Genomic DNA, 288,358 nt, shown 5'->3' with positions numbered 1-288,358 from the left:
GTACAAGTCTACAGTATATGCTCCACATTCCCCCATGTGTTTATTTTATTCTAACCTTTAGTATAATTTTTTTTAAATCACAATTATTGTATATAAACCATTCAGGCAAAAAAGACAACACATTTTTTTTTTATTAAAGTTGACCTTAATTATTTACTTGTGAAGATAGGTTAATTATGTCTCCTCTGTGAAGGTGGCGGGCAGATGTTTTTAAGCAAATTGCCATATATCAGTTCTATGATGCAATTGCATAGTTCAAAGGTTACATTGAATCGGAAATTGCAATATCCTATTGAGCAGGTGGCATGTGTTCAGCCATGTTTTTTATGTTAACGTTAATAAATGAATTGGACATTATGCTAATTTATTGATTTTGAGGTCATGTAGAATTGTACCCAAATCCTGCTTTAAACATATATAGTACTGAATTTTTCCTTTATAGTAGCTCATGTGGAAGGCAATGTGATAGATACAGTGCCATATGGAGTAGTGATTTCTAACATCCAAAGGTAATTCATGCCCTGTTATTTTTTGCCTTTATCAGTCATTGTATTATCCCCTTATAACGCTAATGGAGAATACTACATTAGAAATTCATAGATCTATAGATATGTCACTATTTGTTTTTGTTTGTTTTTTCTCATCAATGTATACAGAACGCATGAGAAACTACCTCAATGTTAGGCCAGGTTCAGACAAGCAGATTTCACAGGCCAAAACTTACGACCTCGTGTGAGCTTATGAAGCTGTAAGTTTGGGTCAGGAGCCCTAAGGTCCATAAGTAGACTGTGAAATCAGCCTTTCTGAACCTGGCCTACGTTTGCCTAAAATCCAAGGAAACCCTAGATACAGTATAGAACCATCACGATCTATGGGTGACCAATTCCAAATTAGCAATATTATCGTGCACATGACACGTGACTGACTCCTCTGTTTTAGTACATGGTTGACACTACTATAACAGGCACGTTCTTCAGACAATCGCAAAGTAATGTGTGTTTTCAGCTGTAAAATAGGTTTTCATATTACAGACATTTATGGCATATTCAAAAGATTACAGGTTATATGTTGCCAAGAATAAGAGTTGTGATCCTCTCTTAAATATAACCTGACAGCTTATACATGCTTCTCAATCCATGGGCAAAATGTATCAGGCACTGGCTGTATGATCTCGGGAAGGTGTGTCTGACATAAAAACATACTTTAAAAGCCTCCGGGAACCAAGCATGGAGACTAATCAGACAGGCGGATCCCCGGTGACTACTCCCTACCGTCTGCCCTGGTCTCTGGCCAAGTGTACATGTACCACCAGACCTGTTACTCTAGGGGAGTGGGCTGGGTGAAATCCACCAGGAACCCACCTGTCTGACTAGTCTCCCATGCGGCTTGGTGCCGGGCAGATTTTTAAGTATGTTGTCGCTGAAATGCAGTGTTTAAAAGTCAAACATACCCGGCAGAGATCATACAGCCAGTGTCTGATACATGATGTCTATGGATCAAGCAGCATGTAACAGCCATCAAGTTTCCTTTATAGAACAAGTTTTTTCAAATAGAATTCTTCCCTTGATCCATTTTGTTAAAAAAAAAAAATTGAGCTTCATTCACATCCCCAGGTCCACTGGCGAGGCCCCACCACTGCTCCTGGTGCCTGGTATAGACTGCTACACTGAAGTAATGTCAACAGTGCGCTCCGTGAACTCAGCGGCTCAGACATGGGTATTCCATACTGCCTCTCACTCATAGCCGCTGAGGTCACTGAATGGCTGCCGCGCTGTCTAACTGACATCAGCGCTGTGTCCAATGACACGTATCAGTTTCTCATCTCGTTAGAGGAAGGCTTCATGTTTACCCCATTAAATTTTATATTATGATATCTTAAAAAAGGTTTATGTGAAAGGCTCAGTAAATAGCCCTATAATGACCATTCAGGAGGACTTAATAGAGGACATGCCTTAACTCTATCGACCTTCCAAGCACTCGGCTCTTTTTCATAATTCCAGGCATACTTTAGACATATATGAAATAATGAAACTTTTTTTTAAGGTATGATTACATGTAGTGTTGGATTTTTGGTTACAAACATACAGAATATTTACCTGCCATTTGAAAAAAAGAATAAAGTGCATTGGTTGGGAATGAAGTGAAAACTTTTCATTATTGAATACTTGACTTCTGTTATTATTCGCAACATACACAAAAAAGTCAAAACCAATGTATCGCATGCATACAAATATATATATATATACATACATATATAAAACTGTTTTAAGGAATAACATCACGCTCCATTCTCTATATATGAATTCTGTTTATTACATGGCTTTCCAGGCACTTTGTTTGAATGACTGTGTTTACTCGAGCTTGGGCGAGCTGTGGGTGATACTCTGTCTTCTGTATGATTGTGTATACAGCGTCAGGGACTGTCAGGGCTCAGGCATTCGGTAAACACAGCCCCTTGTCTACATCTGAAACATGCTTTACATTATCATTTATTTAAAACATCCAATTCTCCCATTTCATGATTGTGAAGTAATTGAGCAGTGAAGGCCATTTACTTCCCCCAATGCAAACTTGGCACTCACTTGGCTTACATTCAAAGTGTTTCCTTTCTCTAAATTGAGCGATAACTGAACCAAACTGAAGAATTGATGTCATGTGCATTAGGCAAAGCACTTTGGAAAGATTGCTCCCAATACTGTGTTCATTATACGCTGGGATGCACATGCCCTCCATCCTCTTCTGTACTTCGGAGACTTAGACATTGTTTCACAATGACTTGTAAGATGAACGGAGACAGTGACACAGACTTGTGCAACATCTTTATCTCATAACTGCCTTCGAAACTAAGGATGATTTAGCCAGAAATCATGAAAGGAGCAGCATCCCATGTTCTTTATAAACCGGAGCTATAAAACTCGGGGATGCATACTAGGGAAGAGATGTAAGAATAATTGCACAACTGAGACTTGAATAAGCCTAAATTGCTAAGGGGCACATACCGTTCTCACACTCTCGCCGCACTATTCTTCTCTACTTTCTCCTCTGTAAACTGGGCTCTGTACATTTTTGTGTCTTTTCATAAGCCCTCAGACAATAAAGTTATGCATTTAAAGATTGATTTAAGGCTTTATGAAGCAGATGATTATACGTTTTTTTTTACACTTTTGTTTATTGAAATTTGCAGATGTACATAGAAGATAAACAACACAAGAAAAGAATTGTAAAAGACAATTGTATGACGATTGTATGTTAAAGATTTTTTCTAGTTTGGACAATGGCACTATGTTAAAAGATGTCTCCAAAAAAAAAAGTGATCACAAAGTGTACATCACCTAGAAATCGTAATGATTAGCTGTAATCTGCAAGACAATCCATCAGTAACTGCTCAATGTTCCTAAAGTGCCACCACAGGTGAAATGAAACATCACATGAAGAAAGAAAGAAAAGAAAGAAAGAAAGAAAGAAAGAAAGAAAGAAAGAAAGAAAGAAAGAAAGAAAGAAAGAAAGAAAGAAAGAAAGAAAGAAAGAGAAAAAGAAAACACACACTCTGCTGGCCATAAGAGCTTACACTTTAAAGGAGAGAGCGTGAAAGCCATTGACTATCAGAGCTACACAGTATAGGAGAGTGAATGCAACTGACCATAAGAGTTTACACACTACAGAAGAGATAGTGAACCCCACTAAGAGCTTAGAATTTGCAGGAGAGAGACAGTGGACCCCACTGATCATAAGAGCTTACACACTATAGAAGAGAGAGAGGACCCCACTAGTCATGGGAGCTTGCACTCCATATGGGAGAGAGAGAGGATCCCGATGACCATAAGACCAATCTACAGAAGAGTTACCCAATGACACTGTGCTCCACATGGAACTCTGATTTGTGATGTACCAGGTACTGACTCCCCTGTACAAGGTATGATAATCCACTGGATGTCATAGTTACAGTGCACTATGTGAAGGCCCACGTGACCATGCAAAAAGATATTAGGCTACGTTCACATTAGCGTTGTGCGCCGCAGCGTCGGGCGCTGCAGCGTCGCCGCATGCGTCATGCTCCCCTATATTTAACATGGGGACGCATGGACATGCGTTGTGTTGCGTTTTGTGACACATGCGTCTTTTTGGGCGCACGCGTCAGGGCGCAGAGGACGCAGCAAGTTGCATTTTTTTTGCGTCCAAAATCATGCAAAAAAAGGACGCATGCGTCACAAAACAATGCGTTTTGCATGCATTTTGCATGCGTTGTGCGTTGCGTCGCCGATGCGTCGCCGACACAACACACAACAACGCAAATGTGAACGTAGCCTTAGCCCACTCTCTTATTCTTCAGTAGTGTGAGAAAAGGTGTCTTGTATGTTTGGTCTTTTTTGCAAACTGGAATTCAAATATCAAAGTCTTTTAATTCACGGGAAACCCCAAATTTCTGAAAATTCAACTCAAACTCAATCCTCCACGGATGAATCTCCTAATCTCTAATTATGAAAGATATTGTTATATGTCTTTTCTTTTGATCTTATTTCTTAAGTTTTTTTATTCACTACTGTCCCATGGCTTACATTATACTTCTATATCTATATGTATATTATAAGGAATTATATGAAGTCCCCTTGAACCCCTTAGTGACCAAGCCAATTTTGACTTTAATGATCAAGCTAAATTTTACAGTTCTGACCAGTGTCACTTTATGTGGTGATAACTCTAGAACGCTTCAACATATCCCACTGATTCTGAGAAACTTTTTTTGAGGCATATCATACTTTATGATAGTGGTAACATTTCTTTGATATGACTTGTGTTTATTTATGAAAAAATTGGAAATTTGCAAAAATTTTGAACATTTTCCAATTTTCAAACTTTAAATATTTGTACTCTTAAATCAGAGTGTCAAGTCACACAAAATAGTTTATAAATAACAATTCCCAAATGTCTACTTTACATCAATACAATTTTGGACACATAATTGATTTGTTAGGAAGTTAGAAGGGTTAAAATTTGACCAGCGATTTCTTATTTTTCCAACAAAATTTACAAAACCGCTTGTTTAGGGATAACATCACATTTGAAGTTAGTTTGAGGGGCCTATATGGCAGAAAATGCCCAAAAGTGACACAATTTCAAAAACTGCACCCCACAGGTGCTTCACAGGAATTTTTACCATTGGGCAGTGAAGAAAAAATAATTACATTTTTACCACCAAAATTTTGTTTTAGACCCACATTTTACATTTTCACACAAGATGTGGGTAAAAATAGCACAACTATTTGTCCCACAGTTTCTACTGAACATGGCAATACCCTATTTGTAGCTCTACAGTACTGCTTAGCCATACGGAGAGATTTGGGAGGGTTGGAGCACTATTTGCCTCCTGGAGCACAGATTTTCTTAGAATAGTTTGCGGACTCCATATACAAAGCACCCTAAGTGCTGGAAGAGCATAATCCCTCCCTCAAGTGATCCCATTTTGAAAATTGTACCCCTTTTGGAATCTATCTACAGGTGTAGTGATGATTTTGACTCCATGGGTGGGTTCCAACAACAAGCAGCAATGAATGTTGCTGAGTGAAAATTGCAAACTGCCATTGTAGTGACAAGTACGTTGTAGTGATCAGTATGTTGTAGTGACCAGTACCTTATAGTGACCAGTACATTATGCCCAGCTTATGCTTCTGGAGACATGCACCTGTAAGTTAGTCAGGCTCTCATTGTTTCAGAAATGCTAAACATGTGGACGCTATATGTGGTTTAGATACACTGTGTGGCTCAGAAGGGAGGGGGCATTTGGATTTGGGAGCACAGAATTTGCTGAATTTCTTTTGAGAGGTGAGGAGACATTTCACTTTTCCAGAACCTTTGTGCTACCAGTACCAAGGAAGCCCCTATATTTCTGTCAACAAAATGACGGACCTAAGTGAGGACTTGCTTTTTTGTGGATTGAGTTGAAGCTTTTGTTAGGAACATTTTACATACTGTTTGGAATCTCATTTATCCGGCAATCTATGTTGAGCAATTACATAGGGGTTTCCATCTAAATCTCTGAGTGACGTGATTCAGATGAAACACCGAGGAATCCATTTACTATAATGAAGCAGCATAGTTATTCTGGACTCCGTCTGGCCTCTGTTCAGCGTTGTCCTTTTCAGAAGTCCACAAAACTGTGGCCGGCAACACTTATATGCAATCCTAAAAAGACGGACACCGACAGATCACAGGTCCCATGGTGTCCAGAGATCCTCAATCTGCATCATTATAGGGAATCTTCTGATGGGGGTTCTGTCTGAATAATGTATTTCAGAGATTTATATGGAAACCCTCATGTAAGTGCTTAGCGCAGAGAGCAGGATATATGTGCGCTGAGGCTTACTGAGATCTTTGGGAGGCAGATGAACAAATCAACAGCAGGTGAAGAATTGGTTTTATTTTTTTACGCTGTTCCTCGTGTAGCATAAGTGTTTGATTACAGATATGCAAAGATTTATATAGCTTTTTTTAAGTTTGGCTGCTGTCACACACTATAATATGCTTTTTATTGCAAAAACTAAATTTTGAATCACCATATTTTGAGAGCTATAATGTTTCCATATTTCAGCCCACAGAGTCATGTAAGAGCTTGTTTTTTGAGGGAAAAATAGACATTTTTATTGGTACCATTTTCAGACACATCATGTTTTTGATCGCTTTCTATTTCGATTTTTGGGAGACAGAATGGACAAAAGCCAGGAATTCAGTATTTTTTGATGTCGGTAGGTGTATGGTAAAATTGATAAGGCAGTTTTATTCTTTGGGTCAGTACAATTACAGTGATATCCCATTTATATATTTTTATGTATTGTCGCTTTTACACAATAAAAACTATTTTATTGAAAAAAATAATTATTTTTACATCTCTTTATTCAGAGAGAAGTAACTTTTTTATTTTTCTGCTGGCTGCTCGTATAATGGATTGTTTTTTCAGGACAAGATAACATTTTCAGTGATACCATGTTCATTTATATTCGTCTTTTTGATCGCGTTTTATTTCACTTTTGTTCAACGGTATGTTGATAAAGCATTTTTTTCCTTGTTTTCATTTATTTTTTATGGTGTTCACTATAGGGGTTAAATAGTGGGACAGTTTTATAGGTCAGGTTGTTCCAGACGCAGCAATACCAAATATGTTTACTTTTATTGTTTGTTTGTTTTTACAAAAAAATATTTATTCATGGGTACAAACTTTTTGTTAACCTTTTTACTTTGTCTCACTATGGGACTTTCATTTTTTACAGGCTGATTGCTTGTATAGCATAGAGATGCAGGAGCATCCCTATGCTATGCAAACTGTCAGCGGTGCACTGACAAAGTTGCTTCAACATGTTCTGAGCAACTTTGCTAGCTCTAGTGACTCCGATGTTGTCATGACGACATTGGGTCACCATGGCAACAATCAAGACCCCGCAATGACGTCGCAGGGTCTCTGATCCAGGAGCAGAGGGGCTTACTTCCCTCTGCCTGCTCCTAAAATGCTGCAATCGAGTTAGATCACAGCATTTTAGGGGGTTAAATTGCCGAGAACGGTGCGGGACGTCTCCTATCACTGAGTGACTGGTGTCAACAGTCAGAATCAGCTGATACCTAGCTGCAATCACACGCGCACAATCTCTGTGTGTCCAAAATCGCCAGGATGTATCAATACGTCCCAGGTCAATAAGTACCAGGTCACAGGGATTTATGCATACATCTCAGTTGGTAAAGGGATTAAGAAATCTGCTCTGGATAATGCTGATGCTGAGGCTAGTAATTTTAAAGGCTGATTACATCAGCTCCACGTCAGAGACTGACATAAAAGAGGAGCTGAGCACCTGTCCAACTACTGTTTAGAAATCAATGATCTGGAGAGAGCTGACTGGTATCTCAAGACATAACTCCTCAACCTGGAAAGAAGCTACTGGGGATACTTGACAAGTCTCTGTTGATCTAGCTCTTTGGCCACAAGCTGTACACTTTGTAAGATAAAAGCTCTCACTGCTGGAGAAACACAGCAGATTTGCACACTTTTGTGCTGTCTAACTAAAGCAATTTAATAACATTAAATGCCCTTTTATTCTGTATTCCTATCCATTTGAAGATAATTTTAGTTCTATTAATTTTTTAATCAACCATTCTTTTTTCAAGACATTTAAAAAAAAAAAGATTCTTCCTACCTTCCTCCACTCCCACAAAGCACAGCGTCCTGTTCTATAGCCATTGCAGGAGCCAGCAGCTGACTTTGGTTTATCTGGCATGGTGTGTGACGTCACTCACATATGCAACCTGTGATGGGCATGCCAATATCAGCTGCCAGCCTCTGATTGGCCGATGGTGTGTATTGCAGTGCATAGAGCAAGCGGATCTCTGCTTCACAGTACATTTCTGTTTAATATGCTGAAGGCTCGTCCTGTGATATTGTCTTTCAAATCTGTGTCTGACAATAGGACTGCCTAGTGTATATTCTGAATTTCCAGCATTTTATACCAATCTTCATGATAATTGGTGATGCATCCAATTATATTTTGACCGCTGCTTCTTTCACGTGTCTATATATGGATCTTATATTCAACAACCCATTCCATCAAAGTATCCAAAAAATGGGAAACCAGAAATGATCATATCCTCCACATACCTGGTCATCTGGTCAGCAAAAACTACTTCCTCTTCCCACCAATCCAAATTGATGGTTTCAAAAGTAGGAGCAATGGCAACTGCCGGTATGGTACTACATATGTGCAAATATACTGTAAGTGGCCATCATAGAGGAAGTAGTGCTGCTAAAGAATAAATTTAAAAGGAATATTTCAATAATAACTCCCCCAAATCACATATATGGGCAGATCTTTCAAATGTACAGTGCCTTGTGAAAGTATTCGGCCCCTTGGAACTTTTCAACCTTTTCCCACATATCATGCTTCAAACATAAAGATACCAAATGTAAATTTTTGGTGAAGAATCAACAACAAGTGGAACACAATTGTGAAGTTGATCGAAATGTATTGGTTATTTTAAATTTTTGTGGAAATTCAAAAGCGTGCAATATTATTCGGCCCCTTTACTTTCAATGCAGCAAACTCACTCCAGAAGTTCATTGTGGATCTCTGAATGATCCAATGTTGTCCTAAATGCCTAATGATGATAAATATAATCCACCTGTGTGTAATCAAGTCTTTGTATAAATTCACCTGCTCTGTGATAGTCTCAGGGTTCGGTTTGAAGCACAGAGAGCATCATGAAGACCAAGGAACACAACAGGCAGGTCCGTGATGCTGTTGTGGAGAAGTTTAAAGCCAGAATTTGATACAAAATGATTTCCAAAACTTTAAACATCCCAAGGAGCACTGTGCAAGCGATCATATTGAAATGGAAGCAGTATCATACCACTGCAAATCTACCAAGACCCGGCCGTCCCTCTAAACTTCCATCTCAAACAAGGAGAAGTTGATCAGAGATGCAGCCAAGAGGCCCATGATCACTCGGGATGAACTGCAGAGATCTACAGCCGAGGTTGGACAGTCTGTCATAGGACAACAATCACTTGTACACTGCACAAATCTGGCCTTTATGGAAGAGTGGCAAGAAAAAAGCCATTTCTCAAAGATATCCATAAAAAGTGTTGTGTAAAGTTTGCAACAAGCCACCTGGGAGACACACCAAACATGTAGAAGAAGGTGCTCTGGTCAGATGAAACCAAAATCGAACTTTTTGACAACAATGCCAAATGATATGTTTGGCATAAAGGCAACACAGCTCATCACCCTGAACACACCATCCCCAATGTCAAACACGGTGGTGGCAGCATCATGCTTTGGGCCTGCTTTTCTTTAGCAGGGACAGGGAAGATGGTTAAAATTGATGGAAAGATGGATGGAGCCAAATACAGGACCATTCTTGAAGAAAACCTGTTGGAGTCTGCAAAAGACCTGAGATTGGGACAGAGAATTGTCTTCCAACAAAACAAAAATCCCAAACACAAAGCAAAACTTACAATGGAATGGTTCACAAATAAACGTATCCAGGTTTTAGAATGGCCAAGTCACAGCCCAGACCTCAATTCAATCGAGAATCTGTGGAAAGAGCTGAAAACTGCTGTTCACAAATGATCTCCATCAAACCTCACTGAGTTCGAGCTGTTTGCCAAGGAGGACTGGGCAAGAATTTCAGTCTCTTGATGTACAAAACTAATAGAGACATACCCCAAGCGACTTGGAGCTGTATTCGCAGCAAAAGGTGGCGCAACAAAGTATTAAATTAAAGGAGCCGAATAACATTGCACGCCCCACTATTCAGTTTTTGAATCTCCACAAAAATTAAAAATAACCAATAAATTTCGTTCAACTTCACTATTGTGTTCAACTTGTTGTTGACTCTTCACCAAAAATTTACATTTGGTATCTTTATGTTTGAAGCATGATATGTGGGAAAAGTTTAAAAAGTTCCAGGGGGCCAAATACTTTCGCAAGGCACTGTAAATACATCAACATCTTTATATCTTCTATCTGTTGCTGCATTCCAGAAGTATTAGTGTTTTGATACATATGCAAATAATTGATTCACAGCAATTAAAAAGCCTCTCCCTCCCCAGGTTGTTTTCCTGCCCAGCACTAGCCTCTTTTTCTTGATTGATAACTCACAGTATTATTTCTTGCCTGGCATCTGACATTACACTGACAGTGAACTAGTAAATACTGTAAGCTAAAGAGGCTGATGTTGGGGCGGAGAGGCAACCTCAGGAGGCAGTGGCTTCTTAAGTGCTTTGTCACGCTCAGAGCATTTTTCGCATTATATGCGTATAAATAAAAACACTAAAATTTCTCAGTTAATTACATTTCAAGGGCCTGTATGCACATATATGCGGTTTGTAGGGGTTACCGACAGATTCCTTTAAGCAGATAGATCACAAAGTATTTGCATGCTGGGTTGTATCTAGGATTTCTAGAAAGAAATCTACAGAGGTTCATCGCCTTTCGTGATCTATGCTTCTATACAAACTCTCAATGTCACATGTTGCGATTGTGACTAGTTCACAGTTTCCAAGTGTGGGCCCCTCAAGTTTATTAAGAACTTGCATTGTGTTCCTGGTATACACAGGTGTAGACAGGAATATCATATACAAAACCTTTCAGTTCATGGTGAAGCCAGTAGTTGGAGTTGTATGTGAGGCTCACTATCCCAGAGACATTGGGTTTCCCAGGGAGATGTTTCACTTTATGAAACTCGTTAACCATGTAAAAAGTGGGCCCCTACAGGTTCTTTACTAACAGGCAGTCCCTTTCAGTCTTAGTTTTTTGCTCTTTCATTAAATCCTTCTTGACTGATTGCAGTATACCCTGCCAATATAGTTACAAAAGGCAAAGCCAGCTCGTCAACAGCTGTAGCAGGTGCATGGAACTCTGTTCTGTTTAGACGTGATACACAGTGCAAAACTTGAAATGTTCCAGCTCCTTCAATAAAATCCAAAATGTATTCAGTTCATATTATATTGTATACATATGCATGCTCCTAAACTGCACTCAAAGCAGGAGAAAAAAGTGACTTGTTTTGATTGTAGGGGCGATCTATATCAAACCCTTTGATAAAGATCACTCCTGCGATCAAACCGCTTCTGCATTTTTGCCCAGTTTCTATCTTATGGTGGAGTCATGAACATGGACCTTAACTGAGGCCTACTTTGGATGTTGTTGGGTTTTTTGTGACCTCTTGGATGAGTCATCGCAGTGCTTTTGAGGTAATTTTGGTTGGCCGGCGACTAAAGGGAAGGTTCACCACTGCTCCGTGTTTTCGCTACTTGTGGATAATGGCTCTCACCATGGTTTCCTGGAGTCCCAAACCTTGAGAAATGGCTTTATAACTTTTTACAGACTGATAGATCTCAATTACTTTGTTTCTCATTTGTTCCAGAATTTCTTTGGAACGTGGCATGATGTCTAGCTTTTGACGATATTTTGCTCTATTTTACTATGTCAGGCAGGTTCTAATTAAGTGATTTCTTGATTGAGAACAGGTGTGGGAGTAATCAGGCCTGGGTGTGGCTAGGGAATTTGAACTCAGCTTTCAAAAGACGTGATAATCCATAGTTCATTTAAGGGAAAGGTCCTTTAGGTTTGGATTTCTTTTTCCCTTAATAATAAAGATCTTCAATTAAAAAACGCACTTAGGGTTTACTTGTGTTTTCTTTGTTCAATATTTAAATTTGTTTGGTGAACTGAAACATTTAAGTGTGACAAACATGGAAAAGAATAAAAAATCAGGAAGGAGGCAAACACTTTTTCACACAAGTGTGTTTCTTTGTTGTCTCATTCTTTCCCTCTCTGTGAACCTCAGAAATCCAATTTCCCTCTGTCCCATAAAAATGACATGTTTATTGCTGTTGGGTTTATTTGAAGTGTACTAAGTCATTGTTGTTTTGCTATTTAAAGAGAAATTCATTGGAACAAATATTGAAATTTTGGTCACAGCTGTCTTTGTATCAGAGAATTTGCGAGTCTTCCTGGTATTTTGTCTCCTTTCACTATATCTTCTAGTTGGGACTTCTTTTTACCCTAAACATAGATCTCCCTATTTCTATCATCAGCATTATCTCGTAAATACTTTAATTTCCATAAATTCACTTTTATTTCCCCTTGTCTTTTTTCTTTAGTGGTTTGTTGATGCCTCATCAAATTGTGTAGGGAAAGCTTAATATTCTCCAAAACATAAGATATATGTTTTGTCTTCAACCAAGATGCCCATTAGAACCCCTGAGTAGTCAGTCAATGCTAATTCCCTCTAGAGATTAACCCTTGATCTAGATATTGTTCAATATAGATATGGTCCATTTTTCCTGTGTGTGTTTATTCTTGAGGTCTTTGAATCTTTTCAAAATATTTCCAATTTTCAATTTATTGTTCTGGGAATCAGTATCGCTTGTAATTTTTAAAAAAGACGGCTGTTATTTTTTAAAAATTCTAATGTAGGTTATTATTGGCTGGTGATGTGGGAAGACTATGCAGCATTTTTTATATGCATTTATAAGCAGCTTTTTACAGTAGCAGAAAAAACTATGAGATTTCAGAAATTTCATGCACACATTGTTTTTTTTCTGACTGAACTTAAGAATTGCAGTGTTTTTTAAATCTGTAGCATGTCAATTCTTTCAGTGTTTTTGCAGTGTCTTATTCACTCACAGAAAGTAAAAAAAAACAAAGCAAATAGGTTTTGATGCGTTTTTTGCAGCTTTTTAAAATGTGTTTTGGCGAATAAACTGACTGTATATACTCGTGTATAAGCCAAGTTTTTCAGCACATTTTTTTGTGCTGAAAACGCCTCACTCGGCTTATACACGAGTCGATGTCCCAGAAAGCCAGCGGGGGAGGTGGAGCGGCGCAGCAGCGGGTCACAGAGGCAGGTGACGGTGACTGTGGCTAACACCTGTGCCACTGCTAAAGAAAAATTAATATTCATTTCTCTTACAGCGTGCACAGTGACACCTGCAGCTGCAACCGCCAGTTTCCAGAAGACATCCTACTCACCCTCCAGCGTACCCTCGCAGCATTTCGTTGGTTCCGGCGCCCTCGCCGCATCTCATTGGTTTCGGCTTCCAGCAGCTCTTCCTGACAAGCGATCACGTGGCACCGCTCATTAAGGTAATGAACATGCACGCGTCTCCACTCCCATAGGTGTGGAGGGACTATTCATTACCTCAAAGAGTGGTGCCACATGATCGCTCGGCAGGAAGAGCTGCTGGTGCCCGAATGAGGAGTTGCGAGGACATGCTGGAGGGTGAGTAGGATGTTTGTTTTTTTGTAATAGGAAGCATGCATACAAGGATGAGAGGGAGGGGGCCACGCATGCCAGGACAGCTACGGGGGGAACCACGCATACCAGGACAGCTACGAGGGGAGCCACAAATAGCAGGACAGCTACGGGGGGAGCCACACGTACCAGGACAGGACGGGAGAAGCCACGCATACCAGGACAGGATGGGGGAAGCCACGCATACCAGGACATGGGATGAGGGGACAATGCATACCCGGCTTATACTTGAGTCAATAAGCTTACCCAGTTTTCCATGGCAAAATTAGGTGTCTCGGCTTATACTCAGTTCAGCTTATGCTTGAGTATATACAGTACTTTATTAAACACATACTGTGAACAAAATACATGTAATCTGCACAAAAACAGCTAAAAAAGCTGCAAAAAATGGAGCGATTTTACTGCCAAGAGAGCAGGTTTTGACTGCAGAAAAAAAACTGCAAAAATGCTGTATGTGAAAATAGCCTTATAGTCCAAAGTTTGTCCAAACAGGAGTCCAGGATTCAATGAAAAAAGCATCCTAGCAAGAAAACCCTGAAAGCTATAGCTTGCCAAATAAGCCCTGACCCGATCAAATTTGTTCATCTCTACTACCTAGCTGCCAGATACCATTGAATTGGACTCTGGGCCCGAGTTCAGAGAATCGATCCACTCAACTTTAGCTGTGATGCAATTGCTATGGCTGGGCTGGGGTCTGCAGAAAATCCCTATGTCTGCCATCACAGTGCTTTGTTGTAAGCCCAGTATTGCTGTATTCAGTGTAAGTAATCAGACAATCAGGTTCAAGGGCTAAGACTAACAAATAAAGTAAAAGGAAAAAAAAGTTTAACAAAATATTTTAAAAACATAAATGTTTGTCACCGGGATCTCATAGAAAAAAAATGAAAAAGGCAGTCAGACTGTTGCATGGATCCCAAAATGGTGTGGGTGTGAATAAAAACATCTACTCAAGCTGCAAAAACAAGCCATCCAGCTCTAGCGACTGAAACGTGAAAACATTACAGGTTTTGGAAAATGGAAACACAAACCAAAAACTGAAAAAAGGAGTAAATAAATCACTCACCGTCTGTCCTCTGTATCTGATGGGTGCCATTTCAAATACTGCTGGAATTCAGGAAATGAATAAAAAAAAAAAAAATAAGGTTGATCAGCATATCTAAAAAACAGATAAACTATTCAAATGTTATTCCTTAAGTATCAAATAAATAAGATCCACCTGTTGGTGATTAAATTTAGACAGACCAAAAACAGGGGTTTTTTTTTTTTACAAGTTTCCCAATTTTTTTTCACCACTAAAATAATTTAAAAAAACTGGATGTTTGGTATCGCCATAATTGTACTGACCTGGAGACTCCTGATGCCAGACCATTTTTATAACACAATGAATAATGTAAAAAAAAAACCCAAAAAGCAATGTTGGAATTGCATTTTTTTCACAATTTCACCTTACTTGGATTTTTTTCCCATTTTACAGTACATTACAAGGAAAAATAGATGAGCGTATACCGTATATTGGAAGTGTATACTACATCGAGCAGTGTATTCTGTGACTCATTCCTGAGGATGCAGTGTATATTATGATTCATTTCTAAGGGCACTGTGAAATTTATTTTAGGGGGCATAATGTATAGTGATACAGTGGGTACAGTGTCTGCAATATTATTTTCAGGGGGCACAATGTGTGGCAGTATGTCAGCATGTGTGCAGCTACTCTTTACAAGGGACTATATGTATGGCAATTTAATTTTTAGATTATATTGTCTGGTAGTATTTTTGGGAGGCACACCATAAAGTGTGAGGCAGAATGTTTTTGTAGAAGCAGTGTGTGGAGCTATTATTTACAAGGAACATAATGTGTAAAATAATTTTCAGGAGGGCAGAGTACGTAGCAGAATTATTTTTAGCGGGTAGAGAACGTGGCATATTATTTTAGGGGGCACGGAGTATGAGGCTATTATTTAAAGTCAGGCACAATTTTTGACCATATTATTTTTAGGGGCGCACACTCTGTGGCAGTATTATTTTAAGGTAGCACTGTGTATAGAGGTATTATTTTCAGTGGGTCACAGTATGGCAATATTATTTTTACAGTGTATAGCAATGGTAGTCACTTGGGAGCAAGATGAGGTATCACAAGAGTTGTTTCTATTTTAAAGTCCAGCTGGTGTATTTCCCTCTTCATAAACCACTTCAGGGGAAAACTTAAATACAGCTCTTGTCCGGCACAAAGTGAAGCATAAAGTAAAAAGTCCATACACTGGTGTGGGTTCGCCAGCTTGGGTTAGAGTCCAGCTTCTCAGTTCTTTAGCAAAGGCACAGCTCCAAACACAGCACATGTGTGAGACAAACAGATCCCATTTTACAGAGTGAACCACACCCAGGGGTGAAGATATGGTGAGCAGCCGTCCCGCCCAACTCTTTAGCTGCTCACGATAAACCTGGCCCATACCATGACTGATTAACCTTTCCTAGTACTATGCTTACTTCAGGTTTACATCACAGAGGACACCCACCCCTGTGACACATATCTCCCATCCACTATCTTACAGGGGCCATGTGTATGACAGTATTATTTTCAGGGAACATATTGTTTTGCCCTAAAAAAATTTGTTTTGGAACAGTGGCATGTAAAATTTTGAGCACCACTGATCAAAATTACTGTTATTGTGAACAGTTAAGCAGTTGAAGAAGAAATTATCTCTATAAGGCCTAAAGTTAAAGATTGCATATTTCCTTTGCATTTTAGGCAAAAAAAATAAAAATATTGTCATCTTTTACATTTTAAGAATTATAAAATGGAAAATGGGTGAATGCAAAAGTTTTGGCACCCTGCATTGTTAGTACTTAGTAGCAACCCCTTTTGAAAGTCAAATTTATGCATGTGATAGCCAATATGATTGTCTATAAAATGATGTTCCATGCAGTAGTGGTTGGTGAAATTTGGAGCCTGAAAGTCAAAAGTTCAAAACATTACACTTATGCGTGCTAGTCAGGGCCGGACTGGCCATCGGGCGGTTCTGGCAAACGCCAGAAGGGCCGGTGGCAGTAGTGGGCCGCTCGAGTGTGCCGCTGTCGGCACACTCCCCCCGCTGTCGGCGCACTCCCGGCCCCGCATTCAACTATACCGGCGTCATAGACGCCGGTACAGTTGAATGCAATGATGGAGGAGAGAGCGTCTGCTGACGCTTCCTCTCCCATCATTCCCAGCTCTGCCTGCCGCTGACACTGCGGGTGCGCAATGACGTCATATCATCGCGCACCTGCTGTGTGACCGGGCGGGCAGACTGCGACTGCTGAGACCAGAGCCAGAGCAACGCGGGGCAGGAGGAAAGGTGAGTAGAGTGTTTTTTTGGTTTTTTTTTATCAATGAGTGATGACTGGATTGTGGAGCTATTGGGGGGGGGGGGGCTGTGCTGCATTCCATTCTATGGGCCTCTGCTGCATTATATTCTATGGGGCTGTGCTGCATTCCATTCTATGGGCCTCTGCTGCATTATATTCTATGGGGCTGTGCTGCATTCCATTCTATGGGGGCTGTGCAGCATTACATTCTATGGGGGCTGTGCTGCATTACATTCTATGGGGGCTGTGCAGCATTACATTCTATGGGGCTGTGCTGTATTATAGTCTATGGGGGCTGGCTGTATTACATTCTATGGGGGCTGTGCTGTATTACATTGTATGGGGGCTGAGCTGTAATGCTGGATACAGCTGTAATTATATGTTATATAGTCGTGTTACACTCCCCTCACTTCTTGTAGCCTACAAGTGTACAAAGATATTATACAGTCACCATGTGACAAGTGGGCCTGTGTGACGTCAAATGCCAGGGCTGAATTTTAGTCCCAGTCCGGCCCTGGCGCTAGTGTATGTCTTTCTATATCATTTATTCTCAGACCTCATGGGGCCTCCATAACCATGAGCCAGACCTCGAGGAGGCATCATAACCATGGACCAGACCTCATGGGGCCATTATTAGCATGGGCCAGACTTTGTGGGGGCATCCCAACCACGGAATTAACCTCAATCAGTGGCCAATAAAAAAATTCACACTCTTTATCTATGAATTGCACTCATATTTACTGCAACAACTGATAATTCTGCTTCACAACACTTACAGTACTTACTGCATTATTCCTGGGTCCTGTAGTTTATAAATATGTCATGTTTTTATATCTGTCATCTCATCACCTGTTCAGTTAGTCATTAAAAGGTGCCAACCACTGAGGACTCTCAATTTTGAGTAGAGGCATGTAGAAATGTAAAATAAGTTTTGTATCCCAGAAAAAAGTAAACATGTCAAAAAGAAATAATTTAAAAGGCAAATATGTTTTTATTTGTTAATCTGTACTCAAATTTTTGTTTATTGTCAAAGTTAAATTTCCTCTGTGTCCTTCAGATGTAAGACAGATGTTATAAAGGGAAACTATTTGCAACCATGAGTATAAGAACAGTGATCCTACACCGGAGAAAAGTAGGTAATCATTTTGCTGAATTCAGAAGCTTTGATTGGTTAAATGGAATACTTTGAATAAGTTTGTCTAAGTATGGGTGCTCCCAAATCATAGCAATGTAAAGTGCCTAAATATAGCCACCATATCTGCACAAGCTTCTCTACAGTAGGCTATGGGTTGAACTAGATGGACTTAAAGTCTTCCTTCAACCTTAATAACTATGTAACTATGTATAACCAAATGAGTCAATATCACTGTACCTAATAATTTGGTGATCTGGGTGTTAATGGTCCTATTTCCTGTCACCTTCAGTAATGCTTCTCACCTTCAGTAATGCATACCCTATAGGGTACATGGCAGAGCCTGAAGAGTTACCCAGAGAGGCAGAGAAAAAAAAGAGATAGGGCTGAAATGTCATTATGTGGGATCCCATACAGTATAATGGCCCCACATAGCGCTCCATATAGTATAATGGCCTCACATAGTACTCTATACAGTATAATGGCCCAACATTGTCCTCCATGCAATATAATAAGCCCCATCTAGTGCTCCATATAGTATAATGGCTCCAAAAAGTGTTCCATACAGTATAATGGCCTCATATTGTGCTCCATACAGTGTAATAAGCCCACATAATGCTCCATACAGTATAATAGGCACCACATAAAGAAATACCTCTGCCCTTTCCCCAAATGTTCCGGTCTCTTCATGATGCCTTCAGATCCTTTGCACATCTCGGTACATTGGGCCCGTTTCAAAGATATCATTGCGACCGCTATGCTGAGACATCAGACGCATAGGGGGAATGATGGGAGAGCTTCGTCCTCCCATCATTGCCTGCAACTGTATCGGTATCTAGGATGCCAATATAGTTGAAAGTGCGATGCTACCCAACGTCAGGGGGGGCAAATATACTCAGAGGACCAGGCCATTGGGGCCAAATACACTCATCCTGCTGAACAACTGACTATATAGGTGTGATCTGAAAAGTAAAAATAATTATGACCATAATGACCTATTCAGTTACCAAAAATCACAAAAAATACCAGGAAAACAGATCTACAGTAACATGCAACTTACCTCTTTCTTCAGTATATTGGTAAAAGCCATGGGAAGAATGGGGAGATGAGCAGTTATCTCTTACACTTATGACATAAATGTCTTTTGAAATACCTTGCTAATGTATTATACAAAGATTCTTAGATTATCACTTACATTCTATTACATTTAATACAAGATTGTTTTCCATTAGTAATCTTCGCCTGTCAAAGTCGTGTATATTTTTCCTTCTTTGGGCGGTTTTGAAGTGGCCTTGTATGTAACTCTTCTTGGCATGGATATGAGATTGATGCTATGACCCCTGGGAGGACATTCATAGATCCCTGTGTCCAATTTCAGCTTCCACAATGCATTTGTCATATAAATCACAGATCTGTCTTCTCTGTCATCGGTCCATAGTAAAAGTATCTACCAGTGCACTTTTAAGATGTTCCAGATGTCTCTCTACCATAAGCAAATAAAATAATCACTAATTCTGAAAAAGGAAGAACAGAAGCAGTGATAGTATTAGTACATGGCAATACCGAGGCAAGCAATAACTGGGGCAAGTATAGCAGCTGGCATAAAAGCAAGGTTAGTTGGTGCCTAAGGCTGGAGTCACACTAAAGGAATAAAAAAAGCGGTCCGATGCTCACTGCTGAGAGTGTAATGCAAGGTTCATGTAAGTGTCATGCGAGTGCAATCCGATTTTTCACACATAGCATCCGATTTACATCCGAATGCAGTGCGATTGCTATCCGATTGCAATGCCATTTTAACACGAGCTTTTGCATTGAGCAATTCTCTATGTCATTTACACATTCTTTTCTAAGGAAATATTCTTCAAAACACACACACACACATATATATATATATATATATATACACTCACCGGCCACTTTATTAGGTGCACCATGCTAGTAACGGGTTGGACCCCCTTTTGCCTTCAGAACTGCCTCAATTCTTCATGGCATAGATTCAACAAGGTGCTGGAAGCATTCCTCAGAGATTTTGGTCCATATTGACATGATGGCATCACACAGTTGCCGCAGATTTGTCGGCTGCACATCCCAAAGATGCTCCATACAAGGCAGGATGGATCCATGCTTTCATGTTGTTTACGCCAAATTCTGACCCTACCATCCGAATGTCGCAGCAGAAATCGAGACTCATCAGACCAAGCAACGTTTTTCCAATCTTCTACTGTCCAATTTCGATGAACTTGTACAAATTGTAGCCTCAGTTTCCTGTTCTTAGCTGAAAGGAGTGGTACCTGGTGTGGTCTTCTGCTGCTGTAGCCCATCTGCCTCAAAGTTCGACGCACTGTGCGTTCAGAGATGCTCTTAGGCCTACCTTGGTTGTAACGGGTGGCGATTTGAGACACTGTTGCCTTTCTATCAGCTCGAACCAGTCTGCCCATTCTCCTCTGACCTCTGGCATCAACAAGGCATTTCCGCCCACAGAACTGCCGCTCACTGGATTTTTTTTCTTTTTCGGACCATTCTCTGTAAACCCTAGAGATGGTTGTGCGTGAAAATCCCAGTAGATCAGCAGTTTCTGAAATACTCAGACCAGCCCTTCTGGCACCAACAACCATGCCACGTTCAAAGGCACTCAAATCACCTTTCTTCCCCATACTGATGCTCGGTTTGAACTGCAGGAGATTGTCTTGACCATGTCTACATGCCTAAATGCACTGAGTTGCCGCCATGTGATTGGCTGATTAGAAATTAAGTGTTAACAAGAAGTTGGACAGGTGTACCTAATAAAGTGGCCAGTGAGTGTATATATATATATATATATATATATATATATTTTGTGAGGCAGTGAGGGGGATCATATGCGAGGGTCGATATTTGTCCTCCAGAATGCGGACACTGGAGCGCCTTATGTTCACAGCAGAACGCCTGTGAATCACAAGGCAAAGTAAAAGAAAGAGTGGATTCCAAGTAGTGACCCAGTCACATTTTTTGGAAAACCCGTCAAGGGCTTTTATTTTTAGAGGGATTTGCAGGTTTGGTAGTGGTGAAAATCCTTCTCTCCACTCCGAGTTGTGGAAGTGGCTCAATGGCCACGATTCCATTTAAATCTGCAGTTTGGCCTTGGGTGGGTCAGTTGGGAGTTTGCAAGTTTCAGAGCAGGAGGCTTTGTGCAACCCATGTCTGTATGGAGATAACACTGAGCAAGGGACTTCCAGGCAGCTGATGCACCCAAGAGACACGGCGGTGCCATTGTCCACGGCAACAGGTTTTGAACCCAGACTGTAGTGATGGAAGCCCGTCTGCAATCCGGAGGATATCACTCCTGTATGTAAGTCTGAAAATAAAGACACTGTTTATGTTAAACTTTCTGTGGTCCCTGCCTATCTGTCGCACTGCACCAACCCACTGCACTACATTTTATATATATACAGTTATATGAAAAAGTTTGGGCACCCCTATTAATCTTAAGCTTAATGTTTTATAAAAATTGGGTTTTTTGCAACAGCTATTTCAGTTTCATTTATCTAATAACTGTTGGACACAGTAATGTTTCTGCCTTGAAATGAGGTTTATTGTATTAACAGAAAATGTGCAATCTGCATTCAAACAAAAGTTGACAGGTGCATAAGTATGGGCACTCTTATCATTTTCTTGTTTTAAACACTCCTACCTACTTTTTACTGACTTACTAAAGCACTTTTTTTGGTTTTGTAACCTCATTGAGCTTTGAACTTCATAGCCAGGTGTATGCAATCATGAGAAAAGCTACTTAAAGTGGCCACTTGCAAGTTGTTCTCCTGTTTGAATCTCCTCTGAAGAGTGGCATCATGGGCTCCTCAAAACAACTGTCAAATGATCTGAAAACAAAGATTATTCAATATAGTTGTTCAGGGGAAGGATACAAAAAGCTGTCTCAGAGATTTAACCTGTCAGTTTCCACTGTGAGGAACATAGTAAGGAAATGGAAGAACACAGGTACAGTTCTTGTTAAGGCCAGAAGTGGCTGTTAGGGCTAGCGGAACGCACCGAGGAAAATAGTTTTTATTGTTATTGGTGTTTTCGCAGCCCGGGGTCCACCGTGCAGGAGAACCTGTTGCTAGACAAATGGCAGCACTATATGGCGGTATTGGCTAGCTCGGTTAACTCACAGAGCAGCCGTGAAAGCAAAGCTCTGCACCCTGTTAACTTCACAGGAGCACAGGCTAACTACCCAAGAGAGAGCAGTCAGTGGTCATGCATGCACACAAAACTCCTCGCCGGAGGTGCCAGCATTCTAGGGGCTTATTTCAGCCAGGTCCGTGAATGTACACAGACACACAAACTCCTCGCCAGAGGTGCCAGCATTCTAGGGGCTTATTTCAGCCGGGTCCCTGAACACAATCACACATGACCACACTGGCGCACAGCACATAATTTAGAAAGACACTAGTGCATGGCCGTGCGGCCATGCGAGCCTTTTATAGCTGCAGCCCGAACAGGACCTTCCAAGAATGACCAATGAGAAGCTGCCGCAAAGCCTGAGCACCTTCAGGACCTTCCTGGAAGACCAATGGGCTTTGCTGCAGTATCCAAGCATGTGACCCTCGATCTCCAATGAGAGATCTTACCCTGGGCATGCTCAGAGGGAGAAAAGCAAGACTTAGTCCCAAAAGCATCTGCTCGCCGCTGCCCAGCACTGACTACAATAGCAGAAGCTGGAAGAGCAGCAGTAATCCTCCTCACAGAGTCAGATTGAGCGAGACGCTGAGACCGACATCTCCGCTGAGCAGCCTCCACTGCGGCAGGAGAAGAGTGGGAGACCGCAGCGGAAATAGCCCGAGATTCCCCCTGTGCAGAGGCGGGAACTCGACCCCTAACAGTGGCAGGCCAAGAAAAACATCAGACAGGCAGAGAAGAAGAATGGTGAGATCAGTCAAGGACAATCCTCAGACCACCTCCAGAGAGCTGCAGCATCAACTTGCTGCAGATGGTGAGTGACATCGGTCAACTATACAACGCACTTTGCACAAGGAGAAGCTGTATGGGAGAGTGATGCGAAAGAAGCCGTTTCTGCAAGCACACCACAAACAGAGTCGGCTGAGGTATGCAAAAGCACATTTGGAGAAGCCAATTTCTTTTTGGAAGAAGGTCCTGTGGACTGATGAAACCAAGATTGAGTTGTTTGGTCATACAAAAAGGCGTTATGCATGGCGGCAAAAAAACACAGCATTCCAAGAAAAACACTTGCTACCCACAGTAAAATTTGGTGGAGGTTCCATCATGCTTTGGGGCTGTGTGGCCAATGCCGGCACCGGGAATCTTGTTAAAGTTGAGGGACGCATGGATTCCTTTCAGTATCAGCAGATTCTTGACAATAATGTTCATGAATCAGTGACAAAGTTGAAGTTACGCAGGGGATGGATCTTTCAGCAAGACAATGATCCAAAGCACCGCTCCAAATCTACTCAGGCATTCATGCAGAGGAACAATTACACTGTTCTGGAATGGCCATCGCAGTCCCCAGACCTGAATATCATTGAACATCTGTGGGATCATTTGAAGAGGGCTGTCCATGCTCGGTGACCATCAAACTTAACTGAACTGGAATTGTTTTGTAAAGAGGAATGGTCAAAAATACCTTCATCCAGGAACCAGGAACTCATTAAAAGCTACAGGAAGCGACTAGAGGCTGTTATTTTTGCAAAAGGAGGATCTACTAAATATTAATGTCACTTTTCTGGTGAGGTGGCCATACTTATGCACCTGTCAAATCTTGTTTGAATGCAGATTGCATATTTTCTGTTAGTACAATAAACCTCATTTCAAGGCAGAAACAATACTGTGTCCAACAGTTATTAGATATATGAAACTGAAATAGCTGTTGCAAAAAAAACAATTTTTATAAAACATCAAGCTTAAGATTAATATATATATATACAGTTAGGTCCATATATATTTGGACAGAGACAACATTATTCTAATTTTGGTTCTAGACATTACCACAATAAATTTTAAACAAAATGATTCAGATGCAGTTGAAGTTCAGACTTTCAGCTTTCATTTGAGGGTATCCACATTAAAATTGGATGAAGGGTTTAGGAGTTTCAGCTCCTTAATATGTGCCACCCTGTTTTTAAAGGGACCAAAAGTAATTGGACAGATTAAATAATTGTAAATAAAATGTTCAATTTTATTACTTGGTTGAAAATCCTTTGTTGGCAATGACTGCCTGAAGTCTTGAACTCATGGACATCACCAGACGCTGTGTTTCCTCCTTTTTGATGCTCTGCCAGGCCTTCACTGCAGTGGTTGCTGTTTGTTTATGGGCCTTTCTGTCTGAAGTTTAGTCTATAACAAGTGAAATGCATGCTCAATTGGGTTCAGATCAGGTGACTGACTTGGCCATTCAAGAATATTCCACTTCTTTGCTTTAATAAACTCCTGAGTTGCTTTGGCTTTATGTTTTGGGTCATTGTCCATCTGTAGTATGAAACGACAACCAACCAGTTTGGCTGCATTTGGCTGGATCTGAGCACACAGTATGGCTCTGAATACCTCAGAATTCATTCGACTGCTTCTGTCCTGTGTCACATCATCAATAAACACTAGTGACCCAGTGCCACTGGCAGCCATGCATGCCCAAGCCATCACACTGCCTCCGCCGTGTTTTACAGATGATGCGGTATGCTTTGGATCATGAGCTGTACCACACCTTTGCCATACTTTTCTCTTTCCATCATTCTGGTAGAGGTTGATCTTGGTTTCATCTGTCCAAAGAATGTTCTTCCAGAACTGTCCTGGCTTTTTTAGATGTTTTTTAGCATAGTCCAGTCTAGCCATTTTATTCTTGATGCTTATGAGTGACTTGCACCGTGCAGTGAACCCTCTGTATTTACTTTCATGCAGTCTTCTCTTTATGGTAGATTTGGATATTGATACGCCGACCTCCTGGAGAGTGTTGTTCAATTGGTTGGCTGTTGTGAAGGGGTTTCTCTTCACCATGGAGATTTTTCTGCGATCATCCACCACTGTTGTCTTCCGTGGGCGCTCAGGTCTTTTTGCATTGATGAGTTCACCAGTGCTTTCTTTCTTTCTCAGGATGTACAAAACTGTAGATTTTGCCACTCCTAATATTGTAGCAATTTCTCGGATGGGTTTTTTCTGTTTTCGCAGCTTAAGGATGGCTTGTTTCACCTGCATGGAGAGCTCCTTTGACCGCATGTTTACTTCACAGCAAAACCTTCCAAATGCAAGCACCACACCTCAAATCATCTCCAGGCCTTTTATCTGCTTAATTGAGAATGACATAACGAAGGGATTGCCCACACCTGTCCATGAAATAGCCTTGGAGTCAATTGTCCAATTACTTTTGGTCCCTTTAAAAACAGGGTGGCATATGTTAAGGAGCTGAAACTCCTAAACCTTTCATCCAATTTTAATGTGGATACCCTCAAATGAAAGCTGAAAGTCTGAACTTCAACTGCATCTGAATGGTTTTGTATAAAATTCATTGTGGTAATGTCTATAACCAAAATTAGAAAAATGTTGTGTCTGTCCAAATATATATGGACCTAACTGTATATATATATATATATATATATATATATATATATATATATATATATATATATATATTATGTGACAAAGTCACTGGCAAAGTGCTAGAGAGGAGATGTGTTTCACTACGCCTAATGGCTTCAATGATATAAAATCCAGAGTTTTTTCCTTCAGTATATTGGTGTTGTGAGGCTTAAGATAAGTTGCATAATGGACTGTTTTTTATGTGGACAACCATAGTGCGGGTGGCAGGTTGTTCATCTTATCTCCACCTCCGTGTGCTGACAGGACCATGTGATGTCACAGTCTTGTGATCAGTCACATGATTCACAAGTGAAAAACATTCAAGACAGTTGAAAGCTTAGCAGGAGTGGACAACCCTGGAAAATGTACCCTAAGGTCATCAGTGCAGTACAAAAATTGCAATAAACCCAAGAGCTACATCTCAGAATTTAGAGGCCTCAGTTATCATGTTAAATGTTCAAGTTTATGACAGTATAACTAGAAAAATGCTGAACAAGTATTGCTTCTTTGGGGGAGTTACCAGGAGAATGCCTTTTCTTTCAAAAGGAACATGTCAGCATGGCTATAGTTTGCAAAGATGCATCTGATCAAACCCCGAGACCCAAACAATGGCTTTTGGGAAGATGAGATTAAGGTAGAGATGTTCGGCCTTAACCCCCTCATAACATATGACTTGCTGGTACGTCATAGGTCGTGCCTCTCCCTTTGATCGCGCTGAGCCTGCATTTTTTCTGACACATGATAGCTGATTTGACCAGCTGTCATGTGCCGCTAACAGCCTCAGGTGGAATTGCGATCCACTCGCTGCTGTTAACATGTTAAATGCTGCTGTCAATCTCTGACTGAGGCATTTAAAGGCATTTAAATGTCACCCCATTTTTGGCCTATAAGCTGCGGCCACCGGCATCAGGGGTTTATCTACAGCATTCTGTAATGCTGTAGATAAGCCCCAGATGTAACCTGAAGGATAAGAAAAACAAGTTAGATTATACTCACCCAGGGCGGTCCCGGTGCGGTCCGGTCCTATAGGCGTCGCAGTCTGGGTCCAGCACCTCCCATCTTCATACGATGTCGTCCTCTTCTTTGCTTCCTGTCACGGATCCTGCGCTGGCATACTTTATCTGACCTGTTGAGGGCAGAGCAAAGTACTGCTGTGCGCAGGTGCCGGGAAAGGTCAGAGAGGCCTAGCACCTGCGCACTGCAGTACTTTGCTCTGCCCTCAACAGGGCAGATAAAGTACGAATGCGCAGGAGCTGCAACACAAAGCAAAGAAGAGGACAACATAGTATGAAGATGGGAGGCGCCAGACCCGGACCGCGACACCCATCGAACCGGACCACACCGGGACCGCCCCTGGGTGAGTATAATATAACTTGTTTTTCTTCTCTTTCAGGTTACATAGGTGGCTTATCTACAGCATTATAGATTTTAATTTTATATTTTTTAAATATTTGAAATATTGTGAAAAACATTTTTCTTTCTTCTTCTTAATTACTTCAATAGTCTCCTTAGAAAACTTCTAGCGCGATCATGTTAAAGGGAATCTGTCACCCCATTTTTGGCCTATAAGCTGCGGCCACCGCCATCAGGGGCTTATCTACAGCATTCTATAATGCTGTAGATAAGCCCCCGATGTAACCTGAAAGAGAAGAAAAACAAGTTATATTATACTCACCCAGGGGCGGTCCCGATGCGGCTGCTATCCAAGCAACCTGGGCTTCTATAACACCTCAGCAGTGCCACAGGCTGATCGATTCCATGCCTCGCCGCATTGATGCAGTAATTGATGCAAAAGGAGCCCCAACCAAATATCGAGTGCATTTACTGAACATACATTTCAGTAGGCCAACATTTCAGATTTTAAAATGATTTTTCAAGCTGGTGTTATAAAGTACTTTAATTTACTGAGATAATTACTTTTTGGTTTTCATAGGCTGTAAGCCATAATCATCAACATTAACAGAAATAAACACTTGAAATAGATCCCTCTGCTTGTAATGACTCTATATAATATGAGTTTCACGTTTTGTATTGAAGAACTGAAATAAATTAACTTTTTGATGATATTCTAATTTTGTGAGAAGCACCTGTATGTTGCCTTGGCTCCAAGTTTTCATTTTTAAAAGCAATAGCACAATAAAATAGACCCAACTATTTGTTGCCTAATTTCTTCTGAGCATGTTGATACCCCACATGTGGTCAGAAACCTTTGTTTGGACAAATGGCAGGAAGTTAAGGAGCACCATTTGAATTTTGGAACACAAATTTGTCTGAAATAGATTGCTGTCTCAATGTATTATTAGCACAGCCCATAAAGCACTCAAACGGTGCAAAAAAAACCCACAAGTAACCCCATTTTAGAAACTGCACCCCTAAGTAATTGCATCCAGGGGTATAGAAAACATTTTGAACTCACAAGTACTACACCGAATTTTATAGGACATTATATTGAAAATTATTTTTTTTTTCAGGAAAATGTTGCTTTAGCCCAAAATGTTGTACTTTTGCAAGAGGTAATGTGAAAAAGTTGACCAGATAGTTTGTTACCCACTCTCCTCTGAGCATGGTGATACCCCAAATGTAGTCAAAAAGTTCTGTTTGGACACACTGCAGGGCTCAGAAAGTAAGAAGCGACATTTGGTATTTGGAATGTTAATTTGGCTGGAATAGATGGCAAACACCATGTCTCATTTGCAGAGCTCCTGAGGCACCAAAACAGCAGAGACTCCAATAGGTGATCCCATTTTGTAAGCTAGGAATTCATCTACGGGTGTGTTGAGCTTGTTGAACCCGTAGGTGCTTCACAAAAAAATTTAAAATGTGAACGTAAAAACATTTATGCTAAATGTTTGTTTTTTTGTCACCATATTCTTAGAGCTGTAAATTTTTTAATTTTTTTGCCAAATAGAGCTGTATAAGAGCTTATTTTTTGTGTGAAGAGTTGGAGATTTTTTTGGCACCATGTTAGGGCACATATCTTTTTGTGATCACTTTATATTTACATTTTTTAGATGCAGAATGAACAAAAATCAGCAATTACTGTTCTTATTTTGATTTTTTTGCACGGTTCACAGTGCAGTAAATGTGAAAATGTGATAAGACCGATTTGTTCGGAGGGTCACTACGATTGCAATACTAGATATGCTTTGCTAATTTTACACATTAAAAATAATATTTTACAAAAATTGCTTTGTTTTTGCATCACCATAATCTTAGAGCTGTAACTTTTTTATTTTTTAGCCAAATTAGGGCTTTTTTTGTGGGAAGGTTTGGCTTTTTCACGGAATTAAAATCGCTGTAAAGTGCTGGAGGGGCGATACGTTTCACTGAGACTATTAGCTTTGGTGATTTGAACTTTGCTCCAGCTCACTATGCATTAAGAAGGGTTAATCGGTAATTTTAAGAGCTGGGTTTTTGTGGACAACGTAGAGCGGGTGGGAGGTGTGGTTTTTAAATAGTCGGCCTTCTGAAGCATTCAGTGTGCCATAAGCCTGGAGAGTGGAACTCCTGAGCTAGGTGTCCTGACAAGGAAGCTGAACCAGTGCATGTTGATTTTCCTGAAAGAGTGGATCCCGCAACCACACCGACTGTTCTGTATGTTATGCTTTTTTTTTCCCAAGGCCAGGAAGGCCTTGTTTATTTTTGCTAACGCTTCACTTGCTTATGCAGCACTCTTAATAAACCAGTGAGAGACTTAAAGAAAAAGTGTCCCTTTGTCTACCTCTGTGTCCAGCCGAGTAAGCCGATCTACCACATCACTTATAACATTTTTTTTACATGTCTTTTTAATCACATTTTATGAAACAATTGTGTGCCAGTATGATGAAAAAGTGACCATATAACTTATACCATTTTTTTTACATATGTCTTTTTAACCACTGTTTATTTAAAAAAAAAAATGTGTGCTAGTATGATGAAAAAGTGACAGTGATTTTTTTTTTGCGGTTTTTGCAGTATGTAATAAATAATGTGCCAGTTTTAATAGATCTTGGAGATACCAATTATATTTAAATATTTTTATTTATTATTGTTTGAATGCAAATGCTATGTTTTTAACCCCTTAACCCCTGGAGCATTTTTTGGTTTTGCGTTTTCGTTTTTCACTCCCCTCCTTCCCAGAGCCATAACTTTTTTTACGTTTCCGTCAATATGGCCATGTGAGGGCTTATTTTTTGCGGTACGAGTTGTAATTTTGGATGACACCATTGGCTTTACCATGACATGTACTAGAAAACAGGGAAAAAATTCCAAGTGCGGTGAAGTTGCAAAAAAAGTGCAATCCCACACTTGTTTTTTGTTTGTCTTTTTCGCAAGGTTCACTAAATGCTAAAACTGACCTGCCATTATGATTCTGCAGGTCATTACGAGTTCATACACACTAAACATGTCTAGGTTCTTTTTTATCTAAGTGGCGAAAAAAAATTCCAAATTTAGCTTAAAAAAATTGCGCAATTTTTCGCTACCCCTAGCGTGTCCATTTTTCATGATCTGGGGTTGGGTTAGGGCTTATTTTTTGCGTGCCGAGCTGAAGTTTTTAATGACACCATTATGGTGTCTTTTGATCGCCCGTTATTACATTTTAATGCAATGTCGTGGCAACCAAAAAACATAATTCTGGCGTTTTGACTTTTTTCTCGCTACGCCGTTTAGCGATCAAGTTAATCCTTTTTTTTTAGATCGGGCAATTCTGAACGTGGCGATACCAAACATGTGTAGGTTTGATTTTTTTATTGTTTTATTTTGAATGGGGCAAAAGGGGTGTAATTTAAACTTTTATATTTTTTTATTTTTTTCATATTTTTAAAACATTTTTTTTCTAATTTTGGCATGCTTCAATAGCCTAAATGGGAGGCTAGAAGCTGCCACAAGTCGATTGCCTCTGCTACATAGAGGCGATGCTTAGATTGCCTCTATGTAGTAGAATTACTGCATTGCTATGAGCGCAGACCACAGGGTGGCGCTCATAGCAATCTGGCATCAACAACCATAGAGGTCTTCAGGAGACCTCTGGTTGTCATGCCGACGCACCACTGACCCCCGACCACATGATGGCGGGAAGCGCTTGTTATATGCCGTTGTCAGAGTTTGACAGCGGCATTTAACTAGTTAATAGGTGTGGGAAGATTGCGATTCCGCCCGTGCCTATAGCGGGCACATGTCAGCTGTTGAAAACAGCTGACATATCGCAGCTTTGAGGTGGGCTTACCGCCGGAGCCCGCATCAAAGTGGGGGTACTGACCTTGGGACGTACTATTCCGTCTGATACAAAGAAGAAAGGTGTGCACTCTGGGGGTGTGAGGCTGGTGCAGGCTGAACCTGGACTGGATCCAGTAGGCTCATATATTAGAAGAAACAACTGCACTCAGAGGATGGATTTAGAATGCGTCATATATGTGAAATTTTATTGATGAACACCACAGGAATTAATAAAAGTGTTGAGGTAACGTTTCGACCCCTTGATGGGTCTTTATCAAAACTCACTTGAAGATGAAAGTAATAGGGAAAGAGGAGGACGCCGTCCTGGAGACGGACACAAGCGTTCCAAAAAATGATAGAGGGTGCGAGGGTCCGGTATGGCACGGACAGGGAGCAAAATCCCAAGAGAAACTGTGGGACCAAATACAGGGAGATCTGTGGCCGGAGCCGCTACCATACGGTGTCAGCTGTCATGTACAGCTGTCATCCAGGGGAATTGTGCACACAGGAGGGCGCTATTCATTTAATCCTAAGGACTCTTTATTCCTGAGGAAAAAGGCCTCTTTGTTACTGAGGAAAAAGGCCCCTTTATTCTTTAGGAATAAGGCCACTTACAACCACCATTTTTTTTAATGAGCATTGGTGGTCTTTAAGGAGTTAAGAGAGCCGCGTGACACTAAACGAATGACACCAAACTTCAATTAACTTAAAAAGCTTTGTAAAGAAGAGTGAGCTAGAACGTCCACAGAAGAAGGTGAGAAACTAATAAAGTCATACAGAAAATTATTTATTCAAGTTATTTCTGTTAAAGGTGATTCTGCAGTTACAATGGCCATAAGCAGCGTCTAGTACTAAACTGTGTCAATGTGACACTGGCAGGGATAAGTGCAGTGCAAGAGATCAGCAATCAATAAGTAAAATATTCAAGTTGCAAAATAGGACTTAAGTATTATATATCTTAATAAATAATAGGTGAAATAATAATAATATTAGCAAATACCTCCAATTAGAAGTGTTCTATAGCTTTTCTGATTCGCTATTTCTCATTCCTCATGTGCAGGCATTGCAGGATCTTAGGTATCCATGGTTACAACAACTAGCAAGTAGCTCAATAACTGTCACTATATGAGTGGTTGTAAGCATGGATATCTAAGTTCTTGCAATGCCTACACATGAGGAAAGAGACATAGCTAATCAGAAAAACTATACTAGATTTCTAATTGGTGGTATTTCATAGAATCATAGAATGTTACAGTTGGAAGGGACCCCCATGGTCATTGTGTCCAACCCTCTGCTCAATGCTGTATTCGCTAAACCATCTCAGACAGATGTCTGTCCAGCTTATGTTTGAAGGTTTCCATTGAAGTTTATCACCCTCACTGTCAAAAAGTTTTTTCTAATGTCTAATCTGTATCTTCTCCCTTTCAGTTTTATTCCATTGCTTCTCGTGTGTCCATGTGCAAATGAGGATAAGGATGATCCCTCTAAACTGTGACATCCCTTCAGATAATTGTAGACAGCTATTATTTGCTAATATTATTATTATTTCACCTACAACTTATTGGGATAGGATCTTGAGAAGGGAATAGCCCTTTAAGTATAAGTAAATAAAAAAAAATGAACAGTTATAAAAAAATACAAAACAATTTTTAAAAAATCACAGAAAAATGTTTTGCCATTTTTGATGTAAAAGCAAAAATAAACAAAAAGTACACATAATAAGTATCACCCCTTACAAAGTGGGAAAACTGTCACATTATTTATCCCATATGTTAAACATTGGAAAAAAAAAACTTAACAATATAGAGTTGTGCTCAAAAGTTTACATACCCAAGCAGAATTTTTGCTTTCTTGACCTTTTTTCAGAGAATATGAATGATAACACCAAAACTACTGTGTTTTCTCTTTTTAAATCATAATGACAACCCAAATTATCCAAATGACCCTGATCAAAAGTTTACATACTCAATTTCTTAATATCGTGTATTGCCCCCTCTAATATCAATGACAGCTTGAAGTCTTTTGTGGTAGTTGTGGATGAGGTTCTTTATTTTCTCAGATGGTAAAGCTACCCACTCTTCTTGGCAAAAGCCTCCAGTTCCTGTAAATTCCTGAGCTGTCTAGCATGAACTGGGCACTTGAGGTCTCCCTAGAGTATCTCAATGATATTGAGTTCAGGAGACTGAGATTGCCACTCCAGAACCTTCAGTTTGTTCTGTTGTAGCCAATGACAGGTCGACTTGGCCTTGTGTTCTGGATGGTTGTCATGTTGGAACATCCAAGTACGTCCCAAGCGCAGCTTCCAGGCTGATGAGTGCAAAATTGCCTCCAGTATTTGCTGATAACATGCTGCATTCATCTTTTCTTCAACTTTGACCAAGTTTCCTGTGCCTTTGTAGCTCACACATCCCCAAAACATCAGCGATCCACCTCTATGCTTTACAGTAGGAATGGTGTTCCTTTCATCATAGGCCTTGTTGACCTCTTTTCAAATGTTACATTTATGGTTGTGGCCAAAAAGTTCAATTTTGGTCTCATCACTCCAAATCACCTTTTGAAGTTTTGAGGCTTGTCTCTGTGCTGTTTTGCATATTGCAGGCAAGATACTTTGTGGCATTTGCACAGTAATGGCTTTCTTCTGGCGACTTGACCATGCAGCCCATTTTTCTTCAAGTGCCTCCTTATTGTGCATCTTGAAACAGCCACAGCGCTAGTTTTCAGAGAGTCCTGTATTTCAGCTGATGTTATTTGTGGGTTTTTCTCTGCATCCCGAACAATTTTCCTGGCAGTTGTGGATGACATTTTTGTTGGTCTAAGTGACTGTGGTTCTGTTTTTACAAAGCCCCTGATTTTCCATTTGTTAGTCACAGTTTGAACGCTGGTGACTGGCATTATCAATTCCTTGGATATCTTTTTGTATCCCTTTCCTATTTTATACAGTTCATCTACCTTTTCCCGTAGATCCATTGACAATTCTTTTGCTTTCCCCATGACTCACAATCCAGAAATGTCAGTGGCTGGATGAAAGATGCAAGAGTCTGTCTGGATCCCAGAAACTCACTCAGCTTTTACGCACACACACTGATTACACGCAAACAAGACACAGGTGAGGAAGTTACCTTTAGCAGCCATTCAAACACATGTGTGTCAACTTCTGGGGATATTATCAGACCAAAATCACCAGGGTATGTAAACTTTTGATCAGGGCCATTTGGACATTTTGTGCTGTCATTATGATTTAAAAAGCGAAAACACAGTAGTTTGACAATAAATGGCTTCACCCAACCACTAACCATGAGTGGAGAAAAAGTTTTGGTGTTATCATTCATATTCTCTCAAAAAAGGTCAAGAAAGCAAAATATGCTGAAAAAAAAAGAAAAGAAAAAACAAAAAATATATCAATCTAATATTGCTATATTAACCCCTTTCTGTCATTGGACGTACTATTCCGTCCATGTGGGGTGGGCCCTACTTCCCAAGGACGGAATAGTACGTCCAGCGCGATCGGCGGCGCTCACGGGGGGAGCGCGGCCGATCGCGGCCGGGTGTCAGCTGCCTATCGCAGCTCCCGGCACATTAACCCCCGGCACACCGCGATCAAACATGATCGCGGTGTGCTGGCGGTATAGGGAAGCATCGTGCAGGGAGGGGGCTCCCTGCGGGCTTCCCTGAGACCCCCGCAGCAACGCGATGTGATCGCATTGCTCCGAGGGTCTCCTACCTCCTTCCTCACTGCAGGTCCCGGATCCAAGATGGCCGCGGCATCCGGGTTCTGCAGGGAGGGAGGTGGCTTACCGAGTGCCTGCTCAGAGCAGGCGCTGGTAAGCCTGCAGTGCTGTAATTCAGATCGGTGATCTGACAGAGTGCTGTGCAAACTGTCAGATCACCGATCTGTGATGTCCCCCCCGGGACAAAGTAAAAAAGTTTTTAAAAATTTTTCCACATAAGTAAAAAAAAAAATACAAAAAAAATTCCTAAATAAAGAAAAAAATATATATATTATTCCCATAAATACATTTCTTTATCTAAATAAAAAAAAAAACAATAAAAGTACACATATTTAGTATCGCCGCGTCCGTAACGACCCAACGTATAAAACTGTCCCACTAGTTAACCCCTTCAGTGAACACCTTAAGGAAAAAAAAAAACAAAACTAGGCAAAAAACAACGCTTTATTATCATACCGCCGAATAAAAAGTGGAATAACACGCGATCAAAAAGACGGATATAAATAACCATGGTACCGCTGAAAACGTCATCTTGTCCCGCAAAAAACGAGCCACCATACAGCATCATCAGCAAAAAAATAAAAAAGTTATAGTCCTCAGAATAAAGCGATGCCAAAATAATTATTTTTTCTATAAAATAGTTTTTATCGTATAAAAGCGCCAAAACATAAAAAAAATATAAATGAGGTATCGCTGTAATCGTACTGAACCGAAGAATAAAACTGCTTTATCAATTTTACCAAACACGGAACGGTATAAACGCCTCCCCCAAAAGAAATTCATGAATAGCTGGTTTTTGGTCATTCTGCCTCACGTCAACTCGTCCTGCAAAAAACAAGACCTCACATGACTCTGTGGTCTCAAATATGGAAAAATTATAGCTCTCAAAATGTGGTAACGCAAAAAATATTTTTTGCAATAAAAAGCGTCTTTCAGTGTGTGACAGCTGCCAATCATAAAAATCCGCTAAAAAACCCGCTATAAAAGTAAATCAAACCCCCCTTCATCACCCCCTTAGTTAGGGAAAAATAAAAAAATTTAAAAAAACGTATTTATTTCCATTTTTCCATTAGGGCTAGGGTTAGGGCTAGGGTTAGGGTTAGGGCTAGGTTTAGGGCTAGGGTTAGGGCTAGGGTTGCGGTTAGGGCTAGGGTTAGGGTTAGGGCTAGGGTTACGGTTAGGGCTAGGGCTAGGGTTAGGTTTGGGGCTAGGGTTAAGGCTACAGTTAGGGTTGGGGCTAAAGTTAGGGTTGGGGCTAAAGTTAGGGTTTGGATTACATTTATGGTTGGGAATAGGGTTGGGATTAGGGTTAGGGGTGTGTCTGGGTTAGAGGTGTGGTTAGGGTTACCGTTGGGATTAGAGTTAGGGGTGTGTTTGGATTAGGGTTTCAGGTAGAATTGGGGGGTTCCACTGTTTAGGCACATCAGGGGCTCTCCAAACGCGACATGGCGTCCGATCTCAATTCCAGCCAATTCTGCGTTGAAAAAGTAAAACAGTGCTCCTTCCCTTCCGAGCTCTCCCGTGTGCCCACACAGGGGTTTACCCCAATATATGGGGTATCAGCGTACTCAGGACAAATTGGACAACATTTGGGGTCCAAGTTCTCCTGTTACCCTTGGGAAAATACAAAACTGGGGGCTAAAAAATAATTTTTGTGGGAAAAAAAATATTTTTTATTTTCACGGCTCTGCGTTATAAATTGTAGTGAATCATTTGGGGGCTCAAAGTTCTCACAACATATCTATATAAGTTCCTTGGGGGGTCTAGTTTCCAATATGGGGTCACTTGTGGGGGGTTTCTACTGTTTAGGTACATTAGGGGCTCTGCAAACGCAATGTGACGCCTGCAGACCAATCCATCTAAGTCTGCATTCCAAATGATGCTCCTTCCCTTCCGAGCTCTGCCATGCGCTGAAACGGTGGTTCCCCCCCACATATCAGGTATCAACGTACTCAGGACAAACTGGTCAACAATATTTATGGTCCAATTTCTCCTGATACCCTTGTAAAAATACAAAACTGGGGGTTAAAAAACAATTTTTGTGGAAATTTTTTTTTTTTAATTTGCACGGCTCTGCGTTATAAACTGTAGTGAAACTCTTGGGGGTTCAAAGCTCTCACAACACATCTAGATGAGTTACTTAGGGGGTCTACTTTCCAAAATGGTTTCACTTGTGGGGGGTTTCTACTGTTTAGGTACATTAGGGGCTCTGCAAACGCAATGTGATGCCTGCAGACCATTCCATCTAAGTCTGCATTCCAAATGGCGCTTCTTCCCTTCCGAGCCCTCCCATGCGCCCAAACGGTGGTTCCCCCCCACATATGGGGTATCAGCGCACTCAGGACAAATTGGACAACAACTTTGGCAGTCCAATTTCTCCTGTTACCCTCGGAAAAATACAAAACTGGGGGCTAAAAAATAATTTTTGTGGGAAAAAATCTTTGTTTTATTTTTACGGCTCTGCATTATAAACTTCTGTGAAGCCCTTGGTGGGTCAAAGTGCTCACCACACATCTAGATAAGTTTCTTAGGGGGTCTACTTTCCAAAATGGTGTCACTTGTGGGGGGTTTGGATGTTTAGGCACATCAGTGGCTCTCCAAACGCAACATGGCGTCCCATCTCAATTCCTGTCAATTTTGCATTGAAAAGTCAAACGGCGCTCCTTCCCTTCCGAGCTCTCCCATGTGCCAAAACAGTGGTTTACCCCCACATTTGGGGTATCAGCATACTCAGGACAAATTGTACAACAACTTTTGGGGTCCAATTTCTTCTCTTACCCTTGGGAAAATAAAAAATTGGGGGCGAAAAGATAATTTTTGTGAAAAAAAATGATTTTTTATTTTAACGGTTCTGCATTATAAACTTCTGTGAAGCACTTGGTGGGTCAAAGTGCTCACCACACCTCTAGATAAGTTCCTTAGGGGGTCTACTTTCCAAAATGGTGTCACTTATGGAGGGTTTCAATGTTTAGGCACATCAGTGGCTCTCCAAACGCAACATGGCGTCCCATCTTAATTCCTGTCAATTTTGCATTGAAAAGTCAAACGGCGCTCCTTCCCTTCCGAGCTCTGCCATGCGCCCAAACAGTGGTTTACCCAGGGGCGTAGCTAGAGCTTTTGCCGCCCGGGGCTGTTCCCGAGTTTGGCGCCCCCCCCCCCAGAACGTATGCGATTTTCACACTTAGTCATGTACCGACGAGCTCCTCTCCCTTAAGCTCCCAATGTTCAGTGAAAAACTGAGAGAAGCTCGTTGTTACAGGACCATGAGTATGAAAATCGCATATGAGTGACGTGTCCATGTGTCGACGACTGGAACCTGCAGAGCTGAATCCTGACATCGCAGCTTCTGAATTCTCACAACTAATGCACTGCACACTTTTAGGATTCTCCCTGGCCGGTGGACAGTCATGTCAGCACAAGCATGCGATTTGTATACTTCTGACCACATTCCGACTAGACGTGCCCGGCCTCGCTCAGTTCATTTTCATAGAGTGAGGCCACACATGTCTAGTCAGCACGTGACCGCATGTATGTAAATCGCCAGCACCAGAGAATCCTGACAGTGTGCAGGGTGCACTGTGAGAAGTCAGAAGTCTGCAGTCACAAAGAATGACTGCAGACTCATTACAAACCTGGACATCCCCTTTAATGCTCCTAACATAAATAAAAACATGAGAGTTAGTCAGTATCACAAATAACATTTACATCCAGGTACCTTATAGATGACGTCGCCTCTGGAGTTGTTCTCCTTCATTTCTTCATCTTGTCCAGACCCCATGATGAGTTTTCTCATCCACAGCCGTCTCTGCAGACTTCCATCTTCTCCGTTCTTTTGCAGAAAATCTCCACATGATGCCCTTAAAGATACAAGTGTCATTATAATGCCCGAGTCCTGAATATAAAATTGCCCCTCACTATATTGTTTGCACAAAATATGACCCCAACACTGTCCCTCTTATGGTACATGCTCTTCACACTGACCTCTCCTTTCCATACCGGCCCCCTCTTCACACTGACCTCTCACACTGTGTCCCCCCTATAGGGCCCAGTATTTATACTGCACTCTCTCATCACACTCCCCCTCCTTGGTATACTATCCCCTCCTGGCTGTGCCCTTACACTGTCCCCCATGCTACGCATGCACACATCCCAACACCCTCACTCCCCGTACTCTGTCCACATACGTTTTTCACATCGCTACTCATACTGTGTCCGCATACATTCCCCCGTTTGACCCCAAGCTCTCTGCACCCATCCCCCATACTGTTTCCTCATATATGCCCCCCCATCTCCCCCTTTGCTCTTCATTTTGTGTCCTCAGATCTCCCCCACACATTAAATCCCCCCATCCCCATGACAAATCTCCCCCCCACACACATTCAATCCCCCATCTCCACACACAATAAATCCCCCATCTCCACTCACATTAAATCTCCCCCCACAATAAATCCCCCCATCTCCACTCATATTAAATATCCCCAATCCAATAATATATCCCACTATCCCCACTCACATTAAATCCCCCCCACAATATATCCCCCATCCCCACTCACAGTAAATCCCCCCACAATATATGCCCCCCATCCCCACTCACAGTAAATCCCCCCCACAATATATGCCCCCCATCCCCACTCACAGTAAATCCCCCCCACAATATATGCCCCCCATCCCCACTCACAGTAAATCCCCCCCACAATATATGCCCCCCATCCCCTCACATTAAATTCCCCCCACAATATATGCCCCCCATCCCCACTCACATTGAATCCCCCCCACAATATATCCCCCATCCCCACTCACAGTAAATCCCCCCACAATATATGCCCCCCATCCCCACTCACAGTAAATCCCCCCCACAATATATGCCCCCCATCCCCTCACATTAAATTCCCCCCACAATATATGCCCCCCATCCCCATTCACATTAAATCCCCCCCACAATATTTTCCCCCATCCCCACTCACAGTAAATCCCCCCCTGCACCTTCGGTGTCTTCAGCTCCACTGGAGCACTTACCACCGATCTGCATCTCCTGCTCTGCCGCGCAGGTGAGTGACGTCAGCAGCGTGATCACATGACCTGATCACGCTGCAGGCGTCGCTCTGACCCGGCAGTCAGAGCTTCAATTGTACTCGCATCACAGATACGAGTACAATTAAACACTGGGAGCCGGCGCGCCGCAGCTTCTCTGTGCCGGCTGTCAGCTTGACAGTCGGCACAGAGAACAGCTGACTCCCAGTGCGGGGGGTTACAGAATGCAGCCGCCGGGGGAGACACTGCGGACCGCCGCTTTAGGCGGCCCAACTGCGCCCCCCTGCCGGCTGCTCCCCCCTAGATACGCCACTGACTCACCCCCGCATTGTGCCGCCCCCCCGCATTGTGCCGCCCGGGGCGGCCCGCCCCCCCCGCACCCCCCTTCCTACGCCACTGGGTTTACCCCCACATATGGGGTATCGGCGTACTCAGGACAAATTGTACAACAAGGTTTGGGGTCCATTTTCTCCTGTTACCCTTGGTAAAATAAAACAAATTGGAGCTGAAGTAAATTTTTAGTTAAAAAAAGTTAAATGTTCATTTTTATTTAAACATTCCAAAAATTCCTGTGAAATACAGTGCCTAAAAGTAGTATTCAACCCCCTGCAGATTTAGCAGGTTTAATAAGATGCAAATAAGTTAGAGCCTTCAAACTTCAAACAAGAGCAGGATTTATTAACAGATGCATAAATCTTACAAACCAAAAAGTTTTGTTGCTCAGTTAAATTTTTATAAATTTTAAACATAAAAGTGTGGGTCAATTATTATTCAACCCCTAGGTTTAATATTTTGTGGAATAACCTTTGTTTGCAATTACAGCTAATAATCGTCTTTTATAAGACCTGATCAGGCCGGCACAGGTCTCTGGAGTTATCTTGGCCCACTCCTCCATGCAGATCTTCTCCAAGTTATCTAGGTTCTTTGGGTGTCTCATGGGGACTTTAATCTTGTGCTCCTTCCACAAGTTTTCAATTGGGTTAAGGTCAGGAGACTGACTAGGCCACTGCAACCCCTTGATTTTTTGCCTCTTGAACCAGGCCTTGGTTTTCTTGGCTGTGTGCTTTGGGTCGTTGTCTTGTTGGAAGATGAAATGACGACCCATCTTAAGATCCTTGATGGAGGAGCGGAGGTTCTTGGCCAAAATCTCCAGGTAGGCCGTGCTATCCATCTTCCCATGGATGCGGACCAGATGGCCAGGCCCCTTGGCTGAGAAACAGCCCCACAGCATGATGCTGCCACCACCATGCTTGACTGTAGGGATGGTATTCTTGGGGTCGTATGCAGTGCCATCCAGTCTCCAAACGTCACGTGTGTGGTTGGCACCAAAGATCTTGATCTTGGTCTCATCAGACCAGAGAACCTTGAACCAGTCAGTCTCAGAGTCCTCCAAGTGATCATGAGCAAACTGTAGACGAGCCTTGACATGACGCTTTGAAAGTAAAGGTACCTTACAGGCTCGTCTGGAACGGAGACCATTGCGGTGGAGTACGTTACTTATGGTATTGACTGAAACCAATGTCCCCACTGCCATGAGATCTTCCCGGAGCTCCTTCCTTGTTGTCCTTGGGTTAGCCTTGACTCTTCGGACGAGCCTGGCCTCGGCACGGGAGGAAACTTTCAAAGGCTGTCCAGGCCGTGGAAGGCTAACAGTAGTTCCATAAGCCTTCCACTTCCGGATGATGCTCCCAACAGTGGAGACAGGTAGGCCCAACTCCTTGGAAAGGGTTTTGTACCCCTTGCCAGCCTTGTGACCCTCCACGATCTTGTCTCTGATGGCCTTGGAATGCTCCTTTGTCTTTCCCATGTTGACCATGTTTGAGTGCTGTTCACAAGTTTGTGGAGGGTCTTAAATAGTCAGAAAAGGCTGGAAAAAGAGATAATTAATCCCAAAATGTGAAGCTCGTTGTTCTTTGTGCCTGAACTACTTCTTAATACTTTAGGGGAACCAAACAGAATTCTGGTGGGTTGAGGGGTTGAATAATAAATGACCCTCTGAAAAGACTTTTCACAATTTAAAAAAAAAAATAAACAAAGAAATAACATTCTTTTTTGCTGCAGTGCATTTCACACTTCCAGGCTGATCTACAGTCCAAATGTCACAATGCCAAGTTAATTCCAAATGTGTAAACCTGCTAAATCTGCAGGGGGTTGAATACTACTTGTAGGCACTGTACCTGAAGGGTTAATAAACTTCTTGAATGTGGTTTTGAGCACTTTGAGGGGTGCAGTTTTTAGAATGGTGTCATACTTGGGTATTTTCTATCATATAGACCCCTCAAAATGGCTTCAAATGAGATGTGGTCCCTAAAAAAAATCGTGTTGTAAAAATGAGAAATTTCTGGTCAACTTTTAACCCTTATAACTCCCTAACAAAAAAAAATTTTGGTTCCAAAATTATGCTGATGTAAAGTAGACATGTGGGAAATGTTACTTATTAAGTATTATGTGTGACATATCTCTGTGATTTAATTGCATAAAAATTCAAAGTTGGAAAATTGCGACATTTTCAAAATTTTCACCAAATTTCCGTTTTTTTCACAAATAAACGCAGGTAATATCAAATAAATTTTACCACTATCATGAAGCACAATATGTCACGAGAAAACATTGTCAGAATCACTGGGATCCGTTGAAGCGTTCCAGAGTTATAACCTCATAAAGGGACAGTGGTCAGAATTGTAAAAATTGGCCCGGTCCATAACGTGCAAACCACCCTTGGGGGTAAAGGGGTTAACACGAAGAATAAAGCCATCCAATCACATGTACCGCATGGTGAACGGCGTAAAAAATAAACAGTAAATAAAAGCAATTTTTTTTTTAACTGCTGGTGATTTGTTCATTCTGCCTCTAGAAAAAAATCACAATAAGCTAGATTTAAATGTATCCTGTACTCTAAACAGTAGCACTTACACCGGGTTTCTGACTAAATCCTCCCAAAACAGGATTCAGACAAAACCCCAGAGAGTCATTCACTAGTGAGGCAGATGGAGTCACTTTGGTCTCCTTCTGGCCTCTGTTCCTGCAGTGTTCATCTGTTTAGTCATCTTTTTTAGCCTTTGAAAAGTGTGGTGAAGCCCAGATGTGTGCATGTGGCGGTGTCCCGTCTTTTTAGAAGAGTATAAAAGCTAGGTTGACCATAGTTTTGCGCACTTTTGAAAATAAGGACAACGCTGGACAGAGGCCAAAAGGAGTCCAGAGTAACTCTGCTGCCTCGTTATAGTGAATGGATCTCTCAGGGGTTTCATCTGTCATGTCACTCGGAGATTTAAATGGAAACCCCATGCTCAGCGTAGAGCGCCGGATAAATGTGATCACAAATGTTATGTAAAATGCTCCACATAAAAGCTGCAACTCAATCCACAAAAAAGCAAGTCCCCACTTATGTCCGTTATCTGTTAACGAAAATATAGGGGGCTTCCACGTTACTGGTAGCACAAAGGCTCTGGAAAAGTGAAATGGCTCCTCGCCCCTCAAAGAAATTCAGCAAATTCTTTGCTCTGAAATCCAAATGCCCCCCTCCTTTTTGAGCCACAGTGTGTCTAAACCACTACACTACAACGTACTGGTCACTTCAACATACTGGTCTACAGGTCCTTCTCAAAAAATTAGCATATAGTGTTAAATTTCATTATTTACCATAATGTAATGATTACAATTAAACTTTCATATATTATAGATTCATTATCCACCAACTGAAATTTGTCAGGTCTTTTATTGTTTTAATACTGATGATTTTGGCATACAACTCCTGATAACCCAAAAAACCTGTCTCAATAAATTAGCATATCAAGAAAAGGTTCTCTAAACGACCTATTACCCTAATCTTCTGAATCAACTAAATAACTCTAAACACATGCAAAAGATACCTGAGGCTTTTAAAAACTCCCTGCCTGGTTCATTACTCAAAACCCCCATCATGGGTAAGACTAGCGACCTGACAGATGTCAAGAAGGCCATCATTGACACCCTCAAGCAAGAGGGTAAGACCCAGAAAGAAATTTCTCAACAAATAGGCTGTTCCCAGAGTGCTGTATCAAGGCACCTCAATGGTAAGTCTGTTGGAAGGAAAAAATGTGGCAGAAAACGCTGTACAACGAGAAGAGGTGACCGGACCCTGAGGAAGATTGCTGAGGAAGCAGTGGACTGAGTCTGGTGTGGAAACATCCAGAGCCACCGTGCACAGGCGTGTGCAGGAAATGGGCTACAGGTGCCGCATTCCCCAGGTAAAGCCACTTTTGAACCATAAACAGCGGCAGAAGCGCCTGACCTGGGCTACAGAGAAGCAGCACTGGACTGTTGCTAAGTGGTCCCAAGTACTTTTTTCTGATGAAAGCAAATTTTGCATGTCATTCGGAAATCAAGGTGCCAGAGTCTGGAGGAAGACTGGGGAGAAGGAAATGCCAAAATGCCTGAAGTCCAGTGTCAAGTACCCACAGTCAGTGATGGTGTGGAGTGCCATGTCAGCTGCTGGTGTTGGTCCACTGTGTTTCATCAAGGGCAGGGTCAATGCAGCTAGCTATCAGGAGATTTTGGAGCACTTCATGCTTCCATCGGCTGAAATGCTTTATGGAGATGAAGATTTCATTTTTCAGCACGACCTGGCACCTGCTCACAGCGCCAAAACCACTGGTAAATGGTTTACTGTCCATGGTATTACTGTGCTCAATTGGCCTGCCAACTCTCCTGACCTGAACCCCATAGAGAATCTGTGGGATATTGTGAAGAGAAAGTTGAGAGACGCAAGACCCAACACTCTGGATGAGCTTAAGGCCGCTATTGAAGCATCCTGGGCCTCCATAACATCTCAGCAGTGTCACAGGCTGATTGCCTCCATGCCACGCCGCATTGAAGCAGTCATTTCTGCCAAAGGATTCCCGACCAAGTATTGAGTGCATACCTGAACATTATTATTTGTTGGTTTTTTGGTTTTTAAAAAACACTTTTATTTGATTGGACGGGTGAAATATGCTAATTTATTGAGACAGGTTTTTTGGGTCATCAGGAGTTGTATGCCAAAATCATCAGTATTAAAACAATAAAAGACCTGACAAATTTCAGTTGGTGGATAATGAATCTATAATATATGAAAGTTTAATTGTAATCATTACATTATGGTAAATAATGAAATTTAACACTATATGCTAATTTTTTGAGAAGGACCTGTATACAACACCAGATTGTTATTTTCACTCAGCAACATTCACTACTGCTTGTTTCTGGAAAACACCCATGGAGTCAAAATAATCACTGCACCTGTATATAAATTCCGAAAAGAGTATAATTTCCAAAATGGGGTCACTTGAGAGGGAATTCTGCTTAGTACTTAGGGGCTCTGTATATGGAGTCTGCAAACTATTCTTGGAAAATTGGAGCTCCAGGAGGCAAATAGTGCTCTGTCCTTCCAGAGTCTCGAAGTGTTGCTAACCAGTATTGTACAACCAGATATGAGGTATTTCTACATTCAGCAGAAATTGTAGGACAAATTCTGGTGCCATTTTTACCCATTTCCCAGTATGAAAATGTAACATTTGGGGCTAGCACACAATCTTGGTGGTGAAAATGTAAATTATTTTTTCTTCACTGCCCAATGGTATAAAATTCTGTCATATACCTGTGGTGTCAATATGATCACTGCACCCCTATATGAATTCATTGAGATGTTTTGTTTGTAAAATGGGGTCAGTTATGGGGAGGTCTGCTGTTCTGGCACCCTAAGGGCTGTGACAATGTGACATGGCACCCTGAAACCAGTGCAGTAAAATCTGCAATGTAATATGGCGCTCCTTCTATTGATGAGCGAGTGTGCTCGTTACTCGAGTTTTCCGAGCATGCTCGGGTGTTCTCCGAGTATCTTGGGTGTGCTCGTATATTATGTTTGAGTCCCCTCAGCTGCATGATTGCCGCTGCTAAACAACCTGAATACATGTGGGGATTCCCTAACAAATAGGCAATCCTTGCATGTGTTCAGGTTGTCTAACAGCCGCAAATCATGCATCTGCAGGGACACAAACATAATCTACGAGCATGCCCAAGATACTCAGAGAACACTCGAGCATGCTCAGAAAACTCCAGTAATGAGCACACTCATCACTAGCTCCTTCCCTTCTGATCTTTGCACTGTGCCTCAAAAGTAGTTTTTGACCACATATGTAGTATCGTGGACTCAGGAGAAATTGCAAAACAAATTTTGGAGTACATTTTTTCCTGTTACCCTTGTGAAAATACAAAATTTGGGGCTAAAAAACATTTCTGTGGGAAAAGTGTGATTTTCTTTTTTTATTTTAACGGCTCAACATTACAAACTTCTGTGAAGCACCTGGGAACGTGCTCACCACACTTCTAGATGTCCCCTGAGGGGTCTATGGAATGGTGTCACTTGTGGGGGGTTTCCACTGTTTAGGGACATCAGGGGCTTGCCGAACGTGACAACCGCTAATTATTCCAGCAAATTTTACATTCAAAAAGTCAAATGGCTCTCCTTACCGTCCAATCCCGGTCGTGTGCTCAAGAGAAATTGCTCAACAACTTTTATGGTCCATTTTCTCCTGTTACCTTTCGCGACAGGGTCACTGGCATGGTATACGAAGGGAGATATGTGTCACTGCGTGTAATGGTGTCAGTGATGTGAAACGAGAGTATTTTCCTCTAGCACACTATGCGTTGTGAGGGTTAAGTTAAAGTTGCATACATGGGCTGGTTTATGTGAACATCTATAGAGTGGGTAGGAAGATGTCCACCTTATCTCCACCTGCAGAGTCGACACCTCTGTGTGCTGGCAGGACCTGGGTGATGTCATAGTCAGGTGATCGATCACATGGTCTGGGTTTAAATAGCTGGATGTGAGAGGCACTCTGGGTGTTGTGATTTGGAGAGGAAAGACTGCAAACGGTGGCTCCATGTGGAGCTGAAGACAAATGGTGTCTGAGCGGGCGACTCCCTCAGACATATAGACTTTGCTATATGTTATCTTTTTGTTTTGCTATTATGCCAGAAAGGCTCTGTTTACTATGCTGAACCCTGCTATGGTTTATTCTGTACCATAATAAACCAGCATGGTGATTTACCAGAAGAAGCATTACTGTGTCTACCTTTGGAAGCAGCTGAGTTAGTCAGTCCCTCACACTTTGTGAAAGTAAAAAAACATTGGGTCTAAAAGAAAATGTTTGTGAAAAAAAAAGTTAAAAGTTTATTTTTTCCTTCCACATTCCATTAATTCCTGTGAAGCAGCTGAAGGGTTAATAAACTTCTTGAATGTGATTCTGAGCACCTTGAGTGGTGCAGTTTTTAGATTGGTGTCACTTTTGGGTATTTTCTGTCATGTAGATCCCTAGAAGTCACTTCAAATGTGATGTGGTCCCTAAAATAGAATGGTTTTGTAAATTTTGTTGCAAAAATGATAAATCGCTGGTCAACTTTTAACCCTTATAGCTTCCTAACAAATCAATTATGTGTCCAAAATTGTATTGATGTAAAGTAGACATTTGGGAATTGTTATTTATAAACTATATTTATAAATTATGTTTCGAAAATTGTGCTGATGTAAACCAGACGTGGGAAATGTTATTTATTAACTATTTTGTGTGACTCTCTGATTTAAGTGCATAAAAATTTAAAGTTTGAAAATTGCCAAATTTTCTCCAGATTTCCGATTATTTCACAAATAAAGGTAAGTAATATAAAAATTTTTTACCACTATCATGAAGTGCAATATGTAATGAAATGTATGAATATTCACTGCTCTCCACTCCTATGGACCTGGGGATTAGTGAATTTTCATTCTCTTAGATAGGTGACATACATGATCGCCCAGCAGCTACAGGAGCCGGCGACTGCGGTTAACAGTGTGTGTCTGCTATTAAAAAAGATGAATATTGACTGCTCTCCACGCCCATATTCCATCCAACCTCTCAGCATCGGTTTTAGTGCATAGAGATGGGAGGGACTTAGGGGCACGGGGAGCAGTGAATATTCACGCGTCAGCTGCAGCCGCCAGCTTCTGCCTCCTGTGACCAGCTCCTCCACCGCTTCTCCCCACAGACACAGCCATAGCTGAAGTAATGTACATCCAGACTACAAGATGCACCTTCCCCTTTCCTCAAAAATTTTGGAGTAAATAAGGGCGTCTTATAGTCTGAAAAATGTGGTATATCATGTAGGATATTATCAGACTACTCTATACATCACAAAGGATACCCTGAGACTCTGCTGTATAATATACATAATATACAGTTACGTCCATATATATTTGGACAGAGACAACATTTTTCTAATTTTGGTTATAGACATTATGAATTTTAAACAAACCAATTCAGATGCAGTTGGAGTTCAGACTTTCAGCTTTCATTTGAGGGCATCCACATTAAAATTGGATGAAGGGTTTAGGAGTTTCAGCTCCTTAACATGTGCCACCCTGTTTTTAAAGGGACCAAAAGTAATTGTACAGATTCAATAATTGTAAATAAAATGTTCATTTTTAGTACTTGGTTGAAAACCCTTTGTTGGCAATGACTGCCTGAAGTCTTGAACTCATGGACATCACAAGACACTGTGTTTCCTCCTTTTTGATGCTCTGCCAGGCCTTCACTGCGGTGGTTTTCAGTTGCTGTTTGTTTGTGGGCCTTTCTGTCTGAACGTTAGTCTTTAACAAGTGAAATGCATGCTCAGTTGGGTTGAGATCAGGTGACTGACTTGGCCATTCAAGAATATTCCATTTCTTTGCTTTAATAAACTCCTGGGTTGCTTTGGCTTTATGTTTTGGGTCATTGTCCATCTGTAGTATGAAACGACGACCGATCAGTTTGGCTGCATTTGGCTGGATCTGAGCACACAGTATGTCTCTAAATACCTCAGAATTCATTTGGCTGCTTCTGCCCTGTGTCACATCATCAATAAACACTAGTGACCCAGTGCCACTAGCAGCCAGGCATGCCCAAGCCATCCCACTGCCTCCTCTGTTCTGTCCATTCTAATAAGGACAGTGTGGTTCATATTCATAAGAGCCTGCTAAGAAGCAGAAAGAGCCCGCCTGCAAGCAGAGCAAGAAGCGGAAAGAGCCCGCCTGCAAGCGGATAGAGACGCAGATACAGCACGCCTGCAAGCGACCTTAGAAAGGCTTTCCACTGAAAAAGAAGCAGCAGCTGCAATAGCCAAAGCTGAGTTCTTAGAAGCCGTAGAGTTTCCTGAATCTGAGCGAGACAGCGACGTACGTGGACCAGACCTTGATCGACAGGACCCAGCTAAACGCGTCTCAGAGTATGTCCACCAACATCCTAAAATCGACGATAACTCTGATCCGTTACACCGACCAGCCTATACAGATTACCAGAGATCCTTCTTCCAAATGCTGTACTGGAAGCAGGAAGGTACACCGCGAAACAACGTTGACTACCACTACCGTCTTACAGAACAGAAGGTACGGCCTCCTCCCAGACTGACAGGGACACCCTTCGCCTCGGAACGGTTTTATACAGACTTTCCTAAGCCAGAAGCTCCTACCAGGTATGAGGACGCACCACACACACCGCATGACAACAGCACACCAGCTCATGTCGGCACCGACTCAGCCACTATGAACTTTGTAAGGTTCTTTACCCGCCGAGAGCTGGTGACCAAGGGACTTGTAAAGTTCACTGATCGAGCTGAAAGCTATAGAGCATGGCGAGCCTCCTTCCAGAACGCCATCAGAGACTTGGATCTTTCCAGTAGTGAAGAGTTAGATCTACTGGTAAAGTGGCTTGGGAACGAATCAGCTGAACACGCCAAAAGAATCAGGAACATTAACATAAAGTACCCACACACAGGACTTCGTATGGTGTGGGAGAGACTCGAAGAATGTTATGGGTCAATAGAAGCTTTGTATAAAAGAATTGATTTCCCCAAGATAGCAAATAAGGGTTATCACAAGCTCAGGGAACTGAGCGACTTGTTAATGGAGGTACATGCCGCTCAGGCAGAAGGTGACCTACCAGGGTTGGCATTCTTGGACAAAGGTGTCAACCCGATTGTCCAAAAACTCCCTTACAACTTACAAGAAAAGTGGGTCAGTCACGGGTCCCGTTACAAACAGGCTCATAAGGTACTATTTCCTCCTTTCAGGGTGTTTGTAGACTTTGTCGCTCAGCAAGCTAAAGTTAGAAATGACCCCAGTTTCGATTTCACTATGTCATGTACCACTGCCTCTGGTGTAAAACCCAATAAAACACCAGTGGCAGTACACAAAACTAATGTTACCTCCACAGGGTTTTCTTACAGGGCAAGTAAGTCCTCTCCAGAAGAGGACAATCCTCAGGATCTCAGCAAACACTGCCCCTACACAAGAAACCTCACCCTCTACAAAAATGTAGAGCCTTCAAGGAGAAGTCTCTAGAAGACCGTAAGAGTTTCCTAAAGGAAAACAAGGTATGCTTCAGATGCTGCGCGACGACCTCACACTTCGCCAAGAACTGTGAAACCAGTGTGAAATGCTCAGAATGTAGTAGTGTGGAGCACAACACGGCCTTACACCCTGCACCACCCTCAGGGGTATCGTCGCGAGTAAAAGAGTCTGCTGAAAAACAGATGGACACTGACATTGACACCCCAGTGGTCACTTCTCAGTGTACAGAGATCTGCAAGGAACTCGTAGCAGGAAGATCCTGCTCGAAGATCTGTCTTGTCAGAGTATTTCCAGCGAGCCAACGGGATAAGGCAATCAAGGTATACGCAATCTTGGATGATCAGAGCAACAGGTCTCTAGCTAAGTCCTTTCTCTTCAACACCTTCAGCATTGCTGGTCCCGGCTCTCCGTACTCCTTAAAGACATGTACAGGTACTGTCGAGACGGCGGGGAGGAAAGCGACCGGATTCAAGGTAGAGTCTATAGACAGTCAAACCTGCTTATCCTTGCCATCAATACTGGAGTGCAACCAGATTCCCGACAAAAGGTCTGAGATACCTACACCAGAGGTAGCAGCTCATCATACCCACTTGAAACCTATAGCTCACCTGATACCGGAACTGGACCAAGGAGCTCCAATCGTCCTACTCCTCGGAAGAGACATACTACGGGTCCACAAGGCTAGAGGACAGATTAACGGCCCACAAAACGCCCCATATGCTCAGAGACTTGACCTAGGATGGGTCATTGTGGGAGACGTCTGTGTGGGTGGAGCACACAGGCCAACATCAGTCAACAACATGCTCACCAATACTCTCGAAAATGGACGTCCGTCTCTTTTCCAGCCACGCGAGAGCAGTTTCCTGATTAAAGAACTGCCACACAATGCCCCTCCACCTTGTCCGTTAGCTGATCCTTCCTGTGAAGACCATGCATGCGACGGTGAGGAAGATCATATAGGGTGCACAGTTTTCCACAGGACAAGAGAAGACAACCAGGTAGCAACGTCCATAGAGGACAGACTGTTCTTGGACATCATGGAGCGAGAGATAGTAAGAGATGAATCAAAGAGTTGGGTCGCACCTTTACCATTCAAACCACAGAGGCAACGTTTACCCAACAACAGAGAACTTGTCTACAGTCGATTTGTGTCCACACACCACAATCCTGCAGACCACACAACCAGATCCGTTGAGGCGAGACACCTTAAGGACACAACCTGGTTTACTGGCCCTACATTCTTATACCGTTCGACGCCATACATTGACGAGTCAAACACCTTTGAACTGGTGGATCCAGAGGCAGATGAGGAAATCCACCCTCAGGTATCCGTTTTACGTACGGTGACTAAAGACAATCACCTCAAATCCCACCGTTTCAACAGGTTCTCAACTTGGAACTCGCTGGTTCATGCCCTCGTTTGTTTAATTCATGTGGCTCGATCTTACAAGTCAACGTCACCCGCCATTCAGAAGCCTTGCAAAGGTTGGCACCACTGCAAGCTTGCCTTTACCGTTCCAAACATGGAAAATGCAAAGAACGTTATAATTCGTACCATACAACGTGAATGTTATGCCAAAGAAATAGATAACCTTAATAAAGGTCAACCTGTTTCTAGAGACAGTGTTTTGAAGAAACTTGATCCAATCATCGACCAAGATGGGCTGCTAAGAATTGGAGGTCGTCTTCAAGAAGCTGAAGTGGAATTTGGGGAGAAGCACCCTGTAATAATTCCTGGACATCATCATGTCACGACCCTGCTTGTGCAACACCACCACGTCTTGGTGAAACATCAGGGCCGACTGTTTACCGAAGGAAATCTACAAACTGCTGGACTATGGATAGTTGGAGCAAAGAGATGCCTGAGTAAACTCATTTTCAACTGCGTGACTTGTCGCAAACTCCGTGGCGTGACTCAAAAGCCAAAGATGGCCAATATCCCACCAGACAGACTTAGTACAGAACCTCCTTTTACCAACGTCAGACTGGATGTATTCGGGCCATGGTTTGTGGTTGCACGGCACACTAGAAGAGTCCAAGCCAACACAAAACGCTGGGCAGTTATGTTCACCTGTATGTCCATCAGAGCAGTCCACATCGAAGTAATTGAGTCCATGGACACTTCAGGCTTTATAAATGCACTCCGACGTTTCATTGCATTGCCACCAGAGGCCCCGTGAAGCACATACACTCGGATAGAGGCACCAACTTTGTAGGAGCAGTGAAAGAACTTCAAATTCCTTCCAACCTAGACACCACCAGTGTGGAAAGATACTTGAATGAGCAGGGATGCACCTGAACTTTCAATCTGCCACACTCTTTTCACATGGGAGGTGCTTGGGAGAGGATGATAGGAATAGCACGCAGAATCCTTGACTCCATTTTCTTGCAAGCAGGTAGTGCAAGACTCACACATGAAAGTTTGACCACATTCTTGACAGAAGTTTCAGCCATCATTAATGCTAGACCATTGACTTCACTTTCTAGTGACTCTGGAGATCCGACCATCCTCACTCCTACCATGTTGCTTACTCAGAAAACCAGCGTTCTCAGCACTCCACCTGGAGAATTTAGCAACAAGGACCTCTACAGATGACAATGGAGACAAGTACAAAGTCTCTCCAATACCTTTTGGGACAGATGGAGGAAGCAGTACCTCTCCACCTTACAACCAAGGAAGAAGTGGCAGACCGACAAACCAAACATCAAAACCGGTGATGTTGTTCTCATGAAAGACAGCCAGGCTCACAACAATGAGTGGCCACTAGGCCTCATCACTAAAATATTCCCAAGCAAAGATGGGAGGGTGCGTAAGGTTGAGGTCAAAGTAGGCAAGTGTTAATCTGCTGTGTTGGAACTACCTCACTTAGTTGCCATCCTGGTTAAGTTTATCCGGTAAGATTGTTATCCCTGTTCTTGCAATATAGTGTTGTACAGAATGTGATTTACTGTATAGCAGCCAGTACTTAGAAAATCTATTATCAGTGACTTACTGTATGTAGTTTTATATACAAGTTGCATCATACTGCATACTTTCTCTGCTAGTTGTAAAGTGTCAGCTGTGCTATTATTTTACCCAATACTTATTCATGTCATTTGTATTCTTATAGTTTTACCGCGCTCATGTTTACCAATAAACAAGTTAGACTACAGAGAACAGTCTGCTTATTTGGGAGACAGAAGTGGTTTATGCCTTATGTGGGATCACACACCGTATCAACGTGTATGAAGACAGAACATCCGCCGTGTTTTACAGATGATGTTGTATGCTTTGGATCATGAGCTGTACCATGCCTTCGCCATACTTTTCTCTTTCCATCATTCTGATAGAGGTTGATCTTGGTTTCATCTGTTCAAAGAATGTTCTTCCAGAACTGTGCTGGCTTTTTTAGATGTTTTTTTAGCAAAGTCCAGTCTAGCCTTTTTATTCTTGATGCTTATGAGTGGCTTGCACCGTGCAGTGAACCCTCTGTATTTGCTTTCATGCAGTCTTCTCTTTATGGTAGATTTGGATATTGATACGCCGACCTCCTGGAGAGCGTTGTTCACTTCCTTGGCTGTTGTGATCATCCACCACTGTTGTCTTCCGTGGGCATCAAGGTCTATTTGCATTGATGAGTTCAGTTCACCAGTGCTTTCTTTCTTTCTCAGGATGTACCAAACTGTAGATTTTGCCTCTCCTAATATTGTAACAATTTCTCGGATGGGTTTTTTCTGTTTTCGCAGCTTAAGGATGGCTTGTTTCACCTGCATGGAGAGCTCCTTTGACCGCATGTTTACTTCACAGCAAAACCTTCCAAATGCAAGCACCACACCTCAAATCAACTTCAGGCCTTTTATCTGCTAAATTGAGAATGACATAACAAGGGATTGCCCCCACCTGTCTATGAAATAGCCTTAGAGTCAATTGTCCAATTACATTTGGTCCCTTTAAAAACAGGGTGGCACATGTTAAGGAGCTGAAACTCCTAAACCCTTCATCCAATTTTAATGTGGATACCCTCAAATGAAAGCTGAAAGTAAGAACTTCAACTGCATCTGAATTGTTTTGTTTAAAATTCATTGTGGTAAGGTCTATAACCAAAATTAGAAAAATGTTGTCTCTGTCCAAATATATATGGACATAACCGTACACTGAGACTGCTGTATATAAACTCACCTAGACCCTAGAGATGGGGGGCAAATTACAGGCTGGTGAGATATGATGCGGGAGCAAGACAGAAGGGAAGAGCATGCTAACTCTACCCACAAAGAATGTAACGACGCTGGCACTGGAAGCACTGGATTTATTCCAGTCTTGTCTGTGCAGCAGTGGTGTTCATTACTCAGTTCTTCCCTTCTTATGATTGATAAACTAATATTAAATTAATCATTTGCAGGACTACCAACCTCTAAGCTTATGGATCATTTCAAATTCAGGGTTATTAAAGTTGAGATAACACATTTGCAGCACCCTCATCAGGTGTCACTGTAAGTACTCCATGGCAGCCAGATTAGGGCAGTGTGCACTTCTTAGGCCAGCATTCAAATGCCAGCATCATGGACAACTCTTGTGATTAGGGTTGAGCGACTTTTATTTTTATAGGATCGGGTCGGGTTTCACGAAACCCGACTTTCTCAAAAGTCGGGTCGAGTGAAATCGGCCAATCCTATAAAAAAGTCGGGGTCGGGGTCGGCCGAAACACGAAACCCAATGCAGTGCAATGGGATACTATGGTTCCCAGGGTCTGAAGGAGAGGAAACTCTCCTTCAGGCCCTGGGATCCATATTTAAGTGTAAAATAAAGAATAAAAATAAAAAATATTGATATACTCACCTCTCTGACGCAGCCCGATGTAACCGGCAGCTTCGGTACCTCAGAATGAGCGCTTGAAAGACCTTAGATGACGTCGCGGTTTCTGATTGGTCGTGTGGTGGTCACGTGACCGCTACGCGACCAATCACAGGCCGCGACGTCATCTAAGGTCTTTCAAGCGCTTGAAACACCTTAGATGACGTCGCGGCTTCTGATTGGTCGCGTGGCGGTCACGTGACCACCACACGACCAATCACAGGCCGCGACGTCATCTAAGGTCTTTCAAGCGCTCATTCTGAGGTACCGAAGCTGCCGGTTACATCGTGCTGCGTCGGAGAGGTGAGTATATCAATATTTTTTATTTTTATTCTTTATTTTACACTTAAATATGGATTCCGATACCGATTCCCGATATCGCAAACATATCGGAACTCGGTATCGGAATTCCGATACCAGATTCAGAAGATCGCCGACCTCATGGCCGACCCCACACAGGGGTCGGGTTGGGTTTCATGAAACCCGACTTTGCCAAAAGTCGGCGACTTCTGAAAATGGCCGACCCGTTTCGCTCAACCCTACTTGTGATTACTAGGCGGCTGCTACATCATGACATTGTGACTTGACGAATGTATGACATCATTGGGCTTAGTAATTCCAACAAGTACTCAGGATGTTGGCATTCAATTGTTGGAAGAGAAAGTTTGCACTTCCTTGGTCCAGTTGCCACACGGTACTGATATGGATGCTGGGTAAGGTTTCAGCAATTCTTTTTGCTCAACTCTATTGATAACCCTTCTTTGTAAACATCAGGTTAGCGAACTGCTATCTAATGCAGTATTAATATATTCCTTTTTTAATTCCATAGTTCCTTTTCCAAGACATTATTATACCCAAGTTTTTAGTCAATAATTTTTCCAAACATGCTCCTTTCATTGTTTACCTAAATTGAGAATCCATGTTAATTTCTCCTTAAAGCTTACAAAAAATAGATAGTTTCATACCATACCATTCAATGTTTTTATATTTGATGATAATGGATTTGATGGTGCTCTGCGTGATCATCAGAGATTGGGATATTTATTTATAACCCAACCCTGATTTGTACTTCTCAATAACTTTGTCCCTGTTTTGTTTGGAGATCTCCTTGGTCTTCATGGTGTTGTTCGGTTAGTGGTGCCTCTTGCTTAACCCCTTCACAACCAGACATATTTTTGCTTTTGCATTTTTGTTTTTTACTCCCTTTCTTCCCAGAGCCATAACTTTTTAAATTTTCAGTCAACATGGCCATCTGAGGGTTCGTTTTTTTGCAGGACAAGTTGTACTTTTGAACGACACCATTGGTTTCAAAATATTGTGTAATGGAAAATGGGGAAAAAAATCCAAGTGCAGTGAAATTGCAAAAAAAGGGCAATTCAACAGATTTTTTCTTTTGTTTTTTTACCATATTCACCAAATGCTAAAACTGACCTGCCATTATGATTCTTCAGGTCATTACGAGTTCATAGGCACCAAACATGTCTAGGTTATTTTTTATTTAAGTGGTTAAAAAAAAAATTGTTTGGTTAAAAAAAAGGTGCGAGAAATGTAGTGTCTCGATTTTTCGTGATCTGGGGCTGGGTGAGGGCTTATTTTTTGCGCACATAGCTGAAGTGTTTATTGATACCACTTTGGTGTAAATACGATCTTTTGATCGCCTGTTATTGCATTTATTGCAATGTAGCAGAAACCAAAAAAAGGTAATTGTGACGTTTTTAATTTTTTTCTCGTTACGCCGTTCAGCGTTCGGGTTAATTCTTTTTTTATATTGATAGATCAGGCGATTCTGAATGCTGCAATACCAAATATGTGTATGTTTGATTTTTTTATTGTTTTATTTTGAATGGGGTGAAAGGGGGGTGATTTGAACTTTTATATATTTTTTTATATTTTGAAAAACTTTTTTTTTACTTTTTGCATGCTTCAGTAGTCTCTATGGGAGACTAGAAGCTGCAGTACTTTGCCTCTGCTACACACAGGTGATGATCAGATCGCTTGTGGGTAGCAGAAATGCTCACTTGCTATGAGCGCCGACCTGGTGACCCATGATCATGTGACAGTGACCTATATAGGTGACTTCCGGTAAGAGCAAGTTAAATGCCGCTGTCAGAAATTGACAGCAGCATTTAACTAGTTACCAGCCACAGCTGTTGCAGGCACATGTCAGCTGTATAGATCAGCTGTTATGTGCCCGGAAAGGTGCGGGCTCCAGCGCTGAGGGTGAGTCCGACATTGGCGTACTATTACACCTGATGTCTGAAAGGGATTAATGGTGTTGCAGCCTCTGTGGCCTTTCTGAAAAGGTGTGTATATACTGACAGATAGTGTTGAGCGATACCGTCCGATACTTGAAAGTATCGGTATCGGAAAGTATCGGCCGATACCGGCAAAATATCGGATCCAATCCGATACCGATACCCGATACCAATACAAGTCAATGGGACTCATGTATCGGGCGGTATTCCTGATGGTTCCCAGGGTCTGAAGGAGAGGAAACTCTCCTTCAGGCCCTGGGAACCATATAAATGTGTAAAAGAAAGAATTAAAATAAAAAATATCGCTATACTCACCTCTCCGACGCAGCCGGGACTTCAGCGAGGGAACCGGCAGCGTTGTTTGTTTAAAATTCGCGCTATTACTTGGTTACGTGAATTCCCGGCTTGTGATTGGTCAGGTCGGCCATGTTGCCGGGACGCGGACCAATCACAGCAAGCCGTGACGAAATTACGTCACGGCTTGCTGTGATTGGTCCGCGTCCCGGCAATATGGCCGCCCTGACCAATCACAAGCCGTGACGTCACGGGAGGCTGGACACGCGCTCATTTTAAAATGGGCGCGTGTCCAGCCTCCCGTGACGTCACGGCTTGTGATTGGTTGCGCCGCGGTCAACCAATCACAAGCCGGGAGGCTGGACGCGCTCATTTTAAAATGGGCGCGTGTCCAGCCTCCCGTGACGTCACGGCTTGTGATTGGTTGACCGCGGCGCAACCAATCACAAGCCGGGAGGCTGGACGCGCTCATTTTAAAATGGGCGCGTGTCCAGCCTCCCGTGACGTCACGGCTTGTGATTGGTTGCGCCGCGGTCAACCAATCACAAGCCGGGAGGCTGGACGCGCTCATTTTAAAATGGGCGCGTGTCCAGCCTCCCGTGACGTCACGGCTTGTGATTGGTCAGGGCGGCCATATTGCCGGGACGCGGACCAATCACAGCAAGCCGTGACGTAATTTCGTCACGGCTTGCTGTGATTGGTCCGCGTCCCGGCAACGTGGCCGACCTGACCAATCACAAGCCGGGAATTCACGTAACCAAGTAATAGCGCGAATTTTAAACAAACAACGCTGCCGGTTCCCTCGCTGAAGTCCCGGCTGCGTCGGAGAGGTGAGTATAGCGATATTTTTTATTTTAATTCTCTCTTTTACACATTTTAACATTAATGTTGTTGCGATACCCGATACCCGATACCACAAGAGTATCGGAATCCCGGTATCGGAATTCCGATACAGCAAGTATCGGCCGATACCCGATACTTGCAGCATCGGAATGCTCAACACTACTGACAGACAATGTTACACTTTTGCACACATCACAGGACTTCACTTCACTAAGCATGTGACTGCTTGCACCAGAAATTTTTAGGAACTTCATCGCAAAAGAGGTGAATACATATACACATGCCAAATTTTAGTCATTTGATCCCATAAATTTAATTTATACCTATATTTTTGTCACTTCAACCAACTTAGACTATTTAGCGCTGATGCATCACACACAAATCAGATGACAAAAAAATATTTAAACACAGGTTATAATATAACAAAATACGTAAACAGCCAAGGGGGTGAATACTTTAGCAAGTCACTGCCATACAGTATTATATTTTATTGTGATATTTCTGCAAATCGATTTTGGAACCACATCGTTTCTATTAGGCTCTTGTACAAGGACACACTGCCACCTTGTGATACATAATGGATGTTAAAGCCTTACTTGAATGCTTTGAATAATTGAATGTTAAAAGGATTAGCCAGGATTTTTAGAAAGTATCATTGTGCAATAAATGTTATAAAATAAAGAATAATCATTATGCAGAGAATCAACAGTGTTGATTGCATGTCAGGCATGTGAATGGAGGAGTTTAGGGAATTGACTGCAACGTTCGCCTGAATTATATACATCATCACTGCATGACTGGTATCCCCAAAGCACTGGGATAGGGGATTTAACAGTTCAGTAACAGTTACATTTTATTTTCTCAAATTTCTTTTTCTTAAGACACTTTAAAAAAAATTGTAGGCAAGCTCCCTAGTTTTTTTTTCTACATTTGATTTACAAGGGGGCCAATCCACGTGCAGATCTTCCGGTCACTTCACAAGGAGATTTGAGTGCCAATAATGCCACATATAGCCTAACATAGGCAGCCATCCTGATTAAATGGATTGTCTAGGCTTATGATGTTGCTTTGTTTTCCTTAAAGGGAACCTGTCACCCCCAAAATCGATGATGAGGTAAGCCCACTGTAATCAGGGGCTTATCTACAGCATTCTGTAATGCTGTAGATAAGCCCCCGATGTAAAGGTGCCGTTACACTAAGCGACGCTGCAGCGATAGCGACAGCGATGCCGATCGCTGCAGCGTCGCTGTTTGGTCGCTGGAGAGCTGTCACACAGACCGCTCTCCAGCGACCAGCGATGCCGAGGTCCCCGGGTAACCAGGGTAAACATCGGGTTGCTAAGCGCAGGGCCGCGCTTAGTAACCCGATGTTTACCCTGGTTACCAGCGTAAAAGTTAAAAAAACAAACAGTACATGCTCACCTGCGCGTCTCCCAGCCTCTGCTTCCTGACGCTGACTGAGCTCCGGCCCTAACAGCACAGCGGTGATGTCACCGCTGTTGCTTTCACTTTCAGTTTAGGGCCGGAGCTCAGAGTGTCAGGAAGCAGAGGCTGGGAGACGCGCAGGTGAGCATGTACTGTTTGTTTTTTTAACTTTTACGCTGGTAACCAGGGTAAACATCGGGTTACTAAGCGCGGCCCTGTGCTTAGTTACCCGATGTTTACCCTGGTTACCAGTGTAAAATATCGCTGGTATCTTCGCTTTTGCTGTCAAACACGGCGATACACGGCGACCTAGCGACCAAATAATGTGCAGACCTTCTAGCAGCGACCAGCAATTTCACAGCGGGATCCTGATCGCTGCTGCGTGTCAAATACAGCGATATCGCTATCCAGGTCGCTGCAACGTCACGGATCGCTGGCGATATCGCCTAGTGTGACGGTACCTTTACCTGAAACAGAAGAAAAAGACGTTAGATTATACTCACCCAGGGGCGGTCCTGCTGCGGTCCGGTCTGATGGGTGTCTCAGGTCCGCTCTGGCGCCTCCTATCTTCATTCCATGACATCCTCTTCTGGTTTTCACGCCGCGCCTCTGGCGCAGGCATACTTTGTCTGCCCTGATGAGGGCAGAGCAAAGTATTGTAGTGTGCAGGCGCTGGGCCTCTCTGACCTTTCCGACGAGCCACGACGTGAAGACCAGAAGAGGACGTCATGGAATTAAGATGGGAGGTGCCGGAGCGGACCTGAGACGCCCATCAGAGCGGGACCGCCCTTGGGTGAGTATAATCTAATGTCTTTTTCTCCTCTTTCGGGTAACATCGGTGGCTTATCTACAGCGTTACAGAATGCTGTAGATAAGCCCCTGATGCCGGTGAGCTTACCTCACCATCGATTTTGGGGGTGACAGGTTCCCTTTAAGATAGGTCCTCAATATCAGATTAGTGGGGGGTTCACAGCACCGCCAACAATCAGCTGCTCTTAGTGGTGGTGGCGGCAGAGGCTGGATGTAAACAGTGAGCTGAGCTAAAACAGCACAGCTACATTCACTGAGTTAATGGCAGGAGCTGAGCTGCAGTTCTCAGCAGTGTCCGCAACAGGACAGGAGCTGTGGTCTTTGACTTTGTACACTATTTGATCTGCTTGCCACCACAACTAAAAACAGCTGATCTGTGGGGGGGGGGGGTTAAGTGTCGGACCACCACATATTTGAGAGTCGTGACCTATCCTGCAGATGGGTCATGAGTATCATAAGCCTTGAAAACCACTTTAAGAAGCACAGATCTATCAGATCTATTTTAGGAAGATACCGATGTACATTAAAGATTATAATCTTTAAAAAATTCAAGTGGGCTTAGCAATCTTACATATAGCTATACAAGAAGTGACTTCCAAAATGCAAGGACCCATTCAGAGGCTCCACTGGATTTTTTATTAGTTATTATTATTATTATACATTTTTATAGCGCCATTTATTCCATGGCGCTTTACATGTGAATACGAGGCAAATATAGACAAATGCATTAAACATGAGCAAAAAAACAAGGCACACAGGTACATAAGGAGGGAGTTTGGACATAAAAGTTATATCTGGATTTTCCGTTTTTTTTGCAATATATAGTGCTTACATTTTGCTAAATATTATTTTGTATAATTAAAAACATATTTTTGGAAAACAGTTTTAGCAGAGATAATTTTCATCTTACAGCACTTTAAAATATAAGATTTCAATTAATGTTTTTAATACTTGCTTTTTCTTTTGTCAGCTTAAATTTTTGGAACGACATGATAAAACGAATTAATATACTAGAAACTTGCTTTTTCATGACAGACTCTAATATGGAGTCCATTAACAAACAGGAAGCTGACACAAACAGGAACAATAAGCCTATACTTAAATTTATTTGGAAAACTCCTGGAATAATAATCCAATAGATATCAGGTGGTAAAACTAAACCCTCTAAGTATCAGGGCCGTTCTTTCTGTCCAAGCGTCATGTTTGCAGCAAAATCCTAATCCGAGATGGCTTCAGGACTCAACGTGACAGTGACTGGATCTCAGGAAGAACCTGGACCAAAGAGGCTAAGTACAACAGTCTGCTCAAGGGTTGTAAATAAGGATTTGATCTGTAGTCTGCCTCGAATCATCAAGACAATTACGCAATTGACTGACAAGTGATGGATGATGCCACAGCTCTATTTGCTACTAGACCAGTTATTGGGACCTCACAGTGAATATACAGAATATACAGCTCTGGCAAAAATTAAGAGACTACCACATCAAAACCTTGCCATGGTCAGCCCAATCTCCATACCTGAACCCCATTGAAAACTTAATTCCTTTTAGGGAATCCTCAGCAACATCACCCTGCAGCGTGACATTGCTGAGTTCTACTGTACAATGAAACACTACCTCATCATGTACAAAAGTGACATCCACATTTTCAACATTTGGATTACATGACTTATTAGATATAGGAAGCTTGTCATGAATGTATTGAGCGACAAACCATCCCAGATCAGTCCCCAATAAAACATTTGTGGGGAGATTCTCGGACACTCCCACTTCTCTCAACCCCCTCCCAGCACCCCAGTCTAGGAAACCCCAGGCCATCTGCAAAAGTCAGCAAATATCACCAATCTCGGTGACAGTCAGGGTCTTCCCACAGATAAGGTCTTCAAGGGACACAAATTCAGGATAGATGAGAGTTCACTCTGCATCAGTGTCCTTGAGCGTCACAGTGACAGGGTCGCCCACAGTAACTGATAGTAAGTTTTCATAGGCCCTCCCAACAACCCTACCCACAAAAACAACAGCTGTATTAGGCCCCTGGGCCTTGGATGTGGGGTTCTTCTTCTGACTCTCTGGGAAGGTGGTACTAATGTGTCCAGGTGGTTACAGATAAAGCGCTGGATGCAAATGGGAAGCAGACCAGGTACTGGGAGATGGGGCGAGACCCCCTGAGGATCAACTGACAGGTAAAGTGGTGGTGCTTGTTGGCTTATCCACTTTCCAGCTGGCGACAGCCGCCTTGCGCAAATCAGGTGTATGGTTAGCCATATAGGTATGGGCGATCTGTGCTGAAGTGGCAGCCTACTTCGCCTCCCAGTCCATCACAGACAGTTGCACCTTCACAATGAAAAGATGCAGAAATTGGCCTTTCACCATCATGTTCTTCAATTCCTAAAAGGTGACAATCGATAGTCCCTGGACCCATTGCTTGAGTTTCATTCAAAGCCCATCCACCAAATCATCATAGCTGTTGTGAGGTCAATGTTGGAAGATCCGGAACCTTTGCGATACACTTCCGGAGTCAGCTGATATTTCCTTATAGGGCCTGTTTGATGGATTCATAATTTCTCCTAATTAGTCCTTCAGAGCTTTGCCTCGAAGCCCTGGAGATAAGTATCGAGCCCAGTGGTCATCGAGCAACTGGTACTATCTTCAGGCTCTTTCAACTCCCTTCAGAAAAGTTTCCAAATCCGCATCATTTTCCATGATAGCAAAATGATTGTGATGGGGTTTAAATATAACAGTACTGAACTCACTGCTCAGTGGGGTAGATCGCTGCATCTGGAGTTGGGCTAATGCCAGCTGGTGCTCTGTCAGCTTGTCGTTCCACAGTCAATCACAGACCCTCGATTGGCCTGACGCTCTGCTCGCTCATAGTAATGCTAAATGAGATTCAGTCATACATCACAATCGTCTGCGCTGAGTTGCAGTTGGGTCAACTGCAGATGGGGGCACGTTTCCCTGGTTGTTGATGTGGATTACATTGAGAGATGGGACCCCTGCAGCAGCACAGTCCAGGCCTTGGCTCACAACCCCTTCGTCAGGGCTCGTGTGTCAGACGTGCTCTACATTCTATTGCGACAGTTCAGTAATCATTTACTGCCAGTTTTGGGCAGTGCAGTCAATATATTTCATCATATGAAATGCAGGAGGCACTCCTCTGCCTCCAATCGTCAGGACAATTAATGTCATGAGTGTATCATGTCCTCCTGGGAGATCTGGGGGTAGAAGATCACTACGTATTGTGAATCACAGATCTTCCATTTAGCCCGTGTGTTTGTGTTCTGTTTTATATGGATGTGGTTTCCTTTGGTGTTGAAAAGGTAAACAATCCTTTCTATGCTGGTTTGAAACTTGCAGCTCCATTTTTAGCTGCTTCTCATCTGGTCATTACCTCGCCCTATAAAACCTGGCCAGATCCTCTCTGCCTTGCCAGTGAAACTTTTTCTTCCTAGCCCCTTGGAGATGCTGTGCTGAATAGGAGTTTGTTGTTGCTACTGGAGGTTGGTCTACCTGTGCTGAGTGCTAAAGCTATGTGGCTGAAGTGGAGTTGTTGTAGTAGTGATCTTTATTTTGCTGTAGTATGTGTGTGTTTATCTGCTGGTCCCTATTCCCATTTGGTTGGTACATTGCTATCCTTCCCTATTTACATCTTTACTTTTGGTGAGTGTTTGTTGCTTTCTGTAATCCATGCTATGCCTTTGTGTCTTGTTTGCCTTATATTTCAGACCCAATCCTCATGGGGTGGGGAATGGGACAGTTCAGGGAATAACAGGAGCACAGTAAGGTCAGAGACTCGGGCCTCTCTACCTTCAAGAGTACCCCCAGGACATGGATAGTTAGGGTTCCAGTTTCAGGGATAGTTTAGGCCCCCTTCCTTACTGAAGACTGTCAATGCGTGACATTTTCACTGGTCCCACATTTTGTACCTTGGTATGGATCCCACTGCAGTCCTTCCCAAACAATTGCAGGGTTTGTTACTTAAATCTAAGGTCTCACAGCAGCAGACTGTTGGTCTGGCAGGTAGTCAGGCTGAACCAGAACCTAAGGTGGCCCTCCCGGATAGGTTTTCTGGGGAACGGGATAAATTTATTGCGTTCTGTGAAGCCTGCAGGCTTTATTTTAGAATTTCTCCACATTTACCTGGGAGTAAGGAGCAATTGGTTAGGATTTTTATCTCTCTCCTTCAAGGATATCTTCAATCCTGGGCCCTTTCACTTCCGTCAAACTCACTGTCTCTCCGGTCATTTGATGAGTTTTTGAGGCTCTAGGCCACGTGTGTGATGACCGTGTCTTCCTTGCTGAGTCTAACCTACGTAAGCTCCAGCAGGGAGACCGACCAGCAAAGGAATTTTTTTACTCAGAGTTCCGTAGTTGGCCTACTGACACCCGGTGGAACGATCCTGCTCTTAGGAGTCAGTTTTGTCAGAGCCTGTCTGAAAGATTAAAAGACACACTGGTGCTTTCAAAACTCCTGAATCATTGGAGGTTGACAAAACGCATTAATAGACACTTCAGGGATAGGCTTGTTGTGACTCAGCCCCCCATGGTACTCCATGTTCTCCCTGTGTGGTCTGAAGAACCAATGCAGATGGAAGGGGTTTCCCCTTGGTATGAGTCTCTTACGGTTTGCTGCAAAATGAAGTTGTGTTTTTTCCTTGGTCAAAAGGGGCATTTCATTTCATCCTTATGTTTATAGTCCTTTTACTAGGCACTGCTCCTAATAGCCAGTTTCCTACTCCACACTGATGAGGGGCAAATACCCCGAAACAGCTGTCCTTGGATGGATACCATGTTTTGGCATGGGTGGTTTTCCTTTATTGGATGCTGCCCTTCCCGTGGTTGTTCCTTCCCGGTGAAAGACCTGGCTATTCATTGCTTGCGTTGAGAAACACGTGATGGTGTCTCCGCGGCTTTTCTACATGCATTTGCATATTTCCCTTAAGGGATGGGGGCAGTGTTCTGTATCACTGCATTGAGAAACACACGATGGTGTCTCCGCGGTGTTGGAAGTTTTGATCTCCCCGAGGTCATTTATCCTTATGTTTATAGTCCTTTTACTAGGCACTGCTCCTAATAGCCAGTTTCCTACTCCACACTGATGAGGGGCAAATACCCCAAAACAGCTGTCCTTGGATGGATACCATGTTTTGGCATAGGTGGTTTTCCTTTATTGGATGCTGCCCTTCCCATGGTTGTTCCTTCCTGGTGAAAGACCTGGCTATTCATTGCTTGCGTTGAGAAACACGTGATGGTGTCTCCGCGGCTTTTCTACATGCGTATGGGAGATAACCACCTGGGTGTATATATCTCCTCCGCAAGTGTATCTCAGTTTTTCATACCCACAGAAGTGGTTATGGGTATGCAATTGACTCTCGGTCAGGGATATTTTACATATTTTTGCAAGTAGTGGATGGTGTTAACCTGCACAAGGTGGCTCTTCACAAAGAGCTCCTGTCTTGGTATATCTTGGAAGGTCTCCCTACTCCTATTATGTTGGGTGTTGTCTGTTTGACTAAGCATAATCTGGTCATAGACTGGCAGGCCAGAGAGATATTAAGCAGAGTTATTTTTGCAAAAATAATTGCCTAGGTGCTATTATCTCAAGCGTCTCCACTAAAAATATTCTATCTTTCCTGTCTGATGTTGAGAAGGATCAAGGGGACATCCTTCAGGGAAATTGTTTGTACCTGTACATCTGTGTCTTGAAATTTTTAAAGCCACATCATAGCTCAGCTTTGGCTGGTCACCCAGGTAGTAACATAGTAACATAGTTAGCAACGCTGAAAAAAGACATTTGTCCATCCAGTTCAGCCTATATTCTGTCAGAATAAATCCCCAGATCTACGTCCTTCTAAAGAACCTAATAACTGTAGGATACAATATTGTTACGCTCCAGGAAGATATCCATGCCTCTCTTAAACTCCTCAACTGAGTTCGCCATCACCACCTCCTCAGGCAAGGAATTCCAGATTCTCACTGCCCTAACAGTAAAGAATCCTCTTCTATGTTGGTGGAGAAAGCTTCTCTCCTCCAGAGGCAGAGAATGCCCCCTTGTGACCATCACATTCCTTGGTATAAACAGATCCTCGTAGAGATATTTGTATTGTCCCCTTATATACTTATACATAGTTATTAGATCGCCCCTCAGTTGTCTTTTTTCAAGACTAAATAATCCTAATTTTGCTAATCTCTCTGGGTATTGTAGTTCCCCCATCCCGTTTATTAATTTTGTTGCCCTTTGTACTCGCTCTAATTCCATTATATCCTTCCTGAGCACCGGTGCCCAAAACTGTACACAGTACTCCATGTGTGGTCTAACCAGAGATTTGTACAGAGGCAGTATAATGCTCTCATCATGTGTATCCAGACCTCTTTTAATGCACCCCATGATCCTGTTTGCCTTGGCAGCCGCTGCATGGCACTGGCTGCAACAGGTAAGTTTATCATTAACTAGGATCCCAAGTCCTTCTCCATGTCAGATTTACCCAGTGGTTTCCCGTTCAGTGTGTTATGGTGATATTTATTCCTTCTTCCCATGTATATAACCTTACATTTATCATTGTTAAACTGCATCTGCCACCTTTCAGCTCAAGTTTCCAACTTATCCAGATCCATCTGTAGCAGAATACTATCTTCTCTTGTATTGACTGCTTTACATAGTTACATCACTAATCCAGTTACTTACCCATTTACACACATTTTCCTCGAGACCCAACAATCTCATTTTGTGTACCATCCTCTTGTGTGGCACAGTATCAAACGCTTTGGAAAAATCAAGATATACCACGTTCAATGACTCCCCTTGGTCCAGCCTATAGCTTACCTCTTCATATAAACTGATTAGATGGGTTTGACAGGAGTGATTCCTCATAAACAGATGCTGATATGGAGTTAAAGTTATTCTTATTGAGATAATCCAGAAAAACATTGTTAGGAGTCGAGTTCCCGCTGCTGCACAGGGGAAATCTCGAGCCGTGTCTGCTGCGGTCTCCCATTCTGCATCGGCCTCAGTGGAGCCTGCTCAGCAGAGACATCGGTCCCAGGGTCTCACTGAGTCTGATACTGTGCAAAGGGTTACTGCTGTCTCTCCAGGCTCTGCTATTGTACCCTGCACTGATCTGCGGCGAGCAGGCTTTTCTGGGACTAAGTCCTGCTTTGCACACACTGAGCATGCCCAGGGTAAGATCTCTCAGTGGAGATCAAGGCTCACATGCTCAGGTACTGCAGCAACTCCCATTGGTCCTCCAGGAAGATCCTGTACCTGATCAAGTTCTGTGGCAGCCTTCCATTGGTCCTTCTTGGAAGGTCCTGTAGGTGCTGCAGCTATATAAGGTTCTCACGACCGCACGGTCATGCGTTAGTGTCAAATATGTACGAGCTCAGCGCCAGTGTGGTCGTGTGTGTGGTCAGGGACCCGGCTGACATAAGCCCCTAGAATGCTGGCACCTCCGGCGAGGAGTTTTGTGTATGCAGTCAGGGACCCGGCTGAAATAAGCTCCTAGAATGCTGGCACCTCCGGCGAGGAGTTTATGTGTGAATTCAGGCCTGGCTAATAGCCGATAGAATTCCGGCTCCACCGGAGAGGAGCTGCGTGTTGGTTGGACTGCATGACCACTGTCGGCTCTACACAATAGCTGTGTCCCCTGTGAGTTAAACAGGGCACAGCGTTCTCTTTACTACGGGCTCTGTGAAGAAACAGAGTTCGTTTATTCTAATTTGCTTCGCCGCCTTACTTAGCAGCAGGTTCTTTCCTGCACGGTGGATCCCGGATTGCGAACGCACCTATCCCATCTAATAAATATATTCGGTGAGTTCCGCCAACCCTAACAAACATCCCGCAGAAACCCTTCAAATATTTTACCAACAAAACAAGTTAGACTTACTGGCCTATAATTTCCAGGTTCACTTTTAGAGATCTTTTTGAATATTGGTACTACATCTGCCATGCGCCAGTCCTGTGGAACAGACCCCATCGCTATAGAGTCCCTAAATATAAGAAATAATGGTTTGTCTATTACACTACTTAGTTCTCTTAGTACTCGTGGGTGTTTGCCTTCCTAAAGTTCAGTGTTTTTGTGACTCCCTAACAAGTCCCTCTAGCGAAAGTCAAGTGAAACTGTAGAATATTGTGGTCGCTATTTCCTTCAATTTTATATATTTAATCTGAAAAGTTGGCAGTGTTTATAAAATATACAAAAGATATTAAAAATGGGGTCAAAGCAATACGGTATATACAATTACATAAAATAAAAAGGGATAACAAAAGAAAAGTACTAAGTCGGTTTCGCCGAAATGGTGCAGATCTCAGCAGAGGGATCCTCTCCTTTTAGGAATACGGCACAGAACTAAAGCGAATGGTGTCTTCAAAGACTAACAATGATTATAATTCAAAATCCATATTTTTCAAATACGAGTCATGCCCACATACCTTCCTTGAGTGACCTCAGATAGGGGCTGGTAAATGGGATGTTGATAGGCTCCCAAAAAAATCTGTGCTAACCAATTTTCAGTATATCTGTCCACCTGGATGTCCCAGGTGGGAGATAATGCCATACTTCCTATCATGAATTTAGCTTTTCATAGGTAGGAAACATGGCATACATATCGTTATTATTATGAGCAAACCTGTGGATGTTCAGGCTCACCGGGTTCAGCAGGACGTTTTAAAAAGTCGAGTTCGACTTGACTCCGAACATAAAAGTCAATGGGGACCCAAACTTCAGTGATGTAAAATGGTCAGAGTAAGGGTTGGGGGGGCTGCAAAGGGAAGAAAAATAAGGGGGAAAGAGTAGGATAATTTCCCTCAAACAAATGTGAATAGGAAAATGACTTAAAGGGGTTATTTCACCATAGCAATCATGGTAAAATAGGAAGTAAATTAATAAGATGAACATTTTAACAGTGGCCCCACAGAGACTGAGGCTTGCTACCGCCAGTCTGGTTAAAAATTTCAACCACAGAGCATGGGGGAGAGTATCCCCACATAAGAAGCTTACAAAGTTCACCCCCATAACCATGGGGCACAGTACCCTCACAAAAGCTAATTCAAATTTCACCCACAGAGCATTGGTAACAATACCCCCACATAAGATTATTAAGATTATTAAAAATTTCATCCATAGAGCATGGGGCACCATACCCCCACAGAAGATATTTAAAAATTTCAACCTCAGAGCATGAGGAACAATAAACACACAGAAGATGTTTAAAAATTTCAACTTCAGAGCATAAGGAACAATACCCCCACATAAGATTACTGTAAATTTCACTCAAAGAGCATGGGGCATGATACCCCAAATGTTCAAAAATGTATGCTACAGTACAGTGTGTCTTAGGAAAACATAGAAGGTCACAAATCCCTAAGAGTTTACCTTAAAAAAAAAAAAAAAAAAACATTTTTCAAAGCAGCCTGAATTAGATCCTTTAGCACCAATCTGGATTAGACATTTATGCAATCTTTTTTGGAGGTCCTTAACCCCTTAAGCCCCGAGGGTGGTTTGCACGTTAATGACCGGGCCAATTTTTACAATTCTGACCACTGTCTCTTTATGAGGTTATAACTCTGGAACGCTTCAACGGATCTTGGCGAATCTTACACTGTTTTCTCGAGACATATTGTACTTAATGATAGTGGTAAAATTTATTCGATATAACGTGCGTTTATTTGTGAAAAAAATTGAAATTTGGCAAAAATATTGAAAATTTCGCAATTTTCCAAATTTGAATTTTTATGCCCTTAAATCACAGAGATATGTCATGCAAAATACTTAATAAGTAACATTTCCCACATGTCTACTTTACATCAGCACAATTTTGGAACCAAAATTTTTTTTTGTTAGGGAGTTATAAGGGTTAAAAGTTGACCAGCAATTTCTCATTTTTACAACACCATTTTTTTTTAGGGACCACATCTCATTTGATGTCATTTTGAGGGGTCTATATGATAGAAAATACCCAAGTGTGACACCATTCTAAAAATTGCACCCCTCAAGGTGCTCAAAACCACATTCAAGAAGTTTATTAACCCTTCAGGTGGTTCACAGGAATTTTTGGAATGTTTAAATAAAAATGAACATTTAACTTTTTTTCACACAAAATTTATTTCAGCTCCAATTTGTTTTATTTTACCAAGGGTAACAGGAGAAAATGGACACCAAAAATTGTTGCGCAATTTGTCCTGAGTACGCTGATGCCCCATATGTGGGTGTAAACCATTGTTTGGGCGCATGGCAGAGCTCGGAAGGGAAGGAGCGCCATTTGACTTTTCAATGCAAAATTGACTGGAATTAAGATGGGACGCCATGTTGCGTTTGGAGAGCCCGATGTGCTTAACATTGAAACCACCCACAAGTGACACCCTTTTGGAAAGTAGACCCCTTAAGGAACTTATCTAGATGTGTGGTGAGCACTTTGACCCAACAAGTGCTTCACAGAAGTTTATAATGCAGAGCCGTAAAAATAAAAAATCATATTTTTTCACAAAAATGATCTTTTCGCCCCCAATTTTTTATTTTCCCAAGGGTAAGAGAAGAAATTAGACCACAAAAGTTGTTGTGCAATTTGTCCTGAGTACGACGATACCCCATATGTGGGGGTAAACCACTGTTTGGGCGCATAGCAGAGCTCGGAAGAGAAGGAGCGCCATTTTACTTTTCAATGCAAAATTGACTGGAATTAAGATGGGACGCCATGTTGCGTTTGGAGAGCCCCTGATGTGCCTAAACATTGAAACCCCCCACAAGTGAACCATTTTAGAAAGTAGACCCCCTAAGGAACTTATCTAGATGTGTTTTGAGAGCTTTGAACCCCCAAGTGTTTCGCTACAGTTTATAACGCAGAGCCGTGAAAATAAAAATTCTTTTTTTTTTCACAAAAAAGATTTTTAAGCCCCCAGTTTTGTATTTTCACAAAGGTAACAGGATAAATTGGACCCTAAAAATTGTTGTCCAATTTGTCCTGAGTACGCTGATACCCCATATGTGGGGGGAACCACTGTTTGGGCGCATGGCAGAGCTCGGAAGGGAAGGAGCGCCATTTGGAATGCAGACTTAGATGGATTGGTCTGCAAGCGTCATGTTGCATTTGCAGAGCCCCTGATGTACCCAAACAGTACAAACCCCCCACAAGTGACCCCATATTGGAAACTAGACCTCCCAAGGAACTTATCTAGATGTGTTGTGAGAACTTTGAACCCCCAAGTGTTTCACTACAGTTTATAACGCAGAGCCGTGAAAATAAAAAATCTTTTTTTTCCCACAAAAATGATTTTAGCCCCCCAAATTTTTATTTTCCCAAGGATAACAAGAGAACTTCGACACCCCAAAAGTTGTTGTCCAATTTGTCCCGAGTACGCTGATACCCCATATGTTGGGGTTAAGCCCTGTTTGGGCGCACGGGAGAGCTCGGAAGGGAAGGAGCACTGTTTTACTTTTTCAACGCAGAATTGGCTGGAATTGAGATCAGACGCCATGTCGCGTTTGGAGATCCCCTGATGTGCCAGAACAGTGGAAACTCCCCAATTCTACCTGAAACCCTAATCCAAACACACCCCTAACCCTAACTTTAGCCCCAACCCTAACCCTAACATTAGCCCCAACCCTAACCCTAACTTTAGCCCCAACCCTAACCCTAACTTTAGCACTAACCCTAACTTTAGCCCCAACCCTAACCCTAACTTTAGCTCCAACCCTAGCCCCAACCCTAGCCCTAACCCTAGCCCTAACCCTAACGCTAGCCCTAACCCTAGCCCTAACCCTAGTCCTAACTCTAACCCTAACCCTAGCCCTAATGGGAAAATGGAAATAAATACATTTTTTTTAATTTTATTATTTTTCCCTAACTAAGGGGGTGATGAAGGGGGGTTTGATTTACTTTTATAGCGTTTTTTATATCGGATTTTTATGATTGGCAGCTGTCACACACTAAAAGACGCTTTTTATAGCAAAAAAGTTTTTGCGTCTCCACATTCTGAGACATATAATTTTTCCATATTTTGGTCCACAGAGTCATGTGAGGTCTTGTTTTTTGCGGGACGAGTTGACATTTTTATTGGTAACATTTTCGGACACGTGACAGTTTTTGATCACTTTTTTTTCCGATTTTTGTGAGGCAGAATGACCAAAAACCAGCTATTCATGACTTTCTTTTGGGGGAGGCGTTTATACCGTTCCACGTTTGGTAAAATTGATAAAGCAGTTTTATTCTTCGGGTCAGTACGATTACAGCGATATCTCATTTATATAATTTTTTTATGTTTTGGCGCTTTTATACGATAAAAGCTATTTTATAGAAAAAATAATTATTTTGGCATCGCTTTATTCTGAGGACTAGAACTTTTTTATTTTTTTGCTTTTGATGCTGTATGGTGGCTCGTTTTTTGCGGGACAAGATGACATTTTCAGTGGTGCCATGGTTATTTATATCCGTCTTTTTGATCGCGTGTTATTCCACTTTTTGTTCGGCGGTATGATAATAAAGCGTTGTTTTTTGGCTCGTTTTTTTTTTTTCTTACGGTGTTCACTGAAGGGGTTAACTAGTGGGACAGATTTATAGGTTGGGTCGTTACGGACGCGGCGATACTAAATATGTGTCTAAATATGTGTACTTTTATTGTTTTTTTTTGTTTTTTTAGATAAAGAAATATATTTATGGGAATAATATTTTTTTTTCTTTATTTAGGATTTTTTTTTTTTTTTTTTACACATGTGGAAATTTTTTTTTAACTTTTTTACTTTGTCCCAGGGGGGGACATCACAGATCGCTGATCTGACAGTTTGCACAGCACTCTGTCAGATCAGCGATCTGACATACAGCCGTGCAGGCTTACCAGCGCCTGCTGTGGACCCGGAAGTACTCCCTGCAGGACCTGGATGCAGCCCCGCGGCCATTTTGGATCCGGGGACTGCAGCACGGTACAAGGTGAGTATATCGCCTTGTACCGATCGTCTCAGGGAAGCACGCAGGGAGCCCCCTCCCTGCGCGATGCTTCCCTGTACCACCGGTACACTGCAATCATGTTTGATCGCAGTGTGCCGGGGGTTAATGTGTCGGGGGCGGTCCGTGACCGATAGTCAGCTGACACCCGGCCGCGATCGGCCGCGCTCCCCCCGTGTGCGCGGCCGATCGCATATGACGTACTATCCCGTCACTGGGAATTAAGTCCCAGGTCACCTCGATGGGATAGTACGTCATATGGGATTAAGGGGTTAAAATTTCAGCCACAGAGCATGGTGCACAATACTCCCACAGAAGTTTAAAAATTTCAGCTGCAGAGCTTGGGGAACAATACCCCCACATAAGATTAGTAAATTTCACCCACAGAGTATGTTTTCATATTTCCATGAGAAGGCTGATTACAAATTTCACATTTGTATGTTACAAATGCCACTGATGAAAAGTTGGCTATATAATGTTGGATCGAGCTGGTGGTCCACAGCGAGTCTTACTACTGGTAGTCCAGTTAATAATTTCACCCACAAAGCATGTTTACATATTTTCCCCACAGAAGCTGATCATAAATTTCACCCACAGAGCATTTTACATATTTAACCCACAGCAGATGATAACAAATTTCACCCACAGAGCATAGGCCAGAGCACCCCCATAGAATCTTCTTAAAAATGTCACCAACAGAGCATGTTCTAGAGTACCGCCACAGAATTTTATGAAAAATTTGGCCCCACAGCTCCAAAATGTTACCCCCAGTAGCGTACAAGAAGCAGCAGGTAAAAAGCTTGTAGTTTGATTCTGGATACAGCTTGTGGTTAGCCGCGAGGCTTGCTACTGCCAGTCCCAGCCCCTTTGCCTTGGGACGCTTCCCCAATGCTCTTGCCTTAGAGTCCCGGGGCCCGAAGTGCTTCCCTTGAAAAAAATAGTGTTCAAAGAAGGCAATCATGCCTGAATACTTCAGCTAGGGATAATGAAATAGTACTCTGTTTCTATTTTCTTGTTTGTTTGAACTGGGTCATGATTAAGGCGGGACCAAGTGGAACACAAATTGAAGGAACTGAAGTCACTCTCAGTCATCCGATCTCAAACCACCCACAGGCGAGGTTGCACATGCATGGAGAGTCTGTTTGTTGGGCTCTCCATGCATGTGCTGTGACTGTCACACAGCCGAGACACGTGCGGCTGCGGCGTCGATCAGCTGATCGGCCGCAACGATCCAGGAAGCTGGGTACCCTCTGCAGCTTATTCGGTAAGAGCTATAGCTTGCCGAATAAGAGGGAACCCGAACATATTCGCTCAACTCTATTTGTGAGCTCCAATAGAGACAGTGCCGATAATGTCTGTAAAGCACTGTGGAATTAATGGAACTATGTAACTGAGTAAAATAATTAAAGATTCAAGGGAGGAGTAATACAACATTGTTTTTTGTCTTTTTTGGTATTTTTTATATATTTTTTTCAGACTTTTTTATTTTTATTTTTTTTAGGTAACTCACTTAAAACAACCTAGAATTTATACAACTGAAACTAGCTATCTAGAACCACAAGGCGCAGATCCAAGTGGAGGAAGAGATAGATGTGGGGGTATAGGTGGAAGAGTCAAGGGAGGGGTAATCCAGCATTTTCTTTCTTTCTTTTTTTATACTATTTTTATTTTTGTTATGGAAATTACTTAAAACAACCTACAATTTACAAAATTATACTAGCTATCTAGAAACACAAGGCGTAGGTCCAAGTGATGGAAGACATGAATGTGGGAGTTTGGGTGGAAAAGGCAAGGGAGGAGTAATCCAACACTGTTTATTTTTTCTTTCTTTTTTTAGGGAACTGACTTCAAAGAACCCAAAATAAACCAACAACCTACAACCAGGGGGCAGAGGTCCAACTGGAGGAGGATGTGAAAGAGGTGGACACAGAGGTGTGGAAGAGGCAGAGATAGCCAACAGTTTTTTGGGGGTTTATTATTTGGGGAGGAGGCACCTAAATGAAACTAATGGCAAATAGAGTTGAACACTGGCTTGGTTCGGCTGTTATAGTTGTCTAGTCATCCAAAGGTATGGCTAAGTCCTGTGGGATCCACACCTGGTTCTCAGTTGGAGGTATATCATCTGGGTACTCTGTATCCCCCCACCCATACTCATGTGATGCCTGTGAGCTGATCTGGGTGCCACCCTGATGTGAACATGGCTGTTCCTCCTCCCATGACTCATAATCATCATAATCCTCCCAAACTGTCCCCTGGCTGTACAGTTGGGTGCCTGGTCGATGTTGGGACAGTAACCCAACAGCCAGCAGCCTTTCATAAGCTTTATTAGACTGGTGACCCCGAACAGGAAACTGGACATAGTGTAAAAAGTCTGTGTTTGGTAACGGACACTAGGTATTTGGTGCTGACCCTGAATTTTCCCGTTTGGGTTCGCTTATCCCTAATTGTTATCCATGTGTCCGATATTAATTTGGAGCTGATGCACAGACAGCCCAGTGATGTAAGTAAATGTGTTACATTACAACGCTGAAAATATGTCTCTCATAACAAAAGGACCTATGCCATTCACAATAAAAAAACAATGTTCATAAATGGAATCCAGCTGAAAAAAAGCCTGCTATAATTCCATTGAAGACCCAATGAGTTTTCTCTAGAGGTGATCGATTTGTCACTTTACAGCCTCTTGTGTACACTGAACCCACACTTCATGGCTGTTCTTAGGCTGTTCTTCTTAACCTGCTTCAATTACCTGTTCACAGCAGGAGGTCATAAAGCAGATCAAGTTCTAGCTTTTATTCCTTTCCCAAGTTATATTTAAGCCATTCTTCAATGCTCAATATGAGGGTGACATGTCCCCTCTCAATAGATGACGTTAAAGATTTTACCATTACATCTGTGATAGAGATCTAACTAATTTAAGTCTCCAGTATCATGTGCAGACCCAAGGATCTGGGGTCAGCACTATATTAGAAGTTTGATCTGGGATCTGAATTCATTTATATGCAATGTTCATGCCAATATCTGCTTCTTTGCAGGAGACAAATTTAAATATAAGTTCTTTCTTTTAATGAAAAAGTAGTCGCTACACTCATGCTACCCAATCGAGACATCAGGGGTTAGTGACAGATCTAGTAGCTTCAGGGAAATGTGTTTTACCCCAGCAGTGTGTCATTATATATAAATTATCACTTAAAGGCAATCTCCTCCTCACAGGGAGAGTGATGTTACGTTTGGAAGCAATGAAGGAGATCTTTTATCAGGTAACCACAATGCATACAACATGTTCACACTCCAGGCCAGAAGGGGGAGCTCTAAACCTGTTTAAGGTGAACTCACCTAGAAGGACATTCTGTTCTGGAGGGAAAGAGAGTTCAGTTTCAGTTCAGAGAGTGAGCAGACCGACATAGTTCAGAAGGTCTGAAGGGGCCTGTAGTCTGAAGCACCTGAAAAGAGACATACAGAAAGCCGAACATTCGGTGAGTGTGCAGGAGAGCGAAGTGCAGGAGAGTAACACCTGTGGGAGACCAGCTAAGAGCAGTCTGCCTCCTTCTGAAGCACAGATAGCCAGAAGCCGGAACACCGAGGACTGTAAGGGACTCCATGACTTACATCAGAGAACGGCAGGACAGCTGAACTGCAAGTTACCTGTCCGCCTTAATACCCAGGAGACACGGTGACACCTTTAGAGCCCAGGGCATGCTAGAGTCCCTATAAACAGACTCAAGTCACAAGTCATATGGGTTATGTCCTATCCTATACGGGGGACAGAGAGAGAACATCTGTGAGGACCTTATCTGAAGCCATAGGCAGTAAGGGACTTCAACACCACCGCGCTAGAGGAAGACTTTTAACTCCACTTGGTAAAGGGGACTCTGGATTCGCTTCCAAGCCGTCCGGACCCTGACTGCCCTGTGATCTGGTGCTCTGGACTGTGGCTGCTGAAGTCTTCAGTAAATAAGGTAAAGAGACTGCAAACCTGAGTCCACATTCTTCACTGCACTTCTCACCATCTTCCGTCTACACACCGGGAGCCCTGGGGATATACTTCACCTGTGGGAAGTTATACCATCTAGCTGCCATAACATCACCCCAGTGGACCCCTTAAAGCAGCGTCGGTCCTCACTGACCGAATACCACAGGTGGCATCACTAACATTAACTTTATTTCCTTTAAAGACCTTTCCCTATTACATGGGCGCCCAGGGCCACGGACCGGGTCGCCACCGTGACATCCCCCTGTGAACACAGGACCCGGTACCGAGTACCCCACGGCCTTGGTGGGCGAGCCAACGCCATGTCACGGCTGGAGAGCCCCTGATGTGCCTAAACAGTGGAAACCCCCAAAAGTGACTCCATTTTGGAAAGTAGACCCCTAAGGAACTTATCCAGATGTGTGGTGAGCACTTTGAACCCCAAACTGCTTCACAGAAGTTTATAATGTAGAGCCGTAAAAATAAAAAATCTTATTTTTTTTTCACAAAGATGATTTTTTGCCAATTTTTTATTTTCCCAAGGGTAAAAGAAGAAATTGGACATCAAACGTTGTTGTGCAATTTGTCCTGAGTACGCTGATACCCCATATGTGGGGGTAAACTACTGTTTGGGTGCATGGTAGAGTGTCATGGTTCCCAATGGCAAGGGAACGTAAGAAACATATAAATAACGAACGAGCTCTCGGGTGATGGAAACTCGAGTTGACCGTGAGCTAAATCTACCACACAACTAATAGTAGCCAGGGAGCATACCTACGGCTTCCTATATGCCACGCGCCAGCCGGAGGACTAACTACGCCTGGTAGAGGAAGAAACAGACCTGGCTTACCTCTAGGGAAATACCCCAAAAGATGATAGCAGCCCCCCACATGTAATAACGGTGAATTAAGAGGAAAAGACATACACAGTATGAAAGTAGATTTAGCAAAGAGAGGTCCACTTACTAGATAGCAGAAAGATACAAAAGAGGACTTCACGGTCAACTGAAAACCCTTGCAAAAACCATCCTGAAATTACTTTAAGACTCCTGTGTCAACTCATGACACAGGAGTGGCAATTTCAGCCCGCAAGAGCTTCCAGCTACAGAGAATAACAAAAACTGCAAACTGGACAAAAGATACAAAACAAAAGGACAAAGTCCACTTAGCTGATCAGCAGACTAGTAGCAGGAACATGCAACCGAAGGCTCTGGTTACAATGATGACCGGCAAGGAAATGACTGGAGAGCAAGGCTAAATAGGAAACTCCCAAACGCTGATGGAAGCAGGTGAACAGAAGCAGCAAAGTGCAAACAAGTCACCAATACCACCAGCAACCACCAGGGGAGCCCAAAAAGCGGATACACAACAGTACCCTCCCCTTAAGGAGGGGGCACCGAACCCTCACAAGAACCGCCAGGGCGATCTGGATGAGCCCTATGAAAGGCACGAACCAAATCCGAGGCATGAACATCAGAGGCAGTTACCCAAGAATTATCTTCCTGACCATAGCCCTTCCATTTAACCAGATATTGAAGTCTCCGTCTGGAAATACGGGAGTCCAAGATCTTTTCTACCACGTACTCCAATTCACCCTCCACCAGCACAGGAGCAGGAGGTTCAGTAGAAGGAACCACCGGTACCTCATATCTCCGCAACAGCGACCGATGGAACACATTATGGATAGCGAAAGATGCCGGGAGGTCCAAATGAAAGGAGACAGGGTTAAGAATCTCCAAAATCCTATATGGACCGATGAACCGAGGCTTAAATTTAGGAGAAGAAACCCTCATAGGGACAAAACGGGAAGACAACCACACCAAGTCCCCAACACGAAGGTGGGGGCCAACACGACGACGGCGGTTAGCAAACTGCTGAGTCCTCTCCTGGGACAATTCCAAATTATCCACCACTTGTCCCCAAATCTGATGCAACCGATCCACCACCGCATCCACTCCAGGACAATCCGAAGATTCAACCTGACCAGATGAAAAACGCGGATGAAACCCTGAATTGCAAAAGAAAGGAGAAACCAAAGTGGCAGAACTAGCCCGATTATTAAGAGCAAACTCCGCCAACGGCAGAAAGGCAACCCAATCATCCTGATCCGCAGACACAAAACACCTCAAATAAGTCTCCAAAGTTTGATTAGTTCGTTCCGTCTGGCCATTGGTTTGAGGATGGAATGCAGACGAAAAAGACAAATCAATGCCCAACCTGGCACAGACTGCCCGCCAAAATCTAGACACGAACTGGGTACCCCTGTCAGAAACGATGTTTTCCGGAATACCATGCAAGCGAACCACATTTTGAAAAAACAGAGGGACCAACTCAGATGAGGAAGGCAACTTAGGCAATGGCACCAAATGAACCATTTTAGAAAAACGGTCACACACCACCCAGATGACAGACATCTTCTGAGAAACAGGGAGGTCCGAGATAAAGTCCATAGAGATGTGCGTCCAAGGCCTCTTCGGAATAGGCAAGGGCAACAACAACCCACTAGCCCTAGAACAACAAGGCTTGGCCCGAGCACACACATCGCAAGACTGCACAAAAACACGCACATCTCGAGACAGGGAAGGCCACCAGAAGGATCTAGCCACCAAATCTCTGGTGCCAAAAATTCCCGGATGACCTGCCAGAGTAGAAGAATGAACTTCCGAGATGACTCTAGTGGTCCACTCGTCAGGAACAAACAGTCTACCAGACGGACAACGATCAGGTCTATCCGCCTGAAATTCTTGCAAAGCACGTCGCAAATCTGGAGAGACAGCAGACAAAACCACTCCATCCTTAAGGACACCGGCAGGTTCAGAATTCCCAGGAGAGTCAGGCTCAAAACTCCTAGAAAGAGCATCTGCCTTCACATTCCTAGAACCCGGTAAGTACGAGACCACAAAATTAAACCGGGAAAAGAACAACGACCAACGTGCCTGTCTAGGATTCAGGCGCCTGGCAGACTCCAAATAAATTAAATTCTTGTGATCAGTCAAAACTACCACCTGATGTTTGGCACCCTCAAGCCAATGACGCCACTCCTCAAATGCCCACTTCATGGCCAAAAGCTCCCGATTACGAACATCATAGTTTCGCTCGGCGGCCGAAAATTTTCGCGAAAAGAACGCACAAGGTCTCATCACTGAGCAGTCGGAACTTTTCTGCGACAAAACCGCCCCCGCTCCGATCTCGGAAGCATCGACCTCAACCTGAAAGGGAAGAGAAACATCAGGCTGGCGCAACACAGGTGCAGACAAAAAGCGGCGCTTAAGCTCCCGAAAGGCCTCCACGGCAGCAGGGGACCAATTGGCAACATCAGCACCCTTTTTAGTCAAATCCGTCAGAGGTTTAGCAACGCCAGAAAAACCAGCTATAAATCGACGATAAAAATTAGCAAAGCCCAAGAATTTCTGGAGACTCTTCAGAGAAGTAGGCTGCGTCCAGTCGTAAATAGCCCGAACCTTGACAGGGTCCATCTCAATAGAAGAAGGGGAAAAAATGTACCCCAAAAAGGAAATTTTTTGAACCCCAAAAACACACTTTGAACCCTTTACACACAAAGAATTCTCCCGCAAAACCTGAAAAACCCTCCTGACCTGCTGAACATGAGACTCCCAGTCATCAGAAAAAATCAAAATATCATCCAAGTACACTATCATAAATTTATCCAAATATTCACGGAAAATATCATGCATTAAGGACTGAAAGACAGAAGGTGCATTAGAAAGGCCGAAAGGCATTACCAAATACTCAAAATGGCCCTCAGGCGTATTAAATGCGGTTTTCCACTCATCCCCCTGCTTAATTCGCACCAAATTATACGCCCCACGAAGATCAATCTTAGAGAACCACTTAGCCCCCCTTATGCGAGCAAACAAATCAGTCAGCAAAGGCAACGGATACTGATATTTGACTGTAATTTTATTCAGGAGTCGATAATCAATACAAGGCCTCAGAGAGCCATCCTTTTTAGAGACAAAGAAAAAACCGGCTCCTAAAGGTGATGAAGAAGGACGAATATGTCCCTTTTCCAGGGACTCCTTAATATACTCGCGCATAGCAGCATGTTCAGGTACAGATAGGTTAAACAAACGACCCTTTGGAAATTTACTGCCAGGAATCAGATCTATGGCGCAATCACAATCCCTGTGAGGAGGGAGTGAACCAATTTTAGGCTCTTCAAAAATATCACGATAATCAGACAAAAATGCCGGAATCTCAGATGGAATAGATGACGAAATGGACACATAAGGAGTGTCCCCATGAGCCCCCCGACATCCCCAGCTTAACACAGACATAGCTTTCCAGTCAAGGACTGGGTTATGAGACTGTAACCATGGTAATCCAAGCACCAAAACATCATGTAAATTGTACAACACAAGGAAGCGAATCACCTCCTGATGGTCTGGAGTCATACGCATAGTCACTTGCGTCCAGAACTGTGGTTTATTACAAGCCAAAGGTGTAGAATCAATACCCTTCAGAGGTATAGGGACTTCCAGAGGCTCTAAATCAAACCCACAGCGCCTGGCAAAGGACCAGTCCATAAGACTCAGAGCGGCGCCAGAGTCCACATAGGCATCCACGGTAATAACTGATAATGAACAAATCAAGGTTACAGACAAAATAAATTTGGACTGTAAAGTGCCAATTGAAATAGACTTGTCAACCTTCCTAGTACGTTTAGAGCATGCCGATATAACATGAGCAGAATCACCACAATAGAAGCATAACCCATTTTTACGCCTATAATTCTGCCGCTCGCTTCTGGACATAATTCTGTCACATTGCATTTTCTCTGGCGTCTCTTCAGAAGATACCGCCAAATGGTGCACGGGTTTGCGCTCCCGCAAACGCCGATCAATCTGAATTGCCAATGTCATGGACTCATTCAGACCTGTAGGCGCAGGGAACCCGACCATAACATCTTTAACGGCATCAGAAAGGCCCTCTCTGAAATTTGCCGCTAAGGCGCACTCATTCCACTGAGTAAGCACAGACCATTTACGAAATTTTTGGCAGTATATCTCAGCTTCATCTTGCCCTTGAGATAGGGCTATCAAAGCTTTTTCAGCTTGAATCTCCAAATTAGGTTCCTCATAAAGCAACCCTAAAGCCAGGAAAAACGCATCCACATTGAGCAACGCAGGATCCCCTGGTGCCAATGAAAATGCCCAATTTTGAGGGTCACCTCGCAGCAAAGAAATTACAATCTTAACCTGCTGAACAGGATCTCCTGAGGAGTGAGGTCTGAGAGAAAGGAACAATTTACAATTATATTTGAAATTCAGAAACCGAGATCTATCTCCGGAAAACACCTCTGGTGTAGGGATTTTAGGTTCAGAAATAGGAGTATGCATAACAAAATCTTGTAAATTTTGAACCTTCGTAGCAAGATTATTTAAACCTGCAGCCAAACTCTGAGGATCCATCTTTAAACAGGTGATCTCAGAGCCATTCAAGGATTATAAGGAGAGAAAGGCAAAGGCAGTAATTAGAGCTGAAATACAACTGATCCAACTATGGAGCAAGCATAGGGAAAAAGAAGAAAAAAAAAAAAATATATTTTACAGACTTCTTTTTTCTCTCCTTTCTTCTGCCAATAAGTTTTAACTCGGGCCGGTCATACTGTCATGGTTCCCAATGGCAAGGGAACGTAAGAAACATATAAATAACGAACGAGCTCTCGGGTGATGGAAACTCGAGTTGACCGTGAGCTAAATCTACCACACAACTAATAGTAGCCAGGGAGCATACCTACGGCTTCCTATATGCCACGCGCCAGCCGGAGGACTAACTACGCCTGGTAGAGGAAGAAACAGACCTGGCTTACCTCTAGGGAAATACCCCAAAAGATGATAGCAGCCCCCCACATGTAATAATGGTGAATTAAGAGGAAAAGACATACACAGTATGAAAGTAGATTTAGCAAAGAGAGGTCCACTTACTAGATAGCAGAAAGATACAAAAGAGGACTTCACGGTCAACTGAAAACCCTTGCAAAAACCATCCTGAAATTACTTTAAGACTCCTGTGTCAACTCATGACACAGGAGTGGCAATTTCAGCCCGCAAGAGCTTCCAGCTACAGAGAATAACAAAAACTGCAAACTGGACAAAAGATACAAAACAAAAGGACAAAGTCCACTTAGCTGATCAGCAGACTAGTAGCAGGAACATGCAACCGAAGGCTCTGGTTACAATGATGACCGGCAAGGAAATGACTGGAGAGCAAGGCTAAATAGGAAACTCCCAAACGCTGATGGAAGCAGGTGAACAGAAGCAGCAAAGTGCAAACAAGTCACCAATACCACCAGCAACCACCAGGGGAGCCCAAAAAGCGGATACACAACAGTAGAGCTCAGAAGGGAAGGAGCGCCATTTGACTTTTCAACGCAAAATTGGCAGGAATTGAGATAAGACGCCATGTCTCATTTGGAGAGCCCCTGATGTGCCTAAACAGTGGAAACCCCCCAAAAGTGACACCATTTTGGAAAGTAGACCCCCTAAGGAACTTATCTAGATGTGTGGTGAGCACTTTGAACCCCCAAGTGCTTCACAGAAGTTTATAATGTAGGGCTGTGAAAATTAAAAAATCATTTTTTTCCACAAAAATGATATTTTAGCCCCCAATTTTGTATTTTCCCAAGGGTATCTGGAGAAATTGGACCCCAAAAGTTGTTATGCAATTTGTCCTGAGTACGCTGATACCCCATATGTGGGAGAATACTACTGTTTGGGGCACGGCAGAGCTCGGAAGAGAATAAGTGGCGTTTTGGAATGCAGACTTTGATGAAATGGTTTGTGAGCGTCTCGTTGCATATGCAGAGCCCCTGATGTACCTAAACAGTAGAAACCCCCCACAAGTGACCCCATATTGGAAACTAGACCCCCCCAAGGAACTTATCTAGATGTGTTGTGAGAACTTTGAACATCCAAGTGTTTCACTAAAGTTTATAACGCAGAGCCGTGAAAATAAAAAAATCCTTTTTTTTCCACAAAAATTATGTTTTAGCCCCCAGTTTTGTATTTTCCCAAGGGTAACAAGAGAAATTGGACCCCAAAAGTTGTTGCCCAATTTGTCCTCAGTACGCTGATACCCCATAGGTGGGAGAAAACTACTGTTTGGGGGCATGGCAGAGCTCGGAAGGGAAGAAGTGGCATTTTGGAATGCAGACTTTGATGTAATGGTCTGCGAGTGTCACGTTGTATTTGCAAAGCCCATGATGTACCTAAACCTGGGTGCACAGCACAGCTTGGAAGGGAAGGAGCACCATTTTACTTTTTCAACGCAGAATTATATGGATTGAGATCGGAAGTCATGTTGCGTTTGCAGAGCCCCTGGTGTGCCTAAACAGTGGAAACCGCCCAATTCTTACTCCAACCCTAACCCCAACACACCCATAACCCTAATCCCAACCCTAACCACACCCCTAACCCCAACACACCCCTAAACCTAATCCCAACCCTAACCACACTCCTAACCTGAACACCCCCCTAAACCTAATCCCAACCCCTAGACACCCCTAACCCCAACACATCCCTAACCCCAGCACAACCCTAACCCTAATCCCAACCCTAACCATACCCTTAACTCTGGCACACCCCTAACCCAACCGTAAACGTAATCCAAACCCTAACTCTAGCCCCAACCCTAACTTTAGCCCCAACCCTAACTTTAGCCCAACCCTAACCCCAACTTTAGCCCGAACCCTAACTTTAGCCCCAACCCTAACTTTAGCCCCAACCCGAACCCTAACTCTAATGGGAAAATGGAAATAAATATTTTTTTATTTCATTATTTTTCCCTAACTAAGGCAATGATAAAGGGGGGTTTGATTTACTATTTAAAGCGGGTTTTTATAGCGGGTTTTTATGTTTGGCAGCTGTCACACACTAAAAGACGCTTTTTATTGCAAAAAAATATTTTTTGCATTACCACATTCTAAGAGCTATAATTTTTCCAAATTTTGGTCCTCAGGGTCATGTGATGTCTTGTTTTTTGCAGAACGAGTTGATGTTTTTATTGGTATCATTTTCGGGCAGATGACATTTTTTGATCGTTTTTTATTATGATTTTTGTTAGGCAGAATGAACAAAAACCAGCAATTCGTGAATTTCTTTTGGGGGGGCGTTTATACCGTTCTGCGTTTGGTAAAATTGATAAAGCTGTTTTTTTCTTCGGGTCAGTACGATTACAGTGATACCTCATTTATATAATTTTTTAATGTTTTGCAGCTTTTATACAATAAAAACTATTTTATAGAAAAAAATTATTTTTGCATCGCTTTATTCTGAGGGCTATAACTTTTTTTATTTTTTGCTGATGACGCTGTATGGTGGCTCATTTTTTGCTGGACAAGATGACGTTTTCGGCGCTACGATGTTTATTTATATCCGTCTTTTTGTTCGCGTGTTATTCCACTTTTTGTTCGGCGGTATGATGATAAAGCATTGTTTTTTGCGATACTAAATCTGTGTACTTTTATTTTTTGTTTTTTATTTACATAAAGAAATGTTTTTATTGGGATATTTTTTTATTATTATTTAGGCTAGTTTCACATTAGCGTTTAAATCCGCAGCGTTTAAAACGCATCCGCAAGTGGTGGAAAAAACGCATATAAACGCGTACAAACGCGTCGGTTTTTAGACGCATGCGGTGTCGCATGCGGTTAAAAAAATACCGCGTTTGTACGTGTTGCATGGAGAGCTTTTATTTCAACCTGGATTTAAGCATCAAGCTGTTTCTTGCCTGTGCTTTTGCTTGGGAGCAAGACAGAAATCGCGAAAGATGGAGAAGGAGACAACGTAGGCGTTTTTGGAGACACCCCATTATCGAACTATGTGAGAGCCGTGGAGCCTATCACACGCTCTATGCCGAGCTTAATGCCAACCCGGAGAAATTCCAGGAATACACAAGGATGTCGCAAGACTCGTTCCGGGATTTGCATGCTCGTGTCCAAGGAGCCATACGGAGACAGGACACCCAGATCCGTAGAGCGATTCCACCGGAGGAACGTCTGCTGGTTACATTAAGAAATCATATAAAGAAAAATGCGTATAATGAACAGTTCATAAAGTAATCTTTATTGTAAACAAAACACAGGGGATATAATCCCTATCACATGCATAATAAAAGAAAAACACACACCTGGTAGCCACATGTGTGTTACATTGGTGAGCCAACGGAAATTAGTGGCACCATTCTGAGTGTATATCAATGTCAAAGAAAAACAGAGGGGGAACTGGACTACTACGTCATATATCTAAATAACACCAGCAAAGAACATACTGCAAGTGATAATTAAAGTCAACCCGTCATAGTGTCCATAATATTGGAGCCACAGTGGCATAAATCGCTACACCCTAACAGGCAGATCAACAGCAGTGTGACAGACATATAGACCAGAAAATACTATGAGTACCTTACCAGAACACTCAGAGGATGGTGCCACGACCCCACGACCGTGGCACCATCCTCTGAGTGTTCTGGCACTGTACACCTAATCCAGTCTCCATGTCCTGTCCTAGCAGTATAACTGCTTTCTAAAAAGTTTAGTCATTTTTGTGTCTCAGTTATTATAGACATTGTATTTTTTGTTTATATTAACCCCTTAGTGACAGTGTGAGAGGCAGAACCAGGGTCGTAGTTGTGGCTGAGTTTTCATACTTTAACACGCCCTGGTCTCCAGTCACATGAAAATAGTGTCCCCTCTGCAGCATACCTTCCGCATAACCTCTTGAACCTTCAGGGTCCCATCGGGCTGGCTGAAGTTCCACTGCTGCTGTTGTTGTACACAAAGACACAGAGTCCGTTTCAAACTTCAAATGCAAAACTTTACTCTTTTGATTTCGCAGCACATCCATATTCGTTACAGCTTGAACAACAGATTGTATGTATGTAATGCATGTATCTCTCTATTTCCCTGTATTTCTCTCCTTGTCACACATCATGTGCCCGGACGGTCCGTATCATATGATTCCTCAGCGTCCTCCCTGTTCAGACTCTCTGCGCTTGGGGGCTTCCTCAGCCGTTTTGCTACGGATCTGAGGGCATCAGCCCATGCAATAATCTGCCACATGATGAGCGACCTGCCCTTTGTTACTGCTGTGACTTCTCCTGCAGCTCCAATTCTTACTAACGCTGTCACTCCTGCTGTTCTGCCCAGCTGGCCCTGGATGGCTGGGCTTCCCCCTTAACTTTACGTGGTCACTGTGCGGTCCTGGGCATTAAGCTCGTCTGGACTGACTGGGCACTCAGGCCCTCCTGAGCTGTTCAGCTTCCAAGCTTCTTTCCCCTCCAACGAGGAAATCCTTCTACCTTATCTCACAGTGGCCCCTCCTAAATTAACTATTAACTGGCTGCTAAACTATAAAGTGCTCCCTCTAGTGAACCTGTAGTAAACTATGCTCACCCTAGCCAGATAACATGCAAATATATATACATCACATTACACCAAGCAGCATACAGGAAAATGACAATATTTACATTATATCATTACATTAACTAGTAAAAGGGAAAGGGGTATAAGACAGTCCTGGTACACCCCTTACAACAGAGATAATTTGCTACTTAATGACCAGGCCAATTTTTACAATTCTGACCACTGTCACTTTAAGAGGTTATAACTCTGGAACGCTTTAATGGATCCCACTGATTCTGAGACTGTTTTTTTTGCGTTTATTTATAAAAAAAAAAAAATGGAAATATGGCAAAAGTATTTAAAATTTTGCAATTTTCCAACTTTTAATTTTTATGACCTTAACCCCTTAACGACCGCCAATACGCCTTTTAACGGCGGCCGCTAAGGGTACTTAATCCACAGCGCCGTTAATTAACGGCGCTGTGGAAAAAGTGAATAGCGCCCCCCAGAGTCGGATTTTCTCTGGGGTCTCGGTTGCCGAGGGTAGCCGAGACCCCAGAGAACATGATTCGGGGGGTTTTTACCGACCCCCGAGTTGCGATCGCCGGTAATTAACCGTTTACCGGCGGTCGCAACAAAAAAAACAAAAACGCGATTTGCCGTTTAATTTCTCTGTCCTCCGATGTGATCGCACATCGGAGGACAGAGAAATAGGGTCCCCGATGGCCCCCCGATAGCCCCCCAATACTTACCTACCTCCCCCGGTGCTCCTCGTGTCTCCCCATGGGCGCCGCCATCTTTTTTCCGGGAAAAAATGGCGGGCGCACGCGCAGTGCGCCCGCCGCCCGGCACCCGGAAGATCTTTGGGGTCTCGGCTGCCGGGGGTAGCCGAGACCCCAAAGAACATGATCGGGGTCGGTTTGCACCGACCCCTGCTTTGCGATCGCCGGTAATTAACAGTTTACCGGCGACCGCAAAAAAAAAAAAAAAAGCGATCAGTTATTTCTCTGTCCTCTGATGTGATCGCACATCAGAGGACAGAGAAATAGGGGGATTCGGGGACCCTATCATACTCACCCGGGGTCCCTGGGTCCTCTTCTGTCTTCTCCTGCCAGCCGGCTTTTTCATCATGGCGGGCGCATGCGCAGTGCGCCCGCCATCTGCTGCCATCTGCCGGCCGGCAGGCGAAGACAAGTTGGGGCTAAAATTAGGGTTAGGGTTAGGGTTAGAGTTAGGGTTAGAGTTAGGGTTAGGGTTAGAGTTAGGGTTAGAGTTAGGGTTAGAGTTAGGGTTAGGGTTGGGGCTAAATTTAGGGTTAGGGTTAGGGTTAGGGTTGGGGCTAAATTTAGGGTTAGGGTTAGGGCTAGGGTTAGGGTTAGGCTACTTTCACACTAGCATTTTTTGGCTTCCGTCACAATGCGTCGTTGGAGAAAAAACGCATACTGCAAAAGTGCTTGCAGGATGCGTTTTTTCTCCATTGGCTTGCATTAGCGACGCATTGCGACGGATTGCCACATGTCGCATCCGTCGTGCGACGGATGCGTCGTGCTTTGGCGGACCGTCGACACAAAAAAAACTACATGTAACTTTTTTGTGCGACGTGTCCGCCATTTCCGACCGCGCATGCGTGGCCGGAACTCCGCCCCCGCCTCCCCGCACCTCACAATGGGGCAGCGGATGTGTTGAAAAAACAGCATCCGCTGCACCCGTTGTGCGGCGCTTACAACGCTAGCGTCGGTACGTCGGCTGTTGTGGATTCTGTTTGTGGGCTCCCTCTGGTGGTTACTGCTGGTACTGGGTGACGTTGGTGGGTTGCGGCCTTGGTTTCCACCTGTCCATCAGAGGCTGGGTGTTTCCTATTTTACCTGGCCTTTCTGTCATTTCCCTTGCAGGCTATCAATGTATTCAGATGTGCTCTGTTTGGTTCCTGCCTACCTGCTCCCAGATCTTTCAGGATAAGCTAAGTGCTGATTTTCAGTTGTTTGGTTTTTTGTCCAGCTTGCTTATTATGTCTCTATGCTAGCTGGTAGCTCTAGTGGACTGAGGTTCTCCCCATGTGCCATGAGTTGGCACATGGGTTCTTGTAATCTCAGGATGGTTTTTTGATTAGGGTTTTTTGCTAACCGCTCAGACCCCTTTTGTATCGTTCTGCTTTCTAGTTTACAGCGGGCCTCAATTTGCTGAACCTATATATATCATCTCTATGTGTGTGCCTTCCTCTCATTTCACCGTCAATACATGTGGGGGGCAACTATACCTTTTTGGGGTTCATTCCTCTGGAGGCAAGTGAGGTCTTTATTTTCTCTGCAGTACTAGTTAGCTCTTAGGCTGGTGCGTGGCGTCTAGAACCAACGTAGGCACGCTCCCTGGCTATCTCTAGTTGCGTTTGTCAGGCGTAGGGCAGCGGTCAGCCCAGGTTCCATCACCCTAGAGCTCGTCCGATATTTTGTATTACTTTGCTTGTCCCTTGCTATCCCTAGCCATTGGGATTCATGACAGTATAGCCGGCCCACAAAGTGTTAATTGTTTGGGCTGAAGCAGGAGAAAAAGAAGTGTTTAAGGGAATTTTTTTTTTTTTTTTTTTCCCTTCAGAGTTTTGCTGCCTAGCCCTTAATTGCTGTCTAGCTGCTTCTTACCTCCTCTTAACCCTTGAATGGCTCTGATCTTAGCTGTTTAACATGGATGTCCAGAGTTTGGCTTCCAGCCTGAGTAATCTCGCGGCAAAAGTTCAAAACATACAGGATTTTGTTGTTCACACTCCCATGTCTGAACCTAGAATTCCTATTCCAGAGTTCTTTTCTGGAGATAGATCTACCTTCCTGAATTTCAGGAACAATTGTAAATTGTTTCTTTCTTTAAAATCTTGCTCCTCTGGAGACCCGGCTCAACAGGTCAGGATTGTAATATCTTTCCTGCGGGGCGACCCTCAGAACTGGGCATTTGCATTGGCACCAGGGGATCCTGCATTGCTCAGTGTGGATGCGTTTTTTCTGGCATTGGGATTGCTCTATGAGGAACCTAACCTGGAGATTCAAGCTGAAAAGGCTTTGTTGGCCCTCTCTCAGGGGCATGATGAAGCGGAAATATATTGTCAAAAATTTCGGAAATGGTCGGTGCTTACTCAGTGGAATGAGTGCGCCCTGGCTGCAAACTTCAGAAATGGTCTTTCTGAGGCCATTAAGGATATTATGGTGGGGTTCCCTACGCCTACAGGTCTGAATGAGTCTATGGCTATGGCCATTCAGATTGATCGGCGTTTACGGGAGCGCAAACCCGTGCACCAGTTGGCGGTGTCTTCTGAACAGGCACCTGAGACTATGCAATGTGATAGAATTCAGTCCAGAAGTGAACGGCAAAATTATAGGCGGAAAAATGGATTATGTTTTTATTGTGGTGATTCAGCTCATGTTATATCAGCATGCTCTAAACGCACAAAAAAGCTTGATAAATCTTTTGCCTTTGGTACTCTGCAGCCTAAGTTCATTTTGTCTGTGACTCTGATTTTTTCACTGTCTTCCATTTCCGTCGATGCCTATGTGGATTCGGGCGCTGCCCTGAGTCTTATGGATTGGTCATTTGCTAAACGCTGCGGTTTTAGTCTGGAGCCTCTGGAAGTTCCTATTCCTCTGAAGGGAATTGACTCTACACCATTGGCTATGAATAAACCGCAGTATTGGACACAAGTGACCATGCGCATGACTCCCGTTCATCAGGAGGTGATTTGCTTCCTTGTACTGTATAATTTACATGATGTACTAGTGCTGGGTCTGCCATGGTTACAAACTCATAATCCTGTCCTGGACTGGAAAACAATGTCTGTGCTAAGCTGGGGATGTCAGGGGGTTCATGATGATGCACCTTCGATTTCAATCGCTTCATCTACTCCTTCTGAGGTCCCTGCGTTTTTGTCTGACTATAGGGATGTTTTTGAGGAGCCTAAGCTCAATTCGCTCCCTCCTCATAGAGAGTGTGACTGTGCTATAGAATTGATTCCTGGCAGTAAGTTCCCTAAGGGTCGTTTATTTAATCTGTCACTGCCAGAGCATACTGCTATGCGGAATTATATTAAGGAGTCCTTGGAAAAGGGACATATTCGTCCATCTTCGTCCCCTCTGGGAGCAGGTTTTTTTTTCGTGGCTAAAAAGGACGGTTCCCTGAGGCCTTGTATAGATTATCGCCTTCTGAATAAGATTACAGTCAAATATCAGTATCCATTGCCATTATTGACTGATTTGTTTGCTCGCATTAAGGGGGCTAGGTGGTTCACTAAGATAGATCTTCGCGGTGCGTATAATCTGGTGCGGATAAAACAGGGTGATGAGTGGAAAACCGCATTTAATACGCCTGAGGGCCATTTTGAGTATTTGGTAATGCCTTTTGGACTCTCCAATGCTCCGTCAGTCTTTCAGTCCTTTATGCACAATATTTTCCGTGAATATCTGGATAAGTTTATGATTGTGTATTTGGATGATATTTTGGTGTTTTCTGATGACTGGGAGTCTCATGTTCTACAGGTCAGGAAGGTGTTTCAGGTTCTGCGGGCCAATTCTCTGTTTGTGAAGGGCTCAAAGTGTCTCTTCGGAGTCCAGAAGATTTCTTTTTTGGGGTACATTTTTTCTCCTTCTACTATTGAGATGGATCCCGTCAAGGTTCAGGCGATTTGTGACTGGACACAACCTACATCTGTTAAGAGCCTTCAGAAGTTCTTGGGGTTTGCTAATTTTTATCGTCGGTTCATTGCTAATTTTTCCAGTATTGTTAAACCTTTGACTGATTTGACTAAAAAGGGTGCTGATGTTGCTGATTGGTCTCCTGCGGCCGTGGAGGCCTTTCAGGAACTTAAGCGCCGGTTTTCTTCTGCTCCTGTGTTGTGTCAACCAGATGTTTCACTTCCTTTTCAGGTTGAGGTTGATGCTTCCGAGATTGGAGCGGGGGCGGTTTTGTCACAGAGAAGTTCTAATGGCTCGGTGATGAAGCCATGTGCATTCTTCTCTAGAAAATTCTCGCCCGCCGAGCGCAATTATGATGTGGGTAATCGGGAGCTTTTGGCCATGAAGTGGGCATTTGAGGAGTGGCGTCATTGGCTTGAGGGTGCTAAACATCGTGTGGTGGTCTTGACTGATCACAAGAATCTCATTTACCTTGAGTCTGCCAGGCGTTTGAATCCTAGACAGGCTCATTGGTCGTTGTTTTTTTCTCGTTTCAATTTCGTGGTTTCATACCTGCCAGGTTCAAAGAATGTGAAGGCAGATGCTCTTTCCAGGAGTTTTGTGCCTGACTCTCCTGGAGACTCTGGGCCTACTGGTATCCTTAGGGATGGGGTGATATTGTCCGCCGTATCCCCAGACTTGCGACGTGCATTGCAGGAGTTTCAGGTGGATAAACCGGATCGTTGTCCACCAGAAAGACTGTTTGTTCCGGATGATTGGACCAGTAGAGTCATCTCCGAGGTCCATTCTTCTGTGTTGGCTGGTCATCCTGGAATATTTGGTACTAGAGACTTGGTGGCCAGGTCGTTTTGGTGGCCTTCCTTGTCTAGGGATGTGCGTACCTTTGTGCAGTCTTGTGAAGTGTGTGCTCGAGCTAAGCCTTGCTGCTCTCGGGCCAGTGGGTTGTTGTTATCCTTGCCCATCCCGAAGAGGCCTTGGACGCACATTTCCATGGATTTTATTTCTGATTTCCCGGTTTCACAGAAAATGTCCGTTATCTGGGTTGTGTGTGACCGCTTTTCTAAGATGGTTCATTTGGTGCCCTTGCCTAAGTTGCCTTCCTCCTCTGAGTTGGTCCCTTTATTTTTTCAGAACGTGGTTCGTTTGCATGGGATTCCGGAGAATATCGTTTCTGACAGGGGATCCCAGTTTGTGTCTAGATTTTGGCGGACGTTTTGTGCCAAGATGGGCATTGATTTGTCTTTCTCGTCTGCATTCCATCCTCAGACGAATGGCCAGACGGAGCGAACTAATCAGACCTTGGAAACTTATTTGAGGTGTTTTGTTTCTGCTGATCAAGATGACTGGGTTGCTTTTTTGCCACTGGCCGAATTTGCTCTTAATAATCGGGCTAGTTCTGCCACGTTGGTCTCTCCTTTTTTTTGTAATTCGGGGTTTCATCCTCGTTTTTCCTCTGGTCAGGTGGAGTCTTCGGATTGTCCTGGAGTGGACGTGGTGGTGGACAGGCTACATCAGATTTGGAATCAGGTGGTGGACAATTTGAAGTTATCTCAGGAGAACTCAGCAGTTTGCTAATCGCCGTCGCCGCGTGGGTCCCCGACTTCTTGTTGGGGATTACGTGTGGTTGTCTTCTCGTTTTGTCCCTATGAAGGTCTCTTCTCCTAAGTTCAAGCCTCGGTTCATCGGTCCTTATAGGATCTCGGAGATTCTTAACCCTGTGTCTTTTCGTTTGGATCTCCCAGCATCGTTTGCTATTCATAATGTGTTCCATCGGTCGTTGTTGCGGAGGTATGAGGTGCCCGTTGTTCCTTCGGTTGAGCCTCCTGCTCCGGTGCTGGTGGAGGGAGAATTGGAGTATGTTGTTGAGAAGATCTTGGATTCTCGTGTTTCCAGACGCAAACTCCAGTATTTGGTTAAGTGGAAGGGTTATGGTCAGGAGGATAATTCCTGGGTGGTCGCCTCCGATGTTCATGCGACTGATTTGGTCCGCGCCTTCCATAGAGCTCATCCTGATCGCCCTGGGGGTTCTCGTGAGGGTTCGGTGACCCCTCCTCAAGGGGGGGGTACTGTTGTGGATTCTGTTTGTGGGCTCCCTCTGGTGGTTACTGCTGGTACTGGGTGACGTTGGTGGGTTGCGGCCTTGGTTTCCACCTGTCCATCAGAGGCTGGGTGTTTCCTATTTTACCTGGCCTTTCTGTCATTTCCCTTGCCGGCTATCAATGTATTCAGATGTGCTCTGTTTGGTTCCTGCCTACCTGCTCCCAGATCTTTCAGGATAAGCTAAGTGCTGATTTTCAGTTGTTTGGTTTTTTGTCCAGCTTGCTTATTATGTCTCTATGCTAGCTGGTAGCTCTAGTGGACTGAGGTTCTCCCCATGTGCCATGAGTTGGCACATGGGTTCTTGTAATCTCAGGATGGTTTTTTGATTAGGGTTTTTTGCTGACCGCTCAGACCCCTTTTGTATCGTTCTGCTTTCTAGTTTACAGCGGGCCTCAATTTGCTGAACCTATATATATCATCTCTATGTGTGTGCCTTCCTCTCATTTCACCGTCAATACATGTGGGGGGCAACTATACCTTTTTGGGGTTCATTCCTCTGGAGGCAAGTGAGGTCTTTATTTTCTCTGCAGTACTAGTTAGCTCTTAGGCTGGTGCGTGGCGTCTAGAACCAACGTAGGCACGCTCCCTGGCTATCTCTAGTTGCGTTTGTCAGGCGTAGGGCAGCGGTCAGCCCAGGTTCCATCACCCTAGAGCTCGTCCGATATTTTGTATTACTTTGCTTGTCCCTTGCTATCCCTAGCCATTGGGATTCATGACAGTCGGCCCGACACACTGCGATGGGCCGAGTACGACGCTAGTGTGAAAGTAGCCTTAGGCTTCTTTCACACTTGCGTCGGTACGGGGCGGTCGCAATGCGTCGGCCCGATGTACCGACGCACGTTGTGAAAATTGTGCACAACGTGGGCAGCGGATGCAGTTTTTCAACGCATCCGCTGCCCAGTCTATGTCCTGGGGAGGAGGGGGCAGAGTTACGGCCACGCATGCGCGGAAATGGCGGACGCGACGTACAAAAAAAAGGTTACATTGAACTTTTTTTGTGACGACGGGGGCTAAAGTTATGGTTAGGGTTGGGGCTAAAGTTAGGGTTGGGGCTAAAGTTAGGGTTAGAGTTGGGATTAGGGTTAGGGTTTGGATTAGGGTTGGGATTAGTGTTACGTTTGGGATTAGGGTTGGGATTAGGGTTAGGGTTGGGATTAGGGTTAGGGGTGTGTTGGATTTAGGGTTTTGATTAGGGTTATGGTTAGGGTTGAGATTAGGGCTGTTTTGGGGTTAGGGTTGTGATTATCGTTAGGGTTGTGATTAGGATTATGGATCGGGTTGAGATTAGGGTTAGGGGTGTGTTGGGGTTAGGGTTGGAGTTAGAATTGGGGGGTTTCCACTGTTTAGGTACATCAGGGGGTCTCCAAACACGACAGCCAATTTTGCGCTAAAAAAGTCAAATGGTACTCCCTCCCTTCTGAGCTCTGCCGTGCGCCCAAACAGTGGTTTACCCCCACATATGGGGCATCAGCGTACTCGGGATAAATTGGACAACAACTTTTGGGGTCCAATTTCTCCTGTTACCCTTGTGAAAATAAAAACTTGGGGGCTAAAAATCTTTTTTGTTGGAAAAAAAAAATATTTTTTTATTTTCACTACTCTGCATTATAAACTTCTGTGAAGCACTTGAGCTTTCAAAGTTCTCACCACATATCTAGATAAGTTCCTTAGGGGGTCTAGTTTCCAAAATTTGGTCACTTGTGGGGGTTTCTACTGTTTAGGTACATTAGGGGTCTGCAAACGCAACATAACGCCCGCAGACAATTCTATCAAAGTCTGCATTCCAAAATGGCGCTCCTTCCCTTCCGAGCTCTGCCGTGCGCCCAAACAGTGGTTTACCCCCACATATGGGGTACCAGCATACTCAGGACAAATTGGACAACAACTTTTGTTACCCTTGTGAAAGTAAAAATTTGGGGGCTAAAAAAATCTTTTTTGTGGGAAAAAAATATTTTTTATTTTCACTACTCTGCATTATAAACTTCTGTGAAGCACTTGGGCATTCAAAGTTCTCACCACATATCTAGATAAGTTCCTTGGGGGGTCTATTTTCCAAAATGGGGTCACTTGTTGGGGGTTTCTACTGTTTAGGTACATTAGGGGTCTGCAAACGCAACATAACGCCCGCAGACAATTCTATCAAAGTCTGCATTCCAAAATGGCGCTCCTTCCCTTCCGAGCTCTGCCGTGCGCCCAAACAGTGGTTTACCCCCACATATGGGGTACCAGCATACTCAGGACAAATTGGACAACAACTTTTGGGGTCCAATTTCTCTTGTTACCCTTGTGAAAATAAAAACTTGGGGGCTAAAAAATCTTTATTGTTAAAAAATATATATTTTTTATTTTCACGACTCTGCATTATAAACTTCTGTGATGCACTTGGGCATTCAAAGTTCTCACTACACATCTAGATAAGTTCCATGGGGGGTCTAGTTTCCAAAATGGGGTCACTTTTGGGGGGTTTCTACTGTTTAGGCACATCAGGGGCTCTCCAAACGCGACATGGCGTCCGATCTCAATTCCAGTCAATTTTGCATTGAAAAGTCAAATGGTGCTCCTTTGCTTCCGAGCTCAGCCATGCGCCCAAACAGTGGTTTACCCCCACATATGGGGTGTCGGCGTACTCAAGACAAATTGTACAACAGCTTCTGGGGTCCATTTTCTCCTGTTACCCTTGGTAAAATAAAAATTTGGAGGCAAAAAGATCATTTTTGTAGAAAAAATGCGATTTTTTTATTTTCACGGCTCTACGTTATAAACTTCTGTGAAGCACCTGGGGGTTTAAAGTGCTCACCACACATCTAGATAAGTTCCTTAAGGGGTCTAGTTTCCAAAATGGTGTCATATGTGGGGGGTCTCTACTGTTTAGGCACATCAGCGGCTCTCCAAACGTGACATGGCGTCCGATCTCAATTCCAGCCAATTCTACATTGAAAAAGTAAAACGACACTCCTTCTCTTCCAAGCTCTGCGGTGCGCCCAAACAGTGGTTTACCCCCATATATGGGGTATCGACATACTCAGGAGAAATTGCACAACAACTTTTGTGGTCTAATTTCTCCTGTTACCCTTGTGAAAATAAAAATTTGGGGGCAAAAAGATCATTTTTGTAGAAAAAATTAGATTTTTTATTTTCACGGCTCTACGTTATAAACTTCTGTGAAGCACTTGGGGGTTCAAAGTGCTCACCACACATCTAGATAAGTTCCTTAAGGGGTCTAGTTTCCAAAATGGTATCACTTGTGGGGGGTTTCCACTGTTTAGGCACATTAGGGGCTCTCCAAACGCGACATGGCGTCCGATCTCAATTCCAGCCAATTCTGCATTGAAACAGTCAAACGGTGCTCCTTCACTTCCAAGCTCTGCGGTGCGACCAAACAGTGGTTTACCTCCACATATGGGGTATCGTCGTACTCAGGAAAAATTGCACAACAAAATTTGTGGTTAAATTTCTGTTTTTACACTTGTGAAAATTTAAAAAAATGGTTCTGAAGTAAAATGTTTGCAAAAAAAAGTTAAATGTTCATTTTTTTCTTCCACATTGTTTTAGTTCCTGTGAAGTACGTAAAGGGTTAATAAACTTCTTGAATGTGGTTTTGAGCAGCTTGAGGGGTGCAGTTTTTAGAATGGTGTCACACTTGGTTATTTTCTATCATATAGACCCCTCAAAATCACTTCAAAGGTGATGTGGTCCTTAAAAAAAACATGGTGTTGTAAAAATGAGAAATTGCTGGTCAACTTTTAACCCTTATAACTCCCTAGCAAAAAAAAAAATTGTTTCTAAAATTGTGCTGATGTAAAGTAGACATGTGAGAAATGTTATTTATTAACTATTTTTTGTGACATATCTCTCTTATTTAAGGGCATAAAAATACAAAGTTTGAAAATTGCAAAATTTTAAAAATTTTCGCCATATTTCCATTTTTTTCATAAATAATCGCAAGTAATATTGAAGAAATGTTACCACTAACTTGAAGTACAACATGTCACGAAAAAACAATCTCAGAATCAGCGGGATCCGATAAAGCGTTCCAGAGTTATAACCTCATAAAGTGACACTGGTCAGAATTGTAAAAATTGGCTCGGTCATTAAGTACCAAATTGTCTCTGTCACTAAGGGGTTAAATCAGAGTGGTGTCACACAATATAGTTAATAAATAACATTTCCCATATGTCTACTTTACATCAGCACAATTTGGAAACAATTTTTTTTTGTTAGGACAATATAAGGGTTAAAAGATAAGCAGCGATTTCTCATTTTTACAACCAAATTTACAAAACCTTTTTTTAGGGACCACCTCACATTTGAACTCACTTTGAGGGGTGTACATGACAGAAATTACCCAAAAGTGACAATTTTCTAAAAACTGCACCCTCAAGGTGCTCAAAACCACATTCAAGAAGTTTATTAACCCTATACGTGCTTCACAGGAACTGAAGCAATGTGGAAGGAAAAAATTAACATTTAACTTTTTTTCACAAACATTTTACTTCAGAACCAATTTGTTTTATTTTCACAAGTGTAAAAAGAGAAAATGAACCACAAAATTTGTTGTGCAATTTCTCCTGAATACGTCGATACCCCATATGTGGGGGTAAACCACTGTTTGGGTGGATGGCAGAGCTCAGAAGGGAATGGGCGCCGTGGCGTCCGATCTCAATTCCAGCCAATTCTGACTTTCTCAAGGCAGAATTGGCTGGAATTGAGATCGGACGCCATGTCGCGTTTGGAGAGCCCCTAATGTGCCTAAACAGTGAAAAAAAAACTCCAACCCTAACACCAACACACCCCTAACTCTAATCCCAACCATAACCCTAACCACAAACCTAACCATAACACACCCCTAACCCTAATCCCAACCCTAACCACAACTCTAACCCCAACACACCCCTAACCCTAATCTCAACCCTAACCATAACCCTAACCACAAACCTAACCCAACACAACCCTAACCCTACTCCCAACCCTAACCACAACCCTAACCTCAATGCACCCCTAACCCTAATCCCAACCCTATCCACAAACCTAACCATAACACAACCCTAATCCCAACCATAACCACAACCCAACACACCCCTAACCCTAATCTCAACCGTAACCATAACCCTAACCCCAATGCACCCGTAACCCTAACCACAAACCTAACCATAACACACCCCTAACCTTAATCCAACACTAACCCTAATCCCAACCCTAATCCTAATCCCAACAATAACCATGACCCTAACCCCAACACACCTCTAACCCTAATCCCAACAATAACCATAACCCTAACCACAAACCTAACCCTAACACATCCTTAACCCTAATCCAAACCCCTACCCTAATCCCAACCCTAGCCCCAACCCTAACCCTAGCCCCAACACTAACCCTAACTTTAGCCCAACTCTAACCCTAATGGGAAAATGGAAATAAACTTTTTTATGTAAATATTTTTCCCTAACTAAGGGGTGATAAAGGGGAGTTGATTTGCTATTTTTTTTTCATTTTGATCACTGTGATAGGGGTCTAACACAGTGACAAAAATGAACCAATAGGAAAAATCTCCTATTGTTGCCGGGTGCCGGCCGGCAGATCACAGTGGGTGCACCGAGCATGTGCCTGCCAGTTTCTTCCCGGAAGAAGACGCTGGTGGCTATGGGGGGAAGCAGGAGGGTCCAGGGACACCGGGAGGTACCGAGGGGGACTTGGGGACCCTATTTTACTCTCATCTGATGTGTGGTTGCTGTTATACCATTAATAATGGCGATCACAACACCAGAGTCAGTAAAAACTGACCAGAATCATGTTCTCTGTGGTGTCGGCTACCCCCGGCAGCCGAGACCCCAGAGAAATTCCGACTCTGGGAGCGCTATACTACTTTTCTTCAGCGCCGTTAATTAAGTATCCTTAGTTTAAGTACCCTTAACTGCCGCCGTTAAATGGTGTATCGGTGGTCGCTAAGGGGTTAATCCTTCCTATATTTTTATATTGTAAGGAAACAGCACCATCTGCTGGTGGTTTAATGTATACATTCTAGTTCAGTTTGTAATGTATTATGGGAAGTTCCTAGAGCATTGTGGGATTGTTCCTGTTGCATTGTGGTCTTATTATGACACTGTGAAAGGAAGAGCAGCCATTGATCCTGTATGCTTCTGAGGAGAAAACACACCACTCGTTTTTCTTCATGCTCCTTGTAAACAGCCTGCTTTAAGCATAGTTGGTAAGTCACTATCTGTGTGTTACAGTCCTGTGTTTATCTGTACATTTGCTGTATTAAATAGGTAATCAGCTTGTAGTACCTCATGTTACTGTGCATTGCAGACTGTCTGTATTCTATGCATTGTACAGTTATATATTCTGAAATTCTCCTGTTATTGCATCTTATAGTTTCACCTTTCCTGTCACATCTACACTCAATAAAAGATGGTTACAACTTTACAGCCTCTTTTTCTTAAAGAAGATGGGAGGGTTAGCTACATGTCTCATTACACACCGTGCTAACGTGTATGAGGACAGTATAGTGAAATAACTGCTGAGAACAAGCTCAGAAGATCTGACGATACGGAGCCCACCATTATCCAAGCATATAGTTATTGCATACGGATATTGCAGCAACCTCCTAACGGTCACACCGAATAATCGAACCATACGGACCCTGCCATTATCCACGCAGACCCGACACGGATATTGCAGCGGTCCCCTAACTGTTGACTCATGTCTCAAGGACAAGCATCCTCTGTCAAGATGAGATCACAAGTTGGTTCTTCCAAGACATCAACCGTCAGCAATGCCGCCGCCCTTGCCCGTGCAAAAGCTGATGCCGCAAAAGCACAAAGCACCTTTGCTGAGCAAGAGATGCAATTAAAACTACAACAGGCATCCATAGATGCAGAAAAAGCATGCCAACAAGCAGCTCTGAATGCGGAAAAAGCATGCCACCAGGCATCCCTGGATGCAGAAAACACACACCAACAAGCATGCCTTGAAGCGACATTACAGAAGCTTGCTATCGGAAAAGAAACAGCAGCTGCCATAGCGGAAGCAGAAGCCTTAGAAGCTGCCGTATATTCTGACAACGAACACAGCAAACTCAGCACTGTGCTAGGGCTACAGCAAATTAATCACGCTCCATTGCAACGTACTGCAGAGTACGTCCATCAACATTCCAAATCAAACGACGATCCAGACCCACAGCTGAAGGCAGAGCATTTTGTCAACAAGTCAAGCCAACCAGATTATTCGGACCTCCAGAAAGGAAACTATCAGTCTCCCTGCCGCAAGCAAGGAAATACACATTGGGATGAGACTGACTTCAATAATCTTTCTCCAGAACAGACGATCCGGAATCTGTCCTGGCTTAAGGAGACTCCCTTCACTTCAGAAAGGTACTACAGCAGTTGGACCAAACCAGAGACATCTAACAGGTATGACCGCACAGCACACATGTACTCTGACAACACTCCATCAGCTGGTATCAGCTCCAATCAAACCACAATGGCCTTTGCCAAGTTCCTTGCTTGACGTGAGTTGGTTACTAAAGGACTTGTAAAGTTCAACGATCGCAATGAAAACTACAGAGCTTGGCGAGCCTCCTTCAAAAATGCCATAAGAGACACAGGTCTGTCATGTAGTGAAGAAGTGGATCTCCTGGTAAAAATGGCTAGGCAGTGAGTGTGCCGAAAGAGAATCAGAGACATTAATGTAAATTATCCAGATGTCGGCCTCAAATGAATTTGGAATAGACTTGAATGCTATGGCTCTGTAGAAGTTATAGAAAGTGCCTTGTTTAAAAGAAGAGTTTCCTTTGTTCCTTATGTGGTATATGTGATTAGATTACTTTATTCTTCAGGGCAGTGCGATTACAGCGATACCACATTTATATAGTTTTTTTTATGTTTTGCTGTTTTTACACAATAAAAACTATTTTATAGAAAAAATTGTTTTTGCATGGTTTTATTCTAAGAGCTATGACTTTTTATTTTTCCACTGATTGAGCTGTATGATAGCTTGTTTTTTTGCAAGACAAGATGACGTTTTTATCGGTACCATTTTTATTTATTGGTATAATATTTTTTTATTCTTTTTTTATTTGTTTTGTGATATTTGTTTTTAATAGTTTTAAACATTATTTTAACTTTTTTTTTTTTTTTTACTTAGTCCCTGTATGGGACTTCAATTTTTTTTTTTTTTTTTTTTAACACTGGCCTCATGCAATGCAATACTGTACACATGTATTGCATTCCATGAGACCTGTCAGTTTTATGTTGGCAGATCACTTGTTAGACTCAGCTGCTGGCTGAATCTAACAGGCCACCATAGATGGCAGACCTGGAGGTCATCATGTGACCTCCGGCTGCCATGACAATGCTCGGCCCCCCCATGATCTGATCACATTTCATCATGGGGGGCATCAGAGAGGTCAGTGAATAAGCAGCCCTCATCCTCTCACTATCTTCTAAATGCCACATCCAGAATATAGCAAAGAGTTAACATCATTGGGACCTGATCCAATATGGTACCGATGATGTCACTTGTCAGAGCTAACGCTCCTCGCTGGAATTGCAGCACTTGCAGGATACTGGGGGTCCTGAGTGCTGAGAGACCGCCGACCATAGAGAATTGTCAGAGTTGCACAAAGCCCAGCTGTCACGATCCATTTTTGGATTCGTGGCAGCTCTGTTTTCACTCTGTTTTAAATGTAGATTTTTTTCTTTCAGGACCAGCGAGGGTTAATGTCAGTTTTTCCCCACTGGCAATCTGCTATAAATTGCAGAGTTGCTGGGTCAGCTGATGTGGGTGGTGACCACTCCCACCATCCTTTAAATGGTCACTTGATGCATCAGCTAACTGTTGGTGATTGAGTTTCTCTATGGTGACCAGCCGTGCAGTTGCAGCTCTCTGGTGTCAGCTACTTCAGGTGTTTGGAGTCCTGTTTCTGTGTCATCTGGGGTGTGGAGCTTGGCAGTGGTGTCTGGAAGCTAAGTGTTGTGTTTATTCCTTGTCCCTTTCGTGTTTGCCACTGTCCCGTGTGGTAGTATCTGCAGTGGTGAGGCCTTCCAGGCCAGTGCACTAGCCAGGGCAGTGCTAGGTGACAGCGAGGGACGAGGTTCCTGACGGTGGTGGGGGAAAGGACCCACTTAGGGCATTAGGAGAGTGCAGGGACAGGCTCAGGTTTGAACTCAGGTGGTGACCATCCCCCATTTCCCTATCAGTAGGACTTTTCTCTCCCCATTTCCATTCCGTTGTGTATGTGCTGCGCCATCCGCTGACCGACCCCCCATTGGGTCGTTTCACATTGTGACACCAGCAAGTGCCAGCGTTTATCTACAGTAGGAGGTCGGGAAGCGGTTAAAGGTCAGTTTTAAATGCTCAAATGTGCAATAATAATTGATATAAGTATTTTAATCCCCTCCTTTTCCATTCTCCAAATCTTTCCAAATGTAGCAATTCTCTCAAACAGGGGTTATTCCAGATAGATGCTAAAATCATCTCTAAGGACCTTCCACCTACCTCTAACTTTGTCATTGGTGCCGATGTGCACCATGACTGATGGGCCCTCACCAGTCCCTTTCTGTAATGTGGAAACCCTACCAGCGATGTGTCAAACTCAAGTGCCAGGAAGACAACACACCATTCGGCGATCCTTGTCTTTGTGACAGATTGCCCTATCTGTTCCTCTACTAATGGAGTCCCCCACTACCAGCATCTGTCTGGCCTGCCTTGCGCTCCTATTCCCCTCCTTACTGGAGCAGACATTCCCCTGGATTTTCCAGAATATGTCTTGCCTGTACTGGCACCCCTCTCATCTGCCAATTTAGCAAACTTGTTGGGGTGTGCCAGATCAGGACTAGCCTCCCTGGCACTCTGCCCTCTACACCAACTTCTAAATGTCACCCAGCTAGCTGAATCACTGCACTTTAGCTCCATACTACGATCCTCTCCCATATTTACCCCAACAATCACTCCTTTCCACATAGCTAGTGGCTTCCAAATGGACAATATAACGTGCACACATCTTGCACAGCAGAATGCACCCTCAAACGGCTGGTCAAGAATTGCATACAGGAGACAAGATGCACATTGGATGGTTTAGTCATCGGCCTAGAACTGCTAGCCCCAAGCAGCTGCTACTTATAAACTCTGAATTAGGTACTTAAGTAGCTATTCAGGACTCATGAAACTGTACCATCTAGTGACCCTTTATGAGTATACCTATATATCAGAACGTATACCTTAACTACAATGTAATTAGCCCTTTAACAATCTCAGATAAAGATGCAGTAAGGTAAGACAATTGTGACCTGTAGAAAAGAAAGAAATAGAATAGTTCAGTAAGAAAGCACAATTGACTTAAGAGATGCAGGTACCAAATACGGTACCTCTTCACCGAATCAAAAGTTGCACGCTTAAACCAAATCACACTTACAAACCAATGACACCCGCAAGCTCCCACACGCGCTATAACAGATGATTTATATACAGCTGCTTATCCCTTAGCTGCAATACAACCTGCATCTCACTGCAATGTCTACATGGTTTGCTATTTCATGTTATACTAATTTGGGGGAGTTCTATCAATATTATGAGCGGATGCATCAAGTTATCAAAATAGTCAAAATTGTTATTCATTTTTCAAATTGGCACACAGCATTACATGTGGGCTCCAGTCTTTTTAGACAGATTTTTGTACAATAATTTATGACTTGATTAAATTGATACCAATAAGTTGTTTCAAAAATGGTGAACTTTACAATTTCTCTTAGCTATACTGCTGTTCGCGAAATTTTCTTTAAAAAAAATTGGCAAAATTAGCTTGGTAGTTCTGCATTGTGGTTAGTCTACATTCTGCTGGGAATATTTTGCTCCTATTTTTTTCAACTTAATTTTACTGACTGGGTTTTTTTTTTTAACATAGCAATAGCAGGTTTGATTTTATCCAAAAAAATGAAAATAAAGGGTAGGAGTCCTGTCAGTACCACTGACATGTGAAATATGTAAAGCCTAACAGAACCTGGCAGGACGTCATGTAACATGAATGATCAACAACCATAAAAGGACAATAGAATGACCCCACCCAAATCAGGCATATGAAGGGGATAGATCAACAATCACAGAGCATCAGTGGCGTGATCTCACCCAGTTTAGGCAGGAAAGGACCTCTGACATCCATCTATAGGTAGTCTTGTGAAGCATTCAGCGTCATGGTGCTATGTGGATAGCCGTATTATGGACCCATGTAGTGGAGCCCTCGTGTCAGAGAATATGGCCTCTTGCTTTCCCTGACATATATGTATGCCCATACTCATCAGCTGCTGATGTTGGGTCTAGCCTTCTAATATAACACCACTCATGGTGTCCATTTATTACATGGAACCAAGTCATGCAGCAAAAATTGCGTGTCCACTATTAATTGGATCTTCTCTATGTTCATCACATAGCATGTCGTGCTGGGAGTAACAGATGGTCTGGGAAATTGTGCTTCACCATGAGATCCTCTACGCACCTAATGTTATCTACAATAAACTTTGATCTTTCTGTAACTCATTAACTAATGCAAAGATTCTACATTCCCATCAGAGTGGTACCAGGGACAGCATCATCCTGGAGTCAAAGTTCACTCATATTAGTGACTGTGCTATATCGTGTTCTATTGTACAGACAGACAGCAAGGTAAGAAGACACAAGAACTATTTATTATCAGAAGATGTAAGTTAATACTAATATACAGTATATATAGTAAATGACACTAATATAAATATACTTACACATTTGTTTTCTGTAGGTATTAAAAATGCCTTGTACATTAATCTGTCATTATTAATAATCTCTATATTACGATATTGTACCATTGTATTGTACATCACTTTTTGTATGAAAGGGAACAAAGCAGCTATAATGTAATTTACATAGTTTTGTATGTTCAGATGTGTAATTAAAGGGGTTCTCCAGTGATGACCTATCAGATCAGTAGGGGTTGGACACTCAGCAGCCCCATCCATCAGCTGACACTGGAGCTGTTGGTGATGGAAGTACCTGAGAACAGCCATTGTGCTATGGTTATTTGGCTCGGTCTACTGTGTACTTCCATTGTCCGTGGCTCCAGGTATCAAGTGACTGGTGTATATGGTACCCGTCGTAGGATGGTCCTGTTCCATCTCTTCATTGTTGATATAAATATACTGGTACAACAATATCGAACACAACAACAGAAAATACACCCACGGTTCACCTGATCATTTCTACAGTTCATGATGGGCAACAACTAGTGTGACCCTTTTTTGTAGGTTTTTTAAAGGCACTGGCCATAGTCAGCACCAACAAAGGCACATTACTCTCCTTGCACCCTGGTGGTTGATAATGACCCATGCTGCCTTAGATTCAATGACCTTCTCCCATGATGCTCTTATTTAATGCTCTAATATAACTGTATCATAAAATATTTGATAACCATCCTTTTACTGTTCTAAAGAGCGTTGCCATGAGGTGCCAAAGTATCACTGCCGGAATCAATGTACAGTATATACTAGAAAGCCAATTACATCCCATTGTTCCTGCCTTTACATAGATTTAGGCAAAATGTCTGGGATCCAGAGTGGGCGGCTAGGCCATTAGGGCTATTTTTATCCCCTTCAGTAATGAAAGTCAATGTGACCTGTGCAATTACTTACTCTTTAGGGTCTGAGGATCACCTCTATGACTACAGTCAGTGTTGTAATAGTGTATAATGTAACTATGTAATAATAATTAGTGATGAGCGAATATACTCGTTACTTGAGATTTCTCGAGCACGCTCGGGGGTCCTCCGAGTATTTTTTAGTGCTCTGAGATTTAGTTTTTATTGCCGCAGCTGAATGATTTACATCTGTTAGCCAGCACATGTGGGGGTTGCCTGCTGCTGGGGTACCAAGGGGGTATGTTGTGGCAGCCTGGACTTTGGGTGATTATGTGTTTCTGTTAGTCTAACATTTATTATGAACTCTCTTTCACTTTATCTTATGTATGACTATGATGTGCAGAGGAATTCCTGAGCAATTGTGCTTATTATACATTGCACCTTATCACTGAACTATTTGCACCCAGTCCTTTGATATGCGTTTGGTCCATATGTATATGTACTTTTTCATCTGACCCAGCTTTAAACATTGTGCTCTCTAATGATTTACTCATGGTAGGTTACTTTTGATGTTATGTATACAAGTACTCTTTTTGGACCTGATGCATATGCGTATGATGTCATCCCTTAATCATGTTTCATATGGCTCAAAATTTATTTTTATAAGACTTTTTTGGAGGACTTTCTTTGTAGGTTTGTAGGTTGTCCTGATTTTCACAGTCCTCCGTGTTTGCATTCTAGGGCATATTTTGTGCTTATAATTTTTTGGGAGTTGCAATATCCCTTTATGAGTTTGATCTTAGGCTACTTTCACACTAGCGTCGCTTGCTGTACGTCGCAATGCGTCGTTTTGGAGAAAAAACGCATCCTGCAAAGTTGCCCGCAGGATGCGTTTTTTCTCCATAGGCTTGCATTAGCGACGCATTGCGTAACTTTTTTTGTGCATCGTGTCCACAATTTCTGACCGCGCATGCGCAGCTGGAACTCCACCCCCTCCTCCCCGGACATTACAATGGGGAAGCCGATGCATTGAAAAACTGCATCCGTTGCCCCCGTTGTGCTTTTATTTCACAGCATGCGTCGGTACGTCGGGCCGACGCATGGCGACGGCCCCGTACCGACGCTAGTGTGAAAGTAGCCTTAAAGTCATCACATCCAGCTAAATCACTGTATTTTCTGTGATAACAATATGATCTAGATTGCTTAATATTGTTTAGCTGGAAAAAAGGTGGTGCTGCTACTCTGTGCCCAGAAGTCTCTTCCACATATACTTAGGAGATATTCTTGTATAGCGTCACCCAGCTATTTCTCCGCATATTTGGCATGTAACCTGATCACTTCTAGGTATTTATTAGATATAACCTGCATCACATAAATCTTGTGAGAGCTCATATTAACGCTGTCCAATTATTACTATTGTTTGACAGAGAATAAATGGATGATAACAATGAGGTCACCATTAATCTCCTTCTCCTGGGAAAGACGCAATATGGTAAAAGTTCTCTTGGAAACAGCCTGCTGGGAAGTTATGAATTTGAAAGTAGGATTTTCCCACAATCCGTTACTGAAGAGTGCCGACTCCGTAGGATGCGAATCTCCGATTTTGCTCGAAGAATGGGGAGAGAGCTGGGCTTAAGACTGCAGGTGCTGGACACACCTGGCATCCCTCATAGCCGTCTGAACCAGGATGAGGTGAAGACGAGAGTGAGAAAAGCCCTCTCAGAGCACTTTCCAGAGGGGTTACATATGGCTCTACTTGTCTTAAGGGCTGACATACCACATTGTGAAGAAGATAACCAGCACACTGTCAAATTAACCGAGGTAATTCCTGTAATAAGATGAGTAATTTCTAGCACTTGCTAAAGATAAGCCTTGCTCTCCCCGTCTGTTTTGTGTGTCTGTCTTCATCAATTTTCATGATAAAAAGAAGAATAGATAAATGAAGATGTTTAGCTCTTGTACGAGGAAAGGTTTCTCGCTCAACTGCAAGGCCCTCCAGAAATTTTTTTCTGTAATCCCATATTGGGAGATGTGCCTTGTATGTTTTTCAAAAAATATGGATGAAAATGTTAATTGCTGCCAGATGAAAACAGCCTTATACAAGCTTACCTTCCCTATTACCAGCAAGGCCAGGCCAGGTTACACTATTCACACACAGCCTGTCAAGAGGTATTAGATCCCAACAAGAGAAAAAATGTTGGATTTACGTTAGACCAATTTTGTAACCTTTCCCATTGTAATGGCTTTATTGGCAAACAATTTTCTGAGGAAAACAAGAGAGGAGATGATTTCCATAAAAATAGTTTTTTTGGGTCTCAAAGCAAAACTTGTCATAAAACATTAAAGAATGAGAATTTATTTTCTAAGTATATGAGATATAAAAATATGCATACCCAGGCCTGTTTAGCCAGAACGAGGATCTCAGAAACTTGTATTGAAAAGTGGCCTCGGCAGAGCTCCATAAAACACTGGAGCAGCCAGCAGATCACTTTTTGCCGGAAACCAACCGGAGCGACGCTGGAAACCGATGAAAGGGGGTTAGATGAGTATCAGGAAGGTGACAGGGGAATTACATTAAAAGCACCACTCCACTGGTGAAGTAAAAAAACACGCTGGAGTGGTGCTTTAAGTATAGAAACAGCAACGCTATTTTATGACACATTCTCAGCGGGTTGTATATCTTTAGAGGTGGCAGACCAGTAACAGAAATTTCAGCAAAAAGTTCATTCCACACATTTTAATATATTGTAGTATGTGATTTTTTTTAAACACCATTCAAATGTATGAGATGGATATCTTCCCTCAATCTGTCATGTATGGCCATGCCGTAACATTCTCAGATTACATCTCAGACAATTTTTGTTCAAATTCTTCTAAAGATTCATTTAAAAATCTGCATGGAAAGAATCCATAAAAACAAGTGGCCATATTGTATCTATGCACAAGTTACACTTGGAAGAAATGTACCGTTCGTTAGTAATACGCAATCAGCTTACCCTTACTGAGAGCAGCTCATCCAATACAGCCACTGTTAGGCTTCTCACTTTTCCATTAGCGACTTAGGGTCCATGTACACGGACCGACCACAGTAAACGACTGCCGAGTGGTAAACATTTACCCATCGGTGGTCGTTTAATAGTCTGTGTAAACGGGCAAAGCGCGATAGATAATGCACATTGATTTGTAGTGGGTGGTTCACTGTGCATAGGCTGCTATTGCTCTCAGTGGCAAGAGTCAGGTTTACACTTGATGAACCACCAAGATAATTTCATAATTTCACTAAATTAACAAGCGTTCTGCTCGTTAATCAGGTGATCAGCAGCATGCTCACACTGAAAGATTATCATCATGAAACTAGCATTCTTAAGATATTGTTCAGTGTAATTGCAACTTAAACGGGTTATCTTTTCTGGCTATTGGGCTAAAGACTTACCGGCATGTAGTTGCTAACAACCTTACAGTTCTGCCCTGTGACGATGTGTTTTGGCTCAAAGCGGTGGCGGTGGGATTCTTCTGCTTCCTCTCATGTTACGTCGAGAAAGAAACACTTTCTCTTCCGCTCTGTCGAAGATGCATCACTACCGACATGGTCTTGATAGACAGCCGCTTCCTAAGTGTGGTGAGCCAAATGTCAAGCAGTACGTTGTGGCTGTGATATTCCGCCAACAAAGCAGATGTGAGGTCAAATGTAGCAGGTGAATTGCCAACTTCGTCAGAACAAATCATCGCAGGGCAGGTAGGTAGTTAGCAATTACCTACCAGTAAGTTTTTAGCCCAATAGCCAAAAATAATAAGTCCCAGATAACCCCTTTAACTTTAGTCTGCAAACATAAAGTGATGTTGCCCGACAATGGCAGCCTGGAGGACTCAGCTCATTAGTGTTCATATATCTATGCACAACCCCAACATCTGGGATCCCCGATAACCCTGAAAATGAGGACACCAACTTTCCTTTGTCTTTTTCTTGCATACTAGTTATCCTAAACTGTTACGGAGAAAAAAAAACCCACAGCAGTATAATGTAAATTACAATTCTCCTTTTTGTTCTAATTTCCATAAGCACAAGCTAGAAAAGCATTAGTCCTATCAAAGCATAAGCCCAAAGTATGATATTAAAAGAAATTTAACTTTTTTTGCTTTAGGTTTCTCTTTAAAGTAGTGAAATAATATACAGGATTGTAAAGAAAGAAAAAAAAAAAGATCAGTTACATTTATGGAAAAAACACAACATTTTTCTAAGCGCGCATTCTTTAAAATATGTTGATGCTCCAAAACCTGTAACGTTCAGTACCGTAACGGCGGGCAGTGTATTAGGTTTCATCATTTCCACAATTAGTTCAAAAATGAAAACATTCTTGAAGATCATGAAACGTGAGTCGTGTTTCGTCTTTCTGGATACAATCATTTAATCACATGGTAGAAGCAGTAAGCGAAAGTCCACACAAGCTTGTGGTCATTTCCTTTTATGTCAACCTTGTGCATTACTTGATATGAGCACTTGCAAGTTTCAGAATATGGATTCTTAAATAAAATATGATTTTTACATATGTTTATGGAGCATTTTGAAGAAAAGCATGTTAGACCTGTCAAGTGCCTGCTCTGGAAAAAACAAATTCATTATTAAACGCAGCTTATTCCGAATGTGCTCAAAAGAGGCAATGGTAGCCGATAATGACATATGCATATTGTCACTGAGCACTATAGACATAACAATGGAGACTAAGGTGAGATTCCAACTCTACAACGCTGGTTTGTGGGCAGACTGATACATTTCACAGCGGATACATGTAGCGGTGCCATACCCTCAGGATAACATCCTTGCTAATACTGTATATCTCAGATCTTTTATGGTAGTAGGTGAGCACCTCATATACTACCAGTCAGGTGTGGACATAACATTGGCGCAACGTGTAGGAGCCCTACAGGGACCAAAAGGTAAGGGGCACACTTCCTCCAAAGCAGGTAGAATTTGACATAATGATGGGTTATTGAATTGCATAGGGCCCATGTAGTCTTACTGCAGAATGGATGCTTCTGCCTGTGTCCACCAGTGCTACCAGTACTGCACTTTGTAGATCCAAATTATGGCAAGAAAGGGACAGTAATAACCTTTATATGGCACCAACATATTCCACAGAGTTTTACAATCAGGGGCAATACTAAAGAAGGAAAATAAAAAATAAACGTGAATGCAGTGGAGCTTCAATACTAGACATAGTGCTGATTCTTGGAGAAAAAAAAACATTTTCCAATTTGAAGCTCTTGACTATTCTTTCAGTGCGTCATCTTTTTCTCACCTTTCTCGAGGTTTATCAGAGTTTGGACTTAGGTCCTCTCCTCCTTTCTCTTCTCCTGACATCACTCTTTGATTACTAGGAAATACCAGTGATTGTCTGTCCTTTGTCTATAACACTATGTCTTGTCTCTTTTTCTGACGCTGAATCTTTCCAAAATAAATTCTTTTGTTTCCGCATTTTACTTTTCTACCTAAACCTGGTATTTCAATTTATGCGTGTGATACAACCATGACACCTGGGTAGCACGACCACAGTCTTGATACGTTTGACTCAAACCTTTCCTTCACACCCTATAATCAAATCAGTCGTATTGTCATGTCATCTGCACCTCAAAAACATCTCCTGAATCCACCCTTTTTCTTACCAGTTAAACTGCAAAAACGCTTACTGTCGCTCTAATTCATTCTTGTCTGGACTATATGCAGCAGCAGTCCACTCCTTGTGAATCTCCCCCAAATTTTGGAATGGCCTTTTCTTAACAATCCTTTTAAGGCTGTTTTTATCCCGTTTGCTTGTGCACCTTTTTCTACCAATTTTCCTTCCGCTAAACTTCCCATCAATATGCTTGGATACAGCACTCTGAACAGCCATCTTTTTTAGCAATGACATTTTGTGGCTTACCCTCCTTGTGGTCAATGATTGCCTTCTGGACATCTGTCAAATCAGCAGTTTTCTCCATGGTTGTGGAGCCTACTGAAACAGACTTTTGTAAATGCTTCGGAAGCCTTTGCAAGTTTTTTATTAATTATTCTAATTTACTGAGATAATGACTTTTGGGTTTTCCATTGGCTGTAAGCCATAATCATCAACATTAACAAAAATAAACGCTTGAAATAGATCACTCTGTTTGTAATGACTATATATACCAGTCTCCCTCTCACTAAACTATCCAGTCCAATCTATCCTGAAAGCAGCAGCCAGGGTCATATTTCTGTTCGGCTACTGCACTCAATACAACTGCTTGTCCATTCACTTTAGTTTACGATATAAACTTATGACTCTCCCACACAAAACTCTCCACAGTTCTGCACCGCCCCACATATCCTCCCTCATCTCTGTCCACCACCCTACATGACAGTCCATTCTGCTAATGAATAGTGATGAGCGAACGTGCTGGTATAATGTGTTATTCGAATACCTTGGGTGTGCTCGGATAATATGTTTGGGTCCCTGAAGTTGCATGTTTTGCAGCTGTTAGACAGCCGCAAAACATGCGGGGACTCCCAAACAGGAAATTTGCCATGTCTTGGCTGTGATACAACCACAATGTGGCCAAAATGTGCCTGATGCGGTCCATCTGGGTTCTTTCAGGTGAGAATATAATCGGTACGTGACAGCCACACACCGTACATGGCCCATTATAGTCAGTGTGCCAGTTCACACTACAGATTTTCCATGGCACTAGTATGTTGTGTGGTAAAAAATATCAACACGCACTACCTTGGCCATTTTACGCAATGTGGATGAGCACACCAAGCCAGTTATGTCAGCAAGTTGCAGTTCTGACTAGACAGCACAGCACAGAAGTCCACATGCTGTGGCTGGCTGCATGAGTCTGAATCTACCTATTGTGAAGCCCAATGCCCGCATGATTCAATTTTAAAAGCTTGTGTCCGTTGGGCAACATTATTGTCCGAGTTGCGGACACATGTATCTAGTCACTTCTTAAGGTCTTATTCTTAGGTCTCATTCACATATGCATTTTTTTTTCCTTCGAGCATGGAAAAGACAAAAGGATTTTCATCAGTGTGCTGGATTAGGTTTTCATCAGTGGGTCAAAAAAAAAAATTAGCGGTTTATCAAGCTTCTGTCAAACAGCACTAGGATGCAACTAGGAAACTATTAGGCCATGTTCACACAGTGCGTTTTTTACTGCAGAACCGCAGCGGTTTTGCCGCTGCGGTTCCGCAGCTGTTTTCCATGCAGGGTACATTACAATGTACCCCTATGGAAAACAGGAACCACTGTGCACATGGTCCTGAATTTCCCTTAAAAAGCCGCGATGAATCGGTGCAGGAAAAAAGAAGGAGCATGTCACTTCTTTGCCCGAAACTGCAGCGGTTCTGCACCCATAGACCTCCATTGTGAGGTCAAACCCGCAGTAAAACCCGCAGATCAAAAATATATCTGCGGGTTTTATTGCGGTTTGTGGTGCAGAACCGCTGCAGCCGGAAGTGCGGGGAAGCGGCCGGAAGTGCGTGGGCGGAAGTGCGTGGGCGGAGAGACATGGAGGCATACCGTCGCATGGGGATCGTGATTGATTTGGTATGTGTGTGTGTGTGTGTGTGTGTATGTATATGTATGTGTGTGTGCGCGTGTCCCCATGCGACGCTAGTGCCACCATTGTGCTAAGTCGCCGTATGGGACTACTACTCCCATCCGGTATTAGGATGGGAGAGTTGTCCCTGTGTCCGGCGACTTAGCACAGTTGTAAAGTTACACAAAACACCTACACACAATACACATACATGACACACAGTACAGTACATACAACACATAACATAGAGTATATACTCACCAACAGCACACTTGTAGGCGAAGCCCTCGATCCTCCAGGAAAAAATCACAAAATAAAAAATCAAATTCATACTCCCTGTCCGCAGAATCCATAAAACGAGTGTCCCACGCCGATCGGCTGCTCTCCGGCGATACACTGCCAGGAGCGAAGCTCCTAGCAGTGTATCGCGTACTGTTCCGGAGTTCAATGACTCCGGCGTCTCGGTTAACAGCAGTACAGCTGCGTTGAACTTTCCCACGCAGCACTGCCGTTAAGCGAGAGTGCCGGGGTCAATGACCGCCGGTAAACTCGCTCGCGCATGCGCAGTGACACACCGACAGGAACTATGGCTCCTGTCAGTGTGTTGCTGCAGCCGTGGAGAGCAGACATATCTCTGGATGTGTCTGTTCTCCATGGAAAATCTTCGTGGGATACGTGGCACTTAAATACGTGGCAATTAAATACGTGACACGTGGCACTTATACGTGATACGTGTCACTTAAATACGTGGCACTGAAATACGTGATACGTGGCACTTTGATACGTGGCACGTGTCACTTAAATACGTGATACGTGGCACTTTGATACGTGGCACTGAAATACGTGATACGTGGCACTGAAATACGTGATACGTGGCACTTTGATACGTGGCACGTGTCACTTAAATACGTGGCACGTGTCACTTAAATACGTGGCACGTGGCACTGAAATACATGATACGTGGCACTTTGATACGTGGCACGTGTCACTTAAATACGTGGCACGTGGCACTGAAATACGTGATACGTGGCACTGAAATACGTGGCACGTGCCACTTAAATACGTGGCACGTGGCACTGAAATACGTTGCACGTGGCATTTAAATACGTGGCACTGAAATACGTGGCACGTGGCACTTAAATACGTGGCACGTGGCACTGAAATACGTGGCACGTGGCACTGAAATACGTGGCACGTGACACTGAAATACGTGGCACTTAAATACGTGGCACTTAAATACGTGGCACTGAAATACGTGGCACGTGGCACTGAAATACATGATACGTGGCACTGAAATACGTGGTACTGAAATACGTGGCACGTGGCACTGAAATACGTGGCACGTGGCACTGAAATATGTGGCACTGAAATATGTAGCACTTAAATACGTGGCACTGAAATACGTGGCACTAAAATACGTGGCACGTGGCACTGAAATACATGGCACTTAAATACGTGGCACTGAAATACGTGGCACGTGGCACTGAAATACGTGATACATGGCACTGAAATACGTGGCACTGAAATATGTGGCACTTAAATACGTGGCACTGAAATACGTGGCACTTAAATATGTGGCACTGAAATACGTGGCACTGAAATACGTGGCACTTAAATATGTGGCACTTAAATACGTGGCACTGAAATACGTGGCACTTAAATATGTGGTACTGAAATACGTGGCACTTAGGCTATGTTCACATTTGCGTTGTGCACCGCAGCGTCGGCACCGCAACACACAACGCGAACAAAAACGCAGCAAAACGCATGCACAACGCTGCGTTTTGCGCCGCATGCGTCCTTTTTTTGATTGATTTTGGACGCAGCAAAAATGCAACTTGCTGCGTCCTCTGCGCCCGGATGCGTGCGCTGCAGTGACGCATGCGGCGCAAAACGCAAGTGCGACGCATGTCCATGCGCCCCCATGTTAAATATAGGGGCGCATGACGCATGCGGCGACGCTGCGGCGCAGACCGCAAATGTGAACGTAGACTTAAATAGCTGGATAGAGCTGGATCCGCGGGCTGTGATCTGGCCTACGCTCAGCACTCTGCGGAGCGCTGTCATTCAAAACACGTCCACTCATTTTGGTGTTTAGTCCCAAAATGGAGGATGGAAGAAGAAAAGGGTTGGACAAGGAAATGACATCATTTCTTTTTTTTTTTTCCCCCACTGCAGTTAAAGCTTTATTTGTGTCAAACACAGACAATCTGCAGAGAAAACTGCATAAAAAACCGCACTAAAAACCGCACTAAAAACCGCATCAAAAACGCACCTGTGTTTTCTGCCAAGAGCTGCGGTTTTTGTCCTGAAAAAAAAAGGATTGAAATCAGGATCGTGTGAACATACCCTAAGAATGCTGTCTGAATTATTCATGGACCCACAGACTTGCATTGGTGAGTTTGATCCAGGACTCTAATCAAAAATGGAAATTATTTTTTTTTTCATTTTTGCGGACACTCACCCACAAAAAAACATGGACATATGAACAGCCATAGACTATAACATGTATGTGTCCTATCCGGGAATAACAAATAGAACTCGTATGTGAAAAAAATAGACATCTGAATGAGGCCCTAGATTCCTGACACAAAGGACTTTTCCCTTGACAGATGCAGAACTATGATTTGTAACATATTTAATAAGGAAAACAAAGAAAAAGTATACTTTATTTATTGCCATTATTTTTATTCCTGGTTTTGGCTTCGAAATATGTAGTCAATAAACAAAAGATTAAAAATATGCTGTGTGAATAAGGTCTCATAACACCATAATCTATGACATCAAATTACCTTCTTTTCTACAGGATCTCCTGGGCCCTGACTGGAAGTATTTTACTGCTGTCATATTCACTTATGCAGAAAGACTTGAAGACATGAGGATGACAGAAGAGAAGTTCATCAGCTTGGCCCCAAAAAGTCTTTCTACTCTCTTGGAAAATGTGCATGGTCGATGTATCTTTAGGGACAAATCAAATGAAACCTTGCATGAGGAAAGAACAGCACTGCTCAATCAAATCATACATTTCGTCAGGCAGAACAGCTACCAGACTGTACAAGCCATATAACACTCATCTGGAACAGCCTGGAAAGGGATCACAACTAGGACTATTACCATTCACCAACAGATATCACAATAGGATGAGTCTTCTGAAACTGGGGATGTACATATTAATATATTAATTTAGTCACATTTTGCAGTTTTCACTAAATTACAGAGTTATGTATCTTACAGCATGGACCTTTGGACCTTGGTCCAGAAGTCATAAATGGTTTAAGATGATCTGTAAAATGCTATTGGCCATTGTACAGTGTGTCTTAAAGTCTAAGCAGTTTTAAGATGCATTGCGAACAGGATTAAAAAAAAAAAAAGTATTTTTCTTAAAATATTACGCAGAACTGAAAAAATTCTATTAATGTGAATCACGTCTTTAAAACCAAACAGTAGATATGAGCAGGTGTGTTGGAGACATGAATAAGAAAATCATAAGAAAAACAAGAGGCTACATTGTTCATCGTCAAGTGTGTGTGAGCTACCACAACAGTCTAGAATGATGAAAGGGGGTGAGTCTAATCTAAAGCTGCTCATAGACAGCTGCCAGCCAAATGCTCCATGCACCGACGTGGAGAGAATGGAGAAAACCAAGCAGAGGCTCTTCTACCCAAGATATGAAGCTCCTCGAATGCTTTTCTCCATTCTCTCCACTTACCACATGTTGGAACACTTCTATGGAATTGTCCACGGTAACCACGCTGGCGGCAAACCAACACTGGGGATCATTACCGCAATTTTGATATTTCCAGAGTTGTGGCTGGTTGCACAACTCCACAAGGTAAGCAAAACCATTTCTCACCTTTTTCTGGTTTTAAATTGACATACTATGCTTAGATAGTGCTTCCGTATATCCCCTTTCTTTCTAGGTTATGCTCCATAAACAGATGGCCAACTAATATAATTTGTACTGTGGGCCATTAGTCTTGTCTGGCAACCAGTGAAAAAAGTGTGGAGGCCCCATTCTTAAAATACAGTGGGGGAAATAAGTATTTGATCCCTTGCTGGTATTGTAAGTTTGCCCACTAACACGATATATGAACAGTATATAATTTTAATCGTAGGTTAATTTTAACATTGAGAGATAAAATATCAAAAATAAAATCCAGAAAATCACATTTTATAAATTATATACATTTATTTGCATTTTGCAGTGAGAAATAAGTATTTGATCCCCTACCAACCAATAAGAGTTCTGGCTCCTACAGACCAGTTAGATGCTCTTAATCAACTCGTTACCTGCATTAAAGACAGCTGTACATAGTTAACTTTATAAAAGCCTCCTGTCCACAGACTCAATTAATCAGTCAGACTCCAACCTCTACAACATGGGTAAAACCAAAGAGCTTTATTAGGATGTCAGGGACAAGATCATAGATCGACACAAAGCTGGAATGGGCTACAAAACCATAAGTAAGAAGTGAGAAGGGTGAGAAAGAGACACCTGTTGGTGCAACAGTAAGAAAATGGAAGAAATACAGAGTGACTGTCAATCAACATTGATCTGGGACAACATGCAAAATCCACCTTTTAACGGTGGTCATTAAGGGTACTTATTCCTCAGCGCCACTTTTTAACAGCGCTGAGGAAAAAGAGTTTAGCGCCGGTGAGAGGAGATTCCCGTGGGAGTCAGCTGTATGTGACAGCTGACACTCTGCAGTATCAGCCCCGGCCAGTTTTGCAACTGATTGGGGCCAATTAACCCCTTAAATACTGCTGTCAATCACGACAGCGGTATTTACATTGTTAAAGGGAGTCACAAGACCCACTTAGTAACCATTGGACACCCGCGATGACAATGGGACCCCAGGGTAAGGTGGCCTGTGAGAGCCCGCTATAAACTGAGTCTCACAGGCAGAGTCAGTGAGACACTGACTGCTCAAATGCACTGCAGTACACAAGTACAGCAGTGTATGAGACCAGTGATTAAAGTAAAAATTATATATGTCCCACAGTGAAAAAGTAAAAAAAAAAAAAAAAAAGTGAAAAAGTAAATTAAAATATGTAAAAAAAAAAAAAGTGCACACAAATCAGGAAAATATAAAATACTGTTTTTAGTGTGGAAAAATAGCAAAGCATAAAAAAAAAATATTAATTTTATATCGCTGTAATTGTACTGATCCGACGAGCAAATCAGTCTTTTACCGCACGGTGAACAGTGCAAAAAAATAAAATAAAAACAATAACTGAATTGATGGGTTTTGTTCATTGTGTCTGAAAAATCTGAAAAGCGATAAAAAAAAATTATGTGCCCCAAAATGGTACCCAAAAAAATCTGCAACTCATCCCTCAAGAAATAAGCCCTCATACAGCTCTTTAAAAAAAAAAAAGAAAATAAAAAGTTACAGCTCTCAGAACATGGCGACAAAAACCCCCCAACTTTTTATAATAAAGCATTTTTACTGTGTGATAGCAGCAAAACCTTAAAAAAAATACATATCATTATTATTATTATTATTATTTATATAGCACTATTGATTCCATGGTGCTGTACATGAGAAGGGGTTACATACAAGTTACAGATATCACTTACAGTAAGCAGACTAACAATGACAGACTGATACAGAGGGGCGAGGACCCTGCTATTATATATATATATATATATATATATATATATATATATATATATATAGTCCAGAAAAATGAAGGCAGCACTCCAATAGAAAAAAATAAAAGTGGTTTATTGGCCCATGTTCGACGTTTCAGTCCAGGATGTGGACCTTACTCAAGTTCCATTCAAGAGAATGCCAAGAGTGTGCAAAGCAGTCATCAAAGCAAAAGGTGGCTACTTTGAAGAACCTAGACTATAAGACATATTTTCAGTTGTTTCACACTTTATTGTTAAGTATATAATACCACATGGGTTAATTCATAGTTTTGATGCCTTCAGTGTGAATGTACAATTTTCACAGTCATGAAAATACAGAAAAATCTTTAAATGAGAAGGTGTGTCCAAACTTTTGGTCTGTACTGTATATATATATATATATATATATATATATATATATATATATATATATATATATCTGGCATCGCTGTAATTGCACCAACCTGAGGAAAAAAAATCAGCCTTATCACTTATACAGTAAGGTGAACCGCGGAAAAATAAAAATAAGAACTATTCTTGTACTGCTATTTGTTCATTCTACTCCGTAAAAATTGGAATAAGGGTCGACTCACATTTATCCTGCGTAGGGTTGAGCGACCTTGACCTTTTTAGGGTCGAGTCATGTTTTGCGAAACCCGACTTTGTGAAAAGTCGAGTCGGGCGAAATCGGCCCGATTACTGCGAAAAGTCGAGGATCGGCCGGAACACGAAACCCTATGCACGTCACTGGGGATTTATTATTATAGATATATTTATTTATTTTTTTTTTTTCTCTCTCTCTCTCTCCTCTCTCCCCTCCGTCCCATATTTCCCTCCGTCCCAGCACAGAAAATCTCGTGTTACACATTGCAAATCCCTACTGCGCACAAGCGATAAAATGATGATAGCCGTGCACGCCCCTAACCCCTATGTCATCACTCTGCCCACACTCCTTCATTGGCTGAAAAAATGGTGCTAAAGGCGTCATACGAAACGCGACTTTGGCGCCAAGATCGCGTACCGCATGGCCGACCCCACACAGGGATCGGGTCGGGTTTCATGAGACGCCGACTTTGACAAAAGTCGGCGAATTATGAAAATGAACGATCCGTTTCGCTCAACCCTAATCCTGCGATCTCTGTGTAAATTCCCAAAAACCGCAATTCAGACAAAACCTCAGATGGACCCACTTACGAGGCAGATGTAGTCACTTTGGACTGGTCTGTGTTCCAGCGGTGTCCCATCATTTTAGGCATTTTTTTTGCGCATAAGTGTAGGCGACCACAGATCTGTGCACGCCTAAAAAAGATGAATACCACGTACAAAATGTCTCCATCTGCCTCATTATGGTGGGTGGTTCCGTTGAGAGTTTAGTCTGAATTGCATTTTTGTGGATTTACACGGGAAACCCGAGGTAAGTAAGTAGAACATAAGAATGTGATCCAGCCTTATTCTTGAAGCGATTGAAAAATATTATGTGCCCCAATATGTTACCAATAAAAACCTCAATTTATCCCGCACATAACCAGCCCCCACTCAGGTGTCACTGGAACTATAGTGGGCTCCCATGTTATTGCTAGGACAAAGACTCTGGAAAAGCGACATGGCTCCTGCCCCCTCAAATAAAACCCGGTGAATTCTGTGCTCCCAAAACCAAATGCCCCCCTCCTTCTCAGCCCCACTGTGCCTAAACCACAGTAAGCGGCCACATGTTTGGCATTATTGTAATGGAGAGAAGGCACTTAATTTACGGGTGCGTATTGCCAGAAGCACAATTTGGGCACAATGTATGGGGGCGCTACAATATATGGGGGCACAACATATGGGTACTAAACTGGCGGATTTGCATTTCTCCAGAAAAAAAGCCAGGCTTGAATGTTACAAAATACTCACTGCAGCCATAGATAAATTCATTGAGAGATGCAGTTTTTACAATGGGACCATTTTGGGGGTTTTCCTGCTGTTCTGGCACCTTTGGGGATCCGCAAATGTCGCCAAGTAACGCTCCTTCTTCTCAGCCCTGATGTGTGATCCAACAGTAATTTCTGACATCATATGGGGCAGCACCGCTTTCGGGAGAAATTGCGCAATAAATTGTGGGGTCTAGCTTCACACATTAATCCTTGTGTACCTGACAAATTTGAAGCAAATACAAACATTACCATACATTTTACCACTAAAATGTCATGTTTCCATGTCTCAAATGTTATCAAATTCTATGAGGCACCTATGGGTTTAAAATACTCACTACACCCCTTGATGAATTCCATGAGGGATCTTGTTTCAAAAATTGGGTCACTTATGGGGGGTTTCTGCTGTTTTCACGTGTCAGGGGTTCTTCAAATGTGACATGGCATTCACAATCTTTCCCAGGCAAATAAAGCTTTTTCCTTTGCTAGCCCTGCACCCAAGCAGAAGTTTTTGACCACATATGGGGTATAGTCGCGTTTGAGACAAATTGTGCAACAAATTATGAGGTCGGTTTTCACCTATTACCCATTGTGAAAATTACAAATTTGGGGCCAAGACAAAATTTTCGTAAAAAACATTTAAATTTTCAATAGGACAACCTAATGTCATCAAATTCTGTGTAGTACCTGTGGGTTCAAAATGTTTACTATACACCTGGATAAAATCCTCCAGAGGTGTGGTTTTTAAAATTGGGGTCACTTGTGGGTTTTTTCATGTTTAGTCACATCAGGGGCTCTTTATATGTGACATGAAGCATACAGACCATTCCATCAAAGTATGCGTTCCAAAATGTCACTCCTTCCTTTCCGAGCCCTGCTGTGCACCCAAACAGAGGTTTTCTTCCGTATATGGGGTTTCCTTCCACATATGGAGTAATCAGGGAAACTTGCACAACAAATTTTTGCTTCTGTCTCCCTTGTGAAAATAAAAATTTGGGGCTAAAAGCGCTTTTTTTTTTGGCAAAATGTGATTTTGTATTTTCACAGCTCTATGATATAATCTTCTGAGAAACACCTGGGAGTTCAAAGTGCTCATGACACATCTAGATAAGTTCCTTGAGGGCTCTAGTTTCCAAAAATGGGCTCACTTGTGGGGGGGTTTCCACTGTTTAGGCACATCAGGGGCTCTCCAAACATGACAATGTGTCCGCTCTATTCCAGACGTTTATGTATTCAAAAAGTCAAACGGCACTCCTTCCCTTCCGAGCTCTGCTGTGCGCCTAAATAGTAATATTCCCCTACATTAGGTATCAGCATACTCAGTGGAAATTGTACAACAAATTTTGGGGTCCATTTTATCCTGTTACACTTGTGAAAATAAAAAAATTGGGGCTAAAAGTACATTTTTGTGGTTAAAATTTGATTTTTTTTATTTTCACAGATCTACCTTATAAACTTCTGTGAATCACCTTGGAGATTCAAGGTTCTCATGACACATCTAGATAAGTTCCTAGAGGGGTTTAGTTTCCAAAATGAGGTCACTTGCGGGGTGGGTTCCAACGTTTAGGCACTCCAAATGCAACATGACGTTCGCTCTTGATTCCAGCCAGTTGTGTGTTCAAAAAAGTCAAACGGTGTTACTTCCCTTCCGAGCCCTATCGTGCGCCGAAAGAGTGGATTTACCCCACATATGGGGTACAGGCATACTCAGGAAAAATTGCACAACATATTTTAGGGTCTATTTTCTCCTGTTACCCTTGTGAAAATAACAAATTTGAAGCCAAAGTAAAATTTTTGTGAAAAAAAGGTAAAAGTTCATTTTTGCCTTCAACATTGCTTTAGTTCCTGTGAAGCACTGGAAGGGGTAATAAACTTCCTGAATGTGGTTTTGAGGACTTTGATGGGTGTGGTTTTAGAATGGCGTCACTTTTGGGTATTTTCTGTCATATAGGACCCCCAAAGTCACCCCCAACAAAAATGGTTTTGTAAATTTTGTTGGAAAAGTTAGAAATTGCTGATCAACTTTTAACACTTGTAACATCCTAAAAAAATGTGGGACATGTGGGAAATGTTATTAACTATTTTGTATAACATAACTTTCTGATTTAAGGGCATAAGAATTAAAAGTTTGAAAATTTCACAATATTCACCAAATTTCCTATATTTTTACAAACGCGAGTCGTTTCGAATAAATGTTACCTCTATTATGAAGTACAATATGTCATGAAAAAAACATTCTCAGAATCAGTGGGATCCATTGAAGCGTTCCAGAGTTAACCACATAAAGCGACATTGGTCAGATTTTAAAAAATTTGGCCTGGTCATTAAGGTCAAAATTGGCTCGGTGACTAAGATAAACGCTATATACTCAGGGTAATAACATTTGCGGATATGACAGGTTCCCTATAAACGCAGAATTGAGCAGCTTTCTCCTTACTCTACCATGATTGGAAATGTAACAAGATGAAGTATTAGGATGATGTAAGTAAAGGTTTTTAGTATTTTTTTTGCTTACAATAAAAGCATGAAAAACACACAAAATAAACCTGAAACCAGCATCAACAAATTAATGGCCTTTATTATTCTAGTTCTCTGACAGGTTCTTGGCATCCGCATTACAATGTGCACTTCCCACAGAAATTACTTAATGCCGCTTCGGGACATGGTTTGGGCTTTGCATACACCTTTTCCATTGACTTCAAATGATGCTCCTCTGTAAGTAGCCACACAGTCATCATTGGTGAGAAGATCTGGCTGGATCTGCTCCCATGTCTTCTTCTTCGGATTTAGCTCCTTGTCAGGTTCGCCTATAAGAAAAATGAAAAGGACCATATTATGACCAGATCACCTACAAAAAGCAAGAATGCATTGTTCATTTAATAAATTCAAATCATAAAATTCCCATAAAATAAAGGGAAAGAAAATTATACAAAATGTATATTAAAATGAATGAAACTAATATAAAAATAAATTGAAACTGAAATAAGTACAATTTTACTTTGAGTTATTCCATAATGCTTTTTTTTATGGTTGCACCTGGATACAGAGATCAGTTTATGAAACCTCCCGTTCTTCGCAACAGATAATCCTGACAGTGTACTGTGTGCGCAATGTGAGGATTCACAAGTCTGTGGTCATAGAGTAACTGCAGATTTGTATCTTAAGACCAGATAACCCCTTTAATAATTTCATAGTAAGCAGCTGGCTATTTGCATAAAGTTATTAAAGGGGTTGTCAGGGCTTGGCATAAAAGTCTGCAGTCACTCAATGTGAGGGAAATCATGTAGGTGTGGTACGCCTGCAGTTATGAGTAGCCAATATTATCAGTGTAATCAAGTGGTCATGCACGCACATGTTTTCCATTTGCATGTGTCAACTAGATAAGTTTGGTTTCTCTCAACAGAAGAGAATAGAATAAAGCCAAAAGTCTAGTCGACACATGCAAACAGCAAACATGTGGTCGCATGACCGCCTCATCACAAAAGTGATGCTGGGACTCATGGGCCATTATTACTGTGCATGGGGGGACTCAGGGGAAATTAATAATTGCTAAGTGGGCACTTAAGAATCATTATTCTTATGGGGCACTCAGGGTTTTGCAACCATCAATGGTGCACTTGGGGCATTAATACTTTGTACAGGGGCAATATGTTGGCACTGTTTTCTACAGCACGTGAACGGGGCATTAATATTTTCTAGGGGGCAATTTTGCCACTCAGAGGGCACAAAGGAGACATTTTACTATTTGAAGGGCACAGTGGTGGCATTAAGTGGGGCACTAAGAGGAGCGCTGGTATTGTACCACACAGTAGGTGCAGTAATAGGGACTCATACGGCAGCAGCGGCTCAGTATTGGGGTATCAGCAGGATGAGGTGTTTGTGCAGGTTGGGAATAGATGGGGACGGTGCAGGAATTGTGAGAAGTCAAATGTGTCTTTGTTGTAATCTCCGTAGACGAGTACTGGTTGGAAAAGTTGTCATGACCGAGCTAATGGAAATGACGGATGAAATAAGCGACTCCATCAGAAGGAACGTCAGCTGTAAGTCACTATGTAACTGTACTGTAATCACTTACATGTTCTGCAGGGCTGGTATCTACCACTATATGGTCATCATATGGCGGTAATGTCAGTGATGGTCTTTTCATAGACATTATTTTTCCTGTAACAACTCTGTCATCTGCTGACCTTCTCCTACATCTACTGTTAGGGCGCGCCACAGTAGTTGTAATCAGGGTGACCTGGTTATGGGCCCACTCAGATGTTTCGCCACCTCTGAACCAAACCCCTAGCTAAACCTCTGGGCCTGCGCTATAGACTAGTCAGACAGGCGAGTCCCCGGTGACTACTCCCCACTCACTGCCTTATATTGACAGGTCTCGTGCTATAGGTGCACATAGGCAGAGACCTGTCCCTCCAGGTCAACAAATAGCGAAAATTCACCGCACACTCTAATGGAATGATTCGCAACCATCTGTGGAATTTTATTTTAGACAAAGATGATAAGTGCCAAGTTACAAAAATTGGTCCAAAACCCAGTAAAGTAGAGACACATGACGTTTCGTCCCTCCCGGGTCTTAATCATGGGGTTTACTTGGGTTCAAAAGGAATGGGAGCCAGGGTTAGGGAATAGCCGTATATAAGCTTCCATGCGGATAATGGTAGGCTGTAAATAAATGGTAACCTTTGGAGGATATGAAATGTACCAGGTAATGATAATAGGTTAGAGGTAACCTTAAGAGACTTTGAATTGAGGCCCGGTAGAGTCCTGTGCAATAAAAAGCGTTGCTTTTTGTATGTAATATATCTTTCGTAATCGGTATGGTAAGATATACGTGTTGCTTCGTACTTATAGTCAGAATAGTGCCAATCATTAGTGGCCAATAGTGGTAACTGTGTCCTGAGGCTGTAGAACCGTCCGGGATATGCTTGCGCCCTGCTCCCCTGGCTCCCATTCCTTTTGAACCCAAGTAAACCCCATGATTAAGACCCGGGAGAGTCGAAACGTCAAGTGTCTCTACTTTACTGGGTTTTGGACCAATTTTTGTAACTTGGCACTTATCTTCTTTGTCTAAAATAAAATTCCACAGATGGTTGCAAATCATTCCATTAGAGTGTGCTGTGAATTTTTGATATTTATTTCAGGGACCACCACGGTCCGTTCTACCAGCACCTCGCTTCTACAGTGACCTTGAGTGCACACCAATACCTACTCTCCTCCACGTCAACAGGCAGGAAGAAGCTGCAGATGACCTGACTAGTCTATAGAGCAGTCTCAGTCCCAGGCAGCACATATCAGGTGCCAGGTTCACTTTAAGGATATGTGAGCATGAAACATTTTAGATGCCTTTGCACTCACATAGTTTTAGAAGCAAACGACTCTGGCTGTGTTTTTCCTGAAGCATCTTTTCGGACACATTTTTGGACATCGTTTGTGGGGGCTTTGCCACCAGTCATGCTTTTTTTTTTTTTTAATTCCATATGGAGGCGGTTTTCATGCAGGAGCCGCCAGAAGAATGCTCAGGTGACTTCTTTTAGTTCCTTCTCAGCTTTAAAAGTACTGATCGGTTATAAGAAGTGACAAAACATGAAAGCAAGTTGTTTTGACATTGAAGTGCATATGTTCATTCTGTTTGGCAGTTGGAAACGCTTTTTAACCAGGTTTCTGATGTAATCCACCTGAAAAAGATGGGTTTACATACCATCCTAACACATGCAGCTTTCTGACCATGAAAGATGATAAACAATATAACAAGTCGATGGGTGCTTGTTTATAGGCCCTTTTATACAGATGGATGCATACCTTAAACCTATAACGTTTGCATACTTTACGAGGTACATCCTCTGTTTACCACATATAGATGGCAAAACACTGCTGTGGAGTTGGAGTCAGTGTTCATTCTGGTTGTGTTGTAGTCAGTATAAAATAGACCGACTCCTAAAATATATAATACGGTACATTGCCTACAGTAGTTTAGTGCAGTGTATGCTCTAATTTTTCATAAGAACTTGGGAAAGCTATGAAATGCCCTATAAATGTCTGTTCTGTCCCTGATCTAAGGATCTTGGCTTTTAATTGAGATGAATCTGTGCGGCACTTTATGTACATGCTCAGCAGTGAGGCAGTGCTGTGGAGTCGGAGTCATGGAGTCAGGGAAATTAAGGAGTCAGAGGCTTGGCTTACCGACTCCACAGACTTGGATGCAATAAGCATTTGCTTGTTTGTTGGCCTATCACTGCCATGTACACACAGGGAAATTACTAAGAAAGGTCACTAGGCTGATTATTGCCCAGTGTAAAAGTGTCGTTAATCAAAATATGCACAAATCAAAGTATCTACAAAATTTCCAAAGTTTCATTATTTACAAGTTCAGCTTTTGATAACATAAGGCAGTATCTAAGTCCCAGCTATATCTTGTGCTAAGGGATATCCAGAATCCAGTAGTCCCCGATTATACAGTTAGGTCCATATATATTTGGACAGAGACAACATTTTTCCAATTTTGGTTATAAACATTACCACAATGAATTTTAAACAAAACAATTCAGATGCAGTTGAAGTTCAGACTTTCAGCTTTCATTTGAGGGTATCCACATTAAAATTGGATGAAGAGTTTAGGAGTTTCAACTCCTTAGCATGTGCCACCCTGTTTTTAAAGGGACCAAAAGTAATTGGACAGATTCAATAATTTTAAATAAAATGTTCATTTCTACTACTTGGTTGAAAACCCTCTGTTGGCAATGACTGCCTGAAGTCTTGAACTCATGGACATCACCAGACGCTGTGTTTCCTCCTTTTTGATGCTCTGCCAGGCCTTCACTGCAGTGGTTTTCAGTTGCTGTTTGTTTGTGGGCCTTTCTGTCTGAAGTTTAGTCTTTAACAAGTGAAATGCATGCTCAATTGGGTTGAGATCAGGTGACTGACTTGGCCATTCAAGAATATTCCACTTCTTTGATTTAATAAACTCCTGGGTTGCTTTGGCTTTATGTTTTGGGTCATTGTCCATCTGTAGTATGAAACGACGACCAATCAGTTTGGCTGTATTTGGCTGGATCTGAGCACACAGTATGTCTCGGAATACCTCAGAATTCATTCGGCTGCTTCTGTCCTGTGTCACATCATCAATAAACACTAGTGACCCAGTGCCACTGGCAGCCATGCATGCCCAAGCCATCACACTGCCTCCGCCGTGTTTTACAGATGATGTGGTATGCTTTGGGTCATGAGCTGTACCACGCCTTTGCCATGCTTTTCTCTTTCCATCATTCTGGTAGAGGTTGATCTTGGTTTCATCTGTCCAAAGAATGTTCTTCCAGAACTGTGCTGGCTTTTTTAGATTTTTTTTAGCAAAGTTCAGTCTAGCCTTTTTATTCTTGATGCTTATGAGTGGCTTGCACCGTGCAGTGAACCCTCTGTATTTACTTTCATGCAGTCTTCTCTTTATGGTAGATTTGGATATTGATACGCCGACCTCCTGGAGGGTGTTGTTCACTTGGTTGGCTGTTGTGAATGGATTTCTCCTCACCATGGAGATTATTCTGCGATCATCCACCACTGTTGTCTTTCGTGGGCGCCCAGGTCTTTTTGCATTGATGAGTTCACCAGTGCTTTCTTTCTTTCTCAGGATGTACCAAACTGTAGATTTTGCCACTCCTAATATTGTAGCAATTTCTCGGATGGGTTTTTTCTGTTAAGGATGGCTTGATTCACCTGCAAGGACAGCTCCTTTGACCGCATGTTTACTTCACAGCAAAACCTTCCAAATGCAAACACCACACCTCAAATCAACTCCAGGCCCTTTGCTTGAGAATGACATAACGAAGGGATTGCTCACACCTGCCCATGAAATAGCCTTGGAGTCAATTGTCCAATTACTTTTGGTTCCTTTAAAAACAGGGTGGCACATGTTAAGGAGTTGAAACTCCTAAACCCTTCATCCGATTTTAATGTGGATACCCTCAAATGAAAGCTGAAAGTCTGAACTTCAACTGCATCTGAATTGTTTTGTTTAAAATTAAATTGTGGTAATGTCTATAACCAAAATGAGAAAAATGTTGTCTCTGTCCAAATATTTCTGGACCTAACTGTACCTATATTGGTAGGATGGGCCTGAACAATACATCGTATCATTGAGCCATGTGGCAATTATTTAATAAGCTGTGAAATTTAAAATGTGTATAGATAAAACAAGCACCAGCTCGGCCCAACCACTCTAAAAAGTACTAACAGGAGGGAACTTATTTAAGTAGCTCTGAACAAAAAAGACCCAAGTTAGAGTTCAGCTCCAGTTACTTGATGAGCCACTGTGGTCATCTGAAGATTCACTATCTTAGCTATTAAGTGCCTCCTGCACCAAACTGAGAACCCGTGATGGAACCACAAAGGAAAAGAGCAAAAACAGGTGGTATTCACAGTGGTGAGAATATTCATAAGCAGGGCTGTAGTCAGTAACCCCAGGTTCTAACTCCAGCTCCGAATCCTTCATAAATGGGCAATTAGCAATGACAAATGTATGCCATGAAAAAAATAGGTGATCAGTTTATCATTTTACAAAATAGGGATCTTGAATTAATATAAATAATACAATATACTTTATGTTCTGTTTCTAAACTTGTCTAAATTCCTAAGAAAGTAAAAATATATATATATATATATTATTTTTATAAACTTGCAATGGACGTTTGTGCATTTCTAATTATTCCAACTCCATCGAAAACCATCTGAACTTCACAGAAAATAGTAGTAATGTTTTTGTTCCAAAGTCCTTCATCAGACAGTCGCTAATGTGCTGCAGGGGGATATAACAGAAATGAAGGCAGTGCTGGATAAAAGCGATCTTAATCACAGGACGTATACCTTCACATTGCAATTCAGACCGTTTTTCTCCAGCACTGCCTTCATCTCTGATATATCTGCCTGCAGCACATTAACAGTCTGTGTCTGATAAAGGTCCATACTTCAGGACCGAAACATTACTCCTATTTTTTACAGGATTACCAAAATAAAAATCTGATTTATCTACATTTTAAAGTTTCATGTATCTCTATATTTTTAGTCTAACAGAGTGGAATCCTTTTCAAGCCCCCAATCCTTCTCACGGGAGTGCCGTATACCTATTATTAAACTCCATAGTTCTGCTTAATGGCGCAGTCAGAAGGCCATATAGCACGGCCAATAATTGTATCACACTGCACAGACTGGCCGGCGGCTCTCCTCACCGGACAGTGACAGCTGGATAGAAATGTGTGTTGTCACACTTGGGTCAGCAGAGCAGACGGCCAGTCTGAGAATTACGATATGATCATCGTCCATGTTATAAGGCCATCTGACTACACCTTATAAGTGATATTTCTTTCATTTACTGACCCCCGAAGACTTTGTTCCAAGCTGGACTAGTTAATAATAATGTCCCAGCACAAGTCCGCTGAACACTATAGCCATAGAACTTAATGGACACTTTTTTGATAGTAACGTGATTGCCGAAAGGCAATTCTTTACATAGCAGGATATTAGCAGAGGGGAAAATAGATGCCGCCTAAATTAGATCAAGAATACATAGACATAAATAAATTAATCCAAGTACTACTCCTACGTCAGTGTATGCAAGGCGCCTTAGTGGCAGCTGAAGTATGGGACGTGGTAACGTAACTCATGTTTACAGACAGTGCCCGGGCTGTAAAGATGAACTACGTGAACTCAAGACATATTTTACTTTTTCCAGACTTTTTTGCTTGCCATGTGAGGCAAAGCTCTCGCACTCCTTGACACACTAGCTTGTGTTTTGAAGTCACTGCAATCTGGATTATTAGCTAATAAGGTCTTGTTCTGCACCTCATTAATCGCGCTATTCAGTATCCTGGATCACAAAGGACGCTGGAAATGTTTTACGACTGAAGAATCCTCCATCCTCACATTGCAACAATATGAAAAACAGACAGATCTTTAGTTGATGCAGCAAAAAAAAAAAGGAAACAAAGTCTGTGCCAATTATTTTACACACAGATGAGAAAAAGTAAAATGCAGCTGTGGAGAACATATGGGCCGGCACTGCAACTGAGACAGACTGGAGAGTATGGTAGATGTTCTATCAGACACTGTCGTATCCAGATGTCAGACAACGTGTCAAGTGACAAATGTCAACGGAGACTTGTGCACCAGTGGAAATTTCCACCAGCTTGTATACAGTGTGGTTCTTATTCAGATTTACAGCCAGGACTTGGGCATACAGCATGGCTTTGGCTGGTGCACATCATCCCACGTCCTAAATTGTTTTTTATTTAGGCTATGTGCACACGTTGCAGAATTGCCGCAGCAATTCTGCAACTCCTGCCGCGGGTAGAACGCATGCTGAATTGGCATGCATTTTCCCGCTAAACACTAGCGTTTTTGCAAGCATAATTAGCCTGCAGAATGCTAGCGCTTTCAAAGCGATCTGTAGCATCACTTGGAAAACTGATTGACAGGTTGGTCACACTTGTCAAGCATAGTGCTTGACAAGTGTGACCAACTTTTTACTATTAATGCTGCCTATGCAGCATCAATAGTAAAAGATAGAATGTTAAAAATAATTTAAAAAATGGTTATTCTCACCTTCCGGCGTCCCCCCAATCTCCTCAGCGGCGCTCCTGACTGCTTCCATTCCAATGGATACTTTGTGCGAAGGACCTTTGTGACGTTGCGGGTCCTTCGCAGAATGCATCCCTGGGAACGGAAGCAGCCGGGAGCGCTGCTGAGAGCCGGGAGGACTCCAGGGGCCATAGGAAGGTAAGTATATCAATATTTTTTATTTTAATTCTGATTTTTAACAGAATTATGGTTCCCAGGGGCCCGGAGGAGAGTCTCCTCTCCTCCAGACCCGGGTACTACCGCACATGAAGCGCTCACTTTACGCATGGTGGGCATAGCCACATGCGTAAAGTGAGCATTTCAATTAATTCCTATGTGTGCGGAATCACTACGATTCCGCACAAAGAATGAGCATGCTGCGTATTTTTCCGCTATGCGATTCCGCCGCGAAAAAATATGCAGCATTAGCACAGGATTGCGGAATCCCATCCCATTGAATTAAATGGGCTGTGTTGTGCATGTGTTTTTGTAGCATTTTCGCAACGAAAAAACACGGTAAAAACGCATACAATCAGCAACGTGTGCAGATAGCCTTAGGGTTAAGACAAATTTTTCAAGAAATCTATAAAGTTAGATGGAATGTCAATAACTAGAAACAATAAAACAAGTATATTAAAGTTGTTAGTGACTTGGAATTTGTGTATTTGCCTATGTAGATTAAGGTCTCATTTGCTTTTCTTCGCTTCATTATTTTTTTCCATAAAAAGTATTACAAAGCCATAATTGTCTTAGGAACAATAGATTATGTACAAAAAAAAGCAACCTTTCCTTTTATTTAACGATAAATTAAGCTTAGTTTTCTGACTTTTACTATGCATTACCCTTATATTTCATTTCAGTGTGTTTTTTTTAGGTTTATTAGGTTTGTTCAATAATTAATTACACTTTAAAATAGAATTATTATGTGAGGGCTTGTTTTTTCCACTAACAAGCATAAGTTGACAAGACTGCAGTTTTGGGGTATATATGACTTACTGATCTATTTTATTCCACTTTTTGAAAGGCAAAATGAACAAAAAAAAATAACATTAACAATTGTTTGAGTCAGAATACTGCGATACACAATTTATATCATTTTTTCTAAAAAGATCCTTTGATTTATTTTTTTTTCTAAAAGCCATAACTTTATTTTTTTGGTGTCATTTGGTACATGAGGGCTTATGTTTTGCAAGAAGAGATGCATGGCACCATTTTGGGGAACACACAACTTCATGATCATTATTTATCTGTGTTTTTTTGGGAGTCGTAATGCATTACACATATCAATAAAAATAGGCTAGGTCCCGGCAACGACAATCATCTTATCGTGGCTGCTGGGTACACATGAATTGGCACATTTACACTATGTTCCAAATTATTATGCAAATGACATTTTTATCGGATTTTCCTAAATGGTTGGTGCAAATGACAGTCAGTCTAATAAAAGTCATTACCCGTTAGATTATGCATCGAATTTTATTGAAGAAACCTCCCAATGATAACAGTATAATCTCCAAAATGAATAAAAACTTAAAATGCACTGTTCCTTATTATTATACACAGTAGAATTTCTAAACATTTGATATGTTTTAAAGAACTGAAAATGCTCACTTGTGGAATTTGCAGCACTAGGAGGTCACATTCACTGAACAAAAAAGCTATTTTACTCCAAAACATCCTAACAGGCCAAGTTACATGTTAACATAGGAACCCTTCTTTGATATCACCTTCACAATTCTTGCATCCATTGAACTTGTAAGTTTTTGGAGAATTTCTGCTTGTATTTCTTTGCATGAAGTCAGAATAGCCTCCCAGAGCTGCTGTTTTGATGTGAACTGCCTCCCACCCTCATAGATCTTTTGCTTGATGATACTCCAAAGGTTCTCTATAGGGTTGAGGTCAGGGGAAGATGGTGGCCACACCATGAGTTTATCTCCTTTTATGCCCATATCAGCCAATGACTCAGAGGTATTCTTTGCAGCATGAGATGGTGCATTGTTATGCATGAAGATGATTTTGCTCCTGAAGGCACGTTTCTGTTTTTTACACCATGGAGGAAAGTTGTCAGTCAGAAACTATATATACTTTGCAGAGGTCATTTTCACACCTTCAGGAACCTTAAAGGGCCCTACCAGCTGTTTCTCCATGATTCCGGCCCAAAATATGACTCCTCCACCTCCTTGCTGTCGTTGCAGCCTTGTTGGGACATGGTGGCCATCTACCAACCATCCACTTCTCCATCCATCTGGACCATCCAGAGTTGCTCAACACATATCAGTAAACAAGAATGTTTGGAAATTAGTCTTCATGTATGTGTGGGCCCAATACAACCATTTCTGCTTGTGAACACTGTTTAAGGGTGGCCGAATAGTAGGTTTATACACCACAGCAAGCCTTTGAAGGAGCCTACACCTTGAGGTTCGAGGGACTCCAGAGGCACCAGCAGCTTCAAATATCTGCTTGCTGCTTTGTAATGGCTTTTTAGCAGCTGCTCTCTTAATCCGATGAACCTGCCTGGCAGAAATCTTCCTCATTATGCCTTTATCAGTGCAAACACATCTGTGCTCAGGTACAGCCACAAATCTCTTAACAGTACGATGATCACGCTTAAGTTTTCGGGAAATTTCTAATGTTTTCATCCCTTCACCAAGGCATTGCACTATTTGATGCTTTTCGGCAGCAGAGAGATCCTTTTTCTTTCCCATGTTACTTGAAAACTGTGACCTGCTTAATAATGTGGAACATCATTTTTAAGTAGTTTTCCGTTAATTAGAATCACCTGGAAAACTAATTATCACATGTGTTTAAGATTGATTTCAGTGATCCATTGAGCCTTGAGACACAATACCATCCACGAGTTTATTTGAAAAACAAAACAATAAAATCTTTATCACACTTAAATCCAATTTGCATAATAATTTGGAACACAGTGTATGCGCTAAGTATTCTAAATTTTACTTATTTTCTAGAACAGGAATGCAATTCAAATTTCATGTTTGCATGCTATAGCGCTACAGAGTGCTACTTTATTTTGTTACTTATCCTAAGGATAGGTCCTCAATGAAAAGTAATGGACAATTTCTTCAAGCTTGCCTTGTAAATTATCTAATGGGATTATAACAGGACTTTTATATCTAAAGTTTATGTCATGGGAATGAGGCTTGCGGAACTTTTCTGTTTCAGTATGGCAACTGGCACTGATTTCCTCTACTAGTCCTTCAACGTGTCTTGAAATTCAGATACTACCGTAAAGCTCATCGATCGCCAGGACTCCCTATCTGAGGGGTCCAACACACCTTCCAATAGAAATCCCACACTGAAAAGGGGTATCCCACAAAGCACATATGATAGATGATTGATAAATGACTGATTAATGAGAGCCAACCAATAAATGTTGTTTTTCACATTTATCAGTTTACTATATAGTAAATTACATAGAGGCATTGTCTCTCAAAAAACAAGTCTTTACATGACTATATAAAAAAAAAATGAATGAATTCAGAAAGATCACATTGACAGTGGTTCATCAACTATTACCCATATGGATTTCAAAAATACCACTACTTTTGCTGCGCAAAGTGGATCCTTTATGTCATGGGGTATGAATGGAATAAAGGGTCTAGCTGAGTAATAACGTATTTCATTGTTTTCAAAGATGGAAATAAGTTTTTTTTTTTTTTTTTAATAAAATGATCTAAAGATTACCTGGGAATCCTTGAAATGTAATTCTATCTCCAGGAACTGCTCCACTGGGGGGATCCAATATCTCAACCTTCTCCGGAGAGCTGGCACACATTACCATGGCTTGAGACAGCACCCCTCTCATTTTAGCAGCTTTTAAGTTACATAGCAGCACCGCCATCCGATTCTGCATCTATAAAACAAAAACAACACTGGTTAACAACAGATAAATAATAAATAAAGACCTCAGAATCCACAAATTCCATGGGCAATACTGAACATATACTGATAACTGGGGGTCTACCCCAAAGCTAGACATGACGATGCTCCTATAAAAAAAAGCTTGTGTCTGGTATTCTTAAGAGACTGTGATTTATACTATATACTGCAAAACTGTAAGAAATCGGATGTTGGTTCATATTTTAAGGTGACTAACAAATAAAGTGAAAATTGACATATATATATATATGTGTATATATAGATACAAAAAAAAAAGTGAAAACAGCACAAGCTCACCGACGGGTGCCAAGCCTTCCAGGCAGGACAGTCCACTCATCCACCCAAGTATCATAGAGATTAGAAAAAGGAAGGCAGCACTCCAATATTTGCAAAGGTGAAAAAAGCTGTGACGTTTATTTCAGACCCACATCTTCATACGACGTTTCGGCTCACACTGAGCCTTTCTCAAGCTTGAAACAATTCGCTCAACTCTAGTAATGACCAGAACATGCAAGCACAGTGCCCACTGACCCATTCAAAATTCTACCTAACTGATGGGGTGAAATCATACAGTTCACTTAAGGATACTGTAGAAGTACATAAAAATAAGATAAGTAATGTACCATGTGATGCACCTCTAGATGTAATATAAAGGCACAGAGATTTTATTATTTCATAAAAAGCTATTTGTGAAGACCAGTATGGGATACTGCTTTACCATACAGGATAGAACTAAGCACATAATCCATCTTGCATGTATAAAAAAAAAAAAGTGTCAACAAATTGAAAACACTAAATCCTGCATGTGCCCAAATCCAATCATTGTACAATGTTAAATTTTTCAACACATGTTCAGAGAAAACACAAAAGGCCAAAATACACACAAAACAGGTTTGGTTGTATTGATCCAGCCAGTCAGTGTACTTTCATGTTTTTCCTGCCAGAAATAAGATATAGCTGCGTTTTATTATACAGCCGAAAAGAAAACTTCCAAAACATCTGAATAAAAAGGAGTCCTTCCTTTACGTGTAACTCAATCCCAAGTTTACAATGGCTCACAGCAGGAATATTTCCCTTGAAGTTATTTTCGGAAGGAAAACTAATTCGCAGCATTTACCTTCTCCTTTCCCCCAAGAAAATAGAAGATTCTAATATAAATGAAAATAAGCAGTAGCAGAGACTTAAAGGAGACCTAGGAAAAGCAAACTTATGAAGGCCATTAAATGTGAATAATAATTAAAAAATATACCGTATATTCTTAATTAGATGCGAAAATACACAAATTGCCTGGTCAGAGGAAGAGGACTAGAGCTCTAGTGCCACCTATTGGAAGTGGCAATCCTAAATGTCAATGTTGACCCTTTAATGATCCTTGTCACATGACTTAGGAAAAAAGCCAAAACCAGAATCTCAATTTGCAGACACTGTGATTCAGGGTACTGCCCCTCATCAGTGCAAAGTGTGAGTTCTATTTTGGCTGTGTGAGAGGCATCTGACCGGGATCTAAGTCATGTGACAAGGCTCGTTAAAGGGTCGACATTAACTTTTAGGATTGCTACTTCCAATAAGTGGCATACTGAAAAGTTGATCACAAAACACCAATTAAATAAAGGGGTTGAGAGCATATTAGTGCAAGCTCCTCCCAGAAAGTACAAGATCACAAGTCAAGTGGAGTACTCCAAATATAGAAACTACAACCAAGAAAAAACCGAGTAGCAACAAGCCACAATATGGATAAAAATTTACAAAAACTTTATCGTACAATTAGAGTTAAAAACAGATAAATCCATATAGACATAATATATATAAATATAAATGGAGGAAACATAAAGGTAGGTGGGGGTGAATGGAAAGGTCACGGCATAAATAGACCAGGGAAAGCTGGATGAAATAAATATCCCAAATGTGCCAGGGCAATATTACATTTGAAAAGTAGCTTTGGCCATATAAAATGGCCATAAAAAGAGTGTATCATCCATACAGAAGCTTACCCATAAGTCCAGACCGTAGCGGCCCCCAAGGTGAAAAGGCAGCAATAATGTTAAATTAACTTTAGATTTTTAAATTTTCTATGTGCTCAATAAATTTCAAGGATTAAATTTACTACATTGTATTTCACAGATGCATTTTTTTTTATTACTAGCTGCCTAATTGAAAGTGTAAGGAAAATCTTAAATCGTGAAATGGGAAATTGTTGTGAGTGTGGTTACTAAGAATAGTGTAGACTGTAGACTATCCATTTAAAAGCAGAAAGTACACTTACAGAGTAACTCTAACTATTTATGTATTGATCAGCCTTTGCAGAGTCCTGAATTTTACAAATATATCTCATTTTGCTCCCCTCTCTCCCAAATACAATGCTGAATGTGCCGTCTTAACTGCCCAGGTCATGCTCTTCAGGAGGCTGCTTTGAACTGCCGCTCTGGCAAGAATCTGGACTCAAATACTATTTACAAACTCTCTCCCAGTTGGAGCATGGGGAATGGGACAAGGTGACCATCAAAAAGCCCCAATCTCGATCCCAGAGAAAATTTCTAGGCACAACTGAAAAAGTGTGCGAGAGCACGAAGGAGTATAAACCTGGCTCAGTTCTACCAGTTTTGACAGGAGGAATGGGCCAAAATAGCAGTAACATTTTGTGAGAAGCCTGTGGAAATCTACCCAAAGCCTGTGACTCAAATTAGACAATTTAAAGACAATGCTATGAAATACTGACCAGATGTATGTAAACTTCTGAGTAACTGGGCATGTGATGAAAGAAACAAAGGCTGTATTAAAATCATTGCCTCTAGCATTACATGCCAGAGATTGTGAAAAAATGAGTTTTAATGATTGTGGCTAAGATGTATGTAAACTGTAAAATGAATGTAAACTATGACTTCAACTGTGTATATGTATATTCAGCCAAACAGTATCCCATCTCGCCCATAAACACAGTAACAGAGAAAAAAAAGTAAGTAACTAAGCACTCCTATTTCTGGAGCAGAGCTAATTTGCATAACAAAATAGGGGAACGTTTAGCTCATTGGAGACCAGGACAGAACACACTTCATAGTTGAGATCCTGAGATCTAGGAATCACTGATGGTGTCATACCGCATAGTGCCAGATTCTCTTAATAGGAATCTGTCACCAAGTTTTTGCCACCTAATGTAGAGAGAGCTATGTGTCACTTACTGAGTCGCTTGCTGTAGCCTTCATAAAATCACTGTTATAACCCCTTCCCGACCTTTGACGCAGCGTATGCGTCATGAAAACCTGTGGCAATCCGACCTGTGACGCAGCATATGCGTCATGGTCGGATCGCGCTCCTGCAGGTCGGGTGAAAGGGTTAACTGTAATTTCACCGGACATGCAGGGACAGGGGGAGTGGTACTTGAGCCCGGGGGGGTGGCTACGATCGCTCTGGTTGGCTGTTGAAAGTGACGTTTCACTTTCACTCAGAGCAATCGTAATATTTCACCAATGAAAATTGGTGAAATATTACAATCCAGCCATGGCCGATGCTGCAATATCACCGGCCATGGCTGGATACCGCGATCTGCCCCCGCCCCCGTCCTGTCATCTGCTGTCCTCCGCTCCCCTCCGTCCTCCTGTCAGCTCCCCCCGCAGTACGATCTCACCCTCCATGGTCCGATCCCACCCCCGCATACTTACTGAGCTCCGGTGTCCCTCCCGGTGTCCGTCCGTCTTCTCTATGCGCGCCGCCATCTTCCAAAATGGCGGGCGCATGCGCAATGTGCCTGCCGAATCTGCTGGCAGATTCATTCCAGGTACATTTTGATCGCTGTGATAGGTTCTATCACAGTGATCAAATAAAAAAAATAAAAAAATAACCCCCCCTTATCACCCCCATAGGTAGGAACAATAATAAAATAAAGAAAATATATTTACTTTTATTTTTCCACTTGGGTTAGGGTTAGAACTAGGATTAGAACTAGGGTTAGAACTAGGGTTAGGGTTAAAACTAGGGTTAGGGTTAGAATTAGGGTTAGAACTAGGGTTAGGGTTAGAATTAGGGTTAGAACTAGGGTTAGGGTTGCAATTAGGGTTGCAATTAGGGTTAGGGTTGCAATTAGGGTTAGGGTTAGAATTAAGCTATGTGCACACGGTGCGGATTTGGCTGCGGATCTGCAGCGGATTGGCCGCTGCAGATTCGTAGTTCACGTTTATAGTACCAGGTAAACCCATGGAAAACCAAATCCGCTGTGCCCATGGTGCAGAAAATACCGCGTGGAAACACTGTGTTGTATTTTCCGCAGCATGTCAATTCTTTGTGCGGATTCCGCAGCATTTTATACCTGTTCCTCAATAGGAATCCGCAGGTGAAATCCGCACAAAAAAAAACACTGTAAATCCGTTGTAAATCCGCAGCTAAAACGCAGTGCGTTTTACCTGTGGGTTTTTCAAAAACTGTGCGGAAAAATCCTCACACGAATCCGCAACGTGGGCACATAGCCTTAGGGTTGGAATTAGAGTTAGGATTGGAAATAGGGTTAAGATTAGGGTTAGGGGTGTGTTGGGGTTAGGGTAAGCCTTGGGGTTATGGTTGGGATTAGGGTTAGGGGTGTGTTGCGGTTAGGGGTGTGTTGGGGTTAGGGTTGTGATTAGGGTTATGGCTAGAGTTGGGATTAGGGTTAGGGGTGTGTTGGGGTTACTGTTGGAGTTAAAATTGAGGGGTTTCCACTGTTTAGGCACATCAGGGGTCTCCAAACGCGACGTGGCGCCACCATTGATTCCAGCCAATCTTGCGTTCAAAAAGTCCAATGGTGCTCCCTTCCGAGCCCCAACGTGCGCCCAAACAGTGGTTTACCCAAACTTATGGGGTATCAGCGTACTCAGGAAAAATTGCACAACAACTTTAGGGGTCTAATTTCTCCTGTTACCCTTGGGAAAATAAAAAAATTGGGGCTAAAAACGTATTTTTGTGGGAAAAAAATGTTTTTTTTTATTTTCACGGTTCTGCATTATAGACTTCTGTGAGGCACTTGGGGGTTCCAAGTTCTCACCACACATCTAGATAAGTTTCTTGGGGGGGGGTCTAGTTTGCAAAATGGGGTCACTTGTGGGGGTTTCTACTGTTTAGGCACATCAGAGGCTCTGCAAACCTAACATGATGCCCGCAGACCATTCCATCAAAGTCTGCATTCCAAAACGTCACTACTTCCCTTCCGAGCCCTGACATGTGCCCAAACAGTGGTTCCCCCCCCACATATGGGGTATCAGCGTACTCAGGACAAACTGGACAACAACTTTTGAGGTCCAATTTCTCCTGTTACTCTTGTGAAAATAAAAAACTGCGGGCTAAAAAATAATTTTTTAGTAAAAAAAAAAGTATTTTATTTTCACGGCTCTGTGTTATAAACTTTTGTGAAGCACTTGGGGGTTCAAAGTGCACGCAACACATCTAGATAAGTTCCTTGGGGGGGTCTAGTTTCAAAAATGGGGTCACTTGTGGGGGAGCTCTAATGTTTAGGCACACAGGGGCTCTCCAAACGCGAAGAGCTAATTTTTCATTCAAAAAGTCAAATGGCAATCCTTTCATACCGAGCCCTGCCGTGCGCCCAAACAGTGGTTTCTGACCACATATGAGGTATCGGTGTACTCAGGAGAAATTGCCCAACAAATTTTAGGATCCATTTTATCCTGTTGCCCATGTAAAAATGAAAAAATTGAGTCTAAAAGAATTTTTTTGTGAAAAAAAGTACTTTTTCATTTTTACGGATCAATTTGTGAAGCACCTGGGGGTTCTAAGTGCTCACTATGAATCTAGATAAGTTCCTTGGGGGGTCTAGTTTCAAAAATGGGGTCACTTGCGGGGAAGCTCCAATATTTAGGCACACAGGGGCTCTCCAAACGCGACATGGTGTTCGCTAAAGATTGGAGCCCTGTCGTGCGCTCAAACAGAGGTTCCCCCCACATATGGGGTATCGGCGTACTCAGGACAAATTGTACAATAACTTTCGGGGTCCAGTTTCTCCTTTTACCCTTAGGAAAATAAAAAAATTGTTGCTTAAAGATCATTTTTGTGACTAAAAAGTTAAATGTTCATTTTTTCCTTCCATGTTGCTTCTGCTGCTGTGAAACACCTGAAGGGTTAATAAACTTCTTGAATGTGGTTTTGAGCACCTTGAGGGCTGCAGTTTTTAGAATGGTGTCACTTTTGGGTATTTTCAGCCATATAGACCCCTCAAACTAACTTCAAATGTGAGGTGGTCCCTAAAAAAATGGTTTTGTAAATTTTGTTGTAAGAATGAGAAATCGCTGGTGAAATTTCAACCCTTATAACTTCCTAGCAAAAAAAAAATTTGTTTCCAAAATTGAGCTGATGTAAAGTAGACATGTGGGAAATGTTATTTAACTATTTTGTGTCACATAACTCTCTGGTTTAACAGAATAAAAATTAAAAATTTGAAAATTGCGAAATTTTCGCCAAATGTCCGATTTTTTCACAAATAAACACAAAAATTAACGACCTAAATTTACTGCTAACATGAAGCCCAATATATCACAAAAAAACAATCTCAGAACCGCTAGGATCCGTTTAAGCGTTCCTGAGTTATTACCTCATAAAGGGACACTGGTCAAAATTGCAAAAAATGGCCAGGTCATTAAGGTCTAAATAGGCTGGGTCAAGAAGGGGTTAAGCAACAAGAGATTCTCACAAGACTAGATAACCTGCTGCTATGTAAGTCCTCCATATTCATGAGTTCTGTGTAACACTGTCCTCATCACTGATTGGTACCTTTCTGCCTATGCACAGTGTACACAAAAAAAAAAGCTGCAAGATAGTGGTGAGGGCGGGTTATACAAAGCTCAGCATTCAGAGAACTGGTAGATCTGCAGCACATAAAGTGGTGATTTTAGCAGAATCGCAGCAAGTAGCTCAGAAAGTGACACATTGCTAGAATCAGGGTCTATGTCCCTACATCATAGCAAGTAGCTCAGAAAGTGACACATTGCTAGAATCAGGGTCTATGTCCCTACATCATGTTGCTCTCAGATCGGACAGCAAAAACCTCATGACAAATCCCCTTTGATTGCATTTCACCGGGAATGATATAAAAGGCTCATCATCCTGCAACCAAAATCTAAGGAACATATTAGGAAGTTTCCTAGTCTTCATTTGTGGGGCAAAACCTGAAGAAAGAATCAACAATTATCGCATTCTTCGGACTATAAGATGCACTGCACCATAAGACGCACCCCAAATTTTCAGGAGAAAAATGGGGCAATAAAACTGAATGTGTCAAATGGCGTCCGTCTTACAGTCCGAATTCAGCCTATTAGTGGGGGCAGGCAGTGGAGTGGGGTCACAAGAGGCGTTTGCAGGTGAAATGCTGCGGGGAGATGCTGCGAGTCCCATCCCAGGTTGGTAGAAAAAAAAAAATGGGTGTTTGGTGGTGCAACGTGGCGGTGCTGAGAGTCCCAGGCTGGTAGAAGAGGGTGTTTGGTGGTGCGGCGGCTCCGCCAACGTCTTGTGAAAGAACAGGCTTTCACAAAATGTCAGCAGAGTCCCTGCACCACCAAACACCCTCTTCTACCAGCCCAGGGCCAGTAGCATCACCTGAAGTATCGCTCGACCAGCTGATATCCCTCCACATACCGATAATCTACAATTGATCTATAAGATGCATTCTCATTTTCCCCAAATACAGTGCCTTGCGAAAGTATTCGGCCCCCTGGAACATTTCAACCTTTTCCCACATATCATGCTTCAAACATAAAGATACCAAATGTAAATTTTTGACGAAGAATCAACAACAAGTGGAACACAGTTGTGAAGTTGAAGGAAATTTATTGGTTATTTAAAATTTTTGTGGAAATTCAAAAACTGAAAAGTGGGGTGTGCAATATTATTCGGCCCCTTTACTTTCAGTGCAGCAAACTCACTCCAGAAGTTCATTGTGGATCTCTGAATGATCCAATGTTGTCCTAAATGCCTAATGATGATAAATATAATCCACCTGTGTGTAATCAAGTCTCCGTATAAATGCACCTGCTCTGTGATAGTCTCAGGGTTCTGTGTGAAGCACAGAGAGCATCATGAAGACCAAGGAACACAACAGGCAGGTCCGTGATACTGTTGTGGAGAAGGTTAAAGCCGGATTTGGATACAAAATGATTTCCATAACTTTAAACATCCCAAGGAGCACTGTGCAAGTGATCATATTGAAATGGAAGGAGTATCCTACCACTGAAAATCTACCAAGACCCGGCCGTTCCTCTATACTTTCATCTCAAACAAGGAGAAGACTGATCTAAGATGCAGCCAAGAGGCCCATGATCGCTTTGGATGAACTGCAGAGATCTACAGCTGAGGTGGGACAGTCTGTCCATAGGACAACAATCAGTCAAACACTGCACAAATCTGGCCTTTATAGAAGAGTGGCAAGAAGAAAGCCATTTCTCAAAGATATCCATAAAAAGTGTCATTTAAAGTTTGCAACAAGCCACCTGGGAGACACCAAACATGTGGAAGAAGGTGCTCTGGTCAGATGAAACCAAAATCGGACTTTTTGGCAACAATGCCAAACGATATGTTTGGCGTAAAGGCAACACAGCTCATCACCCTGAACACACCATCCCCACTGTCAAACATGGTGTTGGCAGCATCATGGTTTGGGCCTGCTTTTCTTCAGCAGGGACAGGGAAGATGGTTAAAATTGATGGGAAGATGGAAGGAGCCAAATACAGGACCATTCTTGAAGAAAACCTGTTGCAGTCGTCTGCAGAAGACCTGAGACTGGAACTGAGATTTGTCTTCCAACAAGACAATGATCCCAAACATAAAGCAAAATCTACAACGGAATTGTTCACAAATAAACGTATCCCGGTGTTAGAATGGCCAAGTCAAAGTCCAGACCTCAATCCAATCGGGAATCTGTGGAAAGAGCTGAAAACTGATGTTCACAAATGATCTCCATCAAACCTCACTGAGCTCGAGCTGTTTGCCAAGGATGGGCAAGAATTTCAGTCTCTCGATGTACAAAACTGATAGAGACATACCCCAAGCGACTTGCAGCTGTAATCACAGCAAAAGGTGGCGCAACAAAGTATTAAGTTAAAGGGGCCGAATAATATTGCACGCCCCACTTTTCAGTTTTTGAATTTCCACAAAAATTTAAAATAACCAATACATTTCATTCAACTTCACAATTGTGTTCCACTTGTTGTTGATTCTTCACCAAAAATTTACATTTGGTATATTTATGTTTGAAGCATGATATGTGGGAAAAGGTTGAAAAGTTCCAGGGGGCCAAATACTTTCACAAGGCACTGTATTTTTGGGAAAAAAGTATGTCTTACAATTAGAAAAATACGGTACATTTTCTTCTTTATAAGGCATGTTCAAACCAACTATAGAGCAGGGATGTCAACCTCAAATACACAGAGGGACAAAATTAAAAACTAGGACACGGTGGCGAACCAACCTTGATAGTTATTAAAAAAATGTCTACGATTGAGGTTTATCCTCATAATCTTAATATATACTTACCTTGTAATGCCTTCACATCCTGTTACGTCCAGATGTGTCCGGATCCCAGAATTCCAAGAGGCGGAAGTTCACTGGCCGCCATATTGGGACACCCAAGTGATGGGTGTCTCAATATGGAAAATGCTGGTGGTACCAGCCTCTTGCGCGGTAATACCAGCGGAACACCATCGCACCACACACATTGTATACGCCGTACGCAACACACAAACGCACTGTATATGCTGTACACACCACACACACACTGTATACGCCGTATGCAGCCTCTTGCACGGTACCACCAGAGGAACACCGCCGTGAACACGCCACAGCTGGGATCAGCCGAATGATTCACTGACCGCCACAATCTTTGTACAGGAGTGCATCCGCAGTTTTAATGTGACCGCCGCTATCTGTCTGCACAAAGATGGCAGCGGTCTGATTTACTGCGCCTGCGCGAATTCCACACAGGCGCAGTGAATCATTTGGCTGATCCCGGCGGCAGATGAACGACGTGTCAACAGGCAGAAGACGCCGGTCACATTAAAGGGGTTTTCCCATGAACGAAAGTTCATTTTAAAAATTGTCTGTGTCTGACCGTGTACGGAGCATACCACATCTCCTGGGCAGGGGAGGAAGCAAAAGACAATACTGACACATTACACCAGGGGATCACAGAGGATTCATTTTGTCAGGTAAAATATTTCACTGACTGTTTTTAAACAATATTTTAACTCACAAAATGTATCCTCTGCGATCTCCTGCAGTAATGTCAGTATTGTCTTTTGCTTCCTCCCCTGTCCAGGGGCTGTGGTATGTTCTGTACACGGTCAGACGCAGACAATTCTTAAAATGAATTTTCATTCATGGGAAAACCTCTTTAAAAAGCAAATATCAACGCCAACATGGCTCCTCCTAAAAAAATACGCCAATAACAATGAAAGGATAGCAGAAAAGGCACAATGTCGAAGACAACAACGGGCAAATGAGACTCTTGAAGAGCAACAGCATCGCTGGGACAAAAACAATGCATATAGCACATGGGGTAGACAGGTCAAAGAAGAGAGCACAGACGGGAGAAGTCAGCACATGGAGAAAGAGAGAGTGGATAGGAGGGCTAGCACATGGGGGGAGAGATTCTCAACGCTGCAAAGCCTGCTACCATAGTGACATTACCGTCACGATGGGGGGCAGACATTTTCTGTAGTTCTTGACCAAGTTTGCACACACTGCAGCAGGGATTTTGTCCCACTCCTCCATACAGATCTTTCAGGTTTTGGGACTGTCAATGGGCAACATTGAGTTTCAGCTCTTTCCAAAGATTTTCAGTTGGGTTCAAGGCTGGAGACTGGCTAGGCTACTCCAGAACTTTGAAATGCTTCTTCTAAGCCACTACTTAGTTGCCCTGGCTGTATGTTTAGGGTCATTGCCTTGCTGGAAGACCCAGCCAGGACCCATCTTTAATGCTTTTACCGAGGGAAAGAGGCTGTAGGCTAAAACCTTACTAGGGATGAGCGAATAGCTTTGGATAACTCCATATCAGAATAGCGCTTACCAAATAGCTGCATCGCGAACCCAGATACCTGGAGAACTCCCGACAACCAGCTGTTCGGCGCCGCAGTTGCATATGTCGCGGCTGTGTGACAGTCACAACACATGCATGGAGAGCCTGTTTGTTGGGCTCTCCATGTATGTGTGACTGTCACACAGCCGTGACATATGTAGCTAGGGCGCCGAACAGCTGATTATCAGGAGCACTCCAGGTATCCGGGTTCCCGATGCAGCTATTCGGTAAGCACTATAACTAATTGGATAAGGAGTTATTTGAAGCTATTCGATCATCTCTAATCCTTAACCCACGAGGCAAGACGTTCTATGGAGCCCCAGACCAAGGAAGATTGAGTCATCTTGTGTTTCTTCCATTTTCTAATAATTTTGCCAACAGTTGTTGCTTTTTCACCAAGCTGCTTGCCTATTTCCATGTAGCCCCCCCAGCCTTGTGCACATCTACAATTTTGTCCCTGGTGTCCTTAGACAGCTCTTTGGTCTTGACCATGCTGGAGAGGTTGGAGTGTGATTTACTGTGTGTGGACAGATGACTTTAATACAGGTAACGAGTTCAAACAGGTGCAATTAATGCAGGTAATAAGTGCAGAGTAGGAGGACTTCTTAAAGAAAAACTAAGAAGTCTTTGAGAGACAGAATTCGTTTATCTTGGTAGCTGTTCAAATACTTATTTCATGCCATAAAATGCAATTTAATTATTTAAAAAGCATAATGTGATTTTCTGTTTTTTATTTTTAGATTCTGTCTCTCACAGTTGAAGTGTACCTATGGTAAAAAATTGCAGCCTTCTCCATTCTCTGTCTGTAGAAAAACTTGCAAAATCGGCAGTGTATCAAATACTTATTTTCCCCACTGTATGTTCTACTGATTCTTCAGTACTGCTTCAACATATCCTATTTACCGATGAGCCACACCTCCTCCCACTGACTTCTGAACACACTATTCTCCCTGTAAGGCTCTGTGCACACGATGCGGATTTTGCTGCGGGTCTGCAGCAGTTTCCCATGAGTTTACAGCACAATGTAAACTTAAGGGAAACCGAAAACGCTGTACACATTCTGCGGAAACAAACACGTGGAAAGGCAGCGCTTTACATTCCGCAGCATGTCAATTCTTTGTGCGCAATCCGCAGTGGAATCCGTACAAAAAATCTGCGATAAATCAGCAGGAAAAACGCAGTGTTTTTGCCCTGCGGATTTATCAAATCCGCTGCGGAAAAATCCGCACTGGACCATTCTACGTGTGCACATACCCTAAAACTAGACTATGCAGACTGTCAGTTCAGAGAAGAATCAGAATACAGCTGCCTATTAAAGTCTACAGAGAGTGCAGGGGAAAAAGAGAGGTGGAGAGACAGAGGGAAAGTGAGAGAGGTGGGGGAAAGGGGAAGAGAGAGAGGGTGGGAGAGATGGAGAGAAAGTGAGAGGGGCGTGGAGAGAGAGGAGAGTGAAAAGGTGAGAGAAAGGGAGAGAAAGATGTAGAGAAAGAGAGAAACAAAAGAGCTTGAGAAAGAAAGGGAGATAGCGAGGGAGGCAGAAGAAAGCAGAGAGAGAGTTGGAAAGAAAGCGGCACAGAAATGGTGCTGTTTTTCACCCCAGTTAGTTTGATTCACGGCTACACTGTTCAGTACTGTTGTTTACAATTTAAAGTGAATCTGTTAGAAACGTTATTCCTCTCTCCCCACTTTAATAAGACTATGTAGCCCCATAAAAGATAAGCCAATCGATCCCTTTATGATCCTAAAGTTGGGTTCAACAGCAAGAAACGCACGTCGGGGATGTGAGTAAGTCGCACAGGAATACATATGGGCAAAAATGACCACCTGGGTTTACTGACATTGAAATAAGGTTGTGGCACTAACAGGGATTATGTCACTTTGCAGAAATGATGGCTGTATAATAACTATAATGGCTATTAGCAGTATTCACTTGCCTTTTTCTGATTTTACCTTGACTCGTCAAGTTGGTTAGTTACATTTCCATATTTCTGTACATTCTTGTTAAAAATACTCCAAGGAAAGGTTTTCCCCGTATCCTGATACTGTTTGTGATGACCCTAGACTCTTAGGGTACCGTCACACATTGAAATTTTCATCGCTGCGACGGCACGATCCGTGACGTCGCAGCGATCGTATGATCATCGCTCCAGCGTCGTAGACTGCGGTCACACGTTGCAATCACGGCGCTGGAGCGATGCCGAAGTCCCCGGGTAACCAGGGTAAACATCGGGTAACTAAGCGCAGGGCCGCGCTTAGTAACCCGATGTTTACCCTGGTTACAAGCGTAAACGTAAAAAAACAAACCGTACATACTCACCCGTCGGTGTCCTTCAGGTCCCTTGCCGTCTGCTTCCTGCTCTGAGTGCAGCCGTACAGTGAGAGCAGATCACAGCACCGCTGCGCTCTGCTCTCACTTTCCGGCCGGCACTCAGAGCAGGAAGCAGACGGCAAGGGACCTGAAGGACACCGACGGGTGAGTATGTACGGTTTGTTTTTTTACGTTTACGCTTGTAACCAGGGTAAACATCGGGTTACTAAGCACGGCCCTGCGCTTAGTTACCCGATGTTTACCCTGGTTACAAGCGAAGACATCGCTGGATCGCTGTCACACACAACGATCCAGCGATGTCAGCGGGTGATCAAGCGACGAAAGAAAGTTCCAAACGATCTGCTACGACGTACGATTCTCAGCAGGATCCCTGATCGCTGCTGCGTGTCAGACACTGCGATATCGTAACGATATCACTAGAACGTCACGAATCGTAACGTCGTAGCGATGGAAATTTCAATGTGTGACGGTACCCTTAGAACCAGAGTCCTTTTTGTCCAATCATCTTGTCTTCACGTATTTGGTATGCACTATCGCCTTTTATATATAAAAAATTCTTGATATGAAATAAAGATTTATTGAATTTTAATAAACAGACTATGTGACACCATGTTTTACAGTCTCTTGTTTGGGTTGTTCTGTTGATTAACTATTTAGGCCTATATGGTGATTAGGTCCATGTTCACATTCTTGTGATGGTTTCTGTTCTGTTAATCCTGTTCCTAATACAGCGAAGGCTAAGAAGCTGAAAGTACATCATCACGCCCGAATGCACTTCCAGACAGAACTTCAAAATATGACTTTTCGCTGCTGAAGCAGCATTTTCAAATAATAAAATCGACTGACTGATCTTTTAAAGGGCTACACAGTCATATTAATGGCTTAGCGAGGGGGCAAGTTTTTGACAGGTTCCTGTAATTATCCTTGTTCCTTTTGTAGTTTATGAACATTGTCATTCTCCAAACCCCAGCTTAGAGACAGCTGAAAATTAGAGATTGAGCCTGTAGAGGGGAAAGTGAGTAGAGAACAGAATACTGTGATATCGTGACCAATACTGAGCAACAGTTTTAGGTCGGTGTGGAGTTAAATGCTTTCAAAAACAGAATGTTGATACCTAATTTTTATCTATTAATAAAATGGAAAGTCAACAAGCAAAAGAGAAATCTAAATCAAATCAATATTTGGTGTGACCAGCCTTTGCCTTCAAAACATCAGCAGTTCTTCTAGACACACTTGCACACAGTTTCTGAAGGAATTCGGCAGGGCGTTTGTTCCAAACATCTTAGAGACCTAACCACAGATCTGTGGATGCAGGCTTGATCAAACCCTTCTGTAGCTTCACGTAATCCCACAAAGACTTGATAATGTTGAGATCACAGCTCTCTGTGGGCCGTATCATTACTTCCAGTACTCCTTGTTCTTCTTGATGCTAAAGCTATGGTTGTATTTTGGAGGTTGTTGTCCTGCTGCAGTATAAATCTGGAAGCAATTGGATGCCTCCCTCATGGTATACTATATAGTATACTTCTGCCTGTAATTCCTTGGGCAATGTTAAGGACTGTAGACACAAGTAGCCCGCCGTGGAAACTTAATGCAGCAGAGGAAAGACACCTTACTTCCCTTCAAAATAAGATGTTCAGCAGTACCATGCACTCAGAACTGGCAGGAACCAGTAGGACCCAACTACACCCATCTACTGCTTGGACAACTCTGGCCAGAAATAGTCTTCAAATAAGAGTTACAGGCAAAAAAACATACTTTCTACAAGCATGAAAACACAACAAACCAGGTGCAGGAATCGCATTGGGTGCTCTAAACTAAAGGGTCAAAATCTGAAATATTTGGCTGTAATAAAAGGCAGTGTAAGCAGGCAACAGGGAAGCATGGTGGAGATTGGTGGAGATAAGCATCCATCCAGCAATACCATCAGAGAGGTGTCGGATTGGTTCCAAATTTATTCTGCAGCCGAGTAACAACCCCAAACATACAGCTAATGTCATGTAAAACTTTTTCAGTGTAAAGAAGAACAACAAGGAGTCCTGGGAGTGATGATATGACCCCAAAGAGCTCTCATCATCATCAGTCTGTCTGGGATTACATGATGCAACAGAAGGATTTGTAGAAGCCTAGATCCACAGAAGATCTGTGGTTAATTCTCCAAAATGATTAGATCAACCTCCGTGCCGAGCTCTCTCAAAATCTGTGCAAATGTATCTAGAAGAATTAAATGCTGTTTTGAAGGCAAAGTGTGGTCACACCAAATATTGATTTAATTTAGATGTTGCTTTTCTTCATTCACTTCACATTTTGTTAATTTATAAAAATAAACTATTAACACTTCTATTTTTCAAAGCATTCTTACAATGCAGCCTTTTTTTCATACGTGCCTATAACCTTTTGCATGGTACTGTATCTCAAGTACACACATGGCCTTCAGAATTATCTAAATTACATTTAAAATAAAAGAGAAAATGAAGACATCTACAGTGATTGCATCATCATGAACACTTTGGGACTTCGCCAGGTAAACCTAAATCAATGAGAAGACATGAATTTTAGATGCATGTACAATTTTGGTGATGACTGCCCAATACATACATTTATATTTTCATTTGAGGAAAAAAAATGTCAGGGAAATTCTGCCAATGCAACGTTGGCCATCTGGAGATTGACTTTGGTGGCCATTTACCGCTTTGATAAATTGCTCCCCTGGTGTCTCTCTTAGTTGCATGTTAAGCAGTTCAACATCCAGGAAGCTTGTGGTTAAAGGGAATGTTAAAAAGCAGAGAGAAAATGAACTTCTTTAAGCCCTACCACTTCAGTCTACATTTGGACTGCACATACCAGTAATAAAATGCTCCATTTTCTCCAGAGCTGGAAAATGATTTTCCTTGATAGATACCTAACTTAAGAGTATTTATAGCAATGATGAAGATATACGACTCTAACATGTAATTGACCAGATGTTTTATTTTTCTATTGTTGTTTTATATCTGTACTTAGGAGCACATGATTCACATCAAGTGCCGTTTTTCTTCTTATTTCCCAGGTGCTCCTTATTATTTATGCATGTATTTATTTTAAAGCTCAAGCAAGTATCAGAGACAATTATCTAATTACTTGAATGACTTGGCAGCACACTGATCTTCCCTGCTGCACCCCGAGGACTATTGATCAGCAGTTTGCAATCGTTCCCAAGGTTAGCATTAATCTTGGCACTAAGAATGTAGCCATAAACGATGGGTCCCCAAGGAAAAAATGAAAAAGAGAAAATAGCCTTCAAATTAGATCCTACTCTTACCACATTCAAAGGTTCATAAAACAGGGATGAAGCACATGGAAACCTAAAATGTATAAACTTTGGTTTCACAGACAAAAAACAATGTGCAGATATTCATTTTCCGAAAAAAAAAATCTTATATGCACAAATCTTTTTTCAGGACACTTCGGCCTAACAGAGGGCTGAAATAATGCCTCATAGACAAACATAATGCACATCATTGTCAAAATGAAATTGCTGTGCAATTGTTCTATCTTATGGCACTTCAGGGTTAGGAAATCCTGGTTAAAAGAAATGATCAGTCGATTCTTCGGTCGGCTTCTGCTAGAAAGCCGCCAATTCTCTATACTTGGAAAAATACAATAAAAAATGCCACGGGCAGAACCACTGCGAGAACGATGGCAAAACCACCGGCGGAGCAGCTTCAGGAGAACAACCACTGGGGTTTTCCTCAAGCAGCATTTCCTGGGAAAACTAAAAAAAAGCAGCGTTAACATAGCAGAAGAGAATAAAAGGTTTATAGAGCACAGAAATTATGTTTTATCACTACAGCTGCTCAAGGAATCAACATATCCACAACCACCCCCTAAAGAAATCAACAATCAATAATAAACTATATAAAGAAATAGTGATCATTATATAAACATTCGGAGCAAATATGCAGTCACAGTTCATAACCTTAACAATGACTTTATGCATTCCTAAATGTTTGCTCAATGTTAGATTTTCGACTGGAAACATTATTTTGGGAGGACCACACATGCTACGCACAAGAAAAACTGGAAATGTATTTAGGAGCTGCATTCAGCCAAGAGAGTGGAGATGTATTTCACATTCTGGAATCTATTCTTTTAAGTTATGTTGGACACATGTATGTTTTTAACCATAGTATGATACACAGGGCCATCTCCATGTGTCTGTGTCTCCTCTCGAGGCAGCATCATTGTAGTCACATTCTCTCCTAGACACAGTCGACTGACATATGCCCTCTAGCAAGGTTTGGATGGTGCTGATGTTGCCCCTGAGGATACACAAGGCTCCCTAACTTTTTTCTTTCGTATTGGTAAATATAAATTATATGAAATTATTACTAAAGAATTTCTTCAGTAATCCGTATTTTTTTTGTGGGTACAGCTATCATCATGAAACCCTTAAGCTCTGGCTTCACTGTTCATACATCATATGCTTAAAGAATTAAGGATCAAGGAAATCATATAATAAAAAAAATAAATCTACATTGTGGTTTAATCCAAAGGTCTCCTTATAACCTACAATTCTGACAAGCAAAGTTGTAGGAAATCGGCAAATGGAAAAGAGCACTCATATACAAAGGGCTTCTCACTAAATTAGAGTATCATCAAAAAGTTAATTTATTTCAGTTCTTCAATACAAAAAGTAATATATTAGAGTCATTACAGAGTGATCTATTTCAAGTGTTTATTTCTGTTAATGTTAATGATTATGGCTTACAGCCAATGAAAACCCAAAAGTCATTATCACAGTAAACTAGAATACTTTATAATACCAGCTTGAAAAAATGATTTTAAAATCCAAAATGTTGGCCTACTGTATTGTATGTTCAGTTAATGCACTCAGTACTTGGTCGAGGCTCATTTTTGCATCAACTACTGCATCAATGCCGCATGGCATTGAGGCGATCAGTCTATGGCACTGCTGAGGTGTTATGAAGCCCAGGTTGCTTTGATAGCAGCCTTCAGCTCATCTTCATCGTTGGGTCTGGTGTCTCTCATCTTCCTCTTGACAATTCCCCATAGATTCTCTATGTGGGTAAGGTCAGGCGAGCTTGCTGGCCAATCAAGCACAGTGATACTGTTGTTTTTAAACCTGGTATTGGTACTTTTGGCAGTGTGGACAGGTGCCAAATCCTGCTGGACAATGACATTTCCATCTCCAAAAAGCTTGTTGGCAGAAGGAAGCATGAAGTGCTCTAAAATATCCTGGTAGACGGCTGCGCTGACTTTGGCCTTGATAAAACACAGTGGACCTACACCAGCAGATGACATGGCTCCCCAAACCATCAATGATTGTGGAAATGTAACACAGGTACGAGGATGCAGCTACACAGAACAAAGGGTAACAGGGGAATACAGTTACTTATTTAATAGGTACAGGGATAATCTCCTCCCAGGGAGTAACAGGGAATAAACAAGGTGGAAGCTGAGGGGTACAAGGGGGAAAATAACTCAAGATGGCAGTTCAAAAACATCAATTGAGCTTAGTGTAACTCAGATGTCCTTCTCTATTCTTGGTGTGAGTGGCTGGCTGCCGGCTGAGGCCGGTGCAGAGTTCTTCCGACTTCCCCGCCTAACAAGTCGGTCTCTCTTCTGGCGGCAGGGGCGGTCACCGGTCTGACCCACTGAGCCCCTAGTACATTATGCTGAGACGCAGCAAGGAGTAACTCACTGCGATCCTCCACTCGGCCTACGTCCCTCCGCGCACCCGGCGAGCTCCGAGACTCCTTGCTGTACCCGAGTGTAATTGTTGCCGTGCGGCCTCTTTCTACCCACGGCCCAGCGCCGGTCATCACTAACTCCTGTCTCTGGCAGGAAGCCCAGCTCTTTTCCTGCACAAACCCTTTTATACAGCTCTGGCAAAAATTAAGACACCACCAGATCAAAACCATGTCATGGGCAGCCCAATCTCCAAACCTGAACCCCATTGAAAACCTCTGGAATGTAATCAAGAGGAATAGGGATAGTCACAAGTGTGAAAGACTGCCAAGACGCATGAAAGCTGTGATTAAAAATCATGGTTATTCCACAAAATATTGATTTCTGAATTGTTCCTGAGTTAAAACATTAGTATTGATGTTTCTAAATGATTATGAACTTGTTTTCTTTGCATTATTTGAGGTCTGAAAAGCACTGATTTTTTTTTTTATTTGACCATTTTTCTTTGTCAGAAAAAAAATAGAAAATTTATTGCTTGGAAATTCGGAGACATGTCAGAAGTTTCTATATATAATTGTCTAAGGGGTACTTCCGTCTTTCTGTCGGCAACTTCCGTAACGGAAATCCTGCGTCGCTGATTGGTCTCGCCAGCTGCCTGTCATGGCTGCCGCGACCAATCAGCGACGGCCACAGTCCGATTAGTCCCTCCCTACTCCCCTGCAGTCAGTGCCCGTCCCCCGCTCCATACTCCCCTCCGCTCACAAAGGGTTAATGCCAGCGGTAACGGACCGCGTTATGCCGCGGGTAACGCACTCCGTTACCGCTGCTATTAACCCTGTGTGTCCCCAACTTTTTACTATTGATGCTGCCTATGCAGCATCAATAGTAAAAAGATCTAATGTTAAAAATAATAAAAAAACAAAAAACCTGATATTCTCACCCTCCGTAGTCCGTCGATGCACTCGCGCTTGCCGCCATCTTCCTTTCCCAGAGATGCATTGCGAAATTAGCCAGAAGACTTAGCGGTCTCGCGAGACCGCTAAGTCATCTGGGTAATTTCGCAATGCATCCTGGGAACGGAAGATGGAGGCAGCCGCGCGCATGGCCAGAGCTTCGCTGGATCCCGGCGGGTGAGTATATAACAATTTTTTATTTTAATTATTTTTTTTAACAGGGATATGGTGCCCACACTGCTAAATACTATGAGGGCTGTGTTATATACTGCGTGGGCTGCGTTATATACTACATGGCTGCTATATGCTATATACTACATGGGCAGTGTGATATACTGCTTGGGCTGTGTGATATACTGCGTGGGCTGTGTTATATACTGCGTGCGCTGTGCTATATACTACGTGGCTGCTATATACTGCGTGGGCTGTGTTATATACTACATGGCTGCTATATGCTATATACTACATGGGCAGTGTGATATACTACAAGGGCAGTGTGATATACTGCGTGGGCTGTGTTATATACTGCGTGCGCTGTGCTATATACTACGTGGCTGCTATATACTGCGTGGGCTGTGTTATATAGCATATGGACTGTGTTTTATACTGTTTGGGCTGTGTTATATACTGCGTGGCCACTGTTATATACTGTGTGGCCTGTATTAACGCATCGGGTATTCTACAATATGTATGTATGTATATAGGTATATAGCAGCCACATAGTATATAGCACAGGCCACGTAGTATTTGTCTGCTATATACTACATGGCTCCTATATACTACGTGGCCTGTACTATATACTATGTGGTTCCTATATACATACATACATATTCTAGAATACCCGATGCGTTAGAATCGGGCCACCATCTAGTATAGAATAAATGAACAATTTACATTTTACTCTAAAATATACCTATAAAGAGAAAAATCAGACAAACTGAACATTTTGCACTGGTCTCTTGCCAGAGGTACTTCCCTGGCTCACCACGCCCCCTTTACACAGATCAAGGGTCGGCTCCGTCCTCAATCCCCTTTCTCCCAGCAACAGTAGGCCCAGCCCCAGCAGCTCCAGACCCAGTGCCTTGTTACCCACGGCCCGGTCTATTCCTCTACAGAAACTACACACTATACCTCAAGCAGCTTGGATTGTATGCCTCTCCACTGTTCCTCCACACTCCGAGTCCTTGATTTCCACAGGAAATGCAAATTTTCTTTCATCTGAAAACAACACCTTGAACCACTGACCAACAGTCCAGTTCTTTTTCTCCTTGGCCCAGGTAAGACGCTTCTGGCTTTTTTCTTACTGGTCATGAGTGGCTTCACACAAGGAATGCCACACTTGTAGCCAATGTCCTAGATACGTCTGTGTGTGGTGGCTCTTGAAGCAATGACTCCAGCAGCAGTCCACTCCTTGTGAATCTCCCCAAAATTTTTGAATGGCCTTTTCTTAACAATCCTTTCTACCACACTTTTTTCTTCCACTCAACTTTCCATTAATATGATTGGATTCAGCACTCTGAGCAGTCAGCTTCTTTAGCAATGAACTTTTGTGGCTTACCCTCCTTGTGGAGTGTGTCAATGACATCTGTCAAGTCAGGAGTCTTCCCTATGATTGTGGAGCCTACTGAAACAGACTAAGGGACCTTTATAAATGCTTAGGAAGCCTTTGCAGCTGCTTTTTGTTAATTATTCTAATTTACGGAGATAACGACTTTTGGGTTTTCATTGGCTGTAAGCCGTAATCATCAACATTAACAGAAACAAACACTTGAAATAGATCACTGTTTGTAATGACTATGTAACATAGAAGTTTCACTTTTCGTATTGAAGAACTGAAATAAATTAACTTTTTGATGCTATTCTAATTTATTGAGAAGGACTTGTATGTTTAACTCTAAAATGTTGTGGAAAAGCATTTTCAGTCTAGAGAAACAGGGTGCAAAGAAGTCTTGGACTAGTCATTCAAAATGCATAGTCCCAGGCTGTTTTTTCAAAATATGTTTCTCTGAGGAGCCACAATATTTGTGAATAAAACATACACGGAAGCTATAATGCATCCATGGACTGAATCATACTATTATTTTGCCTGTGGTTTGTTCACCTGAATATCCTGTCAGGTTCCCTTTCATCTTTGATATCTGGCCCCATTTCCATATGTACACCCTAGATTCAATTCATACTGTACATACGGTGTATAGTATATATGGCATTTATGCTATAGAATTAGTACAATTCATTATCGTATACCTGTTCTAGAGGAATATGCTTCACAAGACCACTAACAACAGTTCTTGGAGACGCTTCTCCTACATCTACTTCTTCTACATACAGGGAGTCGGCATCTGGATGTTTCTTGGCAGAGATAATGCAGCCAACACGCAGGTCCAGTCGAGACACATCAACAGGTCTGGCATCATCATCTGCTGTAGCTGACTTCTTCTCCTTCTTCTCTCCTTTACATAAAAGAATAAAAACCAATACTGTTATGCTAAATGTTTACATGAAAGCTAATTTTTTTCCCAATTTACAAATTCCAAAAATCACTTTCGGAAAAAAAAAAAAGAGTAATCACCTCCCTCTCATGAAGTTATTCAATTAAATATCCAAAGTAATATAGTTATAAAAAATGTTAAGTTCACATCACCATAAGAACGGAGCAAGTTTTATATATTAGAAAGGTCACGTAGGTATACGCTTTATGTACTTGAGGTCAAGCTCAGGAGAGGAGAACCAAGTAGGGAGCCAAATAAGCAAAGACTGATGGCGAGAGCTGGAACTACGGGGGATTTAAACAGTAAGTAAAGGTCTTTAATTATCACATTTCTCTTCTTGGACAGTCTTTTGCTGACCTTGGAAAACCCCATTAAATATATACTAAATAGAAAGGTTTGTAGAAAAGACAAGAAAGGTTAAGACTGGCCAGTGAGGTTACCTGCCATAAATTACATAAAATTTCCAGAAACTCAATTCAAGACATACAAGAATAAAACTTTCACTTGGATGACTTTTTGTTGACTTCTGATCTTTTTTCACAGTAATGAAAGACACAGTACCTTCCTGCTTGACGTACACTCATTTTTATTCTTTAAAGAGTCCTTTGAAATGTGAAGACAACATTTGTACAACATGAGCACCAACCAACAATTTATTACAAAACATAACAGGAATATTGTTACGTATAGCATATGCATTGCAAAAATAGTATGTTAGTTTTGTCATTTTGACTGCTTGTTTTACCTCCACTACCAATAACTAGCACATACCTGTTCGCATGAGCAGCTATAACGACGACAGATGATAATTTTTTGGTCAGAATAAAAAAATAAAAGAAAAACGTAATCAAGAAAAGTGAAATTTCCAGCCCATTGTTCAATCGCTGCACATGTTCGGATTGGTCAATGTCTGGGGACCCTTGATTAATCTTGCCCTTTCTACATGACGACCACCCATTTAAAAAGCTATTTACTGGAATAAAATGTGGGCCCAAAAAAACAAAAACGCATGACATTTTATTTAAGATCAAAAGACAATAATGAAGTGAATGCCATTACTCCAGGTACACCATTATCCCTTCACAGCAAAGATCTGTCATCTGATCCTTTGATGAAACAAGTCCTGTCTTCTGATTCATTACCGACTACTAAGGAAAATCAACGTTGTAAAATAACATTAAAAAAACAAACTACTCCTAAATCAAAGAAGACGCTTTCACCTCTGAAGACTGTGCTTATCTTGGAAGGAGGCTGTAATATTCATTGTACACAGACTAAATATGGACAAATTAGATCTACATTGATGTTTTCTTTCTTCACAAATTGGACACACTTTCGCTAGATATAAAAATAATTTACGATTTCTGAGCTCATTAATTAGGACCTTCCCCCTCAAAAGACAGAAAAACATAGAAATTAAATTTTTTTTAAAAGTCCCACATTTTGATTACAAGAAACTTGCCCCATAACTTACTACACATTTTATGTCCCCTCCGATCATTATTGCCTTACGATCTCTGACATAAGGGCAGACCTTTGTGCATAAGCACCTACAGAGATGCTATACCTATACCAGAAGGCTTGAAAGTCGCACTCATCAGCAAAGAGAATACTCATGGATAACCTTCATATTAAACTAACGAAGCCCTGTAGGCAAATATATACTAACTAGTAGAAACGCTCTTGAATGCACAGGATTGCGAAATATAAAATCCAAATTTTAGCCAAAAGTCAAGAAACCACTTCACAGATATCTACTTTTGCCTCTCTTGCTCTCGCTGTGTTCTCTGCTAGAATCCAACACAAGCGTCAAATGTAATTACAGCAGAATAAAGAAAATTGATAAAAGAAAAAAGCTATGCTGGTTGAGATCCAATTTCTGGAAATGAAACCTTATACCCTTGAGGTAAACCTTCCCTTTTTATGAGTCAGACAATAAATGCCTCCAGAATGAATTTAAAAAAAAGAAAAGAAAAAGAAATAACATTAGTCTGACTAGATCCTCAAAAAGAACTGATGGCAAAAAGAACTGGTCCATCCACGTAGTCCCCTGTACGGTCTTTCACTCCTCTGAAGATGTCCTCTATCTCCTAACTGATGCGGCTTCCTTCACCGTGTCCTAGGACTAGTTACAGAGCTCTACAGGTCTATACTTACCGACACTTAATTCACGCAGGAGACATTAGGACCACCTTCTTGGGATCAATGGAAGTGTCAGTAGCCCTGCAATCACTCATATATATCAACTATCCTGTGATTAGTGAATAAATGTTATTTATGGAACAACCCCTGGTCAAACTTATTGTTTTCCAATATCCTTTGCATGTGAACAACATTTAGATTTACCTCTCTGGTCTTCCTTATCATCTACAGTGACAAACTGTATTAATGGTCTCAAATTCGCAAACAAATGAATTTATACAATCAAGTAAACTTCTCCTTATCCCACCTTTTCTGAAACTCTTCTCTTAGCTCATGCATGTGTCCTTTTTCTTCTTTATCTGAACTATCTCTACATGTTTCTTCCACCAAAAAACACCTACAAAGTGGTCTTCCAACTAGCTGCTTTGTATAGTTCTGAATTTATCTCTGCAACCAACATCCACGTTATATGTGACTTTCTCACTCAGTTACTCAGAAAAGTGTCCCCTCCAAGACTGTATGTACCGCTGCTCCTCAGGAATACACACTTGCTCTGATTTTCTTTTTATATATACTTTACAGTTCTCCCCACCTAATGGCCCGGTCTACAGCCCTTTTTAGGAGCCTACTGACAGTGTAATTTATTGAGCTGTGTTGATAGAGAAGACATTAGAGGTGGGATCAATGGTAAAGATGTTCTTCATCAAACCCAGAGTTGTCCCAGAGGGTAAGATCATCAAACAGTCATATTTTGGGTATGTGATGAGGGCAAATTTACTTGGAATGTCAGTGGTAAAAAGAAATAGAGGATGCTGCCCACTGGACAACATCAAGAATCAAACGGAAATGAACATCAAGCATTTCATAGAAGCAGTGGAAAAGAGGGAAACATGGCGAGAACTCGTCTACAGAGTATCCAAGGGATGACTGAATAGTTAGAATCAGAATCACATCCACAGAAGATCTCTAGGATCTTCTGTGGATGTGATTAGTTAGTTAGTTCTCTAAGATTTTTGGGACATCCATTCTGCCAAGATTCTACGAATTGATGTTTGTTTTTTGTTTTTTTAAGGAATTGACTAAGTTCTATTTTCCAACACATTCTTACTTTGCAGCTTTTCTTCCTCACCTATCAAAAACTTCTGCACACACGAAATTTAATATATTCCCCCATCTCGTAATTGAAATATATGCTTTAAAGATTGGAGTCTTTTTTTTTTCCTATACATGATGTGGATATTATACATGTCAAAAGAGATGGGCTGTTATTTACGATATAATGGGGTCTCATTATAAGATATTTTATCCGCTAACTTCAAAGCTTTCTGCTGATTTATTCTATCATTATGTAGAAGCACAGCATTACAACTGAAAGATGTGTTAATTAAAATCTTCCATTTTCATAAAGCAAAAAAAACGCTAGTTCTTCTCAATTCATCATAGCCAGACTGCTCTCCAGAATAAGGCTAAAAAGTGTAGTTGTAGTAATGATACTTAGGTAGAAACGCATTTCTCTCATCGTTCTCATTCATCAGCACTAGAACATTGCTCACTTGATGCATTACTTTTTACATGAAAGGGACTAGAGGCTTTCTGGTGCTTGTAAAATATTACCTGCACCAATCTGCTGACCGACACAATGCAATGTCAACATCAATTGCAGAAGCAGCAAAGTTGTGGGGGTTTTTTGTCATCTCAAAAAAAAAGAGTTGTAAAACGGGATCAAAATGTCATATTTATCCCAAAATGGTATCAATTAAAACACTGTATCACTTCGTAAAAAATAAGCTCTCAATCAGCTATATTGACCAACAAATTACAGCTATTGGTCTCAGAAAATGAGACACAGTCAACATTTTTTTTTTAAATGTCATTTTTTTTATACTCCTAAAATAATTTTTTTTAAAAAAAAATCGACAAGTTTAGTATCGTCATAATCATATTTTTACCACACAATATAGGCAGTTTAAACAATTCCCACAAAAAACTCCTGGTGCAGAAGAGTGGCATACCTGGGACCAGGATCTTCGTAAATACTCTGGGCGCAGTGGCCAGCCCGAACGTCAGAGCCCTGAATTGAAAGTGATCTTGGTTGATGAAAATATTGGTGTATGTAGATAAGCATCCGGAATATCTATTGATTATAGAAACTCTCCGGTCTCCATGGACGCAATAACAGAGACCCGAGAGTTTCTATCATCAATAGATGTTCTCACAATACCGCCATATAGATCACACATAATACCGCCATATAGATCACACATAATACCGCCATATACTTCACACATAATACCGCCATATAGATCACACATAACAGGGGGAGAGGAGTGCATAGGAGAGGATTAGATACACGGCCCAGCAGTTAGTATCACACATAGGAGGATTAGATACACAGCTCAGCAGTCAGTTTCACACCGGACAGTATTAGATACACAGCTCAGTCAGTATCACACAGGATAGGATTAGATACACGGCTCAGCAGTCAGGATCACACAGGGGAGGATTAGATACACGTCTCAGCAAAGTATCACACAGGAGAGGATTAGACACATGGCTCAGCATACAGTAACACACAGAATAGGATTAGATACACGGCTCAGCACACAGTATCCCACAGGAGAGGATTAGATACACGTCTCAGCACAGTATCACACAGGGTAGGATTAGATACACAGCTCAGTCAGTATCACACAGGGTAGGATTAGATACACGGCTCAGCATACAGTAACACACAGAATAGGATTAGATACACGGCTCAGCACACAGTATCCCACAGGAGAGGATTAGATACACGTCTCAGCACAGTATCACACAGGGTAGGATTAGATACATGGCTCAGCAGCATCACACAGGAGAGGACTAGATACATGTCTCAGCACAGTATCACACAGGAGAGGATTAGATACATGGCTCAGCAGACAGCATCACACAGGAGAAGATTAGATACACAGCTCTGTCAGTATCACACAGGATAGGATTAGATACACGGCTCAGCAGTCAGGATCACACAGGGGAGGATTAGATACACGTCTCAGCAAAGTATCACACAGGAGAGGATTAGACACATGGCTCAGCATACAGTAACACACAGAATAGGATTAGATACACGGCTCAGCACACAGTATCCCACAGGAGAGGATTAGATACACGTCTCAGCACAGTATCACACAGGGTAGGATTAGATACACAGCTCAGTCAGTATCACACAGGGTAGGATTAGATACACGGCTCAGCATACAGTAACACACAGAATAGGATTAGATACATGGCTCAGCACACAGTATCCCACAGGAGAGGATTAGATACACGTCTCAGCACAGTATCACACAGGGTAGGATTAGATACATGGCTCAGCAGCATCACACAGGAGAGGACTAGATACATGTCTCAGCACAGTATCACACAGGAGAGGATTAGATACATGGCTCAGCAGACAGCATCACACAGGAGAAGATTAGATACACAGCTCTGTCAGTATCACACAGGATAGGATTAGATACACGGCTCAGCAGTCAGGATCACACAGGGGAGGATTAGATACACGTCTCAGCAAAGTATCACACAGGAGAGGATTAGACACATGGCTCAGCATACAGTAACACACAGAATAGGATTAGATACACGGCTCAGCAGCATCACACAGGAGAGGACTAGATACATGTCTCAGCACAGTATCACACAGGAGAGGATTAGATACATGGCTCAGCAGTCAGTTTCACACCGGACAGTATTAGATACACAGCTCAGTCAGTATCACACAGGATAGGATTAGATACACGGCTCAGCAGTCAGGATCACACAGGGGAGGATTAGATACACGTCTCAGCAAAGTATCACACAGGAGAGGATTAGACACATGGCTCAGCATACAGTAACACACAGAATAGGATTAGATACACGGCTCAGCACACAGTATCCCACAGGAGAGGATTAGATACACGTCTCAGCACAGTATCACACAGGGTAGGATTAGATACACAGCTCAGTCAGTATCACACAGGGTAGGATTAGATACACGGCTCCGCATACAGTAACACACAGAATAGGATTAGATACACGGCTCAGCACACAGTATCCCACAGGAGAGGATTAGATACACGTCTCAGCACAGTATCACACAGGGTAGGATTAGATACACAGCTCAGTCAGTATCACACAGGGTAGGATTAGATACACGGCTCCGCATACAGTAACACACAGAATAGGATTAGATACACGTCTCAGCACAGTATCACACAGGGTAGGATTAGATACATGGCTCAGCAGCATCACACAGGAGAGGACTAGATACATGTCTCAGCACAGTATCACACAGGAGAGGATTAGATACATGGCTCAGCAGACAGCATCACACAGGAGAAGATTAGATACACAGCTCTGTCAGTATCACACAGGATAGGATTAGATACACAGTCAGCACAGTAACACACATGGGAGGAGATACACTGCTCAGAGTCAGCATCACAAAGGATAGGATTAGATTGCCTCTCCCCCGCCGATATTACTTCACTGCTGCCGACTCTGCTCTTTTCTCCCTCCTGTGCAGTCCTTGGTCTCCTCCTCCTATAACAGCAGGGCTCTCAAGTGGTGCTCATAGATGCACTGTGAGCTCCAGAAAGATGGCGCCGATCTCCTGCCTCTGCTGTGATGTGGACGGCTCAGGGGGCATGGCCAGATCACAGCAGGGAGCAGCTCAATGCAAAGTATAGGGTCGGATGCCAACCGCAGATGTCTATGCCCAGGGCAGCTGTATTTGCAGAGTGTAAGTGTCGTGCAGCTACACTTACACTCCTGCAAAGCAAAATGGCGGCGTCCAGTGGCTGAAAAAATAATTAATAATAAAAAAATGTTAAAGTTAAAAAATGTAAATTTGTATTAAAAATAATTGTTTATATAAACAATCATTTTTAATACAAAAAATAAAATGGGGCACCTTCCCTTTAAGCCACAGCATGCGACGGACAGCCACATAATTGCTTGCCGCCTGGGCAAAACACACTGCTGCATCCAGTAATGCTGAACACTGATATCTACCTGCCTGTGCGATCTGATCTGCAATCTCCGCTTATTTCAATTCCTGAGAACCAGCCAAAAAACTATGTCTCACATGTTTAGCCCAAGTAGTAACTGCCTTTAAAATCCAAGTGGCGGCAAAGAAAAAACCCCGCCGCCTCAAAGGCAGACTTACTCAATCACAGACTCTATGCCTCTGTAGGTGGGATCTTTTAGTGCCGCAACCTCAGCAAGGGGCAGGGTAGCTGTCCTGGGACAGATGAGATATGGCAGTATCTACTGCCGGCGCAGCAGACTAAGATGCCACCAACTCAATTGGGAAAGGGTATAACACCTGCAAATGACTACATTTCTGAAAACGCTTGTCCTGGTGTTCCCATGCTCTCTATAGTACCTCATGGTTAGCAAAGGATGTGGCCACACGTTTGGCTCTCCTAAAGAAACCCTTTTCATTGGTGGGAAGGGAGTCTGTCGATGACACCCCTAGGGATGAATTACCGCCGACACCAGACTCTCTACCATCTCCCTCAACCTTCCCACCTGATAAAGGTCTAGGCTAGTTTCACACTAGCGTTCGGCAGGGCTGCAGACTTCCTCCGTGAAGCCCTGCCACTGCCGCGCCTCTTCATTCAGCTCTGCCTACGGCTGCATGCGTCCTGTGTAGCTATCTTTAACATTGGGTACGCAGGTTATGCGGATGTATGCGTAAGCCTCTGCATGCGTCGTCTTGACGCAGCGCTGACCTGCAACAAACGGAACATGTTTGGATTTTGTGGCAGTCGGCACAGCTTCAAAACGACACATGCGGAGGCTTACGCATACATCAGCATGGCCTGCGTACCCAATGTTAAAGATAGGGTACGCAGGACGCATGCAGCTGTAGGCGGAGCTGAATGAAGAGGTGCGGCAGTGGGCGGAGCTTCACGGAGGAACTCAGCAGACCTGCCGAATGCTAGTGTGAAACTAGCCTAATACAGACACTGCGCTGGAGCTAGAGTCTGAGCATTCAGGTGAATGCATTTCCAGAGGAGGGGAAAAAGGCAGCTGGAAGGCGACCTGGATGAGGAGGTGAACAGAGGCTGCGTGGATAGTGGTTGTGATATGTCATGCTGGTTGTTATGGACCTGGTGGCTAGGTGCACCAGGAATGACCTGATAGTTAAACACGGAATCAGGACGAGCTCTGGGGAAATGGGAACTCTGCTCACCGCAAACCCTACTCCTATCAACACAACTAGAAACAGCCGTGGAGCGTGCCTGACTCTGCCTAGACGCCTCTTCACAGCCTAAGAGCTAACTACCCCTAAAGAAAGGAAACAAAGCCTTACTTGCCTCAGAAAAATTTCCCCAAAGGTAAAAGCAGCCCCCCCACAAGTATTGACTGTGAGATAAGAGGAAATCACAAACACAGGATGAAATAGGTTTTAGCAAAGAGAGGCCAGTCTAACTAAACAGATTGAGGATAGAAAAGGGATCTTTGCGGTCAACACAAAAAGCTGCAAAAACCACGCAGAGTGTGCAAAAAATACCCCCGCACCGACTCACGATGCGGTGGTGCCACTCTGCACCCCCAGAGCTTCCAGCTAGCCAGGTAGTTTCATGATAGCAAGCTGGACTAGAACTTAGCAAGAAAAACCATATGTAACAAATGAACAAGCAGGAACTTAGCTTGTGCTGGAGTAGACAGGTCCTCAGAAAGATCCAGGAGAGATCTGAACCAGTACTAGAACATTGACAGCTGGCATGGAGTAATGATCTGAGTGGAGTTAAATAGAGAATCAGCCTAGCCCCAAACGAGGGCAGCTGGAGAAGGAATCTCAGAACCAGCAGCTCCACTCACAGCCACCAGAGGGAGTCCACGGACAGAACTCACCGAAGTACCATTCATGACCACAGGAGGGAGTTCGAGAACGGAATTCACAACAGCTGGTACAGGGTACCTGGAAGGTGTGACTCACTTGCAGTGGCACCAGATCTCCCGCGGTGGCTGTAGCCACAGGCAATCGTTCCACACCAGTAGCCAGCAACCCACACACCCTGATTAATTTGGCTACTGACAGTGCCAAATCATTGAAGGGGCCACATTGCCCTCAGAAGTCATAGAAGTCCGCTGAGCCAAGAAGGGGTACAAGTGGCACAAGAGGGCACCGACCGGCTGGTGGAAAATTTGCCATTAAATGAATAATACGTAACCAGTGCGGGCGGAGTCAATGGGCGTGTAGGATCCTCTCTAGACTCTGACACTATAAGAGACAGAGGGACAGAAAACTGTAAAAATAAGAGAAACGCTAGTGAGCAGTGAAGGTAAGCTGCTGAGGTATCCAATGTATCAGCCCACAGCTGAAAACAGCCTACCCCGTCCGCAATCCTCCGAGATTAGTACCCAGGTGTCGCAGGGCTATGTTTTTCAGAGCAGGAAGAAACCCGCAGTAAGGCTAAGTACACATTAGTGTTTCTATGCGCAGCGTTTCATCTGCATGCGCAAATGCATGCCAATACGCATGCTTACGCTGCGATTTTACTCTGCATCATCTTACGCATGAAAATGCTGTGCGTGCATGCGTTTAAATGCGTTTTGGCATGCGTTTGCATTGTTTATGCGCATGGTGGAGGTGGTGAAATCATTTCCTGGACATGAGAGGTCTGAAGTACGCGTGCGTATTGAACAAATGCGTACCAATGCGTTCCCATAGACAGTAATGCGTTGTGTTGATGCACTCATCTGCATGCGCACGCCTGCACATAATTGACTCCTCAAAAAAATGCAACATGTTGCGTTCGCCGGACACCGCAAAACGACGCATATGTACGCATCCGCAAGCGAACTGATGCAAGCGTATGTCCCTGCGTACACAATGTTAAATATCTGTACGCAAGACACATGCAGAACGGTACACAGGTATATGCTGCACACACACGCTAATGTGAACCCGGCCTAAGTAGTTGCAACCCAGAGCAAGGAAAGAATAAGCCTCGGTGTTTAGCTTTTAACATTTGCTGAAAACATGGCAACACCACCAGGAAGAGGAAGGTCAGAAGGGGCAGGAGCAGAGGCACATCTCTGATAGGTCCACGTCTGAAACGTCTGGCCACACTGATTGGCCAGCGGGCCCACAATGGCACCCACGCATACCGCCAGGGGCGGGACCGCAGGCCACCAAGCAGGGAGGGAGCATGGGGTCTAGAAAGGAAAAAAAATGCTGAGGAACGTGAAATACCAATCCCCCAGCATAGAAGCCTGGAGCAGGCCAAGAGCACAGCCAGGAGGGCAAGAATGGCGGCAGCGGCCACCAGCATCCACCACCGCAAGAAGGTTCCTACCTCCTGCAGTGTAAAGAAACATGAAGAGAGGGGTGAGGGTGTGAGGGGACGTCTCTCAAGACAGTGGCAGGGCAACACTCCCCTGTCCCGATGTACCCTAAAAAACTTCTGTCTTCTGCTCCATGCAATGAGAGCGCTATGTGGGGCGGGCAGGAGCTAACTGGCTAATGGGTCCACTGCCCCTGTACCTGACCAGCGGTTGTGCCAAGGTACCCAGGTCCAGCTAAACCGGCAGGGGACGATGCAGACTGAACGATACAGACTGTACTCTGTTGCTACGTGGGTGAATCAGGGTGCACAATTACACTGTTAATCGCCATGGACCCATATGAAAAACAAAGCATGTGTGAGACGGTTATCTAAAGACTAAGACAGGTGTGAGACAGACCTTGCCTCCACCTGACACTAGAAAAAAACGGAGGAAGCCGAATGCTAGCAGGCAAGGAATAGTCTGCTGAGGCGGAGACCATCTTTATTTGAATGTAGTAATAATAGCGCCTGCCTCCAGATGGCAGCAGACTGTCCCATGGTTTCTGTGTCCCCCAATGAAGAGAATGAGAAAGAAAAGTTTTATTTATTTACACTGCACCAAAAAGAATTTAAAAAAAGTTAACTTATACAGCTCTGGCAAAAATTAAGAGGCCACTGCAAAATGTTCAGTTTGTCTGATTTTTCTCTTTATAGGTATATTTTTGAGTAAAATGTAAATTGTTCTTTTAGTCTATAAACTTCTGACAACATGTCTCTGAATTTCCAAGCAATACATTTTGTATTTTTTTCTGAAAAGGAGAAATGGTCAAAATGTAAAAAACCCCAGTGCTTTCAGACCTCACATAATGCAAAGAAAACAAATTCATAACCATTTAGAAACAACGATGCTAATGTTTTAACTCAGGTAGAGTTCAGAAATCAATATTTTGTGGAATAACCATGATTTTTAATCACAGCTTTCATGCGTCTTGGCATGCCTTCCACCAGTCTTTCACACTGCTCCTGGCCCAAAAATGTAAGCAGTTCTTCTTTGTTTGATGGCTTGTGACTATCCATCATCCTCTTGATTACATTCCAGAGGTTTTCAATGGGGTTCAGGTCTGGAGATTGGGCTGCCCATGACAGGGTTTTGATGTGGTGGTCTCTTAATTTTTGCCAGAGCTGTATGTATGCCAACACTGTACTATTAAAAAAAAACAAAAAACTCATTTGACAAATGTCAGAAGAGGAAAATTAGAGTGCAGAACTTGGCCTAAGGAAAGCAAGCAGGGAGGATTTACACTGGGTAAAAAAAAATGTGTTCTTCTTCCCAATTTCGAAATCTAAATGTAATCTTTTTAGAAAGTCCCTGGCAAAGGATGGATAATACAGTAATTAGGATTTCCTTTGGGGAGATTAAACTTGCATGTTTTGCTGGATACACAGCGCTGTTTACCTCGCTCACAAGTCGGATTCCTTCCCTTCGTCTATGCTATTTGTTGTGTGGTTTAATTAAACAGCGTGAAATGGAAAATACCCTGCTGTGAGCGCAGGGGGTAAGCATGGCACAGATCGCCTTTTTTGGAGACAACAGTCAGTAAACCTTTCTGGCGTTAAAAACAAGTTGAGTTTCTTAATTGGCTTATAGGATTACAATCAATGAGAGCAATTTCATAATTATGACATATGTATTCCAGATGGTATTCTGCTTTCCTTTCCAGGGGAAATCGGCTCTTCCAAGTGTGAATTAGCTTGCTGAAATGCGCTTCACTCCGGTTGAGGCACTAATGCGTTCTCGGACCTCCTTGATAATGTTCTTTAGATTGCAGTGCTGCTGTGTGTGCGCAGAACCAACACTAAGTTGTATGTTAAAAGATATCTGTAGGTGTAGACTGTATCAAAGAACTTGGGGTAGAGATGTGCTTTATTTTCTTTTGTAGCTGCATTATATGCTCATTATAAGAGCTATACCAAGAGGACCATGGTGGCCACCAGGGGACGTAAGATGCCCTCTCTGCTGGCCCTGGATCTCACATCAGTACACTCTGCTGCCCTGTGTAATGATGGTTTTAGACTACCAGGCAACAAAATACATCTCTAAGCTGTGGCCTGTGTTTTCATATCGAAAAAACCCCCAGCATTATTACAGATACTTCGCACTATGTATTGTGTCCAGGAGGCTGTACAATACCCAGTCATGATGCCATCACAGCCAGCAAATCAGCACTGGCCACCAGATTGCCCCCCACGGTTTTATGTTCAGCTGTTGTGTCCAGTTTCTTTTACAGAGCCGGATGCCGGAGACGACATGATGCTTTATATTATGGTCTTCTTCCAGAAGAGGGCACCTCACAACAGTGGGAAGAAAAGAGTAAATATGGTGCAGAGTCTGCAGGCGTAGGGGGAGTCCTGGGGTGTCTATTTAGGCAATCAGGTAATCCTGCCATTGTCTGACCCAATGTAGACTAGTGTGGTTGGGGGCTGCAGTGACTACGGAGAAAATTACTGTGACTACTAGGGAACTTAACCTTCACTGCTGTAAATGTGGAGAGTGTCTCCGAGAACACACGTGTGAGGAACATATTTTGTTACTAGATGGGAGGTAGAGCTCAGCCATCGTTCATAAGCTAGGCTGTGTGGAGTAGACTGATCCAATATGGAGTTGTTACTGGGTCTTAGATTAGACTAAAAGCCCCCAAACATATGAGATGAAAGCCAAATGAACCCACCGCAGAGAGACCAGCCATCGTTCTGATCTGTATGGTATCCTCCTGACTCTCCCCACACAGATGTCAGGGAAGAGAAGGATCAGACACTGGAAATGTCCACAGTTTATTTAGAAGAGATGAGCAGTTACCAGTATTGTCTGGCAGCAGACACTAGTTGCTCATATGTATAAGGAACAATCACATTTCTGGTTGGCACTCATAGAAGACAGTGGTGGTCTATAATAGGGGACATCTCTCCAAAGAATAGTGCAATATACCACGGCACTCAATTAAAGTTTTCTTCATAAGTCAGCATGTGGAAACAGAAAGAATGGCCAACATTTCAGTCTGTCCATGGCTTGATCAAGGCCTATGTGCTATGATTTATTGCAGATACAGGGGATGGCAGTCAGCACCAATATCTGCTACCAACCATAGCACATAGGCCTTGATCAAGCCATGGACAGACTGAAATGTTGGCCATTCTTTCCGTTTCCACACTCTGACTTATGAAGAAAACTTTAATTACTTATTTAAGAGAGTGCGGTGGTATTTTGCATGAAGGAATATGTGAAAGTCTGCCCGCCAAACATTTGGCTAAGGCTACTTTCTCCTTCGCCTCATTGGGGGACACAGGACTGTGGGTGTATGCTTCTGCCGCCAGGAGGCTGACACTAAGTAAACTTGAAAAAAAGTTAGCTCCTCCTCCGTCATATACACCCTGACACTGGCTACCAGAGAATCCAGTTCATGCTTAGTGTCTCAAGGAGGCACACGTTTGGGTCCCGGATCTTTTTGGACCCCTTTGTTCTTTTCAACATTTTTCGGATGAGCGGGCGACGGACCCTTTTGAGGGTTCGATCTCCCCAAACCAACAACGGGCAAGCACGTGCGAGTATCCTCCACGTATCCTTCCCCGCGACGTGGGATCCCTCACGGGACTTGGCCCTGACCACCCTGAGGTATTTGACCCTAGGCTGTACAGGTGCCCCCAGTTGTCCGTGTGATCCCCCATTGTTTTCTACACCCTGCTACGCCACGGTGATAGATGGGGTGGTGGACGGTCCCTCTCCTTATTCTATATAATGGAGCCAGGGTTCCTGCACCGTCTTTTCCTCCCCCGCTGGTATATGCCTGCTGGGGGAAGGGGCAGAAAAGGGGGGGCTCCGGATATTGAACGTTTACCTGAGTGGCTATCCCTGGGCTTGCGGAGGTTCCCAGACTTTCCCCAGAGCTGTCCTCCAGGCGTCTTACGCTGCGGTCCCCAGAGCGCCGTCGCTGCTGCGGTCTCCAGGAAATGCATTTTGCGGCCAGTGATAGGTGCCATAGCAGTGAGCTTCAGGGCCGTCCTGGGGGGAAACTCAATGCGGCGGCGCCGCGGCGGTGTGAGCTGCCGGTGCCGCGGCAGTGCGAGAGCGGTCGGCGCTTCAGCCTCCAGGAGGCCTCAGGGGGACACAGGAAGGCTGCTGCTGCTTCTACAGCACTTCCGGGTCTTTCGGCGTTATCCAGCCAGCAGACCGCGCTGTGAGGCCCCGCCCCCTCCGGCGCTTCTGCTTCCGGATCCTCCCCCTCCTTTCCTCACCGGAGAAAAATCTAGGCCCCGGCTTCAGGCCTACTACAGGCCACATCACAACAGGGCGGTCCTGCCCCCTGAAGCATCATGGATAAAGGTACCGCATTTGGCAGCCGACGCTGTTATCGTGGGGACACAGGACTGGGGTGAGTGCTTCTCCCCCCAGCTTTCAGTATCTTGGGCCCTGTATATAGCCTTCACGGATCATGTCTAGAAAGGGGAAATCTCACATGGTCCTATACACTGGTTGTGTAGCTTGCCACTCTGCCTTCCCGCTTGCCCAGACTAACCGCCTCTGCGAGGCCTGCGACTCCGAGCGCACCTAGGAGCCCCACCTGCCAGCCCTCCAGCTCCTGCCCCTCAGACAGAGGCTGGGGCAGTTCCACCACAGTGGGTCTCGTCCTTATCGCAATGCATGGCAACCCTGACTGAAGCAATTAAATCCCTTCAGACCCCGGCAGTCAGGGCCAGCTGCCCGTCTGTCTCGGGAAAGGCCTCAGGGTCTCAGGAGCCTTCGGCCTGCAGGGGCCGCTCTCACACTAGACAGACGCATGGAAAGCGGATTCGCACAGCGTCACCTAGGCCCTCAGGTGCTTCTGCATCCTGGAGCTCCGTATTACATTCTCCTTCCCCAGCAGAGAGCGGGGAAGTTGAAACAGATTATGAGTCGGAAGAGTCCCTTAATTTTTAGACTCTAGTGTTTCAGGAGTCGGTGGATAGCTTGATCGAGGCCGTCAATCAGTCCCTGGGGATAGAGGACGAGCTCACCTCATCCTTAGATCATAAGGTCTCATTTAAGCGGGCCAAACAGACCCATAGGGTCTTTTCCTCTCACCCTGAGTTTGAGGACCTGATCCAGCGTAATCGAGAACACCCTGACAAGCGTTTTTCGGGGCATAAAGCCTTGAAGGCTAGGTATCCCTTTGCTACTGAGCTAGGTAGTAAATGGGCTGAGAATCCTGCTGTGGATCCTCCGGTGTCTCGCTTAGGGTACCGTCACACAGTGCAATTTTGATCGCTACGACGGCACAATCCGTGACGTCGCAGCGATCGTATGATTATCGCTCCAGCGTCGTAGACTGCGGTCACACGTTGCAATCACGGCGCTGGAGCGATGCCGAAGTCCCCGGGTAACCAGGGTAAACATCGGGTAACTAAGCGCAGGGCCGCGCTTAGTAACTTGATGTTTACCGTGGTTACCAGCGTAAAAGTAAAAAAAAAAAAACCGTACATGCTCACCATCTGATGTCCGTCCGGTCCCTTGCCGTCCGCTTCCTGCTCTGACAGATCCGGCCGTACAGTGAGAGCAGAGTGCAGCGGTGACGTCACCGCTGTGATCTGCTCTCACTTTCCGGCCGGCAGACAGTCAGAGCGGGAAGCGGACGGCAAGGGACCGGACGGACATCAGATGGTGAGCATGTACGGTTTTTTTTTTTTTACTTTTACGCTGGTAACCACGGTAAACATCGGGTTACTAAGCGCGGCCCTGCGCTTAGTTACCCGATGTTTACCCTGGTTACCAGCGAACGCATCGCTGGATCGCTGTCACACACAACGATCCAGCGATGTCAGCGGGTGATCAAGCGACGAAAGAAAGTTCCAAACGATCTGCTACGACGTACGATTCTCAGCAGGATCCCTGATCGCTGCTGCGTGTCAGACACTGCGATATCGTAACGATATCGCTAGAACGTCACGAATCGTACCGTCGTAGCGATCAAAATTGCACTGTGTGACGGTACCCTTAGCCTCTAACACGTTGCTTTCCCTCCCTAATGGTTCGTCAATTAAGGACCCCATGGATCGTCTTATTGAGAGCTTGGCTCGTTCTGTTTTTGAGGCTTCAGGTTCTGCACTTTTTCCCTTTTTTGCGGCAACTTTGGTTGCTAAAGCTATGATTTCTTGGTCAGAGTCTTTAACAAAGGCTCTTCAAGAAGGGAATATGCCTGCAGAACTGGCAGAAATGTCTTCACAGATAGCGCTTGCTGGTAGCTATCTGATCAATGCATCTCTTGATGCAGCAGACTGTGCCTCTTCTGCTGCAGCTAATGCTATTGCCATTAGAAGGGCACTCCGGTTAAGAACATGGCGGGCCGACTCTACTTCCAAAAAATCTCTTACGACCCTTCCGTACCAGGGTCGTCGCCTGTTCGGAGAGAGGTTGGATCAGCTTATATCTGATTCCACAGGCGGCAAGAGTAAGTTTCTTCCTCAGCAGAGGATTAGACAGCCTTTTCGTCGCCAAATCCAGGCCCGCTTCAAGTCTTTTCGTAATGCTAGATGGGCCCCAGCCCCGAGCTCTACTACGCAGGGTTGTCTCAATCAGGACCGAGACTCTCGGATCTCCTATTCGGCCAACCACGGGGGTAGAATGCGTTTCCAGTCAGCTAGATCCAGAGGATCTAGGACTCAAAGGTTTTCGGCCAAGTGACTGGAGGCCTCCTCAGGAAGCCTCCAACAAGGTAGGCGGACGTCTACGTTTGTATCACCAGGTCTGGCTTCAAACAATTCACGACAGGTGGGTAGGAGAGCTTGTAGCTTCAGGTTACAAGATAGAGCTGATCTGTCAGCCTCCTCCCCGGTTCTTCCCATCCCGTCTTCCCAGGTCCGAGTCTATCCGACAGGATCTACTCAATTCCATAGAGTCCCTTCGTCTCAGCGGGGTCATTTCTCCTGTCCCAAAAGAAGAAAGGTTTCAGGGATTCTATTCCAATCTTTTTGTAGTACCCAAAAAGGACGGAACAGTAAGACCTATCCTAGATCTGGAAAGCTTAAACAGGTTTGTCTGCGTTCGTCACTTTCGGATGGAATCTCTTCGGTCAGTTATTGCCTCAATGGAGAAAGGAGAGTTTCTGGCCTCAATAGACATTCAGGATGCCTACCTTCATATTCCCATTTTTCCTCCTCATCAAAGATTTCTCCGGTTTGCTTTAAACAATCTACATTTCCAGTTCACGGCTTTACCCTTCGGGCTGGCATCCGCCCCCAGGGTGTTCACGAAAGTCATGTCAACTGTGGTGTCCATTCTTCACTCCCGAGGCATTGTAGTCTTGCCATATCTAGACGATCTTCTGATCAAAGGGCCTACCTTTCAAGCTTGCAAAGAGAATGTCAGCATCACTCTAGACACTCTTTCTCGTCTAGGTTGGCTAGTAAATTTAAAGAAGTCATTCCTACAACCAGCTCGGAGGCTCTCTTTTCTAGGCCTGATCTTCGACACCTCCCGAGCCCTGTCGATCCTTCCCCAGGACAAGGTCCTAACCCTTCGACAGGAAGTGAGGAATCTTCAGCAGCCATACCCTCATACGATCCGATTTTGCATGAGGGTGTTAGGAAGGATGGTTACCATAGAAGCAGTACCATTCGCACAGTTTCATCTTCGACCTCTCCAACAGGCCATCCTAGCTGTATGGAACAGGAATCCTCTCTCTCTCAACCGCAGCTTCCGGTTGTCTCCCCAGGTCAGGCAGGCTCTATCATGGTGGTTAAACAGCTCATCTCTACTCGGAGGGAAGCCCTTTCCCCCAACCAATTGGCTAGTGGTGACAACAGATGCCAGTTGCCTGGGTTGGGGAGCAGTGTTCTTTCAACACACAGTCCAGGGGCGCTGGTCTCCTCTGGAATCAGTTCTCCCCATCAATCTCTTAGAGATTTGGGCAGTTCGTCTAGCCCTGCAGCATTTCCACCATCTTCTGGCAGGTCGCCCTGTCCGAATTCAATCGGACAACGCCACAGCCGCGGCCTATATAAATCATCAGGGGGGCACCAGCAGTAGGGCAGCCATGCAGGAGGTAAGACAAATACTGTGTTGGGCCGAGAGAAATCACTCTTTGATTTCAGAAGTCCACATTCCGGGCGAAGAGAACTGGGCGGCGGAGTTCCTGAGCCGCTAGGGTCTAGCGCCTTGAGAATGGTCTCTCCATCCCGAGGTATTTCAGCAGATATGCCATCTATGGGGGACTCCGGACGTGGATCTGATGGCATCCAGGGGGAATGCCAAGGTGCCCAGATTTGTCTCCCGGTACCGAGACCCACAGGCAATCGCCGTGGATGCACTGGTACTAACTTGGAACCAGTTTCCTCTCTCTTATCTGTTCCCTCCTCTGGCACTACTCCCGAGGGTAATCAAGAAAATCAAGGCAGAAAGAGCACCAGCTATTCTGATCACCCTGGATTGGCCACGACTGACTTGGTATGCGGACCTGGTACAACATCTCGCAGGGGTTCCCTGGCGGCTGCCCAATCGGCCGGATCTTCTATCTCAGGGGCCGATCTTCCCCCAGAACTCAGAGGTCCTATGTTTGACGGCCTGGTCGTTGAATCTTGGGTTTTAACGCAGGCGGGTTTTTCCCAAAAGGTAGCTGATACCATGATCTGTGCGCGTAAAACCGTTTCGTCCAGAATTTATTATCACACTTGGAAAGTTTTCCTTTCTTGGTGTAGAGAGCGCGGGCTGCCTCCTTTGTGTTTCTCTGTCCCAAACATTCTAGCCTTTCTCCAATCAGGCCTGGACTCTGGTCTTGCTCCAAGCACTCTTAAAAGGCAGATTTCGGCCTTATCGGTCCTCTTTCAACGCAGAATTGCTACTAACCGCCAGGTCAGGACATTTTTTCAGGGAGTCGCTCACAAGGTTCCTCCTTATAAAACTCCTTTGGAGGCTTGGGACCTTAATTTGGTCTTAAGGGCATTACAGGACGCTCCTTTTGAGCCTCTTCAGGATGTTTCCTTAACCTTACTTTCTTGGAAAGTCGTATTTTTAGTAGCCATAACTTCCATAAGGAGGGTTTCTGAGCTAGCGGCCCTTTCCTGTCGCGCTCCTTTTCTACGTTTTCATCAGGACAAAGTAGTGCTCAGACCAGCACCTTCTTTTTTGCCGAAGGTTGTTTCTTCCTTCCACATTAATGAGGATATAGTTCTTCCTTCGTTTTGTCTGGCACCTACACACCGTGTAGAAAAAGCTCTCCATACGTTGGATTTAGTGAGAGCACTGAGAAGATACATTTCCCGAACGGCTCCTTTTCGCCAGACAGATGCCTTGTTTGTACTCCCGGAGGGTCGCAGGAAGGGATGTGCAGCCTCGAAATCCACCCTGGCCAGGTGGATTCGGGCTACCATTCAGGAGGCCTATCGCGCCAAGGGCATGATGGTTCCGGCTGGAATCAAGGCTCACTCCACTAGGGCAGTGGGGGCTTCCTGGGCGATTCGGCACCAGGCCTCAGCAGAACAGGTTTGCAAGGCTGCAACCTGGTCTAGTCTGCATACTTTTGCTAAACATTATAATGTCCACTCCCAGATCTCTGCAGAAGCAGGTCTGGGTAGAAGGATTCTTCAAGCAGCAGTGGCACACTTATAGACAACCATTATCTGGATATTATTGGTGAGTTAATTTCCCACCCAGGGACTGCTTTAGGACATCCCACAGTCCTGTGTTCCCCAATGAGGCGAAGGAGAAATAGGGATTTTTGTGTTACTCACCGTAAAATCCTTTTGTCCGAGACGCTCAATCGGGGACACAGCTCCCTCCCTGATGGTCTTTTGGCTGTTTTCTTGTTACCTGAAATTATCAGTCGTTAGAACTTTTCTAGACATGAGTTTTTCCTGTAATTATGCTGTTATATTATTTCTCGTGTTTTATTCTCCTACTGCTTTTGCACCAAACTGGATTCTCTGGTAGCCAGTGTCAGGGTGTATACGACGGAGGAGGAGCTAACTTTTTTCAAGTTTACTTAGTGTCAGCCTCCTGGCGGCAGAAGCATACACCCACAGTCCTGTGTCCCCCAATGAGCGTCTCGGAGAAAAGGATTTTACGGTGAGTAACACAAAAATCCCTATTTCACACATCAGGTTTTGGCCGTCAGGCTCAGTCCGGCTAATTTTCAAAAAAACGGATCCGGCCAATGCTGCCGCGGGATCCGTTTTTTTCCCATAGACTTGTATTAGTGCCGGAATGTGCCGGATGACCTTGTGTTTCGTCCGGTTTTTGCCGGATCCGGCAAATCTGTTGTTTTCGGTTTCTGGAAAAAATGTCCATAGCAACGTTTTTGTCTCCGGCAAAAAAGCCAAAAGCGCCAAATGCGGCGCTTCCGGCTGTTTGCTAGAATGGAAGCCTATGGGAGCCGGAAGGTGCCGGATCTGGAAAATGACGGATTACGGTGCCGGATTCCGTTAAACTGAGCATGCTCCAATTTTTTTTTAATCCAAATTATCTGGATATGCTAGTCGGATCCATTGAAAAAAAGGATCCGTCGCATCAGTTTTTCACAATCTGCGCCGGATCTGTTTTTTCCAACATTCGCCAGCTTGTGCCTGATGCAAAAAACCTGATGTGTGAAAGTAGCCTTACAGCTATCTCGTGTACAGACAGCTTCATATCTGATCAAAGCTGATTTATCAATTTTGAAACATTAATGACCAAGCAAGAAATATGTTTCTTAATCTGCTTTAAAGCACGAATCCAGCATTTTTTTTTTTTTTTTATTTCAGCGCTGGAGTGGTGCAATTCCTCTAAGTTTCCTGCCCCTAGAATTATACTTATCAGCGGCTGTTTTCTGCTCTTCCCAGTGCTGCTCTGGTCCTGCACCGTCATCTTGTGACTGTAACTTCTGACTGACTGTAAGGGCTCATTTCCACTTGCGAGAAACACGTCTGTGTCTCACATGTGAAAACCAAGCTGTGGCGCCGGCACTCCAGAGCGGAGCGTGCGGCCACATAGGAACACATGGAGCTGCACGCTCCGCTCCAAAGTGCCGGCGCCAGAGCTTGGTTTCCACATGTGAGACACGGACGTGTTTCTCGCAAGTGGAAATGAGCCCTTAGTCAGAGGTAACGGTCACAAGCTCTCAATGTAAGTCTATGAGAGCCTTGTTCAGGCCTTGATCTTACTCTCATAGACTTACATTGAGAAGTGACCTCTGATTCATCCATCAAACACTGGAGCGATCCGGCAGGTCACAACCTGCAGAAAATTGACCTGGAGCAGCGCTGATAACAGATTGGCTGCACCACTCCAGTGCTGCAATTAAAAAACAACAACGCTGGATTGGTGCTTTAAAACAGCTTGCCCTATAATGAAGATTAAATTACACATGGATTGCATAGGAAATATATCAATAAAAACTTGTCTGGTGACCAAAATTTGGATAGCCAATTAGGAGAAAGCGTAGGAAAGGGTTTGTAGAAGCTAGGGTTACACAAGAACCTCTGCCCTCAGGTCACCTTGTCACACTGGATCAGAAATATGATTTCTATGTGAAAAGCAATACTTCCTCTGGAAGCAAATTCCACAGAGTAATCTCCATCCAGATAAAAACAAAAGGAAACGGTCATTAATCAAAATCTTTTTTTTTTTCTTTGGAGATTTTACCTTAGATGAAGCAGATTGCAATTACATTCTTCTTCATTTACACAGATTTGGCAATAGCTGCATCTCCTCCATGACCTTATTCAGACACAGTCCAAGACTAGTTACGAAAATTGCCATACCCCCCAAATAAATGTCTAAAATACCAGAATGTCAGAAGTCCTCCATACTAATTTCTACATATAGAAATATAGGATGCATGTGTAAATGATATGCCGTAACGGACGTACAACGCTCCCAATACCATATCATAGTCACATAGTTCTTATTTGGATACTACAAGAATGAGGCTGTAGCTATCCGGTGATGAACTCCAAACAAGGACTTCTTCTGAAAGTCCATTTTACAGCTCGGAGAGGAGAGATTTTTTCCAGCTCCAAAGTTCGGGTCCCCATTGATTTCTATGGGGTTCGTGTTTAGGTTCAAGTTCAGGTACGGTTCTAGCACCCAAACCGAACTTTGAACTAAAGTTGGATTGAACGAGATGAAATCAAACTTCCACAGGTCCACTCATCCCTACATGTGACCAATCTGGTTGCCGACGCTGAAGCATAAGTAGTAAAATCTGACTGGAGGCTACGGGAAACTCCTCCACTTTTCCCTTATACTGTTTTGTTATACCTTTTTTATCGGGCTTCTCTTTCTTTTTCTTCTCTTCTCCTGCTTTCGGTGCTGGAGGCGAGGTCTTCACAGGTGCAGGTTGTGCAGCGGGTGGTGAGGTAGCTGGGCTGGAGACAGCAGGTGCCGTAGCAGGAGCACCCACCTGTTTTACTAAAATACCACAAAAATAAGACAGGTGAAAATGAGCAGACTCCTCCACATACTCCAGTGTGCTGAATGATGAATTGCTTTACCAACCACAGCAGATCCTAGTGCTTAGTGAGAGAATATTCAGTATATTGCTGCAGACCACACAAATCACTAATGTTTACCCAGGCTTGGTCTTAAAGCTCTTTCTGCCTCCATACATACAGATACATGATGGAGACCACATACAATCAGTCACAAGGGACAGCTATATCTATCCATTCCAACTGTAAAAACTGGATTTTCATTCTCATACTGCTGAGGACCATCTGGAGCAGAACGGTAAATGCACACGGTGCGTATTTGGTGCAGATTTTATGTGTACATTTGTGTGCAGAAATACCAAAGCGTAATACAGGGCCACCTAAGTTAATGAGAGTCTAGAAATTTCACCTACATTGCAGATGTTAAAATCCACAGCATGTCAAATCTTTGTGAATTCACTGCAATCTTGATTCTAACAATGTATAGGGTGAAATTCTCAACCAAATCCATATGTGGCAAGCTTGGATTGTGATGCGGAAACACCATAGATAAGTAGCAAAAAATCTGCATCAAATTCACGTGTGCATGTACCTAATTCACCAACACTGCAGATCTGAAATCCACAGCCTGTCATTTTATATTACCCTACCCAATACCGAGGATGAAGCGTACAGCATATCTGCACTGATATCTACAGCAGTATTACCGCCAGGGCTGTGGAGTCGGTGTCCATTTTGGTGGAGTCAAAGTAGGTATAAAATGGACCGACTCCGACTTCTAAAATATATAATACATTGGGTACATTAGTATAGTGCAGTATATGTCATGTAAATGTTTTCATAAGAATCTGAGAAAGTTATGAAATGTCCTATAAGGGCCTGTGCACACGATGCAGATTTAGTGCAGATCTGCAGCGGTTTTTTCTGCTGCAGAAACGCTGCAGATCTGCACTGTGATTTACAGTACAATGTAAATCAATGTGAAAAAAAAGCTGTGCACATGATGCAGAAAAATATAGTTCTTACCGATAACAGTATTTCTCTGAGCCCATGACGGCACCACGGAGAGAGGGGATCCGCCCACCAAGGACAGGAAACCTACAGATAAAAAGGCGGTACCTCTCTCCTGCATCAGTTGTTTACTAGAGAACGATGGGAGACTATGAATAGAGACTTATTTTTAACATTACTTAAATGAGATACCGCGTGACTATTTATACTATTAGCATAAGGCACTATATTACTGTGCACACCAAAAAGTGAAGGGAGGGAATGTACGGGTGCCGTCATGGGCTCAGAGAAATACCGTTATCGGTAAGAACTATATTTTTCTCTGACGCCCATGACGGCACCACGGAGAGAATTGCAGAGATTTGTACATCAGGGAGGGACCACCGCTTCCAGAACCCTTTTACCAAAGGTAAGATCCGAAGAGGAGATAAGGTCCAATCTATAGTGCCTATAGAAAGTGGACGGTGAAGACCAGGTAGCAGCTTTACATATCTGCTCAATCGAAGCTCCGGCCTTCTCCGCCCAAGAGGTTGCTACTGCTCTCGTTGAGTGCGCCTTGATATTTCCCGGGACGGGTACGCCACTCGATGAGTATGACAGGCTGATGGCCTCTGTGATCCATCTTGCCAGGGTGCCCTTAGATGCTTTCTTCCCCTTCCGGGGGCCCTGGAAACACACAAAGAGAGAGGTATCCTCCCTACTCTCCCTAGTGGCTTCTATGTAATGCATCAGGCATCTCTTCACATCCAATGAATGTAATAACTCTTCCTCTTTGTTTTTGGGATTAGGACAGAAGGAGGGAAGAGATATTTTTTGCATCCTATGGAAACGGGATGACATTTTTGGGAGATATGCCGGGTCAGTTTTTAGGACGACCCTATCATCGAGGAATTGCGTGAAAGGGGGGTTAGCGGATAGGGCCTGGATGTCACTGACCCTACGTGCAGAAGTGAGAGCCACGAGCAAGGAAGTTTTAAGGGATAAGATTTTAATTGGAGCATCCGCTAAGGGTTCAAAGGGAGGTTTAGATAATGCTCTAAGGACTAAATTTAAATCCCACTGAGGGGTAATTTTCACAGGTAGAGGCCTTGATCTACAGGCTGCTTTGATGAATCTAGAAATCCATCGATTCCCTGCCAAATCATAGTTTAATAAAGCTCCTAAAGCCGCTACATGGACTTTTAGGGTGCTTGTGGCCAGACCCATCTCTAACCCATTCTGCAGAAACTCAAGTATGGCTTTAAGAGGGACGCCCTCCCCTATTTTGGCACCTGAAGATGAAAGGAATTTTTTCCATACTTTCCTATATTGTTTGGTTGTAACGGGTTTTCTACTTTGTAGCAGTGTAGATACCAGCCCCGGAGAAAACCCCGTTTTCTAGTAACTCCCTTTCAAATGCCAGGCTGTCAAGTGCAAACTTGCCACCTGTGGATGATGAACTGGGCCCTAGGAGAGGAGGTTTGGGAGATCCGGTAGTACCCATGGATCGGAGATGGACATCCTCATCATCCAGGAAAACCAAGGCCTCTTCGGCTAGAACGGGGCTATTAAGATTATGTGAGCCCCGTCCTCCCGAATCTTCCTCAGCACTGCCGGAATCAGCGCAATAGGGGGAAAGGCATATGCTAGTTGATGGTTCCAGGAAATCAGGAACGCATCTAGAGAAACAGGGCTCCCCAACGGCGTTATTAAGCAAAAGGTGTCCACTTTTTTGTTTAGATGGTTTGCGAAAAGGTCTATGTTTGGTGTGCCCCATTTTACTGAGATCTGAGTGAACACTGATTGATTTAGCTCCCATTCCCCCTGTTTAATGCGAGAACGACTTAGGTAATCTGCCCTGTAGTTGTCCACCCCCTTTATATGAAGGCCTGATAGGGATTGAAGGTTGGTTTCGGCTATGTGGAAGATTGATTTGGTTATCTCCATCAGACTCCGAGAACGGGTACCCCCCTGGTGATTTAGATACGCTATCACCACTTTGTTGTCTGACATAATTCTGACATGGTGAGACCGAAGGGGACCCAGGAACTCTAATAGTGCAAACTTCACTGCCAGTAGTTCCTTCATATTGGAGGACACTTTTTTCAGATATGGTGGCCAAGCCCCCTGAGCTAACAGGTCGTTCAGGTGTGCCCCCCACCCGCTGGGACTCGCATCTGTTGTTACTATCTGTGAGACTGGAGTTAACCACGGGATTCCTTGAGAATGATTGTCTTGCGATGTCCACCAACTTAGTGATTGAATTGTGTTTGGAGATAAATTGAGCCGACTTTCTAAATTCCCTTTTAGAGAGACTTCTTCTGACAAGATTTGCCATTGAAGCTCTCTTGAGTGTAACTGAGCCCATTGGACTGCAGGGATGCAGGCCGTCATGGATCCCAAGAGGGACATTGCTTGGCGGAGGGTTATGGAGGGGGTGTCTCGCCTTCTGGATACTAGTCTTATTATGTTTTGAATATTTTCCTCTGGAAGACGGCATTCTTGTTTTATAGAGGCCAGAGTAAGGCCCAGGTACTCCTGGATTTGGCACGGTAACAACCTGGATTTTTTTAAGTTCACTAACCAGCCCAGTTTTTCCAGTGAATGTCCGATTGTCTTCAGCTGTTCCTCGCAGTGTTGTGGAGAGGAACCGATGATCAAAAAGTCGTCGAGGTATGGCACTATCAGGGTATCTTGCTCCCTCAGGTGAGCCATTACCTCTGCAACTAATTTTGTGAAGACCCGTGGGGCTATAGCCAGCCCGAAGGGGAGGGCTAAGAATTGAAAATGGTATATCACCCCCCTGATGTAGACTGCTATTCTGAGGAATTTTTGGTGATCTTTGTGGATAGGGACGTGATAGTAGGCGCCCTTCAGATCCAGGACTACCATGAAACACAGTGGAAACACCGGTCTTTACTTACCGGTAATAGGATTTTACAGAGTCCACGACAGCACCCCTACGGGAGAGAGGATCCGCCCACCATCTGGACAGGAACCTACAGGATTTAAAGGGGTGGTCCCCCTCACCACTCCAGTTTGTGTTTCAGAGTATAAGGGACACCGCCATTGAGTTAGTACACAATCATATATACTTAAACATTTCTAAATACCATCACCTTCTAAAGAGTGATAATTATAAAGCACACTTTCCAAAAGGGTGCAGAAACCAGTGATTGACTACGGGGGGGAATGTGCGGGTGCTGTCGTGGACTCTGTAAAATCCTATTACCGGTAAGTAAAGACGGGTTTTCCTATCGCCACGACCGCACCCCTACGAGAGATTTTCAAAGATCAATCACCTGGGAGGGATTACAGCACTAAGTACTGAACGGCCAAAGTCTAAATTGGCCTTACATGATAGATCAAGACGGTAATGATTATAAAAGGTGGAAGGAGATGACCACGTTGCCGCCTTACATATCATGTCTATGGAGACGTCTGTTTTCTCCGCCCAGGAGGAGGCCATGGCTCGAGTGGAGTGGGCCTTGATGCCGTCTGGAGGATTTTGACCCTTGGCAGTATAGGCAAGACATATTGTATCTCTGATCCATCTGGCAATAGAACCTTTTGTAACACTCGCCCCCTTCCTTGGGTTCTGAAAGGAAACAAACAGAGCCCTACTCTGCCTCCAAGGCTCCGTTTTGCGCAAGTATTCTAATACTGTTCTTCTAACATCTAGCGTATGACATTTCTGCTCTTCTGCTGAAACTGGATTATCACAAAACGATGGTAAGTATATTTCCTGACTTCTGTGAAACTTAGAAGCTACCTTTGGCAGATATGCTGGATCCGGTTTTAAAACTATCCTATCCTGAAAGACCACTAAATAAGGAGGGTCTACCGACAATGCTTGCATATCACTTACTCTTCTGGCAGAAGTCAAAGCCACCAGTAGAGCCATTTTTAGAGTTAAATTTTTTATGGAAACAGAATGTAACGGCTCAAAGGGAGGTTCTGTTAAAGCATCTAAAACCAAATTTAGGTCCCATGGCGGCAATCTAACAATATGAACGGGGTTACTACGTTCAGTAGCTTTGATAAATCTAGAAACCCATCTATTTCCCGCCACATTGCTGTTATATAATGCCCCCAGGGCTGAAACGTGAACTCTAAGGGTATTTACTGCCAATCCCAATTCTCGGCCCCTCTGTAAGAACTCCAGAATAGCCGGAATTGGAATCTTGTCCGTAAGAGGCTGTTGATAAAAGGCAAGGAACTTTTTCCAGATCTTACAATAAATTTTAGTGGTAACTTCTTTCCGGCTACTTAAAAGGGTAGATATTAAAGCGTCAGAAAATCCCCTCCTTTTCAATAATTCCCTCTCAAATTCCATGCCGTGAGATGCAGAGATTCCACATTGGGATAACGGAATGGACCCTGAGAAAGAAGTTCCGGACTCACAGGCAACACCCAGGGATCGGTCACTGACATTGCCCTGAGTAAGGAGAACCATGCCCTCCTGGGCCAGAAGGGGGCAATTAGGATTACTCTCGCCCCCTCCTTCCTGATCTTCCTGAGAACTAGAGGGATCAGACATAGTGGGGGAAATGCATAGGCTGGAGGGAAACCCCAATGAATCTGAAGGGAGTCCACTACGGAAGGTTTGTCCGCTACCCGAAGGGATGCAAACTTCCTGGTCTGTCTGTTTTCCCTCGTAGCAAACAGGTCTATAACTGGTAATCCCCACAGACCCACTATCTGTTTGAAAACTAGCCGATTTAGAACCCACTCTCCCTGACGTAGAGAATGACGGCTGAGGTAATCTGCCTCTGTGTTGTGTTCTCCTCGTATGTGAACCGCTGAAAGAGAGCGAAAATGAGCTTCGGCTATGTTGAATATGTCTGCGGTGGTGATCATCAGAGACTTTGACCTCGTTCCTCCCTGATGGTTGAGGTATGCTACTACTGTTGTATTGTCTGACTGGACTCTTACATGCGAGTCCCGCAGGAACGGTAACCATCTGAGCAGGGTATTTTTTACTGCCGTAAGCTCCTTCCAATTTGAGGACTCCTGGGCCTCTAAGAGAGACCATTGCCCTTGAGTCCAAACATCTCCTATGTGAGCTCCCCATCCTATTGGACTGGCATCGGTTGTGACCGTGTTGTCTGGTACTATTTCCCAATGTACCCCTTTTGCCAAATGTTCCACATTTAGCCACCATTTTAGACTGTTCAGAGTGGTGGTAGATAGCCTGAGTCTTCCGCTTAGGTGACCTTGAAGACTCCTCTCTGTATCCAGGACTTGGGCTTGCAATACCCGAGTGTGGAATTGAGCCCACTGAACAGCCGGTATGCATGCTGTTAACGATCCCAACAGGGACATTGTGTCTCTCAAGGTCAGATTTGGTCTTTTTATCACAATTCTGACTTTGTGTATAACTTTCTGCTTCTTTCCTTCTGGAAGAAAACACAGCTGATTCTCTGAATTTAGCAGAATACCCAGGAAGGTCTGAATTGTTGATGGCTTTAGTTTTGAGTTCTCTAGGTTGACCAACCAACCTAGGTCCTGTAGAGAAGATATTATACAGTTTAGGCGATCTTCACACTAGACAAATGAACTACCCACTACCAGGAAGTCATCCAAGTAGGGTATAACTAATGTATCCTGTTCTCTAACATAGGCCATTACTTCCGCAATGACCTTAGTAAACACCCTCGGTGCCATAGATAATCCAAATGGCATTGCCGTAATCTGAAAGTGCCTGACCTGATCGTTTAAGCGCACCGCCATTCTGAGGAACCGTTGGTGATCTTTGTGAATGGGCAGATGGTAGTATGCATCTTTTAAATCCAGGACTGTCATATAACACCTGGGAAAAAGAAGTTTAGTCGCCGATTTAATTGATTCCATCTTAAAGGCATGGTATTGTAGAAATTTGTTCAATTTACGTAAATTTATGATGGTTCGAAAGGAACCATCAGGTTTGGATATTAAAAATAAAGGGGAATAGAACCCTTCTCCCTCCTGATCTTTTGGAACCTCTACAATAACTTCCTTCTGTCTCAACATCTGAATCTCTTTTTCCAGGGCCTTCTGTTGGTTTAAGGAACCAGGGGCAGTCAATATATAATAATCGGAAGGTCTTTCCCGGAACTCTAATTTTAATCCCGACCTAACAATACCCAGGATCCAATTACTGGAAGTTATTCTGACCCACTGAGTTTAAAAATGTCTTAATCTGCCCCCTACTGGAAGATCCGATCTAACGGTAATTTCGCCTACGTCTTGAAGAAGATGATGAGGTGTTAAAGTCTGAACTTCTCTTCTTCGGCTCCGTCGGCTCCCAATTTCGGGTTGAGTAAGGTCTCCGGTATGGGAAACGTCTCTTGAAGGTATTCCTAAAGGTAGTATTAAACACTTTAGGAAAACCTTTCTTCCTATCCTCAGCCTTAGCCAGGATGTCATCCAGCACCGGCCCAAATAAGTACTCACCCCTACACGGAATAGTACACAGTTTAGCTCTAGCCTGCGCGTCCCCCTTCCAGGTCTTAAGCCATAAGGCTCGCCGGGCAGCATTTGAGAGTCCTGCTGATCTGGCTGCAAGTTTTAGGGAGTCCACCGAGGCATCCGCCAAACACGCCACACCTTCCCGAATCTGGGATAGTGAATCCAGCAATTTGTCACGAGGCACTTTAGTTTTTAGCTGCTCTTCCAGCTGGGCTACCCAGACCATAACCGAACTGGCAGTGCAAGTGCCCGCAATTGCCGGTTTGAAAGCCCCTGACGATGCTTCCCAAACTTTAAGGAACATGTCTGCTTTTCTATCTGCAGGATCTTTTAGAAGGCCTACATCCTCCAGCGGTAAGGTGGTCGACTTAGATGTGGAAGCCACAGCCGCATCCACTTTAGGAATTTTAACCCATTCCGCCAGGACTTTATCATCAAAAGGGTACCTTCTCTTTGCTGACGATGGCAGGAAACCCTTATCCTGCTTATCCCATTCTCGCTTAATAAGTTCTTTCACCGTATCCACTACTGGAAACGATCTACGGTTCCTTTGGCACAACCCTGCAAACATTATATCCTGGGTTGACCTTGGCTCCTTGTTCTCCACAACCCCCATGGTTGTGCGAACTGCTTTAACAAGCGCGTCCATTCCATCCACTGAAAAACAAGGTCTCCCCTCTTCATCCGAAGAGGATGGTGACGAGGAACGCGAACATTCACCTTCTTGCACAGACGGGCTCGATCCTGGTGATACTTCCCTGGATCTCTCATGCCGACTGCCTTTAAGGGAACTACTAATTTCCTCCCTTATGACTGCCCTGAGGTCTGATGCACGAAGGGGAGCCTCTTCTTCTAAGGTCTGACAAATACAAGTTTGGCAGAGCCTTTTCTGATAACTATCCGGCAAGGGAACTGTACATAAAGCACATTGCTTGTGCTTGGATTTAGGGTACTGTCACACAGTCACACTTTGATCGCTACGACCGTACGATCCGTGACGTTCCAGCGATATCCATACGATATCGCTGTGTCTGACACGCAGCAGCGATCAGGGACCCTGCTGAGAATCGTACGTCGTAGCAGATCGTATGGAACTTTCTTTCGTCGCTGGATCTCCCGCTGACATCGCTGGATCGTTGTGTGTGACAGCGATCCAGCGATGTGTAACCCGATGTTTACCGTGGTTACCAGCGTAAAAGTAAAAAAAAACAAACAGTACATACTCACATTCCGGTGTCTGTCCTCCGGCGTCTCAGCTTCTCTGCACTGTGAGCGCCGGCCAGCCAGAAAGCGAGCACAGCGGTGACGTCTGACGTCAGACGTCACCGCTGTGCTTTCCGGCCGCTGTGCTTACACAGTGCAGAGAAGCTGAGACGCCGGAGGACAGACACCGGAATGTAAGTATGTACTGTTTGTTTTTTTTACGTTTACGCTGGTAACCAGGGTAAACATCGGGTTACTAAGCGCGGCCCTGCGCTTAGTAACCCGATGTTTACCCTGGTTACCCGGGGACTTCGGCATCGCTCCAGCGCCGTGATTGCAACGTGTGACCGCAGTCTACGACGATGGAGCGATAATCATACGATCGCTGCGACGTCACGGATCGTGCCGTCGTAGCGATCAAAATGGCACTGTGTGACGGTACCCTTAGCTGATTTCTTGGCCTAAAACAAAGCACAAGAACAAACAGGCCATATCAGCTACTTGGTTTCTTTTGAAAACACTCACCAAGGCTGAACTGGACAGTACCGGTCTCTGAGGAGGAGAATCCATACGTGACGTTGAGGCACCTGCATGCTCCTGCCCCCGTACCACGCTGCTGCTGCTTCTGGAGCGGCTGCTGTCACTCTTTTTGCGCTGGTCAGGCACCTCCACCTGAAGGTGCTCTGTGTCCACAATCGAAGACATCTCTGCCGCACACTGTCCTGCAGCCTCCGCTGCTTAATACCGGCAGCCGCGCCTCCTCCCCCAGCATACCCTGGAAGTCCTACCTTCCACTTCCGGGTCATCTGTATGAAGCACGCTGAGCCGGCGCCGCGCGCTTACAGACAGCCTCGCGGCATTCACGCGACCCAGGGCGGCCCTGCCCGACCCCTGGGATCACGTACCATACGGTCAGACGAGGAGGGGTCTGAAAAAGAACACCCCCGACGCTGCTTCCAGAGTCCCCGATTCTGCCGTTCTCATGGATACCGCGCAGAGGCCTGGTGGACCTGGGTAAGAGAATTCCTGCAGGCTCCTGCCATCTGGACAGGAACCCAAAACTGGAGTGGTGAGGGGGACCGCCCCTTTAAATCCTGTAGGTTCCTGTCCAGATGGTGGGCGGATCCCCTCTCTCGTAGGGGTGCTGTCGTGGCGATAGGAAAAACATTTTTATCGAGGTTTTTATTGTTTCCATTTTGAATGACTGAATTTCCAGGAATTTGTTTAGACTCCTCAGATTTATAATTGTCCTGAAAGAACCGTCCGGTTTCTTCCTTAGGAACAGAGGAGAGTAATATCCTTGCCCTTTTTCTTGTAGGGGAACTTCCATGAGAACCCCTTTGCTTACTAGTCCCATGACTTCTTTTTCCAATGCTAGCTGTTCTTCCTCCGAAGACCTTAGCGATGTCGTCATAAAGAAGGGGAGAGGGGTTTTTTGGAATTTCAGCTTCAGTCCTGATTTTATTATATTCAAAACCCAAGGACTGCTGGTAATTTTCTCCCAGGCTGAGCGGAAAAGGGACAACCTTCCCCCCACCTGGGGCAAGCATTCATTGGGCAGGTTTTTTGTTGTCGTTAGGGTTTCTATTGAACATGAAACCCTTGTTTTTGTTTCGCTTGTCTTCCCACTTATCTTGATTTTTCCCCGGTTTCCTTCGAAAGAACCTCTTGCTCCGAAAGGGCCTCTTGTACGAAGGGAAACCAAGGGAGGGAAATGATTTCTTTTTATCACCCGCTTTCTCTAAGATATCATCTAGAGTGGGCCTGAATAGGAATTCTCCTTCACAGGGGATGGTACACAATTTAGACTTCGTCTGGAGATCTCCCGGCCAACATTTAAGCCAAAGGTATCGTCTAGCAGCATTGGAAAAAACCGCCACCCTAGCGGATAATTTGATTGAATCGGCTGAAGCATCTGCTAAGAAGGCAGCAGCCCCACGCATAACTGGTAAAGTATTTAAGATTGAGTCGCGAGATGATTTATTTTTGAGCTGGCTTTCTAATTGGTCTAACCATATCATTAGGGAGCGGGATGTACATGCGGCCGCGACTGCTGGTTTAAGGCCTCCACCAGCTGCCTCCCATGACCCTTTGAGGAAGGCATCGGCCTTCTTGTCCATCGGGTCTTTTAAGACCCCCATGTCCTCAAATGGAAGGGCATATTTTTTGGATACCTTAGCGATGGCAACATCTAACTTAGGCGCCTTATCCCAGAAGGAGCAAGATTGGTCATCGAATGGATATTTCCTTTTTGGCGTAAGTAGTGTCTTTCTTATAGGTTTTTTCCATTCTTTCTTAATTAAAGCCTGGATTTTTTCATTAAGGGGAAAGGCCATTCTCTTTTTTTGGTCGAGCCCCCATAACATTATGTCCTGAACTGATCTTTTGGGGTGAGGGTCTGTCAACCCCATAGTGCTCCTGACAGCCTTAACCAGACTGTCCGTTTCTTCTAAAGGAAAGCAACTACGACCTCCCGAGGAAGATGATGAAGACGAGGAGGAGGAAGAAGTAGAGGTGTCTGAATCCATATCTTCCCCTGAATCACCGGACTCAGGAGACGGAGATCTGTGCTTGGTCTTCCTCCGCTTTTTCCCCCCTTTAAGAGATTTAAAGGTCTCTTCTACCTGGACTTTGATCAGGTTTTTAAGGTCCGCTGCGAACCCGGGGAGGCCCTCTGACACTGTCTGTTGGATACAAACACTGCAAAGTCTCTTTTCCCACGAAGATGGAAGATCCTCTCTACACAGGGCACATATCTTATGTTTAGATTTGCCTGTGCTTTTCTTCCCCTATAGTAAGAAAACACAAAGATAGTCCCTCACTATCACTAACTTTCACGTAGATCACTTACCACCTTATGGACCCATAAATACCGGTTGGGGACGATCCATGTCTGTTATCGGTTTATCCCTAGAGCCGGACGTTATACTGGACTCCTTGCTGTGCAGCGATCCAGAACGCCCTTTGTCGGTATTGTCCTGGTGTCCCTTCTGGGGTCGTCGCTTCTGCTGCTGCTGCTGTGGCGGTGGAGATGCCCTGGACAGGGGAGATGCCTGTTCTGCGTCGCTCATGGCTGGTAAGCGCTGGCCGGTCTCCATTGGAAGCGTCTGCCCCCAGGTGTGCCTTCATTAAACAGCGGTGGATGGCGCCATTTTTATTTTTTCCTTTCTTTTTCCCGCGCATGCGCAGCTGCGGCGCGACATCGCGCAGCTGCGGCGCGACGTCGCGCACGAAATCTCGCGCCTGCGCAGTCTGCCTACAGCCCGCGCGTGCGCCAGGGTGGATAAAAATCAATGTTTTTTTAAAAAAATCAAAAAAATCGGATTTTTTTGATTTAAATCGGATTTTTTTCAATAAACTGCTTTTTGAGGAAAATATTTTACCATCCAAAGGTTCTTCCATCATGAGATAAAGCTGAGTTGTTTAACTCAGTAGAATAAAGGCTGTATATGTGTAACATTCACAATGCCATGCTCTTCCAGAGGTTTCTGTAGGATGCTGACTATCCAACAAGTTTGGGCATGTCAACTGAATGGAAAAAGAAACTAAACCAAAAGTGAAACCAAGCTAGAAGTGTGGAATTAAAGGGGCAGTATGAACAAAATGTGGAGGCTATTAATAGTTTATACAATTAAGACATGCTGCTTTTAAACACCTACCTATTGCCATATAGTAAAACAAAAAAGATTTTTACTTACTTTGGGGTCCCCCCCTCACCCTGGCGTTAGATCGTTGCCCCTAGTTTCGTCCGTGTAACTATGGGCGCACATGCGCACTGCTCTCACTTCTCATTTTAATCGTGATTTATATTAAAAAAAAACCTTTTGATTTAAATCAGTGATTTAAATCATGATTAAAATCATGATTTAAATCGATCCGATTTAAATAGAAAAAAATCTTTTGATTTAAATCGTGATTTAAATCATGATTTAAATCGGCGTGATTTAAATCAATCCACCCTGGCGTGCGCTGAAGAGAGAACCCCGGCGCGCGTGCGCGGTACCGCAGCCAGCCGCGCATGCGCAGAGTCCCCGCGCTGCTTACATTTCGAGGAATCTCGCGCGTGCGCAGACGGGATCAAGATGGCGCCGCGCATCACCGCATGTTTTTGCTGGATTCCCGGAACCCCCGGGAACTACAGCCCGCAGACTTACGCAGGAGGAGCAAGATGTTGGCTCCTATCCACAGAGGGACCCCCCTTGGATACCGCTGCTGCTGGTGAGTCTTACCTAGAGAGGTGGCCGTGATTCAGCCACCTCTCTCCGCGCACCCTAGAGGCCCACTAGCCCCAGCGGTGGCGCTTCGGGTCACCACACCAGCCGAGGCAGGGGGGCCCCCGCTGCCTCAATCGAGCTGATTGGCCCCGGAATTCCCACGACGAGTCTTCTTCTTAATAACAGCACCACGGAGGTGAATCTGTAGGTCTCCCATCAAGGACAAGAAACCAACTGATGCAGGAGAGAGGTACCGCCTTTTCATCTGTAGGTTTCCTGTCCTTGGTGGGCGGATCCCCTCTCTCCGTGGTGCCGTCATGGGCGTCAGAGAAAAATCCGCGCAGAAACGCTGCAGATTTCAAAGAAGTGCTAGTCGCTTCTTTTATGAAGTTCTGCACCGTTTCTGCACCCCTCCATGATAAAAATCCGCACTGGTAAAATCTGCACAAAAACTGCGCAGAAACTGCATAAAAACTGCACAGAAACTACGCAAAATCTGCAACAAAAACGCACAAAAACTGCATCAAATCTGCACCTGCGTTTTCTGCCAGGAGATGCAGATTTAGTGCAGAAAATTCTGCACCACATTTCCTACGTGTGCACATAGCCTTAATGTCTGTTCTGTTCCTGATCTAAGGATCTGGGCTTTTAGATGAATCTGTGCTTCACTTTATGTACATGCTCATTAGTGACCGGGGCTGTGGAGTCATACTGGAGATGAATCTGTGCTGCACTTTATGTACAGGCTCAGTAGTGAGGCAGCGCTGCGGAGTCATAGTGGAGATGAATCTGTGTTGCACTTTATGTACATGCTCAGTAGTGACCAGTGCTGTGGAGTCATAGTGGAGATGAATCTGTGCTGTAATTTACGTACATGCTCAGTAGTGACCAGTACTGTGGAGTCATAGTGGAGATGAATCTGTGCTGCACTTTATGTACATGCTCAGTAGTGACCAGTGCTGTGGAGGTGGAGATGAATCTGTGTTGCACTTTATGTACGGGCTCAGTAGTAACCAGTGCTGTGGAGTCATAGTGGAGATGAATCTGTACTGCACTTTATGTACATGCTCAGTAGTGAGGCAGTGTTGTGCAGTCGGAAGTCAGGGAAATTAAGGAGTCGGAGTAAGAGTTTTGGCTTACAAACTCCACAGCCCTGCCATATTTTACAAAAATCGTCAATTAGGATCTATTCACATGGTAATTCATAAATATATTGCTGTAGGCCCCTCCAGATCTCCCTGGATCCTCCTCATAAACATTACTGAGGTGAGAAAGATTTTGGCCTCGTGTAACAGAAATCATCATGTGACACATCAGAAATGTATACCAATGCAATGAATACAAATGAGAGTACAATGGATGCAGCAATCTTACCTCCGTTATTTATCTCTGTTTTCACTAGTTGTTCTTTCAAGGCTTCAATCTCTTTCTTCAGCTTTGCATTTTCAACACGCAGCTTCTTCTCCTCCCGCAGAGAAGCTTGCAAAACTGAAGTTAAAATATTACAATTTATAATCATAGATACATATAGTTTCTTAGGATGAAAAAAACTTAGGTTCATCAAGTTAAATCATTCTTCACCATTGCCACCAGAATCGGCAATTCTGATAACCTGCCCTGACAAACTATTAACCATGAAGGCCTATTCACAGAAAAAATGTACAGCAAAGAGACTCAGATTATAGATAGTTCTATCCTGAAAGTGCATGACAACTAAGTGTTTCCCATCACTGGGGAGTGAGAAATAATGGTGCAATGCTATTTAACCAGGTATATACACACGTCAGGAGAATTCTTCCTAACTCAGGCTTTCATGGCTGAGACAGGCAGAGCTCCATCTATGACAACTAGAAGTGGAGCTCCAGAAACAGATGGGCATGTGCTTCCATAACCCTGGAGCTATGCTGCTTCTGTAACACCCAATACACACAGTACATTTTTATTCTCAAATACTTTGTGCAGTTAAAATTTTTAATGACATATTTCCTATGCAATCCCTGAGTTATGAAAACAGTGTAGCTCAGCTATCTCTGTGGCCGCTTCTGCAGTGTTGGGAGCATGCATGGAGATATTTTCTGGGTTCATATTCCGCCAGGACAACATCTGCAAGGAGTCTGTATGTTCTCCCCATGTTTGTGTGGGTTTCCTCCGGGTACTCCGGTTTTCTCCCACGCTCCAAAGACATACTGATAGGGAATTAAGACTGCGCCCCATTGGGGACAGTGATGAGAATGTCTGTAAAGCGCTGCGGAATTAATGGCGCTATATACGGTAAGTAAAATAAAATTAGCATTTTTCAGAACAGCATTAATATTTCATACTTGCTTTCTCTTTCAGGAGAGCGACTTGCTGCTTGAGGTATTCTATCACTTGATCAGCTTCGGAGGCCCTCTGTTCTAGCTTGTTCAACACTGGATTGCTGGAAGCCATCTTGGTTATGGACCTGACAAAGAACCTACAACCACAAAAAGAGAAATAAATAAAATGGCATTTTATGACACAAGCATACAGTGCAAATCATCAATGAAAAACACAATAGGCACCATTAAAAGGAAACAAAAATATTCGGGGCCAGCAGTCCATTTCTAGTCATATTGGCTATTATTTCTTACTAGATGGAGGCCCGATGCTATCGCATCGGGAGGGTGGTGACGTCCCGATGGGGGCAGGCTTTGCAGCACTGAGCATCTCTCGTCCCCAAGCGCTCACCCACCTATCCACTCTCTCTTTCCAATATGTGCCGAGTTCTCCTGTCTGTGCTCTCTCCTCTGTCCTGTCTCTGCCGTGTACTGTCTCTATCCTTCCTGTGTGCGGTCTCTCATGTTCGCTCTTCTTTGACCTGTCTACCCCATGTGCTCTCTCCCTTGTCTTCTCTCTCTCTCCTGTTCCTGTGCAGTCTTTTTTTCTCTCGTTTGAGCGGTCTACCCCCAGTGTATTCTCTGTTTCCCGTGTGCACTCGCCCCTCCTCCTGTGGTAAAATGAAAACAAAGTAGGTAAAAAATAACTCGGTCTGATTTACTGCGCCTGCGCAGTGAATCATTTTCCTACAGCTGCCCGGCGGGGAGGGTGCCCCGGTGGTCTGGGTCAGAGCAGGGGCCGGGATCCCAGCAGCGGTCGGGATCCCAGCGGTGGGGAGAGGTCCTTGCGGAGTGGGGTTCTTGCGATGGGGGAGTCCCAGCAGCGGGGGTCCGACAATGACCCGCTGGTGGTACTGCGCAAGGGCCTGGTACCACCAGCAGGTGCCATATTGGAATACCCATCACTTGGGTATTCCAATGAGGCGGTCAGCATACTTCTGGTGCGGCGCGGCGGATTGTGGGATTCAAGGACATCCAGACGGAAGTGGACAGACAATTTAAGGTAATTATACAAATAGATTTATTTTTTATGCTTTGATTATATAGCGCTATCATATGCCGCAGCCGTAAGAGACATTATAATCACTGCCCCAAATGGGACTCACAATCTAAGTTCCATATCTGTAAGTCTTTAGAATTGCTCAACAATATATATAGTCTTTGGATAGGACAAAACGGTGTTTCTTTAGTTGAGCTTTCATTAACACCTAACTCACGTACACGTTGAACACCAAGTCTATTCCCCCTTCCACCATGACCTCGCTTTTCACCACTCATATTGTATGTACCCTTCCCCTCTTGTAACCTTAGGCCCACACCTGCCAGTCACCTGTCACTAAATGAACAATCACTATTTATTTTCTTAGGTGTAACCGTGTTGTTCAGGCACACTATCTAATTGATTTTTAAGAGGAAATGTGGCCTTCTGATTTGTCAATGCAACACAGTTTTTTTCAAAACGATTTGTATAAGCAAACTGGGCCTCCTGGCTGCACCCCAATATTAGGCTTAAAAGATTTTTAGTTTCAACGGTTTTTATTTCAGAAAACATCTTTTAACATGAGACTCAAAAATCGTAAGAATCAAGGATCCCCTCGCAGGGGGAAATATATAACAGGTTCATAAGCAGTGGAGTACATTACAATATACTTGATAGTATAAACTTAATTGCAGGTATCTGATATACAACAGTCTTAATTTAGTCATATTCAGATTAGTGCAGAAATCCAAACGTTAGGGCACTGATATATGTTAAATGGCGAGGGACATTGTCCTGGAAAAATTGTCATCATTGTGCGCTTGGATCCAGGGATCCCAGATGCTCTGGAACGTATCAATAGCATCAGATTTAGTGGTCTCGATTTTCTCGTAGAGCATTAGTAGGTCTATCCGTCTCCTCACTTGTATAAATGACAATGTATTTTTTTTCCATTGACTTGCGATATGATTTCTGGTGGCCATAGTAATAAAATCAATTAGACGACAAGTTCTGTTATCAGCATGAACCGGTCTGTCTCCCAAGAGTAAGACTGTCGGTGACAGAAGCAGTTCTTTTTTTAGAACTGTGTTGATTAACTTTACCACATCTTTCCAAAGAGACTTCACTATTGGACACGTCCACCAAATGTAGAGTGTATCGCCCTCATCCGTGCATCCTCTAAAGCATTTGTTAGGGATTGTATGATAAATGTTTTGTAAAAAGCTAGGAACGTAGTGTATTCTATGGAATAGTTTAAGAGATGTCTGGGTTAATGAGATTTGGTGACTTCCTTTTAATATATTATCATAACATTTAAACCATCTTTGAGGTGTGAGGGTAACTCGTAAGTCATTCTCCCATTGTTCCATGACCTTAAGTTTTGAGTCATTTCTGCGGTGAATTGAATGTAGAATATAGAACCTAGTTAATTTGTTTTGTTTCCACCAAGTATGATTTTTAAAAGCCACACCGGGAGGAAACATGGGATTGTCAAATAATTCTAAAAGTGGTGAGGGTTGGGATTGGAATGAAAATTGGAATCTATTAGCTCTCCAGATACGTAATGAATGGGATGTATAAGGTGAATGTAAATCCTTTGGCAGTGGTCCCGTGGCCCAGATTAGACTCTCCAAGGAGTAGGGCGCTATATGGGAGCTTCCTATCTGAGACCAGATGAGTGCATGTTGCTCAGCAGTCACTGCTGCTAGTAGAGCTGCTTTGTTGTATAGGGAAAAATTCGGTAAGGAGACTCCTCCTTGTCGTTTGTGTCTAAATAGAATCTGTTGGGAAATGCGTGATTTTTTTATTGTTTCAAATGAAACTTAATATTTGTAAATTTATTGTTTTGAGTGTCAGTGAAGGTAATGGAATTGGTAGGGAGCGAAATAGATATAAAAATTGGGGTAATGTTACCATTTTTATTGAGTGAATTCTGAATAAAAAGGAGAGCGATGGGGTGGACCAATGTGATAAAGCTTGTGTGAACCTTTGTAATAGAGATAGGCCTAAAGATTTTTAAGTGGAAATGTGGCCTTCTGATTTCCCGCTGAAACAGTTTTATGACAAACGATTTGGATAAGCAAATTAGGCCTTCTGGGTGCACCCCAATATTAAGCCTAACGATTTTTAAGAGGAAATCGGGCCCTCTGATATCTCACAGTTTTATCACAAAAGATTTGGATTAGCAAATGGGACCTCCTGAGACTGCAACACAGTTTTTCTTGCACAATTTCACACAGGACAGGATCCGATCTAGCTAACTGACAAATTCATTTGCAAAACTAGCAAGAGTAGCTTCTCTGCACTGTGACACTGAGAAAATGGTGCCAGCAGAACAAGATGTCCACTCATTATACAGCACCACTATCATAGCCAAAGTAATAAAATCACTAGTGGAAACGCAATGATTTACCGAACTGTGACCGAATCTTGCCAACTTTGAGTAAAAATGCATGTGAATCCAAACACGAATCTGAATGTGCTATGTTCGTGCCGAATTTGAGACTGGCGAACGTTTTCCGAACAAGTTTACTCCTCTCTAATTATTATAGTTCATAACGTTACAAATGTGAAGATATCAAGTTACATTTATGTAATACATGGGAAAATGCTTTTGTGAATATTTACTACCAGCCATATGTCTATATTATTCTTTATTCACAGTGGAATTCTAGGAGTCATCATTTTTATTTTTTGTCATCAAAATAGCTGTATGAGAGCTGATTTATACCGGATGAGCTGTATTTGTCAGTGGCACCATTTTGGGGCATACAAAACTTACCAACTAACTTTTATGAACTCTTTATAAGGAGAAATAGAGAAAAAAAAACAGCAGTCTGTCTTTCATTTGTTGCACATATAAAAGTGGTAATTTTATTCTGTGGTCAACATAATTATAGAGATACCACATTTATGTAGTTCTGTGTTTTATTATTAATATGCAATAAATATGTGATTTAATAATAATTTTTATTTATTTAGCGCCAACATATTCCGCAGCACTTCACAATTAAGCAGGGACATGTACAGACAATAAAGTCAATACAATGTAACACATTTCATCTGTTACAGTAGGAGTGAGAGTTTGAAAAAAACTAAATAGTTTTTGTGTTGAGATATTCTAAGAGCCACAAATGTTATAATTTTCCATGAGGGCTTATTTCTTGTGTGTGAGAAGGTGAAGCTTTAATTGGTACACTGTTATATACAAGCACTTGACCTCTCTTTAGCACACTTTTTGGTAGGCAAAATGAACAAAAAACAGCTATTATGGATTCCATTTAGTGATGACCATACGTGCTCGGGTGTTATCCCAGCATCTGGGAGTGCTCGTATATTATGTTCCAGCCCTTCCACCCCACCCGTGTGATTTGCAGCTGATAGACAGCCTCCACACATGTAGGGATTCCCTAACAGGCAATTCCCAGGTGTCAATGAGGACTACCAGCCGCAGATCATGCAGCCACAGGGGCTGGAACATAATATACCAGCACGCCAGATGAACATGCCAAGATAAGGCGTTATCCGAGCACGTTCGCTCATCGCTAATTCCGTTCCTCTTTTTTTTAACACTGTTCACCATTAAGTGTAAGTGATATGTTAATTTTACTCTGCAGGTTGATATAATTATGATGATACCAAATAGAATTAGGGTTCCTTTATTATCCTTTACTACTTTTGCACGCAAGAAAAAAAAAATCACTTACGGTAAATAATATTTTAGTGCCATATTCTGAAACCCATAACTTTTATGTTTTCTGTATACAGAATGGCACAAGAGATTATTTTCACTTATGAAGGTGGGGAGAATAAAGATCATTTTCCCCCACTGAATTCAGCTGCGTGCAGACGCCGAACAGCATAATAACGCTATGCATGTCTGCAGGTTAATAGCGTTATTTCTGGTGACAGCTTCCACACTCTTGTATACCTGGGGTTACTAGGTGTGACAGGTTACAGCAGATTGTTCCAAAAAGTGGACAGTTCGAATCAATGTACCAATTCAGCTTTCAAAGCGGGGCAATATGGAGAGCCTCCGGGCTCTAGTTCCAGTAGTCAGCTGCCAGTGAACACTAGACAGATGGCAAACACTACAGACCTCTTACACATTAAAGGTACCGTTACACTAAAGGTACCGTCACACTAAACGATATCGCTAGCGATCCGTGACGTTGCAGCGTCCTGGCTAGCGATATCGTTTAGTTTGACACGCAGCAGCGATCAGGATCCTGCTGTGATGTCGCTGGTCGCTGAATAAAGTTCAGAACTTTATTTGGTCGTCCGATCGCCGTGTATCGTTGTGTTTGACAGCAAAAGCAACGATACCAGCGATGTTTTACACTGGTAACCAGGGTAAATATCGGGTTACTAAGCGCAGGGCCGCGCTTAGTAACCCAATGTTTACCCTGGTTACCAGCGTAAAATGTAAAAAAAACAAACAGTACATACTCACATGCGTCCCCCGGCGTCCGCTTCCCACACTGACTGAGCGCCGCAAAGTGAAAGTGAAACCACAGCACAGCGGTGACGTCACCGCTGTGCCTTGCTACTGCCGGCGCTCAGTCATTGCAGGAAGCGGACGCCGGGGGACGCATGTAAGTATGTACTGTTTGTTTTTTTTACTTTTACGCTGGTAACCAGGGTAAACATCGGGTTACTAAGCGCGGCCCTGCGCTTAGCAACCCGATGTTTACCCTGGTTACCCAGGGACCTCGGCATCGTTGGTCGCTGGAGAGCGGTCTGTGTGACAGCTCTCCAGCGATCAAACAGCGACGCTGCAGCGATCGGCATCGTTGTCGCTATCGCTGCAGCGTCGCTTAGTGTGACGGTACCTTAAGCGACGCTCCAGCGATACAGACAACGATCCGACCTAAACTAGATCGCTGGAGCGTCGCTGTTAGGTCGCTGTAGAGACGTCAAACACAGCAGCTCCAGAACGATGCAGGAGCGATCCAGTGACGTAACGGCGACTCACTTATCGTTCACGCTCCATGAAGAAACATCGTTGGCATCGTTGCTTTTGCTGTCAAACATGACGATACACGCCGACCTGACGACCAAATAAAGTTCTGGACTTCTAGCTCCGACCAGCGATATAACAGCGGGATCCAGATCGCTGCTGCGTGTCAAACTCAACGAGATCGCTATCCAGGACGCTGCAACGTCACGGATCGTTGTCGTTCTCGTTGGAAAGTTGTTTAGTGTGAAGGTACCTTAACACTAGACAGTCCCAAGAGGGCTTCATCTCCTTTCCATACCCCAGAGAAAACTGTACAAAGACACTTGCTTGTGTCCCACCACTGGAAAACAGAGGGGACGAAATCTAGATTACAGTTGTGACTATCACACCCATCAAAAAAACAAACAAAAAAAACCAAGGATTAAACCAGTGGGGATAAAGGTACCTTCACACTAAACGATATCGCTAGCGATCCGTGACGTTGCAGCGTCCTGGCTAGCGATATCGTTTAGTTTGACACGCAGCAGCGATCAGGATCCTGCTGTGATATCGCTGGTCGTTGAACAAAGTTCAGAACTTTATTTGGTCGTCAGATCGGTGTGTATCGTCGTGTTTGACACCAAAAGCAACGATACCAGCGATGTTTTACACTGGTAACCAGGGTAAACATCGGGTTACTAAGCGCAGGGCCGCGCTTAGTAACCCGATGTTTACCCTGGTTACCAGTGTAAAATGTAAAAAAAACAAACAGTACATACTCACCTTCGCGTCCCCCAGCGTCCGCTTCCCACACTGACTGAGCGTCGTAAAGTGAAAGTGAAAGTACAGCACAGCGGTGACGTCACCGCTCTGCTGTTAGGGCCGGCGCTCAGTCAGTGCATTTTACGCTGGTAACCAGGGTAAACATCGGGTTACTAAGCGCGGCCCTGCGCTTAGTAACCCGATGTTTACCCTGGTTACCCGGGGACCTCGGCATCGTTGGTCGCTGGAGAGCGGTCTGTGTGACAGCTCTCCAGCGATCAAACAGCGACGCTGCAGCGATCGGCATCGTTGTCGCTATCGCTGCAGCGTCGCTTAATGTGAAGGTACCTTTACACAAGAAAAGCCCTAACAAAACAAACAGACTTGAATTTATTGCCAGATTGTCTAGAAAGGTCTAGAACCACAAAGAAGGGGAGCGTGGACCATAGGGGAACATCAGCAGATGACTGGTGTAACAGCTACAGCGAATGCCAAACGGCTAAATAATTTTATAATCAGACTTTCATGCTATGTTCTAGTAGTGAATTAAGATGTGTATACATGCTTTAAACTAGTTAAAGGGAACCGTCAGCAGGACTGTGCACAGTAACCTACAGACACTGTAACGTCGGCGCCGTTATACTGATTACAATGATACCTGGGTTGATGAAATCCATCTTGTGGTTGTTGTTTAATCTTTATATTCAGTTTTGTGATATTGTGATGGTGTATGTGGTGCTCTGATTATATATTCATAATGCAGACTGCTGACAGGTCACTGATCCCTCACTGACCTGCCCCCTAGTTTACATAAGGAATACCTAACATACTGAAGAGAGATAAAAAACGCTTCTTCAGGCAGGTTGCAACATAATCGCAAGGTTAGTGTGGCAATAATACATTTTCTTGATGTTATCCAGCAAGTGGAAAAAAAATAAACAATTTATAAATGGCGCCCGCCACACCTGCGCAGTAGCAGCTAATGGTGTCCATAACTGTGATCCAATAGCTGCTACTGCGCATGCGCTGGCGGTGCCATCTTACTGGAGAAGAAAAAAAAATTCCTCCTCCAAGATGGCACCGCAGTAGCAGCTATCTGGTCACAGCTAGACACCGATTGCTGGTACTGCACAGGCGCAGCGGGTGCCATTTTCAAACTGTTCTTTATTTTTCTTCCCCTAGCTGGATCAAGAAAATGTATTATTGCTACACTAAACATGCGATTATGTTGCAGAGCTGGTGCCACGGCTGGTATCTGCCTGCAGAAGCATTTTTTGTCTCTTTCTTCAGTATGTTAGGTATTCATTATGCAAACTAGGGGGCAGGTCAGTGAGGGAGCAGTGACCTGTCAGGAGTCTGCATTATGACTATATAATCAGAGCACACAGGGCAGCAATCAGGGCATTACTGCCCTTACTGCAGTATGGGGCCCGACGACCAGCAGCACACAGGGGGCCCCCAGCAGAGTTCCGCCTCTTGTGCTTCTGCTCATTGGGCCCCATCGTGCAGTAATGTGCTGTGCGCTGCAGGCCTGTGGCACACACATCGGCGCCAGGGGCCCAGGAGCTTTCTCGGAGCTGTGCACGGCCGTCTAACCTTTTCTCACGCAGTGGTGCCGCAAGTGAGAGCACCAATAAGCTAATGAACGCCGGTGAACTCTCGCGGCAACTGTCAGTGTATCACTGGAGGCCAGGTAGAGCGGTTGTGACTGTTCTGCACGTGAGATCTTCGTGGGACACTCGTTATTAAATGGACTACGGTGGACAGGGAGTACATGTTGGTTTATTATTCTTGATTGCTTGCAGGAGACGCAGGCGTCGGGGATTAGGTGTTTGGGAAGTATGTATATTGTATGTAATTATGTGAATGTTTTTATTTTTTTTTTTCACACAGGTGCTGGATGATGGGACTACTCTCCTATCATCGGCTCATGTTGTCAATGTTATATGTGACTGCAGACATAGCCGGATGGGAGTAGTAGTCCCATCAGAAGATGCCTGGGTACACACACACACAGACACCCGCAGATAGATGCAGACACTGGCAGACAGATGCACAAACACCCGCAGACAGACACCCCCCCATAGATAGATGCAGACAGACACACACACCTGCAGATAGACGCATACACAAACACCTGAAGACAGACACGCACATATTCTCCGCCCCCACACATTCTCCACTCCTCCTTCTGACATTTCCTTTCTGCAGCGTTTTTGGAACGCAAATCCACAGCAAATGCGCTAACCTTTTTACACCTGCGGTTTGGCTGCGGATTTGACTGACCCAATGTAAGTCAATGGGTGCAGAAACGCTGCAGATCCGCAAAAAGAATTGACATGCTGTGGAAAATAAAACGCTGTGAATCAGGACGCATGTGCATACCAATGCTGGATTCCCATTGATTAGCATTGCTTGAGCAATCCTTTGGGGATTTGGTGCAATTCCACGCAGAAAAAACGCTGTGGATCTGCAACAAATCTGCAACGTGTGCACATAGCCTTAAAGATCACAGAGGCTACTACATGATTGAGTAAATAAATAACACCATGAAGACCAAGGAGATCTCTAAACAAGTCAGGGACAAAGTTGTTGAGAAGTACAAGTCAGGGTCGAGTTACAAAAAAAATATCCCGATCTCTGATGATCCCTTGGAGCACCATCAAATCCATTATAATCAAATGGAAAGAACATGGTACCACCACAAAACTGCCAAGAGAGGGCTGCCCACCAAAACTTTCAGCCCAGGCAAGGAGGGCAGTGATCAGAGAGGCAGCACAGAGACCAAAGGTAAACCTGAAGGAGCTGCAGTGTTCCCAAGCAGACTGTAGTATCTGTCCATATGACCACAATAAGCCGTTCACTCCATAGAGGTGGCCTTTATGGAAGAGTGAGAGGAAAAAAGCCTTTACTTACACACAATCCCAGTTAGACTGCTCTCACCCAGCCAAATCAGTACCCCAAAGCACAGTGTCTGCAAATTGAGATTCTGGTTTGGCTTTTATCATCCTAAGTCATGTGAACAGGCTCGATAAAGGATCAATATTAACTTTTAGGATTGCTACTTCCAATAGGTGGCACTAGAGTTCTAGTCCTCTTACTTTCTGAAGAGACAATTTGCAGATTTACTTTCACACAAATATTGTAAGGCTCGTTTTGACTTTGCCAAAAGACATGGGAGACTCTCCAAATGCCAAAGCAACGCAGCTCATCACCCCAAAAACACCATCAGTGAAACATGGTGGTGACCTAATCATGCTGTGGGGATGTTTTTCGCAGACAGTGACATGGAAAATGTTCCGATTCGAGGGGAACATGGATGGTGCAAAATATAGGGATATTCTTGAGCAGAACCTGTTTCGATCCATCAGTGATTTGAGACTGAGACAGAGGTTCCCCTTCCAACAAGACAAAGACCCAAAGCACACTGCTAAAGCAACACTCAAGTGGTTTAAGGGAAAACGTGTAGATGTTTTGGACTGGCCTAAGCAAAGTCCAGACCTTAATCCAATTGAGAATCTGTGGTCAGACTGAAGATTCCTGTTCACTAAAGGAAACCATCTAACTTGAAGGAGCCAGAGCAGTTTTGTCTTGAGGAATGAGCAAAAATCCTAGTAACAAGACGTGGAAAGCTCAGAGACTTATCCAATGCTACTAGCAGCTGTAATTGCTGAAAAGGAGGCTCTACAAAGTACTGGCGTTAAGGGGGTGAGCAGTTATGCACACTGAAGTTTTCAGTTATTTTTTCGTATTAGTTGTTTGCTTCACAATAAAAGAAAACCAAATGTTCACAGTTGTAGGCATGTTCTTTACATGAACTGATGAAAGCCCTCAAAAAAAAAAAAAGTGAAATTCTAGGTTGTAAGATAGCAAAGCATGAAAACTGCCAAGGGGGGAGGATAGGGGGTTGAATACTTTTGCAAGCCATTATACTTCTCTGTACGATTTATGCAAAGTTTGTTGTAAGTACAGTTCCCTCTAACACCTGATAGCAACTATTTAATTCACACTATATATTATGTATACGTATGTGTGTGTACATGAATATAAATGCTGTATATTGAGCTGTGGATAAGGCACAAATGTCAACATACACAGTATATATATTTTTATTTCTATTTTTACTTAAAAATGGATTGGACAGCTAATCTCTGAGCCTAATCTTTTCTCAGTGGTAAAGTATTAACTGAGCTCATACATTCCTCAACTTGTAGGAATGTTATCTTATCAGCATTTTGTCAAGTGAGGGAAGCATAATCACACATAGACAGCAGAAAGCAAATGTCAAACTGCAATACACAAAAACAATAATCAGTTTACAAAACCCCCCTAAATATTGGTGTAGCAGCGGTAGTTCTAGATTCTGTACACAAGTGATTCAAGCTGTGCCATGGTACACATCCACTACTCAACAGTATGGTATGGAAGCACAAGAGATAAAATCTTAACCCCAAACCTCCTCCTTGGTGTGAACCAACGCATAGATCATTTTAACGTCCATACATAATACACAAAAAACGAGGCTTGCTTACATTGTGCACACAAACCAGGTTGTCGGAGAACGTCACTCAACAGCCACCAAGCAAAGAGGGCCCTTAAATGACACTGAAATGTCAAGAATGGACAAGGCCAAGCTCCTATCACAAGACTACTTGATAGTGTTGCCCCCATTTACGAAAGTTTACAAACAAGTTTTATAAAAAAAAATATACAATACCTTATATTTGATGCAGAGAAAGAATAACGTGAGACTACATAAGAGTCAGACTTAGTCCGTCTGTGGTAAGAAGCAACTGGCCCCTGTCACTCAAGGAATGGCATTCCTCAGCGAGCTCCCACCTCCCCGCAGCATGGGCGCCCAGGCCTAGCGCTCCTGTGAAACACGAGAGGTCACACAAGGGGGTGGATGGCATGGAACCTTAAGGAACCGTTTATTTGACTTCAACACATTTTAGGTGACATTTTCATCAGAGTTCATCAGCGTCAAAAATGCTGCTAATATTGTAAAGTCTTCATACACTGCACCATGTATGGGGGTCAGTCGGGTTCTTGTTTTTCAAATTACATCATGTTTTGAATATAAATCCTAAAATTTCTCTATAGGAAAAAATATATGTTACAAAACAGAAACGCTTGTAAGAAATGCCATTGGCGTGCATGATGAAAGCTAGCCTAACATACATCACTTACAATATAAAAAGAAAGCCGCACAACCCCCAAATGTGTGCCCGCATACGTTCCCATATCACAAATACAGAATGAACCCAAAGCCCAATAATCCTACACACCAACGGCGTGTGATGTGCTGGGCAGACTGGCATTCAGCATCGCCCACACCTGTCCATCACAAAATAGACCAGGCAAAGGAGGACAGCTGCACTGAGGCCAAGGGGGCCAAGCAATCAAACACTGGGGTCATTTCACTTGGTCCCAGGCCAAATCGAACAAATCACCGGCCCAAAATAAACCGGCCACTAGTCACTAACTCAGCTGCTGGGAACCAAGTGTGACAAAGCCAGGCACTATGCCTGAAAACACACTCTGCCTGGTGGGGATAATGAAAAACACACAATTCTCACATGTGTGATACAGAAACCTGTCAGCAGGATTGTGGGGAGTAATCTACAGACAGTGTGACGTGTCAGGTCGGTGCAGTTATACTGATTCAAATGATACCTTGGATGATGATATCCGTCAAAATACCATCATGACCAAAGGTATTTTCGTTTTCATTTTTTACTCCCCTTTTCCCAGAGCCATAACTTTGTATTTTTTGGTCAATATGGCCATGTGAGGGCTTGTTTTTTGAGGGAACAGTTCTACTTTTGAACGGCACCATTGGTTTTACCATGTTGTGTACTAGACACGGGAAAAAAATTCCAAGTGTGATGATATTGGAAAAAAAATGCAATCCCACACTCGTTTTTGTTTTTGATTTTTTTACCATATTCACTAAATGCTAAAACTGACCTGCCATGATGATTCTCCACGTCATTACGAGTTCATAGACACCAAACATATCTAGGTTCATTTTTAATCTAAGTGGTGGAAAAAAAATATAGCGCCACTTTACGATACCCGCAGCGTCTCCATTTTTCGTGATCTCGGGTTAGGTGAGGGCTTATTCTTTGAACGCCGAGCTGAAGTATTTAATGATACCATTTTGGTGCAGATACGATCTTTTGTTATTGCATTTTAATGCAATGTTGCGGCGACCAAAAAAAGTAATTCTGGGGTTTTGACTTTTTTTTCATTATGTCATTTATCAATTGGGTTATTTTTTTTTTTTTATAATGATAGATCGGCCGATTCTGCGATACCAAATATGTGCATGGTTGAATTTTTTAATTGTTTCATTTTGAATGGGGCGTAAGGGGATGAGTTGAACCTTATTTTTTTTAATGTTTTAAAAAACTTTTTTTTAACTTTTGGCATGCCTCAATAGTATCCATGTGGTGCTCTGATTAGGTATTCATAATGCAGACTGCAGACAGGTCACTGATCCCTCACTGACCTGACCCCTAGTTTACATAGTGATTATTATATGTATTTAAAAAAAAAAAGCGAACTCTGCTTCAGGAAAATGGCCGCCGCGATCTCATCTGCGCACGCGAGGCATCCCGCGGCCATTTTCCTGAAGCCCCGGGCAGCAGAGCACTCGATCTGCGCACGCGCGGCCACAGGAAGATGGCCGCCCCCACCGATCACCAGGGGAATAGCGCAGATCGTGCTCTTTTCCCTCCCCTGTGCAGTGAATTCTGGACTTGGGCATGTGCAAACCACTACGCCACCAACGGAAAACTAAGCAAGATCTGGGGGAAGACACCACGCCCATCTGACCAGACCAGCCTGATTGACAGGCGAAAACGGCTACTTTGGTAACGTATTTTGGCAGCATAGGTGGGGAATCGGGGTCCACAAAATACACTGTTGTAATGCACAGCTCAGGCCCTATTTAACAGTATTTTTATCTCATACGGAAAAAACGCGGTGACAGGTTCCCTTTAAGTCAAAACTGAAAATAAAGATTAAACAACCGCAAGATGGATTTCATCACCCAGGTATCATTGTAATCAGTATAACGGCGCCAACATGACACTGTGTGTAGGTTACTATGCACAGTCCTGCTGACAGGTTCCCTTTAGTGTCTGCACATACACAGGGAGCAGAGATCTCACTGTCCCACCTGTAATTAATTATTTGCTGCACCTTTTGCAATTAAAGCTTACATCAACTCATTTGAGCGTCAGGGTCTGCTATTGTTTATGCTATTAATTTCTGCCACTGAGCACCTATATCTAGTCAACCAGTGGGCCTGCCATTTTTCCTCTATAACACATCCGTTGACATGCTGCACAAGACACCTGACCGCCTGCAGCGGTCCAGCAGCTTGTGGAACAGTTGCGTCACCATTTCCTTCTCTGCGCAAACCATGGTGCAGCTTGTACTAGATCCAGGTGGGTGCCAGAAAGTGTAACGGAGTTGTTTTTTTTTTTTGTTTTTTTTTACATATCTGGTTCCCCTTTAAAATTTTCCCTGAAAGTGTAACCGTTGTTTTAATTTTTATTCCATATATCAATAGTACACATGAAAATAAGAAACTGAAATCCTATCAGACAAAGCTGCTACTTTCTCTACCAGAACTGATCAGTCATTATCAGAATTTTGAGTTTGGAAGTAAAATCTGCATTCAGTAAAGACATTCCCAATACTGAGATAGAATGAATGATGTATCACTTAGTTTATTGGGTGCAGACGTTGTGACACGATCAGAGTTTTTAGATGTAGCAGTGCTGAGAAGCGATCCCCACCACATTACAACTTTCTGTGAACATGGTCTATGGACTGTAAGCTGCTTATCAGAAGAGGGGGCGGAGTCGGACAACTGCTTACATGTGCACCAGTCTGGCAGCGATAATTCCCAGGTTATAAAACCTTCATTGTTTGCTACACATCATTGAAATCTGTGTTACAGCCCCTCTCTCCTGCAGTCTTCAGATTATATAGCAAAAACCTGCTGACAGATTCCCTTGAAAGAGTGAGACTGCTGGGGGAGATAAAGTTTAATTCCTACCAGCAATGGTGCTCTATGTGTGCAGTCACACAATGTCAGAACGATATTAAACTGCAGATTATAGCGTTAGTTTACATGACATAAAAGATTGGATCTCAGATATGAAGGTATCATTTTTATACAACCTTCTAGGAACTGCATGCCCATGATGGCTTAGGAGGGATGATCCTACTAGCAGATACCCATAAATGTCACCCTGTCCAATGCTCACAGATGATATGAAGGGAATGTAGGGCGATCCACATACACATTAGATGGTCAGCAAGATGCAGAATACCTCACCATGGAAAAAAAACTAGTTTTTGTAAAATGAATACAAAGACCATGCACTCCAAAACAGTTTAAATCATATTAATAACTCCTATTAATAACCCCACATATACATTCTTTAACCCCTTAGTGACAGAGCCAATTTGGTACTTAATGACCGAGCTAATTTTTACAATTCTGACCACTGTCACTTTATGAGGTTATAACTCTGGAACACTTTAACGGATCCCGCTGATTCTGAGATCGTTTTTTCGTTACATATTGTACTTCATGTTAGTGGTAACATTTCTTCTATATTACTTGCGATTATTTATGAAAAAAACGGAAATATGGCGAAAATTTTTAACATTTTGCAATTTTCAAAATTTGTATTTTTATGCCGTTAAATCACAGAGATATGTTACGAAAAATAGTTAATAAATAACATTTCCCATATGTCTACTTTATATCAGCACAATTTTGGAAACAAAATTTTTTTTTGTTAGGGAGTTATAAGGGTTAAAAGTTGACCAGCAATTTCTCATTTTTACGACACCATTTTTTTTTTTAGGGACCACATCACATTTGAAGTCATTTTGAGGGGTCTATATGATAGAAAATAACCAAGTGTGACACCATTCTAAAAACTGCACCCCTCTCAAAACCACATTCAAGAAGTTAATTAACCCTTTACGTGCTTCACAGGAACTGAAACAATGTGGAAGGAAAAAATGAACATTTAACTTTTTTTTTGCAAACATTTTACTTCAGAACCATTTTTTTTTTATTTTCACAAGTGTAAAAACAGAAATTTAACCATAAATTTTGTTGTGCAATTTCTCCTGAATACGCCAATACCCCATATGTGGGGGTAAACCACTGTTTGGGCGCACAGCAGAGCTTGGAAGTGAAGGAGCGCCGTTTGACTTTTTCAATGCAGAATTGGCTGGAATTGAGATTGGATGCCATGTCACGTTTAGAGAGCCCCTAATGTGCCTAAACAGTGAAAACCCCCCACAAGTGACACCATTTTGGAAACTAGACCCCTTAAAGAACTTATCTAGATGTGTGGTGAGCACTTTGAACTCCCAAGTGCTTCACAGAAGTTTATAACGTAGAGCAGTGAAAATAAAAAATTGCATTTGTTTACACAAAAATGATCTTTTCGCCCACAAATTCTTATTTTTACAAGGGTAACAGGAGAAATTAGACCACAAAAGTTGTTGTCCAATTTGTCCTGAGTACGTCGATACCCCATATGTGGGGGTAAACCACTGTTTGGGCGCACCGCAGAGCTTGGAATATAAGGAGTGCCGTTTTACTTTTTCAATGTAGAATTGGCTGGAATTGAGGTCGGACGTCATGTCGCGTTTGGAGAGCCCCTGATGTGCCTAAACAGTGGAAACCCCCCACAAGTGACACCATTTTGGAAACTAGACCACTTAAGGAACTTATCTAGATGTGTGGTCAGCACTTTGAACCCCCAAGTGCTTCACAGAAGTTTATAACGTAGAGCCGTGAAAATAAAAGATTGCATTTTTTCTACAAAAATGATCTTTTTGTCCCCAAATTTTTATTTTCACAAGGGTAACAGGAGAAATTAGACCACAAAAGTTGTTGGGCAATTTCTCCTGAGTAGGTCGATACCCCATATGTGGGGGTAAACCACTGTCTGGGCGCACCGCAGAGCTTGGAAGAGAAGGAGTGCCGTTTTACTTTTTCAATGTAGAATTGGCTGGAATTGAGATCGGACGCCATGTCGCGTTTGGAGAGCCCCTGATGTGCCTAAACAGTGGAAACCCCCCACAAGTGATACCATTTTGGAAACTAGACCCCTTAAGGAACTTATCTAGATGTGTGGTGAGCACTTTGAACTCCCAAGTGCTTCACAGAAGTTTATAACGTAGAGCTGTGAAAATAAAAAATTGCATTTGTTTACACAAAAATGATCTTTTCGCCCACAAATTCTTATTTTCACAAGGGTAACAGGAGAAATTAGACCACAAAAGTTGTTGTCCAATTTGTCCTGAGTACGTTGATACCCCATATGTGGGGGTAAACCACTGTTTGGGCGCACCGCAGAGCTTGGAATATAAGGAGTGCAATTTTACTTTTTCAATGTAGAATTGGCTAAAATTGAGGTCGGACGTCATGTCGCGTTTGGAGAGCCCCTGATGTGCCTAAACAGTAGAAACCCCCCAAAAGTGACCCCATTCTGGAAACTAGAACCCCCAAGGAACTTATCTAGATATGTGGTGAGAACTTTAAATGCCCAAGTGCTTCACAGAAGTTTATAGTGCAGAGTCGTGAAAATAAAAAATATTTTTTTTTCCACAAAAAATATTTTTTAGCCCCCAATTTTTTTATTTTCACAAGGGTAACAAGAGAAATTGGACCAAAAGAAGTTGTTGTCCAATTTGTCCTGAGTATGCTGGTACCCCATATGTTGGGGTAAACCACTGTTTGGGTGCACGGCAGAGCTTGGAAGGGAAGGAGCGCCGTTTTGGAATGCAGACTTTGATAGAATGGTCTGCGGGCATTATGTTGCGTTTGCAGAGCCCCTGATGTACCTAAACAGTAGAAACCCCCCACAAGTGACCCCATTCTGGAAACTAGACCCCCCAAGGAACTTATCTAGATGTGTGGTGAGAACTTTGAATGCCCAAGAGCTTCACAGAAGTTTATAATGCAGAGTCGTGAAAATAAAAAAGATTTTTGTTCCACAAACAAGATTTTTTAGGCCCCAAGCTTTTATTTTCACAAGGGTAACAGGAGAAATTGGACCCCAAAAGTTGTTGTCCAATTTATCCCGAGTACGCTGATGCCCCATATGTGGTGGTAAACCACTGTTTGGGTGCACGGCAGAGCTCAGAAGGGAGGGAGCACCATTTGACTTTTTGAGCGCAAAATTGGCTGTCGTTTTTGGAGACCCCCTGATGTACCTAAACAGTGGAAACCCCCCAATTCTAACTCCAACCCTAACCCCAGCAAACCCCTAACCCTAATCCCAACCCAATCCATAATCCTAATCACAACCCTAACGATAATCACAACCCTAACCCCAAAACAACCGTAATCTTAATCCTAACCATAACCCTAATCAAAACCCTAAATCCAACACACCCCTAATCTCAACCCTAACCTCAAACCTAACCCTAATCCCAATACACCCCTAACCCTAATCCCAACCCTAACCTTAACCCTAATCCCAAACCTAACCCTAATCCCAAAAGTAACCCTAATGCCAACCCTAACCCCAACCCTAATCCAAACCCTAATCCCAACTCTAACCCTAACTTTAGCCCCAACCCTAGCCCTAACTTTAGCCCCAACCCTAGCCCTAACTTTAGCCCCAACCCTAGCCCTAACCCTAACTTTAGCCCCAACCCTAACCCTAGCCCTAATTTTAGCCCCAACCCTAGCCCTAACCCTAACTTTAGCCCTACCCCTAAATTTGGCCCAACCCTAACCCTAAATTTAACCCTAACCCTAACTTTAGCCCCAACCCTAAGGCTACTTTCACACTTGCGTCATGTGGCATCCGTCGCAATCCATCGCTTTGGACAAAAAACGGATCCTGCAAATGTGCCCGCAGGATGCCTTTTTTGCCCATAGACTTGTATTGCCGACGGATGGCCACACGTCGCGTCCATCGTGCACTGGATCCGTTGTGTTTTGGCAGACCGTCGTCACAAAAAAAAAGTTCAATATAACCTTTTTTTTGTACGTCGTGTCCGCCATTTCCGCTCATGCGTGGCCGTAACTCTGCCCCCTCCTCCCCAGGACATAGACTGGGCAGCGGACGCATTGAAAAACTGCATCCGCTGCCCACGTTGTGCACAATTTTCACAATGTGCGTCGGTACGTCCGGCCGACGCATTGCAACGAAAGAAGCCTAACCCTAGCCCTAAATTTAGCGCCAACCCTAACCCTAAATTAGCCCCAACCATAACCCTAATTTTAGCCCCAACTCCTCTCTCCTGCCGTCTGGCAGATGGCAGCAGAGAGCGGGCGCACTGCGCATGCGCCCGCCATTTTCTTTCCATAGGAAGAAGCCGGCGGGCAGGAGGGGACGCAGGAGGACCCAGGGACACCGGTAAGTATAGCAGGGTCCCCGAATCCCCCTATTTCTCTGTCCTCTGATGTGCAATCACATCAGAGGACAGAGAATTACCGATCGCTTTTTCTTGTTAATTACCGGCGATCGCAAAACAGGGGTCGGTAAGAACCGACCCCGATCATATTCTTTGGGGTCCCGGCTACCCCCGGCAGCCGAGACCCCAAAGATCCTCCGGGTACCGGTATAGGGGGGGCTATCGGGGACCCCATTTCTCTGTCCTCTGATGTGCGATCACATCGGAGGACAGAGAAATTAAAAGGGAGATAGCATTTTTTTTTTGCGATCGCCGGTAAACGGTTAATTACCGGCGATCGCAACTCGGGGGTCGGTAAAAAAACCCCGAATCATGTTCTCTGGGGTCTCGGCTACCCCCGGCAACCGAGACCCCAGAGAAAATCCAACTCTGGGGGGCGCTATTCACTTTTTCCACAGCGCCGTTAATTAATGGCGCTGTGGTTTTAGTACCCTTAGCGGCCGCCGTTAAAAGGCGTATCGGCGGTCGTTAAGGGGTTAAGATGATCGAGATCCTGAACTGTAGCTTTGTGATAAAAAAAAGACTATATGCAGGACTGCAGAGGTAAACGTTTTAAGATCTGAGCTGAACCACAAAGAAACAAATTTAGGACAATTCACCGAGCAATAAATTTTATTTGGTACACCTGATTTCCGAGAAATCTTTTCCAAGAAATGTTCTAACATCTGCAGTTGTTACAGAGTGCAATAAAAGATATTCTTCACATGTTTGCCATACATTTTATTATGGTATAAATTATGCCTCATACTTTAGTCCTCAGAACCCATTACCGGAAAACATGAATAAGAACCTATTACAGAAACAATTGCACATAATGATTGTTGGAAGGTGGATCATAGAAAACAATGTTTGTCTGAGGGTTGCCAGCTATGAACAGGGCTCTACTCGAAATAAGCGCATGGAAGCCATCACTCATCTTGAAGGAAAGCACTACAGTTTTCAAAAAGTTTTCTGCGTCATTGTTTTTAGATCTTTTAGTCAGATGTTTCTATGGTTGCTCAAATACAATTATCAAGTTTATAAGAAGGCTCAATAATTACAATGTTGACCCCTATTTTTCAAGACTTTTGTTTTTTTTTGCAATGTATTGCCCAACAGCTGGATATCAGCTTCTGGGTCAAATTCTGATGACAACACACCATAACATAGCAGGAATTACAAACCAACAATCTGCCTCTTCGCCAACCTCCCTATGGGAAGCCAATAAAGCAGTGTTGAGAGGCTGCTTTATTCAAGAAGCCTCTCCCAAAAAGTAAGAAAGAAGTAATAGAGTGGCTAATCTGGAGGGGAGAGTGTGGCTAATCTGGAGGGGAGAGTGTTAATCTTAGAGTCTCAGATGAAGAGCTCACCCACCCCAACAACATATCGAGAACTCCTACACGCTCGCACCGAACTCGACCTTTGTCTTTCTGAAAATGCGGGTCATGCCATTCGATGGTCACAACAACGCTTTTATGCTCTCAACAATAAAAATAATTCCAATCTGGCTCGCCGCTTAAAGTGTTAACCATTTCCCCACCCTCCCATACGTTTATGTACATCTTCTGGCACATCATCGAACCCACAAAAGATTACTCATAAATTTCGACGTAAACTTGAACAATTATACAATGAACCTACCACTGATAACGCAGAGAAGCTAGATACCTTCCTAAATTCCATTCCTCTTCCAATTCTAACCCAAATCTGGTTGAGCTCCTTGATCAAACCATCACTCCTATTGAAATAGAGTTAGCTAGCCAACAACTGAAACCTAACAAAAAAACAGGTGCGGACGGATTTACAGCTCTCTATTACAAAAAATTCACGCCTGTTCTAATCCCTCGCTAACTATTTTAATTACTTAAGAGAAGGCAATAAACCGGGGACTGCCTCTTTAATGGCAGCAATATCTATCACACCAAAACCAAATTCTGTCCATTTACTATGGTCTAATTATAGACCAATATCCCTCATTAATATAGACCTTAAGATTTTAGCAAAAATTCTTTCTCAAACCCTAAACTCCAGCCTTGGATCCTTAATACACAAAGATCAGGTTGGTTTTGTCCCCTGTAGACAGGCCTCGGATAATATACGTAGAGTCTCCCATTTACTGCACCTCTGCAAGCAACATGGCCTAGCGGGTATGTTTTTGATATCTGGATGTTAAAAAGGCTTTTGATTCTGTTTCTTGGCCGTATCGGTTTGCAGTCTTGCAAAAATGGAAGTTCCCGAACAACTTTCTTTCATGGGTCCGAGCTCTCTATAGCTCCCCTTCAGCTTACGTTCACTATAATGGCTTCTCTTCAGCGCTTTTTCCAATCAGGAGAGGTACTCGCCAGGGTTGCCCATTGTCACCCCTTTTATTCATTCTCGCAATGGAACAGCTATCCATCTCCGTCACAATGCAAGTGTTCAGGGCTTAGATATTGCATCAACACCCCATAAACTTTTTATGTTTGTAGATGATATCCTACTTCTCCTCTCAGACATCCCTACCAGCTGTGCTTCAATCTTTAAATAACTTTAAATAAATTTCTGGCTTGCAAATAAATCAAACAAAATTGTATGCCATGAATATTTCTCTCCCCCCCGACATTATCCCACAACTACAACAAAATGTACCTTTTCAGTGGGCCACCAGCCACCTAGATTACTTAGGAGTGAAATTGACAACTAATCTGACCTCTCTCTTTTCAGCTAACAACCCCAAAATGCTCAGCAAAATCCGCTCGTTACTTCAAGAATGGGGAAAATGACTAAATTCCTGTCCCTTCACATTACCTAAAAATGGCCCAACGACTAATTAACACTTTTATTTGGAAAGGTGGTCTCCATAGGGTTAATAGAGCTACCCTTTATCGACATTGCCTAAAATGAGGCCTGGGAGTTCCTAACCTTTCCAAGTACTATCAAGCAGCCCAACTAGCCCAGCTAACTTTATATCATGCATATTCAGAACCTCCCCTGTGGCTTTCACTGGAAGCTCCTGAATGCCACCCGGTAACCCTCGATGCTTTATTATGGACCCTTCCAGCTCATCGTAAACATATCTCAAACCCCATCATGACACACTCCCTTAAAAGTTGGGACTCACTAAACTACTCCTCAAGTTTGATTTGACTATTCTTACCTCTATTTCCTCTATGGGGTAATCCCCAGTTTCCCCCGGGTGTAGAGTCCCTCAAGAACTTTCGCCTCTGGGTTGCTGCGGGAATCACCAGAGTCCATCATCTTTTTAATGTGGATAGAATCATTCCATTCTCAGCCCTACATTCTCAGCTCCTATAGAAAACTGCAGTTGTAAAATCGCAGTGAAATCCGCAGAAAAAACGCTGTAAATCCGCGATAAATCCGCAGCAGTTTTGCACTGCGGATTTATCAAATCCGCTGTGGAAAAATCCGCAGAGGACCAGAATACGTGTGCACATAGCCTTACCCTAACCCTAATTCTAACCCTAACCCTAGCCCTAACCCTATTTCTAACCCTAACCCTAGTGAAAAAATAAAAGTAAATATATTTTCTTCATTTTATTATTGTCCCTACCTATGGGGGTGATAAAGGGAAGGGGGGTTCATTTACTTTTTTTTTATTTTGATTACTGTGATAGGTTTTATCACAGTGATCAAAATGTACATGGAACGAATCTGCCGGCCGGCAGATTCGGCGGGCGCACTGCGCATGCGCCCGCCATTTTGGAAGGTGGCGGCGCCCATGGAACAGACGGACAGACACCGGGAGGCTCGGTAAGTATGGGGGGGGGGATCGGAGCACAGGGGGGGGGATCGGAGCACGTGGGGGTGGGATCGGAGCATGGGGGAGCGGACAGGACGGGGGAGCGGAGCACAGGACGGAGGACTGGGGAGGAGATCGGTGGCGGTGGGGGCAGATCAGGGTTTCCAGCCATGGCCGATGATATTGCAGCATCGGCCATGGCTGGATTGTAATATTTCAACACTTTTCATAGGTGAAATATTGCAAATTGCTCTGATTGGCTGTTGCACTTTCAACAGCCAATCAGAGCCATCGTAGCCACGTGGGGGCAAAGCCACCCCCCCCCCCCGGGCTAAAGTACCACTCCCCCTGTCCCTGCAGATCGGGTGAAATTGGAGTTAACCGTTTCACCCGATCTGCAGGGATGCGATCCCTCCATGACGCCACATAGGCGTCACAGGTCGGATTGGCACCGACTTTCATGACGCCCACGTGGCGTCACAGGTCGGGAAGGGGTTAAAGTGGAAAAAAGCGAACCTTAATTTATCTGATGTTAAGAGGTGCCTTTCATGGTATATGATAAATGAAAAGTTATCAGCCATACTTACTGATAAGGTTAGTATATGTGAAAAAGTATGGCTTCCTTGGGCAGAATATGCTAATCATACCCCCTTTGCCAATCCAATTTTCGCTTAAACGCTCCAGGTTCCCCTGATTCTGGCTGAGTCTCTACACTGGATTTGGATACACTATACCCTCCTTCCTTGGGCACCCTTCCCCCCCTTTTTTTAGTTTATATTTTCTTCTATTGTTCCCCAATCTTGTGATTTTGTACATGTTAGTATTCTCCATTTTAGTTTCCGAGTATATACTTGAACTGAAACTATTTTCTCTGCATTTATTGTAAACTTTTATTCAATAAAAACTATTGTTGGGAAAAAAAAACATAGCAGGAATTACAAGGATTGGACTGCAGAGGACTGGAATAAAAGCTATTTTCTCAGATGAAGCCCTCGAGACTGTTTAGGACATTTGGAAAAATGACTGGCCGGAAAAGGTGAGTGCTGTCATGATTCTTGTGTCATGCTAATACTGAAGCATCTTGAGAACATTCATATGTGTGGTTGCTCTTCATCCGAGGAAGTGGGACAACCTCCTTCCCTCCGCCAGGACATTACAAATTGGTCGTGGCCGGGTCTTCCAGCAAGACAATGACCCAAAACATACAGCCTAGGCAACATAGGAGTGGCTCAAAAAGAAGCACATTAAGGTCAAGGAGTGGCCTAGCCAGTCTCCAGACCTTAATCCCATAGAACACTTATGGAGGGAGTTGAAGCTCTGAGTTGCCAAGTGACAGCCTCAAAACCTTAATGATTTAGAGATGATCTGCAAAGAGTGGATCAAAATTCCTCCTGACATGTGCGCAAACCTCATCATCAACTACAAAAAAAAGTCTGACTGCTGTGCTTGCCAACAAGGGTTTTGACACCAAGTATTAAGTCTTGCTTGCCAGAGGGCTCAAATACTTATTTCTCACTGCAAAATACAAATAAATTTATGTAATTTATACAATATGATTTTCTGGATTTTACTTTTGATATTCTATCCCTCAATGTTAAAATTAACCTACCCTTAAAATTATAGACTGTTCATGTCTTTGTCAGTGGGCAAACTTACAAAATCAGCAAGGGATCAAATAATTATTTCCTTAACGGTAAGTCCCGATAGGATCAACGAATGTGGACAAAAACACTGTGTGAAAGGAGCCTTAAACCCCACCATATACAAGGAGCCAAACGCATTTGTTATCGTAAGTCCAAGTTAACAAGCTCAGTATTTGATCTGAATTTTACATTAGTATTTGTAAGCTAAAACAGGGAGTGAGTGAAAAATACAGAGGTAATGACATGTTTCTATTATACTCCATCTCTGATTGCCCCACTCCTGATTTTGACTTACAAATACTGGATGTAAAAGACTGACCAAATACTGAACGTGTGAACGTGGCCTCAAAGGTGGAAGGAGAAGAAACTTCTATAGAATTTCTACTGCAGGAACCAAAAATGATAAGGTACAATGAAAACATATTTAATGAATGAGACATCTGGTGACGAACAAGAATCAAAGGTAGACAGTTTCTGTCCACTATATAGATCCAAGAGATAGGAGTCTTTTTATTTAGTGCTGTTTTATGGTCTTTACGGAGGAGGTGGTGCTTACAGGGTAATTATGCAAACCAGCTGAAAAACACGCCCCAAGAGAATCCATTATGGCACATGCCCTGATAAACACCAAAAAAATCAGTGCTAATAAAAGGTCCTATATCTCTGAAATCATATGGTGGATTTAGAAAAATATATTAAAATAGGAGCAGTGGGAGAAAAATAAGAGCAAAAATTGTCCGCTTGTGACTTCATGACAGGTCCTCTAATTCTAAATTGATGGGTAAGGTCACCCTAACAAGATAAAGCACCTGTCGCTCTACTGTCAACTCTCCCAAATGGCTTTCTTTACAGGCCTACAGCAGTGACATCCTGTCTACATGTCTGCCACCTTAGAATCATCCCTGATACAGCTGAACGGCAGCAGCTGTAAAAGGGACCTCATTGTTGCAGTCATTTAAAGAAGAATAGGCCATTGCTCAAAATCGAACCACACCTCCTGATGAAGAAAAATGGCGAAACGAGAGTAGGGGCGGCAGGATAGGACCTTTTTCACTACACATTCAGTAAGTATGAGCCCTTTCCATGTTCTTCATTATATATCTTGGCACATGCACTTTATCCAGCCCTGACTTCCATTGTTAATGCATGGGCATATTGCCAAGGACAGGCACAACTGCATGGTTAGTCAGGTCCCCTGTTATCATGCATAGACTGGATTAAAATATAATCCACTTAATCTTGGGTTGTACAATACACGTATATAGAATTTGCTTTTTTTATGCATAATTATGCACTTTATCTGGCTGTATGCTTGATCTTATATCCTCTTTTCCTGCTTTATGTACAGGTACTCTCTTATTGTATGTTTTTTAACAACTTCAATAAAATAGTTCAACATGGTTTAAAATACTCTATGGCTCTCTGGATGCTTTAAGTTCCCTGTTCTGGGGCTTTATGATGCTACTATGTTTAATTAAGTTTGACCTAATATATGCTTGACTTCATTTGGGAAAATTTTGTATTCACTGCTCAACATCGACTGATCCTGCACAACCCCTTTAAGTCTTTATAGGGGACCATCAGTTCTCCTGACAAAAGTAAGGAATTCCCCCAGAAAATAATTCCAAGCTCTTTAAGGCCATGTTCACACTTCGCGGTTTTTACCGCGGATCCGCGGCGATTTTGATGCTGCGGGTCCGCAGCAGTTTCCATTGCGTTTACATTAACATGTAAACCCTATGGAAACCGCAAACCGCTGTGCACATGCTGCGGGAAAAACCGCGCAGAAACGCAGCGGTTTACAACCTGCAGCATGTCACTTCTTTGTGCAGAATCGCAGCGATTCTGCACCCATAGGAATGCATTGATCCTCTAACTTCCCGCATGGGGCTGTGCCCACGATGCGGGAAGTAAGCGGATAATCTGCGGGTGGTATCCGGGGTGGAGGAGAGGAGACTCTCCTCCAGGCCCTGGGAACCATAAATAGTGTAAAAAAAAAAAGAATTAAAATAAAAAATGATGCTATACTCACCTCTCAGTGCTGCACGCGGCTGTCCGGTCTCAGTTGCTGTGTGAGCAGGACCTGCGGTGACGTCGCGGTCACATGACCGTGATGACGCCGAGGTCACATGACCGTGACGTCACGAAGGTCCTTCTCGGCACAGCATCTTTGGAACCGGAGCGCCGCGTGCAGCGCCGAGGAGATCGGGACGTCAGAGGGTGAGTATAACCAATTTTTATTATTTTTAACATTACTATTGATGCTGCATATTGCTGCATATGCAGCATCAATAGTATAGGAGTAATCCCGCAGCGGAAATCACGGAACAAACCGCAATAAATCTGCAGGGATAACCGCAGCGGTTTTGCCCTGCAGATTTATCAATTCCGCTGCGGGAGAACCCGCAGAGCACGCCGCAGAGTGTGCACATAGCCTAAAATTCTGTGCACTGTCAATACTCCGTTTATCCTTTGAAAAAAATGTATAAATAAATTGACAACTAGATGTCAATTTATTCATTCATTTCAGGGAGGAACATCACAATGCAAAGTGAAAAGATTTTCCAGAATTGATATTTCATGGTAAATGCAAATATTGTCTCAATATCATAACAAAACATTTAAAGTTGCAATTACTGTTTATTAAAACCAGCTTTGTTCTGAAGACTAACTTGTTTACGGCTCATTGCCTCTGCAGTCTATCAGCACTAGCTGGTTCCTTCTGCAAGGAGCACAGCACTTACAAGCTCTTTGCTACACATCCAGGCAGCTTCAGTGCCACTGCGCTCCTTCCATGCTGCAGAGGTAAAGCTGCCTCTGCAAGCAGCGTGGAAGATCGTAAAGTTCAGACCAGCAGAATTGTGATGCCAGTGGTCTGGTCAAAACAATCATTCAGAAGCACCCCATTCCACACCATGCAGGTAGCCGGAGAGGCTAAGGAGCCATACACAACTCAAGACCTAACATGAGAGCAATCCTTTAAACAGACGGTCACAAGAGCCGACAGACCATCTTTAACCCCTTAATGACAGCCAATACGTCTTTTAGATTTAAGAGAATAGCCTCTCCATACAGGTGACAATCCGGTAGCTGTCAGTTGTGCACTATAGCTGACAACTTGCTGCATCAGCAACGATCAGTGTTTGCACCATCCAAATCTGTTTAACCCCTTAGATGCTGCTGTAAATAGTGACTACATCATTATAAATGGTTAACAGAGTGTGGGGGCTTCCTTTTTATCCCAATTGGTGCCCTCAGATCATGATTTTGTGGTCCTGATGTTTGCCATGGCAATTCACGACCAAATAGCAGCCTTAGAGTCTGATGGCTGTAGTAATCTGTTCAGAAGTTAGAGACATTTAGGTGGTAAAAATACACATTTTCATTTCTGTCATGCCACTTTGCATTAATTCCTGTAAAGCACCTGAAGGGTTAATAAACTACCTGACTGCAGTTTTCAATGTCAGGAGGTGCTGTTTTTAAAATGGTATCACGTTTGGGGGTTTCCCAATATATGGGACCCCTAAACGCACTTCAAATATGGATAAGTCTCTAAAAAAATAAATTTTGTAAAATTTCCTTGAAAAAATGAAAAATTGCTGCTACATTTTTAAACCTCCTAAAATGCTATAAAATCACATTTTATAAATGGTGCTGATATAAAGCCGACATGTGGGAAATGTTATTTATTAATGGTTTGCTGTGGTGTGACCATCTGGATTAAAGGGATAATCATTAAAATTTTGGAAATTGCTAATTTTTTATTATTTTTCTCAAATTTTTGATATTTTTTATAAATAAACATAAAACATATTGACCTAAATTTACCATTATCATAAAGTATAATGTGTCACGAAAAAACAATCTCTAAATCACTGGGATTTGTTGAAGTGTTGCAGAGTTATTACCACATAAAGTGACACTGGTCAGATTTCAAAAATTTGGCTCCGTCACTAAGGGGTTAAAAGTCCACATGAATTAGTGATAGCATCTGCTTTACACTGTGTTCCAAATTATTATGCATATTGGATTTAAGCGTCATAAAAATGTAATTGTTTTGTTTTTCAAATAAACTCATGGATGGTATTGTGTCTCAGGGCTCAATGGATCACTGAAATCAATCTTAAACACGTGTTAATTAGTTTTCCAGGTGATTCTAATTAAAGGAAAACTACTTAAGGGTACGTTCACACAGGACTTTTTTGCTGCTTTTTTTATGCTAATTTTCAGCTGCTTTTTACAGTACCAGTAAAGCCTATGAGATTTCAGAAATCTCATGCACACACGTTGGTTTTTTGTTTGATCAGTTTTTTCTGCTTTGCTGCTTTTTTTAGACATAGGGCATGTCACTTCTTTCAGCGTTTTTGCTGCGTTTTTGCAGCGTTTTTTCACCCATTGACTTGAATGGGTGATGAAAAAAACGCTGCAAAAACGCTGAAAAAACGCATGTAGCATTATTTGCTGCGTTTTTTGTGCAGAAAATCATGGCCAGCAGGAAGGGATCTCACAGCCAAGAGCTTAGGGGTGTGGTTAGTGAGGTGTGAAGAGCCATTGTGAGGTGTGAAGAGCCATTGTGAGGTGTCCTGTTTGTGATCTATTGTGAGGGAGTTCCTGGTAGTGAGGTGTGAAGAGCCATTGTGAGGTGTGAAGAGCCATTGTGAGGTGTCCTGATTGTGATCTATTGTGAGGGAGTTCCTGGTAGTGAGGTGTGAAGAGCCATTGTGAGGTGTGAAGAGCCATTGTGAGGTATCCTGATTGTGATCTATTGTGAGGGAGTTCCTGGTAGTAAGGTGTGAAGAGCCATTGTGAGGTGTCCTAGCAGCTGAAAATTGGCATAAAAAAAGCAGCAAAAATCTGCAGCAAAAAAAGTCCTGTGTGAACGTACCCAAAAAACGCACCAAAAACGCACCTAAATTAGCATAAAAAAAGCAGCAAAAAAAAGCAGCAAAAAAGTCCTGTGTGAACGTACCCTAAAGGGAACCTGTCACCTGAATTTGGCGAGACCAGTTTTGGGTCATATGGGCGGGGTTTTCGGGTGTTTGATTCACCCTTTCCTTACCCGCTGGCTGCAATATTGGATTGAAGTTCATTCTCTGTCCTCCGGAGTACACACCAGCGCAAGGCAATATTGCCTTGCGCAGGTGTGTACTCTGGAGGACAGAGAATGAACTTCAATCCAATATTGCGGCCAGCATGCAGCCAGCGGGTAAGGAAAGGGTGAATCAAACACCCGAAAACCCCGCCCATATGACCCAAAACTGGACCCGCCAAATTCAGGTGACAGGTTCCCTTTAAAAATGATGTTCCACATTATTAAGCAGGCCACAGTTTTCAAGTAACATGGGAAAGTAAAAGGATCTCTCTGCTGCCGAAAAGCATCAAATAGGAAAATGCCTTGGTCAAAGGATGAAAACATTAGATATTTCCAGAAAACTTAAGCGTGATCATCGTACTGTTAAGAAATTTGTGGCTGAATCTGAGCACAGACGTGTTTGTGCTGATAAAGGCATAATGAGGAAGGTTTCTGCCAGGCAAGTTCATCGGATTAAGAGAGCAGCTGCTAAAAAGCCATTACAAACCAGCAAACAGATATTTGAAGCTGCTGGTGCCTCTGGAGTCCCTCGAACCTCAAGGTGTAGGATCCTTCAAAGGCTTGCTTTGGTTCATAAACCTACCATTCGGCCACCCCTAAACAGTGTTCACAAGCAGAAATGGTAGCAGTGGGCCCAGACATACATGAAGACTAATTAACAAACAGTCTTGTTTACTGATGAGTGTCGAGCAACCCTGGATGGTCCAGATGGATAGAGTAGTGGATGGTTGGTGGATGGCCACCATGTCCCAACAAGGCTGCGGCATTAGCAAGGAGGTGGAGGAGTCATGTTTTGGGCCGGAATCATGGTGAAACAGCTGGTAGGGCCCTTTATGGTTCCTGATGGTGTGAAAATGAACTCTGCAAAGTATATAGAGTTTCTGACTGACAACTTTCTTCCATGGTATAAAAAGCAGAAACGTACCCTCAGGAGCAAAATCATCTTCATGCATGACAATGCACCATCTCATGCTGAGTAATTGGCTGCTACGGGCATAAAAGGAGATAAACTTTGAGTTTTTATTCATTTTGGAGATTATACTGTTATCACTGCGAGGTTTCTTCAATAAAATTCGATGTATACTCTAACAGGTGATGACTTTTATTAGACTGACTGTCATTTGCACCGACCATTTAGGAAAACCAGAGAAAAATGTCATTTGCATAAGAATTTGGAACATGGTGTAGTGACTGCACCCTTTAAGCAGGGGGCCAAGAAAGGCTGCACATGACAGTAGACAATGGAACACTGTCTCTAAAGGTACCGTCACACTAAGCAACGTCGCCAGCGATCTGTGACGTTGCAGCGTCCTAGGGAGCGATATCGCTGTATTTGACACGCAGCAGCGATCAGAATCCCGCTGTGAAATTGCTGGTCGCTGCTAGAAGGTCTGCACATTATTTGGTCGCTAGGTCGCCGTGTATCGCCGTGTTTGACAGCAAAAGCAACCATACCAGCGATATTTTACACTGGTAACCAGGGTAAACATCGGGTTACTAAGCGCAGGGCCGCGCTTAGTAACCCGATGTTTACCCTGGTTACCAGCGTAAAATGTAAAAAAACAAAAAGCAAAACATACAGTACAGTCCATGTGGTTGCATGGGTCCCGCTCAGGAGGAAAAATCAAAAGAAAATTCACAGGTTCAGCTTCCTTGCCAGGACACCTAGCACTTGAATTCCACTCTCCAGGCCTACGGAAAACTGAATGCCTCTGGGAGGCCCCACACTACAACCTGGGGCTGGAGATAAGGCGGACAACCTCCCACACGCTCAATGGCTGTCCACAAAAACCCAGGGAGCTTAGTCTCCAGAAATGCGTTGAGATTCTTACCCATATGGTTCGTGCTGAAGTCTGTATCCTCCATGTTTAAACTTTTTTTACAGACTCGGTGAAGCTGGGCATTCTTTTCTTTTTTTGGACTTTATAAGCCTGGACACAGCGGGTCCGTGCTCCCGAGGTTTGTTTTATGCATCACGGGTGAGCTGGTTTATATTCCTTCTCTGAACTGCCAGATTGTTTGGAGTAAAGAAAAGGTATTTGAAATAAGGGAGCCTGTCCTTAAGTCATCTTGCCCATGGTTCGGACAGCCTATCTCAAATGACCAGTACAACAAAACCTGTCTCCAGGGGAAATCTGAACAATGGGTTTTTGGACAGGCCTGTCTGTAACGCACTGATAGAATAAAGACGCCCAGAAATGGGAATCTGCTTTTTGATGTAAGATCAATTCCTAGGGAAAGGTGCAATTGTTGGGGTCTGCCCTGCTTGTAAAGCATGTATTCCAGATAATGATGTTATAGGATGGGAATTATGATATTTTACATATTACATTCAGGCCTCCATTTACTCCATAATCATGAATACACTGACAACTATATCTACAGACTTGTTTGAATACTTCCGTATGTATTCAGAGCATGGCTTTAGTAACCTCTAAAGAGGTTTTCCCATCTACAAAATTAATTTTAATCAATAACTATGAATAATAATAAGTTCCACAATTGGATGTTTAAAATAAAAATGTTCCTGTGCTGAGATAATCTTATAAATGTGCCCCTGCTGTGTTCTGTGTAATGGCTATTGGAGTGTTGATCTTTTATATACACTGTGTTCCAAATTATTATGCAAATAATATTTCCTCACATTTTCTCTAAATTACCTATCTGAATTGCAGTCATTGTTATTTTCCAGTCATCTAGTATTCTAGTAGAATTGCAATGTTTTGGAACAAACTGCCTATGAAAACAGTATCTTTAAAAAAAAACAAAAAAAAAAACACTCAAAATGCATGTTCCAAATTATTATGCACAGCAGAGTTTTCAACCTTTTTTTTTTATTTTGAACAAAAAAAATGGTCAATTGTGAAGTTCTAAGCATTATCAGCTTATTACAAAATGAAATCAAACAGTTTTCAAGTGGAAACTTTATTCTAGGTGATGTTACATTTGCACATAGGACCCCTTGTTCGAAAGAAGCTTCTGAACTCTCTCGTCCATTGAATTTGTCAGTTTTTGCATGGTTTCTGCTTCAATTGTTTTGCATGTGGACAGAATACCCTCCCAGGGCTGTTGCTTAGATGTGAACTGCCTCTCGCCATCATAGACACTCCTTTTGATAATGCTCCAGAGGTTCTCAATGGTGTTGAGGTCAGGGGAAGATGGTGGCCACACCATAAGTTTGTCCTCTTTTATGCCCATAGCAGCCAGAGATGCAGATGTGTTTTTTGCAGCATGAGACGGTGCATTATCATGCATGAAAATGATCTTGCTGCGGAAAGCACGGTTCTTCCTCTTGAACCATGACAGGAAGTGTTGTTTTAGAAACTCCACATAGATTATGGAGTTCATCTTTACCCCTTCAGGTATCATAAAGGGGCCGACAATCTCTCTCCCCATGATTCCAGCCCAAAACATTACTCCACCTCCTCCTTGTTGGCGCCTTAGCCGTGTTTTCATGGGGTGTCCATCAACCAGCCATCCTCCACTCCATCCATCTGGACAATCGAGCGTTGCACGGCACTCATCGGTGAACAAAACAGTTTGGAAGTCAGTCTTCATGTATCGTTTGGCCCACTGGAGCCGTTTCTGCTTGTGTGCAGTGGATAGAAGTGGTCGACAGGATGGCTTACGCACCTCTGAAGGACCCTGCATCTTGTTGTTCTAGGGACGTTGGAGGCACCAGCAGCTTCAAAAACTTGTCTGCTGCTATAACAAGGCATTTTTGCAGCTGCTCTTTTAACCTTACGCAATTGCCTGTTGGAAAGAGTCCTCAATTTTTCCTTATCAGCACGCACACGTGTGTGCTGGGAATCAGCTACATACTTCTTGATTGTGCGATGATCACGATGAAGTGTCTTGGCAATGTTGATTGTAGTCATGCCTTGACCTAAATACTCCACAATTTGTTGCTTCTCAGCAGCCGACACATCCTTTTTCTTTCCCATTTTGGCAAAAAATGTAGGCTGCTTAATAATGTGGAACAGCCTTCTTAAGTAGTCTTGCCTTTATTTGGACACACCTGCCAAACTAATTTGCACAGGTATCTGCAATTGCTTTCAGTGATATAAAGAGCCCTGACACACATCACCATCAATGAGTTTAAAAGACAAACAAAAAAAATTCTAACCTTATCACTCCTAAACTCTTTGTGCATAATAATTTGGAACAGTGTAATACTCCAGTGTTCTGAATGGTCAAGGCCACGAGGAGTTTTGAGGCCATCCACAAATTCCTTAATTATGCCGATAATGCACAGTGTCCCGCACGAGATGACCCCAACTTTGACCGTCCGTTCAAAGTTCGGCCGGTCATCAAACACTTCAATAAAAAGTTTGCTGAAGTGTACGTGCCCCAAAGGGACTTCTGCGTGGATGAGTCATTGGTTCATTTTAAGGGAAGGCTCAAATTCCGTGGGTACCTGCCCAGCAAGAGGGCCAGGTACGGAATCAAACTCTACAAGCTGTGTGAGAGTACCTCAGGGTACACCTACAGCTTTAGAGAATAAGAAGGAAAGGACACCAGGATTGAACCCCCTGAGTGTACCCCTGTCCTGGGAGTGAGTGGGAAAATTTTGTGGGATTTGGTGCACCCACTGCTGGATAAAGGTTATCACCTCTACACTGATAACTTTTATTCCAGCATCCCACTCTTCAAATCCCTCTCTGCGCGTGGTAAAGAAGCCTGCAGTACTGTCCGCAAAAATCAGAGAGGCCTCCCGAAATCGCTACTTGGGTAGATGCTCAGAAGGGGTGACAGCAGAGCCCAATGTAGCAACCACCTACTGGTGGTCAAGTACAAGAGGGCTGTCCTTCTCTTGACCACCCACCACACATGGTGATGGCGGCGCCCTCAGCACTGTACAGGGTACCTCTATACAGGTCAGGACCTGTGTATTGGGGTACAACAAAAACATGGGGGGGCGTTGATCTCTCAGGTCTACTCCTCCAACCGTACAGTGCTTTGAGGAAGGCCAGGGTGTGGTACAAAAAGCTGGCCATGCACATAGCTTTCCTGTGGGAAATGTTATTTATTAACTATTTTGTGTGACATTCTTTTTTTTTTTTTTTTAAGGGCATAAAAATTAAATGTTTGAAAATTGCAAAGTTTTCCAAATTTTTGCCAAATTTTTTTTTTTTTTTTTTTTTTACACGAATAAACGCAAGTTATATCGAAGAAATTTTACCACTAAAGTGAAGTACAATATGTCACAAAAAAACATTCTCAGAATCGCCAAGATCTGTTGAAGCGTTCCAGAGTTATTACCTCATAAAGGGACAGTGGTTAGAATTGTAAAAATTGGCCCGGTCATTAACGCGCAAACCACCCTTGGGGGTAATGGGGTTAAGATATGTGCATATGTCTTTCTCACATAGGGCAGAGTAACGAACTGCAGTACGCAAGTTTCGGGGCTCTGACCTTTCCCGGCACCTGCACACTGCACTACTTTATACTGCACTACTTTATTCTGCCCTAGTCAGGAACGCGATGCCAGGGACCCTGTGTGGATGACATAGGGACGCATCATCCACACAAAGCAAGTAGAACGGTAGAAGAAGAAGGCAGGTGCCGGACCAAGACCAGCGACACCCCTCAGACCGGACCACCCTGCAGGTGAGTATAATAAAAGCTCTTTTTCTTGTCTTACAGGTCAGGTTGGGGCAGATATACAGAATTATAGAATGCTGTTTATCAGGCGTGAAAGGTGATGGCCGCATCGCATATCAGTCAATCCTGGTGACAGGTTCGCTTTAAGGCGGATTCCATTCAGAAGCTCCTCGCTTTCTATACTTAAAGGGGTTGTCTTGGCTTTCTTCTTACTATGAGTGTGTACCTAGGGTGCAGAATGCTGACAATTTGTAATATACCGTACGTCTTTCAGCATTCTGCACTGTTGACTAGATACCACACTTGGGGATGTAATCGGCTCTCTTCTGATTCTAGAGTAGCTGGTCTAGAGTTTTCCTGTCTGACAGAGAATGGCGCCCTCAGTCTGTGGCAGACCCTTTCCCTGCCTCCTGCTTCCCTGTGCCAGCACACAGGGTATGCCCGCAGTGGGAGGCCTCAGCTGATAGCAGAGACAGAGAAATTGAAGGTGGAACAAGGAGTTGAAAACTGAAAGCTCCTTCCTCCACCGTTCAATTTCAGCAAAGACTGAAGATCCTGCCAGGACCTTGTTTTCTTTGCAGATTTGAAACAAAAGCGTTTTTTCAAATCTACAGCAATTCTTTCAAAAACACATTTTCAGCATCTTTTTTTCCTGCCAACACTCTGCTTTTTGCTACAGAAAAAAAATGTGTGCTCTCGGCTCACCTCTCAAATGCTTAGTTAGATATATGGGAGTGCTTGGATGAAAAATCCTGGTTGGGAAAGAATGGATGAGGCATAGAAAGCTAGGGAAAATCCAGCACTTGTTCACCAATGTGAGCAAAAATTGAAAACTGCCCCTCAAGGAAGGGGTTAATTTTCCAATGATTTTAATTTGGATGTTTCAGGACAAGTTTTTGTTATTCTTCACTCTGGAAAACAAGTGCTGGATTTCCAATAACCTTGTAAGAAAAATCTGCTGCAAATACCCAACGTGCTCTAAGCATCCGCCATGCTGATGTGTAGCCGGTAAAATACACAAGTATACTGGGGTCACATTCCAGTTCAGGCCATGCCTAGAACCATACACTAAAATGGCCCTGAAATGCCAGCCTGGAAAGTCAATCAGTGGCCAAAGCTGTTGGGAGACATGGCGGCTAAATTGGAACTAATCTAATCTGCAAAACAGAGTTTCCAAAGTCACAGATCTAATTTTTCACTTGGTTGTTTTCCCTGGGTACAGCAACATTCTCTGACAGCTCGGTGCTAGCATCTGCCATTCTGTACGCTTCACACCAAATTCAGGATTTATAGGCGGCATGTGCAAAATCCATGTCACAGGTGGAAAGTGTAGATCTGCTCTCACGCCTCATACACATAGCCATTTGAGGCTTTTATCTTGCACAGAGTTGTGAGGGCATCCATAAGACCCCTGCTGCTCCCCCCTAGGGGTCAGTTCTTTCCTGCTGGACTCAGTATGTGAGAATACTTGTGATTGAGCCTCTACACAGTCAGGCCATGTGCACACGTTCAGTATTTTCCGCGTTTTTTCGCTATAAAAATGCGAAAAAAACGCTAACATATGCCTCCCATTATTTTCAAGGGTATTCCGCATTTTTTGTGCAAATGTTGCATTTTTTTCCGCGAAAAAATCGCATTGCGGAAAAAAAAGCAACATGTTCATTAAATTTGCGGAATTGCGGGGTTCCGCACACCTAGGAATGAATTGATCTGCTTACTTCCAGCACGGGGCTGTGCACACCATGCGGGAAGTAAGCAGATTATGTGCGGTTGGTACCCAGGGTGGAGGAGAGGAGACTCTCCTCCACGGACTGGGCACCATATAATTGGTTAAAAAAAATAATTAAAATAAAAACTAGTGATATACTCACCTTCGATGTCCCCCGCAGTCTTCCCGCCTCTCAGGTGCATGCTGCCGCTTCGGTTCCTATAGCTGGTGTGTGGTGAAGGACCTGCGATGACGTCGCGGTCTTGTGATTGGTCGCGAGACCGGTCATGTGACCGCTCACGTGACCGCGACGTCATCGAAGGTCCTGCACACACACATCATCTATAGGAACGGACGCCGCTGAGGAGATCGGCTGTCTGCAGGTGAGTATAACCATTTTTTTAATTACTTTTAAACATTCTATCTTTTACTATTGATGCTGCATAGGCAGCATCTATAGTAAAAAGTTGGTCACACTTGTCAAACACTATGTTTGACAAGTGTGACCAACCTGTCAGTCAGTTTTCCAAGCGATGCTACAGATCGCTTGGAAAACTTTAGCATTCTGCAAGCTAATTTCGCTTGCAAAATGCTAAAAAAAAGCAAAAAAAAAAAAACGGGAAAAAAACTAAAAAAAAAATGTGGATTTCTTGCAGAAAATTTCCAGTTTTCTTCAGGAATTTCTGCAAGAAATCCTGACGTGTGCACATACCCTCACTTGGCTTTTCTGCCATTGTATATGAATCCTCAGGCCAAAGTGAAAAATATGCCTTGGAATTCCCTGAAAACCAAAACTTGTACGGTATGTGTTAAATGTGGACTGGGCTACCGATCTCGCCCACATCAGGCGGCTGGGGAAAGAAGAGTTATGCAGCCCCATCTAATTACATGGTGGAACCAGCAGCAAGCTACAAGACAATCTAAAGTGTGCAACAGTTACACTGTGTGAACGCGGCCAAGATGGACTGAAAACTGGAAAAGCAAAAGTCCCACAATTTTTATAAAATCCAAGTGCAAACAATTGTATGTAAGGACTGAGTTATAAGCAGAACAAACCCCGTTACACATCCAATTATATAACCTACCAACAAACTTCAATTATCAAAGGTACCCAGATCCGAAGGCATCAACTCTGGTCTCAGGAAGCCCATCATCATGTCAGCACATTATCAGGAACATGTATGAAGAAAGCGGGCAGACTGCTCTTTTCAGCTACATAGGCAGCATCGATAGTAAAAAGTTGGTCACACTTGTCAAGCACTATGCTTGACAAGTGTGACCAACCTGTCAATCACTTTTCCAAGCGATGCTTCAAATCGCTTGAAAAAGCGCAAGCATTCTGCAAGCTAAAAACGCTTGCAAAACGCTTGTGTTTTGCGGAAAAACGCATGTGAATTCCGCATGCGTTTTACCCGCGGCAGGGAGTTGGGGAAATGCTGTGGACATTTCCACAGCATTTCTGCAACGTAGGCACATAGCCTAAAAGTGGACAACCCCCTTAATGTTAATTCTTTAGCTAGAGAGCACATTAACTTTGGGCTATGCCATGCTTGAAAATGGCTCTCACACTGGATGCAGTCTGGACCCAGTATTTAGCAGGAAGTGATACCAAATGCTAATTATACAAGTGACAGGTAAATTCACATCCAACCATCACAGCACTGCATTATGGCTTCCAGGCATAGCCATGGATGGCTCTGTGGGGGCACTGATACCCACTCACACAGCAGAGGCTACGTTACCAATACAATAAGGTAGCAGTCCTTATATTGTACTGCTAATAATAATACCACTTTCCTTCTTACTCTCCTGGGCAGTCACTTTACAATACAAAGAACATAATTTTTACTGAAAACATGTCAGCAGGCATGGAAGAGGTTAATTCATGGTGATAAAATGGAAATCCCAATGAAACCTTTATTTCCAAGAATTTCTGTGGCTTTTCAATCAGGTTCGTGTAGAAGCTGATAAGAAAGCACAAAACGTGAAGCCAATTCCTAATCAAAGTAAATGAAGCCAGGTGCTTCCTCCGGAAACCGCGCGTTATCGCAATGAACACAGCGTGCCGGGAGCTCGGCAACAAGACGTAAGGCTGGCACCTTCACAGAAGTGGCACCTACAGCCTGACACTACTCCGAGTCATTAATGTCCAGCCCGTCTCTTCCGAAACTTCATTCCCACTCACAATTCACATAGGCCGCTTTCCGACCGGCTCATGATACACATAAAGGCCAGCTGTGACCCCTGATCCAAGCTATTAGCCTCATAAGCATATATTATTATTATTTATATAGCACCATTGATTCCATGGTGCTGTACATGAGAAGGGGTTACATACAAATTACAGACATCACTTACAGTAAGCAGACTAACAATGACAGACTGATATAGAAGGGAGAGGACCCTGCCCTTGGGGGCTTACATTCTACAGGATGGTGGGGAAGGAGACAGCAGGTTGGGGGTTAGCGTACTTTCTTGAAGACGTGGGTTTTCAGATTCCGTCTGAAGGATCCGAATGTGGTGGATGAAGTGTTTAAGTAACCACAGCAGCCAATCACTGGCCTCAAGCGTTATGGCGGCAGCTTCGGTGAGTGACTGACAAGACCAGCATAGCAACTGACAAAAGAGCAGGGGGCCGCTGCAATGGGCAGAACTGCACAAATTCTCCAAATACTGTCAATTTAACCAGCAGGGGGAGAAATATACATAAAACATAACTTTTAATCATAACTATAAAATATCTTAGAAAAATTTGTATACATATGGAGCACTGGAATAAAACACTTAAAGTGCAAGTGCTCATAAAAGGTTAGGTGTCACCAGTAATGTATGAGCCTGAATCATAGACGCCGGAGGGATCGGAGCTAGTCGGCTCAGGGATTTAGACTGCTATACCCTGTTATGCCCCAAGTGTGGCTCCTGCCCTGACAAGGGCAGCACCCAAGTATGGTACAGTCTAAATGAACCCCAAAGCCAACAGTGTCCTTCCTACGTGTTTCTTCCTCTGTTCAGAGGATTCATCAGGGGAATGTGTACTGAGGGGTAAAGATAGGGGGAAAACATACTATAGCTAGGGTTCTTGCAGTGGCAAGTAGCTCAGCAGGGGTCTGACCGGTTATGTCTCGACCCCCAGATGAAAATTACGTGAAGCTCAGGTGTGACCATCACATTACGTTCATCTAGCGGCTGTGACATAACCGGTCCCCTGCTGGTTAAATAGTATAGCAATTGGCCACATAATCATGTACAGCATGTGATGATGCAGAAAGTATAGACTGAAGAGGAGGGAATGCTTTATATGTAACCCATTCACTGCTCATGATGAACTTTTCACAAATCTGGGATAACTCCTTTAAAATGTACAGAGATTTATTAAGCAAAATGCACTGACAATAGAATGTGAGCTATGAAGGCACAGACTGGTGACACTTACCGGCCGTCATCGTACCACACTGCTTACAGTCCTGTCTCACCCTGCTGACAATCCCTCCCTATCAGGCCTTATTCACACAAACAGCTTTAGTCCACGTACATGACAGATGCAAACTGACCAACGTTTGTCAATGTGTCTGCGACATGTGGGATGTTCCACATGGACCCAAGGACGTGACGGGTCCGAGAAATCACACAATTGTGGAAATTCGGCCTCGGGCAAGAAGTCAAATAGAGAGATGACGGATTTGTCCTTCTGAGCCTGCTATGCCGGTACCATCAGAGCTCCTGCACCGTTACACTGTAAAGCTTAGCTCACATTTGCATCAAAGGCCACGGCAAATTACATGAGATTTGATGGGAACAATAATGGTGTGTGATAGAATGGTATAAAAGGGATGCCACTCAATGCATGCCGAGGTCTGACGTACGAGGGACCTCCACACTGTGCCATATTAAAAGGGTTTTCCGGGCACCACATAAGTTAATTCAAATTGTGCAATGTGCTCACTGTAAGGATTTTGCACAAATGGCAGATTGAACAGGTGGTCACATGAGCGCAAGTGTGTGATTTGTAAACTAGCAGAATCCTGACAGTGTACACATTGCATTGTCAGGATTTGACAAGCTGTAGTCACGGTACTGCAGAAAATTCATGCAGAGACCGGAAAATCCTTTTAGGGTCTGTGCACACATCTTTTTCAGGTGGATTCTGCCTGAAAATGCACTCTATAAACGTCTAAAGTAATGAACATGTGCACAGCAATGTCAGAACAACCTTCCGTGCATTTGTTGTCTTCTTTAACCACTTCAGGCATTGAAAGCCATGCAGAAGCTAAAAGAGACTTGTCCATTTTTCAGGCAGTTTCTGCTATACTTTACATATAGAATTTGTAAGTAAACAAGTCGGGGCCAAGCTGCCGGAAGATGGCATTGAAGATATCAAAGAAGACGTTTCAGGAAAAACACTGCCGCTGCGCATATACAGTGGGGGAATAAGTATTTGATCCCTTGCTGATTTTGTAAGTTTGCCCACTGACAAAGACATGAACAGTCTATAATGTTAAGAGTAGGTTAATTTTAACATTGAGAGATAGAATATCAAAAATAAAATCCAGAAAGTCACATTGTATAAACTATATACACTTATTTGTATTTTGCAGAGAGAAGTAAGTATTTGATCCCTCTGGCAAACAAGACTTAATACTTGGTGGTAAAACCCTTGTTATCAAGCACAGCAGTCAGACGTTCTTCGTAGTTGATGATGAGGTTTGCACACGTCAAGAGGAATTTTGGGACACTCCTCTTTGTAGATAATCTCTAAATTATTACGATTTTGAGGCTGTCGCTTGGCAACTCGGAGCTTCAACTCCTTCCATAAGTTTTATATGGGATTAAGGTCTGGAGACTGGCTAGGCCACTTCATAACCTTAAGGTTCTTCTTTTTGAGCCGCCACTCCTTTGTTGCCTTGGCTGTATGTTTTGGGTCATTGTCTTGCTGGAAGTCCCAGCCAAGATCCATTTTCAATGTCCTGATGGAGGAAAGGAGGTTGTCACTCAAGATTTTACGGTACATGGCTCCATCCATTCTCCCATTGATGCAGTGAAGTAGTCCCTTAGCAGAGAAACACCCCCAAAGCATAATGTTTCCACGTCCATACTTGACAGTGGGGACGGTGTTCTTTGGGTCATAGGCAGCATTTCTCTTCCTCCAAACACGGCAAGTTGATTTATTTTTGTCTCATTCGACCACAGCACCTCCTCCCAATCACTCACAGAATCATCCAGGTGTTCATTGGCAAACTTCAGACGGGCCTGCATATGTGCCTTCTTGAGCAGGGAGACCTTGCGGGCACTGCAGGATTTTAAGCCTTTACGGTGTAATGTGTTACCAAAGGTATTCTTGGTGACTGTGGTCCAGCTACCTTGAGATCATTCACAAGTAGTTATAGGCTGATCTTTCACCTTCCTCATGATGAAGGATACCCCAAGAGGTGAGATTTTCCATGGTGCCCCAGATCGATTGACAGTCATTTTGTATTTCTTCCATTTTCTTACTATTGCACCAACAGTTGTCTCTTTCTCACCCATCATCTTGGTTTTGTAGCCCATTCCAGCTTTGTGCAGGTCTATGATCTTGTCCCTGTCATCCTTATAAAGCTCTTTGGTCTTGCCCATGTTGTAGAGGTTAGAGTCTGACTGATTAATTGAGTCTGTGGACAGGAGTCTTTCATAAAGGTGACTTTTACTGATGAGCGAATATACTGGTTACTCGAGATTTCCCGAGCACGCTCGGGTGTCCTCCGAGTATTTTTTAGTGCTCGGAGATTTAGTTTTCATCGCCGCAGCTGAATAATTTACAGCTATTAGCCAGGCTAAGTACATGTGGGGGTTGCCTGGTTGCTAGGGAATCCCCACATGTAATCTAGCTGGCTAATAGCTGTAAATCATTCAGCTGAGGTGATGAAAACTAAATCTCCAAACACTAACAAATACTCGGAGGACACCCGAGCATGCTCGAGAAATCTCGAGTAACCAGTATATTCGCTTATCACTAGTGACTATGTAAGACAGCTGTCTTTATGCAGGTAACGAGTTGATTAGGAGCGGCTAACTGGTCTGTAGGAGCCAGAACTCTTAATGGTTGGTAGGGAATCAAATACTTATTTCTCACTGCAAAACACAAATAAATTTATATAATTTATACAATGTGATTTTCTTGATTTTATTTTTGATATTCTATCTCTCAATGTTAAAATTAACCTACCCTTAAAATTATAGACTGTTCATGTCTTACAAAATCAGCAAGGGATCAAATACTTATTTCCCCCACTGTACACTTAAAGTTCACATTTTTGGAGGCAGCTATCACTATATCCTAATTATATAAATTCTTAAAACATTTCTGCTATTTTTACCAAGACACAAAATCAAACTAAAGGTCTAGTAAGAAAGATCAATAAAGAAAGGCACTTACATGTATGGACAGTAACTTGCTACAAAGGGATTATCCACAGAAGCTGGAAATCTACAAGCAAAGACCAGAAATGTTTCACTTTTCAGTTGTCCAATGGCATTATTTGGTCAATGCTGGAGACCAGCAGACTCCAATTTTAGGGTATGTGCAATGATGGCATACCCGCATAAGGTATGACGCAAGACGCTACGGTAAACGACGGCGGTGTTTCCCCTAAGGGCTGTCCCACACGTCCAGATAATTCCGGTACCGGAATAAATCGGTACCGGAGTTATCCGTGTCCGTGTGCCTGGGAACTCACGGAGGCCATACCTGCGGCACACGTGTGCCGCCGGTATGGCGAGTGGGTACCACACGGAGCGTGTGGTACCCACTCTGCATGGTGCTGAAGCTGCGATTCATATCATCCCTGCAGCAACGTTTGCTGCAGGGAAAATATGAAGAATAGTGTTTAAAATAAAGATCCATGTGTCCGCCGCCCCCCCACCCCCTGTGCGCCCCCCCCGCTGGTCAGAAAATACTCACCCGGATCCCCCGTCGGCAGTCGCTCCTTCCTGGTCTGGCCGCGGCTTACTGTATGCGGTCACGTGGGGCCGCTCATTTACACTCATGAATATGCGGCTCCGCCCCTATTGGAGGTGGAGCCACATATTCATGAGTGTAATCGGCCGCATACAGTAGAGAAGCCGCAGCCAGACCAGGAAGGAGCGACTGCCGACGGGGGATCCGGGTGAGTATTTGCTGACCAGCGGGGGGGCGCACAGGGGGTGGGGGGGCGGCGGACACATGGATCTTTATTTTAAACACTATCATTCATATTTTCTCTATAGCAAACGCTGCTACAGGGAAGATATGAATACCGGCTTCAGCACCATGTGGGGGGGACAGCGCTTACTGTAGCGCTGTCTCCGGCACGCACACGGACCCCAGGCGGAGAATGTCCGTGTGAGGTCCGTGTTTTACGCGGACCCATTGACTCTATTGGGTCCGTGTAAAACGTGCGCTCCCACGAACACTGACATGTCTCCGTGTTTGGCACACGGAGACACGGTCCGCACACGGTCCGCACAAAATCAATGACATCTGAACAGATGCATTGATTTTTATGGGTCTACGTGTGTCAGTGTCTCCGGTACGGGAGGAAACTGTCACCTCACGTACCGGAGCCACTGACGTGTGAAACCGGCCTAAAGCAGCTTTTCTAACATCTTCCTGGACATCTTTAACACATAGGGCACTGTTTGTAGCTACTTCACAGCTTTTTAAGACTGAAGCGATTATACAAAAGAAAGAGTATATGTAACGCAAGATGTTTCAACCTTGCTGTACAAATGTTCACTTTTTTTGGAACAGAAGTTTCTCAGGCGGAATCCACCTAAAAAAGACGTTGTGTCCACATACTCTTAGGATGACTGCTACCTGGAAGTGAAGGTTGGGGCCAATATCTGAGACATGGCTCTTCTTGGAATCTGACAAGGCCAGGTTATGTCCATTAACATTTTTTTTTTCTTAGGCAAGTATCCTCTTTTATATTAAAATATATACGGGACATTTCTTCCACAAGTCTTCTCCAGCTGCTACGTATGCACATTTGCCTAGATTGTCACAGAACACTAGAGTAGAACCCTATACTGCAGTGTGAGGGGCTGTACAGCCCTTCTTTAAAATGAAGGGGGCTATTTTTTGTTGTACACTGGTGACTACCGGGCACAGTAAATGTGGGTGCCATACCCATTGCAATCCCCCTCCTCTCAATTTTTACATAAAGGAGGTTGTCTCATGTTTGAAAAATGGTTAAAAGGAGTCTGTCACCCCCAGAATGCATGTTAAACTATACAGCGATATAGGGGAATTGGTCCCAATAAAAATCATTCCTATGGCTAAGTAGATGTTAGTGGTACGGTGCCTGAGAAACTTACTTTTAATCTGAATGCAAATTAGGAGGCTTCAGCGTACCCTTGGTGTAGCTAATAGCTCAGTGCACTGTTAAACCCTCTTCCATTTGTATTTTGGGGACATTGATTTACAATATTTTCTTCCTCTGAGCAAGCCCTGTCTGATCCCAGTCCACGTCTGTGCATGCACACTAACACACTAAATATCGCAAAGGAAAAAAAAAGTAATGGCAATATTTCCATTCTTCAGTTGCCACACCTCTCCCCCAAACTGCTATAAAAGCTATCAAAACATTCTACCGACCTGAAAATAAACCAATAAAACACACAAAAAAGGAAAACTAATATATTTATTGGTGGTTAAAATCGACTCTGAACTTTGTAAAAAAAAAAAAAAAAGTGGTTTGTCGCCATTTTCTGAGACCCATAAATTCATTTTTCCATCAATAAACCTGGGCAAGGGCTTGTAGTTTTGTGGAAAGCTGATGATTTTATGGCTACCATTTTTGGGTACACATGATGTTATTTTTATTGCATTTCTGGAGGGGGGGGTCATGTGTTATGGACTGGTGATTTAGGAGCGACATGCGACTAGCTCTGAGCAGGTGGTAACTATACAGACCGCAGTTCCTGATCTTAACACAACACTAGCAGTAGCCGTGGGATGTTCCTGTCACTCCCTGGACACCTCGTCACAGCCGGAGAGCTAGCTACCCCTAAAGGTAGAACCAGGAAAGCTATCTTGCCTCAGAGAAAATCCCCAAAGGATAGACAGCCCCCCACAAATAATGACTGTGAGAGGAGAAGGAAATGACATACGTAGTATGAAACAAGATTTAGCAAAGGAGGCCAATTCTAGCTAGATAGATAGTACAGGAAAGAACACTGTGCGGTCAGTAATAAAAACTAGAAAAAGTCCACCGCAGAGAAATGCAAAAATCTCCACACCTGACTAAAGGTGTGGAGGGCAAAATCTGCTGCCCAGAGCTTCCAGCTTAGCTGAATAGATCCATACTGATAAGCTGGACAAATGAGCAAAACATAGAATGTGCTGAACAATAAAGTCCACAACAAGTGGACTGCAAAAGGACGAGCAAGGACTTATCTTTGCTGAAAGGGTCAGAATGTCAGGAAAATCCAAAAGAGCAGTGACTCCAAGCAGGAACAATTGACAACTGGCATTGATTGAGGGATAAGGCCAGACTAAAATAGCCGAGCCAGAAAGATGATCAGTGGAAGCAGCTGCTGATGCTAAATCCAAGAAGCAGCTATACCACTCAAAACCACCACAGGAGGGAGCCCAAGAGCAGAATTCACAAAAGTGCTACTTACAACCACCGGAGGGAGCCCAAGAACGGAATTCACAACAGTCATGGCCCAAAAAGCAGGAATACTGGCATTATTACTTTTGTTTCTTTACAGAGTTTACTTTAATAGTTAACTTTTATATTTTGAGAGATTGGACTTTTACAGATGTCGGGATGCCAAACATGTTTTATTTATTTTTGGATTGGAAAAAGAGGGCTAATTCAAACGTTAATACGTTGATTTCTCTTAAACTTTCTTCTTTCTGATTTTTTGTTTTTTTGAGTCCCCATGGGGACATGAAAAATATTGAGAATGCACCTGCCACATACGACTGGGGACTCAAAAAAACTGCTAGCGGTTTCTGATGCAAAAATGCTAGGAAAACACTCAAGAAGAAGCCTGGGCGTCTTTTGAGCCTTCACACTGACTAGCATAGAAGGTATACAACGTCTTCTGAAAGGCAACTGCCAGAGGAATGGTCAGGTCATTTATTTTTGACAATTGGCGTCTTAGGCCTGTCCCACACGTCCAGATAATTCCGGTACCGGAAAAATCGGTACCGGAGTTATCCGTGTCCGTGTGCTCACGTGGCACATCAGTGTGGCACACGTGCGGCAGCTATGTGCCGACTGGGTACCACACGGACCGTGCAGGAGACAGGGCTACAGTAAGCGCTGTCCCCTGCTTTGGGTGCTGAAGCCGCCATTCATTTCTTCTCTCCAGCAGCGTTCGCTGGAGAGAAGAAATGAAAAATCATTGTATTTTGGTTTTTTTGCGGTAGAAATAAAGATCTTTGTTCCCCCCCCCTCCCACCCCCTGTGCCCATAGGGGTGGAGCCGCATATTCATGACTGTAATGGGCGGCACCACGTGGCCGCTCATACAGGAGAAGCTGCGGCGCGGAGAGGACGCTTCGAGGGAGCCGGGTGAGTATTTTCTTTCCAGCGGTCGGGCGCACAGGGGGTGGGAGGGAAACAAATATCTTTATTTCTACCGCAAAAAAACCAAAATACAATGATTTTTCATTTCTTCTCTCCAGCGAACGCTGCTGGAGAGAAGAAATGAATGGGGGCTTCAGCACCACGCTGGGGGGACAGCGCTTACTGTAGCGCTGTCTCCTGCACGGCACACGGACTTCACACGGACAGCATCCGTGTGCGGTACGTGTTTTACACGGACCCATTGACTTTAATGGGTCCGTGTGATCCTTGCGCTCCCACGAACACTGACATGTCTCCGTGTTTTGCACGCGGACACACGCTGACATGTGCAGAGACACATTGATTTTAATGTGTCTACGTGTGTCAGTGTCTCCGGTACGTGAGAAAACTGACACCTCACGTACCAGAATCACTGACGTGTGAAACTGGCCTTAGGGAACGTGAACGTATGAACGGCAAGTAGTTTATACATAGAAATTAGTAGGTTAGTTCTTTTAGGCTATGTGCACACGTTGCGCATTTTGCTGCGGATCTGCAGCAGCTTTCACTGCGTTTACAGTACAATGTAAACCTATGGAAAACACAATCTGCAGTGTCCATACTGCTGAAAAAAAACGGGCGGAAACGCTGCGGGTTACATTCCGAAGCATGTCAATTCTTTGTGCGGATTCCGCAGCGGTTTACACCTGCTCCATAATAGGAATCCTCAGGTGTCAAACCGCAGGTGGAATCCGCACAAAATCCGCAGGTAAAACGCAGTGCCTTTAACCTGCGGATTTATGAAATCTGCTGCGGAAAAATCCGCAGAGCTAAAAAATACATGTGCACGTACCCTTAAGCTTTTTATGGGTGGGTTTCAGAGTGGACCCATTTGATCTAAAATACTGTGGTGACTCAGAGAAAACATACATGAAAAAGCCAGCGGCTTCTAACCACCCCACTCCCTAGACTGACCGGTCTCTTTCAGGCCTCATTCACACATTTGTATTTGACATTGGTACCATTTTTCCATGTCTGCATTTAATCAGTGTTTTATCAGTGTCTGTTTTTAGAAGTGTTATCCGTGTTAGCCATCAGTGTGTCATCCATGTCCATTTTACCATTAGTAAGGTTTTGGCGTGCACTCAGTCAATATAAGGGTGAGGTGCCGGTGTAATGGGACAGTTAGTCCCAGAAAGTAATGAATTTATAATTCACCGCACACTCAAAATGAACATTGCACAATATGCAAACAAAGTGTAGATTTATTCTAAACCTGGGAGCGTAACAGAATAGAGCAGTTCATGCGATCATATACAACGTTTCGGCTCCACCGGAGCCTTTATCACGTAATCGCTTATCTCAATAAGTGGAAAGCATGCGGAAAAGTGGGTGAAGGGAAGAAGTTCCAGTGGTGATACTTAAACTAGTTGTAGTATAACTGCACAGGCAGTTATACTACAACTAGTTTAAGTATCACCACTGGAACTTCTTCCCTCCACCCACTTTTCCGCATGCTTTCCACTTATTGAGATAAGCGATTACGTGATAAAGGCTCCGGTGGAGCCGAAACGTTGTATATGATCGCATGAACTGCTCTATTCTGTTACGCTCCCAGGTTTAGAATAAATCTACACTTTGTTTGCATATTGTGCAATGTTCATTTTGAGTGTGCGGTGAATTATAAATTCATTTTACCATTAGCGCATTGTCCAGGTGTCCATTTTTACCATCAGTATATCATACATGTGTCCGTTTTTACCATCCAGTGTTTTCACGGCTGGATAAAGAATGAGATTACAAAGCTTTTCTTTTACTTTGCAATATTAAATACGTACAGTACACTGATACCATCCAGGTGTTGTATGTGTTTTATATGGACCCACACACTAGTATTGACCCTTTTCATCCATGCTGCCAAAAAATAATGACGTGTTTTGCATGGGCACACGGTTCATGAAAAAACATGAACATGTGAACAGCACCATAGACTATAATGGGTACGTGTTAGATCAGTGAAAAAAAACATGATAAAATACATCTGTGCCTGAATGAAGCCTTACACACACAAGGACCAATACAATGTTGAATTTTAACAATATGGTTTCTCTGATGATACAGTAAAAGCTACAGAGCCAGACTCCGATTCATGCTGCCCATAGGTCAGCGGCAATAGTCAGCTGTCGGTTCCCTTTAATATAAAGAGCTTATTATGACTTATTAAGACGTCTAAATGTTTTTTTTAAAGTTTGGGAAATCTCCAACAGCTTTTTTTAAAATTTTTCCAGAGCAAAAAGAACGAATGATACACACATGATGAAAAAAGATAAATAAGGAATGTGGAGGAGTGATGTATTAGCCTGGAACCATCACAATGTGTAGCGATCACAGCTCCAGGAGCCTAGCGGGGGGGCCAGCAGTGAGTGTGGAGGAGTGGGAGCCAGTCTGAGCCCACTGACAACGTGTAAGGCCACGGTCACACCTGTCAGGGGCAGAATGACAGCGCCGGTGTAGTGATGGCTCCCCTCTGGTGCTGTGCACCCCTCATAACAGATGGCTCCCCTCTGGTGCTGTGCACCCCTCATATCAGATGGCTCCCCTCTGGTTCTGTGCACCCCTCATATAACAGATGGCTCCCCCCTGGTGCTGTGCACCCCTCATAACAGATGGCTCCCCTCTGGTGCTGTGCACCCCTCATATCAGATGGCTCCCCTCTGGTGCTGTGCACCCCTCATATAACAGATGGCTCCCCCCTGGTGCTGTGCACCCCTCATATAACGGATGGCTCCCTCCTGGTGTTGTGCACCCCTCATATAACGGATGGCTCCCCCCTGGTGCTGTGCACCCCTCATATAAAAGATGGCTCCCTCCTGGTGCTGTGCATCCCTCATATAACGGATGGCTCCCTCCTGGTGCTGTGCACCCCTCATATAACAGATGGCTCCCTCCTGGTGCTGTGCACCCCTCATATAACGGATGGCTCCCTCCTGGTGCTGTGCACCCCTCATATAACGGATGGCTCCCTCCTGGTGCTGTGCACCCCTCATATAACGGATGGCTCCCTCCTGGTGCTGTGCACCCCTCATATAACAGATGGCTCCCTCCTGGTGCTGTGCACCCCTCATATAACGGATGGCTCCCTCCTGGTGCTGTGCACCCCTCATATAACGGATGGCTCCCTCCTGGTGCTGTGCACCCCTCATATAATGGATGGCTCCCTCCTGGTGCTGTGCACCCCTCATCTAACGGATGGCTCCCTCCTGGTGCTGTGCACCCCTCATATAACGGATGGCTCCCTCCTGGTGCTGTGCACCCCTCATATAACGGACGGCTCCCTCCTGGTGCTGTGCACCCCTCATATAATGGATGGCTCCCCCCCTTGTGCTGTGCACCCCTCATATAACGCATGGCTCCCTCCTGGTGCCCACCCATCTACCCTGCTGTCATTCACGGGCACCAGTGGGGACAGAGCAGGGAAATCAGAAACTTCTACTTAAAAGAGCGAAAAAGGTTCCAAAGAGATGAGTAGCATCCAAGTACTGGCCGAAGAAGGCCTCCACCAAGCCGGGGTCCGAGCGCCAGCAGTGCGGGCACAAAGCACACGTGTGCTGCTGGGCAGTGTCCGGTGACAGGCTGCCCCTCCCCCAGCCGCCCGGTCGCCGCCCGGTCACCGCTCAGCACGGCCTCCCTCCCTCTGTGCCGGACTGACCGCAGGCACCTGCTCCTAACTAGACTGCAGATACCGCACATAAAACGCTGCGCTTACCTCCTCCTGAGGGCTGGAGACAGGCGCAGAGAGATGACGTCACAGGTCACATGGCTTGTCCAGGCACCTGCAGGTGGCGCTGTGTAAGTGATGCACAGAGAGCATCTCTCAGTACTAGTGACCTTCCCATAGGAGGGGCTGCAGTGCTGCACTCACTCATCCCTGGAGGGCCCTGTGTGTGGCACTTGTCACTCTGACCAGCTGGAGCCACTCCCTAACGTGTAGGGCAGTTAGTACTAGTAGAGCTTTGTGCACACTGTCAGGGGCTGCGGTTCATGTCCCTGTGCAGTCGCCTCACCCAAAGTACAGGGGGTAGCTGAGGCCGTCAGTCCCGGGGAGTACAGTCCGTACACCAAGGACCACAATGCCCAGACACCGCGGGCCCCCCACTCTGACCGGCACATACGTGTGAGCAGTGGCGCCCAGTACAGGCGGGGGATCCGCTCTCCTGCCATGGCGGCTCTAGTGCTACTTCCATTCCCCTTGAATGATGGCACAGGCCAAGCATGTACTGCAGGCAGGCGACAATGGCTCCCAGCCCTAGGTACAACATTACAGCCAACCTTTCTTTCGGCCACGTTCACACATTCCGTATTATGTCAGTATTACATATCAGTAGTTGTGAGCCAGACACCAGGAGTGGGTGATGGAAACAAGTCACCATTTCTGGATTTCTTATCATTTTGCTCTGATTGTTCTGCTCCTGATCTTGGTTAAGGCTACTTTCACACTAGCGTCGGTACGGGGCCGTCGTGCTGCGTCGGCCCGACACATACTGTGCAAGCGCCGCACAACGGGGGCAGCGGATGCTGTTTTTCCACGCATCCGCTGCCCCATTGTGAGGTGCGGGGAGGTGGGGGCGGAGTTCCAGCCGCGCATGCGCGGTCAGAAATGGCGGACCGTCGGCACCAAAAAACGTTACATGTAACGTTTTTTGCTGCCGGCAGTCCGCCACTTCACGACGCACGACGGTTGCGACGTGTGTCAATACGTCGCAATGCATCGCTAATGTTAGTCTATGGGGAAAAAACGCATCCTGCAGACGACTTTGCAGGATGCGTTTTTTCGCCAAAACGACGCATTGCGACGTATGCAAAAAAACGCTAGTGTGAAAGTAGCCTAACCAATACTGATGGAAAATACTGGATGTGGCCTCAGAACTCTGTTGTTCCTCCTTACATTGTCCATGGACCTACACAGCCTGACACTGATTTGACGGTATGAGGCATAACGCCATCTGGTAACGCCTAGTTAGCAATATAGTTCTGGGAGGAATAGTACAAAGCGCAGTATAAGAAGAGATGTTCCAAAAAATGAACTACCAGATACCGAGACCACCAGATAAACACAAACTACATACTTGTGGCAAATGACAGGTTCTCTTTAAAGGGTTATCAGAATTCAAATGGCCTCAGGACAGGGAATAACCTAGTGATCGCTGCAGGTCTGATACCTAAAACTGGAGCTGTGCACAGCCCTGTCCTGAATGGGGGCGCAAATGTTTGACCTGCGCTCCATTCATTGTCTATGGGACTACTAGAAATAGTAGAGTGCAGAGATGAGCGAATCAATTCTCAGGCCCCTCGTCCAGCAGCTCCTTCAGGGGCCATAGAATGGCAGCGCTGCAGACCCCCTCTTACCTGCCAGCATGCTTGGCATCTCTTGTGACTAGCAGTGTAATAAGAGAAGGAAAGCTGCAGTCACACAATACAGAAAGGTGCTGTATCAGAAAGGGATTGGCAAAACCTGCCCTGGCAAATCTATACAGAAAATGTAACATAGAATGTGCTAATGAATAAGGAAACCCCAACATCACATGAGTAATATACTAATAACCCCTGGAATAAGAAGTATCACAGATGGTGGCCGTTATATATAGTACTAGATTGTGGCCCGATTCTAACGCATCGGGTATTCTAGAATATGCATGTCCCCGTAGTATATGGACAATGATGATTCCAGAATTCGCGGCAGACTGTGCCCGTCGCTGATTGGTCGAGGCAACCTTTATGACATCATCGCGGGGACATGCATATTCTAGAATACCCGATGCGTTAGATAGTATCGATGTAGAAATCCCGCGTCTCTGATTGGTCGAGGCCGCCAGGCCTCGACCAATCAGCGACGGGCACAGTATCGACGTAGATGTCATAATGGAAATCCCGCGTCTCTGATTGGTCGAGGCCTGTGGCCCGATTCTAACGCATCGGGTATTCTAGAATATGCATGTCCCCGTAGTATATGGACAATGATGATTCCAGAATTCGCGGCAGACTGTGCGGCAACCATTATGACATCTACGTTGATACTGTGCCCATCGCTGATTGGTCGAGGCCTGGCGGCCTCGACCAATCAGAGACGCGGGATTTCCAGGACAGACAGACAGAAAAACCCTTAGACAATTATATATATATATAGATATGTCTCTCTGCAAGATATTCTAGCTTTTAGGTTACATATTGCCATTATCATTCCAGGGGTCATTAGTATTATATTTGGATATATATTTTATGATATTTATAACTGGTCTCAGTATCTTTTTTGGTGCATATGTACATTACTCACATGATTTATATATATAAAGCTGAGTGTATGTATGAGTGTGTGTATGTATCAAGCCACACTCGCTCCACAAAGCCCTGTCCACATGGCCCATGTTGTTAGCGCACATGGGAGGAGACACATTCACCTCAAAAGTCACCCTGCAAAACTCACCGTCTGCAACGTTCCAGCCGCTGCGAGCTACAATCAGGGCCTCCGCCTTCAGAGTATCAGTATCAGGGCAAATACTCACTTGCGAGAAACTCGGATGAGTCTCGCATGGCAATACCCGGCACTGAACCCAGCACTCAGGAGCGGAGCGTGCGGCTGCATATATTCCTATGCGGCCGCACGCTCCGATCTGAGTTCCGGCAGCAGCGCCGGGTATAAACATGCGAGACTCGTCCGAGTTTCTCGCAAGCGAGTATGAATGGAGTTGCTCCTGTGATGCATGACTTCAAGGGAAAGGGAGGAGCCTCATGGATTACACCGCTGTGCTCATAATAGGAAGTTGCTGTGCACGTATGAGGGGGAAATAGTGGAGTTATCGGAAAATGACAGGTGTGAGGGGAAAATGAGAGATGTGAGGGGAAAATGAGAGGCATACTGGGAAAATGAGAGATGTGAGGGGAAAATGAGAGGCGTACTGGGAAAATGAGATAAGCAAGGTGCAGCAGGTGGAGGCTGTGTATAAGGCCACATTCACACTTTCAGCATTTGGTCAGTATTTTACCTCAGTATTTATAAGCCAAAATCACGAGTGGGAGAAAAATCCAGAAGTGGTGAGGTGACGTGTTACTAATATACTCTTCCTCTGATTGTTTTACTCCAAGTTTTAGCTTACAAATACTGAGGTAAAAATACTGACCAAATAACGTGTGAACGATGTCTACAGGGGGAAAGCGTGGTGTTGCAGAGGAAATAGGCTGTGTATACGATACGCTTTATTGCAATTTCTCTCAAGATCAAGTGTTTCCAATTGTGGCTTTCAAACAATATTTATCTGTAGATTTACCCCTTCTAGTTTTTCAAGGTGACAGGTTCCCTCACCCTTTTTATGATAAGTGTTGTTCTTCACACCAGTCTTCAGGAGCGCGCTGCTCCTCTGCCTTCACAGGAACCCTACACTCCTGAAGACAGAGTCTGGGAAAGTGGCATGTTTAATCGAATGGAAGAGCGCAAGTGCTGCAGCCATTGCCTAGGGGACCGACCACCACAGAGGAGGCCAGTAACCTAGGTAATGAGCAATAAACTATAGGATTGAAAATCCCTTCATTGGTGACAAGAGGATTTTTAATAACAAGTTGCTGTTTTTTACAGGCACGTTACAATGTTCCCACTGATCATGGAGACAGCGCTCTGTGCTAGAGGACAAGGGCAAGCTATGGGTGACAGGAAACACTACTGGGACTGCTCTTCGGTGCAGCACAGCAGATGCAGGGTGCGGACCCTCAGGGTGCTGCAGGCACCACAGATGCAGGGTGCGGACCCTCAGGGTGCTGCAGGCACCACAGATGCAGGGTGCAGACCCTCAGGGTGCTGCAGTCACAGCAGATGTAGGGTGCAGACCCTCAGGGTGCTGCAAGCACATCAGACGCAGGGTGCAGACCCTCAGGGTGCTGCAGGCACAGCAGATGCAGGGTGCGGACCCTCAGGGTGCTGCAGGCACCACAGATGGAGGGTGTGGACCCTCAGGGTGCTGCAGGCACCACAGATGGAGGGTGTGGACCCTCAGGGTGCTGCAGGCACCACAGATGCAGGGTGCGGACCCTCAGGGTGCTGCAGGCACCACAGATGCAGGGTGCGGACCTTCAGGGTGCTGCAGGCACCACAGATGCAGGGTGCGGACCCTCAGGGTGCTGCAGGCACCACAGATGCAGGGTGCGGACCCTCAGGGTGCTGCAGGCACCACAGATGCAGGGTGCGGACTCAGGGTGCTGCAGGCACCACAGATGCAGGGTGCGGACCCTCAGGGTGCTGCAGGCACAGCAGATGCAGGGTGCGGACCCTCAGGGTGCTGCAGGCACAGCAGATGCAGGGTGCGGACCCTCAGGGTGCTGCAGGCACAGCAGATGCAGGGTGCTGCAGGCACCACAGATGCAGGGTGCGGACTCAGGGTGCTGCAGGCACAGCAGATGCAGGGTGCGGACCCTCAGGGTGCTGCAGGCACCACAGATGGAGGGTGTGGACCCTCAGGGTGCTGCAGGCACAGCAGATGCAGGGTGCGGACCCTCAGGGTGCTGCAGGCACCACAGATGCAGGGTGCGGACCCTCAGGGTGCTGCAGGCACCACAGATGCAGGGTGCGGACCCTCAGGGTGCTGCAGGCACCACAGATGCAGGGTGCGGACCCTCAGGGTGCTGCAGGCACCACAGATGCAGGGTGCGGACTCAGGGTGCTGCAGGCACCACAGATGCAGGGTGCGGACCCTCAGGGTGCTGCAGGCACAGCAGATGCAGGGTGCGGACCCTCAGGGTGCTGCAGGCACAGCAGATGCAGGGTGCGGACCCTCAGGGTGCTGCAGGCACAGCAGATGCAGGGTGCGGACCCTCAGGGTGCTGCAGGCACCACAGATGCAGGGTGCGGACCCTCAGGGTGCTGCAGGCACCACAGATGCAGGGTGCGGACCCTCAGGGTGCTGCAGGCACCACAGATGCAGGGTGCGGACTCAGGGTGCTGCAGGCACCACAGATGCAGGGTGCGGACCCTCAGGGTGCTGCAGGCACAGCAGATGCAGGGTGCGGACCCTCAGGGTGCTGCAGGCACCACAGATGCAGGGTGCGGACCCTCAGGGTGCTGCAGGCACCACAGATGCAGGGTGCGGACCCTCAGGGTGCTGCAGGCACCACAGATGCAGGGTGCGGACCCTCAGGGTGCTGCAGGCACCACAGATGCAGGGTGCGGACCCTCAGGGTGCTGCAGGCACCACAGATGCAGGGTGCGGACTCAGGGTGCTGCAGGCACCACAGATGCAGGGTGCGGACCCTCAGGGTGCTGCAGGCACAGCAGATGCAGGGTGCGGACCCTCAGGGTGCTGCAGGCACAGCAGATGCAGGGTGCGGACCCTCAGGGTGCTGCAGGCACAGCAGATGCAGGGTGCTGCAGGCACAGCAGATGCAGGGTGCTGCAGGCACAGCAGAGCCGAGTTTGGACATTACAGCGCCGCACATACTGCAGAGGTCTGCACTGGGAACAGACAAGTTGTGTGCGCGGCATTATGGGCAGCCATAAGCACCTGTCACCGGGTAGGAACTGTCGCCAATCCTTCTCTCAGTCAGCGCCATGTGACCACACGGGAAGGCCTAGTGCACCGGCGCCTACCGATGACGTCACGGTCACATGACCACGGTTCTGTCCGGAGTGTTCTGTCCATGTGTAGTACAGTGATGTCTGGGTGCTGAGGTCTGGCCGGGAGAAGAGGCGCCGTCACACAGAGGAACACGGGGTGAGACCAGCAGGGCGGGCGGCAGGGTGTGGCTGTGTGCAGGCAAAGTCCTGCTGTCTGTGTATCTGTCACTAGTATCTATGTATCTATCTATCTATCTATCTATCTATCTATCTATCTATCTATCTATCTATGTATCTAGCTATCTTTCTATTATATACATATATCTAGGGCTCATGCATCAATAATGTCACAAGCAGATATTGGGAAAAAAGAATGGGTGGCAACTTTGTGACCGATGGGGGTCCGAGCTCTGAGACCCCAGCTTTTTCAAACTCTGTACTCAGCTCTCTCTGTCAGTCAGATAGAAGATACATAAAATGGCAGGGGTCCTCCTGGGGCTCGCGTGCCATTTTATCCCGTGATCCTGTAGAGACCGCAGATAAAGAAGGATGCAGGGACAAAGAGGAGTCAGAAAGCAAATAACGTTTTTTTAACTTTCCTTTAACTTCCAACCCAACAAAGAATAACAACAGTTTTCCACACAGGGAACTTAGGTACACGATCACAATTTCACAGTAAATCCTATCTACTATATAGGCGCCCTGAATTAAACCCGCGAAACACGACAGCGCCTCACTAGTGACCCACTAACAAGAACAAGTCAACCAAGTTCACTTATCAGCGTTGTTTCAACGATGCAGTCCTGATGGTGAAGCTCCGTCAGCGACGTAGTCCTGATGGCGGGGGAAGGAGGTGTCCTCCGTTGACGGGCCCAGGTGTAGATTCGAGTCCAGAATGTCTTTTGCGGTGCTGCGTTACCTCCCACAGGCGGACGTTGATCCGGGGTAACAGTTTCCACGTCCAGAGAGGGGTCTTTTTGAGTAGAATTAGCAGAATAATCGGTATCAGTCACAGCTAAGAAAAACCCAGGAGGGTCCGGAGCACTCTGTGGCAAGATGCTCCCGGGGAGCGCGGTAATACTGTCCCTGAGCTGGTCAGCACTACCCCTCTGCCTGGGGGGTCGCTGACGACGAATGCGCCTCTTTTTGGGGGCTCTGGTAATTGCCCGCAGTGTCTGTTGCACGTTCTCCCCCTGCTTCCAGCAAGTCTCACTGCGGCCTGCACACACACAACAACTGCGCTGCAGTTTCCTCTCCTCAGAGATTTCCTGCGCTTCTCTGTCCTTGCTTTCGCGCGTTTTGCTTTTTATCCTCTCCTCTCCCTGCGTCACTCTGCCTCCTGTCACATGAGCCTGGCTTCCCATGCGCCCCTCAAATCCGTCCCCCGGAACCCCGACTCCCGGCAACAATGGTTCCACCCGTCTGCACAGCTCACCAGGTCCCTGTCCCCTACATTCCCCCACCCTGTATGCTCGCCAGTCCCCGGGCGAGGCCTTCGCACTGACAGGTCGCCCATCTGACGGATTGTTCCACACTTGGGTCTGTCTAGTGTGTAAGTCAGGACTGTAGCGAGTTGGGGGTCTACCGGCAGTAGAACGTTCAGAACGTCGTGGCTCGGGTCCGTGTGTAGGGGGTGTTGGGGGAATGTCGTCAGCGGAAGGGTGACTGGTCAGGGGTAGTGTAGTAGTCGAGATAGGGGGAGTATTTTGACGCCGTTCTTCTTCTTCATCATCTTCTTCATCCCACCAATGGTTGTTGGGGAACTCAGTCGTAGGTGGCTCTTCCCTGATTGCGGATTCCGGGGTGTCCGAGTCAACAGAGCGACACAACCGGAGCATGTTGCGATGAAGAATGCGAGTACCTGTACTTCCGGGGGCCTCAGACTGCACTTCATATACAGGTCCATGCGGGTCTATACGGCGAAGCACCCGATAGGGTGTTTTTTCCCAACGATGGTCTAACTTGTTTTGCAGTCTTTGCTCTCGAACGAGTACTCGATCACCTGGCCGGAACTCTGGGGGTTTTGCTGTAGGGGTGCTCCGATGCTCCACTTCCCGAATTCGAGTGTGTACCAGTCGGTGTAAGGTCTGCAGCCGATGCCGATGATCACGCACCCACGAAGCCATCCCTGTTCGGGGGCCTTCTTCCTCCGAAGACAGTTCCAGATCTGTCATGCCTTTTCCTGGGCGCCCAAAGACCACTTCATACGGGGTGCGTCCTGTGACTTGATGAACTCTATTGTTGTAGACCCACACTAGGTCAGACACATACTCCGGCCAGCGAGCCTTCTGACCTTGTTCTAGCGCACGCAGCATTTGAAGCAAAGTCCGGTTAAACCGCTCACAAGCCCCATTTCCCTGGGGGTGATACGGTGTGGTGCGTGACTTATCAATGCCGTAGAGGCGATGCAGCTCTTCCATGACTTTGCCCAAGAAACAGGCGCCTTGATCCGAATGTATTCGCCTCGGACAGCCGTAAACTTGAATAAAGTTCTTACAGATAGCGCTCGCCGCCGACTCAGCTGTCTGATCACGGGTAGGGGTGACTACCGCGAATTTTGAAAAATGATCTACCATAACGAGGCAGTGTTCGTAGCCTTGATGCGCTGCTCCAATGGTAATGTAGTCTATCATTAATACTTCAAAAGGGGCAGACGTCGTGATGCTCTGCACAGGCGCCCTTTCCTCCGGTGACTTGGTCAGCTCACATTGTCGACATTGTCTACAGGCAGTTTGTACTTCCGCAAGCAGCCGAGGATGATAGAACCGAGTTTGCAGCCACTTAAACGTCCTCTTCACTCCGAAGTGTGCCCCGGACTCATGAGCTTCTTTAGCAACTGCGGCCACCACGGGCCCTGGTAAGACCATCTGCCAGGTCGGCTCGGAATCTGCCTGAGCCATGGTTAAGTGGCATAAGAGCCCGTCCTGAAGAGTTAGGCGCTCCCACTGCCGCAGAAGAAGGTTCAGGTCTGACGGGAGAGTTTGTCCAGGGGTTCTCACGGGCAATAGACCATTCGTTATCCACTGTCGCAATGGAGCTAGTTCCTGGTCTTCCTGTTGCAGCCGTATCCATTCGTCCCGACTCTGAACCAACAGTCCTGTAGCCGTTCCGTTCCCGGTCTGTTCCCGGCTCACAGCCGTCCGAGCAGCGCCCCCGATGGCGTAGGGGATTTCTTCTCCCTCCAGCTCCTCATCTCGGTTAGTTCTTGGGGGGTTCTTCCGCAGACGAGATAACGCGTCAGCATGAACATTCTCCGCTCCTCGCTTGTAGAGGATACGGTATCTGTACTTGGCCATCCGGGCTACCCAGCGCTGTTCCAGGGCACCCAATTTCGCATTTTCCAGATGTGCCAATGGGTTGTTATCCGTGCGTATCAGCACCTCGGAACCGGCCAGGTACTCAGCGAACCGCTCCGTCATAGCCCACACCACGGCCAGCAGCTCCACCTTGAAAGAACTATAATTGTCCGGGTTCAACTCAGAGTCATGAAGAGACCGACTCGCATAGGCGATCACTCTCTCCCGCCCATCCTGAACCTGAGACAACACAGCCCCCAATCCCTGAGAGCTGCCGTCGGTGTGTAGGATGAACGGTTGCGAAAAGTCCGCATAAGCCAACACCGGCGGCTCCATGAGAGCTGTCTTCAAGTCCCGGAACGCTGCTTCTTGTGGCTCCTGCCATTGTATCTTCTTTCCCCGTTCCTTGGGGGAGCTTCCTTTCAGCAGGACTTGTAGATTGTGAGAACGGCGAGCAAAGTTCTTCACGAAGCGCCGGTAGTACCCAGCGAGGCCCAAGAACGCCCGTACATCCTTGGCGGTCTCCGGTGTGGGCCACTCCTGGATTGCGGCAATCTTCTCCTGCGATGGCCGGACTCCTTCGGCGGACACCACATGCCCCAGGTACTCGATCTGTTCCCGGAACAAGTGACACTTCTGGGGCTTCACCTTAAGCCCGTATTTCAGCAACCGGTCTAGTACCTGCTCCAGTCGGCACAGATGTTCCTCGAATGTTGGAGCATAGATGATGATGTCATCCAGATAAATGAGAGTGGCCTCGAAGTTCAAATCCCCCAGACACCGCTCCATTAATCGTTGGAAGGTGCCTGGAGCGTTGGCCAGCCCAAACGGCATTCGATTGAACTCGAATAGTCCCATGGGAAGGATAAACGCTGTCTTAGGACGATCTGCTTCTGTCATCGGGACCTGCCAGTATCCGCTGGCTAGGTCTAAGGTGGAAAAATATTTGGCCCGACCCAGCACGGAGAGAGACTCCTCGATACGGGGAAGTGGATAAGAGTCTCGGACGGTGCATGCATTTAGCTTACGATAGTCCACACAGAACCGGAGCGTGCCGTCCTTTTTCCGCACCAGCACGATCGGGGCAGCCCACGGGCTCTGACTCTCGCGGATCACTCCCTTTTGTAGCATCTGGCCTAACAACGTCTTTACTTCCTGGTACATCTGCGGGGGAATCTGTCTGTACCGCTCCCTGATGGGCACTGTATCTCCGGTCGGAATTCCATGTTCGATGGCCGTGGTACAGCCAAAATCATCTTCATGTTGTGCGAACACTTTAGCATAATGTCCAAGGAGTCGCTGCACTTGTGAGATCTGTGATGGATCCAGGCCCGACAATTCCGTCCGCATGTGCTCCAGAATAGTTTGACCCTTTCGAAACGCTATTGGCTCAGGATCCTGCGTAGACCGGACACTGACCATCCAGGGATCAGGGGAATCCACCGTTAACTGCAAAGTATCTGGAGGGGGCATCACTTCTAAAGGTCGTAACACTTTGGCCATCTCACTTCGGACCCGTAGCACGACATCGTGTTCGTCCACATTCACACATCGCACTGGTACGGCCCCATTTTTAACAGTAGCCAGGGATCGGGCCACCAGCAGTCCTGTGGGCAAAGGGGATGTAAAGGTGGGCTCAATCTGTACTTGTACTCCTTCTAGAGGGATGCGAGCTCGTATGGGCAGGGATATAACAGTCTGTCCTGGGGGGAACGTCACCTTTGCTGTCGGGGAAGTAATTACTCTCCCTAGTATGTCTCCCTCCTGACAGGTCTCTTGTACTCGGACTTCCCTCACTAACTGTCTGAACACGGAGCCCTGAGGTGTACTGGTCCCCCACTGATTGAGTGTCTCTTGCGTAGTCTCTCCTAACAGAAAACTGCCAAAATCTTTCAATACGTTCATCCCCAAGGTCACAGTATGTTGTGGGCCAGGATCTCCCCGTGTTAACACAACCCCCCCGGCGGCCCAGGTCCTTCCCACATAAAGATATTTGCATCCAGGTGACCCCTTCCACTGGGATGGGCAGCTGATTGGCGGCCTGTAACCGAATTACGGGACCCCATTGGGGTCTGACTGTCAAAGGAAAGTGTTTTCTAAAATAAGCCTCGGGCATAGTCGTGACTTGGGACCCGGTGTCCACCAGACAACGGACAGCCCGCCCTTCAAACTCTGCCCAAACCAGGGGGCAGCTGGCAACCAAATTTCCGGGACTTTCACCACCCATCCGCGGGGACTCTGGCTCCGAGCGTCGTCCCCTTAGCTCGGAGCCCTCTAGTTTAACGCCTGACGGGACGAGGCCCTCCCTCTCCGGGGGCACTCCCGTGCGAAATGTCCTGCCTCCCCGCAACCATAGCAAGCACCGGGGACCGGATAATATCCTGGACGAGCGCCACGAGCTGGACTCCCAGACCCTTGCCCCCGGGGTAGCTCCCTTGGTCTTCGCGCATTCTTTTTAACTTCAGCCAGTTCGTCCCTGATTTGTTTGAGCTCCTGCCGCATCTCCTGAACCCACGACGGCTCACCCCCTCCTGGTGCAGCGGTCTGGATAACCCGAGTCTCTCCTGTCAGGACCGTCACCCCCCTCTCTTGCTCCCGGGTGCGGGCCTCATTGCCTATGTCGGAGAAAGTCAGGCGCGGATCGACCCGCACTCGTTCACGTAGAGCCTGTTTGGTCAACTCATCTCGCAGTCCCGTCACCAGTTGGTCGCGCAGGGTCACGTCAACATGTCCCATCCCCATACCATCTTTCCGCACGATTGCAATGTTTAACTCTTGCAGAGCATTCATGTACTGAGTGACAGTCTCGCCTTCTTTTTGTCGCCGTCCAAACAACCGGGCCCGCAGCTCTCCCACGTCGGTGGGATCCCCGTGCATCCCCTCTAACACATTTAACACCCCGGTAAAAGTATTCCGCTCTGTGGGGGGTCTCAACATCACTGAATCTCGGGCCTCTCCGTCTAAGGCCATAATGGCCACCTCTGCTTCCAGGGCCGGGGTCATAGGATGCATCCTCAGCAGCCCCCGCATCCTTTCAGTCCAACTCCACAACAACATGTTGCTCCCATTAAACTTGGGCAGGTTATTCAACATGGCCCCCAATGAGAGAGACGCTCTCGGGCCAGCCCCATCCTCCGTATCTTCTGGCTCCCTCTTTGGATCCTGCATCCTGCCGACTACGCCAAATGTAGAGACCGCAGATAAAGAAGGATGCAGGGACAAAGAGGAGTCAGAAAGCAAATAACGTTTTTTTAACTTTCCTTTAACTTCCAACCCAACAAAGAATAACAACAGTTTTCCACACAGGGAACTTAGGTACACGATCACAATTTCACAGTAAATCCTATCTACTATATAGGCGCCCTGAACTAAACCCGCGAAACACGACAGCGCCTCACTAGTGACCCACTAACAAGAACAAGTCAACCAAGTTCACTTATCAGCGTTGTTTCAACGATGCAGTCCTGATGGTGAAGCTCCGTCAGCGGCGTAGTCCTGATGGCGGGGGAAGGAGGTGTCCTCCGTTGACGGGCCCAGGTGTAGATTCGAGTCCAGAATGTCTTTTGCGGTGCTGCGTTACCTCCCACAGGCGGACGTTGATCCGGGGTAACAGTTTCCACGTCCAGAGAGGGGTCTTTTTGAGTAGAATTAGCAGAATAATCGGTATCAGTCACAGCTAAGAAAAACCCAGGAGGGTCCGGAGCACTCTGTGGCAAGATGCTCCCGGGGAGCGCGGTAATACTGTCCCTGAGCTGGTCAGCACTACCCCTCTGCCTGGGGGGTCGCTGACGACGAATGCGCCTCTTTTTGGGGGCTCTGGTAATTGCCCGCAGTGTCTGTTGCACGTTCTCCCCCTGCTTCCAGCAAGTCTCACTGCGGCCTGCACACACACAACAACTGCGCTGCAGTTTCCTCTCCTCAGAGATTTCCCGCGCTTCTCTGTCCTTGCTTTCGCGCGTTTTGCTTTTTATCCTCTCCTCTCCCTGCGTCACTCTGCCTCCTGTCACATGAGCCTGGCTTCCCATGCGCCCCTCAAATCCGTCCCCCGGAACCCCGACTCCCGGCAACAATGGTTCCACCCGTCTGCACAGCTCACCAGGTCCCTGTCCCCTACAATCCCTGCTGGCAATCGGCGCTGGCTTTCCTCCTTTATGGACATAATTGACATTTGGAGGAAGACTTGATTACGACCACTAGCAACTAGCTAACTAGCTGTCACTATAGCAGTGGTCGTAACCATGGATACCTAAGGTCCTGCACATGAGGAAAGAGACATAGCGAATCAGAAAAACTATGCTACATTTCTAATTGAAGGTATATGCTAATATTATCATTATTGCACCTACTACATATTGGGCTAGGATCTTGGAGAGGGGCATACTCCTTTAAGCTGACCATACAACCAATGTGCATGAGGGCGCCCCAATCCAGGTTCTTTCTATAAACTGAATGGGCACCTGTCATCAGATCCATTCTGCCTGAACTACGCACAGCATGAATCTGAGTCGGCCGGGGTTATTGAGGACTGGTATTCCTCTTAAACACTGCAGCATTTCAGAGAAAACATAGTTTGAAAAGATGGCTAACGACTTTGCGCTTTAGCTAACTTATCTGAGGTGATCCCTGGCCAACGTCTCCGCAATCCGATCCCCATGACGGACGCGTCTCTCCCTATTGGCAAAGTCACCTAAGCTGAACATGTATACATATGGGGGGATTGTGACAGATAGGTCACCAGTGTGTGATCTGTGGAGGTCTGACCTAGCAGCTCTACTATCAGCTGCTCACTCTGGTGCCAGCGGGATGTAGACAACATAGGGAGCTGCCGTGCACAACTCCATCCAGGGTGTCGCAGCCAGTACTGCAGATCAGCTCCTGTTCTCTTCTATAGCAGCTGATCTGCAGTACTTGGCAGCAGCCACTACATACAGATGATGAGCGGACCCCAGGGTTGTTATATGTTGCTAACACTGACACAATTTAGAAGAACAGAAGAGAGCGGTTTGCTGCTGTTGGATTTGACTCACAAAGCAACACCTAAACTTCTTTAGGAAGTGAAAGGTTTGTAAACTTTTTCACCTGGATGTAAACAAGAACACTTCCACTTACTGATCCAAATGGAGATCTGTGTCATTGTGTGGAAGTGACACCCAAAGTACAAGAGAAAATGCTCTTCTACAATGATAAATCCACTGTTTTGATAGGATGCATCACATATGCTGCAATCCTCTGTGTCTGTGAGTACGTGCATGTGGCAATGGCAGTCGTACAGCATTGTCTTCCTAATCTATACTCTGTCTTGTGTTCGCAGATCATTCCTCAGCAAGTCGCCGGCAGCCCTCCCTCCACCATGGCTTCTCTCAGGGATGCAGGACTAGGAGCTTTCACGTTTTTCGCATCAGCACTCCCTCACGATGTCTGTGGAAGTAATGGTCTCCCTCTTACTCCAAACTCAATCAAAATCCTGGGCCGATTTCAAATCCTCAAGACCATCGTCCACCCCCGACTCTGCCAATATGTGGATATCACCCGGGGCAAACATGGTAAGGAGGCAGTGCTCCCTAAAGACATTATAAAAAAAAACTTGAATTGTATCATAGAATGTTTGTTAGAGTTGGAAGGGACCTCCAGGGGCATCGTGTCCAACCCCCTGCTCTATACAGGATTCACTAAACCATCTCAGACAGATGTCTGTCCAATCACTGTTTGAAGACTTCTATTGAAGGCGAGCTCTCCACCTCTCTTGGCAGCCTGTTCCACTCATTGATCACCCTCACTGTCAAAAAGTTTTTTCTAATATCTAATCTGTATCTTCTCCCTTTCAGTTTCATTCCATTACCTCTCGTTTTTCCATGTGCAAATGAGAATAATGATGATCCCTCTATGCTGTGACATCCCTTCAGATATTTGTAGACAACTATTAAGTCTCCTCTTAGCCTTCTTTTTTGCAAGCTAAACATTCCCTGATCCTTTAACCGTTCCTCGTGGGACATAGTTAGCAGCCCGCTCACCATCCTGGTAGCTCTTCTCTGAACTGAAACAATGAAAAAAATGTATTTTTTTGTCCCCAATCTGCTGCATATTTTACCTTTGACCCTCAGCAAATCTGCAGCAATTTCTTTCATTGTGAATTCGGCTTATAAATTATCAGTCCTATCATGGTAGTTAGAAGTCGTCTGTGTATGAACAGGGTTGCTGGGCCCTGTCGTTGGGACAAGTTGTTTCTTCTAAAAAGCCACTTTGCCTTAGCGAGGCGATTTAGATACACGGATAGGGCAGAGAACTTTGTATTTTTTTGTCACATAAAACTGCAGCTGCTTATGGTCCTTTATGGGGGTGTGGATCTATCAAAAGAGGTCAGTAGTCACAGAAGGGATTGATAATGCATTTTTAAACGTTGTAGTCAAAAAAATGGAGGGGAAATTTCAAGGTAAAGTTGTAGACTACCATAGAGTTATGCCACAAGCTGAAGGATATGGATCACTGTAATGCCTCAATATAAGGCGCTATGAGGGTAGCCACTCAATTTGACAAAGACTGTTGCAGTAAAAAAAATATACAGAGGAGTTAGTTATCCATTGCACAGTATTGTGTTTTCTAGTGGCCATGGTGACATAGTGAATAAATCCGAGTATTTTATTATGAGATCTTTAATTTATCACCTATTAACTTTGTCAACCCCAATAGGGAAACAAGCTTTTGAAACACAGAGGAAAGAAAAATACCCTCTGCACTGCTCCAGCTCATGAGTATAGCTATAATTGATGTTATTAACCATTAATCTGACCCCTTTAAGATAGGCAATCTATGAGATTCTCTTAGGTAGTGTCCTCTACTGGCAGCTTCCTGTGGCTCTAGGCTCCAAGCATGTAGTGGCAACATTAAATTGGATCTGTCATCATATATCCCGATATAAACTACATATATTATTAAATAGATCTCTCATACCTGATGAGTGTGGTGTACTTGCTACAGCTTTTAAAAAAGGGCCTTCTATGCCATGTGTTCCAATGGCCTTAAGCATAAAAGGCCAACTCAGGCGATCGAACGCCTTTTCAGCATCCAAACTCCGGAGAAGAGTAGGTTCCCCCGATTTTTTAACTATTTCTTTAAGATCAACTTCCCTTCTGGCGTTGTCACCGCCTTGTCTAAAAGGGACTGCCAAGATGTTTTAATGAAAGCAATGTGCATCCAGAAGAAACAATTGCTATCTTTAACAGTTGTTAGATATTCGCTTCATTCCTTTCAAAAGGTAAGAGGCCTCTCCTGTCTATTCCATACGATACACTTTATTTGATACACTTTATTGATCCCGGGGGGAAATTACGGTTCTTTATTCTTTAAATCTCAGTCTTTTATTATAGGGGCTTTATCCTGGAGGACCAATAGGTATCCTGGTTTAGTTGTTTGTTCACACCAAAGATGTATTGGCTCAAAGGAAACTTGAATGGTTAACAATTCATATCTTAATTGGCTTCCTCACCCTCTGGCTATGTGTAATTCCCTACTTCCTTATGCCCATTTAACAAGTCTATTTAAAAGAGACTCAGAGGGTCAGCTCTTGTTCCTACTGCAAATCTGTGTGAGAGGAGGATGGGGGGTGCATGCCCCCTCACTAGTAGCTTCAATGATTTCAATATTTTGTATGGCAATCATCATTATTTTTTTTTTATGGCGGCAGAGTTAAAAACAGAAAATCAGACTGGCAACCTTCCCCCCTTTTGAGGTTGTGTTGGGAACCAATTTACAGATAGTTTCCAAAGTGTTGCGGCCATAGCTGGACCAAGCTGTCTGTTACACCCAACCGTGGTGTCCATGGGTTTGTAGACCCACTGTGTCACAAGACTGGGTCTAGCCAGGAAGGGGTGTAACTAAGCGCCTTCCTTGGTGTTCACTGGAGCCTCTAGTGTGGTCAGGCTTGTGCGGCAAGTAGCCGTCAGGTACTACTCCTGGACACAACCCGGTACTGCAGCTGCTGACCTCCAGGGGTCAGGTAAGGTGACACTACTTTAGAGCTTAGTTTAGACTCGCCGGTCTAGGATTCTGGATCAGGGTTAGGCCACTCATAGACTGGGGAATAGTCTTTGTGCTTGTGCATGAAAATGAAGGTATCCAGCTCAGGAAATAAAATCAAAAGTCTTTATTTGGACAATTTTAAAAAGTAAGCTGCTTGGCAAACCAGTGCATACTGGATGAAGGAATGTCTTGAATAACTGGACGCGTTTTGAACACGTATAGTGCTCTTAGTCCTCAGTTTCACAATGAGCAGTCTTGCCAAAAGTTAAAATACGCCCCAAACAGGTGGGGAACTGAGTGAAAATGATTGCTCCACAGAATGAAATTAACACTTGAATAGCATGACATGCAATGCAAAGTGCACAAAAAGAAAAAAGAAAATAGTCTTTGTGCACTGGCCGCACTGGGACCACTGGACTTAGGGAACAGGACCGGTCGCTCCAGTACCAGGAGACGAGGTTCAGGCATTGGCCGCTCCAGTACCAGGAGACGAGGTTCAGGCACTGGCCGCTCCAGGACTAGGAGACGAGGTTCAGGCACTGGCCGCTCCAAGACTAGGAGACGAGGTTCAGGCACTGGCCGCTCCAGGACTAGGAGACGAGGTTCAGGCACTGGCCGCTCCAGGACTAGGAGACGAGGTTCAGGCACTGGCCGCTCCAGGACTAGGAGACGAGGTTCAGGCACTGGCCGCTCCAGGACTAGGGAGACGAGGTTCAGGCACTGGCCGCTCCAGGACTAGGGAGACGAGGTTCAGGCACTTCCCACTCTGGGACCAGGGGACGAGGTTCAGGCTCTGCCCACTCTGGGACCAGGGGACGAGGTTCAGGCACTGCCCACTCTGGGACCAGGGAAAGAGGTTCAAGGACTGGTCACTCCGGGATCAGGGGGCGAGGTTCAAGCTCTGGCCGCCCTGGGACAAGGAGCGAGTTTCAGGCACTGACTGCTCCAGGACCAGAGGACGAGGTTCAGGCACTGGCCGTTACAGGACCAGGGGATGACGGCTGACTTTCGAACCTCGTGTATGGTTGGCCTCATTGTTATCTGCGAATTGTGCGGCCTCCTTTTGGCTCACGGTCCTGCGCAAACTGTCACACCTCCACAGGGCAAAGATGAAGGAACCTGGTCTTTCACCATAAGGTCCTTGAAGGTGATGACTGACAGTCCTTAGACCCACTGTTCAAAGTTGATTCTGAACCCATCCAGCACATCACTGTGGCTGTCGCATGGTCCTTGCTGGAGGGCCCAGAACTTTTTACGGTACACCTCTGGTGTCAGCTACTTTATTAGGGCCTGATTGATGGCCTCATAGACTCCATCTTGATCTCGAGGAAGAGAAATTAACACCTGCAGAGCTTTTCCTCGGAACCCTGGAGTTAAATATTGGGCCCATTTGATCCTCAGGTACTGCCTGCAGGCTTTTTCAAACCCACTCAGAAATATGTCCTGTCCTTGTCCATGACAGAAAAATGCTCAGGGCGGTGTTTAAATTGGCTGGCATTGCTGGACTCACAGCTCAATAGGAAAGATCTCTGAATCTGGAATTGGGCCAACCTTAGCTTGTGCTCTCTCTGAGCTTGTCATTCCTCTTGCTCAGCCTCTCTGTGAACTCATGCTTTGCTTTGCGGTGTTGTAGCACCGGCTGCAGGCGCGTTTGAGGGTCACAGTCTCCCATTTGCTGCAGAAGGAGCGCCACACAAGCATTCATTCCATTCTGAGAGCTCTGGTTGCTGCTAGCCCCTCTGAGTCTGACAGCTCTGGAGCCGGTGCTATAGCTAGGTCTCCTGATGCTCCACTGGTCCCAGGGCTGGGGCCAGATCTAGTTGGTCTCCGGCATCATTCTCCACCAAGGCAAGGATTAAAATCTCATTGGTCTTGTCTGACCCATCAAGACCTCGCTCTTAGAGACTGATCAGCACAGCTTTCTCGTGCTTTTTATAAAAAGTTACCATCTTAGCAGAAACTTGCCGCCCAAAAGATAGAATAGAAAAACAAGAGGGGGGAGGGGTGTAGCTGCTACACGTACAGTATGTTCCTAGATAAAAAAAAAAAATGAATACACTGAGCCTGATTCTTTAAAACTCTGCACAGCCTTCTCGCAAAAAACGTGCAAGTTTTCACTGACAGGAATGATTTCTCAAACCAGATCAATGGTTTTTTTTTGTATATCCCACCGCTGCCACCAATTTGTCAAAGATCGCAGCCTGGGATGTCACGCAGATGCCACCTGCTGTTATCTTTGGAACTAACAGCTCTCTGCTTCTCCCTATCATACAGACAATTACACAATGAACGGAGGAGGCCGCCGGCTGTGTCCACTCATAGGCCAGTTATCGGAAAACTAAGAGTACACGTATTCTTAGTAAAGTTCATAAAGTTTATTCTTAATAAAGTTCTAAAGTTCATAGATGACCCACAGTCCACAAAAGCTGAAGTGGGTGTGTAACCATGTCTACATCAAAATTCCACCTCTAACAGAATCTTTTGAAATGAGGAAAACGGTACCTGTGAGTCTGAGTGACCTCCTCGACAATCACCCAGACTTAAGCGTTTCCCAGCAAGTTGTCAGACGGTGGGCAAGAGGGGCAGTCCTTCTTCCAATGTTCCGGATTTCCACAATAGAAACATAATCTCCCTTTGATTCGCCAATTCCTCTCCTCCTTGAGGTTAGTGGCCCCAACCTCCATAGGTTCCGTATATGGCATCACCTCGGACTTAGCAGGGTGTACTGGAACCTCTCGCTGGATTACTCCTCTCTCCCGCAATCGCCGATTCATGCTTATGGCCTGAGTCATGGCCTTCTCCAAAGAACTAGGTGGCGGATGGAGATCCAGAGAGTCCTTGAGATGATCCGAAAGTTTTCTCCTGAACTGGCATCTTAAAGCAGAGTAATTCCAAGACACCTTGGTGGACCACCGTCTATACTCAGAACAATACCATTCAGCATTAAGTTTACCCTGGGAGAGACCCATGATCGTGTCCTCTGCCACCCTCACCTGGTCTGGTTCGTCATAAATCAGTCCTAAAGCCTCAAAGAACCTATACACAGACATACATACAGGGGCAGTAACAGGTAAATAAAAAGCCCAAGTTTGAGGTCCCTCCCTGAGTAAAGAGATAATTATTCCCACCCGTTGGCTCTTATTTCCAGAGGACCTGGGTCTAAGGGAGAAAAGTAGCTTACAACTCTCTCTGAATGTATGGAACATCTCCTTTTCTCCAGAGAAAGTATCTGGGAGTCTGACCGTAGGTTCAGGAGAGTGTAAAGAAATATTAATGGGGTCGGATTGCCTAATGACTGATTGTGCCATAGATCCCTGAAATGACTTAACAGCTTCAGTAAGTTCCCCCTGGAGTTGGTTATGGGAAGTGACAAAAGCTCTATGTTCCACTGACAACTCCTGCATCATTTGGGTCAAATTTGACATCTGATCTGCAAGAGCATGAAGTGGATCCATAGAGAGAGGGAAAAAAAAAATGTGTGGCAAGTTATAATGTCATTGTGTAGTACTGAGGGTTAATGCAGAGTAACACAGACTCCACTAGATGGCAACAAAGTGGAGAGTGAGCTGAAATTCCTGCTATGAAGCAGCACAGTAATACACGAGGGAAAACAAGGCTAAAAAGCCAAGAAAAGACGACCAAAAGAGTCCATATATGTATAAAAATGAAAATTCTTTATTATAAATAGTAAACAGGACAGACAGCCATCAGGATAAGGAATGGCATGCAATAAAAGTAACCATAATACAAAGGTATAAACAACGAGTGTGCGCACATGCCGGAACCACTCAACACAGAATGGTTAGTATATAATAAACTCTCCGTCAAAATAGGACGGTATAAGAGAAGGTGCATCCATAAATCTATACCTAATATCACAGAGTAGATGAAACATTAACCAATAAAGCTCCCACAAGTATCAGAATGAGAAACTTACGCTCAGCTAAAGATAAATAGCAAGATCAATTATAACTATACCTTGTGGGGAGCGGCACCAGTGTAGGGGTTCCTGGAATGTGCGCACACACCCCATCGCATGTTTCGGATGATCTCCTTCCTCAGTGGGCCACAGTAATACAGCGAAGGTGGCAGTAGAGTAGTCAGAGAGCCGAGTCAATACCAAGAGAAAACGCTGTATCAATGGAAAACCACAGAGCAAAGTCAGACGAGAGCAAAAGATCAGTACCGGTCAGTAACTGATATACCAGAGGGGAGAGACAGAATCAGGTCAGAGCCAAGTTAAAGTCTATACCGGGTGTTGAGTCCTCATCCGTCCCTGGCTTTCTGATGTAGAGAGATCCAAGTAATAACACACAGCACAAGAGATGTGTATTCATATGCAGGGATCGCCCAGGAGCTCGCCTCTGACTCACTGGGCTCACCCCTCCTGTTTATATAGGAATGAGATAAGCATTTACAGACATGCGTACAAGGGCTCATATTCTCTAACAAAGAGTATCTATTCTACTGATAACGTTCACTTCTGGAATGCAGGTTACAATATGGCAAAGGAATGCGTCCATAAAAGGAAATGTCTACCTTGCTCAAGTTTCTTCATATACGTCTCTGAGTAGAGGAAGACAAAATGGATTCTTCAATCTGATCTCTACAATTCCCCCCTTTGACATATTCCTTTTATAATCTATCACAAATCCCCCTTTAACATATCCATATTTTAGATTACCACAGGGCCAAAGACAAAGCCTTTATTTTTGGTATTACACATGTACACGCTTGTATTCAATAAGAGAATCAAATCTACTATCAATTCTTCCGTTTAACTCTCACAACCTTTTCTTTGTTCTGCAATAAGTATACTAAAATATAAAAACAAAAATTAGTACAGTAATATTAATTAGAATCACTAGAGGATAACATAAGAATGAAGAAGAAAATTTATACTCTTGCATCCATTACACAAAATTTATCTGTGCATACTGAGATACTCTTGAGCACAATCTGGAATAGTACGTATATGACTACAATAATCATAACTATATGTATTATGCTCTGCATAATCCCAGCAACCCACCCGCCGATTCCTCTGAACCAGTTGGCTGGGTTGAGAAAAGAGAAAGTATCAGACCACCAGCTATCCTTATTCTGGTCATTGTCTTTATCATACTGATCTCTGAGTCGTTGTACGTCCTTTAATTTAAATGTCATGTACTAATTTTCTATGATGTTGCACGAATCTATTATTCAAAGGGGTTAAAGAATTCAGTCTATCCCATGCCTCCGTTGAGGTTAACACTATTAACATCAATATTCTGAGTTTTATACTGCTCTTTTGCAATGGCTTGCATGTATCCATGATGCCTTTCCTTCGAGCTTGACTGATGTAGGTGTTGTCAACAGGACTTGGAAGGGTCCGTCAAATCTTGGTTCAAGAGCCTTTCTGGTGTGTCTTTTTACATAGACTTGATCACCTGGTTCCAACTTGTGACTTCCTTCAGTGTTGTCAGGATCTGGAAGGGAAGTAAAAACTTGTGCATGCACCTTAGTTAATTGTTTCTGAAGATTTTGCACATAAGAAGTCAATGACTCAATATTTAACACAAGTTGCTGTGGAAAATAACATCCTAAATTGGCAGTCCTGCCAAACAAAATTTCATATGGAGACAGTTTAGTCTTACCCCTTGGGGTATTGCGTATTGAGTAAAGGGCCAGTGGAAGGCATTCTGTCCAAGGCTTTCCTGTTTCAGCCATGGCTTTCTGTATTTTTAATTTTAAAGTTCCATTCATGCGTTCCACCTTACCAGAACTTTGAGGATGGTACGGAGTGTGTAACTGACTTTCAACACCCAACATTTTCAGTACATTTTGAAATATTTCTCCAGTGAAATGAGTACCCCTATCTGACTCGATCACTTCAGGGAGACCGTAACGGGGTATCAGTTCGGCAACTAGCTTTACAGCAGTGTTTTTAGCTGAAGCCTTCCGAACTGGATAGGCCTCTGGCCACCCTGAGAACATGTCCACACACACCAACACATACTCATACCCATTACTTTTTGGCAGCTGGATAAAGTCTATCTGTAATCGCTGGAACGGATAGAGAGGTCGGACGTGATGCTTCATAGGGGTCTTTGTTGTCTGTCCGGGATTATGTGTCAGGCATATAACGCATGCAGCACAATAGTCTCTTGCATAGTTGCCAAAACCTGGAGCCAACCAGACTTGCTTTGCCAGTAGTGTCATTGCATTTGCAGACACATGAGTAGGGTGGTGCAGTCCACCAACTACAATCGGGTACCAGGCTCTAGGTAGACATATTAGTCCATCTTTCTTCCAAATTCCTGCTTGTTCTTCTGCCCCTTCCTTTTTCCACCTGTCCCTCTCCTCTTCTCCTGCATCTTCCTGTGCTTGTCTCAGTCTATCTTCAGTATTTTCTGTGGGGTTTACAGTATGAACCTGCTGTAAGGGTTTGACCGCTGCTGCCTTGGCTGCTTTATCAGCCCTATCATTTCCCCTAGATTCCCTAGTGTCGAGTCTCACATGTGCAGCTACCTTAATTACTGCTACTTCTTTTGTTTCTTGTGCAGCCTCTAAGATCTGTTTGATCAAAGAAGCATGTTTTACAGGTTGTCCTGACGCTGTCATGTAACCTCTAGCTCTCCAGATTACTCCAAAATCAAACACAATACCATGTGCATACCTAGAATCAGTGTATATATTAGCTGTCTGATTCTCAGCTATTTTTAGCGCTTCAATCAATGCTGTTAGTTCTGCTTCTTGTGCAGACTGTTTCGGTGGAAGAGGTTCTGCTTTGAGAGTTTCAGATTCTGACACAACTGCATACCCTGTATGGAAATTACCTGTGTCATCTGCAAACCTACTACCATCTATAAACAGCTCTAAATCTGGATTTTGAAGTGGTGTTTCGGATACATTGGGTAAGCCTACCGTTTCTTGTAAAATGAGCTCTGTACAATCAAGTGTGTCTGTAGGGAAAAAATTTGCGTGTGGATCAGTGTCCTTATTCCCCCCTTCAGACTCGAGAGGTAGCAGTGTAGCTAAATTGAGAGTCTGAAGCCTTGCAAATGTGATAGTAGAGGGGAGCAGCAAAGAACACTGTAGCCGCAAATGTCTGGCCATGGAAATGTGTTTTGGCTGGACCTGGTTTAATATCCCATAAACATCATGCGTAGTTTGAACTGTGAGTGGATACTCTAGGACAATTTCTGATGCTTTGTCCAACAATAGCGAGACAGCAACAACTACACGTACACAGGTTGGCGCTGCCCTGGCTACTGGATCTAACCTTGCTGAAAGATATGCAATTGGTCTTTGTTTCCCTGCATGCTTCTGGGTAAGAACTCCTGTAGCATGGGAATCAACTTCTGCAGCCATAAGCTGAAATGATTTGGTGTAGTCTGGTAGCCCTAACGCTGGAGCTGAAACAAGGGCATCTTTTAATTGTTGGAATGAAATCTGACCTTCTTTTGTCAACAAATAAGGTTCATTTTTTACACAGTCATACAGTGATTGCATTAGTTGACTGGCATGTATAATCCATTGTCTACAATGAGACACTATTCCTAAAAATGCTCGTAGCTGTTTATGATTTCTAGGCTCATTCATCTGTCTTATTGCTTCAGTTCTTTGAGGTGTAAGATGCTTTTTACCTTGAGAAATGCAATGACCTAGAAAGACCACTTTGGTCTGACAAACTTGTAGCTTTTGTCTATTCACTTTACACCCTTCTTTTCCTAGAAAACATAGTAAACTCACAGTAGACCTTTCTGCGGTTTTTAGATCTGGGCAGCAAAGTAGTATGTCATCCACATACTGCAAAATTACTACCTGTGATTCAGGTTCAAACCTCTGAAGGACTGTTTGTAGGGCATTTGAATAAAGAGTAGGGGAGTGTATCATTCCCTGTGGAAGGCGTGTCCACGCCAACTGTTTGCCCTTAAATGTAAATGCAAACAAATGCCAACTATCTTGGTGTAAAGGAACCGAGAAAAATGCATTCGAAAGATCTATTACAGTAAACACTTGAGAACTGGCTGGTATCTGTGATAGTAACGTATGAGGATTGGGTACAACTGGGGTGATTGGATCTAGAACTTTGTTTATTTCTCTTAGATCATGTACCATACGATATTTGGGCATAGAACTCTTATCAAGAGTTCTCTTCTTGACTGGATACAGAGGAGTGTTAGCAGGTGATTGTATCTCTACCAAAACTCCTTTCTCTCTATATCCCTCTATCTGTTTTGTAATCGCTAGTTCCTGCTGGGCACTCACAGGGTATTGTCTGAGCTGTGGGAGAACAGTTCCTGGTTGCACAGATAATTTTACAGGAGAGATATGTAATAATCCCACATCAGTGTCACCCTGTGCCCACAGTGTTTCTGGGACCATTGAGAGATCTAGATCTGTAGTGTACTCTTTTTCTTCAGCATAATCCTCAAAAGCCTGAATTCTGACATATTGTTCTAATGTTTCTGCATCATCAGGGATAGTCAACATAACTGTGCCATCGTCCCTAAAATGGATGTTAGCTTCTAATTTCTTTAGGACATCAGTTCCTAACAAACATGTTGGGGCACCTCTGGCATACAAAAATCTGGATGCAAAACATTTAGGTCCTAATGAGACCTCTAGGGGCACAGTATATGGCAGTGTTCGAATTACCCCATCATAACCCTCAGCAAAAGTTGTTTGTTCTGAAATATCTTCCGGATTCGGAAGAAAATCTTGATTCAAAATTGAGGAAGTTGCACCTGTATCTATCAAAAATGGAATCTCTCTCCCCCCCACATTCACCTGAATCATAGGTCTTCTAGCTGGTAGGGAAGTTTGTAACACATCGAGTCAATCTGAATCTGGTATGGGACCATCTATGATGGTAGATTTCTGCTGGTTGTCCGTTTGGGGAGGGTTATTTCTGGGAACAAATTTGCCTGACTTTATATCTGCCAACTTCTTCCTGCACTCTCTTTGGAAATGACCTGGCTTTTTACAGTAGTGACAAGGAAAATTGTGTCTCATTCTTCCTCCTGTATTAGCTTGTGCTATTCTAACAGGCTTATGATTCTCTCTCATATCCATGGCTATTCCTAAACATCGTTGTTTCACAATATTTGGTTGTTCAATTGTTCTCCAATCTGGAGTAGAGGATTTAAATTTTTCTCTGATTTTCGGATCTAGCCCCTCTATTAATTGTTTTGTAAAAAGTCTCCTTACTGAAGCATCAGTCAAATCCAATCCTTCATCCCTAAAGCTATTTTCTAGTTCCTGACTATATTCTTCAATACTTTGCCCAAATTTCTGCATAATCACACCTGTAGACCCCCTTTCCCTCTGTTTTCCTCCTTCTGTTCTTCCAGATGGTACAAATGATTGGGCTTTTGGATCTAGGTAAGGTGGTGGGATTATATTACAACTTTTTCCCTTTCCCATGATCCATTTGGAAGTGTCTGGATCATACTTCCAATTCTCCTCTTTAGCTGTTTTTGAGACCTCTATCATACAGTGTATGATTTCTTCCCACCCATTGTCTTTGATAATTCCACCTCGTTCTTTACTCAGTCTTTCCCATTCTGTACTGAACATAAGTGCTTCTGAAATTCCCAATTTTCCTCTCACTCTTCTAATCTGACTTCTGACTGCCTTTCCACATCTTTCCTGTATGATATCTGCTGCTTCCACTTGTCCTAAGACCGTTTTGGTCTGTTTATTTCTCATTTTAGCTATTTCTACCCCAGGTGACGTTTGGACAATCACTGTGGTGATGTCTCGTTGCCTTCTCTCCTAGGGAGCTAAAATATCCTTTCAATATTTGCTATTTCTACCCCAGGTGACGTTTGGACAACCACTTCCTCTGTTGGTGGCGTCTCGTTGCCTTCTCTCCTAGGGAGCTAAAATATTGAAGGGCTTGTCTGCTCCGTTTCTTCTAATATGCAGGACGTACTTAAGTGCTATTATGCACACAGACCCAGCAACACCATACAGATCACAAAACTTTCTGTGTCAGTTAGCATACTTGTCCCAGGCTCATGAAAACCGCGTCCTGGGCTCATTCTATCACACCTTATCCAGGGAATGTAGAAACAAGTTCTATAGGAGAGTCAAGCATGGGCGGAGGTCTCCCAGAAGGACGCAACCACATGACCCAGTTAGGCTGACTTCACCAATAACCTTGTTCTAACAATCGTGGCTTATTGTTCTACGCACTTCTATTCTTCTTTCACAACATGTCACAACCTTCACACTGTTCACACACTGTTCACACACTGCCAGGGACTAGACTCATAAATCTATACAATATGGTAACCCGAGTTTTATAGGTATCTACTCACTACTAGACTAACCCAGCGTGACACGGCTCATAGAGATCTTTCGGATAATACAGGGCAGATAAAAGAGAACTAATAATGTCTCTTACCTGGCCAGGTTTTTCAGTTCATTTGCCGTCCATTATCCGAGATCTCCGTTGTCCGTATCCGCAGGTAAATCTCGAGCAAACACTCTCTCCTCAGGTCCCTGTTCGGGCGCCAGAATTGTTGAGTCCTCATCCGTCCCTGGCTTTCTGATGTAGAGAGATCCAAGTAATAACACACAGCACAAGAGATGTGTATTCATATGCAGGGATCGCCCAGGAGCTCGCCTCTGACTCACTGGGCTCACCCCTCCTGTTTATATAGGAATGAGATAAGCATTTACAGACATGCGTACAAGGGCTCATATTCTCTAACAAAGAGTATCTATTCTACTGATAACGTTCACTTCTGGAATGCAGGTTACAATATGGCAAAGGAATGCGTCCATAAAAGGAAATGTCTACCTTGCTCAAGTTTCTTCATATACGTCTCTGAGTAGAGGAAGACAAAATGGATTCTTCAATCTGATCTCTACACGGGGAATCCAAAGACACAAGGGAAAAGGGGCAGGAATGGGTAGGTGGAAGAGCAGCAGGACAGATAATAATAATAATAATCTTTATTTTTATATAGCGCTAACATATTCCGCAGCGCTTTACAATTTTGCACACATTATCATCGCTGTCCCTGATGGGGCTCTGTCATGATCTCTGCAGGCAGAGATCATAGCAAGCCTATAGAGGGACAAGCTCTCGGAAGATGGAACTATACTGACCATGAACTAAGCCTGCCGCGCAACTAGAAATAGCCAGGTAGCATTTCCTATTTATAGCTAGATGCCCAGCTCTGGCCTAAGACCTAAATAGCTAGCAGAGGGAAATATAAGACCTGGCTCACCTCTAGAGAAATATTCCAAAGAAGACAGTAGCCCCCCACATATAATGACGGTGAGTTCAGATGAAACAACAAACGCAGCAGGAAAATAGTCTTAGCAAATTTGAGGTCCGCTTACTAGATAGCAGAAGACAGATAGTATACTTTCATGGTCAGCAGAAAAACACTAACAAAACACCATCCAGAGATTACCTTAAACTCTGGCATTAACTCATAACGCCAGAGTAGCAATCCCTGATCAACGAGAGCTTTCCAGACACAGTAACAAAACTTCAGCTGTGAACTGGAACAAATAGGCAAAACAAAACATGGACAAAAGTCCAACTTATCTAGTAGTAGTCTAGAAGCAGGAACAAGCACTGAGAGGCATCAGATAACATTGTTGACCGGCAAGAAACCACCAGAGAAATGAGCTTAAATAGCGACACCCACTACTGATGGAACCAGGTGAAACAGGAAAGAGGATGACAAGTCCAATTCCACAAGCGGCCACCGGGGGAGCCCAGAATCCAAATTCACAACAGTACCCCCCCCTCAAGGAGGGGGCACCGAACCCTCACCAGATCCACCAGGGCGACCAGGATGAGCCCTATGGAAGGCACGAACAAGATCAGAAGCATGAACATCAGATGCATTGACCCAAGAATTATCCTCCTGGCCGTAACCCTTCCAGTTGACCAGATACTGGAGTCTCCGTCTGGAAACACGAGAGTCCAAAATTTTCTCCACAACGTACTCCAACTCACCCTCAACCAACACCGGAGCAGGAGGCTCAACTGAAGGTACCACAGGTACCTCATACCTGCGCAATAACGACCGATGAAAAACGTTATGAATGGAAAAGGACGCAGGGAGGTCCAAACGGAAAGAAACAGGATTAAGAATCTCCAATATTCTATAAGGGCCGATGAACCGAGGTTTAAACTTAGGAGAAGAGACCCTCATAGGGACAAAACGAGAAGACAACCACACCAAATCTCCAACACAAAGCCGAGAACCAACACGACGATGACGGTTGGCAAAACGCTGAGTCTTCTCCTGGGACAACTTCAAATTGTCCATAACCTGCCCCCAGATGTGATGCAATCTCTCCACCACCGCATCCACTCCAGGACAATCCGAGGATTCCACCTGACCGGAGGAAAATCGAGGGTGAAACCCCGAATTACAGAAAAACGGGGACACCAAGGTGGAAGAGCTGGCCCGATTATTGAGGGCGAACTCTGCCAATGGCAAAAAAGCAACCCAATCATCCTGGTCAGCAGAGACAAAACACCTCAGATATGTCTCAAGGGTCTGATTAGTCCGCTCGGTCTGGCCATTAGTCTGAGGGTGAAAAGCAGATGAAAAAGACAAATCTATGCCCATCCTAGCACAGAATGCCCGCCAAAATCTAGACACAAATTGGGTACCTCTGTCAGAAACAATATTCTCAGGAATACCGTGCAATCGTACAACATTCTGAAAAAACAGAGGAACCAACTCAGAAGAAGAAGGCAACTTGGGCAGAGGAACCAAATGGACCATTTTAGAGAAACGGTCACAGACCACCCAGATGACAGACATCTTCTGGGAAACAGGCAGATCTGAAATAAAATCCATCGAGATGTGTGTCCAAGGCCTCTTAGGAATAGGCAAGGGCAACAGCAGTCCGCTAGCCCGAGAACTACAAGACTTGGCCCGAGCACAAACGTCACATGACTGCACAAAGACTCGCACATCTCGTGACAGGGAAGGCCACCAGAAGGATCTTGCCACCAAATCCCTGGTACCAAAAATTCCGGGATGACCTGCCAATGCAGAAGAATGTACCTCAGAGATGACTCTGCTGGTCCAATCATCCGGAACAAACAGTCTATCAGGCGGACAACGATCCGGTCTATCCGCCTGAAACTCTTGCAAGGACCGCCGCAGATCAGGAGAAACGGCCGACAAAATTACTCCCTCCCTAAGGATACCTGTGGGTTCAGAATTACCAGGAGAGTCCGGGTCAAAACTCCTAGAAAGGGCATCTGCCTTAACATTCTTAGAACCCGGTAGGTATGACACCACAAAATTAAAGCGAGAAAAAAATAAAGACCAGCGCGCCTGTCTAGGATTCAGGCGTCTGGCAGTCTCAAGATAAATCAAATTTTTGTGGTCAGTCAATACCACCACCTGATGCCTAGCCCCCTCGAGCCAATGGCGCCACTCCTCAAACGCCCACTTCATGGCCAAAAGCTCCCGATTCCCAACATCATAATTCCGCTCTGCGGGCGAAAATTTGCGAGAAAAGAAGGCACAAGGCCTAATGACGGAGCAGTCGGAACCTTTCTGCGACAACACTGCCCCAGCTCCGATCTCCGAAGCGTCAACCTCAACCTGAAAAGGCAGATTCACATCAGGCTGACGCAACACAGGGGCAGAGGCAAAACGGCGCTTAAGCTCCTGAAAGGCCTCTACAGCATGAGGGGACCAATTAGCAACATCAGCGCCTTGTCTGGTCAAATCAGTCAGTGGTTTAACGACATCCGAAAAACCAGCAATAAATCGGCGGTAAAAGTTGGCAAAGCCCAAAAATCTCTGAAGACCCTTAAGAGAGGAGGGCTGAGTCCAGTCACAAATAGCTTGCACCTTGACGGGATCCATCTCAATGGAAGAGGGAGAAAAAATATACCCCAAAAAGGAAATTTTCTGGACCCCAAAAACGCACTTAGACCCCTTCACACATAAAGAATTAGACCGCAGAACCTGAAAAACTCTCCTGACCTGCTGGACATGAGAGTCCCAGTCATCAGAAAAAATCAGAATATCATCCAGATATATTATCATAAATTTATCCAGAAAATCGCGGAAAATATCATGCATAAAAGACTGGAAAACTGAAGGGGCATTAGAAAGACCAAAAGGCATGACCAAATACTCAAAGTGGCCCTCGGGCGTATTAAATGCGGTCTTCCACTCATCCCCCTGCCTGATCCGCACCAAATTATACGCCCCACGAAGATCAATTTTAGAGAACCACTTAGCACCCTCTATACGAGCAAACAAATCAGTAAGCAATGGCAATGGGTATTGATACTTAACAGTGATCTTATTCAGAAGCCGATAATCAATACATGGTCTCAAAGAGCCGTCTTTTTTTGAGACAAAGAAAAACCCAGCTCCCAAGGGAGAAGAAGATGGACGAATATGTCCCTTTTCCAAAGACTCCTTTATATATTCCCGCATAGCAGCATGTTCCGGCACAGACAGATTAAACAAACGACCCTTGGGATATTTACAACCCGGTATCAAATCTATGGCACAATCGCACTCACGGTGCGGAGGTAACGACCCAAGCTTGGGTTCGTCAAAGACGTCTTGATAATCAGAGAGGAACTCAGGGACTTCAGAGGGAATGGACGACGAAATAGAAACCAAAGGTAAGTCCCCATGAATACCCTTACATCCCCAGCTCAACACAGACATTGCTCTCCAGTCCAAGACTGGGTTGTGAGACTGCAACCATGGCAATCCCAGTACCAAATCGTCATGTAAATTATACAGCACCAGGAAACGAATAATCTCCCGGTGATCCGGATTGATACGCATGGTTACTTGTGTCCAGTATTGTGGTTTATTATTAGCCAATGGGGTGGAGTCAATCCCCTTCAGAGGAATAAGAGTCTCCAAAGGCTCTAAATCAAAACCACAACGATTGGCAAAGGACCAATCCATAAGACTCAGAGCGGCGCCAGAGTCAACATAGGCGTCCGTGGCAATGGATGACAAAGAGCAAATCAGGGTTACAGACAAAATAAACTTAGACTGAATGGTGCCAATGGAAACAGACTTATCAAGCTTCTTTGTACGCCTAGAGCATGCTGATATAACATGAGTAGAATCCCCACAATAGAAACACAATCCATTCTTCCGTCTAAAATTCTGTCGCTCGCTCCTGGACAGAATTCTATCACACTGCATACTTTCTGGCGTCTTTTCCATAGACACCGCCAGATGGTGCACCGGTTTGCGCTCCCGCAGACGCCTATCAATCTGAATAGCCATTGTCATGGACTCATTCAGACCTGCAGGCACAGGGAACCCCACCATAACATCCTTAACGGCATCAGAGAGACCTTCTCTGAAAGTTGCCGCCAAGGCGCACTCATTCCACTGAGTAAGCACAGACCATTTACGGAATTTTTGGCAGAAAACTTCAGCTTCGTCTTGCCCCTGAGATAGTGCCATCAAAGTTTTTTCTGCCTGAAGTTCCAAATGAGGTTCCTCATAAAGCAAGCCCAAGGCCAGAAAAAACGCATCCACATCGCGTAACGCAGGATCCCCTGCTGGCAATGAGAAGGCCCAATCTTGAGGGTCACCCCTGAGCAAGGAAATCACAATCCTAACCTGCTGAGCAGGGTCTCCAGCTGAACGAGACTTCAGGGACAAATAAAGCTTACAATTATTTCGGAAATTCTGGAAGCTAGCTCTATGCCCTGTGAAGAACTCCGGCAAAGGAATTCTCGGCTCAGATACCGGAGCATGTACCACAAAATCTTGTAAATTTTGTACTTTCGTGATGAGATTATTCAAACCCGCAGTTACACTCTGGAGATCCATTATTGTCAGGTGCACACAGAGCCATACAGAGATTAGGAGGAGAGAGAGAAAAAAGACTGCAGCAAGGCAGACTGGAGGAAAAAAAAAAAAAAAAAAAAAAAAAAAATTCCAGCAGACTTCTTATAACTCTCCTTTCTCAACCTGGGTCTTTAACACTTTATTGGCCGGTCAAACTGTCATGATCTCTGCAGGCAGAGATCATAGCAAGCCTATAGAGGGACAAGCTCTCGGAAGATGGAACTATACTGACCATGAACTAAGCCTGCCGCGCAACTAGAAATAGCCAGGTAGCATTTCCTATTTATAGCTAGATGCCCAGCTCTGGCCTAAGACCTAAATAGCTAGCAGAGGGAAATATAAGACCTGGCTCACCTCTAGAGAAATATTCCAAAGAAGACAGTAGCCCCCCACATATAATGACGGTGAGTTCAGATGAAACAACAAACGCAGCAGGAAAATAGTCTTAGCAAATTTGAGGTCCGCTTACTAGATAGCAGAAGACAGATAGTATACTTTCATGGTCAGCAGAAAAACACTAACAAAACACCATCCAGAGATTACCTTAAACTCTGGCATTAACTCATAACGCCAGAGTAGCAATCCCTGATCAACGAGAGCTTTCCAGACACAGTAACAAAACTTCAGCTGTGAACTGGAACAAATAGGCAAAACAAAACATGGACAAAAGTCCAACTTATCTAGTAGTAGTCTAGAAGCAGGAACAAGCACTGAGAGGCATCAGATAACATTGTTGACCGGCAAGAAACCACCAGAGAAATGAGCTTAAATAGCGACACCCACTACTGATGGAACCAGGTGAAACAGGGAAGAGGATGACAAGTCCAATTCCACAAGCGGCCACCGGGGGAGCCCAGAATCCAAATTCACAACAGGGCTCACAATCTAAATTCCCTATCAGTATGTCTTTGGAATGTGGGAGGAAACCGGAGTACCCGGAGGAAACCCACGCAAACACGGAGAGAACATCAGGAACTCACCAGAGCCAGCTAGCATGCCGAAGGCAAGCAATATAACTGGCACTGCACACAGGTAGCAGCACCAAGATATAGCAGACCGGACACGGGAACTAGGCAGGGAAAGTTAACTCCTGAGCTGATCAGACTGGGAAAGGAAAGACAAAACCAAAACCCGGCCTGGATCATGACAGTGCCTTGATCTTTTATCAGCACCTGAGTTACACCCTCACACCCCCCTTAATGACCTCACACGAGCTGCGCTGCGGGATGTTCTCAGCCCTTCTGGAATTTATGAAATTCCCAACTTATACAATATTTTCAACCCAGACGTTTGCAGAAGTTTGAGATTGCCACCATATTTTCCAAACAGATTTTACATTTCCTCAGAGACCAGACATGATATGGCTTTTGTCAGCTATCTGGCCACTATTGGAGTTTATATGCAGGTGTTAGTTATCAAAAAATATGCATACTCTTTCCCCTATTAGTGTTGAATATGAAAACGTATGTCCCATCAGTATCTGATTCATACAGGCTTCAATATTCATGACTTCCCAGCAGTGCCTCAATGTCTGCCAAGATGTTTTGATGAAAGGAATGTGCATCCTGAAGGAACAGTCTCTATCTCTAACAGTTGTTAGATATTCCCTTGCTTCCTTTCAAAACATGAGGCCTCTCCTGTCTATTCTATACGTCTCAGTCTTTTATTATAGGGGCTTCATCCTGGAGGACCAATAGGTATGCTGGTTTAATTGTTTTTTCACACCAGGGATGTATTGGCTTCAAAGGAAACTTAAATGCTTGATAGTGTTGAGCATTCCGATACTGCAAATATCGGGTATCGGCCGATATTCGCTGTATCGGAATTCCGATACTGAGTTCCGATATTTTTGCGATATCGGATACCGGAATCGGAAGTTCACATAGTGCAATTATGCACTATAATAGAGTGTGGGCGTTGCGTGGGCGGAGACTGCGTGTCTGTGTGTGCGGGCGGGGTCTGTGCGTGACCTTGGGGGGCTCTGTGCGGCGTGCCGGGGCTCTGTGCGGCGTGCCAGGGCTCTGTGCGGGGCTCTGTGCGGTGTGCCGGGGCTCTGTGCGGTGTGCCGGGGCTCTGTGCGGTGTGCCGGGGCTCTGTGTGGCGTGCCGGGGCTCTGTGCGGGGCTCTGTGAGGCGTGCCGGGGCTCTATGCGGGGCTCTGTGCAGCATGCCGGGGCTCTGAAGCGGCGTGCCGGGGTTCTGTGCGGGGCTTTGTGCGGCATGCCGGGGCTTTGTGCGGCGTGCCGGGGCTCTGTGCGGGGCTTTGTGCGGCATGCCGGGGCTTTGTGTGGCGTGCCGGGGCTCTGTGCGGGCTGCCGGGGCTCTGTGCAGGCATCGTCTTGTAGTCCCATCGGACGATGCCTGCAACAGTGACAGTGATTGGGACAGTAGTAGTCCCATCATCCAGCTAATGTGTTGAATGTAAAAAAATAAAATAAATAATACATACATACAACATACATACTGCATACAATACATTCATACATTACATTCATACTACATACTATATACATACTACATACATACATACATACATACTACATACTACATTACATACAATACAGACATACAGTACATATAACATAGATTACATACTCACCATCACTTGCCACTTTGTTCTCTGAAGCCAGTGTCATCTGTAGAAAAGATTAAAATAACAAACAACCAATATACAGGTCCTTCTCAAAAAATTAGCATATAGTGTTAAATTTCATTATTTACCATAATGTAATGATTACAATTAAACTTTCATATATTATAGATTCATTATCCACCAACTGAAATTTGTCAGGTCTTTTATTGTTTTAATACTGATGATTTTGGCCTACAACTCCTGATAACCCAAAAAACCTGTATCAATAAATTAGCATATCAAGAAAAGGTTCTCTAAATGACCTATTACCCTAATCTTCTGAATCAACTAATTAACTCTAAACACATGCAAAAGATACCTGAGGCTTTTAAAAACTCCCTGCCTGGTTCATTACTCAAAACCCCCATCATAGGTAAGACTAGCGACCTGACAGATGTCAAGAAGGCCATCATTGACACCCTCAAGCAAGATGGTAAGACCCAGAAAGAAATTTCTCAACAAATAGGCTGTTCCCAGAGTGCTGTATCAAGGCACCTCAATGGTAAGTCTGTTGGAAGGAAACAATGTGGCAGAAAACGCTGTGCAACGAGAAGAGGTGACCGGACCCTGAGGAAGATTGTGGAGAAGGACCGATTCCAGACCTTGGGGAACCTGAGGAAGCAGTGGACTGAGTCTGGTGTGGAAACATCCAGAGCCACCGTGCACAGGCGTGTGCAGGAAATGGGCTACAGGTGCCGCATTCCCCAGGTAAAGCCACTTTTGAACCATAAACAGCGGCAGAAGCGCCTGACCTGGGCTACAGAGAAGCAGCACTGGACTGTTGCTAAGTGGTCCCAAGTACTTTTTTCTGATGAAAGCAAATTTTGCATGTCATTCGGAAATCAAGGTGCCAGAGTCTGGAGGAAGACTGGGGAGAAGGAAATGCCAAAATGCCTGAAGTCCAGTGTCAAGTACCCACAGTCAGTGATGGTGTGGGGTGCCATGTCAGCTGCTGGTGTTGGTCCACTGTGTTTCATCAAGGGCAGGGTCAATGCAGCTAGCTATCAGGAGATTTTGGAGCACTTCATGCTTCCATCGGCTGAAATGCTTTATGGAGATGAAGATTTCATTTTTCAGCACGACCTGGCACCTGCTCACAGTGCCAAAACCACTGGTAAATGGTTTACTGACCATGGTATTACTGTGCTCAATTGGCCTGCCAACTCTCCTGACCTGAACCCCATAGAGAATCTGTGGGATATTGTGAAGAGAAAGTTGAGAGACGCAAGACCCAACACTCTGGATGAGCTTAAGGCCGCTATTGAAGCATCCTGGGCCTCCATAACATCTCAGCAGTGCCACAGGCTGATTGCCTCCATGCCACGCCGCATTGAAGCAGTCATTTCTGCCAAAGGATTCCCGACAAAGTATTGAGTGCATAACTGAACATTATTATTTGATGGTTTTTTTGTTTGTTATTAAAAAACACTTTTATTTGATTGGACGGGTGAAATATGCTAATTTATTGAGACAGGTTTTTTGGGTTATCAGGAGTTGTAGGCCAAAATCATCAGTATTAAAACAATGAAAGACCTGACAAATTTCAGTTGGTGGATAATGAATCTATAATATATGAAAGTTTAATTGTAATCATTACATTATGGTAAATAATGAAATTTAACACTATATGCTAATTTTTTGAGAAGGACCTGTACTCCCTGTTCACAGAAATCCACGAGTGTCCCACGACGATCTCCCGTGGAGAACGGCAGCATCAGCTGATGCGACCGCTCTCTAGGGGCTTCAGGAATACAATGACGGGAGGAAGGTATCCTTCCGCACTGTATTCGTCCACCGCTATAAAACAAATAGTCCCTAGTCTCACTTTTGGCATTGTTGTGTGAGAAATTTTCCCAGGCAGCAATTGCCATAAAGTGAGACTTTGTCCTAAGGTAACCTCTCAGTGATGCACTGCAGGAGCCATTGTCTCCTGTCAGTGTGTCACTGAGTGTCCTATAGAGCAGTGAAATCACCTGATGTCACTATTCTATAGGGGAGATCGTCATGGGACACTCGTTATTAATTGGACTACGGCGGACAGGTAGTATACGGTTTATTATTTTACGTTTTTTGCAGGCGCTGAAGTATGTTAAGTATGGTTAAATGAAGAATATTAAAATATTTTTTTCTAATGTGTGTGTGTTTTATTAACCCTTTCCTACTATTGGATTAATAATGGATAGGCGTCTTATTATCAGCCTGCAGCTGTCTGCGTAGCCTTTCTGGCTATAAAATATAGGGGGACCCCGCGTCATTTTTTTGGGGGGTTCCCCTATTTTAATAGCCAGTAAAGGCTACGCAGACAGCTGCTGGCTGATATTCATAGCAGGCTACAAATATTGGCCCCCGGCCGTTGGCTTTCCCCCTCTGGCGCAAAAAATTGCGCGGGAGCCCACAATTTTTTTTTTCCGTTTTTTTTTAAATTATTCAACGCTCATTAAGGCCTCTTTCACACTTGCGTCGGTACGGGTCCGTCGCTATGCGTCGGGCCGACGTACCGACGCACGTTGTGAAATTTGTGCACGACGTGGGCAGCGGATGCAGTTTTTCAACGCATCCGCTGCCCATTCTGAAGTCCGGGGAGGAGGGGGCGGAGTTTCGGCCGCACATGCGCTGTAGAAAATGGCGGACGCGACGGATAAAAAACGTTCACTTGAACGTTTTTTTGTGCCGATGGTCCGCCAAAACATGACGGATCCGTTGCACGACGGACGCGACGTGTGGCCATCCGTCGCTAATACAAGTCTATGGGAAAAAAGCACATCCTGCGAGCACATTTGCAGGATCTGTTTTTTTCCGCAGGAACTGTTTTTTTTCCGCAGGAACTGTTTTTTTTCCGCCGGATCTGTTTTTTTCCGCCGGATCTGTTTTTTCCGCCGGATCTGTTTTTTTCCGCCGGATCTGTTTTTTCCGCCGGATCTGTTTTTTTCCGCCGGATCTGTTTTTTTCTGCAGGATCTGTTTTTTTTTTCCGCTGGATCCGTTTTTTCCGCAGGATCCGTTTTTTTCGCAGGATCTGTTTTTTCCTGCTGGATCCGTTTTTCCCGCTGTATCCGTTTTCCCGCCGGATCCGTTTTTTTCCCGCCGGATCCGTTTTTTCCGTCCGGATCCGTTTTTTTTCCGCCGGATTTGTTTTTTTCAAAACTCGCCGGATTGTGCCTGACGGCAAAAACCTGATGTGTAAAAGCAGCCAGATATATGGATAGATACATCTATGTGTCTATAGATGTATCTGTCTATAAATATATCTATAGATAGATATATCCATAGATATATAATAGAAAGGCCGATGTTTCTAAGGCTACTTTCACACTTGTGTTTTTAGCAATCCGTCGTTTTGGGAAAAAAACGGATCCTGCAAATGTGCTCGCAGGATGCGTTTTTTTACCCATAGACTTGTATTAGCGACGGATGGCCACACGTCGCGTCCGTCGTGCAACGGATCCGTCGTGTTTTGGCGGACCGTCGGCACGAAATGTTTTTTGTCCGTCGTGTCCGCCATTTTCTAGCGCACATGCGTGGCCGAAACTCCGCCCCCTCCTCCCCGGACTTCAGAATGGGCAGCGGATGCGTTGAAAAACTGCATCCGCTGCCCACGTCGTGCACAAATTTCACAACGTGCGTTGGTACGTCGGCCCGATGCATAGCGATGGACCCGTACCAACGCAAGAGTGAAAGAGGCCTTAATGAGCGTTGAATTAAAAAAAAAAACGGAAAAAAACGTTGTGGGCTCCCACGCAATTTTCTGCGCCAGAAGGGGAAAGCCGACGGCCGGAGGCCAATATTTGTAGCCTGCTATGAATATCAGCCCGCAGCTGTCTGCGTAGCCTTTACTGGCTATTAAAATAGGGGGACCCCCCCCCAACAAAATGACGTGGGGTCCCCCTATATTTTATAGCCAGAAAGGCTACGCAGGCAGCTGCGGGCTGATATTCATAGCCTAGAGAGGAGCCATGGATATTGCCCCCCCCCCCCCCCCGGCTACAAACACCAGTCCGCAGCCGCCCCAGAAATGGCGCATCTGTAAAATGCGCCAATTCCGGCACTTAGCCCCTCTCTTCCCACTCCCGTGTAGCGGTGGGATATG

General features: G+C 43.9%; 3 protein-coding genes across 6 annotated transcripts in view; 2 read left to right on the top strand and 1 right to left on the bottom strand.

The window, feature by feature from the left end:
- Positions 1–100,794: 100,794 nt before the first annotated feature.
- On the top strand, positions 100,795–118,189 carry GIMD1 (GIMAP family P-loop NTPase domain containing 1). Of its 2 annotated transcripts, XM_077278416.1 has the most exons (4): positions 100,795–100,860; positions 106,218–106,310; positions 108,681–109,074; positions 117,614–118,189. In XM_077278416.1, the coding sequence occupies exons 3-4, from the start codon at positions 108,688–108,690 to the stop codon at positions 117,872–117,874; spliced, it is 648 nt and encodes a 215-aa protein (XP_077134531.1). In that variant the 5' UTR covers positions 100,795–100,860; positions 106,218–106,310; positions 108,681–108,687; the 3' UTR covers positions 117,875–118,189. The 2 variants fall into 2 exon arrangements, with proteins under 2 accessions (XP_077134531.1, XP_077134527.1); XM_077278412.1 differs by lacking the exon at positions 100,795–100,860 and having other exon boundaries at positions 106,295–106,346; positions 117,614–118,008.
- A 6,724-nt stretch (positions 118,190–124,913) lies between these two features.
- AIMP1 (aminoacyl tRNA synthetase complex interacting multifunctional protein 1) lies at positions 124,914–248,795 on the bottom strand. 3 transcript variants are annotated; one of them, XM_077278384.1, is made up of 8 exons: positions 248,674–248,727; positions 240,786–240,836; positions 197,419–197,552; positions 196,472–196,585; positions 182,071–182,220; positions 159,119–159,324; positions 136,666–136,834; positions 124,914–125,162 (listed from the first exon to the last, which is right to left on the bottom strand). In XM_077278384.1, coding segments are annotated over exons 2-8 (942 nt in total). In that variant the 5' UTR covers positions 240,788–240,836; positions 248,674–248,727; the 3' UTR covers positions 124,914–124,995. The 3 variants fall into 3 exon arrangements, with proteins under 3 accessions (XP_077134499.1, XP_077134507.1, XP_077134514.1); XM_077278392.1 differs by lacking the exon at positions 240,786–240,836 and having other exon boundaries at positions 248,674–248,795; XM_077278399.1 differs by lacking the exons at positions 240,786–240,836; positions 248,674–248,727 and adding an exon at positions 208,852–208,981.
- A 5,723-nt stretch (positions 248,796–254,518) lies between these two features.
- The window catches only part of TBCK (TBC1 domain containing kinase), a 481,012-nt gene continuing 447,172 nt past the window's right edge, over positions 254,519–288,358 (top strand). Inside the window, exons 1-2 of the mRNA XM_077278374.1 lie at positions 254,519–254,659; positions 263,110–263,341. Of these exons, the coding sequence (XP_077134489.1) occupies positions 263,149–263,341 (193 nt within the window). The 5' untranslated portion in view covers positions 254,519–254,659; positions 263,110–263,148. The remainder of the gene's footprint in view (positions 254,660–263,109; positions 263,342–288,358) is intronic.

The sequence above is a fragment of the Ranitomeya variabilis genome, chromosome 1 (genome assembly GCF_051348905.1).
Source record: "Ranitomeya variabilis isolate aRanVar5 chromosome 1, aRanVar5.hap1, whole genome shotgun sequence".
NCBI classification, from domain to species: Eukaryota; Metazoa; Chordata; class Amphibia; order Anura; family Dendrobatidae; genus Ranitomeya; species Ranitomeya variabilis.
The sequence above is the reverse complement of the archived record's forward strand: the minus strand, read 5'-3'. Positions and strand labels throughout refer to the sequence as shown.

What these genes read in the sequence shown, in the direction of transcription:
- GIMD1 (XM_077278416.1), top strand. Translation starts at nt 108,688, where the DNA reads ATGGATGATAACAATGAGGTCACCATTAATCTCCTTCTCCTGGGAAAG. An exon ending in ACACTGTCAAATTAACCGAG is followed by an intron (nt 109,075 to 117,613) that starts GTAATTCCTGTA and finishes TCTTTTCTACAG; the next exon opens with GATCTCCTGGGCCCTGACTG.
- AIMP1 (XM_077278384.1), bottom strand. An exon ending in TCTCCTGAAAGAGAAAGCAA is followed by an intron (nt 196,586 to 197,418) that starts GTATGAAATATT and finishes TTTTAACTTCAG; the next exon opens with TTTTGCAAGCTTCTCTGCGG. An exon ending in AGCATATTCCTCTAGAACAG is followed by an intron (nt 136,835 to 159,118) that starts GTATACGATAAT and finishes TTTGTTTTATAG; the next exon opens with ATGCAGAATCGGATGGCGGT.